This window comes from Myotis nattereri (genome assembly GCF_964212035.1).
Source record: "Myotis nattereri genome assembly, chromosome: 5".
Classification (NCBI taxonomy): Eukaryota; Metazoa; Chordata; class Mammalia; order Chiroptera; family Vespertilionidae; genus Myotis; species Myotis nattereri.
The window spans coordinates 73,598,556-73,839,960 of NC_138080.1; the positions used below are offsets into that span (position 1 = coordinate 73,598,556).

Genomic DNA, 241,405 nt, shown 5'->3' on the forward strand with positions numbered 1-241,405 from the left:
GGCTATTCATATATAAAAATATAAATCTTTATCTTATCTCACCTCATCTACCAGAATTAGGCCAAAATGGATCAGAGACTTAAATGGAAGACAAAAATTCTTAAAACTTTTAGAAAAGCATTTGATCTTGGGTTATGCAAAAATTTCTTAGATAGCAAACCAAAAGGACAAACCATACAGGACAAATTAATAAATTAGACTTTAAATTAATAAATTAGACAAAATTCAAAATGTTTGCTCTTCAAAGGACATTGTTTAATAAACAAAAAGGCAAGCCACAGACTAGGAGAAACTCTAGTTTACTATATATATATATATATATATATATATATATATATATATACATATATATATATATAATCTGTTAAAGGGTTCTCTCTTCTGGTTTGTATATATTTTGATAAGAAATTTGCTGTTACTATTATCTTTGTTTCTCTACATAATGCATCTTTTTTTCCTCTGCCTGCTTTTAACATTTTCTATTTCTCTTTGGTTTTAGGCATTTAATTAAGATATACATTGGCAACATTTTTATTAGGTATGCTCTGCTTGCATATACTACATATATATCCCACGTTCAAAGGCTATTAAATTGCATTGTTTACCCATATCTTCAGAAAAAAATCACTTCTACTGTCGTGGTAAACAACCTGCTTCCCTATTTATAATGGCCTGGCCCTCTAGCAACTTCAGCACGAAATTATAGCTACTTTGCCTACAAACATCAGGTGGTCATAATAATCTGGCCACTCAGTGTATATGTTGTACAGTAGCTTTTATCAAATTTGGATAATGTTCAGCCATATTTCTTCAAATCGTCTCCCTTCCTCTTCCATTTCATCTCTCCTCTAGGACTCCATTTACTCATATGTTGGATCATTCATTATTATCCCACAACTCACCAACATTCAAGTAATTTCTTGTTTGCATTTTTTTCTCTCTCTTTCTCTGTACTTTATTTGACATAGTTTCTGTTGCTGTGTCTTCAAGTTCATTCATCTTTTTTTTCCCTGAAGTGTCTAATCTGATTTCAATCCCACCTGGTGTGTATTTCATTTGAAATATTGTGCTTTTTATGTCTAGAATCTCCAATTGGGCCCTTTTTAAATCTCTCCTCATCAGGTTCATCATTTCCTCCATCTTCTTATAAAGCAGCATATTTGCAATAGCTGTTTTAGTGGTTTTGTTAGCTCATTCTGTTACTTCTGTCATGTCTGGATCTATTTTCACTAATTGACTTTTCCCTTTTTGTTAAGAGTAATATTTTTCTGCTTTGTTCATGCCTGGGATTTTTAAAAAATATATATATTATTGATTTTTTACAGAGAGGAAGGGAGAGGTATAGAGAGTTAGAAACATCGATGTGAGAGAAACATTGATCAGCTGCCTCCTGCACACCTCCCACTGGGGATGTGCCCACAACCAAGGTACATGCCCTTGACCGGAATCGAACCTGGGATCTTTTAGTCCAAAGGCCGACACTCTATCCACTGAGCCAAACCAGTTAGGGCATATGCCTGGGATTTTTTATCAGATGCCAGATAATGAGAATTTTACATCCTTGCTGCCTATTATTATTATTATTCCTTTAAATACAATGGGTTTTGTTCTGATAGGCAATTAAGTTGCTTGGAATCAAATGAATCATTTTATGGCTTGCTTTTAAGCTTTGTTGGAATGAGTTCCAATCAGTTTCAATTATAGGTCTAATTTAGCCCCACCAAGCAGATAATTTTCTAAGAGTACTATCAATGCAACTTGCACTGTGAGGTCCTTCCATTGTACCTGGGGTATTGGTTGACCTAATGCTTTCTGCCTCCCCGCCCCCCCCCCCCAAGACTGTAGGTAGTTTTTTCCCTCATGCTGCACAAATCAGGATACAGACAATTACTTCAGAATTCTCTCTCTCTCTCTCTCTCTCTCTCTCTCTCTCTCTCTCTCTCTCTCTTTCTCTCTCTCTTCTGTAGTTTTAAGAGTGTGTCCACAAATTCTTTGACTATTCCTCCCATCAAATGGAAGCGTATTGTCTCCTTCTGAGAGTGAATTGGACTGAGTAACCCATGTTTGACAAATAGATTATGACAGCAGGGATGGGGTATCAGTTTTGTGGTTTTTATGAAAATATTGTGTCTTCCTCCTTGGGTGTACTCTCTTGCTCCCTCTTGGATAGCTGCTCCAAAGGAAGCCAGAACCTTCAGGCCCAGTCAAATTGTCAGTGAAGCCAGAACCTTCAGGCCCAGTCAAATTGTCAGTGATTGTAAACTGTGGATCTGGCCAACAGCTTGGTTGAAGCCTTATGAGAAATCTGGAGCCTGAATTACACAGATACACCCTTCCTGGATTCTTAACACTAACAGACTGTCAGATAATACATGTTTATTGTTTTAAGACACTAACTTTTGAGGTAATTTGTTATTAGCAGTAGCTAACTAATGCATATTTTGGTACCTTGAAGTAAGTATTGCTGTAACAACAACTTCAATTGTGAGCGTGGTTTGGAGCTGGTCAGTGAGCACTGAGGAGAGTATTAGTGAAAGCCTAAAGTACTTTGAAAAAGCTTATTTTAGGTTTATTTGAAAAACTTTGTACTAAAAACATTACAGATATTTCCTATGAATCCTTCATCCAATTTTCACTAATGATAATATCTTATATAACCATAGTATATTATCAAAACCAGGAAATTGACATTGGTACAATATTATTAAGTAAACTACAGACTTTACTTGGATTTTACCAGTTGTATATGTGTTTGTGTGTAGTTCTGTGAAATATTATCATGTATAGATTTATGTAATCACTCTATGATTAAGAGAGAACTGCTTCATTATAGCAATAAAACTCCCTTTTCCATTTATTGATAGATACCAATCAATACTCCTCCAAAACTTAATCCCTAGAAGCCTCTGATACGTTTTCCATCACTATAATTTTACTAGGGACCCAGTGCACGAATTTGTGCACCTTGAAAGGAACTGTAGGCCGTGAGGCTGTGGTGGGCACAGGGGTGGGTCTCGGCCCATCCTTCGTGCCCCTACCCAGCCCCTCCTGCCCCTGGTCCCCTGTCTGCCAGCAGCCCCACTCCATCTGCCACCACGCCCATGCGCTGACAGCACCAGCCCTGCTCGCACCCACTGATGGCATGGAGCACTTGGGGCTGGTGCCAGTAGCAGGTGCAAGTGGGGCTGGCACTGGCAGTGGGTGTGAGCGGCGGCAGCAAGTGTGAGCGGGGCCGCCACTGGCAGTGGGTGCGAGCAGCGGCTGCTGGCCCCGATCATCCCTCAGGAGCAGGGGTAGGTGGAGAAGCCCTGAGGGGCGATCGGGGCCAGCAGCCACCGCTCGCACCCGTTGATAGCGCTGAGCAATTGGGGCCGGAATCAGGCTCTGGCAGTGGGTGTGAGCGGCGGCTTTGGCGCTGGCTGTGGGTGTGAGCAGGGCCAACGCTGGCAGCAGGTGCAAGTGCTGGGCAGGACTGTGGCGCATGGGAGCAAAGAACTTTTAGTAACCACCAGAGGCTTGCCTGGATGACAGTGACCAGTGCCCCGCCTTGGTCTGGCACCCCCGCTCACCTACTCCACCATCTTGCCGTGGCTGACACTCGCCATGTTCTACGTGTGCCCCCTGGTGATCAGCGCACGTCAAAGCGACTGGTTGTTCAGCCGTTCGGTCTATTTGCATATTAGGGTTTTATAAATATATATATATAATTATATATATATATAATTTCAAGAATGATATGTAAATGGAATCATGGAGCAATGTAATGTTTTTAGATTGACTTTTCATTTAGCACAATGCCTTTGTGATCCATTCAATAGTACATTAAAAAAATATTTTATTGATTTTTTACAGAGACGAAGGGAGAGGGATAGAGAGCTAGAAACATAGATGAGAGAGAAACATCGATTAGCTGTGCCTGCAACCAAGATACATGCCTCCGACTGGAATCAAACCTGGGACCCTTCAGTCCGCAGGCCAATGTTTCATTCACTGAGCCAAACCAGTCAGGGCAATTCAATAGTACATTTAATGTATGAGAGTTCCAGTTGATTCCAGGTCCTTGACAACACTTGAAATTGTCAGTATTTTGTATTTTAGCCATTCTTATAGGTATGTAATAGCATTCAATTATTTTAATTCATATTTATCTACAAATTAATGATGTTTAATATCTTTTCATATTCTTATTGTTTCTGAATATACTTGCTTTTCAAGTTTTTTGCTCATTTTTTAGTTGGATTTCTTATTCTCTTAGTCATAAGTTCAAATATTTTTTAAAAATTCTATATTTAAGTCTTTATCAAATACATTTTCAAGTATCTTTATGCAGCCTGTGGCCCATTTTTACATTGTTTTATTGTGATCTTTTTCAGAGAAAAAGTTTTTAATATTGATGAAGTCCAATCTATCATTTTATTTTTTTATGATTAATAATAATGGTAACTATTATTATTTTATAGATTCTGATTTTGATGTCATGTCTAAGAACTCTTTGTTTAACCATAAGTCACAAAGACAAAAGATTTTGTTTCATATTTTTTTCTAGAAGGTTTATGTTTTATACTTTCACATTTTATATTTAGATCTATGATCCATTTTGAGTTAATTTTTGTATATGAGATTCAAGTTTAAGTTCTTTTTTTGGTCCAGTTATTCCAACCTCATTTGTTGAAATACTATATTTTCTACATTGAATTGCTTTTGAACCTTTGTCAAAAAACAGTTGTGTACTTATGTGAGACTATTTCTAGACTTTCTATTCTGTTTCACTGATCTATAGGATCTCATAATCTCTTGGTTAGTGTAGCTATAGAGTAACTTTAACATTACTCTGTTAGTCCTTGAACTTTATTCTTCTTTGTCAATTTTTAGTTCCTTTCTGTTTCTGTATATATTTAAAAATTAGTTTGTTGCCCTAACCAGTTTGGCTCAGTAGACGGGGCGTCGGCCCCCTGGACTGAAGGGTCCCAAGTTTGATTCTGATCAAGGGCCTGTACCTTGGTTTCGGGCTCGATCCACAATAGGGGGGATGCAGGAGGCAGCTGATTGATGTTTCTTATCGATGTTTCTAACTCTCTATCCCTTTCTCATTCTTTCTGTAAAATTAATAAAATATATTTAAAAAACCAGTTTGTCTATATCTATAAAATAATTCTGCTAGCATGTTAATAGAAATTTATATAAACAAAAAGATAATTTGGGCAGAATTGTCACCTTTAATAATTTTATTCTTCCAAACTATAAACCCACTATGTCTTTGTATTTATTTAGGTCTTTAATAATTATTAATGTTTTGTGATCTTCAGTAACTAGATCCTATACATGTTTGATAAGACTTACAATAGTTCATATAAATAGTTCATTGTAATATCCCTTGTTAAAAAATCATAAAGATCACATGTGGTCATTCGGAGTATCTTTCAGTTAGAATGAAGGCCCTCTAAACTGCAGTGGTCTCAACCTGCGGGTCGCGAACAATGAAAATGCATCCTGCATATCAGATATTTACATTACGATTCATAACAGTAGCAAAATTACAGTTATGAAGTAGCAACAAAAATAATTTTATGGTTGGGGGTCACCACAACATGAGGAACTGTATTAAAGGGTCGCGGCATTAGGAAGGTTGAGAACCACTGCGAGTCTAAAGTGTTTAAGTGTGTATCTCCTAGATCTTTTCAATCAAACATTAGGGCTTCTAAGAAGTATAAGAGCACTGCTTCTCAGCAGTCTCATCAAAAAGTCAAGATAGAGAAGTCTCATCTTCCAGAAATTTGAGGGTGTGGCTTTCGTCGAAACTTCATAAAGATTCACAGAAGACTCACAAAGTTTGGAAAACAGAATTACATATGCAAAACCATTTCTGGACAGAAAGGGGCAGCTACTCTATAAAATAATATGGTCAATGGACTTAGTGATTTGCTTCAGATGAATAGAATAGCCTTTTCAAGATTAGGTTAAAAGAAGACCATAGCTTAAGTCTTGATGTCCATTTACATGTGAGTGCTGTTGGGAGTTGGTATGCTCACATAACTCAATGAAAGGGTTCTTTGTATTTCATAAGATTTTATGGTTTCTTGGATTGGAAAATTTTTAAGATTAGCTTTAGGTAGTGAGAGGCTTCAGGCCAATGAGTGAAGAGAATGAGTAAGGGCTGAAGGCATCAAAGCCAACTTTCTATATAGAAAAGCATGGGTTATAAAATGCAGCATGTGAGCACCTTGTGTATAAGAACAGTTGGTTCCACTTACTCTGATGCTTGGTCACTTACCTCCACTTCACAAAAGCATTGCTTGGTTGATGCTAGCTACCATCTGGTGACATATGTATTGACCTGTCTTAAGCAACATATTTTTCCCAGCTGTTCTTTTCTTCCCTCTAAGATTGGTATTGCACACATATGTCACAGTCCTGCCCTTTTTCCTCTATCTCACCACATGTAATTTACTCAATTCCAAATCGGGCTAGTTCTTTCTTTCACTTACATGCATATGTGAAACTTACTCAAATCCACTTTAACCAATGCTCTTGTTTGCACATCTAAGTCTTTTCTAGTTAGAGCACAGAGACTTCCTACCAGTCACTGCTCTCCTAGGCTTGTCCTCCATAAACCAGAAAAATCCTACTGGTAGTCGAAGATCACCAACTGAGCTAATGTTGTAACTGCGGGTTAAAATTGGAATTGAAATAAAGTACTACACAGACAGCAATTTCTATCATCTCCTAAAGCATCTTAGAGAATTTCTACACCTATTTGGTGTAAATCGTTGAATTAGGCAGGGTGATAAAAAAATTAAAAGCAATTATTCCTACCTTCAAAATTGATGGTATAATAGGAGAAATATGTATACAAGTCATTGCAAACCAAATTATTTACAAAAGCCTTTGAAAATATACCAGTAAATTAGAACAGTATTTCAAGTGGGAGGAAGAGAAAAGCTTGCTGGGAATTAGGCAAACCTTTCTGGATTACGTTAGTAGCGGGGGAAACGGCAGAGATGGGAACTCACATAGGCAACCTGTGCTTTTGAGTTGTATATTTAATTTAATCATATAACTCATCGTGTTTTAAGGAATCACAAATGTACTCCAATAAATGCATACAATTTAATATGCATTCCTACAATTTTACTCTTATATTTTTGTCATTGTTAAAATTATATGAGAAAAATTTAAGACATACCCTATGGAGGTGTTTCATTGAAACTAGCCTTCTGTCTTATTGACTTGTTGTATTTATTAAAAATAAACTGTCTCTGATCTCTTGCCTAGTTTAAAATCTGTATAATTGAGTCCCATAAAAAGAATTGTGTAGGTTCCTAAGTAACTCAGATATTTCTTGAGTGTCAGGATACCCACACCCATCCATTTTAGATCTTTTGCAAGACAAGGTTTGGAGACAAAACACTCTTTACAAACACACCTAGAGGGTCTTTGTGTTTGTTTTAAAACTCTGGACCACTCAAACAAAGTATTCTAGGACCCTGCTTATTCAAACAATGGCTTTCCTTTGAAATAAGATCGTCTGCCTCCCTGAAAGGCATAGTGGTCACCTTTGACACAAGGAACAGAAGGTAAAACAACAAAGGACATGAAAAACCAACCTCAGTGCCGGCATTTAAAAAAACCCTCACTGATTTGCATTAACTCTTATATGTAGGTGCCTGGCCTAGACTAGAGGGTGCAAATAGCAGGTTAGATCAATCACCCTTGAGTCTGACTTGAAAGGTTTGATGTGGACAAGAAAAGAGGTGTGGAAAGGGAGTAGGCACCATGAAAAGCTGCAACAAAGGAGGCAATATTTAAGGTTGAGTTTCCCCCCAAAGACAGAAATAGCAAAAATATATTTAATGTACGTAAAAAAGGCAAAATAATCTCACTTGGCCTGAGACCTTTAGAATACAATATTCAACATTGGTCCTCTTAATCTTACCCTCATTATGAGTGCTTGGTGTGTGTGTGTGTGTGTGTGTGTGTGTGTGTGTGTGTGAGAGAGAGAGAGAGAGAGAGAGAGAGAGAGAGAGAGAGAGAGAGAGAGAGAGGAATTGATAGCACTGATTAATGGGAAGCCGGAAAGATAAGGTGGGATAAGGGGCTCTGAAATGTCAGGATGTCTGGATGTCTACTGTCCTGGGAATCTTTGAAGCACACTCCATGACGAATTACATTATCTCCAGACTTAGAAAATTCCTAGAGACAAAGATGGGAAGAAAAATCAAAGGTCTTTGGTAAATGGGGCCCAGCTTTGTGCTGAAGTTTGCATTTAAGTTTTGCTTTGTGTGATGCGCGGTGGGGAATTCGACCAAAGGAGGAGCCTGAGTGAGGAGTGGGGTGGGGAGAGGGAGGTACTTCTACCTGCTCACACCTCCACTAGGGGTGGGTGAGTGGGTGCGGTGTTAAGGATGCAAATCGGGCGCCTCGAGTAGCCAATCAGGAGTCAGGTGAGGAAATTTGGGTCCCCACCCCATCCCAACTGGGCGTGTGAGCACGTGTGCGGTGTTCAGGGACCTTTGTCCGGCAAAGTCACACTTGGCGGGCAACCTTGGTCCCTTTTTCTTGTGGGATCTGTTTGAAACTTTTCTCCTCTAACATCCCACCTTGCATGTCGAGTCTCCCCCTCATCCTCCCACAAATTCTCTCCCGCGCCGCGGCGGGCGAGAGCCTGCAGGACTCCGGTCTCAAGGCGGATGAGGCGTGCGCGGATACGGGCACACCAGGTTGCTGGGACTGCGGCACCAACCCCTGGCAGTTCGGCGCGGGTGCAGGCGGCGAGCCTCGGCTCGGACACCACGGCTCTTCAGCCCGCGCAGGGCAGTCCTCCCTGCGTCTCCAGGCAGCCCTGACCGCCTGGCGCTTGCCGGTTCTCTGCTGATTGTGGGTCGGTCCTGTGGGGCTCCGGAAACTCCTGCAACATCCAGGACACGGGAAATAGACTCATCACCTAATTCGCCAGGGAGCCGGGGAGCCGCGGGCTTTGGCGCTGCCTGCCCCCGCTCCTCCCCCCACCCCACCCCCGCCTGTGCTCGGGCAGCCTCTCGGAGTCACACAGCAACCCCCCCCCCCCCTTCAGACAAAGGGCCTGGGCAAACTCGCCGCCTGGCCTTCTAGCGCTCCGGGGAGGCGGCGGCGCCCACGGTGGATCGCGCAGGGAGGCGCGCGCGGGGCAGGGAGCCGCGGCCGCTGGAGCGCGGGATGGGGAAGAGTCGCGAGATGCGCCTGGCTCGCCTCTGCTGCTGCTGCTGCCTCCTTTACCAGCTGGGGGTCTTGTCGAACGGGATGGTTTCAGGTAAGTTCTGGCGTGACCTGCGGAAGCCGCTTTCCAAGGTCCCCAGCGGGGACCGGAACGCGCGGGGGTCGGCGGGGCTGGTGCAGCCCGTGCGCGGGGAGCAGGGCTCAGTGGGCAGCTAGGAAAGGCGCGTGCGGGCGCGGAGGACGGGGACACGCTCCGCAGCCAGCACCGTTCTCCAGGCCTTTAAAAAACCGCCCCAGAGGGTTCGTCTTCCTCTGTGAGAGGAGTGGTGTTTGGAGAGGTGCGTTTACAGCACCTGGAGGAAAACTGGGACGTCCATCAATGGAGAGCTCTGCTCTGGCATGTACTTAAGACAATTGCTTAATGGTGCTGTGGTCTTTGCACCGTTCCGCAACCAAGGGCTGTCACCAGACTCGACTGCCCCATCCCCGCTCCCTTCCCCCCACCCTGTAATAGTACTTTTATTTTGAAAACCTGGGGATCTGTAATCTGATCGCCAGGCTCCAGGGCTTGCCGGAGTTCCAGGGGCTAGACGGGTGGTCTGCAGCGACGGGGAGCCGGGCACGCCGGGGCGGTGCGCTCTCAGCCCGCACTTCTGTCTGCCCCGCCCGCAGGGCTGCAGCTCGCCCCGGACCGCGAGGAGTGGGAAGTCGTGTTTCCTGCGCTCTGGCGCCGGGAGCCGGTGGACGCCGCGGGCGGCAGCGGGGGCAGCGCCGACCCGGGCTGGGTGCGCGGCGGCGTCGGCGGCGGAGGCGCCCGGACGCAGGCGGCCGGCAGCTCCCGCGAGGTGCGCTCCGTGGCTCCGGCGCCCCCCGAGGAGCAGGCGGAGGGCCCGTCCGAGCCCGGGCCCCGGCCCTCGCCACCGCCCGGGGGCGAGGAGGACGAAGAGCTCGAGTCGCAGGAGCTGCCGCGGGGATCCGGCGGGGCTGCCGCCCTGTCCCCAGGCGCCCCGGCCTCGTGGCAGCCGCCGCCGCCCCCGCTGCCGCCCCCGTCCCCGCCCCCGGCCCCGCACGCCGACCCGGAAGGCGACGAGGTGCTGCTGCGGATCCCGGCCTTCTCCCGGGACCTCTACCTGTTGCTCCGGAGGGACGGCCGCTTCCTGGCGCCGCGCTTCGCGGTGGAGCAGTGGCCGAGCCCCGGCCCGGGCCCCACGCGGGCAGAAGCCGCCCCGCGCCCTCCCGCGCCGCCCGACGTCGCCTGTTTCTACACCGGGGCGGTGCTGCGGCACCCCGGCTCCCTGGCCTCGTTCAGCACCTGTGGAGGTGGCCTGGTAAGCCCGCTCCTCCCGCTCCCCCCTCCCCCGGCCGCCCCCCCTCCCCCCTCGCAGACCAGCGGATTCACGCGCACCTTCCCCCTCGTCCCAGCCACCGCCGCCCGGAGTCCACACCGCTCACCTCCCAGCGAGCATCGCCAGGGCAGCCCTCGGACCTGAAGGCTCAGGGGCTGGATTCGTAGCCTTCTCCTTCCAGACGATTCCCACTGCTATAGGAAACGGCCTCCTTACGACTCTTTCCCTGATTTTGCTCTTCTCTGGTCTCCAAAACAAGCCCACCACGTGGTGTCTTTCAGGAGCTTGGAAGACAACCAATCTGCTCACTGCCCCCCCCGCCCCCCAGTTCCTCTTCTATTACCTTGTAGTATTTTTCATGCCCTACTGCGAAGTTGTCAGAACAGCTCTCTGAATTACATTCTGACAACTGTCTATAATTTATGCACATCCACAAACCAGACTGGACCGCTGTTCACGGTTCCGGGGAAGGACAGGAGTTGAGCGGGACCAGCCCGAAAGACCGGGAGCTGTTGACTAGCGGATGACCTTGTAATCTAGTCAGTTTCAAGGGTTATGGTTCTATGACTTAACATTAACATTATCTGCCCGTAGGTTCATATTTTATCTGGCAGTCGTTCCTTTTCTTCTTTCCACTCCACGCGGAAAGGAGCAAGTGCGAGAGCCTTGCTAGGAGGCCTGGTGGAACTGGAGTGTGAAAGCCATTTGCTCTCTGTCTGAAAAATAGAGATCATTCATTACCCGCCCCCCCCCCCCGCCCCCCCCCTTGACGAAGGGTTTGGGATAATTGTTACCTCCTGTAAGTTCGCCTTCACTTTGTGGTAAAGTATACATAAAGTTACCATTGTAACCATTTTTAGGTGTCTGCTTCAGTGGCGTTTAGTACACTCACATTGTTGTACAGCCTTCATGACCATGGCCTTTATGGTTGGTTTAAAGCAAAACCCACAATATATTGAAAATGCACAAGTGATTAGTGGCTTCATTTTGTTGTTCCCAGTGAACCATTGATGAAACCCACAAGGACTCGTCTGAAAGCAACCTGTCTATTTGGAGAAAAATGTAACAGTAATTATTTAATCTTTTCCAAAGTACTTAATCTTTCTGGATCTCATTTTCCCTATTTATAGCAGGAAATATCAACCCAATCAAAGCTACCCAAAGCCATGAAATGGAAAAAGACGGTTAAAAATTCAAACAGAATGAAACTGGATTTAAAAAAAATATATATTTTATTGATTTTTTACAGAGAGGAAGGGGGAGGGATAGAGTTGGAAACATCGATCAGCTGCCTCCTGCACACTCCCTACTGGGGGTGTGCTTGCAACCAAGGTACATGCCCTTGACTGGAATCGAACCTGGGATCCTTCAGTCCGCAGGCCAACGCTCTATCTACTGAGCCAAACTGGTTAGGGCGAAACTGGAATTTTTTACCTCTTCCCTTCTAAGGTCCAATAGTCAAAAGATGCAAATTACTGGACAGGGCTATATTTTACCAGAGGCTCATAATGATGAATATTCAAATATGAACATTTTTAGCCATGAGTGAAAAAAAAAATTGGCATGGAAAAAATCACAGGAAAAGCTTTTAAAAATGTTTTTTGTGGAACTGATGTTTGAACACCTCACTGCGGGGGGGAACTTTTTGTGGGGATTTCATTGTCCACTAGTGTTCAGCCTGGGATTAAATAATTACGTATAGAAAGTTCTTGGTGTGATGGAAGGGAAAGGGGATAAAGCATTTCACTGTGTTGAAATGTGGGCTTTTGGTCAGATTTTCCAAATGAGCTATGCCTTCTCTCCATACTTAAGGGAGCAAAGTTAGAATTATGAGTAGGTTTTTCATAGACTGAATAGGAGTTTGACATACCTCCCTGTTTATCATGTTGGACTTATACTCACTTTTCCTGTTAGCCACATATGTATATGTTCTGAACTGGGAAGCCTTTGTTATTGAGGAAAACTGACATTGCCAGCAATACAGTATAGCAGTCAGACTTTGAGTAAAAAGTTAGGCAAATAGCCAAGAAGGGTGGGTTTGTTCCTCCAGACTCTACCATGCCAACCCTTTCCCTTATGAGGTGGGTTATGAAGGAGTGAGCATAATTTGTTATCTGAGCCCTCACATTGGCTTGTTTCCTGATGATCCACACGTCCCCTACCTCTCTGGAATCCAGTTTTCATAAGTAAAATGAGACAATTGGGTGATTTCATAAATAATTGGATGATAGAATTAATATTGAACTGTATGTTAAATATATTCTTAGTCCTGGGTTAGGGGTGCACAGATTAGTAGAAGGACATCACATACAAGTAGGCATGACATAGATCATCACGAGACAGTGACATACTGACATGATGAATAAAAAATTATGCCTGAGGTCAAGTCCCGTTTGGGGAGTGAGTTGGAGAAGGCTTCCCAACGCTTCATTGGATGTTTAAGCATGGGAGGCTTCCTCCTGCCGAGAAGAGCTGAGAGTGTTTCAGACAGGGGAGAGACGGAAGGGAGATGTGGAAGTGCACAGTGTATCGAGGGGACGAAAAATGATCTCCCAGGACGAGGCCAGAAGGTGCAGTAAGGGGAAAGGCCCCTGAAAAGCTGGTGAGATCAGACCTCAGAAGCCTTGTGCGCTGGCTTCCTCTGGCTCATGCCGATTAGCACTGGACTACATTTTTTGTTCCTTTCTATTTCCAGGATTCTGTGATCCTGGAATTCTAACGTGAGGAACCATGATGATGTCTGTCTATGAGGTTGAATGATTTATTAATGTAACTGCCTTTAGTTGGCAACAGTTTTTTCTTCTCAGTTAGTAAGGATTTCTGATGGTCAGTGGCACATAAAAGATCACGAAGTATACCTTCCCTTCCCTCTCTGAACTCCTCAGCACCTTTGGGTTGTTACAGATCATCTGTTCAGTATTGCAGAGTCGTGAACATTTATCAGATTGGTCGTTCATTCTCCAGATATCAGTCCAGCTGGTGCAGGGATGGGAAAAGTGCTAGAATGGAGAAGTTGGGTTCAGGGCCAAGTGCTGCCGTTTCAAAGTATTTAATCTTTCTGGGTCTCATTTTCCTTATCTATAAAATGCATAAATTGTATTTTATACCTAGCAATTGATATATAAAGTGTTCTTACTATTTCTGTTTCTCCTTATTCGTCTCTAATATCTATACTAATAAAAGGATAATATGCTAATTAGACTGGAAGACTTTCTGGGACGTCCTTCCAGACAAAGCCATGGTGCTGGGGCTGAGGCAGAGGTGGTTAGGGGTAATCAGGCCAGGAGGGGAGGGCAGTTGGGGGTGATCAGGCTGGCAGGGGGTGGGGCAGTTGGGGCGAGCAGGCCGGCAGAATAGTTAGGAACGATCAGGCAGGCAGGCAGGCAGGTGAGTGGTTAGGAGCCAGAGGTCCTGGATTGTGAGAGAGATGTCCGACTACCAGTTTCGGTCCAATCCCTGTGGGGGTCCCAGATTGGAGAGGGTGTAGGCTGGGCTGAGGGACACCATCCCCTCCCCCCACCCCATGCATGAATTTCATGCACTGGGCTACTAGTTGAATAATAATCTGATTTGAGCCATATATATATTTTTTAAATGTGTTTTTTATTGATTTTTTTACAGAGAGGAAGGGAGAGGTATAGAGAGTTAGAAACATCAATGAGAGAGAAACATCGATCAGCTGCCTCCTGCACACTCCCTACGGGAGATGTGCCCACAACCAAGGTACATGCCCTTGACCAGAATCGAACCTGGGACCCTTGAGTCTGCAGGCTGACGCTCTATCCACTGAGCCAAACTGGTTAGGGCTTGAGCCATATATTTGATCTAAGGGGCACACAAATATAATGCTAAAGCAATTAAACATTCATTGAACAACTCCTTTGAGCAAGGTATTGTGCAGATAACACAGAATACAAAAAGGAGATGAAGAAGCCTTGGTAGGTTACAAGGAGCTCGCAGCAGCCTGGCCCGCCAGTCATAAATGTCAGCAGAGAAATAGAACAGGTTGAGATATGTACAAATGCAGGGATGCCCCAAGTGCTATAATGGTACTATATTGTCTATCTCTCTTCATTTCCACAACATTGTAAGATCTCTAATTTTTAGTACATACGCAATAACAATCACTAAATACAACACATGCAACACTTTATTATGTTTTAAATAAATAATCTCTATTAAAATACAAAAAACCGACAATTAAGTTCCATGAAAAAGTGCAACAATTATGGTTCCTTAAAGTTAACACAATACTTACACACACACACACACACACACACACACACACACAACTCTAAGCACTGGGCCACGGTATACTAATCAGGACATACCTTGCCTATGGTTCTCTTTATATGGACTGCTGAAATGACTCTCAGTTATAATTAGATTATTTTTCCAGGATGATAAAGAGTGACTCCTAAAACTTTACTTAAGTTTAGAGTTTTACACAGTAGTCATTTTGATTAGCTCTGAATCAATCTGCAGCTTTGTATAAATTATTATTTTTTAAATTTTGCAATTTACTCCCTTGCTTGAAATAAAGTATTTGATGCCATGGCACATGTTAAATACTTAACTATTTGGAGGTACCTGTCTTGGAAAAGGTACTTTATCAAGTATTAGCATGAAAGCAGGAGGGGAGGGTGTCAGGGCAGGGATGGGGAAAGGTAGTGCACAGCTAGATCTGGGTAGAAGTGGAATCAGCATCCAAATGGAAAAAGTAAGATTGCAGACTAACCTCACACATCTACCTTCTTTGTTTGATCCAAATCTTAGGAATGACAGAAAATCTATTCTAAATAAATCTAAAGCAGTATTATAAAAGAATGCCATCAGTGCATCAAACATTTTGAATATCTCTTGAAAGACTGAAACAGTTTGGATTGGATTAATGGAAAACATATAGAGACGTTAGAAAACATCTGTGAATGGTGGGAGCTGAGCCAGAGGAACTATTGCACATGCAGTGGGCAGAGGGGGCCCCTAGAACAGCTCCTTGACTTCTGATTTCCAGTTACGCCAACAAGTGGAGGCCAAATGCGTGTCCCTAGGCAAGAGCACAAAGAATAGAGACAGAGCTTTCCCAGGCATGTTGGTGAATCCAGAGGATTAAGAGTCTTCTACTCTCAAAAGATGAATGATTGGTTGCCTGGACCCAGTAGTAGATCCCACCTGTCTTACCAAATAACTGGAAGAGAGCTGAGTAAGTGAACTGGTCAACAGATAAGTGAGCAGAGAAACCAAAAAGAGATGAGCTGACACCAAGAATACCTTTTAAGAAAACAAACCATATAAAAGAGAGCCATCAAACTCTGGTTAATTAATATATTAAGCAACAAAATTAATAGAATAAAATAAGCACTTTCATAGAAGAATAAAAGTGGATATATCTTTATGGAAAAATAAGTTTAAAAAACAACAGCTTGCCAAAACCGGTTTTGCTCAGTGGATAGAGCATCGGCCTGCGGACTGAAGGGTTCCAGGTTTGATTCCGGTCAAGGGCATGTGCCTGGGTTGTGGGCACATCCCCAGTAGGAGATGTGCAGGAGGCGGCTGGTTGATGTTTCTCTCCCATCAATGTTTCTGTCTGTCTGTCTGTCTGTCTGTCTGTCTCTCTCTCTCTCTCTCCCTCCCTCCCTTCCTCTCTGTAAAAAATCAATAAAATGTATTTAAAAAAAATTAAAAAACAAACAAACAAACAAAAAAATTCAACAGGTTGTATTTGGAAAAAATGATTAGATGCAATGAAACTAATTTTTTTGATCATTATAATTAAAAAACTTCATATGTGAACTGATCAATAAGTTTGTGATCTAGAAGATCAAACCCAGAAATTATCCCAGAATATAATATAAGGGATAAAAGGATACAGAATATGAAAGAAAAGTTGTGAGCCAAAATTGTAGATCTAGATGGTCCAAATTTTTCTAATAGGAGTTCATTTTTAAAATAAATTATAGGATAGAATAAAATGCATGATATGTACCCTAAACATTTAATTCTAATTTAAATCACCACAATGTATATTCATCTGCCAACCTTTGGATACAAAGCCAGATACTACTTATTCCTTTGAGTGTAGGTCACATAACTGGTGTTCCAGGTGAGCCTTTCCAACTGTGCACCAAACCAATTTCCAATGTAGGTTTCTGTATTTGGGGTAAAAATTAAAGACAAATGCAAGGCAATTTATGTGTAGAATCTTGGACTTAAAAAAAAAATGAATCTTTTTTCCCCTTCATTTATTTTTTATTAAATATACTAGCAGCCCAGTGCACGAATTTGTGCACGGGTGGGGTCCAGCTGCCCGCCCCCTGATTGGGGTGGGGGTGGGATAATCGGGGGCAGGGAAGATGGTGGTTGTGCTGGGCACCTCTCCTGGACACCTGACTGACAGTCCAGACCAGGGGTGGGCAAACTTTTTGACTCGAGGGCCACAATGGGTTCTTAAACTGGACCGGAAGGCCAGAACAAAAGCATGGATGGAGTGTTTGTGTGAACTAATATAAATTCAAAGTAAACATCATTACATAAAAGGGTACGGTCTTTTTTTTCAATCGTTTTATTCATTTCAAACGGGCCGGATCCGGCCCGCGGGCTGTAGTTTGCCCACAGCTGGTCCAGACTGAGCGGTTTTCCTCCTGATCACTCGTCATTCAGGTTCCTGATCTATGAAGGCTGGAGAGCATTTTATTTACTTAGAATCACTGAAGGTCACACTTCAGTGATCAGGGCGGGGGTGGGGGGTCTGATAGGGGGCCGGGTGGCAGGGGGAGAGGCCGCGGGCTGTTGGCTGACCGGCCCTGCCTCCAATTGGGCCGGGTGGCTACTGCAGTGTGTGTCATAGCCACCAGTCGTTCTGGTCATTCTGGTCGTTCCGCCATTTGGCTGCTTGGCTTTTATATATATAGATTGGAATAACATTGGTTAATAAGATTATATAAATTTCAGGTGTACAACATGAAATACAGTAAACACCTGTGTGCTCTATTGTGTGCTCACCACCCGAGTCTAGTCTTCTGTCACCATATATTCGGTATCCCGTTTAATCTCTTTGCTCTCCCGCCACTCCTCCTTCCTTCTGGTAATCATCAAACTATTGTCCGGTTTTTTGTTTTTTTGTTTTATACCCCCATAAGCGTGATAGCATATGGTTCTTGTCCTTTTCCATTGACTCATTTTACTTAGCATTTACTTAGTAAATACTCTCAAAATCTACCCATGTTGATTCAAATGGCAGTAGTTCATCTTTTTTAATGGCTGAGTACTATTCCAATGTAGATATGTACCACATCTTTAATCATCTGCTGAAGGACACGTAGTTGTTTCCATGTCTTAGCTATTGTGATAATGCCACAGTAAACCTAAGGATACATACATATTTATGAATAAGTGCATTCAAAACCAGTTTTCAAATATTTTATAGTTGTTTCATCTCAAATGAAATAGATCTATCTATCTATCTATCTATCTATCTAACTTTAGCAACTTATCTGTCTCAAGCTTTTCCCAAAATCTTCCTGGAAACAAATACACCTTTTGCACTCATAGTTCACTGGCTGCTAATATTAGTGTCTGAATAAATGACGTAATTGCAAAATGTTGTGCCTACATCTGTTCAAACAAATATGGCTGATTCTTGGTAAACATGCAGGCCTATTGGTGAAAATAATTGTGTACAGCGAGACAAGGGAGCAATCTCCAAACTGAGTACTGATGTTATTTCAATGTAATTTTATTTACTTATTTTTGTGTTATGCTAGGCTGAGATCTTTTCATATTTTTATTATAATTTCCTTCACAGTAAACTTTCATATTCCCTACTCATTTTTCCATTCAGTTTTTGGGCCTTTTCTTTTCAAATTCCAAAGCTCTATTTATTTCAATGATTAATTTACTAGGGGCCCAACGCATGAAATTGGTGCAAGGGGCTCGGCCCTCACAGCCCCAGCTTCACCATGAAGGTCAGTCAGCTGTCCGGTCTAGTTAGCATATTACACTTTTATTATTATAGATTTCAATTTCAGTTGACATTCAATATTATGTTAGTTTCAGATATATAGCACGGTATTTGGCCGTTATATGATTAAAAAGTGATTCCTCCCCATAAGTTAGCACCAACCTGGCACCATACATAGTAGTTATCACAATATTATTGACCACATTCCTTATGCTGTACTTAAATTCCTGTGACAATTTGTAACTATCTATTTGTACTTCTTAATCCCTTCACCTTTTTCACCCAGCCCTTCAATCCCCCTTTCCTCTAACAACTGTCTGTTCTCTGCATCTATGAGTCTGTGTATGTTTTATTTTGTTTTTTAGATTTCGTAAAAGTGATTTGCCGACATTGAACCAACTTTGCATCCCAGGAATAAATCCCACTTGATCAAGGTGTATAATTTTTTAAATGCATTGCTGAAATCAGTTTGCTAATATTTTGTTGATTTTTGCACTTGTGTTCATCAGGGACATTGGCCTATACTGTTTTTCTTGATTATCTTTTTTAAAATATATTTTACTGATTTTTTACAGAGAGGAAGGGAGAGAGATAGAGAGTTAGAAACATCGATGAGAGAGAAACATCGATCAGCTGCCTCCTGCACATCTCCTACTGGGGATATGCCTGCAACCAAGGTACATGCCCTTGACCGGAATCGAACCTGGGACCTTTCAGTCCGCAGACCGACGCTCTATCCACTGAGCCAAACCGGTTTTGGCTTGATTATCTTTTGTGTCCCTGAGGGGGTGCACTGCTCCCCAGAGGTACTGGAATATCAGGTCAATGCTTAGCGTGGGGGGAAGCAAGCTCCTATTCATCTCTCTGCCCTAAAAATTTATTTAATATGGATTTCTTGGATAGAGGACGGATCAGATGTTAATCTGATAAGAGCAGATACCTACTCTTGATCTTAGCCGAAAGGCTGAGAAGCAATGGTCTATAATTTTCTTTCTTTCTTCTCCTTTTTTTTTTTTTTGGTAATGTCTTTCTTAGGTTTTGGGATCAGGATTATGCTGGCATCATAAAGTGAAGTTGGGAGTCTTCCTTCCTGTTCAGTTTTCGGAATAGTCTGACATGGGCCCAGGCTGGCTGCCACTGACAGAGACTAGCCTTCTGGAGTTGGCGAGGACAGGGCCTCAGGGAGTCAGAAGGGTGGAGCTAGTGGAGCTCACCAGGTTAATGCCCTGTGGGGGAAGTGTTTAACCCGGGAAGATGGTGCCAGGGGACTGTGCAATAGGAAGACTCAACACAGGGGCATCAGAGGCTGTCCCTTCTGCCCCTGCCCTGAAGCCACAGAGCAGTCTGTCCTTGTGTGACTGATACCCCCTGAGCTGTTGTCCCTCTGCTGGTGCCCAGGGTGAGTGCCTGTGATAGTTTGTGAGTTGTCCTTTTAAGAGGGTGCCTGAATTTCCAGCAACCGTCCGTCTTACCCAGGCATGGATGGAATCCCCACTGAATTTCACTGCCAGATGTTATGTGAGCTCTTCTTCCTGGTTCTTGTGCCACGGGCTGGGGAACCTAGTGCGGGGTCCAGGGGGGACCTTGGCAGGTGAAATATCCCTCTGGAGTCTCAACTGACACACCTGGGTGTGGAGCCAATCCATTTTGTGTTTCTGACCCTCCAATCTTGCTGTAGCTTCTTCTTTATACTCTTAGTTATAGGACTTAGGTTTAGCTACTCTTTTTGTAAAATTGATTTTTAGAGAGAGATTTTGATTTGTTGTTCCACTTTATGCATTCATTGGCTGATTCTTGTATTTGTCCAGACCTGAGGATTGAACCTGCAACCTTGTTATATTAGACAATGCTCTAACTCACTGAGCTACCCAGCCAGGGTTTTGGCTACTTTCAGATGGTTCTCTAGGTTGATTGCTCTATAATTTAGTTGTAATTTCGATGTGGTCATGGGAGAAGATGAGTGCTGCAGCTTCCACTTACTTGGCTATCTTGAAATCCTATCCCCCAGGAAATTATTTAAGGAAGTCTTAAAATATTTTTTATGCAACATTAAAACAGAGCACATTTTTATTGTGCTCACACACAATTGAATGTTTTTTCTTAATTGAAATTATATTTTTACCCCAGATGGTCTTATGGCTTTGTGTTTGCAAAATTAAGAGTAACCAGAGGCATTCCAGGTTCCTGATAGATGGGAAGTATATTAAGTTAGGGATGTAATCTGACATATTTTGAGGCCATGGGAGAACCAATGGTTTGTCTTGGATTATGATTGGGGGGGGAGGGTGTTCCTGAAAGGAAGTTTTAAGATTCCCCTAGCCAAGTGAGGATCATAATTTAATGCAGAGTGCATTCAGGGTGCAGCCATGGTGAGCACATCATCTTGTCTCCATCTCATCTTTATTCTAATGCCAAGTCCTAGACTGAGAGAAGTGAGAAAATGGGAACTCAGCCATTTCAATGCTCCCAGATATTTGAACAGAATTATTGCATGGCGGTGTTGGGAGACCCTTGGGGATGAGATAGATTGGGCCTTGCCTTTTCCAGCAAGAGAGAATTGATTTCATTTCATAATTAGTGTGCATGAATATGCAATAAATTATTAACTATTTAGGCTTTAACTCAGATAATTAGGGAATGGGACTGATCAACCCAGACCAATTTTGGCATTATTAAACAGCTTCTGTTTACCTGTTGCTTTCCGTTAAATAATATGAGATCTAAACATCTTTTTTTTCTCTTTACAAGCACTTAAAGATGTTTTGCCTCAAACTTTTATTTCAGTCCTCTTACCTCTGCCTGGCTTCACCTAAACTATAGGATCATCTTCTGCAGAGAGCCCATATCACCAGCTACTTGCTCATGCTTTTGATGCCCTGTTTCTGAAAGTCTGGTGTGCAAACTCTTTATCAAAGTCATGGCAGTGGGAGTGAGGTTGAGGAAGTTGAGGTCTCTGTATTTAAAACTGGAATTTCAGAGTGTACCTCAAACCTAAGAAATGTATTTAAAAAGAATCCAAGGTAATTCTTGTGCAAGCTGAAATTTGAGGGCCGCCACTCTGGTAGCTCGGAAAACTCCAGAGCTCATGATATTCAGTGACTAGATTTGTATTCACCAAACTTTATATACCCTACGTGTTTTGAATGAATTTTAATACTCTTTTTTTTTTTTTTTTTTTTAGCTCCGTTGTTAGTAAAGTTGGATACCTTCGCCTTTGCCTTTCACCTCCTCCCAGGAACCCACTTAGATTTCATTGAGCTAGAAAAGATTTTATGAATTTCAAGTGATTATTTAACAAGCTATCCATGTGAACTAGTTGGAGATAATGTAATGGGGCCTTAATGCCAGTATGAATGTTTTTGTACTCTTCAGGTGGAAAAGTATACAAAAGTTGAAACTTGCTTCCCATTCTATAATTTGGAATAAATAGAGCAGATTATTTCAAACTGTCATCCACTGTTTTGTGGGTAATGTAGCAGGAGAATGAAAGTATTATATTACCAGATGTTTCATAGTAGTTACTTTAATAAGATGAAATTGATGAAAAGTAAAGGAAGAAACATACCTTTAGGTTGAAAGGGGCCTAGCATACTACCAAGTTCAGATGTGGATAAATGAAGATGGAAGTACATTATGGAGGGATTTTAGATATCAGTAGACTCTTTGTGAGAGATAGTCTACACTGACCGGCAGTGCAGTGTGATCAGGTTAAGAGGTTAAGAAGACCTTGGACATGCATAGGAATGAAATGGCAAGCTTACTTAAATGGCAGAAATAAAATAATATGTTTTATCTACTTATTCACATCCTAAGAATTTTTATGTCAAGAGCCCATAAGCCCTGACCCGTGTGGCTCGGTTGGTTGGGCGTTGTCCCAGTACCGAAAGGTTGCTGGTTCTATTCCTGGTCAGGGCACATGCCTGAGTTGTGGGCTTGATCCCTGGTAGGGGGTGTGCAGGAGACAGCTAATTGATATTACACTCTCACATCGATGTTTCTCTCTTCTCCCTTCTTCACTCTCTAAAAATTAATAAACTATTCTTTTTTTTTTTTTTAAAGAGTTCTATAAACTCATTAAAGTTAACAGCCAAACAAATAACATGCTGCGAGGAGTGGCTAGGCAAATAATTATATTAGCTAATCTAATTCGTGCAAATTGTCTCTGTTATAATTTGGATTTAAATGTATGTAATAGCAACAAAAATGTGATAGGCATATCTCCATTACTAAAACATTATATTACCAGCAAATATTTAGCGCAGTTCATAGTCAGTTGATAGAGGAATTTATGTGTATTTAGCATAGGGCCTTTGTGTTATCTGATTCTGGTTATGTGCTTGAAGATAAAATAAATATAACTTCAAAATTCTATTACAAATAATAGAAAGTTGGAGTAATTTATTATGGAAATAACAATTATGTGTAAATATAATTAACAAAGTAATGTCTGAGTAATTTATTGTGGACATATCTGTCATTTTATAAGTTTAACTATTTTATCTACTAACATGGATAATTCCTGTGTCTCAAGAACTCTGTAATTAGAATTTTTCAGTTCAAAATAGGTGGTTGTGATTAGTAATGTTTTAAAAGTATTGAATTTAGTATCTTAAGATTAAAGTTCCTACTTGTAAACTTTTCTAAGTAGAAACTAATTATTTCTCATTAGTAAGATAGACTCATGAATATATCGAGCTGATTTTCTGATATAACAAATTTTAAAAGGTAGTATGAATGCCTTTTTTTCCTAATATCTTTCTTCTGGTATGATTTACATGCCATAAGATTCACCAAAATCTACAATTTAGTGATTTTTAGTACATTTTCAAAATTGTGCACCATCACACGATCCAGTTTTAAAATATTTCCATCATCCCAAAGGGCTTTCTCATACCCATCTGCAGATATCCAGTTCCAAGCAACCATTAATCTTTCTCTCTCTATAGATTTGCCTTTACATTTTATGTAAATGAAATTATATATAATTTGGTCTCACTTCTTAAACTTAGTGTAATGTTTTTGAGGCTCATCCGTGTGGTAGCATGTGCCACTAGTTTAGTTTATTTCCTTGCTGAGTAATAAATTATTGTTTGGATAGACCACATTTTATTTACCCATTCATCAGTTGATGGGCGTTTGGATTGTTTCCACATTTTGGCTATGATGAATAATGCTAACATGAGCATTTGTGTACAAGTCTTGTGTAGAGAGATATTTATTTTCATTTCTGTTGGGTAGATACGTGGAAATGGAATTGCTAGGTCATATTGTAAATTTTTGTTTAATATTTTACAAAGCTGCCAAATTCTTCTCCAAAGTACTGAACCATTTTAAATTCCCATCAGCAATGTGTTAGGATGACAGTTTCTCCTATTATAACTATTCTTGTGATTGGGCAGTGGTAGCTTGTGGTTTCAATTTGCATTTTTCTAGTTACTAATTATCTTGAGCATCTTTTCATGTGCCATTTCATAGCCACTGATATATCACCTTTGGTGAAATGTCTACTCAAATCTTTTGGCTATTTTAAATTAGGTTTTTTGTTTTTTTGTTTTCATACTGTGGAGTTTATAGAGTTCTCTATATATTCTGGATGTAAATCTGTTATCAGACATATATGGCTTACTAATGTTTTCTTCCAGTCTATTGGTTTCTACTCGTTTTCTTAATGGTGTCTTCTAAAGCCAATTAAAAACACATACCCACTGAAAATAATCCAGTTTATCAATTTTTTTCTTTTATTGAATGTGTTTTTGGTGTTGTATCCAAGAACTTTGTGTCTTAATTCAAAGTCAGATGTTCTCTTATGTTTTCTTCCATAATTTGATTTTTACATTCAGGTCTATGATTAATTTTTAGTTACTTTTTGTGTATGGTGTGAGATAAGAGTCTAAATTAATCCCTTTACATATATGTATCCAGTTTTTTCTCAGCACCATTTGTTGAAAAGATCATCCTGTTCTCATGAAATGCCGTACATAGAACTTCTGTCAAAAATTAATTAACCATAAATGTAAATTTACTTTTAAACTATTAATAGTGTTCTTTTGATCTCTCTGTACATCCTTATGTCAATACCATACTGTCTTGATTTATGTAGCTTTATAATATGCTTTAAATGCAGGAAATTTAAGTTCTTCAACTTTGATTTCCTTTTTTGAAACTGCTTTAGCTCTTCTGGATCCTTTGCATTTCTATATAAACTTTAGATTGTCAATATCTCCAAAGAGTCTGCAGGGCCTTTAATAAGGATTGTGTTTAAAGATTAATTTTGGAAGAGTTTTTTAGCTTTCTGGAAATAATGATCACTAGGCAATCATTAAGGGATATTTATGAATACCCCATTGATTAAAATGAACAAAATTAGCTACTGTAGCTCATATTATAATGTTTACAATGGACTAGACCAGCCGAGGGCAAACTACGGCCCGTGGGCCGGATCCGGCCCTTTTGAAATGCATAAAACTAAAAAAAAAAAAAAAGACCGTACCCTTTTATGTAATGATGTTTACTTTGAATTTATATTAGTTCACACAAACACTCCATCCATGCTTTTGTTCCGGCCCTCTGGTCCAGTTTAAGAACCCATTGTGGCCCTCGAGTCAAAAAGTTTGCCCACCCCTGGACTAGACTTAAAATTTATAAAGGATTTATAAAAACAAGTAATCGAAGTTATTCATTTGACGGTATACCAATAAGGTATACAGAAATAGGAAGTTATACAATTAGTAGTGTCTTTGCAGGATTAGGGCATGAATTCAGGTATAAGTTCAATATTGTTTCATATATCCCACTGCTGTGAAAAAGACCAAATTTGTTAGGGTAAAGGTTCAAATCAAGTAAACAAATATATACAAAAAAACTAACAGCATTTAACTCAACCTTGGCAGGAAGTAGATTTTAGTTGTAAACAGTCAGAGTTATTCTGAAAATATAGACCTGTATCCACATTATTGTGTGTTCACTCAAATAGAATCAAGAATTCCTTTATTAAAAGTCAAAGCAATATGTTTTCTGATAATCTGAGTTTAGGCTATAGGAATCATGACTGAAAAAACATTAAGGAAATAAAGGCCCTTAGTTAATCAGTTAGGTATCTATATACAAAAGCCCAAGTGACCATTACGACTAGACGACTGGCCAGTAGCTATGACGGGCACTAACCACCAGGGAGCAGACGCTCAATGCATGAGCTGCCCCCTGGTGGTCAGTGTGTTCCCACAGCCAACCTCCCACAGCCAGCCAAACTCCGGCAGTCATCGTCCCCCGCGCCCCCCACCTCGGTCAGCAGGCCTCAATCGGCCTCAATTGCCGGCCAGGCCGAGGGACCCCACCCGTGCAGGAATTCGTGCATTGGGCCTCTAGTTAATTTAATAATGATATAAAGGAGCCTAGTAAAGGATAGAAATACTGTATTTAGTTAATTATAATAGATAATTTTTCACATTCTAGCAGCTCTTACAGAGGGCTATTTCATAACACAGTATCTTAGAATTGATGGATTTTGATATGAAAGCAATGTGGACTTGGTGTCATTTTTAGGAAGTGAATATTTATGAAGACCTAGTTGTAACAGTTGTCCTGGAAAATGTGGCTTAGGAAGGAATAGGGAATGATACCTGAATGGTTCTATTTAAATTTTTGGTTTCGAATAATGTATGGAGATATACACAGGAAAGCTTCATAGCTTTTTTTTTTTTAATTTAAAAAAATTAATATCAGAGAGAAAGGGAGAGGGAGAGATGAAACATTAATGATGAGAGAGAATCATTGATTGGCTGCCTCCTGCATGCTCCACACTGGGGATCGAGCCCGCAACCTGGGCATGTGCCCTGGCCGGGAATCCAGCCCTGACCCCCCTGGTTCATGGGTTGATGCTCAACCACTGAGCCACATTGGCTGGGCTATCGCTTTTTTTAAAAATGTGCTTAAAAATCTGCTCAAGTTTTCTCTAGGTCAGGATTAAACCATTTTTATCCATGTAAATCTTATAGTAAATATGAGCTTCAAGGGGTAAAATGATGACCCAATAATTTTAGTAAGAGGGATGTTCTGGATCAGTCAGAGGAAAATGGACAGGGCATACATACAAATGTCACTTGAAAGTTGAGACCACATCTTAATTGGTAATATGGTAAACTAAAGACATATCTTTGATTAGTATTTAATTCCCATGATTATTTATTTTGCATTTTCAGATTCTATAGTTCTTGCTCCTTGTCAGGCCCCAAGAGTTGACATAATCTGTATGAACTGACACAACCTTCCTATGAAGGAGGTAGTGTCATGAGGCGGTCAGTGGGTGGAAAGATAAAAGAGAAGTGAATTCACTGATGTATATTTAGAGTATGTTTTAAGCTTAAGAATATGGAAACCTCTTACTCGTGTTTGAAATGCCTTTGGAATAACATACTAAAGCACCCTGTGGGACAGCCTAACAGAGCACATTAATATGGTTTAAAAGGTCTCCAAAGCCTTTGCCTATAGTTAGCTCAGTTATAGTATTTTAGTAAGTGTTCAAATAACTTGGCTGCTCTTGCCCTTGGCCATGGAATCGCCACAAGTGCACCGTGTCCAATTTTGGGGTGTTTGGTCACTTGGTCTTACGTGTTCCGAACCTATTAATAACTCACCATAGGCTTGTAAGAGACTGCATCAGACTGTATATCACAACTGCATAATCAACGGTATACTTAGTCTTTCTCGCATTTCTTTCCATTACCTTTCCCTCTAGAAGACACACATTCAGTCCTGTGTTCAGTGCTTCTAAATTCTCTTATTTTGGTAATTCTGAAATGGATTTCAGTTAATTAGTCTTGGAGAGTTAAAAAATAATACAAGGGAAAGAGAAAACAGTGGAGGAACTCTGTAATAATATAAATAGTTATCACCATGATAACGACATAGTTTTTAAAATACCTTACAGTTTATAACCTGCATTTACAAAATCTTTGGTTATAGTATGTGTACACATTTTTAGAAAGTAAGTGACTTCCTCAAACATTTGTTTACATCTTTAAAAACTTATGTGTAAATCTAGTTTTTTTGAATGGAATTATGTTTTAAGGGCACTCTAAGATCTATTTATGTAAGGGAAACCTATGGTAATTTTTTTTATAAATAAGTAATAACCCCTAATTTAGTATCACTTTCTTAGTACAAATTAGTTTGTAAATGCCTTATGTTTTACCTTTTAATAATTTAGGATACTTTTTTATATATTTTAAAATATATAAAAAATATATAAAAAACTTTACATATGAAAAATAAGAATAGTTTTCTATGCCGTGGTAGTGGTAAGTAGTAAATTATGAAAAACTGCAAGAAATAGAAAAGGCGATGGAGTCTTCCACTAATCATATTTACAGGGGCAGGAAGTAAGTGCTACCTCCACTTTTTCTTTATCCAATCAGTGTCTAAATGTACCATAGTTTGTTTATTTTTAATCTACTCACCTACTGATGGACACTTGACTGCTTTCATATCTTGGCTGTTGTAAATAATGCTACAATGAACATAAAGGTGCATATATTGTTTTGAGTCAGTGTTTTGGGTCTCTTTGGATATATTCTCAGAAGTGGGGTTGCTGGGTCATAAGGCAGTTCCATTTTTAATTTTTTTTTAAAAAATATATATATATTAATGATTTCAGAGAAAGGGAGAGGGAGAGAGAGACACATCAATGATGAGAGGGAATCATCTGATCAGCTGCCTCCTGCACACCCCCTGCTGGGGATCGAGCCCACAACCAGGGCATGTGCCCTTGACCGGAATCAAACCTGGGACCCTTCAGTCCTCAGGTCTCCGCTCTATCCACCGAGCCAAACCGGCCAGGGCCATTTTTTATTTTTTAATGCTTTCAACATTGGCTGCACCAACCAACAGTGCATGATGGTTTCCTTTTCTCCACATCCTTGCCAACACTTGTTGTTTGATGCTTTATTGATGCTAGCCACTCTGACAGGTGTGAGGTGATACCTTGTGCTTTTAATTTGCATTTCTCTGATGATTAATGATGTTGAGCACCTTTTCATGTGTTTGTTTGCCATCTGTATGTCCTCTTTGAAGAAGTGTCTATTCAGGGTCTCTGCCCATTTTTAAATTGGATTGTTTGTTTTTTGGTATTGTGTTGTGTAAGTTCTTTATAAAATTTGGATTTAACCCCTTTCAGACGTGTCATTGGCAAATACGTTCTCCCATTCAGGGGGTTGTCTTTTCATTTTGTTGATAGTTTCCTTTGCTATGCTTTGCTAAACTTTTTAATTTAATGTAGTCCCATTTTTCTTTTTTGTTTCCCTTGCCTGAGGCAATATATCAGAAAAAATATTGCTATGAGAAATGTCTGAGATTTTACTGCCTATGTTTTCTTCTAGGATTTTTATGGTTTCGAGTCTAACATTTAAATCTTTAATCCACTTTGTGTTTATTCTTGTGTTTGCTGTTAGAAGATGGTCTGGTTTCATTTTTTTGCACATTTATCTGTCCAATTTTCCCAACACTATTTATTGAGTGGAGTATCTTTAGCCCATTGTATATTTTTGCCTCCTTTGTCAAATATTAATGGACCATAAAAGTGTGGGTTTATTTCTGTGCTTTCTGTCTGTTCCATTGATCCATATGTCTCAGGGCTTAAATAGCAAGTTGATAAAAATAACAGTGCATTTCAATGATAAAATATGAACTTACAGTTTTAAAGTTATATATATATTAATAAATTTGTTTAAAAACTTACTATAGTAAGTCAATAGAAGTGTTTTTATTAATTTTATGGATTTTGAGGTCTTTAAAATTTAAGACAAGTGTTTCATAACAAATATATATATATGTGTAGTTTATAATAACATTAGGATAGATCTGGCTCACTATCTTGCATAGTGTCTGATCACATTTCTTTTTAAAAAATATGTTTTTATTGATTTTAGAGAGAGGGGAAGGGAGAGGGAGAAAGAGAGAAAAAAAGAGAAACATTAACATGAGAAATATCCATTGGTTGCCTCCTGCACGCCCCCTACTGGGGATTGACCCTGCAACCTGGGCATGTGCCCTGACTGGCAATCGAATTGGTGACCTTTTGGTGCATGGGATGACACTCAACCAACTGAGCCATACCGGCCAGGGCGTGATCATATTTCTATTTATAGATCACAATATACTGTATATACATACAATACATTAGCATATACACTGAGTGGCCAGATTATTATGACCACCTGATGTTTGTAGGCAAATTAGCTATAATTTCACACTGAAGTTGCTTGAGGGCCAGACCATTATAAATAGGGAAGCTGGTTGTTTACCACGATAGTAGAAGTGATTTTTTTCTGAAGATATGGGTAAACAACGCCATTTAACAGCCTTTGAACGTGGGATATGTATATATACAGTATATGATAATTAATGTATCTGGATTTTAATGTGTTGTTTTTTTCTTTTTTATATATGTAAGATAATGAATACATTGATCTGTTTTCCTGACACTTGAACTGAATTCCAAATAGCGTAACATTTTCTAGATGAACTTTTCTCAGTTTGAAATAATTAATCACAGTTTGTTGAAGTAATTAATTTCAGTTTGTCACCAGTAATGGTCTGTGTCCTTCCTAATTAAGAGACTAATTCAGAAAAACATGTGAAGCAGTTTACTCTGGCACATAATTAATTAGTGAGAACTGTCATTTATATGTATTCTTTTGGGCAGCTGTTGAATTCAACCTGAAGGGATTAATACCCATATGTGGTTTTGAGGTCTACATGTTGGATAAGGTGAATAAATAATCACAGATAAAACACAAGACCAAAAAGAAAGCATAAGGCAATGTATTATGTATGTGGTACAATTTTTAGGACTTTGGTTTTACTTATTTTCTGTCAAAAACCCTATTAATAGTCATAGCCAAGGAAAGACACCAGCCTTTTAAGTTGAAGTGAAAATCTAGAATAGAATTATTTGGTGATCAAGTACTTAGGCCTTTGTCCAGTACAGCACAGGAATGGCTTAATTTCTAGAGAGTTTTATAGTTGTATAAAATGCTTTCATGTATATTATTTCATTTAATAGGCAGGGAAACTGTTATGTGTAAGATAGGAAAGGCTTGCTTTAATTTTACTCTTAATGTTGCCTTTGTCCTAATCTTTACACAGACACTCACTCTTTTTTTATCTGACAAGCATCAGCCCACCTCCTTAGGTTGAAAAGTGAACCAAATTTGGTATGAGTGTTCCTTTACAAGAAAGAGTTGTATTTAAGGAATGAATCCAAAGTAGAAAGGATAATCTGAAGTGTTACAATGCCTCGCTAGTCTTTGAAGACTAGGCTTTTAACATTACCATTGAGCCTGTTTAATTTTGTTTCATAGTTTTGGTTTACTACACAAGTCAGTAGATAGTAATTCTGATGTCATCATCACTCGAGTGCCCATTATGAAAAGTAAAGTTTGTGGCTCTTCTCATCTTAAAGACAGTTTGTGGCTCTTCTCATCTTAAAGAGATGAGCACAAGGAACAGTATAGAAAACAGAAAAAAGGAAAAGTAATGTCGCAGAAGTCAGAGCAAACAGTGCCCACTGAAGGAAAGGGTTACTTAGAGATTCTGTTTCCTATATCATTCCTTGTGTTCATCGCTGATGTGGAACGTGTGAGTCTATGTGATCCTTTTGGTAACCAAGGTGATCTTATCTCAGGAGCATGTGGTAGGATGCTCAACTGAGTTATTAGGAAGAAGCCCATGTTTAAAATCTTTTGGCCGGTTTGGCTCAGCGGATAGAGTGTCAGCCTGTGGACTGGAGGGTCCCAGATTTGATTCTGGTCAAGGGCATGTACTTCCCTGGCCCAGGCCCTGGTTGGGGGCTCGTGCAGGAGGCAACCAATCTATGCGTTTCTCTCACATCGATATTTCTTTCTGTCTTTCCACCTCTCTTCCACTCTCTAAATATCAGTGGGAAAATATCCTAGGGTGAGGATTAAAAAAACAAAAACAACTTTTGGCCTAACACAGCCACTTTGGTTTTCAAATGGGGCTGCAGGTCACTTAACCTTTCCTTTCTTAATTCCGAGATCTCCAATCTTTGGTTTTATCATTTCCGAGAATCTGATCAGGGTCATTGGCTCTTAATTTTCTGGATGAATGAACAATTCAATTACAATTTCCTGAGATTGGTTGTTTTCATGTTTTCTAAGAAGCATATTTTGAATTATGCAAGTACTTCAGAAGCATCCATCTTTTGTAATTAGGACATGGGCACTCTTTTCAGAATTGTACTTAGTGTTTGTTTTGCACATTGTAGTTGATGAGAACTTTTTCCAGATTAAACTGCTCTTTTTCCTCAGGAGCCATGAGCAACAGATCTTTCAGTGTGCCCACACTCACAGTGAGAAAAGTCAGACCCCCTGAGGCAGTATTGTGTGCTCCAGGTCACCCAGATCCCGTCTGTGAAGCAGGTACCGAGTTTGGCCTTTCAGTGCCATAGCCTTTGCCTTTCCCTTATGCTTAAGGTTTCTTCTTGTCAGGCTGAATTGTATGAAGTTGTTAATATAGGAGTATTTGACCTACAATAAAAAGCAGTTTCATATGCTACTACAAAAACAAACAAACAAAACCACCCAAAACGAACAAACAAAAACTCCATTTAAGAAAAGCTCATTTTGCAGGCTGGAAGAGGATAATGGGGGGAAAAAGGTAAACTTATTTAAGGGGAAAAAAACCCTTAGTCATTAATGTCTGAAAATGATGAGCCAGATTAACAAGAGTTCTTTGAGAATGCTTGGCTCCTTTAACTTAAAAGCATGGACTGAGGAGACGAAGTGTGTGGGTTTGAATCCCATCTCCCCTCTTACTACCCTACTAGCTCTGTGACATTAGACACTTCACTTAACCTCTTAGTGCCTCCCTGCCTTCACTTTTTAAGATTCAGCAAGTTATTTTCATCAGTATCTGGCATTATTATAAGGACTATAACTGTGTGTGTTAAATAAACTGGAGGTGAGAAATAGAGATAGAATATGTTTTGGTCAGCACATTAAATAACTTTCTAAACCTTTCAAAATGCTATTTATTAGATAGTTGGAAATTAATTAAGTGAACGTAGAATATTAAATTAGGTTAACATAGTAGTAATTTACCCATGTGAAGTTTGTACATTCATTTAAATGTACAAATGGTGCCAAAACCGGTTTGGCTCAGTGGATAGAGCGTTGGCCTGCGGACTGAAGGGTCCCAGGTTCGATTCCGGTCAAGGGCATGTACCTGGGTTGCGGGCACATCCCCAGTGGGAGATGTGCAGGAGGCAGCTGATCGATGTTTCTCTCTCATCGATGTTTCTAACTTTCTATCTCTCTCCCTTCCTCTCTGTGAAAAATCAATAAAATATATTTAAAAAATAAATAAATAAATGTACAAATGGTTCAACTAGATCTGAGAGTGAGTGTATACAATGAATTACCCCTTGCTTTCAGGAAATGAGTGAAATTTCCTCACAAGCATTCTTTCCCCAATATTCCTTTCAAATTTTAGTGCTAAAGTGCCACTCAGAAACAGCTCCAAAAGGACTCTGACACTTCCCCGCTCAAGTACAGATCAGGGACTTAATTAATGACTTCCCATGGCCAAGGGATTAATGTGACTATAAAATGCACATCTACAGAAATGGTGGTTGATTTTCTTGTTTTCCTATAACCTTCAGTTTCCTATACAGTCTTCAAAAATTTCAGAAGAATGGGACACAGAAAGGAGAAAAGAATGTGCATTGATAACCAGCTAGGGACTGAACTAAGTGCTTTACAGGGTAAGAAGAAAGTCATAATCTCTCTATATAAAAGCCTAAGGGACCGAACGACCGGTCGACCAGTCGCTATGACACACCCTGACCACAAGGGGGCAGACGCTCAACACAGAAGCTGCACCTTGATGGTCAGTGCGCTCCCACAGTGGGAGCACCGCTCAGCTGACTGATGGGCGCCAGACGCAGGGCTCACGGCTGGCTGCTGCAGCCCAGAGTCCGCAGTGGTGTGGCAGTGAGCCTATCGAGAGATGGTGGCAGGTGCAGCGGGGCTAGGATGAGCAGGAGCAGCAGGCAGGAGTGGCAGGTGGCATTGGACTGCTGGTTTCGGCCTGATCCCCGCAGGCTATGCTGAGGGACCCCACTGGTGCACAACTCCGTGCACCAGGCCTCTAGTATTATATGAAAGGCGAATGAAGTGCTCTGATTCCTATGTTGCTTCTATCAAATCAAATACAAAATTAGTTAAAATACTTAATTTGAAGCGTGTGAAAGAGAAATACTGGCCAAATGGAATTGAAGTCTAGGTAGGTGGTGAGATCAGAGAGCCCCTAATTCTTCAAATAAAAATCCATGGATACCTAGAACCGGTTTGGCTCAGTGGATAGAGCATCTGCCTGCAGACTCAAGGGTACCAGGTTCGATTCTGGTCAAGGGCACGTACCGTGGTTGTGGGCACATCCCCAGTGGGGGGCATGCAGGAGGCAGCTGATCGATGCTTCTCTCTCATCGATGTTTCTAACTCTCTATCCCTCGCCCTTCCTCCCTGTAGAAAATCAATAAAACATATTTAAAAAATAAAATCCATGGATTCTGGGGCGAGATGTGTCATTTCTTCCGAGGTTACTGAGAGAATTTGCAGAGTGAACACTGAGCCACTATTACTTATTTTTTAAGAGCATCCTATCTAATAAAAGAGAAACATGGTAATTAGCATACGACTGCTACCCTTCCCATTGGCTAATCAGGGCAATATGCAAATTAACTGCCAGCCAAGATGGCGTCCGGCAGCCAGGCAGCTTGAAACTAACATGAGGCTTGCTTGCTTCAGTGACGGAGGAAACCAGCGTTCCCCGCCTGCCACTGCAGGCCTCTGAGCTGCAACTCTAAGCAACTATGTAACAAATATAGAAGCTAAACAAAACCCCAGAAACCTGCTTTTGTCCGCCCAGCTTCAGCCAGCAGGATCGCAACATTGTAAGCAAAGGCCAGAAACCTACTTTCAGCAGCGGAGGCCTAAGAGCTGGAGCCAAGCCTCAAAACTAAAGCTGGCCCAGAATAAAAAAAAGAAAAAGAAAAAAAAGGAGCGGTTGGGAGCTTCAGTCACCCCCAGCCTGAAAACAGCCCTCAGCCCCTCACCCAGACTGGCCAGGCACCCCAGTGGGGACCCCCACCCTGAAGGGTGTGTGACCAGCTGCAAACAGCCATCATCCCCTCACCCAGGCTGGCCAGGCACCCCAGTGGGGACCCCAACCTTGATCCAGGACACCCTTCTGGGCAAACCAGCCAGCACCCACCCATGCACCAGACCTCTACCCTATATAGTAAAAGGTTAATATGTCTCCCAGCACCGGGATCAGCGGAGCCGCGAGGCCTCCCAGCACTGGGATCAGCGTGACAGGGGGCAGCACCCAAACCCCCTGATCGCCCTGCGGCTCTGTGTGTGACAGGGGGCGGCGCCCCAATCCCCCCCCCCCCACGGGCCCTGCTCTGTGTGTGACGGGGTAGAGCCATAACCTCCCCATCGGCCCTGCCCTGAGTGTGAGAGTGGCGGCGCCCCAACCCCCTGATCGGCCCTGCTCTGTGTGTGATGGGGCAGAGCCATAACCTCCCCATCGGCCCTGCCCTGAGTGTGAGAGTGGCGGCGCCCCAACCCCCTGATCCGCCCTGCTCTGTGGGTGATAGAAGGCAGCGCCCCAACCCCCTGATTGGCCCTGCTCTGTGAGTGACAGGGGGAAGTGCCCCAACCCCCTGATTGGCCCTGCTCTGTGCGTGACAGGGTACAGAGCCCCAACCCCCCTGATGGGCCCTGCTCTGTGCGTGAAGGCGGTGGCGCTGCAACCTCCCCATCGACCCTGCCTTGAGTGTGACGGGGGACGGTGCCCCAACCCCCCAATCGGCCCTACTCTGAGCGTGACTGAGGGTGGCATCACAACCTCCCGATTGCCCTGCTGTGTGCATGACAGGGGGCGGCGCCCCAACTCCCCAATCGGCCCTGCTCTGAGCCTGACCAGGGGCTGCACCTAGGGATTGGGCCTGCCCTCTGCCACCCGGGAGCAGGCCTAAGCCAGCAGGTCGTTATCTCCTGAGGGGTCCCAGACTGCGAGAGGGCGCAGGCCGGGCTGAGGGACCCCCCTCCCCCCCGAGTGCACAAATTTTTGTGCACCGGGCCTCTAGTATATTTTATAAGCATCTCATTCATTTAGATCAATGGTTTTCAGCTGGTGTGCCTCAAGAATTTTTAAAACACGCAATACCTGACTATTTTAGTCAGGGGCACTGACCTCTATCCCTTAGATTGTCAAATAAAAAAATGACAAAAGCCAATATGACAATAGCCACCTGGTGTGAATGAATCAAAATTATACCTATTTTTGTCAGATCAGCAAAGAATATATTTTTGTGTGTGTGCCACAGAATTTTAGTAATACAGAATGGAAAGAAATAATAAATGAAAACACTTTCCATCTTGTTATTCTACACCAGTCTTAATATTTTACTTTTCTTACAGTCTCTTTATTTCAGCTCATCCTATGTGATTAAGACATTTTTTGTTCAACATTCATTTCCATACTTTAAAAGCAAAGAAAATCAACCCTCAGAATGACATTTATAAAGCAGAGAACTTCCAAGTAAAATGAAAACAGTGAAGAAGGACAGGGAACCCATTTCCTATTGGGAATGGTTACAGTAACTGGGCACGTACAGAGAGGCCGTGAGAATATTTTGAAATGTGAAAAGGTGCTTAGGATGCAGAATCAGGGCTCATGGTTTGAAGTAATGGTGAAGCACCTTTTGGACCTTTTATAGAAATGTTTGTGAGAATTACCACTGTCCAGTAGAGGCCTGGGTTGCTTCAGAGTGGTGATCTCTCAAGTAGTGATTGAAATGCATAAACAGGATATTAAATATTTATGAGATGTTGTTGAACGATTTCTTCTCTGGGTAGAATTTGGAACAAACTGATGCCTAATTTCTTGTTCAGGTATGTTCCTGTTTATACATGTCTTTCTTTATAAAATGTGATGCATGGATATAATATTCCTGATGTGGTGTGGGATATGCAGAGTGCATTGGGTTTCCTGGTTTATACCAGATCATTTCAGCTCTTTAGGTATATGACCTCCCAGGCTAACCTCTAATAAGTCAGTCTGAGATTACATTAGCTTTCTGAGCCTCTGCACTTACTGATGGGACATGTATGAAAGAGGCTAAAGAAAGGTTGGGAGGAAAAAAGGTCAAGTGTGTTCTTTCAGCTCCCCCTAGTCATACATTTGTATTAGGGATCTTGTAGTTAAGAAACAGGCCATGTGAAAAAGAACTTTGTTGGTACACGATTTATTGCTACCTTTAAAGGGGAAAAACACCACTATAATTTATTGGATGTTACTTAATGCATTCAGAATGGGGGGTGGTAGGAGAGAATATATGAATTATCCAAGGGTCCTAAATGCAAAACCACAACACATTTGGCTGATGTGGGTGCAAATGGGAAAGAAGATAAAATCTACAATAAGTAAACTCCTTAATTATTATAAAAGATATGTAAGATTGTTTTGAAATGACTAGTGTATTTCCTGCAGCTAGCACATTAGCTCACACATGGTTTGCACTCAGTAAGTATTGTCAAATAAATGAATTGTATTTATTTGACCTTTAATTGAATCCGGAAAATGAGTTGCAGCACATGTTCCATGTCTCTGAGTACCAGGGCCCTGGTCCTTGAGTAGTTTGCTCCACTAATCTTGTTTCCATGGTAAAGTGAATTTGCCTCTGCTCTCTAGGGGTATGTAGGAGGTTGGCAGCATCTCTGCTAATTGTGAGGTCACCCAAAAGACCTGGCAGTGGTGAGTCCTCCCCAAATTGCAGCTGCGCAGCTTTCTCAGTGGTCTCATTCAGTTCCACGCCAAGCACATAACTGGGCTGGAATTGCATGAGATAAGTGCCGCCAGTGCTCATCACCATGGTGAATGGCTCTGAGAAATCAGTGAGTAACTAACCCTTTAACAGAATATACGCGCTCATTAAGTGCTAGGGTGGGTGGCAAGTTGGAAGCCCCCTTTAAAAATTAGTCAATAAGTTTAAAACGTAGTCGGTAAGTTTAAATTCTTCTCATGTCTCCCCAAAATGCAAGAAAAGTAGGTAACACTGTTATGACTTTTGAGAGCCCTGGCTGATTAGCTCAGGGGAGCATTCCTTTGCTCAGGTTTTGCTGTTGAACTTCACAGAACCATGAGTTCATGTGTTTGTTCATCTTGCATAGAGCTACTGAAGTTTTAACTTGAGCAGTCTGGGTTAGACCAGGCAATAGCTTTTTTTCAGAAGGAAATGAATGAGAGCTTTTTCTTTAAAGCCACTTCTAGAAAGAGTTAATTCTGAGTTTTAAAAAATCAACTATACAACCTCACCAGCCCTTCCTCCAGTCTCATTAGCTGATTCCTTCTCTACTTCTCCATGTTAGGGTCCTCAGGGTTTGGTCTTAGATTCTTTTCTGTTCCTGCTCTACACTCTCTTTCTGGGTAGCATCACTTACCCCATGGATTGAAAAATGTTGGCAGCTCCCAAATGTAAGTCTCTAGCTCAAAACCCTCCACTAAACGCCATACCCCAAATATCGACTTGATTTCTCAACTTGGATGTTTCACATGATTTAAAACCTAATAAGTTCCTATAAGACACTTTGATTCTCTGTCACTAAGATTTGTTTCATCCTCAGTGTCTGGCATTTATATCCCTATCACAGACATCTACTTACCCTTCTTGAGTACTGAAGCTATAAAACTCTGGAGTCATCCTAAATCCTTACGTTATTGTCCCTCCACATTCCAACATCTAAACCATTAACAAATTGGAGTGGTTGCCCTCTAGTGTGTATGAGAATCCAAAATTAATCTCAAATGCGCTCTGCGTTTCTACGCGTCTTTAGTTCAGCCACCCTGTGTTGCTTCCTTGGTCTAGCCCCCATGACCTCGCACTTGGCTCTTATAACTAACTGGTCTCCCCGATTCTACTCTTATCACCCTAAAATCTGTTTTCCAAAAAGAACAAGAATGACTGTCTTCAAAATTTATATCAAATTAGGCCATCCACTGACAGTTGCTTCCTATTTTAGGTCAAATAAAATCTAAATGTCTTATGGTCTTCAGAGTTCCATAAGAATCATGCCCTGCCGGCCCCTCTGTTCTATTTTTGCTGCTATAATGATTTCTATGATTCTTTCCACTGTCTCAGTCTTCATGCCAGTTCTTTAACTGTGTGCTGACTCATGTATTGGTCTTCCTCACGTACACACTTTACACTGATGCCACTTTAATTATCGCAGTTGCCTCTCAACAAGTCTTATTTCCACCTCTTTTTTTAAAAAATTAAAGTGTAACCTAAGTCATATATGTACATCATTTGAAAAATCAGTACTTACTACAAAAGTTATATTGGAAAAAATGAACATTCCTGCGCTCTCCTCTCCATCCTTAACTTCTGCCTGCTGTGAGCAATTGCATTTCTTTTGATACTTGCCTAGCCTCTATATTGCTAAGTAGTATAGTTATTTATTGTTTGTTTTTCATTTTTTTAAAAAAATGTATTTTATTGATTTTTTTACAGAGAGGAAGGGAGAGGGATAGAGAATTAGAAACATCGATGGGAGAGAAACATCGATCAGCTGCCTCCTGCACACTCCCTACTGGGGATGTGCCTGCAACCCAGGTACATGCCCTTGACTGGACTCGAACCTGGGACCCTTGAGTCCACAGGCTGACGCTCTATTCACTGAGCCAAACCGGTTAGGGCTGTTTTTCATTTTTAAAATATTTTACTGTGACATAAACATATGAGATCCAAACATCCTTCGTTATAAGTAAATTTATAATTTCTTAAGGATATTTGTCTGAATACCTAATTTTTTTCCTGTCTTTCCCCCTAATATATAAGGTTCATGAAGACAGAGATTGTTTTCATCTTTGAATACTTAGTAAATTGCTAACTTGTAGGTACTCAGTGGGTGTATTTGTAGTGACCATTAAATAATCATCAAGAAGATACCGTGCAATGTAGCTTTTGAAAACACTGGTTGATAAACTTAGGATAAGCTTAGAAGTAAGTTAAAAACTGGATTTGCTTAATGTCAACTGGCTTTTTACATATTTAAAGAATCCATAGACATCCAAGGGAATCAATGAAAAATCACTTAAGCAACAAGAGATTACAGTGAAGTGAATGGATATAAGAAAGTTATGAAAATCATAGTTTTTCTGGATGTGAGCAAAAATTAGACTACATAAAATGAGAAATGAGATAATCTTTATAATACAAAAAATCAATCATTTTGGATAAGTAAATGTTAGGATGGAACATTCATTTTCCATTTTACCAGTTTTTACCACTTCGTTTTCACTTCTTCAACATAGAGCAGCTTCTGTTTATTATCACACTTGTGATGCTGTTTATTTGTAATGCAGTTAAAAAGGAACATTTTGAAATTGTCTTTAAATCTATATCTCTGTCAAATGTTGGGGAAAAGAGGACATTGGTTTTAAAGAAAATGGGAGAGAAAGCGTATTTTTTTCATTTGTAAGAGTGAAATCTAGTCCTGTGTAATTATTATATAGATAGACTAAGTCTGTGTTGTAAGACCATAAGCACAGAAGCCATTATAACATGTCCCATAGTAAAATCTGTAACCAGTGTCCGAGAGAGATAGATGGTCTAAAAACCAAGGGAGGATTTAATCAGGACTTATTTTGAATGTGTGTCAAATAAGTGACACTGTGTGGAATGCCCCTGAGTTCCTTTCTAATAGTCATTTCCCATGTATCACTGTTTCAACTGTACTACCCTTGCTTTTCCTTAAATATGCTAAGCTTATTCCGATCTCAGGTTCTTTGTTTCTCCCTCTCCCTGGAACGTTCTCCCCGTACACCTTGGCCTGGCCATCTCTCAAACTCTAGGTCTCTGCTCAGATGTCACCTCACCTGAAAGGCCACCCACTCTCTAACCCCTTCATGGGATTTGGCACCTGACTTCATATTATACATATATAACTTTTCATTGAGTAAATAGGACTTTTAGGGATGTCTTCATAAAACAAGTGGTGTGTCTTTTTTTCTTTCTGGTCTTCCTTCTGGTGTTGTTCACACTTAGGTTGTGAAACGTCCCCTGGGAAATTCAGTCACAGAAAGTCTCTGGTAATTAAAATATTTGGTAATCGGCAGTCCACATTCACATATAGTTAACAGTTTTCTGCCATACGCCCTCCATATCCAGGCCTTCTCAGAGCTCATCACCCCCAACGAAGAAGGCGGATGAAGTTGGAATCCTCGTTCCTTCCCCGCCTAGACCTTTCATGACGCCTGCTCAGTATTGCGCTTCCTCTGGCTCCTCTAGGCCTGAGCCACCGGGGAGGCGAAGGGCAGGAGAATGCTCAGGTGACTGACAGTGTCATGGAATGGTATTGCTGAGCACTATTTATTTTAAATCCTCACCCGAGGATATGTTTTATTGCTTTTTTTTTTTCTTTTAGGAAGGGGAAGGAAGAGAGAGAAGAGAAAGAGGGAGACAGATACATTGATTGGTTGCCTCCTGTATGCACCCCAACTGGGTATCGAACCTGCAACCTGGGCATGTGCCCTGACCAGGAATCAAACCCGAAACCTTTTGATTCACCAGATGATGCTCCAACAACTGAGCCACACTGGCCAGGGCGAGGGCTATTTTTGATGGCTGCTTAGAATGAACATTCTCTTTCTCTCATGGGAGGAAGGGACACCCATCAATCCCTGGGTCTCACTCTTGTCTTTTGAAGAGGGTTAATTCATCTTCCCTGGATGGTCACTTTCAGCTCCTACTGTGGCCTATGGGCTATATTTTAACCTTGTTTTATATTGTGAAACAGAACACAGACATAAATATGTATATAAACCATCAATGTAAGCTCATTAACCAATGGCTATGGAGCAATTGTGTGTAACTTAGACCAGTTGAATCAGAGGCACATTGTCTCCCTTCCTAAAGTATAAGTTAGTGATGTGTCTTCCCTCGTTCACTGCTGCAACCTCAGCTCTGGCTGTACAAAGTTGGAACTCATAGGCATTTTATGGAATAGAGGATCAAATGAATGAATAGCTAATAAAATTATTATACATTTAAAGGACAGGCTATTATTCAGCAATGAAAAAGCAAGCTTATGAAAATTATTTAATACGATTAAGAAACAAAATAGCTATTAAAGCTATTCTTAACTGGGAAAAAGAAGTAGAACATAAAACTAACATATGTATGTATATGTATAGGAACACGCATGCACACACACACTGACACATACACACATATACTTACATATACTTTGTGTGTATGTGTGTGTGTAAATAGACTAGAAAGAAATAGTATATGCATACGTTATAATTGTGCAGGATTTGGGATGGTTATTTTCTTTCCTTAACTATGTTTTTAAATGTTCTGCTATTTAAAAGTTCAGGTTTTAAGATCACATTTTAAGAGGGTAAACAAAAAAAGAGAACTAAAAGAAAGGAAGAAGGAAAGAAAACTAAAATCTGGAAATATTCCCGCAGATCTGCCATGGGAGAGTCATTGGGCAGCCACCATGGAGGAGGCCCAGAGAGGAAACCGTGGGCCACTCAGAAGGCCAGTGTGCTCTTGGCAGCTTGTAAGTCTGGTCACAGAGAACTGTCAGCCTAAGATAAAGCTCAGAGCCGAGTGCAATATTTTATCTTCTGCTTTGTGAGGGATGGGGCCTGGCCTTGCTATTGACATCAGAGTTTGGACTTCGACCATCTGTGAGGTGCTGTGCTTGACGTCAAATCCTTAGTGCAAAATTTTTTAAAGATGAGAGTTCTTTGGAATAACACTCATATGGCAGGCCTAGCCTCTTTCAGATAGCCTCACGAAGGCAGCGCGCGTCTGCAGCCAGGCAATCTTTGGTATGAATTCTGTTTCACCACAGACTGATTTGTGACCTTAGAATGCAAGACTACTTTTTGAAACTCTTTTTTCCCCCCAACTCTAAAATGGGTGAGATTAACATAGGTGTCTCACGCTGGCTGTTTCTGATTCAGTGAAATCGTGTATATGCCGTGTCTGGCATACAGGCATATAGTATTTTCTTACCTTATTGTTTTCTTCGAAATATTTTTACATACATTTCAAAAGAGAAGAGTGAAGGACTATAATTATTGAAGCCTGGGTAACTAGAAAAAAGAGTCATGAACAGAGAAAAGACTTGGGAAGAGAATGATGGTACCACTGTAGTGAGATGAGAAGTGGAGAGTGCGTCTCGGATGGAAGCAGTGGGATGGGAGGGGATTTGGGGAGTTATCTCCAGAGAGGGGAGTAATAAAACCACTGGAGGTGACAAATGCAGAGCAGTTGCTGACCAGAGACCAGCCCTGGGGTGAGGAACATCGGCCTGTGTAAGGAAGCAGAAACAGTGGCTAGAGAAAAGGAAAACTAGAGCGACACAGAGGAGAAAAATTGTCCAGGTTCACATGCCTTAGGGAGGAGAGTAAAGGAAAGGAAACTGAAGGTGACCCAGAACAATTCCTGGAGGTCAGTGGGGCAAACTAGAATGCGGGCAAAAATGTAAGTAATGTAGGTAGCAAGCAAGTTTAGAGTGATGGATTAAAACCCAAAATCAGTTTGGAAATTGGGAGCGGTAGATTCCAGCCCTGACATTCACAGGGACTTACTGTGTGATTTTAGGCGAGTCCTGCAGCATTTCTAAGCCTTGGTTTTCTTGATTTTTAAAGCTCCAGTGATGGCAGGATGGTTTCCGAGTTTCCTTCTTACATTGTAGTTTGTGACTCTCGTTGAAGCCCTTTGTCAGGGAAAGAAAATGCGAATGGTGCTCATAATGTTCCTTGAAAGCTTTTCCTAAAAATAGAACTTGGACCCCCAAAGAAAGCAACAGAACTGCCAGAGGAAGAAATTAAATTGTAAACCCCCGCCCCCCTTCCGCAATAGAGCCCCAGGTGGAGTAAATAGACCGCTCTTGAGGGCAGTGAATGGATATATTTTCTTTGATCTCAAGAAGGAAGAATACATTGAGTTAAAAGCAATATTCCTTGAGCACCTGTTATGTAGCAGACCTTGTGTATTGAAAGCATGACGAGAGGCTCTGTGGTCCATGCCTTCCCTCAGACAGCTCATGGTCTAATCAGAGAGACCCCAAAACAATAACCACAGAGGATTTATTAGTGTCATAGTGGAGAAGGTCCAGGGTATAAGTGGATAGGGGAGGCAGCGGTTACTTTGGACAGAAAACAGGGTTGGCTTGATTTTGAAGAAATAACTCTCGATACTGACAGTGACTTTCTGGACAGAGAAAGCAGCGCATGCCATGTACCAAGATGTAATCATGCAGCTGGAAGTTTTTTGGAAACATGTTACAATAGAAAGCTTGTTCACACAATTAAAATTGGTTTGTTAGGGTTCTGTATGAAGTTTAAGTAGTAAAAAGAAAGCTGGAATGATAAGCAAGACTTTGTCATGACTTTATACCGTATCTGTCTTCATTAAGGACTTGGTGTTTATCCCTGTGGCTGTGAAGGGAAACGGAAAGGGTCGAGTCAGACAGAGTATTTTAGTATAAGGCAGTAGGATAGATGTGGTGTCAGAGGTGTGTTTTCATACAGATTTGTGTGTGTACATAGAACGCACAAATGCATGAAAAAATACTCCAATTTTATAGTAATATTGAAAATGACATTTTAAAAATAAAGCGTGAAACAAACTTAGTAAAATTTATGTCTTGCCTATATTATGCTTACATTTTAAAGTCCATAATGCTGTATTTACTTAATGAGATAGATATTCTAACATTACCATACAAGAAATACTTAAGAAAATAAAGCCAAACTTGCGTAGACATTCAGATCATGTAGAGCCTCAGACAAATATTTGTCTAAAGTGTTTTTACAAGCACATACTGATGCCAAACTTTTCAGCAACTTCTATTACTGTTGTTTAGAAATGAAACACTTGTGCTACTTCCAGTATCCTCAGGTCTTCAGAAGATAGACTTTCCTTTTGCTATCAAGCACTTGGTCATTTGATGTTTCCAGTTATATGGGTTCATTTTATCTTTTGGCTACATTTCTCCAGTTCTCTTCTCAAGCCGGACCTCTTCTTGAACTGTTTCTGAGACTCAAATTCCTCTTTGCCCTTATTCCCAATGCCTCCTCTCATAGGGAGCCACCTTGCCACAGTCTTATCCAAATCCTGCTATTCTTCAGGACTCCTCTTGTGTCCTGAAGTTATAATGATCTACCACCTAATGTCCCTTAGCATTTAGGGACATTAGTATGGTATTTAGTTCTTAATTATCCTTTAAATATATACATATATACATACATATATACATATATATGTATATACATATATACGTATATATGTATATATTTAAAGGATATTCTCAAAGACTCTCACAATACACGTTTGAGCCTCAGATAAAATACTTTTAGCCAGTTCAGTTAAAGGTTAGCTAGAAAACCTAGGTTTTGTAAAATACAGACAAGTTCAAGAAAGCGCATGGAAGAATGAAGGGAAGGAACACTTGAGAGAAATAACCACAGTAGTGCTTCAGTTTTGTGAGTGAACAGGAAGTGAGGCCGTGAAAGGGAGGGAGGTAACCCAGTAGGAGTGGGAACCAGAGTGGAGAGTGCCAGGTTGCTTACTAATTTTTTGGTTACTTTTTAGTTATGCTTCTACTAGAGGCCCAGTGCACGAAATTCGTGCACGGGTAGGGTCCCTAGGCCTGGTCAGCAATCAGGCCCAATCGGAGCCTTCCGGCTGCTGGCTGCCAGCTGGGGCCTTCCTTCGTTCTTCGCTGCACCCTGGTGGTCAGTGCACGTCATAGCAAGCAATAGAACTCCCGGTCTCCTGGTCAAACTCCCGTGGGGACACTTTGCATATAGAGATTAGAGCTTTGGAATCTGTTTGTTTAATAGACCATGGTTCATTTAAATTCGAACAAATGCAACATTGATATTTGGTGAATTGAAGAAACAATATATAAAAATTTGTGCATATTGGCCAAATTACATTTCATGTTGTGATAGAAGTTGGTGGTAGTATAAGTAAACCTACACGTAAATCAATGTTAATGGTTGTTTTAAAAAGCACAGAGGCATCTAAATAGAGAAATGAAATATCAGAGCCAGTCAGAGAAGACATGGCTGGCAACACCTTTATGTAAGTTATGGTAAATGTGCAAAATACTGAAATTCTTGCTAAATCATCAAATCAAAGAATAACATTCAGTGACAAAATAACAGATGCCACCATATGAGGAAATGTACATGATGACAGAAATAAGGTAGGGAATAACTGTGAAACTTAATTTCATTGCCAAATATTTGCATGAAATGTCTCATTGAAAAATCTAAAAAGAGCAACTGGGAGTAAAACACTTATATATTCTGCATTTATTTTAGATAAGGAACAGTGTCGTATTAATTCACATAATATTTCCTTTCCTTCTAAAATGGAAAGGACAATATTTGCCCTAAAGTGCTGCTACATTGCGGATCGTCGAACACAGACGCGCTTGTGCAGAGAAGTTAATATGGAATTGAATTGTGTTCTTCCATGGCCTGTACAATCATAGTATAGATAAAACAATCTATTTTATTAGTGGAAAAAGTAAGCCCTTTGTGGAGCACAGAAAACCTTAAGATTTTCTGCAATTTTTTAAAAATATATTTTATTGATTTTTTTACAGAGAGGACGGGAGAGAGATAGTTAGAAACATCTATCAGCTGCCTCCTGCACATCTCCTACTGGGGATGTGTCCGCAACCAAGGTACATGCCCTTGACCGGAATCGAACCTGGGACCCTTCAGTCTGCAGGCTGATGCTCTATCCACTGAGCCAAACCGGTTTCGGCTGCAATTCTTTTTAATACAAGTCATTATCTTGAAAGAAACCAACCTAAGCTAGAGCACTTCCCATGCTGCAGGATAGTATTCTGACCTCAGACAGGAAACGTGTCCCTGGAAAGAGAACACCGAATGTGCCCCAGAGTGAACTGAGCCGGCACACTGTGGTCAGACAGTAAATATATATTGAATGAATAACATTTTTTTTCTTTTTAAGTTGGTCCTTCTCCTTTTAAAAATGTCTATAGAGTGTCATATTAAAATTACACGAAAAAATGCCCCAAATATATACATATTTAAAACATTTATTTAAAAATATTTTTATTGATTTCAGAGAGGAAGGGAGAGGGAGAGATAGAAACATCAATGATGAGAGAGAATCATTGATTGGCTGCCTCCTGCACGCCCCTTACTGGAGATTGAGCCTGCAATCCTAGGTATGTGCTAGGATTCAAATCGTGATCTCCTGGTTCATAGGTTGACGTTCAACCACTGAGCCATGCTGGCTGGACAAATATATACATATTTTAAAAGAATAATATTTTAAAAGAATCATTAGGGTAAATCTTTTTTTGCATTATTCCCACCCCCAAATGATATGTGCATGTGAGCTTGTGCTGTGTGTGTGTGTGTGGGGGGGGGGGGGGGCGGGAGGGAAGAAAAGGGAGTGAGGGAGAGACAAGGGGACAGATAGAAGTGGTGTAATTATTATTTTATTTTTTAAATATATTTTTATTGATTTCAGAGAGGAACAGAGAGGGGGAGTGAGGTAGAAACATCAATGATGAGAGAGAATCACTGATCAACTGCCTCCTGCATGCCCCGCACTAGGGATCAAGCCTGAAACCTGGACATGTGCCCTGACCAGGATTTGAACCGTGATCTCCTGGTGCATAGGTCAACGCTCAACCACTGAGCTATGCTGGCCAGGTGGAACTGTTACTCTAGTTCTTCAAAATTTTATTGGTGGTATAATAAAATGAAATTGATGAAGATTTTTAGATTACTTAAGGTATCTTATAATGTTAATTCTTACAGAATGAAATGAGATAAGCATATTCGCAATCACCTGGACTTTTTGTATGGAAGATGCAACATACTTTAATCATTAGAACAAAGCAAAGGAAAAAGCCTCTTTTATACTTCTAAGGAAAATGTACTTTTTTAAAACATAGATTTATTTTTTCTTACTATTCAGCTTGGGAGAATTACTGTGTCTGAAAAAGTAATTATATTTTACTGTGGTAGGTATATGTGGATCAAGTTAAAACGAACTGTATATAATTAATGCAAAGCAGAATTATGAACTTTGATATTAGCAGATTGGGTATGAATAATGCAGGTTCTAAGGGATTATTTCTTAAAAAATATTTACTAAAGAGTTAACAGAGTGATCAAATATATATTTATATATTTATTACAGTGGAGTAAAATAAAATTGAAAAGATTAAGTCATATGTTCTTCCATGTGGAATATTTTCCTAGTTATAATGCAAATTTATTCTAAAAAAGGAAAGAAATGACTAGGCTTAGCTTCAGTATAATAAAAGGATACCTACTTGTTATGAGGTCTTTTTATTGATCATAACCATATTTTACAGTTTTTAGCCCTCTGCCCACACTTGGTGAGCATTAAAATCCATTTTCTTGGCATTGAATGAAATGAAACTTGTTTATGTAAGTGATGCCTTTTCTTCTCCTGTAATTGATTGTTCACAAGGTTTTCAGAATGTTCCGTGGAAGGCTTTAAGAATATTTTATATAATGACTTTAATGCTATGTCTCTTACGATTGCTTTGATGTTACATGACTGACTTTGTTAAATAAGGATTGTCTAAAAGTTGGACTATGTCATGTATGCAATTAAAAGCTGTATTGCTCTTCTGTACATGCTGTACATGTAAGTGAACCCATGGGTCTCCCAAAGTGAGCCTTTAACATTCCAGAAGTTTTACTGTGCATCTGTTGCTGGCATCTAGCCTCCCACCCACACAGGCTAAGACTAACTAAATGAGGTTTATGCTAGTGTAATAAAGTACATAAAGATGAAGTAATAAAATGGGAAGACAGTTACTTTATTCTGCGGTTGCTCGAATAGCTTCACTAGAAGAATGTATGCACATATGTGAAAGAAAATAGTGTGCGAGTAGGAGAACCCAGAAAGTAATTTATTCAGATGGCATTTTTTACATGTCTTTTTGTGTTATTTATTCCAGATGGGATTCATACAGCTCAATGAGGACTTCATATTTATTGAACCACTCAACGATACAGTGGCGATAACGGGTCACCCGCACCGTGCATATAGGCAGAAAAGGTCCATGCAGGAGAAGGTCACAGAGAAGCCAGCTCCTCACAGTCATTACTGTGGTATCATTTCAGGTAATGCCCTCTGAAAGATTTCACTAACTATCCAATGTGGGGGCGGGGGGAGCAATATGAGATGGATCCTTCAAAAATTCTATCCATCCATTCATCCATCCATCCATTCATCCATCCATTTACTAGCTTTATCTTTTTCCTTTGGTTAATGACAATTAAATCTATTTTCAGATTATTTTTTTAGTTTTCTGGGCAGTGCCGTATTTTAATATCAAGAAATATGAACTCAAAAGGACTTCAGAGATTAATATGTAACATACCCCACACGTCTCCTGAATTGTGAAGTGTTTCTCTTGGGGTGTGGGTCACCTCACTGGGATAGAAATGACACTGAGCATCCTGAAGCCGGTCCTGTGAGCTCCTGGCCTTATTTTAGTCCAGCTCTGTGAGAACGGCATAGCTACCTCTTTCCTTTGGCCAGAAGCATCTTTTACACTTTCTTTCTTTTTAAAAAATTTTAAACATTTTACCCAAGTAAAACTCACCTTGGAGGTTAAAATTATCAGAGGAATAGGAAGAAGAGTAAAAATTTCTTTGAATTTTATTCTCAGTATCAGAATACCCTAAATCTGGCAGTTTCAGAGGCACATAAACCTTCGTAGCCATCAAACCCTTGTCTCTGTCTGTCTGCCAGTACTTCACAGAAATGAAATGGTGACTATTTGGTGCACTTCCTTCCTTTGGCAGAGCTTTGTGGCATTAGCAAGAATGGCAGGGGAAATGAATGATTTCTCTTACATAAGTAGGACCTGGAATTCATAGCCAGCATTCAGAAAATAATGAGTTTCCCTAGGACAAATTTTTAGACATCTAAACCAGACATCTCAGTGAATATTCACTGATATTAGATTAGAATCTGAGGAAATATGAATTTATTGAAGAATTCTTGGTGCAAAGGTTTTAAAATTCGACTTGCAGATTTCAAATTAGGTGTTAGTGCCAAGATATTAAGTCTAAAGTTGGTTATGGTTTTGAGGCAGATTTGGATATATGAATTATGACAAGAGTAACATTTGCAGAGGCCATAGGATGTTCATATCATCAATTGGGTAGGGGGTTTGGATTCAGAAAAGATTACGATATGTTTCTGTTTAGATATATTCATCTCAAATTAATCTGTGACTTCTGTTTTCTTTTGTGAAAGGTCATGATATCAGTCTTTATGGGAATCATCTTCAGAAGTGGTTAAGTGAATCTCTGTCACACCATTCAGTGTACATGATAAAGTCAATTTAAAAGACACATCTCTCTTCTCCATTCTAAGAATGATAGCAAAAGGCATATAACAGCTGAATGGAAGTCATAGCACTGTGGACAAGCAACAGAAAGGCTTTTGCGTGGTGAAATGACAACAGCCACCACAGCTTGAATTTAGTCCATGTAAGGTGATAGCCATGTATGAGTTATACTGTAGTAAGTTCCAGCTGTTATAGACACCCATGTACATGGGTGACAGAAAGCAGGCTTTGTGTGCGTCATTATATATGGGGAAAAGACTTCTAGAAAGTTTTTAGTTTTAATAGGTTTATAACGCATAAATACTTGGTTCAGATTTGACAAACATTTCTCATGAAGTTTTAATTATTTTTTGTTAGGCATAACTGTTATATGTTAATTGACCTGCACTCGCATACAAGAAGTGCTAAGCTGTCATCAATTGGATGATTTACTGAGCTTACCTATTTTCAGTGGCTTTTTAAAAGCTTAGAATTTAAAAAATCATTTTAAAATTAACAGTTTATGAAATAAATATTTATTTACTTATACCGAGATGTCTAATTGTAGCTCTTACTTCAGGCTGATATATTCACATATTAAACACGTGATTCAAATTTGAATAACAGTGCAGTATTTGCCTTTACACAATCCTATATAATAAAAGCCTAATATGCAAAGTGACCAAACGGCAGAATGACCGTTGGAACGACTGGTCGCTATGATGTGCACTGACCACCAGGGCGCAGATGCTCAATGCAGGAGCTGCCCCCAGCCCACAGGTCCTAGGCCAGCCAAGGTGGGTGCCAGCGGGGGCCCCCCGATCGCCCTGCTGGGTACCCTGCAGAGGAAGGCGACTGGTGGCAGCGGCGGAGGGTGGGACTGGCGAGTGGGTGGCACCAGGCCAGCCAAGGCAGGTGTCAGTGGGGGCCCCCCAGTTGCCTTGCAGAGGGAGGTGACTGGCGGAGGCGGCAGGGGGCGGGGCTGGTGAGCAGGTAGTGTCAGGCTGGCCAAGGCAGGTGCCAGTGGGGGTACCCCAGTCACCCTGCTGGTTGCCCCACAGATTGGCCCTGATCGTTGGCCAGACCTAGGGACCCTACCCATGCATGAATTTCATGCACTGGGCCTCTATTGGAATCATAAAGTTACTTGTATTCAACTTAGTCTTTGTCCAATTTTCCTTCTGCATTTTGATGCCTTAGTATATTATATTTACATTTATTTATTATATGAATATTTTTTCAAAACAGGGATCTTTATACTTTAAGATAACTTTGCTGTATTCTTTTATTAAAATATAATGTAGAGAAAGGGAAGGCACATGAGGTTGAGGGTCAGAGGCCCTGATTTTAAGGCACACCTTCACTCCCACTCCAGCTAGGTACTCTTTTTCAATTCTCTTAAAATTTTGAAGTTTAGCTTAATATTTGCAACATAGGCATGACCAGTCACCTCACAGAGATGTGGAGTTAAAAGGCACAGCTCATATTCTCAAGAGGCAAACAATGTATTATTTTATTTTAAATATTTTATTTATTGATTGACTTGAGAGAGAGAGGAATAAGGATAGGGGGAGAGACAGAGACATCGATTTGTTTTTCCACTTGTTGATGAATTCATTTGTTGATTCTTGTATGTGTCCTGACTGGAAATCGAACCCACAACCTTAGCATATTGGGACAATGCTCTTACCAACGGAGCTACCGAGCCAGGGCATCAGTGTATTATTTTGGACAGACTGGTGAAGGAGTAATTATACTGTAGTGTGATAAGAGCTGTGACAGCCTCAGTACACAAGATCCCAAGCTTCACTATTGGGGAGGCTGAACCTCAGAGATCAAATAAAACTTACCCGCACCTCAGGAAGAAAAGAGAACAGGGTACACAGGCGGAGTTAATGGACTTTGGGGTCCGACTGCCTGTTTTCACATTCATGTGCTACCACTTCCTAGCTTGGCGACTTTAGAAAACTTTATCTCTCGAAAGCTCCATTTACAATATGCCAAATGGGGATAGCGATACCCGCAGCTCAGGGTTGTTGTCAGAATTAAGTGACATTATGTGTGCAAATGAAAAACATATGTGAAATTTTTAGTGCATGCTGTTAGTTGGGGAAAGTAATTAGGCAGAAGGAACAATGGCATCACCTCGGGGAGCTGAAGACACATGTCTGCAATGTGGTCACGAGGTACAACCCTGAGAAGGTAGCCATCGGCTAGATAACGAAGGGACTTATGTGCCGGGGGAAGGACTTTATCTGGAGGGCAAAATGTGGTCTTTGAAGACTTTTAGTAGGCAAGTGACATTGTCAATATATATTCCTTAACATTTTAGTATAAATCATGAGTGTGTCTAGGACTCAGACCACTGCTGAAATCATTTCCATACACCATCCATAACTGTTGTGGAGATTATTGTCAGTATGTGGAGGATATTATGGAGATCATACATTGAGCCCCAGTGAATACACGTTTTAAAATTTATTCTCTGACTGGAAGTGTGTGATATCAATTATGTTGTCTTTATATTTGCATATGGTTGGAAAATGGCCTCAAGATTTAGGAGATGAAGAATGAGCATATTTGGTGTAGACAATGAAGGCTTCAAAGGAAGCAACTTAATAAAATGATTACTTCAATATGCATGATCTTCACACACAGTGGCTAACTTGTATGATAGCATCTACCATGAAGTTGAGATTCTTAAGAAACTTAGACTGTTCCAAGTAGCCTATCCTACATAATAAAAGCCTAATATGCTAATTGTCTGGTTGTCTGGTTGTCCGTTCCACCAATCAAAGCGTAATATGCTAATGATATGCTAAGGCTGCTCAACCGCTCGCTATGACGTGCACTGACCAACAGGGGGAAGACGCTCCGACCATTAGGTTAGCTTGCTGCTGGGGTCTGGCCAATCAGGACTGAGTGAGGGGGTGTACACCCTGGAGCCCTCCTGCAGTCCCTCCCCAGCTGGCCAACCTCCTGCGTCCCTCTCCGGCCCTGATCTTGCACCAATGGGGTCCCTCGGCCTGGCCTGTGCCCTCTCACAATCCAGGACCCCTTGGGGGATGTCAGAGAGCCGGTTTTGGCCTGATCTCACAGGCCAGGCCGAGGGACCCCACTCGTGCATGAATTCATGCACTGGGCCTCTGGTTTATATATATAAAAGCCTAATATGCAAAATGTTTCCTCAGGAGTTCTACCGACCAGGAGTTCGATCACTTGCTGTGATGTGTGCTGACTACCAGGGGGTGGTGCAGAACTAAGGAAGGCCCTGGCCAGTAGCTGGCAGCTGCTAAGGACCCTACCCATGCATGAATTTTGTGCACTGAGCCTCTCGTTTAAATATAACATGCAAATATGGATGCTGCATAGTGACAGTTTGGGGCCAACGTAGCTGTCACTAGCTGGGGCAACAAAGGGAACAAACTTGGTCTATTTACTACTCTTGGTACAAAGCCCCTCTCCTCTCATTGTGTAGCTATCTCTGTGGTTTCTTTTGGGCTCTCCTTTTATTTTTCTTACATCTCTTCATGAGTGTGTCTTCTTCCACATGTACACCCCCTACATGTAGGAGTTTCCTAGGACTTCCTCCTTTTCTTTCTACTTCTCACTCCACATGCTTTCCTGGGGGAGATAATCCAAATTCCACCTACTCTTTTGTAATTGGCTTCTTGTGCTCAGCCTTATTGTTAGGAGGTTCATCCATATTTTTGCACATTGCAGTAGTTCAGTGATGGCAAACCTATGACACGTGTGTCAGAGGTGACACGCGAACTCATTTTTTTTGGTTGATTTTTCTTTGTTAACTGGCATTTAAATATATAAAATAAATATCAAAAATAGAAGTCTTCATTTTACTATGGTTGCAAATATCAAAAAATTTCTATATGTGACATGGCACCAGAGTTAAGTTAGGGTTTTTCAAAATGCTGACATGCCGAGCTTAAAAGGTTCGCCATCACTGCAGTAGTTGGTTTATTTTTATTGATATACTAGGGGCCCGGTGCACGAAATTCGTGCACTGAGTGTGTGTGTGTGTGTGTGTGTGTGTGTGTGTGTGTGGGGGTGGGGGTGGGGGGGAGTGTCCCTCAGCCCAGCCTGCCCCCTCTCACATACTGGGAGCCCTTAGGCGTTGACCCCCATCACTCTCCGATCGCCTGATCGGCCCCTTGCCCAGGCCTGACGCCTCCGCCAGAGGTGTCAGGCTTGGACAGGGGACCCCCATCTCCCCCCGATCACTGGCTCTGGCCCCCGCCCAGGCCTGAGGCCTCTGGCCCAGGAATCATGCCTGGGCAGGGGACCCCCATCTCCCTCTGATCGCTTGCTCCACCCCCCGCCCAAGCCTGACGCCTCTGACCCAGGCTTCAGGCCTGGGCAAGGAGACCATCATATCCCCCCAATCCCCGGCTCCGCCCCCCACCCAGGCCTGATGCCTCAGCCAGAGGAGTTGACCCTCATCACCCTCCGATCACCAATCACCAGATCGGCCCCTTGACCAGGCCTAATGCCTCTGGCCTAGGCGTCCGGCCCAGGCAGCGGGGACCTGCAGTGGCAGCGGGGGGCGCCGCGATTGTGGGCTTCGCTTTAGGCCCAGGCAAGGGACCCCTAGCTCCTGGGACTGCCAGCTTCAACCGTGCCCAGCTCCCATTGCTGGCTCCACTCCTACTTCCTGCTATCACTGGCCAGGGCGGCAAAGGCGCCTGATTCTCCGATCATGGCTGGGGGGGCAGGGCAAAGGCGGCCCCAGGGCCGCCTTTGCCCTGCCCCCAGCTCTTAGCTCCCCCCTGGGTTTCCGATCACTGTCAGTGGCAGGGGGCTTCTTCCTGCTTTCCCTTTCGCCTCCCTGCATTGTGCCTACATATGCAAATTAGCCGCCATCTTGTTGGCAGTTAACTGCCAATCTTAGTTGGCAGTTAATTTGCATATAGCCCTGATTAGCCAATGAAAAAGGTATCGCCGTACGCCAATTACCATTTTTCTCTTTTATTAGTGTAGATAGCATTTCATTGTATGAATAGGCCAAAATGTCTTTATTCATTATACTATTTTTTTAAAAAGATTTTTAAATTTTTAAAAGGAGAGGGAGAGAGAAACATTGATGTGAGAGCAAAACATAGAGAAAACATCGATGTGAGAGTAACACAGCAATCGGCTGCCTCTTGTACACCCCTAGGGGATTGAGCCTGCAACCTGGGCATATTTCCTGACCGGGAATCCAACCAGCAACCTTTTGGTGCATGGGACAACACCCACCCAATTAAGCCACACCGGCCAGGGCTATCCATTGTACTATTGATGGTTATTTGAACTATTAAGAATAGTGCTGCTTTGAATAAATTGTACATGTGATTTGCATGCATTTTTGATGAGTATATATTTTCGATCATTGATCATTGGGTGTGCAAATGTTCAACTTCAGTGTTTAGTATTTCAAAGTGTTTATTCTAATTTAAACTCCCAGCACGTATGTGTATGGGACTTCCAGTTCTTGTCACCACATTCTTGTTGACACCATACAATCACCTCTTTATTTTAGCCATTCTAGGGATTTTAATTAATTTAATTTATTGTAACTTCAATTTTTATTTTCTTGAATGCTAATGAGATTGAGCATCTTTTTAAAAATATTTTTATTGATTTCAGAGAGGAAGGGAGAGGGCGAGAGAGAAACATCAATGATGAGAGGGAACCATTGATCTGCTGCCTCCTGCACACCCCACACTGGGGATCCAACCTGCAGTCTGGGCATGTGCCCTGACGGGGAATCAGACTGTGACCTCCTGGTTCATAGGTCGATGTTTAACCACTGAGCCACTCCGGCTGGCAGCATCTTCTCATATGCTTTTCATCAGCCATTTGGATATCCTTTTAGTGAGAAATCACTGTTCTAGTCCTTTGCCAGTTTTCTAATTGGTTTATCTGTCATTGATTTAGAGTAGCTTTTATTTCTTTATTATGGAAAAACATTGTAAATATCTTCTCCCACTTGGTGGCATGCTTTTCATTAGATAGTGGCATGTTTTAATAAACAGAAATTTTATATTTTTATGTATTTAAATTTATAAATATTTTTATTTGTGGTTACCGCTTTTATTTGGCCCTGTTTGAGGAATCTTTATTACCTTTAGGTCAAACTTCTTTATGATCCTGATGGAAGGCAGAACCAAATCCTTTGTAACCCATGCATAATGTTTTAGTCGTTCGGGGTGTCTGCCTGAAATTAGGATATGTGGTGAAGTCACTTCAGGCACTTCTTGCAAGTAGACCTTTATTTTGTTAGTGGTCTCAAAAAGAAAATCATCTACCTTTTGTTTATTGAGTTATTTCATTTATACTAATTTTATTTTTTGTTTTATTTATTGAGTTATTTTTTTTTACTAATGTGACTTATAAGCCATCAACAACTCTAGAAAGTAGGTGTTAGTATTATTCATTTTACAGATGAGGAAACTAAGGCCGATATAGTGATGTGAGTTCCCCAAATGGTAGATCTAATAAGTGGCAGAAGTCCATTCTGTCTGGTTCCAAAGTCATACTCCAATGCCAGATGCCCTTTTAGGTTCCACATGTGAAGGGGACGTACTTGGTTTTGTTCACCATTGTATCATCATTACATACTGGTATTTGGTAAACATATTTTGAAATTATTGAATAAACAGATTTTTAAAATTTACTTTGCCAAGATGGAGGCACATTTGAAAATTCATTTCTCTGTTGCAGATAAAGGAAGACCTAGATCTAAAAAAATAACAGAGAGTGGAAGAGGGAAACGATATTCATACAAATTACCCCAAGAATACAACATAGAGACTGTAGTGGTTGCAGACCCAGCAATGGTTTCCTATCATGGAGCAGATGCAGCCAGGAGATTCATTCTAACCATCTTAAATATGGTAGGCAAACTTTAAAGTGCGCTTGGAATTTTTTCAAGAAAACTCTAAGGAAGAAATGTGTGAGTATAATGAAGTTCTTTAAAAATTCATTACTGTTCCTTTCTTTTATTGACATCAGTAAAAAAAATATATTTAGGTTTACCACATTGATTTGTCTCAAAAAAGATATCAACATAATAATTCACATCGTCTAGTAAAAACAACAACCCTTATTGTTCATTGTGATGTGGCTAAACTCTATTAGTCTTTTCTCTCTTTTTTTGTGCCCATCTTTTCATTCTCATTTGTAAAGGCCATTTGCTGAAGTGGGCAGAAATGGTATAATATTTTTTTATATGCATGGTCCTACCCAAAATACTCTGGATTTTGAGGTGGAGTTAAAATGGAGGTTGGTAACCCATTGAGCTCTTATATAGGTATGTAAAATTAGATTTCAGCTATAATACTAGTTAATGAGTAAGACCTGATAGCTAAGAGTTAAATTTTTAACCAACTGAATCGTTCGTAACTAACTTTAGTTGACAATATCCGGACTGCAGAAATCTAGTTTGCACCTAGCATCTTATGGATGCTTACTGCCTCGTCACTCCTTTGACCTAATTGCGTATGGTTTTGAGTAAACCTCCTTCAAGGCAGAATTAGAAGGTCATAGTGAAGAGTGGTTCTTAGAGGGAGAATAAACATAAATAAAAGCGAAAGGCAAATGTCCATTTATAATTCCAGTTACCATATACGGGTGAGCACTACTGATTCAAGGATAAATATGTTATGTTTTTGTAAAATTTCCATTTTTACTATTTTTGTTATTATTTGGTTTGTTTTCCCAGCAAAAAGATTTTCTCACACTGCAGTCATTTCAGTGTATGTTCAGCTACCCCCTGAACACTCCGCCGACTTTCAACTAGTGCTGTCTCTGAGAGCATGGGTTTGGTGTGTCAGTGTTATATTTTCTATCCCAAATTAAATAAATGCTAAATTTTACAAAAACTCCACATACCACATAAAAATTCACCTTGCTTTCCAGCATTTCAACATGCATCACGTTTTGAGAAAACCTGTCATAATGATGGTCTGAAACCATTAAGCAGCCATGACCCACAAGCGTGTCTTCATGGGATCTTTGAAGGGAGGAGCTTTGAAGTCGTGTTTCTATTTGACACCTAGCCGGGGAGAGAAAAAAGACTCCAAGGAATGAATTGGGATGTGGCATAAAGCAGGCTGAGTTTTCAGGACTGTTTCTCAGAAGAAAGGAAGACACTGGCATTTTGTGAATTAAGAATGAAGACAAATTCTAGATTTTAGTTACCAAAATTCTTCTCTTCAGTGTCATCAAAGCCCACCCTTCTCTCAGCACCCCATTGAAATGCCCAGACTAAAATGAATTAGCTAAGTTACTGTTTATTAAGCTAATTTTTTAAATAATTAAAAAATTAAAGATATATAAGATTTCCCAACTAAATGGACACTGCTCCCATTTCTGGGCTTTTAGAAAAATTAAGATGTTTTTCAGTTTTATTTTAGGATTTTTTATTTTTATTTGTTTTTAGGTTTTTAACCTTTTCCAACACAAGAGTCTTGGTGCGCAGGTCAATCTCCGTGTGATAAAGCTTATTCTGCTCCATGAAACGCCAGTAAGAAAGTCTTGAGTTTTTTGTTCTAAATTAAGTGGGTGAGAAGTTGTGTTCAGCTACTTTTAAGTAAAGGATTTGTTAGGGATGTACTTTTTTATTGACTTAAAATCCAGAAATATCCACTGAATCACTTAGAATATGCATAAACTGGTCTTTAGTTTTGGTTAATACCCCAACTTTTATTCCAAAAATGGAATGTTCTTAGTTTCCAAGGATCCTGACCACAAACCTTAACTTTCTAAAAGTAATTTTAAAAAGTCATATTTAATGACAGTTTTATTTTCTTCTCTAAACATGTACGTGTAAAGCCTTTTCTTATCTGCAGTTCATTTTAAATGAGGACTCTTCTGTGACATCATTTTAGCATGCTGCTTAGCTGGCACTTTGTAAAAACGTTTCTTCTTAAATTATAGAAATAATGAGTTACATAAGTCTAAAAGTTCCACATTCTCAATATTCATTGAACTTCTCTTTTTCTGAAGAGCGTTGAACAGATTTTGTAATTATTGTACCTTCACAAAGTTCTAAGACTTTTACTTCAGGCTAAATTAATCCTTACTGTCTTCCAGGCTCTAATTAATGTTATGGTCAGCAGTTTGCTTTAGTAATTTATGGCATCCCCTCAGTTTTTAGTGTTTTGTATATCAGAGGATAACTTGCCTTGAAGTGAAATCTCTTCTTTTACAGGCAGATCTATATATTGGGCACCATGGGGAGAAAATGCTGGAGAGTTTTTGTAAGTGGCAACATGAAGAATTTGGCAAAAAGAATGATATACATTTAGAGATGTCCACAAGCTGGGGAGAGGACACGACTTCCGTGGATGCAGCTATTCTTATAACAAGGTAAATTTCCCAAAGCCACTTATGACATTCCTAATTCTACAGCCATGCTAGTAATCCTACCAATCCCTTCACTCAATGCTTTTATTCTAGATTTTGTGTTCCAAAAAACATTTGGCATAGTGATGTTAGTCAGTTTCCCTCAAATCTTAATAGTCGGTTTTTGAACTGCCATTCTTTGAGTGGTATGTTGACAAAACATTTGGCTAGTTAACTTTTAAGTAAAATTTTGCTTCAATTTTTGATGTGAAGATATAGTTATTGATAGTGATAAGTGAAAACTATGGTTTAACTTAGTGGACCTTTGAAATTATGGGCCCAAACTATATATTTTTCAGTCATCACTATATAAAGTAATCCAATATATTAAATTTAGAAATTGACAAACTTTCTTGTTCAATCTGAGAAAAAAAGTTTCAATTAGGTTTTGAGGTAATTAATTTGAGCTGCGTTGTGAATGTCTGTAGTATTCACAAGTTTTGTAATGCAGCATTATGTCTAAATATAAGGAAGTGAAATAATGAGTAAAAAGATACTATCCAAGAGCATTGTATATTAATAATTATTGGTAAATGTATCTTACTTAAAGCTAGTAAAAATGATGATAATTGTTCAGTAACAACTTGATTTTAGTATCAATAGTGTTGACATTTCACATCACATAATACACAGTATTATGTGATTTAAATGTGATTTTTTTGAAATGAGTCTATTAAATGCATGATAAGCTTCTGTTGCTGAATCATAAAAAACTATTCTAGCGATACATCTATATTAATCAATGCATAATATGCTAATTAGACCAGACGTCCTTCTGGACGAAGCCGCAGTGGCAGGGGCTGAGGCAGAGGCCCCAGGTTGCCGGGACGGGTGGGGGTGGAGGCCGTGGTGGATGGGGGCCAAGCCCCTTGCACGAATTTCATGCATCGAGCCTCTAGTAATTCATAAAGTGAAAAAAATCTTTATGTAAGAACATGCCTGGACTTCCACAGTTAGGAATACCTGATACTGTAATTAATAAGCATACAACTGTAAAATATTTATTTGGCATCTACTTTCAATCATTGGCAAATGAGCAATATAAAACTAAAACTCTTGAAAGAAGAAAATTTATTAACAACACCAGTCAATCCAGCTTTTGCCTTTTGACAATCAAAAAAAAATTTTTTTTTAATCCTCACTAGAGGAATGATGATATATTTTCCATTGATTCTAGAGAGAGTAGAAGGACTGGGGGTGGGGATTGGACCTAAAACCCAGGCACATGCCCTTGACTGGAAAAGAACGTGTGACCCTCTGGTGTGCGGGCTGATGCTGTAATTACTAACCAAGGCACAATTTTTTTAAAAAAATTCTCACCCAGGGATATGTTTATTGATTTTATAAAGAGGAAAGGAGGGAAGGAAGGAGAGGAAGAGAGAAAGAGAGAGAGAAACATCCATATGAGAGAGAAACATTAATTGGTTACCTTCCATGTGCTGTGCCCTGACTGGGAATTGAACTCACCACCTTTTGTTGTGTGCTCCAACCGAGCCACAGAGCCAGGGCGATTTTTTGACTGCAAGCTGAAATCTAGGTAGAGCACCTTGGACTCTTCCGAAGGGAAAGGTGCTAAGAAGTCTGTTTGTAGATTATCTGTGAGACCTTTGAAAGATTAGTTTGATATATATAGACATAGACTGCCCAAAATTTATCAGAGTGCTGTTGCTATGGAGTTTAGATTTAAAAAAGACACTAGCAACTGAGCAGATTCAGGCCATAAGAGTCGATCAACCTTGTTAATACTTTATTATTACACCTGACATTTAGCTGAAAAAACAGGACGGCTGTGCTTTCCTAGTAGGGACCGTGATCCAGAGAGATGCCCACCCTTGACCTGCCCTCACAAAGCCTTTAGGGGAAATAGAGTTTGGAGTTTGAGTCCCACTGATTTACAAAGGTTTGGGGATCATCTTGAGCTTTGATAGATCCTTCCTACCAAAGAATAAGCTCAAATCGACCAAAGTTCAGATTGATCAGCCGATTGAACTGCCTCCTACAATAAAAGTTAGTACTCTTCAGAGGAAGAAAACAGAATCTTGAATCTCTATATCATCCACAATGTCTAAAAGGTAATAAAAATTAGCCAAGGAATGAGACATGAAAATGTGACCCATAGTCAAGGAAAGTAGTCAATAGAAACTGACCTTGAGATAGCTTAGATGTTGGATTTACCAATTAACTTAGTTGTAATTGGAATCTTAGGAGAAGCAAATGAGAATGGGGAAAAAAAGTTATTTGAAGATGTAATGGCCAAAAATTTCCCCAAGCTTGATAAAAATTTATAGACATAGGCATATCATAGGAAAATGGTGAAAACCAAAGATACAGAAAATTTTTTTTAAAATTTCCAGAAAAAAATAGATACATTCCACAGGGGAAACAATGTTAAGATCAACAACTGACTTCCCATCTGAAAAAAAATTAGTCCAGAAGACAATGGAGTAATCTCTCTATTGTAAGGGGATTAATCCTATCAACAAAAGTTCTTAATGAGTTCTTATAAGGGTACTTTATTAATCTACGAAGGAGAATTCACACACAAACACACACCAGTTATCTATAACTAATATCACGCTTAATAGATATTTTTAAAATTGTAGGCAAAGAAAAAGGTCTATATTCATTCAGGTTATTTAACAAGTAACTGATTCAATTCCTTATCTCATATTTCTCTCAATTGTCTGCTAAATTTTCACACATTTATTTAAATTATACTTAATTTTTTTATTTTCTCAGTTACATTGTTAGGATTGTTAAATTATACTGTTTAAATTATTTTTATTCAAATTATATTATTAGAGTTGCTAAGATAGATTTTAAAAGCATGCACCTTTTCTATGGTGGAGGTTCATTTCATGATATTTCAGAGTGATAGGGTAAATTTGGAAAGATGGTCATTTTCTTTTTATTTTTCTTTTGTTAATCCTCATCCAAGGATATTTGGATTTATTGATTTATTATTACTATTATTTTTAGAGAGAGTGGAAGGGAGGGGGAGAGATAGAGAGAAACATTGGTATGAGAGAGACACATCGATTGGTTGCCTCCTGCAAGCGCCTCAACCAGGGCCAGGATCCAGTCAGCAACCGAGGTACCTGCCCTTGACTAGAATCAACCCGGGACCCTTCAGTTCGTGGGCGGATGCTCTATCCACTGAGCAAAACTGTCTAGGGCAGTGATGGCGAATCTTTTGAGCTCGGCGTGTCAGCATTTTGAAAAACCCTAACTTTACTCTGGTGCCGTGTCACATATAGAATTTTTTTGATATTTGCAACCATAGTAAAACAAAGACTTCTATTTTTGATATTTATTTTTATATTTAAATGCCATTTAACAAAGAAAAATCAACCAAAAAAATGAGTTCGCGTGTCACCTCTGACACGCGTGTCATAGGTTCGCCATCACTGGTCTAGGGTAATGGCCATTTTCAATCACTTTATTTTGGGGGCCCTCTAAGAAATCAACTTATACTAAAATTTATCTTGTTTATGACTTGACGCATTTTTTATTAGAATAAGATTAACAAATAATACTTAACTCTACCAAAAGTTTAATGAATTGCTTTTGTAAAAATAAAAGAGTAGCAAATATTGCTATTAGTGAAGGTGATTAGTGTCCCCAGGGAACATGCAGACTTTATTTCTTTATTTTTAATATGAAATTATGTCCTGTTTTATAGTAATTCTGCATGACAAGGTTCTTAAAATATATTATTTTTATATAGTACTAAATATTATATTTCTGAAGAGAGAATTTATAGTGACATATAATCCATAGTACTAGTTACGATCACGTAAGTTATTGTATGTGGTTAATTTGAACTTCTAACCTGTGACCACCAATCTGATATAGACAAATTAGATTTCCAGAATGCATTAACCATGAGTGATTTTATATTTTTATTTCTTGATTGATGAAATCTGTCTTTCTTCTCCTCATAGTGTAGGTTTTGGAAATACTGCTTGAGACTAAAGAGGATAATAATTAAAATAATATATTTTTTCTCTTATTCAAAATTTAATACATTTATTATAGAAATTTGAGAAGTACAAGAATAACAAATAAAATATTAGCCTGTAATTCCACTACCTAGGAGTAATTATAGGTAACATTTTAAAGTATAGTCCTTCAGCTTTGTTCCCTATGTATTTGTTGTAACTAAATACATATATTTATAATATTGAGCTCATACTCTTTATGCAAGTTTTGTCTTGCCCCACCAATATTGCGACATTAATTTAATTTCCTTATCTACAATGCCATTTTCTCTTCAAAACTGTGTGAAAAAATAACATTCTACATCTAATTTATTTTCTTCTGTGATAAAGCTTTAAAAGTCACACGTTTAAAATTAAATTTATTGGAGTGGCTAAGGTTTCAAGTGCACATTTCTATGATACCTGATCTTGTATATTGAATTGTGTGCCCACCACCCAAAGTCAGTCTTCTTCCATCACCATATATTTGACGCCTTTTACCCTTTACTACCTCCTCAAGCTGCTTCCCTCTGTGTGTATGAGTTTTTATTTGTTTTTATTGTTGGTTCATTTATTGCTTTCAGTTTTATACATCACATGTGAGTGAAATCATATGGTTCCTAACTTTGTTGGACTTATTTCGCTTAGCATTATATTCTCAAGCAAGATGAAATAAAAGCCACACTTTAACCACTCTTCATAATTATTTAACTTGCTGCTAGTCTTCACTAGCAAGACATCACCAGAGTTCTCTTAAAAAAAAAGTTGTGTGATGCATTTGAAGAAAATATAAGGAATAATAAAATTAACAGCTGCCTGTTTACCACTCTATAGCAGAAAGAATATTATTCATGGAGTTTGTGCACTTGGGGGAGGGCTCCCTCAGCTTGGCCTGCACCCTCTCACAGTCTGGGACCCCTTTGGGGATGTCCGCCTGCCAGCTTAGGCCCAATTCCCCTGGGGATCGAGCCTAAGCTGGCAGTCAGACATCCCTCGCATAGTCCGCGGCTCTCACAATCTGGGACCCCTTACTGCCCGCCTGCAGCGGAGCCGGGAGAGGCTTCCACCATCACCGCTGCACTTGCCAGCCATGAGCCCAGGTTCTGGCTGAGTGGCACTTCCCCTGTGGGAGCACACTGACCACCAGGGGGCAACTCCTGCATTGAGTGCCCTCTGGTGGTCAGTGCAAATCAAAGCAACTGGTCATTTCGCTGTTCGGATTTGCATATTACGGTTTTGTTATATAGGATATTTTCCCTTAAAAATCTAGTCCAAACATTTCCTTGTTTATAAACAGTTCTTTAGGAAGCACTGTTGCATAATTCCCAAGTAATGCATGAACATCTTTTTTTAAAAAATATATTTTATTGATTTTTTTACAGAGAAGAAGGGAGAGGGATAGAGAGTTAGAAACATCAATGAGAGAGAAACATCAATCAGCTGTCTCCTGCACATCTCCCACTGGGGATGTGCCTGCAACCAAGGTACATGCCCTTGACCGGAATCGAACCTGGGACCTTTCAGTCCACAGGCCGACGCTCTAACCACTGAGCCAAACCGGTTAGGGCTGCATGAGCATCTTTTTATGGTAAAGTTGCTCGAAGGTAACCAGTGTTGAGTTGGTATGTAATCTAAAGAACATTGTTTCATGTTATACACAGTTTCCTCTATTGTTTTTTTTCTCACTCTATACTATGTTTTGTAAGTCCTTCCCTGTCATTAATTGTCCACAGAAGCCATGTATGTGTTCCTTTACATGGCAAAAGGGACTTTGTAGATGTGACTAAGGCTATTGAGATGGGGAGAGTATTTATATCCCAGAGTATTTAGATGAGTCCAATGTCATCACAAGAATTTTAAAAGATGGAAAAGGGAACAGAAGTCAGAGTCAGAGAGGCTGGACGATGCTATACTGCTGGCTCTTAAGATTGTGGAAAGGCCACGAGCCAAAGAATGCAGGCAGCCTCTAGCTGCTGGAGGGGGCAAGCCCAGAGATTCCACCTGTGAGCCTTTGGAGAAAGGCAGCCTTGATGATACCTTGATGTTAGCCCAGTAACACCAGTATTTGGCTTCAGATCTCTAGAACTCTAAGATAATACACTCCTGTTGCTTTAAGTAACTAAGTTTGTGGTAATTTGTTACAGCAGTAATGGGAAACTGATCTAACCATATTGGTCGATATCATTTGGAGGGAGGAGCAGACATTTTGTTGCATGTACGTGTCCTAATTTATATAACTACTCTATATTTGTACAACTTTATGATTTTTTTCACATTTAAAGTAAAACATATAAGCATCTTTATGTATATATGGTTGTAAACATGTGCTACTATTTATTTAGGGCGATTAAATAGTACTTGTGTCCTGGCCTGGTGGCTCAGTTGGTTAGAACGTCATTCTTTACACCAGGGGTGGGGAAAGTCTGGCCTGCGAGTCATATAAGGCCCATGAAATCATTTGGTCTGGCCCTGCCAAGGCATTAGGGGTGCGTTAATTAAACGTTTGGCCAAATATAGCAGGCTAAGTTTTAAGTTGATAATTTTGTATGGCCTGCAAATGATATTTATATATCCAAATGGTCCTTGGAAGAAAAAAGGTTCCCCACCCCTGCTGTACATCAGTGGGTTCGATTCCTGGTCAGGGCACGTACCTAGGTTGCAGGTTCGATCTCTGGTTGGGGTACATATGGGAGGTAACCGATGGATGTTTCTCTCTCACGTCCATATTTCTGTCGTTCTCCTTTCCTCTCTCTCTAAAATCAATAAATATATCCTCAGTGAGGACTAAAAAAATAGTACTTGCTATTGTGTTTAGAAATATAATCTTCCTTATAGTCAGATGCCCATAATATGCAGTCAGTCTTCATGTTTAGCCATAGGGCTAGGGTAATATATTAAGAGAATGAACTGAAGGTAATAATCCTATATAATAAAAGCATAATATGCAAATCGACCGAATGGCCGAACAGCGGAATAACAACGACCATCTGGGACCACGCTATGACACCCACTGGCACCAGGCCAGCCAAGGCAGGTGCAGTCTGATTGGTCGGAAGCCCAGCAGCCATCACCCCATGATTGCCCCGCAGAGGGAGTTCAGGCCACCGGCCAGCAGGCTGCAGCAGGTGGGCGGGGCCTCCCTCTGTGAGGGAAGCCCGGTCCCGGTCCCGGGTGCTGGCAGCCACGGGAAAGAAGGCCTCCTCTTGCACGAATTTCGTGCATCGGGCCTCTAGTATCTAAATAATATTCTCCAGGAACACATACAACAACCTGTGTTTTATGATTTCAATCTGCAGGATCAGGTCAACTGATAAAATCATTATTCAGACTCAGATTTTCAAAACTTGTACTGCCACATGACTAAATATGTATTCTCTATGCCCAAATTATAATTTTCAAAGCTAAAGACAAACTAAGGCAGTATTATTTCCAGCATATCTTTTAGTTATGGAAAGAAAACCCAAGCTTCACTGTTTAAACAGGACTTCTGTTCAAAACCTAATGGAAAAGCCTTTTTTGTTACAGTTTTGCTAAGCCATGTCATTTCATGGAAAAAAATTCTGTATACCTCCTCAGTCCTTTAGCAGAAATGATGACTTCAGGTTTTTGCACCCTGATAAGTAGGTCTTGGAATAAGACTTAATAGGTTGCTTCTGGGTGTGGGTTTTCTTTTTTTTGAGGGGTGGGGGGGGGGGTGGCGAAGTAATGGGAATAAAAATCTTGAAAATAGAAAAAGATCTGTTAAAAACTATACACGTATTAAATATTAATAGGTACTGACAGATAATTCTCCCTAGCTTCACCTGTGGAGATAAGGCTTATGTGGTGGGTCACTGTTTCTCCATAATAGCGTGTTCAGTGCCATAGCAGTGAAATCAGCCCACTGAAGGGGATGTGGCCTCGCACCATTTGATCAGGAAAGTCTAAGTGAATGGGTTGACTTTAAAGGAGAATCTCTTTTTAGTTAGTGTAAGCATAAAGATGATCAGGTCTTCAGCTTTGCCAGGAACCTGTGAAAAATACAACAAAAATTTCACTCATGGATTTCATGTGCTTATCCATATTTGACAAATTAAAGTCGAATCCAGCCTGGTTTCTAGTGAATGCTCATCCTAGATAATGATTAAATGTTGTCTGTTATGTGAACACATGAGTAGGAAGAGATTTTAGCTCCGTTATTAATTTTGGTTTCAACTAAAATGAATGTTTGCATAAATCCAAACCTATCTGCAATAATATCTTTGCTAAAAGTTGTTCTGTGGATACAATGAAGTAAATAGTTTCAAGCTGACCTAGTGCTTGTGGGCTCATAGTAACAAAAAACACAAAACATATTTTCCCAACTGTCAACTCTGTGATTTCTTTCTGTAATTTACACATTTCTCTTTTAAATCAGGGAGAAGACCTACGTCTATGCCTCTTGAAAACACTCTTTAATTTAGGATTTCATTTTGTTAATGATTGTTTTGCCATTCCTATTTATTGAAATGCTCCTGGTTGATGTACAGTACTTCTGAAAGTTAGTTTCAAACTAATGACATTGGCAAGCAAGATAGAAAATTTAATATTAGAAATGGCAGAAATATATTAATTTAATACAAATCATAGAATAATATTTGAGTGAGTCATTTATAGGTATAACCCAGGGCACTATAAAACACTACAATGAGACTTATTCTCAGATGCATCTTCATTCTTGGAAATTAAAGGCTGTATTTCATTTTTTTTTTCAGTATAAATCAGAACTTAAGCAGAATTTATTGGCTTTCTCAGTTGCCAAAGTCTAACAGTATCGTTTCCATAAACTCACATAATGAAACTCTATGATGCAGACTTCAGGCGCACTGAGCCAACGTGAGCCAAAAATTAGAGAATTTGAATTCACATGATCACTGGTCTAGGCAAACAAATCCCCCCGCCTCCCCCCCCCCCCAATAAATCTTTGAATATTATGAAATTAAGAATATATTTTGGTCCTCTGGAAAGAGATTGAAGATTATGAATTGCAGTCTGACCTGAACTTTTGAAGTGCTGCTGACAATATGTTCATTCGTCAATTGTACTGAGAGGTATTTCCAGTGCTTTTGGATAAAAGACCTTGTGTTTTTTGAAAAAATGTGCTTTATTCATCTGTTTGCTAAGTGAACAGAAATTGGCTGTGTGAAGAACGAAGTGCCCTTGACAATAAGCAGTACATTTGTCATAGTTTTATCATGTTGTTTAGTTACAGATGCAGTCCCTTGCGTCACATTATGTAAATCAAATAGTCATGTTGCAGCCTCATGCATGATTATATGATGTATTGTACGTTTAGAAAAAGCACATGAAGTCCCTTTTCCCTTACATCTGAATATACTTTGTACTCAGTAATTCTTGGCCCTAAGGTGAAGAATTGATTTTGTGTGTTTCTCTAATTTTCTGCATTACCTATTATTCAGTATCATCTGTTTGGGTGTTTCTCTCTCCATTTGCTGGCAAAGTCAGTTGCGAAATAGAACTATCCATTCTTTAATGCAATTTCCCTGGCTTCTTTCTCACCGATCCTGGGGCCCTTATCACATTACAGAGGTAATCGTGTTCATCCTCTTCTTTGCCTTCCGAAGAGAAGCCTATGTTACTTATCTTTGTAGTCTTCCCTTATCCAATGCTTGGCATATAAGAGGCACTTACTGAATCCTACCTTACCCAATTGTATAGGGAGGTTGTGTGCTACACAACAGCAGAGGGAGCCATTTATAGTGATGCATATGCAAACATACCCCTAGAGTTAAGCAATATACAACCTATACTCTAGGTCTGGTGTCCCTGTGGTAGATTTGACTTCTCTATCTCCTGATCCAGAGAAAGACTAACTACCTGGCCATTTACTGGTAAAGAAAAAATGTCAGCTAACCTTTTTCATTCTTCTTTATCTGTAGTTATAGTCAGACTCTGAATATGTTACACCACTGGTGGGGATATATTTTCCTGTTTCATTTGGTGGTGGTTTTGAACCACAGAGACCAATTTACACCAGAAGAAGTGTTGCTTTGGATTTTTTTTTTTTTTTGATAGCTGGAGGAGATTCTGTGTAGTACTTAGAATCAAGGGGAGAATTAAAGAACCGTGCATTAAGAAAGATAGTAAAGGGGCAGGGGGTTGGGGGGAAAAAAGACAATGGAGAAGGAAACTCTAGAAATCTCAGCTGCTGGGTTTGGATGATCCAGGGCCATTTACAGTCTCTTAGGCTATCATCCACTTTAGATTTTCTGAAAAAATATTATCAGTTGCAGTCCATGTGAATAAAGCTTATATGGCTAGTTTCTATGTATATTAAGATCTAATGTTAACAATAAACAAATATGTTTCACTATGCTTAATTATCATATGATTGGTCACGGATTGGTTCATTTCTTTTTTTGGGGGGGGGGTTCATTTCTTTTAATTATGTGGTAATCTTGTTGAGTAGGTGATCAGAAAGTATTCTCATTTGTAGGCATATAGAAATTATAGAAAAAATGTAATAAAACCCCTTTATATGCACAAATAAGCCAAAAACAAAGAGGGCTCTGGCAAAAAAAAAAAAAAAAAAAAAAGTAGCATGCTTCTGAGATCATGTGATAGCTGCCCTGGGAAAGGTTTGTTGGACTTGAAAATCTGGGTTCTTGGGTTTAGCTCCCCACGAAGAAAAGCCTCTGAGATTGTGCAAAGTAGGGAAGTGGAACTGAAACGATGACATACAGCCAGAGCCCATTGGTGGCTATTCCTTTCATGAAAGTGTGATCTGGGAGGAGGAGCTCTGCAAACAAACATTCGCTGTCAACAGGAAGCGTTTTGTCTCAGCCATGATCCCAAGTTAGGTGAAACAGCCCCTCCCTGGGATTCACTACCACGGGTATCATCCCGCCACTGAGGCACGGAGCGAAAGCCTATGCAGGGCTCTGAAGTGGCCCTCTTTCAAGTAATCCTACACAGGCAGCCACCACTGAGTTCAGCTAAATGAGTTCACAGTAGAACTCCAAAACGCCAAAGGACAACCTCTTCCATTGTAAAAGCCAAGAATTGTGATAAAGAATACTTTAAAAAAAAAAGGCTGACAATGATTATAAAAGCATATTCTCATAATTAAAAGCACACAAAAACATTCCAAAATGTTAGAATAAGGTGGTTTTAAAAAACAGGTGACTTGAAAATTAAAGAAAATTAAACACCTATAAAATAAATGTATTTATACTTGAAATCTTGAATTTGTAAGTTGGAAATCAGATTAGATGCAGATGAAGGGAGCGCTAGAAAATTGGATGATAGAGCTGAGGGAATTCTCCCCGAAGGCTGCACAGAATGGTTAACAGATGGAATACTAAACTGTGCTTGAGAGTTACAGACATTAAAATGAGGACTTATATGCACCAGAAGGAGTTTCAGGAGAAGAGAGTAGAGAGAACGTGAGAGGAATTAGCTAAATAGAAAATGGTAAGAGTCTTCATGTATTCATGGATCTTCTAATTGAAAACATACCAATGCCAAAGAAGACAAATAGAAACAAACTTGGTATCTAGACACATCTGAGTAAGACTGTAGAACTACAAAGACAAAAATAAATTTTAAACTTAACCAGAGACCATGACGTATGCCAGTTATAACTAAAAAAAAGAAATTAACTAGAATGCAAATGTATGGAAGAAGAGCAAGGTGATTGCAGACTTCTAATCTATATTTATGAATGCTAAACATTTTGCTTTCACATAGTGTGCCTCAAAATTTTATACTTTGTTATAGAATGCTCTTCAAGACATAGTAGTCAAGTAAAGAGCAAATCATAGACTGTTATTCATGGTTAGATGCCAGCTGTGTAAAAATACTAAATTCTAAATAAATACTAAATTCATGCTCTATTAGAACAATTACTATCAGTCTTTTTAAAAATTTGCTAACCTTATGATATAAAATGTTATGTTGTTTTAAGTTGTACTTCTCACGTTTAAATCTGCAATCTGGAAATTATTTTTGACTCATGTGAAGTAGAGATCTTACAATAGTTTTTAAACAGGAAGCCATGTCCCAATACCAGATACTATTATTTTATAATAAAAATATGAAATCCTGTAAAAATAAAAACAGGATGGAATTTTACTTTGGAAATATTGTCTGTGAAGTAGGAGTATGTGTTTCAGGATCAAATCAGGTAAAAAGGTATAAAAATTTCTCACATTTTCTTAGAACTAAAAAATTATTTAATCTGATATTCAGTTTTATTAAATTCTTGGAGATAAAGATAGTGGCTTATTATTCAAACAAATATTAAAATAAGTTACATAGTCTCTATTATTTTTGGAAAAGTTTAACTTTATATTTTTCTTTCTAGGAAAGATTTCTGTGTACACAAAGATGAACCATGCGATACTGTTGGTAAGTGTCTATATAAATTTTTACAGTTTTGAGGAGTTCTGGGGACCTTGAACACATCATTTGTTTAAATATAGGAAATTATTGCAGGGTGCTGTTTGTAATAGGATATTTTTAGAATGTCAGAGATCTATATTTTCAACCTATATGTTTAATCATTTGCCAACACTTCAGTTATGAATGGAACAGCTTAAAGATATGTATACACTGTATTTGAAAACAATTAAATTATGCTTTAAGAATATAATGGGTCCCCGGTGGCTCAGTTGGTTGGAGTGCTGTCCTCTACACCAAAAGGTTGCTGGTTCAATTCCTTGTCAGGGCGCATATGGGAGGCAACTGATCTATATTTTTCTCTCACATCGATGTTTCTCTCTCTCTTCCCTCCCTCTCCCTTTCCCCTTCCCTCCCCCCTTCCCTTCTCTCTAAAAATAAATAAAATAATATCCTTGGGTGAGGATTTAAAGAAAAAAGAATATAATGAGTCTTTATTTTCTCAGAGCTATAAATATGGGTTTAATAAAATTCTGTTATTTTTGGTAAAGCAAGGCAAAATATATTAATGATGGTATGATTGGCTTTTTTAGGCTAAAATACTTGTTTTTAAGTTATATATGCTTGAAGTTATTTGCAGTAAACTAACAGTCTATTTAATTTGACTAAAGACAATTTTCTATACATGAAGTAGCAAATTTTCTGTATTTTTGTCCTAAATATCTAAACTTCCTAAAGCATAACCATTTAGCCAATAGAATCCATACAACCAGAGTTCTTAAGTTTGAGGGAATGACCATATATATGTACATATAAGACATATGTAAGAGTCATAATTTGGTTTTGACATCATGTGGGGTTCATTTCTACAGGGTAATAAGTATCTTAACCATCTTGAGGTTCTATGTAAGATGAACAATAAAAAGGGGATAAAAACAGAATAAGGGGTTATGGGTATTTGAAAAAATAATTCTAACTAATTCCATTAACTTCAGTTATCATCAACCTTCTCAGATTATTAAAATCTGAGACAATAAGTGGAAAATAGTTATAAAAGAGTAAAGAGGACAACGATGTCAAAGGAATGTTTGGTTCTGAAGGAACTTGAAGCATAAAAGAGCTGGACAACTGAGAAAAAGCTGGCTTGATTTTGGGATGATCTTGCTAATGTTACCTGCCTGCTTCCTGCCGTTTTCTGCTCTTCTTGCCTGGATCTCCATAAATTAAATCTTAATATAGTTTGAATCAACTTAACCATGGAAACTGTTGATTACCAGTAAAGTTTGCCTCAAAATAATGACATTTTCTCCACTTAAACAGCTATGTTGCCCCTAATGCCTTTTTAAATATAGACCAATTTCTTGCTTTATTTGTGCACTCAGAAAAATCAGCAGTATCTTCCAATAATTATGCCCCTTTACAGCATGGGCTCATGGACTAAGGAAGCTAGCACTGATGAGGTGAAGCAATGTTTTCTTTTTTATTGTGACTATTTTACATCTTGCTAAATCTGCTTACCAAAAATAGCATTATATTCATGATGTATATTATCTATGAGACTTATTTTCTGGCTTAAAGCATATTTGATTCATGAAGTAGCGTGGTGGGCTTGAATATTCAGGAAAGTGATGCGGGCAGTCCCGAGCTCTATTAGTCCTGTCCATAAAGTGACCTGTCTGCTACCCATTCGGCACCAGACTTAATTATTTCAATATTATTGTTTATATTCCCTATAGGAATGCCTGACTATAGTTTAAATGCAATGCTAAGATTTATGCTGTGCATTGCAATTTGACCCACACTTTCATGGACATTATCTCATTTAATTCCTTCAAAATCTGAACTCTCTGCTTTTATAATCATTACTAGAGGCCCGTTGCAGGAAGATTCCTGCAAGAATAGGGCTTCCTCAGGCCTATTCCTGCAAGAATAGGGCTTCCTCAGGCCTATTCCTGTAAGAATAGAGCTTCCTCAGGCCTATTCCTGCAAGAATAGGGCTTCCTGAGGCCGGAGCGAAACCTTGACGGGCTTCACTCCCGGGTGGTGGCGGGGCAGACGGCAGATAGCACTGTCCCGTCCTGCCTATAGTGTGCAAATTTAACGGCCAACTTTGTTGGGTTAATTTGCATACTCTTCTGATTGGCTGATGGGTGTAGCGAAGGTATGGTCAATTAGCATCTTTGTCTTTTATTAGTGTAGATTATTTCAAAGATAAAGAAAACCCTGAAGTAGAACAGAACATGGATTTGAAGTCAGGCTAGATCTAGATTTAAGTCAGAGTCTGATTTAAATCTAGATCCTACATGAATGTAAATACATTCATGTTACCTACATTATTTAACACCTCAGAAGTTTGGGTTCCTCACATTTATTTATTTGTTTGTTTATAAATGTATTATTGATTTCAGAGAGGAAGGGAGAAAGAGATAGGAACATCAATGATGAGAGAGAATCATTGATCGGCTGCTGCCTGCACGCCCTCCATTGGGGATCGAGCCCTCAACCAAGGCTCAATCACTGAACCACACCAGCTGGGCCTCATCTCTATTTATTTTATAAAGCAAAAATTTTATAATTAACATGTGAAATTTCCCAATATTGCTTCTTTCATGTCTAAATTCCCTCATGAATAAATGGAGAAAATACTAGCACCACACTTCTTAGTTGTGAGGTTTAGTATCTACATGTTGTTATGGACCGTTCTGTGATTGTATTAAAATGTCAGTTACATTTGGCACAAAAATAGAGGCTATGTTATCGACTTCACAGAATGTTGTGAAGCTCTGACACTTGCCGAGGCAGCTAGTTTTTTTAATATATATTTTTATTGATTTCAGAGAGGAAGGGAGAGGGAGAGAGAGATAGAAGCATCAGTGATGAGAGGGAATCATTGATTGGCTGCCTCATGTATGCCCCCTACTGGGGATCGAGCCTGCAACCAGGGCATGTGCCCTTGATTGAAACCTAGGACCCTTCAGTCTGCAGGTCGACACTCTATCCACTGAGCCAAACCAACTTGGGTGGCAGGTAGTTTTTAATTGGTGCTCAGTATGCACTAGTTTTTATCACTTCCTTTTATTTCCTGCAGAGAGGTTATAAATTTGCCCAGCATCATTGTTAGTAAATAGTGCTACTGGTCTCTGCTTCAGATCTTCTTAGTATAATGAGAATCATTATACTTTATAACACGAAGTGTTTGTATAATAGAGGAAAATACAACTAGAACACTCAAGGTGAGAAGTATATATTTATTCTTCATATCCACCTCTGTGTTTTGTGCTGTAGGTAACTTTTTCAGCTATTTTTATCAGTTTATACAAATTTCCTATTTTCTTAATATGCTATTTTATCTGTTTAACTTATTTATCAAGATTCTTTATTTTAATAACTCTTATTTCTAGAGATTCCATTTATCATTTTTTCCTCTATCTGCAGGGTGTTTCAATAATACAGTGAGTTTTCCTCATGTTTTCAATCTCTTCTTTTAGGTACTAATCATTAAAGTATATTTTTGAATAGTCACTAACTAATAATTTTAATATTGACATTCTTGTCACTCTGGCTGCATTTCTTTATTTTCCTGAATCCTGTCCATGGTGTTTTGTTCCTCACAGGCTATATACTTTTGTATTTGAGCTCTTATTAAGATTTTTTTAAAAAAAATCTGTGGACATCCTGAGGGACCCGGAGAAAAGGCTGCCTCTCTCAAGAAATAATTTTTATTCACAAATACTATAAGGGTATTTATGTTAATTCCTTGGGTTAGTATTCCTTGGAACATGAAAGTATTATGAATTAGGTATCCTAACTCTATGAGAGGTTTCTTTAAAAAATTGAGTTTGTGTCAAAGCAGACAAGTTTTTATGCTATGACCTATGTCAGGGAGCAGTTTGTTTTGTTTTTCTAACCTACCCTTTCAGTGGGTTTAGCAGTTTTGTTGATGGAGAGGGAGATGGTATCTCCTTCCCCTCACCTTATGTAGAAGTCCCAGATCCAGGACGTATCCCGAGCAGCCGCTCGGCGTGTGGCTAAAGCTGAACGGCTTTGGATTTGAGTGTGGCAAATGCTCACAGGCCACCAGCACATCAGAGCTGGCTCAAAACTCTGCATTTTCCCTTCTTCAAAACTCTGCATTTCCCTTCTTTTCTTTAGGCCCGTTGGAGGCTTTCCCTTACTTGTATGCTCAGCCTTGCATTTAAGAGGATGTTTGTTACCTTTATTCCAGCATTTGTATGTATAGGGTTGCAAACAGATTGTCTTGCTGCTAGAATTGGTATTCCAAGGAACACTCTTAAAGCGTTATTGTATGTATTTCAGTGCACTCTGTAGCTGCACTTGGTGATTCAGTCCTCGTTTTCAGCATTCAGCTGTGCTCTGGCACCGATTTGGAGAATTGATGCGAGAGTTATGATGACTCCCACACGATTTTAAAAAATAATTTTAGAAGCTGTTCTGCTTAAATTGTCTATATGCTATAAGCCAGTGATTCTCAAACTTTTTGGTCTTTATATTCTTCAGAATTTTTTATGTAAATAGTATTTATCAGTTGTCACTATAATAGAAATTAAAACTGAGAAATTATAAAAATGATTTATTTCAAATGAACAATAACACATCAAATGTTAGCATAAAGAACATGCTTTTTTAAAAAATAAAAATTATGTCATTCAAATTTAAAAATAGAAGACATGACTTTGTTTTAAATTTTTGCAGATCTCTTTATATCTATTTGGCTTATAGAGGACAGCCAGGACCTTATCTCTGCTCGTGCTTGTGTTGCCCTTTGTTATTTTGGTTGAGGTATACTAGGAAAATGTGGCCTCACAAAGATATGTAATTAGAAAATGGATGAGTATTTTTAGGTTATTATGGATGTGCTTTTTTTTTTTTTTATATTTTATTGATTTTTTACAGAGAGGAAGGGAGAGAGATAGAGAGCCAGAAACATCGATGAGAGAGAAACATCGATCAGCTGCCTCCTGCACATCTCCCACTGGGGATGTGCCTGCAACCCAGGTACATGCCCTTGATCGGAATCGAACCTGGGACCCTTCAGTCCGCAGGCCGACGCTCTATCCGCTGAGCCAAACCGGCTTTGGCTGGATGTGCTTTTTGAGAGTAAACTAAAACACGTGGTAGTGTCTTAATCGTTAGGAGAGTGTGGTATGGAATGTGAAATCACATTAGTAACCTTTTATATTTTGTTAATATCTGTTGGTATATTTTATACTTTAAGTGGATGTGTTTAACTAGGCGTGGGTTTTTAGCATCATTCATTGGTCAATTAGAAAGTATTGGTTCACTGAATTAGGCAGATTTTCTTAATGTTGACACATTTCTCCATACAGTATATACAGAAACATCTCCTTTGTCAATATTATCATTGATCTAATCAGAAAAGTCTTTAAGCATTGGGAGGTTGTCAAGCTCACAGTGGCAGATAAAAGTTTTCCAATATTCTAATTTCACTAGGAAGCTTAAAATTTATCATTAGAGAAAAAATGCTATCAGTTGATTTCCTTGGAGTAACAGGTTCTCTTTGTTTATTTTTGGGTGAATGTCAGCCACGTGCCCAACCTGAATAACCATGTTTATCCATCATTCTTTCAAGTACGAATGATATTCAGTGAAAACCACATTTAGTTGAGCTCATAACTCGATCTCATGATACATTACCTTTTAGTCGGCAGCAGAAATGCTTTATCCATACTTCTTTTTTGTTACACAAAATATTAGAAAATGGTTGTACGTAAGGGTTCAGATTTAATAAAATGAATACGTTTCATTTCGGGAATTTTAAAGTGGAATGGACATGTCTTCCCCTGGGAATAAGTGGCAGTGAAAAATAGGAGGACTGATGGTCGCACTGTTCTGATTTGTGCTAGGCAGTCTTACCTACCCTTGCTTCTCATCAGTGCAAGTGTTGACACTTTTGATCTTGTGAACCTCCTGAGGAGACCTGGAAAGAGACGATGGAAGCCCAGGATTCTGCAGAACACTCTGAGATATTTTGTCACCATCAGGGAATGATTGCTAATCAGTGGTGACAGCCATTGATTTTGTGTGTGTGTTTCATGAAATTTTTTAAGGACTTTGAAGTATAGAAAATTGGCAAATACGTAGAGTTGACAAAAGTACACGTTGATCAATATGAGTTGGCAGCTCTGAGTATTTTCCTATTCCTTGTCGATGAGAGAGGCTGTGTGTCCTTTACCACCAGATTTCCAGGTGTGGGGTGCTTTGCCCCTTTCTGCATTGTATTGCCAACCAAGACTTGGATGCTTCAATATTGTTAATGAACTTTCTTCTCCCGCCTTTCAGCGGGTCGGAGTGATAGTTTTATTCTTCCGTATGCTTCTAACTCTGATGTTATGTACTTGCAGATTGTCAAACAGGCATACAGACCACCTGGGAAGCAACTGCCAAAAAGAAACATATTCACTAAAACATATTTAAATCACCCTTTAATGTTGACATTGTGCATGTGAGAATCTCCAGACGTTTCCCTTTCTGAACACCAGTATGTTCTCCAAACCGCATTTCAACAGAAGTAATCATTTTATTGGGTGAGAAGAAGAGGTCAAGCCAATTTTTAAAAGTAGCTTAATTTTTTCATTAAACAGCAGTTGTAGCATTTTTTTTTATGCATTGTGGCACCTAAAGCATAGAGAATTTCAGGGTAAAAATACTTAAAGAAATTGCTGACATTGTCTCTCTACTTTAATTCCCTTTGGTTAGAAATAGTTCTAAGTAGAGAGATAATTTTTTTTTCTACTGAAAAATCATATTAGTTTAACGTTTAATATTTTTGAAATTTGTAATCCTTTGGTTTAGGCATAGAATAGAGTTAAGTTTTTCTATATAATCTTACTTTTAAAATGAATTAGTAGTGTAATTAAGTCTTCAAAGGAGTTCAAATATATTTGTTGTACATTTACCATATTCAGAGTTCCTTGCTGAGTTCTGTGATGGATTCAAGGATGACACTGGGACATATACTTTAGCAAAAGAGATTATTAAACATATTAGAAACATGTATCAGCCTTAAATGTGGATGATTTATATAAACTAGGGTCAGATTTGAAAGACCCAGAAGTCGTATTTGTGAGGTATGTTGTTATGAAGTTTTGCTCAGCGTTTAATGTGGGTGTTCTCAGAAATGCAAAGAGAATATGTTCAGTGTGGTGGGCAGATTCTACAGTGACAGTCCTAAGATTTTTCCTCTGGTTATTCAGTCAAACTCTAATCTAGGTAAAGCTGTGAAGGGATTTTGCAGATGTAATTACAGTCCTTCAGTAAATCTTAAAATATTGAGATCTAACTACATTTGCCCTGTAAAACACAGGCAGGAAACTTAATTGTGCCAATAACGTCAATGAATTTGAAAGCTCGTTCTTCCCCACACCTCAGCTTGGCTGATACTTTGATTTTGGCCTTGTGAAACCCTAAGCAGGGGACCCACTTAAGCGGTACCAGACTTCTGACCTGTAGAACTGTACAATAATAAATGGGTAATACTTTCAGCCACTACATTTATAATAATTATGTAGCAATAGAAAACTAACACATTCAGACTAAAGGATGCATATTGTTATTCACTAGAGGCCTGGTGCACGAAATTCATGCACGGGTAGAGTCCCTAGACCTGGCCGGCAATCAGGGCCGATCTGGGCCTCCTGGCTGTGGGCTGGGGCCTTCCTTCTTTCCACACTGCCCCCTGGTGGTCAGCACACGTCATAGCAAGCGATTGAACTCTAGTCTCCCAGTCAAACTCCTGAGGGGACAATTTGCATATTAGGCTTTTATATATAGACTAGAGGCCCAGTGCACAAAAATTTGTGCACTCGTGGGGGGGGGGGGGCCCTCAGCCTGGCCTATGCCCTCTTGCAGTCTGGGACCCCTCGGAGGATGTCCACCTGCTGGCTTAGGCCCGCTCCCTGGGGGATTGGGCATAAGCTGGCAGTCAGACATCCCTCTTGCAGCCCGGGAGCCCTTGGGGGATGTCCACTTGCCAGTGGGGAGCAGGCCTAAGCTGCAATCGGACATCCTTAGTGCTGCTGAGGAGGCAGGAGAGGCTCCCACCACCACCGCTGTACTGGCAGCCATCACCCTGGCTTGTGGCTGAGCAGAGCTCCCCCTGTGGGAGTGCACTGACCACCAGGGGGCAGCTCCTGTATTGAGCCTCTGCCCCCTGGTGGTCAGTGTGTGTCATAGTGACCAGTCATTCCCAGTCGTTCTGCTGTTAGGGTCAATTTGCATATTACCCTTTTATTATATAGATAGAGGCCTGGTGCATGGGTGGGGCCGGCTGGTTTGCCCTGAAGGGTGTCCCAGAACAGGGTGGGGGTCCTGCTGGGGTGCCTGGCCAGCCTGGGTGAGGGGCTGATGACTGTTTTTGTTTTTTTTTTAGTATATTTTACTGATTTTTTACAGAGAGGAAGGGAGAGGGATAGAGAGTTAGAAACATCGATCAGCTGCCTCCTACACACCCCCTACTAGGGTTGTGGCCGCAACCAAGGTACATGCCCTTGACTGGAATTGAACCTGGGACCCTTGAGTCCGCAGGCTGACACTCTATCCACTGAGCCAAACCAGTTAGGACTGATGGCTGTTTGCAGGCGGGTCACACCCCCTTCAGTATGGGGGTCCCCACTGGGGTGCCTGGCCAGTTTTGGTGAGGGGCTGAGGGCCATTTTCAGGCTGGCCAAGCCCCTTGGCGACCGAAGCTCCCAGCCTCTCCTTTTTTACTTTTTTCTTTTTTTATTCTGGGATTTATTTACCTTCTATAATTGAAACTTTGTAGCCTTTGAGCTCAGAGCCGGCCAGGGCGGGCGGGAGGGAAGCCTCCTGCTCGCTCCAGCTCTGTGGTCATGGCCGGCTGAAAGCAGGTATCTGGGGTTTATTTACCTTCTATAATTGAAACTTTGTTGCTTTGAGTGGAGCTCAGAGCCGGCTGTGGCAGGCGGGAAGCTTGGCTTCCTCCATCATTGGGGCAACCAAGCCTCCTGCTTGCTCCAGCACCGTGGCTGTCGGCAGCCATCTTGGTTGGGTTAATTTCCATATAGTTTCTCTGATTGGCTGGTGGGCGTGGCGTAAGGCATAGTGAGGGTATGGTCAATTTGCATGTTTCTCCTTTATTAGTGTAGAAGACAGAGTAATGGAAAGTGTACGACAGAGAGGAGTGACTAAAGCCGCCCAGTCTTTCTGGAAGTAGGATTGAAATGATAACCATAGCGACATGAAAGGTAGCAGGGACATAATGGAGACAGAGGAACTCAGGGAAAATGCCCTGTAAAGTTATTAATCAACTCCGTTGCTCATCTCCAAGCTTTGCATGTGTGAATATAACCCTAAAATTTCTTTGAGAAATGAGCTACTAAGCCACTGAGCCACCAAGATTCCAGACTGGACACTAGGTGACAAACACATAGGATAGAATTGCATAGCAATGAAAAAGCTTTGAAATGGAAACAAAAGTCTACAGAAGACTTGGAAGTATAGAACTCACATCCTGAACCCAACTAGGTGATTTTATGCCAAAAATTATAAAGTATCAGCATGCATCATATGGTTTAAATAAGAGTGAGAGTCTCATAATATAAAATCAGAATTCTAGGATACAGTCCAAAATTGTACCACCTATAAAGAAATAGAAAAAAATTTCAAATTGCATGGGAAAAGACACTCAGCAGATGACAACTCTAAGATGGTACAGATTTTGGAATTACCTGACAAAGACTAAAATGTCTACTATAAAGGTGTTTCAACTGGTAAGTACAAACATTCTTGAAATGAATGGAAGGATAAAAAGTCTGAGGAAATAAATATAATATATAAAGAGAAACCAAATGGAAATATTAGAATTAAGGAAAGAATAACAAAATAAAAATCTGTCCAGATGTATGGGATAGTTAGTAGAATGGAAATGACAGAGAAAAGAGTCAGTGAACTTAATGATAGATCAGAAGAAATTATCCAATGTGAGCACCAAAGAGAAAAGAGGATTGGGGGCGCGGGAGAGAATATATAAATAGAGTCTCAGGAATCTGGGAAATATCACAATTAGTCATTGCCAACAAAGAAAATTACCAAGAACTAAGAGGGACACTATATAATAATAAAAGTTAATTCACTAAGAAGATATAATGATCTTAGGTGTTTCAGCACCTAATTGTAGTGCTTTAAATCTCATGAAACGAAAACTGACAGAACTAAAAAGAATAATAGACAAATGCAAAAGGAGACTGAAGAAAGAAGTATAACTGAAGACTTCTCAAATTTAGCCGAAGGATTCAAGAAGCTAAGTAAACTCCAAACAAAAAATACTGAAGAAACGCACAGACAGAAATATAATCCAACATCGTAAGTCAAAGACACAGAAAAACGGACACAAAAAAACAACTTGTAATTTTTAGAGGACAGTGATACAAATGACAGCAGAGTTCTCATGACAAGCATTGAAAGCCAGAGTGGCTCATCATTTTAAAAATATGAAATGAAAGGATTGTCACTGTGGGAGAACGTGAAATAAGGGCATTCTTGGATGAGGGAAAACTAAGAGAATTAATAACCAAAAGAGCTACTTTAAAAGAATTGCCAAATTAAGTAATCCTGCCAGAAGGGAAATATTACTTAAAGGAAACTTGGAACATTAGTTATGAAGAAAGAGCAAAAGAAATGACAAATATCTGGGTAAATATAATATACTAGGGGCCCAGTGCATGAATTTGTGCATCTTGAGAGGAACTGTGGGTCACGAGGCTGCAGTGGGCACAAGGATGGGTCTCGGCCCGTCCTCTGCACCTCTGCCTGGCCCCTCCTGGAAAAGCCCCCGGTCTCCTGTCTGCCAGCAGCCCCACTCCCGCCCACCACCACTCCCACACGCTGATGGCGCCGGCCCCACTTGCACCTACTGACAGCGTGGAGCAACTGGGACCTGCACCAGCAGCGGGTGCAAGCACTGGGTGGGACTGTGGCACGCGGGAGCAAAGAATTTTCAGTAACAACCAGGGGCTCGCCCTGATGACAGTGACCGGCCCTCCGCCTTGGTCTGGCACCCCCGCTCACCTGCTCCACCATCCCGCCATGGTTGACGCCCACCATGTTCCACGCTCTGCCGCCTGCTGCTGATGCCTGCCATGTTCCGTGCACACCCCCTAGTGGTCAGCGCACGTCATAGCGACTGGTTATTCCATCGTTAGGCCTATGTGCATATTAGCCTTTTATTATATAGGATAGGCTTTTTCTCATCTTGAGTATTTTAAATAGATAGTTGAAAGCAAAAATTATAACATTTTCTGATGAAATTTATTTTGTATGTATAAGAGAAAAAATACAACATACATGGAGGATGGTAAAAGGATCTGATGGGGTTAAATTTTATGCATTTCACTTGAATTGGAAAAATATTGATTCTAAGTATACTTTGAAAGTGAAGAGGTATAAGGTAAAATCTATTGTAAGCAACCACTAAACAAGTACATAGAAAGGTATAGTTAAAAACATAATAAATAAAATGTAATACTAAAAAATTTGAGCCCTTTTCTCTTTTTAAATGTTTTTGTCCAAAAGAACAAAAAAGAAGGGAATGGGAAACAGAAGAAAGGGAAATGGAGTACAGACGAAGAACAGAATGGTCGACCTAAACCCCAACATACCAATAATTACATTAAATAGTAGTGGCCTAACATGCACCATTAGAAGAAAGAGAGGGACCTGAATGGATTAAAAAGGCAAAGACACAAGTCTTTGCTGTCTGCAAGAAACTCACTTTCACCATAATAGGTAGGTTAAGAGTAAAGATATGAAAAATACATGCCATGAAAAAACTCATAAAAATTAAAAACACTCAAATGGCTATGTTAATATCAGACTATTTAGATTTCAGAGCAAAGAAAATTGCCAAGTACTAAGAGGGAAATTATATACTAGTACTAATAAATAGGTAAATTTACTAAGAAGATATAATGATCTTAAATGTTTCAGCACCTAATAATAGTGTTTTAAAATTCATGAAACAAGACCTGACAGAACTAAAAGAAAAAAATGGACAAATGCACAATTATATTTGGAAGATGTCAACACTCCTCTTTCAGTAATTGACAGAATTGGTCAACAAAATCTGCAAGCATATAAGAATTGTATAGCCCTGCTGTGTGAGGCTCAGTTGGTTGGGCATCATTCCATGCGCTGAAAGGTTGCTGGTTCAATTCCTGATCAGGGCACATGCTTGGGTTGTTGGCTTGATCCCCAGTAGGGAGCATGCAGGAGGCATCCGATCAATGTTTTACTCTCACGTCAATGTTTCTATCTCCCTTTCCCTCCACTCTCTCTCTAAAAATCAATACAATTTTAAAAATTAATAACACTATTAACATTTATACACTGCTCTACCCCAAATAATAAAATCTGCAGGCTTTTTAAGCAACATGGAAATTTTCCAAGAGAGAACATTTTACAGCTTATAAAACAAACTTTTACAAATTTAAAATAATTGAAATCATATAATTTATGTCCTTGAACAGATGGAATTAGACTAGAAGTCAATTATTGAATGATAAGAAAATATTCTCCAAAATATTTGAAAATAACATATTTCTAAATAATTTTTAGGTCAATGAGGAAGTCTCAAGGAAAATTAGAAATGATTTGAACTAAAAAAAAAAAAAAAGAGAGAAAAGGCAACATATAAATTATGGGCTGCAGATAAAGCAATGCTTAGAGGGAATTTTGTAGGACTAAATGCTTTTATTAAAAAGAGGAAAGGTATGAAGCTGATACTCTATGTTTCTACCCAAATAAACTGAAAAGGAGACGAAAGCAAAGCTAACAAACATGCTCATATTAAACAGAAGGAAGGGAATAATGAAGCTAAGAAATCGAATGAAGTGGAAACAGAAAAACAATAGTGAAGATCAATGGAAGCAAACCCGATTTTTTGAAAATGTTGGTAAAATTTTAAATTGGACTCATTTTATGAGGCCAGCATTACCCTAATATTAAAACCAAACCAAGAAGTACAAGGGGGATAAAAACAAACATAACTCCAGTCAAATGTTCCTAATGAACATAGATTATTAGCAAATTGAACCAAGATATAAGAATATTAGAGGTCCGGTGCATGAAATTTGTGCATGGGTAGGGTCCCTAGGCCTGGCCTGCAGTCAGGGCTGATCTTACCCAGCTGCTGGCAGCCGGCCCCACCCCCCCGCTGTCACCGCGGGTCACCCTGTGTGTGGGGCGTCTGGCAGGGTGATTGGGGCCCCACTGCCACCCGTATCTGCCGCCACCCAACCCGGTTCCCTGTCCCCCATCATGCAATCGGAGCCTGCCAGCCAGGGGCAGGGACTGAGAGGTTGGCTGTTCCCGCCCACTCGTCGGCCCTGCCTCCCACCACCACCACCAGTCGCCCTCTGTGTGTGGGGTGACTGGTAGGGTAATCGGGGCCCTGGCACTGCCTGCGTCTGCTGCCACCCACCCCCGGTTCCCAGTTCCCCATTGGGCGATTGGAGCCTGCCGGCTGTGGGGAGGGACTGAAAGGTTGGCTGGCAGGCCCTGATTGGACATTCGGGGCCTGCGAGCTGGGGGCAGCTCCTGTGGTGAGCATCTGTCCCCTGGTGGTCAGTGCGCATCATAGCGGACTGGTTGTTCTGCTGTCTGGTCAATTTGCATATTATGCATATATATATATATGATGGGGCTTGTGTCAATATTTAAAAATCAGTCTGTAATTAAACATATTTAAAGTCTAAATAAGAGAGACGTGATTATGTCAACTGCTGCAAAAAGAGCATGTGACAAAATTCAACATCCAGTCACAATAAGAACTCTCAGGAACGTAAGAATAAGGGAACGGCCTTAGTCTGATAAAGAGTGGCTACGAAAAAAGAAAGATTTACATCATATGTAACAGTGAAAGAATGAATGTTTTCCCATTCAGACTGGAACCAGGCAAGGCTGTTCACTCTTTTGTTTTAGAATTTCCAAACGGAAGGCTATTTCTTTGCTGTCCCCTTTCCCCTTTATCCTTGTTTATATTCTATCTACCCGTTCTTCAGAACCTTGATTAAACTCCACCTTTGGACTGCCTACATTGTCACTCTGCCATGCTTGAACTTGGCGGACTTCAGTGTACTCTTCTTATAACTTGCCTTCCTTCACTCCCTCCCTTTCTAATCTCTTTGTGGTCAACGATCATGCTCGATGCTCTGTGTCCTCAACACAGTGATTGAGGACGTTCTCAATCACAGTGACTGAGCATCCCAGATTCAGAAATAAACTGTGTATTTCCGAATAGAAATGAGTTCCTGATTAGAAAATAACATCTTTCCTATGGTTTACAATAAAAGCAAGTTCAAATTTATCTGGTTTAATTCTTGGCTGCTGGTGTGTATCTTGGTAGGCACTGGCCAGAACATACACCAGACACTTTATATTTCTATTTTGGCAAGACAAGTTGCAGGGACAGGACTTGGAAACATAATTCTTAAGGAATTACTATGAAAAGTGGTTGTTCTCAAGATATTTCTCTTCTCAAGATCTTTTATTGTTAAATATTGATTTTAATTATAGAATTTTCTTTATATTAGAAAAGTGTTAAAGGTGCTATTAAACACCATATGAATATTAAAAAATGCAGAGCATATCCTTGGGAAACAAAAACCTTCTTAAATTAGAGAACTCCCTGAGGTCTTCCTTATAGTTTTTAGAGTTGTTATTATAAGCGTCTGGAAGTCTAGCTCTGTGTTCACCACACACACAATGTTGTCAGTGAACAATAAGACTTTTAAATACGTCACCTCCTTTAACCCTTCAAGAATTTTGTCATAAGGGATGGTTACCTCATTTTACAAATAAGAAAGTTAAATTTAACATGTAGTGGCTACCATGTTTCAGACATGTCAACATGTACTTGCATATGTTATCTAAATTAGTATTCCAAGGACAAATTATTTCCAATTTTACTGTTGGCAAAACTGTGGCTTAGAAAGCAGAACCAATTTTTCTATGGTCACAAAGCTAAAAGTTGAGCCTGGGACTCAAACCCTAGAATATTTGACACAAGAGCATCAATTCTTAAAATTTTCCTTGCATTTTGCCTTTTTTACACTTAATATAGAAAGAAGGTCATGAAAAATTGTTATTGAATTTCAATCAGGATTTTAGAAAGTGTCTCATTATTTCGGAGAAATTTTTAACGAATTTATTATGAACTACCTCTGCATATAGACCTCAAAAACTGGAATCTTAAAAATGCATCTAGAGTTGAAATCATTTGTCCCTAAGTAAACATTTTATTTAATACATTATGTCAAATATAATATTTTGAATATTAGTAGTTGACATTTAAGAACATCCAGATATTCATAGTTGTAATTGCATTATAATTATAATCTTTAGATTTCTATAGTTTATTTATTTCTCTAGGTCTTGAATAAAAACACAATAATACTGAGTTAGAAAGCAAGTTATGAATAACAGTGATTAAAAATTGACACGTGAAAAAGGAATGTTGTGTCAAATTGAAGATTGAGTTGGTTTGTAGTTATAAATGCGTGCTGTCAATATTTTTACTAATATTCTAAAAAAGCAATTTGTACAGCTTTTTAGTAGCATGACATTTTTAGTTTTAATTGTCCCTGTTTAATGCCTTCAGGATATGATTACGTTATAACATTATATAAATGCATTAGCCAAATTCCTTATTTATATGCTATCAGAACACTTTTAAATTTTTCCAGCTGTATTCTAAAATCTACTTCACAAAAACCTTTAACTGTGATTCATCTTACCTATTTTTTTTTAAAGCACACTTTTTTTTTTTTATACTTTATTGATTTTTTACAGAGAGGAAGGGAGAGAGATAGAGAGTTAGAAACATCGATCAGCTGCCTCCTGCACATCTCCCACTGGGAATGTGCCCGCAACCAAGGTACATGCCCTTGACCGGAATTGAACCTGGGACCTTTCAGCCCGCAGGCCGATGCTCTATCCACTGAGCCAAACCGGTTTCGGCCATCTTACCTATTTTTTTTTAAAGTCATGACAGTTTTTTAATCTGTGAGGCATATGAAATCATTAAACCTAATTCATTTTTTTTTCCGCTTATGAGCTCAGTCATATAGAAAGCCTAAATACTCTGGTTTACCTTTTTTTAACATGAACGTAGCAGTGAGAATACCCGTGTATTCTCATATTCTCATATTCTCATATCAGCCATGTTTGTGGTGGACTGCACAGTAAAGTTCTCATGACTGATTCACAAGAATTAGATGAGTAATCCACCACATATGGCTTTTTCAGTGTGCCACAATAATTACATTTTTCAAAGTCACACTGAAATCTAAATTAAGAATTTCAAATGGTATGTAGTATTAATGTATTCATGATATATCAAAACCACAATAATGTACATTGGAGGCTGGCTTAATTTGAACTCTCCAAGGATTTGAGAGTTTAATTTCTAAAACCATCCAATAAGCTGGTAGTTTGTGTTTGTCTCTTATTCTTCATCAGTTTACTAGGGAATAATGAGCTTTTGCCAATTTCCTTTCACATTTATTTTATTCGTTTATTTTTCCTCTTTACTATTCCTTTCTTCTATTTTCTTAAGCTTTGATTCTCTCTTCTTTTCCTAGCTCCTGGAAGGAAGTTTAACCATTGATTCTCAGTCTTTTTGTATTTTCTAATATATGCTGTGAATTTTTGTAAGTACTGTTGTTTTGGCCCACATTTGATGTGTTCTATTTTTATTATGATTATGTTTAAGTACTTTCTAATTTCCACTATAATTCCTTCTTTTACTTGTGGACGAATATCATCCCAAGTCTAGGCATTTTGGGTTTCTCTAGTTATCTTTTTAGTTCTTGATTTCTTAATTATTTCCTTTGTGGCCTGTGAACATACTTTGGATGATTTACACTTTTGAAATTTATTTATTTTTTTCACTTCTTAGTATATGGTCAATTTTTATAAGTGTATTATATAGTACAATAAAAAGAAAACAGTATGGAGATTTCTCAAAAATTTATGAATGGAATTACAATATGATCCAGCCATTCCTCTTCTGGGAATTTATCGAGAGAACACAAGAATACTAGTTCAAAAATATATATGTACAGTCATATTCATTACATCGTTATTTATAGTAGTCATTGAAGCAACCTAAGTGTCCATAGATAGATGAATGGATAAAGAAAACATCTCTCTCTCTCTCTCACACACACACACACACACACACAGGAATACAACTCAGCCATTAAAAAAAAATGATATCTTGCCATTTGTGACAGATTGGATAGACCCTGAGAGTCTTATGGTAAGCGAAATAAGTCAGACAGAGAAAGACAGTGATTTCACTCATCTGTGGAATCCAGAAAAGCAAAGAAACAAGCAAAAGAACAACAAACTCATAGATACAGAGAACAGATTGGTGGTTACCAGAACATAAGGCAGTTGGGAGAAGAGCTAAATGGGTGAAGGGATCAATTGTATAGTGATGGATAACAACTAGACTTTTGGTGGTGATCATGTTGTAGTGTACACACACGTATGTCAAATTATAATGTACACCTGAAATGTATATAATGTTATAAATTAATTTTATCTGAATAAAAACACAAATTTTGTTGTTGGGTGAAATATTCTAGTATGTCAGGTAAGACATAGTTGCTATTTTTTTGTTCAGATCTTTAGGTCCTTAGTGAAATTTTTATGGTTATTCCATCAGCCATTAAAAGAGACATGTTAAAGCCGTTTGGTTCAATTCTAGATTTGTCTATTTTTCTTCTTAATTCTATTTATTTTTGCTTTATATATTTTTAGGCTTAGTTAATGTGCAAATACAGATGCAGAATTGTGATATCTTGTTGGAGTGACCCCTTTATCACAAAAATATTCCTCTTTATCTCTCTTTATGCTGTGGCTTAAATTCAATTTGTCTAGTTTTATGTATTTGCAATATATTGTCACCCTTGCTCTGTTTTGGTTAATATTTGAATATTATATCTTTTTCTATTCTTTTCCTATTATTTCTCTATGTCCTTATACTTAGTGTTGTTTCTTCTAAGCAGAATAGAGTTGGGGTTTATGTGTTTTTTTTTTAAATCCAGTTCTATAATCTTAGTTTTGATTTAGCAGTCTTTTTTATTTAATGAAAGTTTTGGTATGAAATGCTGTTTCTTATTTGACATTATCTCATGTTTTTCTCCTTTCTTGCATTTTTAAATAGAAAAATCCAATATTTGTATGCCACTTTCTTTCTATATGGTTGTTGGTTAAGTGTTATGTTACTCTTCTTTTGCAATTATATTACACAAGGGCCCAGTGCACAAATTTGTGCACCTTGAAAAGAACTGTGGGCTTCGAGGCCGCAGTGGGCGCTGGGGCGGGTCTCGGCCCATCCTCCGCGCCTCCACCCGGCCCCTCCCGCCATGGCCCCCAGTCCCCTGTCTGCCAGCAGCCCTGCTCCCGCTGGCCCTGCTTGCACCCACTGATGGCACAGAGCGATTGAGTCTGGCACCAGCAGCGGGTGCGAGCGGGACTGGTGCCATTAGCAGGTGCGAGCGGTGGCTGCTGCCCTGATTGTCCCTCAGGAGCAGGGGGAGGTTGAAAAGCCTTCATGGACATTCAGGGCTGGCAGCTGCTGCTTGCACCTGCTGATGGTGCCGAGTGATTGGGACCGGCACAAGTGGCAGCTCCAGCACCAGCTGCAGGTGCGAATGGGTCCGGCGCTGGCAGTGGGTACGAGTGGCAGCTCTGGTGCCAGCAGCGGGTGCAAGTGGGGCTGCCGTTGGCAGCAGGTGCGAGCACCGGGTGGGACCGTGGCACGTGGGAGCAAAGAATTTTCAGTAACTACCAGAGGCTCACCCTGATGGCAGTACCAGTGCCCTGACTTGGTCTGGCACCCTTGCTCTCCTGCTCCACCATCCCACGGCAGCCGGCGCCCACCATGTTCCGCGCATGCCCCCCCCCCCCCCCCCCCGTCGTCAGCGCATGTCATAGTGACTGGTTGTTCCGTTGTTCTGCCGTTTGGTCTATTTGCATATTAGCCTTTTATTATATAGGATGTTATGACTTTTATCCTTCACCACTCTCCTGGTATTACTAGAACTTGTGAACTCTTGAACTCGATTTATCCCCCACAATAAATGGTCACATGGATTTTAGTTGACTATATTTTAAATTTTAAGACATTGGAATTAGTGTTTTATATATTCAATATTTGTTTATAGTTACCCATTTACTTACCCTGTTTGGTGTTCTTTATCTTCTTCTTCATCTCCATGTTTTAGTCTGGGATTTTTCCTTCTGCTTGAAGAAATTTCTTTCACATTTCTTTATACCAGTATTTTGATATCATGAAGAAGGGTTTCTTTCTCCAATTTACAAAAAGATGCATTTGGATTGTGGTGACCCAGTGAATGTGGATTTGAAGTTCCCTATTTTTATGTTAAAGTGTCTTTATTTCATTATAATTTTTCTCTAGTGTTTATGTCAGTGGCTTTCCTCTCACTGTGGAGCACTTTCTTCACTTGGTTTGTAATTTTTATTTGTGACTCATCTTCAGGGTGAATATTCTGTTTGCTGGGATGATATAGTATGTCATAATCGTGATATTTCATTTGTTTTTTACTGAACTACCAAGGTTTTCTCCAGTGTATGATCAAGTTGTACATTATAGTCATGGCTTAGTATTTGTGTATAGATCTCATTTCCTTACTCACTAATACCCATCCCTGCAGATATTTTGAAACACACCCGTTATTTAATAAGACTGGTATCTTATCTGACACCTAGGTTGTGACATCAGTCACTCATGATCTTAAGACTCCATACTTTGAGTCTTAAGCTTTATTTTTATACTTGGGAATTCTTTTTCTTCAATCTTACTATGCATTAAAATTTTTGTATATTACACAAAAGGATGCTCAGTCTACCATGATGCAGGAACACATGAATAACATTTTAATGTGTATAAAATATTCTGCACTATTTGACTACAGAAATTCACTGTACTGTTTATTAAACTAATGTTTCTTTTTGTTAGAAGTCACATTTCTCTTAATGTTCATAGAAACTGTACTGTTAAGAATGTTATAGATTTGTCAAACATTTAGAAGAAACTGGAAGCCTGTTTTTAAAATATATAACTACATGATAGTAAACTCATAACTTGTATAATTGTACTTTTATATTGCTAGACCATCATCTTGTATTTTAATGGAACAGAGACAGATAATTAACAAACTAGTGAGGCAAGTTATTTTAAAATATGTTTAAAATCCAAATTGAATGTAATCATGTAAATGGTTTTCATATTGTCTGGGCACCATCATTAATAATTCTATATATTCAAATTTAGTGGATGAAATTCTTCAAAATTGTCATTTAAAGGTCCTGCATTGGATCACATCTTACATTAGTCTTTGTTTCAGAAGATTTAATCTATGTAATTCCTTTAACACACTCTTAATCGAGAATGTGCTAAATACAGTGTTGATGCAGAGATGCATTACGTGGCTTGCACCTTTGAAGAACCTAAGCTACTCCTCTCTGGGTGACATCAACTCTCTTAAGCATCTCCTCACCGTTTTTCCTGTTCAGTCTATTGTTCAGGAATCACCCACACCCCCAGTTTCCACTGCCTTTCCCTGGCTGTTCTCTGCCCATTCTGTGATAACAACAAGCTGTTTTCTTTCTTTTTTAAAATATATTTTTATTGATTTCAGAGAGGAAAGGAGAGGGAGAGAGAGATAGAAACATCAATGATGAGAGAGAATAATTAATTGGCTGCCTCCTGCATGCCTCACACTGGGAAGCAAGCCTGCAACGCATGCATGTGCTCTGACCGAGATTTGAACCTCGACCTCCTGGTTCTTGGGTCAACGTTGAGCCACAGTGTCTGGGTCTGTTCTCTTTTCTAAAAGCACTTCGATTTTTCTATATCAGATGTCTCTTTTTATTCTCCCATAATATCCTATGTGCATCTGTATGTCTTGATCACAGTTTAGAGTGAGTACTGTTCTGGCTCATGCTTCTGAAGACACGATTAGCATGTCTTCATCTTTGTACCTTCGGCACCTGTCCCCTATTACATTACTTGTTCCGTTAGGTCTCAAGTGATACTAGAACTCAGAGGTAAATAACTCATACTGTGCAGTTATAGGATACTAGTAAATAACTTACCTAGGACTGTGCTAGGAGAGCAAGGATTTTAAACTCAAGTAGTCTAGCTAGTGGTTAAAAGCAACAGTTCTGGACCTGGATGACTGACTGACTTTTGTTAGGATACATCCATCTGATCACATAAAAACTCTGATTTCCCAATTAGTCCATTATTGTAACATGCACCCTGCATGGTTTTAGGGGTTTGATCATCTTGATCAGGCATATCATAGCATGTCCTAGGATAGTGCACTAGTTTTCAAATGAGAGATCTTGTACACTCCTGCATGACTTGATTAATTTTTAGGTGAGAAATTCAAGGCTATTTTGATTTCCTGTATATTTCCAGGTGTTTTTTTTTATATTTAAAAAGGGTCTGTATTACATCTATCTTTAAATAACAGCTATATTGAATCCTTTCTTCTTCTAACCTCTACCCTTTATTATAATAGGAAACATGTGGGTTTTGGAAAGGGACTGAAAAGCATGGGCTTTTAAACAGAATAATGCAAGTCATTTAAATTAGTCATGGTTACACTCATTCTCCATAATTTTGAAGTCAAAGAAAGTCTTGGTATGCCAAATGTAAGAACAATGAAGTTAAAATTTATCAGTCTTAAAGATTCAGACTTAACAGTCACATAAAAGAAGAATAACGGTAGAGGGTCATTTTTGATTGTTAAATTACACCCTGGTCTCTAAGAGATTTTATTAGTATTCACATTTCATCGACATATTGTCACATTTATATCTTTAATTTTGTCATTAATAAACTATTTATAGATATTTACATAAACGTGAAAAATGGGTAAAGAGGAGGAAAATTACCTATAATCTCTCCACCTAATATAATTTCTATTAGCTAGTTAGCATATTTTTGTAATCTTTTTGTTCTCTTAAAATGTGATGGTATAGTTTTTAATACATAGTTGTAATCATACTTCTATGTCAATATGTACTCATCATTTTTGAATTTATTATTTTATATAAATTCATATTTTATAGTATAAATATATATCTTACATATTATAAATTATAACCTTTATCAGCATAATATTTTACATGGCCACACAATAGTTATTGATTTCCATAACTTGTTGAGGAATCTAGGGCCCCCAGAGAGGTCAGTGTTCATTCTTTCTCTTCTTCTTTATCACAGGCTAATGCCAGGCAGATACCAAAGTTGTAAATCTGTTGCATTCTTCTTCCATTCTTCTTTCTTCCTACTCCTACAAAATCTCTCCTGTCCGCAGATGAAAGCTCTTCATGTGAAGCAGAAGCTGTTGAGTTTTATAATCTTACCCCTCACTGTCACTGAGATTAATCTCACTGATTCTCCCCCATGTCCTATGGATGCTGGCCACCTTTTCCACCTTCCTGAGTTCATTGTGATCATGTTCATGTAATCAGTCCACTTAACACTACTTAATAATTCTTTGGCCCCAATATTGATGATCTCTACTTCTACCCTTCTTTACTCTCGTGGCAATACCTAATTTTGTCATGAAACTTCACCTCTGAAATCCTCAACCTCTAAATCCCACCCTCTTATCACAATCTTCAATACTTTTTTGGAAAGTGTCTGTTCTTTTTCAATGTTCATTGATGTATTCATTCTCCTGACAACTGGATTCTATTCTCCAAATCATCAGGCTCCATTTGACCTTACTTCTTAACTTATCTAGCATAGGGCATACAAGTTCTATTCCTTTTTCCCATTCAGTTTTACTGCCAACTCTTATATCCTTTGATTCTTCCTTTACAACTGATCTATAAAACCTCAACCCAAATTCAATCCAAATATTACTCTTCTCTGTTTCAGCCAATAGGTTGGATATTCACAACTGGATATATTAGTGTTACTCTCTAGGCTCATGCCCTTCACTACTAGGTGAATCATCTTTTTTCTCATAAATTTACATTAAGTTTTCCACTAGCACTTAATCAGCTGTCTTTCCCATTTCTCTCAGTTGTTATTCTAAGCGTTAGTTTCTTTTCCAAAAAATACTATTCAACTCCCATCCACTTTTGACCCATGCATCAGACAATGTCCTCTGTTTTTCACTGAGACATACAAGAATATCATAAAGTAATTTTCTTAACAAGCTATATCTAAGAAAGTCCTACAGCAATCATACTCTATTGTGAAACTGTAAACATTTGTATTCAAGTCAGCAGGAAAAACAAGGAGCTCAATATCATAGATATATTTTACCAGTATGTTGGAAATCCTAGCCAATGTAGTAAAATTACAGAAAAATATTGTGTGTGTGTGTGTGTGTGTGTGTGTACTTTATACTGCACTAGAGGCCTGGTGCACAGATTCGTGCACTAGTGGGGTCCCTCAGCTTGGCCTGTGGGGATCTGGCCCTCCGACATCCCTCGAGTGGTCCTGAATGCGAGAGGGTGCAGGCCAGGCTGAGGGACCCCACTGGTGCACTATTGAGGCTGGGGAGGGACCATAGGAAGGCTCCAGGGCGTGTCTGGCCCATCTCACCCAGTCCTAAACAGCCAGACCCCAGCAGCAAACTAACCTACCGGTTGAAGCATCTGTCCCCTGGTGGTCAGTGCGTGTCATAGTGACTGGTTGAACTGTAGAATGGTTGGACACTTAGCATATTAAGCTTTTATTATATAGGATATGGTGATGATATTTAGTTGTGGCGAAAAAAGTGGTGAAATATATAAGCATCCTAAGGGAAATTTTGTACCAAATTGTGGTTATTGGCATGATGATTAGTTTAGCTTAATTTAGTACGTCTGTAGGAATTTTAAGCTCAAACTACATCTTTAAAAAATTTTTTAAAGCTCATAGGAATTTTAATATTCTATTGATAAGGAGATACTTTATTTTTACCTTCCTTCTCTCCCTCCCTCCTTTCTTTCTTCTTTTCTTCACTTATGACACAAGTTCAATTAGTTCCTAAATCTTCATTTTCCACTTTTTGTTGTATCAATAAATACATGACTTAGCTCTCTTAAAATTCACATTATGTTTAAGAATTTTTAAAGGCTTTTATTTCATTTGTTGTTTAATGGAACTAAATAAAGAATATGTTTTTCTCTTCCTTCTCTTCTCACCTCCCCAACCCCTCTCCATTTATCACTACCTCCATCTTTCCTTCTTACTTTATCTTGATTTAACTCTGGAGTACTTTCAATTGCCTTAAATAAGCAAAATGAACTAGTAGGGCTTATCATCTGTCCATTTATCCATTATCCATCCATCCACCTATACATTCATAAGGAAGTAATTTAATCTATTTGTAGATTTAAAATTTCTATAAAATCTATTTTTACTTATAAATATTTAGAGAAAAAACACATCTATATGTATATTTAATCTCAGTTGTTTCTGTAGTTATATTTTTAAAATAATATGTTTATACTATATCTCATTTAAAGAATATATCTCATTTTCCTGATAGGCTAGTACCAGGCCTTCACATTCTGTATGAAGGTTTTGAATGAGTAGTAGAAGATTTTAAATATATTTTTATTTAATCTCCATTTTCAACCCTCCAGCTATGCCTCTCCTCAAACCTGTGTGCCTCAGATCTTGAGCCTCTGTGGAGTTCTACCTCCCTCATAAACTCCTTCTCTCCTGCCGTTTGGCTGTGGCTTCACTAAATCTATTCATATTCGTCCATGAGTTTTCTATTTTTTTCCCCCCAAAATGGGCAAGTTGATTTATTCTTTTATTTAAATTTAATTATTTCTTACCATTATATTTTAAATTTCTGCAAGGAGGAGAAAACTCACAAGCAGCCAGCTAACCATCTTTAACTAGAGGCAACTCTGCTCTAGATTGTTATCAGATGCAAAATACATGTTGGCTGATAGATCAAATCAAAGCTGGGTTCAAACACTCATTCTGTCATATTTAGTAGTCATGTGATATTTGGGAAATCATTTTGCCTGTTCAGGCCTTTATAATTTTATAATAAGATTAAATGTGTTTTATAAGGATATGAGAATTAGAGAATATACAGTGAATTCAATAAAGCTAGATATTATTTTAATAATTTTTGTTAAATAATTTTGTGAAAATGCAGTAAAATTTACATTTAGAATATTTCAGTTCCTTGTGTTAAATGATATTTATTCAGGGATATATCTGTGTTGGTAAAATAGCACATACATCTTTGAAAAAGAGTTATGATCATCTTTACCGATAATTTAAACCAAAAGATCAAATATCTTGCCAGAGGTTTTATCTTAAATAACATTTCAGTATTATACACTCTTCAGTTGGATCATCTTATTAGCCAAGAAATTTTTGAGGAAACATTATAAATTTTCCAAATATCACAGATAGTTTTTTAAAAATATATATTTTTATTGATTTCAGAGAGGAAGGGGGGGGGAGAGAGAGAGAGAGAGAGAGAGACAGACAGACAGACATCAATGATGAGATAGAATCATTGATCGGCTGCCTCCTGCACGCCCCCTGCTGGTGATGGAGCCTGCAACTCGGGCATGTGCCCTTGACCTGAATGGAACCCAGGACCCTTCAGTCCCCAGGCTGACGCTCTATCCACTGAGCCAAACCGGCTAGGGCCACAGATAGTTTTTGTCATATTAATTAAAATGGTATTCCACAATATTAAATTTCAAAATGTATTAACTCAAAATATAAATATAAGTACAAGAATATCCTATATGTAGTTTATTTTATTTTAGGATATTTCTTTGAGACTAGGTTCTTCACAAGAATTGAAAAATATTTAACATAACCGTTGTTTTTTTGTTTACATTTCTAAGTTTCATTTATCTTAAATTACAATGAAAAGTGGTCATTATAAATGTATTTTTATAGTATGCCTTTTGAGAATTGGATAATTGATTAAATCATCAGTTTATGAGTGACTTATACATATGCATTTCCTCCTAAAATTCCACTTAAAAAGGCTAGATATTATATTTTAATGTTGAAATTTTTTTGTTTCTTCACTTTTTGTTTCTTCTATTAGTACCTAGCATAAGTATTTGCATTTTAATTCTGAAATATCATTAATGTTTGTGTTTTCTAGGTATAGCTTATTTGAGTGGAATGTGTAGTGAAAAGAGGAAATGTATTATCGCTGAAGACAATGGTCTAAATCTTGCATTTACAATTGCTCATGAAATGGGTCACAAGTAAGTAAAAATTCTGGCTATGGTAGCAGATCTTTACAATTTGAGTTATTGAGTTACTTGCATACATTTTTCTTTGTTTTTTTAATGCTCACCTGAGGATACATTTTTATTGACTTTAGGGAGAGAGGAAGGTAGAGAGAGAAACATTGATGTGAGAGTGATACACCAATCGATTGCTTCCTGTATGCACCAACTGGGTATTTAACCCACAACCTGGGTATGTGCTCTGATGGGAAATTGAGCCACCTGGCGAGGGAGCATATATATTTTTTTCTTTGGGCTCAAGCTTTTAAAAAATCAGGAAAACAAGAAGAAGTGGAGAAGACCTTCTAATTTAGAAAGTGTCTTCTGAATATTGTAACCATTCCTGATAGATTGAATAACATTTTATTACATTATTAAAATGCTCATCAGGACAGTAATTACATGGCATATGATTGATTTCACTATACATTTTCAAATGAAATAAACATTGCAATAATCATGGCACTACAAAGCTGTGTATTATTTAAAAATCTAAGTAAAACACTTTGAACAAGTTTAAATACTTTTAGTCTATAATGGTACCCATGTTTATTATTGCCCGACATAGAATAAAGGAATTAATCTTCATGGTTTAAGGATAATGTATTTGAAAGAGAATTAAACTGGATACATAATTAACATGTAACAACATTAACTATGTCTCAGGCAGAATCTAAGCATTTGACATCAATTAGTTCATTTAAAACAAATAAAAAGAAAGCATCTCATTTTACAGGTAATATTAATAATAGCAATAAATAATTATTAATAGTAACACTTATATAGCACTGACTATGTGCCAGGCACATTTCTAGGGGAGTTAATTTACCTTTTCAAAGTTATAAAAACAGTAAGTGTTGGAGGAAGGATTTGAACTCAAGTCATCTAACACAGGCCATACTGTTGTGAATTTCTTTGTTATCTGTTTGCTACTTTTGGGCCCTAAATCACTCACCAGTAAAATGGGGATAACATCTGTGTCATGAGGCCTATGCACATATTTACAGGCAGTATACTCAGTATACAGACTGAAAGTTGATTGTTGGCTTTCCTACACGGTCACAGCATCAGCAGTACAAATGAAAAGTACTTTAATTGGACTCAGATTTAGTGAGGTCCTTTCAGGGAGGTAGGTGATCATTATGGCGGCTTATTTGGTCAAAGACATATTTTGTTTGGCTGATGGTATTTATAAAAGTGAATCAGTTGCCAGCATTAAAAAGTATAAATTTGACATAAAAAAATTGAAATTCCAGACTTGGCAACACTAGACCCACAGTCCCATATGGCAGCCATTCCTTGGAGCTGAGTAGCGTCTGTACCCTGCAGACTGGGCCCATCTTTCCTAGCTCATCGCAGGCTACGGCACTCTCCTATCAGATGTCCGGCTCACTTCATTTTCATTATGTGCCTGGACTATGTAGACAATGGAGTAAAGTTATGTTTGATTGATGTAGGAAAGCTTAGAAGACAACTTATATAGGATATAACAGTGTTTGATTTAAAAAAAAAAACAAACCACCTTTTTAATCAGGTAAATGAAGTATAGGAAAATAATCAAGACATAATTATACAGCTCAGTGAATTATCAAAAATTGAATATACCTGTGTGCTTATAACCTAGTCCAAGACATTATCAATGGTGATCAATTTTTGATGTGACTATTTAAATGTGTAGATATGCTTTGAGTGTTCAGTTGAGTGCTCTAGAATGCAAGTTTGTTATTCAGAAAAGAAAAAAAGGAGATAGACTTTAATATGCAATGCAATAACCTCATTCAGTATTGCATCCCACATATGATAGGATTTAGAATTTTAATTCCAAAACAGTTTTTATAATTTAAAGATATTTTAGTGTAATCGTACCAAGAAAAACCATGTGCATCATTAGAATGTAAATATTGAGAATAATGTTTAAAGGCAAGAAAAAAGTTATCATTAAAAAATTTTAAGACAATAAATGCAAATTAATCATAAATATAATTCTTATAAATTAAAGGCATGTTTCTGAATAATTATAATTTTCACTATTAAGCCATGCATTAACAGCTTGATATACAAGCAATCTGAATACATTTTTATACCACAGATGTTAAGTGATTTTGTCAAGTACCCTGAATAGTAGGTTTACTTTCAAAAGTTATTTTACTTTTAAAAAACAGATATGTAAAATTACTTTATTCACTCGCTGTTGTATTCTTAAATGTATTAAAGGAACCAGCCACAATACATGTTACTTTATTAACATGTAAGGCTTGGTCAAGAACCTACAGCTACTTAAACACAAAACTAAATGATATGATTTAAGGAAAGGCCACTTCAACTTTATGTAGTAGAAACATTGCTTTATGACCAGGAACTCAGGTTGGAATGGCTAAAATGGTAGTAAAATATTATTTTACTTGACTTTTATAGAACTATACCCAAAATCAATAGAGGTGTGCCAAAGGTATGTGTAATGCTTGATGGATTAAGACCAGGACATGTGATATATGTTGAGCTACTTCATTGCTAAAAGTTCTCCTTACTAGGAAGCGGGTATTTGTCTTAAAGTAGAGATTAGTGCTTTTTTAAAATATGTTTTTGTTGATTTTTAGAGAGCGAGGAAGGGAGAGGGATAGAGAGATAGAAACATCAACGAGAGAGCAAGATTGATTGGCTGCCTCCTGAATGCCCCCCACCCCTCCCCCGGGGATCGAGCCAGCAACCCAGGCATGTGCTTTGACTGGGAATTACACCCATGACATCTTGTTTCATGGGTCGGCCCTCAGCCACTGAGCCACACTGGCTGGGCGAGACTAGTGCTTTCTTGATGCTAGATATTAGGAGACAATAGCAGTGAGAATAATGGTTTCGTTATAAAGAAATAAACAGGAGGGAATTCATCTACATAAATTCAATGTAAGACATAATGCACAATGAAAGAAAAATGTGGGTGAAAGCACCGAATTCTAGACCAGCAGGGAGGGTAAAGGGCAAAGGGGGTCAAACATATGGTGATAGAAGATTTGACTTTGGGTGGTCAGCACACAATGCAATATACAGGTCATGTATCATAGAAATGTACATTTGAAACCTGTGTAATCTTATTAACCAACTAGAGGCCAGTTGCATGAAATTCGTGCAAGAGTAGGCCTTCTTCCCCCGGCTGCCGGCACTGGCTTCCCTCTGGCATCCGAGACCTGGGTTTCCTTCCGGGCGCCAGCAGGCACCCGGGACCCAGGCTTCCCTCGCAGCCCCGGCTTTGTCTGGAAGGTCGTCTGGTCTAATTAGCATATTATACTTTTACTAGAGGCCTGGTGCACAAAAATCTGTGCACTCGGGGGGGTCCCTCAGCCCGGCCTGTGCCCTCTCACAGTCTGGGACCCCACGGGAGATAACGACCTGCTGGTAGAGGGCAGGTCCAATCCCTAGGTGCAGCCCCTGGTCGGGCTCAGAGCAGGGCTGATTGGGGAGTGGGGCGCCACCCCCTGTCACACTCAAGGCAGGGTCAATGGGGAGGTTGCGGCGCCACCCCCTGTCATGCACAGAGCAGGGCCGATCAGGGGGTTGGGGCGCCGCCACTGTCACACTCAGGGCAGGGCCGATGGGGAGGTTATAGCTCTACCCCATCACACACAGAGCAGGGCCCGTGGAGGGGGGGTTGGGGCACCGCCACTGTCACACTCAGGGCAAGGCCGATGGGGAGGTTATGGTTCTACCCCGTCACACACACAGGAGGGCCCGTGGGGTGGGGGGGGGTTGGGGCGCCGCACCCTGTCACACAGAGCCGCAGGGCGATCAGGGGGTTAGGGTGCCTTCCCCTGTCACGAACAGAGCAGGGCGGATAGGGAGGTTGTGGCCCCGACCCCTGTCACACACAGAGCTGCAGGGCAATCAGGGGTTTTGGGCGCTGCCACACTGGGGATCCCACCTGTCACACTGATCCCGGTGCTGGGAGGCCTCTCAGCTCCACTGATCCCGGTGCTGGGAGGCATATTACCCTTTTACTATATAGGATAGAGGCCTGGTGCATGGGTGGGGGCCGGCTGGTTTGCCCTGAAGGGTGTCCTGGATCAGGGTGGGGGTCCCCACTGGGGTGCCTGGCCAGTCTGGGTGAGGGGCTGAGGGCTGTTTTCAGGCTGGCGGGTGATTGAAGCTCCCAACTGCTCCTTTTTTTCTTTTTCTTTTTTTTATTCTGGGCCAGCTTTAGCTCTGGCTCCAGCTCTGAGGCCTCTGCTGCTGAAAGCAGGTATCTGGTTTGTTTGGGTTCTATAGTTGAAACACTGTGTCAACTCCAGCTCTGAGATCCTGGCTGGCTGAAAGCAGGTTTCTGGGGTTTTGTTTAGCTTCTATATTTGTAACTATGTTTCAAACTGCAAGCTCAGAGGCCGTCAAGGCAGGCGGGGAACGTTGGTTTCCTCCGTCACTGAAGCAAGCAAGCCTCATGTTAGCTTCAAGCTTCCGGGTTGCTGGCCGACTTCTTGACTGGCAGTTAATTTGCATATCTCGCTCATTAGCCAATGGGAAGGGTAGCGGACGTATGCTAATTACCATGTTTCTCTTTTATTAGATAGGATTATTATAGATGTCACCCCAATAAATTTAATTTAAAAAGTGTTTAAAAAATGGAAAAAAAGAAAGGAGAATGTTAGTATATATATTATATATCCTCTCAAAAAGGAAAAATATATATATATATATATATCCTCTCAAATAGGAAAAGTTTCCATAGATGTTAGATCATTATATCTATGAATCCTGTGTATACACCCACCAAACATATCAATTGAGCTCTTTTGTTTTATTTTTTAAAATACATTTTTATTCATTTCAGAGAAGAAGGGAGCAGGAGAGAGATAGAAACATCAGTGATTGGAGAGAATCATTGATTGGCTGCCTCCTGCTACACAACCCCTGCTGGGGATGGAGCCCACATCCTGGGCATGTGCCTTGACCAGGACTCAAACCACCATCTTCTGGTTTCCTGGTTCAAAAGTGGATGCTCAACCACTGATCCATGCCGGCCAGGCGAGCTCTTTTGATTTAGAAAGATGCCAGTATTGAATATTGAAAAAACAATTTTATCTATCTTCTATCATCTATCTCTCTATGTATCTGACATCTATGTATCTATCTACCTATCTATCTATCTATCTATCATCTATCTATCTATCTATCTATCTATCTATCTATCTACCTACCTACCTACCTACCTACCTTCCTATCTATCTTCTATCATCTATTTTTGAAGAGAAAAAAGATAACTAAATACTTATGGCATTAATCAGAAAATGGGAAAAATGTAGGGATCTTTTAATTAGAGGTGTAATTAAGAGTTAATTCCTTAAGTAAAACTGTTAAATTCTTGGTTTCTTTCTTTTAGGATTTCTTTCTCTTTTTGTCTTTTGTTTTGTTATTATTTCTTCCCCTCTAGTTCCCAAATGGATCAGAAAAATGGATCATATAATTCTGCATCCATAATTTTAAAGTGGCAGAATGATTCCATTTAAACTTGTCAATTCAAGGATACCTTTATAATCACACATGAAATATTTCTAAATTGATTTTTGCCTTGAATTTCATTTCTAGAAATTCCCAGAGCAACACCATATATAGCTGGGAAAATCAATATGGGAAAAATCAATATGAGCCACCAAGGGGTGAGAATTTGAGTTATCAAAGAAAACAAAAAAATCCTTCTTTTACTATTTCAAAGGAATCTTAAATAATGTCAGCAAAAATGTGTCAAATTTTTCTCTTTGGAATTTATCAATTTAAAATACCTTATATGAAGTTATATTAAAAATGTAAGTTAGAATCATAGCTACAGAAGAGAAATAAGTGATTTTTGTGGTTGTTATTAACCCTCACTTGAGAATATTTTCCATTGATTTTCTAGACAAAGTGAAACGGGGAAGGAGAGATAGAGAGAGAAACTTTGATGTGAGAAAGACACGTCGAGTGGTTGCCTCCTGCAAGTAGGGGATTGAGGTGCATGCCCTTGACTGGAATGGAACTGGAGATATTTCAGTCCGTGGTCCAATGCTCTATGCACTGAACCAAACTGGCTAGGGCAGAAATAAATGATTTTTACCAATGTTTTATGTTTCCCTTTCAAAATTATTTTTCTTTTTAAACAATAGGTTTGGGAAGTGATTATTTATCTTGGAACCCAAAATTTCAAGAATGGAATATTTTATTTGGTATTGAGTGTTTTAATACTTATGAAATAGGAATGAGATCTTCATTAATTTACTGTGATAAGGGCTAAAACTTTTTTTATAAATTAAAATATTCATGAATTTGGCAGGGTTTGTTGAGTGCATACATACACACTCACTACATTTTATATATTTTATATGATCTTGATGAGCAGCAATTTGTTGGAGAAAGAAATTTTCCTTTGATTTTAAGCCACAATTTCTTATTAATACATTAATTGCAGTTAGTTGGATTATGGTGTTGGAGGAGAAGATCACCCTGAGGTTCCATGATTTACTAAAGGACTCACAAAATTCAGCAAATCAGTTTAACTCATAATTATGGTTTATTATAGCGAAAAGATGTAGATAAAAATCAGCAAAGGAAAAAGGCACGGGGCAGGGTCCAGGAGACACCTGGCACAAGCTTCTACTTGCCCTTGCCCATTGCACTTATACAGACAGTGCTAACCGCTCCCAACCACAATGTGTGAAAACATGCTCAGAGGATTGCCAACCGGAGAAGCCAACCTGAGCTGGTATCGAGGGTTTTTACTAGAGTTTGGTCATGTAGGCCTGGCTGACCACCCACAAGGCAGGCCTTCAGTCTCCATCTGCTTCAGAGGTCACGTTGGCTCAAGTCCTCCCCTCAAGTGACATTGCTTGTATAAACTAACCACATAAACAAAGATACTCCTACCAGGCAGGATATCCAGAAGCTTAAAGGTTACCTCCCAGGGCCAAGCAAGGACCAGACCTTTCTTTGGAATGTGGAGGTTTTGGACCACCCAAACTCGTGGAGTTAACTCTTTACCGCACATTTACACAATAATTTTGAAGGCTTAAAATATATTTGTTAGGTTGTTAAAGGCTATCTAGCAAAAATAATGTCTCCTGCTATCAGCAGGCATTGCACTAAATACTGGGTGTCCTTACCTAATCCAATCTCATGAAAATCTTGAGCTAAGTATTGTTATTGTCTTTTTACAGATGAGGAAACTGAAGTTAATAGAGATTAATTTTTTAGCATTTCTTGTTTGATATGAAGGACATACTTTTTGATCAAATATATTCTTAAGATTTCCTCTTGGTTAATTTAATCTTGTTTTTTAATGTTTTTGACCAATAGATATTTTTAGTAGTCAAATCCCATATTTTCTTTTATTATTTCTTCTATAGCTTTTTGCAATTAGAAGGGCTTCCTCATTATAAAATTAGGGGAACACATTTTTGTCCAGTTGTTTTATATTTTCTTCTCTCTCCTTTCCTTCTAGCCATTTAACATCTAGAATTTACTATAGTGTATGTAGTGAAGTTCTTGCCATTAAATTTTATTTTCTCAGTAATTGCTCAGTAAATGACCTTGCTATTCAAAATATGGTTGTGATGTGATAAGGAGCTATGCCAGGATACAGATGGTATATTTCCGTAAAATGAGTTCACCTAATGGCAGCCAGGGCACAGACCACACTCTGAGTAACCCTGTCACATAGCACATTAACTCTAAGCCAGTGTTGCATACATAGGAAGTCACATTTGAGTTGCTAAAGAGTAATCTTTTAATGTTGCATGAAAGGTGGTCTGTTCTTGAATCATACATTTCTGTCCTCATATATTTGTGAAGAACTTTTAGACACAAATCCTGGATGCAGTCCATTGCAGATAATAAGTTGTTCTTTTGTACAAATATTTTATAGGTGTTTGAAATTGTTTTGTTATATAAATATATACCACATACATATGTAAGATATATGTGGTATATTTTTCTTTTTTGTTCTCTATATATTATATCTATTATACATATCATATCCTCTTTTCTTTAGGGCCACAAATATTTTAGTCCTTTTTGTGAATTCCAACCAAAAGTAAAATAACCCTTTTAATATTGGGTAAAATTAATTAATTATTCATTTTAATTAATGACCGAAGTTTTCAAATTAAGAAGTTAGAAAAATAACAACAAAAAGCAAAAGGAAGAAATCACAAAGAGTAGGAAACAATAAAAGAAAACTGCAATAAAATTGAAGACCAAAGCTAAAATTAGATCTGTTAAAATGTAAATAAAATTGACAAATATAAGATCGATAAGAAAGTTCACAATTCAACCATATTAGAAATGAGCTTAGGAGGCATAATACAGATGACAAAGATATTGAAAAGATACTAATATACAAAATATTTTCATGGCAACAAATTAAGAACAGGGGATCCCTAGCTGATGCATCATCCCATACACCAAAAGGTAGGGGGTTCAATTCCCTGTCAGGGTACATACCTAAGTTGAGGATTTGATCCCCAGTCAGGGCATGTACAGGAGGCAATTGATCTATGTTTCTTTCTCGCATCAATGTAAATGTTTCTTTCTCTCTCTCTCTCTCTCTCTCTCTCTCTCTCTCTCTCTCTCAAATTAGTTTTAAAAAAGCATATCTTTGGATGAAGAAAATATAACAACAAATTAAATAAAAAATTCAACAAATTAAATAAGAAAATCTGAGAACATAAAGCTCTATGATTAAAGAAATTGAATCAGCACTTTCCCAAAGAAAACACCGGATTTAGACATAGGAATCGGTTTAGAGATAAATAATACTGATATTATCTAATTTTTCTAGAAAATGACAGAAAATTCCCCAACTCATTATTTGAGGCTAGTATTAATGTAATATAGAAATTAGAAAAGGACAATTATGAGAAGGAAAATTACAGCAGTTTTTATCTGAAAATGATACAGAAATGTCAAGAAGACCTTTTTCAAATAAAATAGCAATGTGTTAATAAACAAAGGTAATACAAGGGACCAGAGTTGCCTTTTATATCAGGATAACAAAAGTCACATATTTATTATTTTAAAATCTTAATCCCCACACTAAAAGATTAAAGGTAAAAACTACACCATCTCAGTAGATACAGAAAAAGTCCAATAAAATAAAATTTACTCATATTTACCAAAGTTAATGGGGAACATCATTCTTAATGGTGAAATATTAGAAATTGCTTTTACAAAGTTAAGAAAAAAAACAAGGGTCTCACTATATCTGCTTCTGTTATGTATTGGGGGTCCAAAGAAATATAGCATGATAGAAAAAATAAAAAGTGTAGGATGAGAGTGGAAGACAAAGGTATTTTAATTTGCAAATGATATGATTGCCTACATAAAAACATGATAGAATGTACAAGTAAAGTATGGAATTAATTGATGAGTTTAGTAAGATTATTGGATAGAAGATAAATATACAAAAATCAAATGTCAGAACAAAAATCCAAAATATCACTTTAAAAAAGGATATTATTTACTCTAGTAAATAGAAAACACAAAGTACTTAGGAATAAATCCAACAAAATATAGGAAACTCTATTCCCCTATTGAAATGCATTAAATTTTCCCTGGCTGGTATGGCTCAGTTGATTGAGCATGATCCCATACACTGAAAGGTCATGGGTTCGATTCCTGGTCAGGGCATCTACCTAGGTTTCAGGCTCAGCCCTGGTACAGGCACCTCATTGATGTTTCTCTCTCTCTCTCTCTCTCTCTCTCTCTCTCTCTCTCTCTCTCTTTCTCTCCTTCCTCCCTCTTCCTCTCCTTTCCTCTCTAAAATCAATAAAAGTATATTTTTAAAAAACTTAAAAAATGACTTGAGGTTCCTGGAAACCTGAGGTTCCTGGAAATTGCAATAAATATACCATCACAGCTTTTCTTATGGAAGTTGGCAAAGTATTTCCAAAATTTATATATAGATGCAAATTGCCCCCAAATAGCCAAAATATTATTGGAAAAGGAATAGATGAAGATGGAGGCAAAGACAGAGGAAGACGGGGAGGAGAATCATCTGTGAATCTTGGACTATTATGGAGATCAAGGACTATTATGAAACTATGGTGGTTAAGACATTTCGACATTTATGCAGATAGAGAGAGTTAGAGCAAAAGAATAAAATGCAGAGTGTGAATAGGGTTAGTGTTATATATGGAAACCTGAGGGCTAACCGTGGTGCCATTGCAGACCAGTAGAGGTAGTTGACTATTCAGATATATGTGATGGTGCACCTGGTTCTCCACATGTATAAAAATGAAATTAAATACTTTCTTCATATCATTCCTAAAAATCAACTTCAGGTAAAATAAAGAGTGATAAATCACAGTTAACACTTTTAAGAGAAAACATCTGAGACTATCTTTAGGACTTCAGGGTTGAAATGATTTCTAAAACAGCCCACTTTTTGTGTTTTAGAAGACAGAGGAATGAGATCTGATAGAGAAGTCTGACATGGATCTCAGGATTGGTCTTGTCCAAATTTCTTATTTATGTGATGTTTCCTTTAATACTTAAGTTATACTAGATTGCATAACACACACATAGACACATACATCTATAGTATGTATAAACACATCATAACATTTGTTTTTATGAAAATATTTCATATTTTTATAATGAAAATAAAACTAGAAAGGAGTGGCAAAATGAGCATTATTTGTGCAATTGGAAAACTCAAGGCAATCTAAAAAATACCTATTATAATAATAAAAATGTTTTATTGGCCTGTTAGAAAACTACGTAAAAATTTTTGCTTTCCAATGCATAAACAACAGCCACTTGAAAACTATTAAGAAAGAAAATATAATAAATGTATATTAAAGATAGCAAAAAATAAAATAAAAATTTAAAAGATAAAATACCTAGGAATATACTTACACAGGAATGTACAAAACTTATAAAAAGAAGAATTTATAACTACACAGAGAGTCATAAAAGTGGTTTAAATAAATGGAAAGACATTTCCTGGTTTGGAATAGGAACAGTCAATATTATAAAATGACAATTATCTATATATAAATGTAATGTGATCTGCCCAAAAATGCAAATAGAATTTTCATTTCTTTTTTTATTAGACTTACTGATTATAGAGTCCATATGTAAAAATCAACATAAGAAATTCCTTGTTAAAAAAAAAAGAAATGGTGGGAGGAGAAGAGTGAATGTTATCAGATACTACATTTCATAGTACATAAAGCAGTTTGTGCTTATGCTTGAATATGCAGACAAGTCAATAGAAGAGTAAAAAGAATTCCATTTATAAGCAGGAAATGCTGTGGAGATGCAGTATATACTAAAAGCTGCACCTATAATCATTAGTGGAGGAAATGAATTAGTAACAAAAGTAACAAGAATTTGATTCTGTACCTTAGACATTACATCAGAACACACCAAAATGATTCTGTACATTGAGATATATTGTTTTGTTGGCTTTTTTCTTTCTTTTTTTTTTTCAGTCTAATAGGGAATGTCTATTCTAGATATGAAATCTATAAACATTTACGGACAAGTCATACATTTAACAACTCAAAATTAAATAATCAGAAAAAATACAATAATCAGAAGATAAACCACTAGCAGTGAAAGGATTTGCAACATATGACAAAGTAATGTTTTCCTTAATATAAAAAGAGCTCTTACAAATCAATACACAAATGACCAAAGTCCCATTTGAAAAATAGCAAAGAATAGAACCACACAACTCATAGAGGTGTATCCAGGGCTTATATAAAATAATTTTAGCATCATTCATAGAATGCCAGTTCAGACCACAAAGCAATTCTACTTTCACCTCTCAGATTACATCAATCTGTACAGATGGATCCATACTGACTCCCACTATAAGGACCATTTGCTTCCCTTGGCAAGAAGACTTCCTGCTCTTTCCCCTCATTTTTTTACTCTTCCTTAGATCACTTTTCCAGCGAAGTGCTCCACGGGGAGGCTAAATCCCTCAGTCTGTGCTTTCAGAGGTCCTATGCAGTTTCTGTTTCTAATTTTTTCACAGATGCTGCTTTACAGTATTTGTATGATGGATTATTTGATGTCTGATCGGATTGTGCTTCCTGAGGAAGAGGCTGTGTCTTGTTTGTGCTGTGCATTGTTGTTGTCATTTAGAATTGTCTCTCTAACGCCTTTCATATGTGCCCAATAAATAGCTGTTAAGTGATGTTTTGATAATAGTGTAAAGTGAATGAAAAGTGTTGGAATGTGTGGGAAAACATATTACATTTTTGAGAGGAGTATAAAGTGGGGCACTATTTTTGGAGGCCATCTGGCAATAGTTATCCAAATTTAAATAGAGGCCTGGTTTTGACTCGTTTTAGCTCATTTTGCCAGCTTGAGTATAGCACATTTTAAATTATAACTTAATTGATATTTGTGTTTCTTTGTTTACTAGAGTGATTAGACATCTCATCTTTTTCTGATTTGCTAAATTTAGCCCCATTATGTAAAAATAACGAATAATTATAAGGACTTAAAAATGGTCACTATTTTACATTATTAAAACTTTATTTTTTGATCATTTAGTATCTGATGGCTCACAACTTTCTTTTCCTAACTATAAAAAGTTCCCTTTTAAAATATGTCATATTCTTGAAATAATTCATTCTATGGGCATGAAGTTGTGGACAGAATTGTTTGTCTTAAAATCAATACATGACATGGTTTTGTAATTTGACATTAGCACATTTATAAGAATTTATACTTGTAATGGTGTCTGGAAAATGAAAAAGCTCTAGCACAGTGGTTCTCAACCTGTGGGTCGCCAACCTGTGGGTCGCGACCCCTTTGGGGGTCGAACGACCCTTTCACAGGGGCAGCCTAAGACCATCAGAAAACACATATATAATTACATATTGTTTTTGTGATTAATCACTATGCTTTAATTATGTTCAATTTGTAACAATGAAATTGGGGGTCACCACAACATGAGGAACTGTATTAAAGGGTCACGGCATTAGAAAGTTTGAGAACCACTGCTCTAGCAGATTTCTGTATTTTTAAAAATTAAAAGAAACTGTGTTAAACATACACAATTTATTCACTGAGAATCTCATATGATAATTAGATTGCCTACTTTTTAGAGATGTTGAGTGGAGAAAATTTTATAAGTTAGGGGAAATCTCTTAACAAATCATGTCATAAAAACATACAGCATTTTTTGATATGAGCAAAACACGTGTTTTAGGGTTTTATTTTGCTTTTTAAATTGGGGGAATATGTATTATTAATATATATATTATTAAACTTTGGCACAGAGACATGGCTTTTCCACTAAATTGGCAATTCAGGAGTTGTTTTTTAAACGGAGAGGCTAATGAGGTAATAAATATGCAGAGTTAGCTCCTTGAAGGCAATATATATTTGGGACACCTGCTAAAGTTTTATGCCAGAGTACCAAGAATATATACGGCCCAGCCGGTGTGTCTCAGTGGTTGAGTGTCGACCTATGAACCAAGAGGTCATGGTTTGATTCCTGGACAGTACACATGCCTGGGTTATGGGCTCGATCGATTGCGGGAGGCAGCTGATCAATGATTCTCTCTCATCATTAATTTCTATCTCTCCTCCCCTCTCCCTCCCTCTCTGAAATCAATAAAAATACACTAAAGAATCTATGTCTGTGACTAATAAGCCTTTGAAATCAATGAGATTTACTCACATACGCTGCTGGACACTGTGCCAAGGATAGAACCAAGGACTAGGTTATAAGTTGGCATCTTCAGACATCGGCATTTCTGTGATTGGCACCAATAATGCTACCATTTCTTTAGTTGAGACATCTGAAACATTTTTAACTCTTTCTTCCCCTAATTCTTTCCATAATCAAGTTGCCACATTCTCTTCACTCTTCATCTGCAATAGCTATCTCCTCTGTCCATTCCTTCTCCTGTCATTCCTCCAGGTTTGGACTATTGCAGTATCTACCTCACTGGTCTCCTTGCCTTGCATGTCATCTTTCTGATCTGTCTCACACATTAGTGGTCCTCATGGTCCTCGTCTTCAGTTTAGACATCTTTATTGCCCTTTACTATCTAATGAATGAATTCCAAATTCCTTACCCTTAGGTTCTTAACTTTTATAGAGTGGTCCCAATCTACCTTTCTGACTTTATAACCCACTTCTCTATTTCACGAATAGAAACAGTCCATAATTTTCAATTTTTTGTCTTTATTAATGCTTTTGCTTATCCCAACTCCGAGCCCTTCTTTCAGTTTCACTCACCCATTAACAACCAACATAAATGCTGTCACTCTCGGGAAATTAGAACTGAAAGTTCGGCTGGAAATATATTTTCTTTTTAAATTTGCACTGTTTATTATCAATACCACTCACCATTTGGTTTCTAATATGTACTGATTTATACTGCTATCTTCACACACACACACACACACACACACACACACACACACACTCCCGCACACCCTACTAGATAGCAATCTCTCTGAAAATAGGATTTCTGTCTAATATATTTTTTCTCGGCATGAAATTGAGTGCATTGTACATTATAGGCACTAAAACATTTGTTGTGTGAGTGAATAAACATTTGTTGTACAAAATATTTATCTTTTGGACAATCATCTGGAGATACAGAGTAGAAGGTAATTGAATTCTAGAAGAAGAGAAGAGGAATTAGTTTGTCAAAGAATGCAATTGCCTGACTGAGTAAAAGAAAATATTATTATACAAATAACTATGGTTAAATATTTTTCCTTTTTGGTACATGCTATTTGGAATTCCTATATAAAATAAGCTGTGGAAATAAAATCGTTAAACTATGTATTGGTTATTATAAGTCTACTTTGAAGTCTGGTTGCAAGGTCCTGTCCAATTAATTCATGCAAGTCCTGACATCATGGGTTTTGAAGGACCAAATCCAGCAGTTTTAGCAATAGGACCATTGAATCTAAAATTCTGCTAATTCAATAAGAAGCTAGCATATGCCCTAGGAGGCATCCTGCCAAACATAAATTTGGCTCATCTCAGCTTGCTGCAGGAGTACTTTTTAGAAGAGAATAAAATATTTGCCTTTTATTTTTGCATTGATATGCATCAATAGATTTACTAGAACTAGAAGATATATTCTAAATGGAGGGTAGACAGACAGTAAGAGGTAAGTAAGAAATGAGGATAAAGGCAATGCCTCCTCATCTAGGATTATTAGGGTGGGAAAATATGAAATAATAACAGATTGCTGTAAGTAAATAAAAATAAATATACTCTTACCTCTGGAAATCCATTGCTCCTTAAAATGTCCACAATTAATTATTCGGTTAATAATGCTCCTTAACCCACTGAAATGGGGAATGGCTACATGTAAATTTCCTGCCCCCACATTTTACTCTTTAGAATTCCGTATGGCAGAAGTCACAGTATCTTCTTCTAACACACATGCCTCAGTTAGTGTTAGAAACTACTCATTGGGCAGATGAGAGAGAACTTGTATTAGGGAAATGCAGACTTGGACCTGAATTCTTGTTCCCGCTATTCACTGAATTGAATGTTAGGCAGATCCATCTGTCTGAACTAATTTTCTTCATCCCTAAAATTTGGATACATTTTCCTTTCAAGGTTCTTTATTAGATTGGTAATGCCCTAATTGCATGGTGCAGTTGTTAAGACATAATACAGGGTGAATGAATAATAAGAATAATTAGTCGTATTATAATTTTTTACGAATACTTTTATGTAAAATTGAGCTTTTCAGCCTCCAACGGCCGTACATTCAAGGAGTGATTTAATATCCTTCTGAATGCTTATTGGATTGGCAGGCGAGTGAGCTTCTTATGGAGAGTCTTATAGATCACGAATATATAGCGTTTGTATTTGATACTTTATTTAGACCATGATACCAGTTATAGTTATAAGGAGTTTGTCCAAGTTAATAGTGATAGTGGGACTTGAGCCAGTATAGATGTGGCTGCACTCCCACACGAGGTTCTCTTCAAATGTAGGTTTGGATGCCATGCTATCATAGAAGAGGGAAAAATCACCCAGCTAAAGAGTAACCTTACCAGAATTGGTCTGTTTGCATTTCTCTAATATACCTTGGTAAATGTATGCTCTAGAGCAGGGGTGGGGAACCTTTTTCCTGCCAAGGGCCATTTGTATATTTAGAACACCATTTGCTTAATATAATTCACTTCATATAAATGCATGTTGCTATGAAAAAAGCTCCTAGATTTATTGAATTTGAAGTCCCGCCTGCAGTGGCCTTGGCAGGACCAGATCAAATGATTTTGTGGGCCGTATTTGTGGCCTGCGGGCCGGATGTTCCCCATCCCTGTCCTAGAGTAAGGCAAGCAACCTTGATTGAGTAGAGTATCTGTAGACTTTTCAGGCTACGGTTTCTCTAAGCCAGTAAGAAGCCACATTAGTTTCAACTTTTCATCACATTTACAGAATATTTAGTTGTATTGTCTATAGACATTTATTTAATTAGGTAGATTCAAGGAATTAAAAAGAAAATATGACAGTTCTTGGTCTCTGAACACAAATTCTAGGTGAGAATAGTTTATATATATCACTTAAAATTCACCAGAAATAGAAGGTAGTTCTGATATATCTTACTTGCCATATATTTGAAGGGCACAGAAGTTTAGGATTGTGAGAAATATACGCTGGGATTTTTGAAGCGTCCTTTATGCAGGAAGAAGGTGTTAAAGTTGAGTTGAATTTATAAATACAGATAAGCTGGGGAAAGCATTCTGAAAGGAAAGAACTGTGCAAAAAGTAGGCTGGAATGAGCCGTTCCTGTGAAAATTAGATTGAAGTCAGTTTGCAGATTGTTTGAAAAACAGGATAAGAAGATCATTGGTTCGTCCAATTGGTTCAGTTGGCCGGACCATCATCCAGTACACCCAAAGGCTGTGGGTTCGATTCCTGGCCAGGGCACATACCTAGATTGTGGTTTCAATGGATCCCTGGTAGGGTCACTTGCAGGAACAATCAGTTGATGTTTCTCTGTCTCTCTCTTACTCTTTCCCTTCCTCTCTCTCTAAAAAGATTTTTTTTAAAGTCCATTGGTTCTCTGAATTTTAAGTAAGAATCATCTATAAAATGTGTTAACATAGTTTCTTGGGCCTTATCTCTAAATATTCTCTTGCAATCAGTTGGAGTAGGGCCCAGGAAGCTGCATTGTCACTAACCCAACATCATCACGCCCTCTGATTCTGATGCACACAGTTCACATTTTCAGTAAATTGCTTGTCAAGGAAAATGAAAAGATTTTGCCTAGGAAACTAGTTTGTGTATTAATGTATTTCTAAGAAACTAAAGTAATTAAAGCAATGTGAAGAGTTAGGAGGCAGGAGGTCAGTGAAGTAGACATTACAATCCAGGATTGAAGAGAATTAGCACTTGTCAGGGTTGACAGTACGTAGTAGTGGTGTGAAGGGAGGGAAGAGAGGAGAGTTTTAAGGAATGTAGAACTAACAGGACCCAGGCATTTATTAGCTGCTTAAGGGTAAGAACTGGATCTTATTCATTTTCATGACTCCAGCTGTGTACCCAGCATATAGTGGGTTCTCAACAAGTGTTTGTTGAATTGCTAGATAAGCCTGTTCCATAATACATGGCAAAATAAAAAGGAATCTTTTTGTATCTCTAATTAACCTCTAATTTTTTTTTACCTTGTTGCTAACTTGCTTTTAATTAGCTTTTGACTTGCAATAGAGGTACATATTTGTTTTGTGCAAGTAGAAATAATTGAAATGAAATATGAAAAGTAATGAAAATATCTTGTATTTTCAAATGTTAGTCTTTTTTCCATGAACACACAGCAGTGGACTTACATCAAATCAGATATAGCCAATGAATTGTATGAAATTAAATGTGATTTTGTGGAAATACAATCCACTTCCAGTTAGATATTGCTATAATTAGTTTCTTTTTAAAGTTGATTCTTCCATATAATATGTGGCTTTTAGTGGGAAATAATGTATCATGATAAAATGGTTAATGTGTTCAACACAAACTTACTCTTTTAAAATATTGATCTTTTAAAAATTATCCAAAAAGTGTGAGCGAATTTATATATGTTCTCTTCTATAGCCCTTTAACCATCAAAGGGACCATCTTCACAATCCGAGTGCCTCTCCCTCCAGCTTTCCGCAGGATATCACACAACTGCCTGGCAGGGAGTTTTAAAAGTTGAGAAGTTTTATAAGATAAAAATATTTTTTCAGTTGACTTGACAACCATGTACAATGTTAGTGGAGAGTTTATTTGCCCAAGGCTCTTTGTCAAAATGAATTTAAACTGAGATTATTAAAATGTAGCTCAGTCGCACAGTGTGGGGAGAAGTGTTGCTAGTGTCTCACTTCGAGATGCATACAACTTGGCTGTGGACTGTATGTACATTTTTGCTACCAGAGAGGAGACATTTGTAACATAAAACAATAAATCATTCGCACTAATTGAGAGTTTTGATCCAGAAAGAGAAGCACCTCCTCTTTTTTTTAAAAAAAAATCTCTAATTTTGGTGGTTTAGAGGTCTCTCAACTTGACCTTCAGACTGCCTGGGTCTGAGACACAGCTCCACTATTAATTAACCTCAGTGCCTTCCTCATCTGTAAGATAGAAGTCATGATAATGGAAACATTATGAGAATACTGTGAGGAGTGAATGATATCATCATTGTAAATGATTAATATAGTGGCTGGAACAGATAAAGGTTCACAATTAATTGTCTTATTTCAAATGCGTAGAATCAGGACTAAGCAATGTCTCCTGATGACAGGTCCAGATGCGTGGTAAAAAGCCCTGTCCCAATTTAATGATAATCTTTTTTGTTACAAGTTAAATAGCTTTAGGAAAATTTAACTAATGGTAAACAATGCTTGAATCACCAGCTTTCTCCGTGGCTGTAGCTAATTTCTTACATGAGAATCAAGATCCCAGAAGGAAAATGCTCATCTGGATGAGAAGTTGTAATCTTCCCAATTTAGAAAATCGCATTACACTACTTCGGGAGAATGTCCAAATTGCTAAATCTTGGAAGCAGTTCCTCTTCTTCTCTCAAATGGACACATTATTTAAGAAGTTTTATTATTTCTGAGAAAGATCAATTGTCTTTCAAAAATAATAGTATTTGTGTATGGTTCAGAGGACTGCACACCACCGATGGAGGGGCTGAGCGTGTTCCATGTGGCCGGTGCCCGTTGATATGGGAGTCACCCAGCGACGCTGCTCAGCTGGGCTCTGTGGTGGCGGGGACCGCGGTGCTGGCAGGGGCTGTGCCAGAACCGTACAGTTAGAAATGCACTGAGGATTCCTTATCCATCCAAGAGATGGTGCCATACTTGCAATTTCTTGTTTTAACTTAACATTGGAACAAAGTAAACTCTTGTCCTTATTATGTTCTTGGTTTTCCTTAAGTCCACAACGCTCACCAAAGTCAGCAAATCCAACAGATTACCTTTAATGATTATCTTTAATGATGTTTATCGCTTCGTGTTTTTCGACAAATTCAAACAATAAGATGTGTTTCTCTGATTTACTGCCCCAATAAAAAGAATAGTTATGAATGCCTACTATAATCCAGCACTGTGCCAGGCATTGTACATCATCCCTAGGCAAATGTCACAGCCAGTCAGTAAAGTATTTTAAACAGATGAGAACAGAGGCACATTTATTTTTTATTATTATTTAACTTGCCTCTGTCACATGGGTAAGGAAGATACAGAATTCAAATCTCTAACTCCAACATTTTTCACTCTACCCCTAGTAACTGAGCTGGCCCATACCTGCTTGACAGCATCGCTTATTTTTCCTCTTTCTTTTCAAAGTATGAGAAACACACATCTTCTTATTCTCTCTATTAATCATCTTATTAATGTGTGTTGATACAGGCCCTACTTAAAGGCATTAATTAGACTAGGAAAGATAAATGTGATTCATCATATAGCTAATTTTTTTAACACTAAAAGTGAAAAAATGATATTCAATAAAGTGTTTTTAGTTTCATTTAGGCTATAATTTTTATAGTTTTCAAAGATAGGAAACATGGTGAACTTGTTATTCCATTACTCTTATTCATTAATTAATTCCATCTATAGAATTTTCTTTCAAAATATATTGAGTATAATAATTTTTATTTAAATTCTTAATTTATCTTAATGAAAATATAGTTTGATAGTCTTGAGAATTTTTTTATTTGAGAAAATGTAGTCTACTTGTCTTTTTCCTTAGCAACTTCTATCGTAATTCTTTTATTAGTGTTTTAAAACACACTATAGATATTCTTGTTATTCACAATTTTTCATTCTGAAAGGCTATTCCCTAGATCAAAACACAGTGAGAAAAGGGCAGTTTTTAGACATATTCAATTTAAAATTATTTTAGTACATTTTAAGTTAGATTTTTAGAATGGAATTCCAACCTAACAAAACAGATTCAGAATGCAATAGGAAAACTAAAGATGGCCATGAATGTCGTTTCCCAGAGACAGTTTGTGTTACCTGAAGAGTGGAAGAAGATGGTCCAATGAAGCACACAGTGAAAATGATAGTTTAATGTGGTTGTGGATGTGATATAATGTATGAATAAAGGATCTCCAGTCAAGAGAAGGAATCTCAGTTGGCCAAATAGAAATTTACTACTTCTATGTGTCTCATACAACTACCATGTGAAAAATATATCTATAGATGACTTCTGTATAGCTGTACTAAGCATATTATTTGCTAGGTTGATTGGGAAAATGGTTTTTACTAAATAGAAATATAACAACATTTAAAAAAATCAATCAATCTGAAATCTGATTTTATTTTGAACTTTATAACAAATTTCTCTCCCATTATTGTAAGTCTTTAGCTGTTATTTAATTGCAGTTTTGAAAAAGCTAAAAATACTTATCTAATGTAATTTTAAAATTTTAATTATATTTCACATCAGCATGGGCATTAATCATGACAATGACCACCCGTCATGTGCTGACGGTCTTCATATCATGTCTGGTGAATGGATTAAAGGACAAAACCTTGGTGATGTTTCATGGTCCCGATGTAGCAAGGAAGATTTGGGAAGATTTCTAAGGTACTGAGGTCACTCACTGTTGTTGTGTTATGAATGATTATGTGTGCCTGCTTCCTCTGCCAGCCAGCGAGGGTGGCATGGCAGAGCAGGACACCAGATTGGGAATCAAGGCACTTGGTCCCAATTCTGGCTCTTCCACGGTCTCATAGTGTGGATTGGGATATATGATTTAACCCACCTGCTTCTTAGTTTCCACATTTTCCAATTGAACATTGGGCAAGGTGATTTGTAAGGTTGAAAAATTATAAGGATTTAAAAAATCTGTCACAGTCTCTAATGCCCTCTTCAGAATTTCACCGTGGGAACATGCTCATTGCGCGTCACTCAGCACATCTCTTGTCATCACAAGGCACCACTTTCACCAAAGCTGCACCTTTTCATTGAGATGCTTCTGCACTCTGACTCTGTTTTTCATCACTGCATAGTTTTCATCATTACAAATAGCCCTCGATTCTCCTCCTTTCCACCTTCAACAGCAGTAACACTTAGCTCTCACCTGGTTGGAAAAATAAGTGAAAAATATTATTATTGTTTTAATTTTTATTTTAAAGCCCATGTTCTTTAATTATCCTTTTGATCATAAAAGAAGCAGCTGAAACAGTGGGCAAAAGTAGTAAGAGAGGGTTTGCTTAAAGTATCCAAAAGTCTAATTAAGAAATATAGAAACACCTAGTTAGCTAATTTTACTGCACTGAGAAATTTAATTCAATTTTACATAACATTTAAATTATAAAGCCCATGTTTTCTGCTAAATCTACTAAAACATGTATTACATTGCCATAATTCTGCTCTGAAATATGTACAATATATTCTGCGCATGCTCTTTGTTGTGATGGTATAGCCACAGTGCTCTGAGCATGTCATATGAACACACCAGGTCACTGGAGCAGCAGCCCTAATGAGTTTCTAAGGAACATGGGAACATGTGTGATTTTGTTTGGCTGCCCTCACATGAATCAGGATTATGATAAAATTAAATGTCACCTCATAAATGGAAGTTGTATTACAGTGTCAAGCACAGACATATTCGTACTATGCATACTCACTAGAGAATGCTTTCTATAGATTCTTTAAATCCCTGCATGTAGTTCATTTTTTACCTTCACCCATTGCTTTTGGACAAGCTAATTTCTGAGTCTGCGCTTCTCTCGTCATCTTATAAATGTGTAAAATAGTAAAGCCATCTCAGTGTTATGTAGATTAGTTGAGTTAATCCAAAAAATTCTGTTATCTTAAACATCATTATCATTATTAGGATTATCATAAATGGAAATGCTTATAAATAAAAGTCAGACCATATTTTTCATCTTATGAAATATTTCCTGTTGCATGCTAATGATAACTTTTTACAGTAAATTCAAAATTTTACACATATCTGCATATTGTCAGGTCAAAGGCCAGTAACTGCTTGCTCCAGACACATCCCCAGAGCGTCAATGCCGTGATGGTCCCCTCCAAGCAGCCAGGGATGACGTACACCGCTGACGAGCAATGCCAGATTCTTTTTGGGCCACTGGCTTCCTTTTGTCAAGAGATGCAGGTAAGGGTTGTATCCGGGTGGGATTCGTAAAGTGTACGTTCGCATTCATTGTTTAGACTTATTGATTAGAGGAGGGGAAGATGACTTTATTTTAGAGTTTGTGGCTCAAATTCACCCCAAACTTAGAAAGCAGGGTTTTCTAAGATAGTGGTTCTCAAACTTGGCTGCACATTAGAATCACCAGGAATCTTTTTAAAATCCTGATTTCTGGGCCTCGTCCTCCGGAAATCTTGTTTCTTTGTGATGGGGTGGGGCCACAACATTAGTAACAAAGAAACAATTTCCGGAGGATGAAGCCCAGAAATCAGGGTTTTAAAAAGATTTCTGGTGACTCTAATGTGCAGCCAAGGTTCAGAACCACTGCTCTAAGAGAAGTTTTCTGCATTTTTCCCTGAGCATTTTGGCGCTGATAGAAATAAGGTGTGGGCATTTAATTAATAAGGAATGACCGTCGTTAAAACTTTTCCTTCTAAGCCACACTCCACTATGAGAAGTGGAAATATTGTTTTTTATTTATTTATTTTTATTGTTGACACGGTTACAGATGATTTTAGAGACTCTTAGAGCTAAGAGGTTGGACTTCTGTGATTTCAAAATCTTATTCTGTACTAACCTTGAAAATCATCATTTTGATCCCAAATTAGTGCAGCATGTAAAGTGTAGGAACTAGATAGGTAGAGAGATAAATAGATAGAGTCGTTGAAGAGGTTACTTACAAATTCAGTCTCTGATCTGACAAATATTTATTGAGTTCCAACTACTTTCCAGACACTGCTCTGTTCACTGATAACACAGCAGGAAGCACAGACCCCCACCTTCATGGAGCATACATTTTAGTTGGGAAAACAGACAGAGAGCTAATATATATAATATGTCAGTTGGGGTAAGTGTTTTAGAGAAGTATAAACTCAGATAAGAAGTATCGGGAATACAACCTGGATGGGAGCATAGGAATGGTGCTGTTTTACATAGGGTGATCTGGGAAGGCTTCCTATAAAAGGTGACACTGCAGGGGTGGGGAATGTCTGGCCCGCGGGCCATGTAAGGCCTGCCAAATCATGTGGTCAGGACCTGCCAAGGCCTTAGGGGTTAGTCAATGACATGCTTAACCAAATATAGCAGGCCAGTTTTTAAGCTGATAATTTTGTATGGCCTGTGAATAATGTTATAAATATCCAAATGGCCCTTGGCAGAAATAAGGTTCCCCAGCCCTGGTTTAGAGATTTGAAGGGTGTGATAGCAAGCCATGCATTTATCTTGGGGGGACTATGGCAGGAGGAAATGGGAAGCAGAATACCTTGGAATGGAGTTTTGGCTATATTTTAAGTTTAAGATGCCTATTAGACATCCAAGTAGACATGTAAGTTGGTACAGGATAGACAGTGGCAGGAGGTATAACAAAAATATTGGAGGAAATAGTTATTAGTTCTGCTTGTTAAGACACACACATATACCTTCAAGTGGATACACGTGGAATTATTGTACCTACCAACCTGCCATCTAGACTTTACCCAAAACAAATCTCCTTGTGGGTATATGACAAGATAATGTGGAAATAACCTTCTAAAACACTAATTTAACCAAATTAATTAATTCATTAAATTCAGTAATACATAATTCAATAAAATATTAATTTATGACTACATAAAAACCAATGGATAAGGCCAGACAACTTTTGTTTCACAGCTTAAACATGTTAATCAGGCGTCCTTACCACCATTCCATCTCCAGTTATAAATAACTATCAAGCTGCATGGAATGAGGATTCATAGCAACTTTTCAACGTGTGTTTCTGGTAAAATGTTAGAGACTATGGCAGTTGGTCTATAGTATTTAAATTACATATTGCTCTTCCATACTTGTAAACATTTATACACAAGCACTAGTGACTCCGACATTACATACATGCTGACCTAATTAATGATAAATTTACCCAAAGACATAGCTGTAAAGATGCTTGAGAAACATCTTGACCCCCAGCAATAATAGCTCACTCTTCTGCATTAATATGCTAACTTCTTGGATATCCTTGTTCCTGAGTTCTGGTGCCTCTAGGCCATCTGGCATCTTATGGCTGAGCCAGCTCCAACTGCATCAAGTCATTATAATAGCTGCCTGTAATAGCCTAGCTGAGAACACAGATGTATGGATGTTTCCCTAGAAACAGCAAGAAGTGGCCACACAAAGTTACATTTTTTGAGTAGTAAGGAAGTGTGCTAAAATAATCGAAGACCTCCGGGAAACTTAAGGCTCTGCCTTTGCTTTTGGACAGGCACATTGTGAATCGTATACGTACTACATTGTCTAGAAAACTTTCTAGTGTAATTGAGTTATATGGTGACTTAAAAAAGTTACGTAGAAAGTTCATTTTACATTTCTCTAATACCAACTTGATACATCAAAGTATGTAGGACTTCTAAAACCTCCCATTTGATTCCTTGAACAGTCTGGCAGTGAGTTAAGGTATCCTACGAAGAATTCTAGAAGACTGAGCTGGCATTGTGAAACTGCAGGGTCAACAGGAATTTGGACTTAAAAAGGCTTAACATGAAATTGCCCCCAATGGCTAGTAGTTATTTGGGCAATTCAAGCAGCCTAATTGATAAATCATGTTGTCGAGATTGAAGTTGTAGATTTTATAAAGTCCTTCCTTCCTATAAGATCTGTAAAGTTATGGTGGGTTTGATTGGAATCAACAGGAATTGATTCACCCTGTTCGGCCATCTAATCAAAGGTTCATCTTACCCTTTGAGTCTTAATGCTACGGTCTATGAGCACATGAGTTTGATGGCAGCTTATTTTACTGGATAATCTAGCTCTTTAATTTCTTTCCTCAGAACTATTATTTTCCCACGACTTCTTATGGACATGGGCTTTTATTTTTTAAGTCTCTTTCTTTGTAAATTGCCTATCTTCATTTTTGCCAATTTTTCAATTTTATACTTTTCTTGCTGACTTGCAGTTATTTCTATAGTCTAGGTGAGAATTCCTTATTTTAAACAGTGTCATTTGTGTCTTAACTTTGTCTAGTATTCGCTGTCTTTTAATTTGAGGTGGTTCAGTCCATCAAATTTTCTCATAGATTATGCTGTTTTTGTTTTGTTTTCCTTCTTCCATACTCTGCAATTAAATTTCACATGGTACATTCATTTTCTTTCAGCTTACGTATTGCTTTAGAATTAAAGACATTTTGGATTTTTAAAAGATACCTTTTATTAAATACATCTACTTTGTTGCACTGCAATAAGATGAAGTCGTCTGTATGATGCCAATCCTTTAAAATGTATTGAAGTTTTCTACTTAATGTAATATATGATAAATTTTAGTATTTGTTCTCTGTGTACTTGAAAGGATGTGAGTGTTCTTTAAAGTTCATTATCTGTCACTAGATCTTAGATGAAACATATTAATATTATTATTCAAAATATCTATTTGTTTGCTTATTTTAGTTTGATTGATCTATCAGTAACTAACAAGCATGTATTAAAATACCCAACTTTATTTATTTATTTATTTGTCCCTGTAATTCTGACAGTTTTTTCTCATATATGTTGAGTTACATTACAAGGTACATGCACATTTAAAGTTTTTTCATCTGCTTGATTTGTTTTTCCTTTTCCATTTTTTTAAAAAATGATTTATGCCTTAAAACATTTTTGTCTGGCACTAAAATCACCATCCTGGCTAATATTTTCATACTTTCTCTTCAACCTTTCCAGATATAAATATAAATATGGATATTGATATGGCTAAATAGGTATGTCTACTAGAAAAAAGCTATTGCTAGATTTTATATTTTTCTGTTTAAACCAAGTTATAGTTCTTTCAAATTTTTAATCAACTGATTTAACATTTTTATGTTTATTATAATTAGTGGTCTTTTTAAAAATATATATGTTTTTATTGATTTCAAAGGGGAAGGGAGAGGGAGAAAGAAATAGAAACATCAGTGATGAGAGAGAATCATTGATAGGCTGCCTCCTGCACATCCCACCCTGGGGATTGAGCCCACAATTCGGACATGTGCCCTGACTGGGAATCGAACCATGGCCTCCTGGTTTATAGGTCGACACTCAACCACTGAGCTATGCCAGCTGGGCTACGAAATTAGAGTTTTTTTTAGGATTTTTATTGTCAACCTATTTTATTTTTGTGTTTCATTTTATGCCATTTTTCCCCTTTTCTCCTTTCTACTTTCAATTGGAGAAACGAAATTTCCTCTGCATTCAGAAGTCATACATTCTTTATATGTTTTTATGTATATCAGTAATTGTTTTTTTTTTCTTGCTAAATCATATTCCACTGGTAGATAAACTATTTTGTTTATCAATTCACCTCTTCATAGACATCTGGGATGTCAGCTGTTATGAGTAAGGCTACTCTGAACAATTGTGCAATGTTTGTGAGATTATTTATGTAGCAATGTTTTTATTCTGAAATATTAATACTTTAATACATTATATATTAACTGATTGAATTATTATAAACTGGCTTAGGAACTAGCTGTTTTTATAAATAAAGTTTTACTGGAAAATAGTTACCGCTATTTGTCCACATGTTCTCTTCGGCAGCCTTCAAGCTACAATGACAGTGTCTAATAGTTGTAACAGAGTCCATATGGCCCACAAACCTAACATATATACTATTTGGCACTGTACCAAAAAATTTTGCTCATCCCTTTTACAGATGATGCTCTGGATTTTCTTTTATTCCTCCAAAAAGTGTTGTTTTCAGAGGCAATTAAGTTTGTTCGATTCAAACTGGAAACTTTGTCCTACCTACAGGGTACAGCTACTCATATCTTGGATAAGTTCACTCTTCCCTTATCTCAGCTATTGGAGCATGTCTCATATTTGTTTGGGTTGAGTGCCAGCTAAAGATTTAGGCTTCTCTATCTCTTTACCTTTTAGGATTGTCCCTTCAGTTTTTTTTTTTTTTAAAATGTTTTTACTGATTTTTAGAGAGCGAGGAAGGGAGAGGGATAGATAGACACATTGATCAGAGAGAAACATCACTGATCGGCTGCCTCCCGCATGCCCCCTCCTGGTTATTGAGCCTACAGCCTGGGTATGTGCCCTGACCGGGAGTCAAACCAATGACCTCTTGGTTCATGAGGCAATGCTCAACCACTGGGCCACATTGGCCAGGCCCAGTTTCTGTCTTTACTGTTGTTTTAGCCACCAAATGCCATACCATGAGCATAAGCCACTATTAGGTCAAAGCTGCAAAGATGGTGAACTCAACTTGTGCCACACCTTCAGCTCCCTAAAATATACACGTGCTTTTATCATTCTCCAGAACCACCAGGAAGTTGCTTTTTGTTTATGGTGGTTATTTACAGAAGGGTTTGTCTTCTGGGAACTTACTCCCCCGTTCCAGAAGGGGGAATCTTTATATCTATCTCTTTTGATATGAAGGAATTCTGGATCATTTCTCTTTCAAATATTTTTAATAGTTTCTTCCCATTTTTCATTCTTTGGGACTTTATTAACTAGGTAGTGACAGTTCTCTTTTCTCTAAATTTGCTCTTACTCCTTCAATTTTTTATTTGTTGTTTCACGTATTTATGCATTCATTGGTTGATTCTTGTATGTGCCCTGACTGGGATCAAACCCACAACCTTGGCATATTGGGGCAATGCTCGAACCAACTGAGCTACCTGGCCATGGCCACACCCTGACTCTTTTTTTTTTTTTTAACACTTTCTGATGTGCTCGATTGCAACTTGCTACTTCATTTGTTCGTTAGACATAGTCTACATTTTTCTTCCCATGTCTACTAACTTTTGTCACTAGCAATCTTGAAGTATGTGGAGTCGGGAGGTAAAAGGAAAGACAAACTTATTTAACTGTTAGCAGCCAAATATCCTTTGGAAAGGGATAAAGTTATGAGATATAAGTGAGCTAGATTTCTAGTATTTCTCCTACTAAAAGGAAGGTTTATAATGATGGCTGAAATCCAGTTATTGTTGCTTTATGTATTCAATGTTTATATAGAATTATCCTCATTTTTATCACTCTCTTTGCTCACATTGCTTTTTAGTCCTTTGCTATCAGATCATATTTCTTCTTGAAGTACATCATTTTGAAATTCCTTTTGGGCAGTTCTGTTGGTAGTAAACACTCAGTTTTGTTTCCTGAGAGTCTTTATTTAACCTTTAGTTTTAAATAAAATTTTAGCTAAATTGAGGAGTCTATAATGACACGTTTTTTTCCTCTTGCCATTTTTGATATATTATGTATTCACTTCCTAATGTTGGTATCAAGATGCCATCTTTGTCATTTTCCTAATCTTAAAAGAAAACTTTCAACATTTCACTGTTTTTTTTATGATGTTTGCTGAAGATTTTCATAAATGTCCATTAATCATGAAGACATTTCCTTCAATGGCTCATTTACCGAGATTTTTTTTAATGAATGTTTTAATGGATGTTGAATTGCATCGCATGCTTTGTACTCATAGACATCAAAATCATAGATTTCAAAGTTACTGATGTGCTTGATTACATTAATCAAACCTCTAGTGTTGCAGTAACCTTGTTTTCCAAGGAAAAAGCCAACTTGGTCATGGCACATGGCATTTTTTATGCAGTGCTGGACTCAGTGTGTTAACATTTGTTTAACATATTTAAATTTAAGTTAGTAATGAGGTAGATGACTATTTAAACTTTCTTTTACAATCCCTTCTGGCTTGGATATCATAAAGTGTGTCTAGAAGTATTCCTCTTTTTCTTTCCTCTAGAGAGTTTATATAAATTGAGAATTTAAGTTTCTTGCAAGATTGTTAGTTTTGGGGCCAGATGTATTCTTTGTGAGATTTTTAACAATCAGTTTTAACTATCATATGGTTACAAAACTGTTCATCTTTTCTATTGATTCTTAGGACCATTATAATAAGCTTTTCTTAAAACAACAACAACAACAACAACATTCTTTCATTTTATGTAAGTTGTCAAGTTTATTGTCATGAGCCTCATCCTATTTCTGTTTAAACTTTACATTGTCTGTTGTTATGACTTCATTTTTTATTACTAATAGTGTTTGTTTTTGCCTTCTCTTTTCTTGCTAATTTTCAATTTTATTTAGTATTTATAAGGAATAGATTTCAGCTTTTTATTATTCCTTTTGAGTCTTTTTTTCCGATTTTAAAAAATACCTCTTTCTCTTTCTTCCTTTCTTTCATTTTTAATGATACTAAAGTGTTCTGTAATGAAAAACACTGTTTTTGAAAATATTGTCCTATACTGAATTACATTTTCAATCAAAAGTTTAAGTTATTGAAATTGTATTTTGGAAGATAATCTGTGGAAGAACAAAGAGTTACATGTTCAAGATTTAATCATTTCTTTCGCGTATATGCACTTAAGTTTTTTATTTTAACATAAATTTCAGAACTTCTTAATGGAACTGTTTGCTATAAAGGAAGCCATAGGTATAGGTTATCTTTGAGGATAAATTTTATGATATTTATATATGAGCAATTAATCTTCCATTTAAATTATTTGTTTTAAAACATATATTATTTTCATGTAAACATTTAAAAAGCCTACTTAAGACAAACATCCAGATTCATACTACTATGTGCTTTTAATGGTCTTTTCTTGTTATGGAAGATTAAAAAAGGGATATTGTATTATTTTTATTAGTTTGCTAGGAAATGCTGAGGTATACATTTATGTTCTGGATTCCTACGCAAAGCATTTTAAGCTTGAAAGTTCTTTTCTTAATTGACATATTAAATGGTTCCAACAATTAACTTGACAAAAAAATTCAACTCTGACTTGTAACATATGGAGAGTGTTTGGTTCTAACAAAATACCCTACCGTGCCCCTCATTATCTTAAGAAAGGGCTTGATCTTACAAAGCTCTAATAGCACACGTCTGAGATATTCCACTGATGGAGAAAGACAGATTTCTTCAACATTTTCTTGCTTTCCTTTAGACAGTTGGGTTTGAAATTTTGAATAGGAGTTATTTTTAAAAAACGAGGCTGAGATTTACTTACCATAAGATCCCTAGTCCTGCAGAGCATGAAGGGGAAAGAGATCTCCTCTTTGAGAGATTTATTCTACATGACTGTGCTTATCTTGAAAAGCTGCCAAGTTTGCTTTTATGCTCTCAGTGCCTCAAGTGGAAATCAATTAAAGTACCTGCTGTTTTGAATAGTAGATAATGGTGGAAGGTCAGAATTCAGACCACCAACAGTGTTCAACAGGCAAGTATTATCCTAAAACTACAGAACAGAAGATTGGCTTTTTAATTCAGTGTGCACTGGTTAACTAATGAATTGATTGAAATAATTCATGTTTTCACACAACTGAGCTTTATTGGATATAAGTAAAGCAACACTCTTCCTTGGCAGAAAATTCAGCAGTTGACCCCATGATTATAAAACATCCTTAACAGAAAGGTCTTAGCAGGAGGAAGAAAAAACTTTTAGGAACTAAAATTCTCAGGTTAGAGATCTGTTAATTCCAATAGAAATATGTCCACAAAAGTACATCAAACAATTAACCTCTCTTTTTTATTTTCAAGGGTCTAACACAGTGGTTCTCAACCTTCCTAATGCCGCGACCCTTTAATACAGCTCCTCATGTTGTGGCGAACCCCAATTTCATTGTTACAAATGGAACATAATTAAAACACAGTCATTAATCACAAAAAAAAATACGTAATTATATATGTGTTTTCCGATGGTCTTAGGCAACCCCTGTGAAAGGGTTGTTCGACCCCCAAAGGGGTCGTGACCCACAGGTTGAGAACTGCTGGTCTAACATACTGCACAGATTTGATTTAGGGATTTTTAAAAATGAGTTTCTGGATGAATTTTTTAATGAATGATATGTTCAAATAAAGGCATACAAAATAGATATGTATAAAATATTTTGAAGCAGAAAACTGTCATAATGGATAAAGCAACATAAATAAAATATATCACACTGTTCCATTGACTGTTGAATTTTTAAGATCTTACAAACATTTCAGAAATTGAAATATTTAAAGAAAGAAAGAACAGGAAAAGAATATTTTGGGGCTTGTGACAAATCCATTGTTAGAATTGTAACAGACCTGTTTAAAATATTAGCTTAAATATATCTTTCCCAAATTTGGGTCATAAATTAATTTGAACTTTGCCATGTTTTTTTGTTTGTTTGTTTGTTTTTTTGTTAATTCTTTTTTTTATCATTCTTTTTTTTTTAATCTATTTTTTATTGATTAAGGTATATGTGTCCTTATCCCCACGTTGCCCCCTACCCCTCCCTACCCGCCCTGCTCATGCCCTCACCCCTCCGTTGTCCGTGTCCATTGGTTAGGCCTATATGTTTGCATATAAGTCCTTTGGTTGATCTTTTCCCCTTACCCCCACCCTCCCCTACCTTCCCTCCAAGGCCCGACAGTCCAATCAATGCCTCTCCATCTCTGGATCTGTCCTTGTTCATCAGTTTATGTTGTTCATTATATTCCACAAATGAGTGAGATCATGTGGTATTTATCCGCTCTCCAGTTCCATCCATGCTGTGGCAAATGGTAAGAGTTCCTTTTTCTTCTTCCTCTTCTTAAAGAATACCTTTCAGCATTTCATATAATGCTGGTTTGGTGGTGATGAACTCCTTTAACTTTTTCTTACCTGTGAAGCTCTTTATCTGACCTTCCATTCTGAATGATAGCTTTGCTGGATAAAGTAATCTTGGTTGTAGGTTCTTGGTATTCATCACTTTGAATATTTCTTGCCACTCCCTTCTGGCCTGCAAAGTTTCTATTGAGAAATCAGCTGACAGTCTTATGGGTACTCCCTTGTAGGTAACTGAGTTTCTTTCTCTTGCTGCTTTTAAGATTCTCTCTTTATCTTTTGCTCTTGGCATTTTAATTATGATGTGTCTTGGTGTGGTCCTCTTTGGATTCCTTTCGTTTGGGGTTCTCTGCGCTTCCTGGACTTATAAGTCTATTTCTTTCACCAGGTAGGGGAAGTTTTCTGTCATTATTTCTTCAAATAGGTTTTCAATATCTTGCCGTCTCTCTTCTTCTGGTACCCCTATAATTATGATGTTGGTACGCTTGAAGTTGTCCCAGAGGCTCCTTACACTTTCTTCATATTTTTGGAATCTTTTTTCTTTTTCGGTTGGGTATTTTCAAAACTTTGACTTGATTCTTAGGATCCTCTTGTCTGCTGTTGGATCTCTGTATATTATTCTTTATTTCAGTCAGTGTATGCTTAATTTCTAGTTGGTCTTTTTTCATATCCTCCAGGGTCTCACTAAATTTATCGGCGGTTTCCATAAAATTCTTGAAAAACCTTATAAACGTGGTTTTGAACTCTATATCCACTCGTTTGCTTTCCTCCATTTCTGTCATTTGTGACCTGTTTCTTTGTCTCCGCATTTTTTATGCTTCCCTGTGTTGGTAGAGTGCTTTTGTGTGCTAGGTGGCCTGTAGGGCCCAGTGGCTCAGCCTCCCCAGTTACCTGAGGTAGACACTCTTGGTGCACCCCCTTGTGGGCTTTGTGCACAGTCTTGTTGTAGTTATGCCTTGATTGTTGTAGGATCACTGGGAGGAATTGACCTCCAGGCCAATTGGCTGTGAGAATCAGCTGTGTCTGCAGTGGGAGAACTTCTGTGCGGAAGACACCCTTCTGGGGCAAGACTTGCTTCAGTGGGGCTTTGGTGCTCACTGAGTCTGCCCCCTGAGTGTGTCCCTTATGGATCTGAGGAGTTGTAATCTGGGTGGTCCCCCTCTAACCACTGGGTACACTGGCTCTTGGATCTAAGGAGGTGCTAATTTAGCCTCTGCCTGAGGTTACCCAGCAGGAGCTACGAAGAGAACTGCAGATTCTCCTTCCTTTTTTAGAGTTTGGAGGTGCCCTGATGAGGCCCAGCTGTGAAGCAATGCAAGCTGCTGTGGGGCCTTGGGCCTTCTCTTGGAAGTTCTGGGTCTGTCTGGCCCAGCTGCAATTTGTTAGGTAATTTTAGATTGCAAAGGGCCAGGTCATTCATATGCAAAAGCCTCTGCTGCAGCCTGGGTGGGGCGGGGTCTCAGGGAATCAAAGGGCAGAGCAAGCAGTTATAGCTGGTCCTCAGCCCTGACCTAAGGGGCCACGCGTCTCAGTGTCCCGATAATTGCTGCAAGCACCTCTGAGGGAAAGCCGCCCTCAAGTTCAGAGTTCTGCCTGCTGCCAGACAGTCTAGTTTCTCCCCATATGAGTCCTGGGTCCCCAGAGACTTCCCGGAACTGGAGTTCAGAACAGTCGGGAGCTTGTGACTCCCTCCCAATTAAAAAAGACAGCCGCATCCTCAGGTACCAGCCCCTTTCTGCGTGCACACGCGCGCGCCTGCTCGAGCCTCCGTACCTCTGCACTTTACTTCTGCAGCTCCTCTGAGTCTCAGTGTGCTTTTCTCTTTTCTTCTAGTTGTAGAATTTATACTCAGCCAGCCTTCCTGTATTTCTGGATGATGTCCGTTTTGTCTTTTCGTTGTATTTTTGAAGTTGTTGTGGGAGGCAGCAATTTCCCGGTGTTTACCTATGCCGCTATCTTAGTTTCTCCTTTTTGTTAATTCTTAACCGAGGATATTTTTCCATTGATTTTTAGAGAGAGAGTGGAAGTGAGGGGAAGACATAGAGAGAAACATCAATATGAGAGACACATCGATTGGTTGCCTCCTGCATGTGCTGACCAGGGCCAAGGATTAAGCCTGCAACCAAGGTACAGGCCCTTGACCAGAATTGAACCTGCAACCCTTCAGACCTTGGGCTGATGCTTTCCACTGAGCAAACCAGCTAGAGCTGCCATAGTTTTTAGGCTGTTTTGAACACCACCATCAGAGTAAACCTCCTAAAATAGCCTTTTTATCTTAACCTGCTGGTCAACTGCTAAGTGGCTTCTTTTTCTCTCCAGACATGGTGTCAGTCCCTAGTCCTTCCTGACAAGATCTGGTTCTTCTATCTTTCAAATCTTGTCCACGCGCCCTTCCACTGTGAGCCTCCTCCATCAAACTTATCTTCTCTCCCTGCATGGCCCTGTCTTTCACGTTGCCGCCATTGCCGCTTACCTCTTTTCTGTCGTTATTGACCTGTTCACTTCCACCCTCTTCTCCAAATATCTGGATAGGTAGCAACATAATCATACTCACTGTAGATTGCTTTCATCGCCTTTAAATATTCCTCATGGATTTCATATTTCTATGCAATTTTGTTAGTAACATACTTCTGTCTAAAAAACTCCAGCCATCTTAGAGAAATAGAAGGTTCTTAAGGATATGGCAGCTGTGCCTGTTATTGTCTGTGTCTCTGGGGCAGCCACCGCTACAGCTGACAGTCCTCCCTCTTGCATTTCCTTGGAGCGCTCTTCTTTCATTGTTTCTGTCTCTGCTGCTTTATCCCAGTCGTTGTTTTTATTTTTTAATTCCTTTCAACTTTTCAATGGAAAAAGTTCATTGTATCCTGGAGATCTAGAACTCATTCCTACTGAGGTAAAATGACTGATAATTTATGGAAATACACCCACTGAGTGCTCTGTATTGTGTCAAGGGCTAAGGGTGTACAATGAAATCATGACACTCGCCATGGCATTTAAGTATAAAGCAGAGGTGACTACCAGCTTTAGGACAGGAGGCATTTAAATTCCCCAAATCTGGTTCATGTAGTGGTATAAATAATGATTTCTAGCTTACACTTTCTTTTTTTTTAAAAATATATTTTATTGATTTTTTACAGAGAGGAAGGGAGAGGGATAGAGAGCCAGAAACATCGATGAGAGAGAAACATTGATCAGCTGCCTCCTGCACACTCCCCACTGGGGATGTGCCCACAACCAAGGTACATGCCCTTGACCGGAATCGAACCTGGGACCCTTGAGTCTACAGGCTGATGCTCTATCCACTGAGCCAAACCGGTTAGGGCTAGCTTACACTTTCTTATTGTAGCTACTTAATGTTGCATGATCTCCTGTGTTTAATTAAAGGAAATTTAAAAATACTAAAATATATTAAACAGATTTTTCTGTTTTTATCAATCTTCTCATCACTATAAATAAGCTGTATCCTATTTCAGTCATAAGTTCAATATTAAAAGCACTTAAAGCATATTTTTTTCAAATAACTTCTGTTCTATTGAAATAGTTTTCTCAAAAACTATTGATTTAACCTCAAAAATATGATACTGTTCCCTTATCAGTTATTATGCACTTGTTTTCAGCATGTTATCTGCACAGGGTTGTGGTGCAAGGTGGAAGGTGAGAAAGAATGCAGAACCAAGCTGGATCCCCCGATGGATGGAACTGACTGTGACACTGGTAAGGTAAGTCATTGGTGTTGCCTGGAGTTAATTAGAATATAATCTTCTCCTGCCAGTTACATGTGTGTCCATTTTAACACTAGTGGAATATTTTATATATATATATATGTTAGCATTTCATCTATTTTTCATTTTAACTTTTCATATTTTTTTTAAATCCATGATTATTTTGTTAATATCAATGCAATTATTTTTATTGTTGTTGATTATGAGAATGTTGAGAGCCAGATAGATATATGTATTACCTTGCCAAAAAAAAAAAAGAATTCAAAAGAATTCACTTTTCTACTAGCTATAACAATAGTAAGAAATAACAATAATAAATAATAGCATACATATAAAACTTCTCAGAAGTGATGAATACTTTCAGGTGTAAAATATTGTCTCAGGAGAGCCACTGTATATAATTTTTCCTTGTCATTTTAAGCATCATAAATGAAATACTCTATTTGACATTTTGGGAATTAGTAAACATTTGGCTGTATAAGTTGTTTAACCTACTATGTTTTATAAGGCTATAGAGATTTATTAGTATATATTTCCAAATCAAAATAATTGTTGTTGAAAATTTAATTTTCTTTTGAAGAAACTGAAGGAGGTAGATCCCACATAAATTTATAATTACGGTAAATTTAGTCAAAAGATAGTTCAATAGCTGACATAGTTTTTAGATTTTTATTCTATGAAGGTAAAGTGGAATGCTTATCACTTTATTCTAGATAAAAGATCAGAAACCTTGCCTCTGAAGAACATGAATTTTTTTATTACATTTGAAAAGAAACAACAAAGATTACTTGGGGTGAATACTTAGTGAAAAAATTAAGTAATGTAGAGTGCTACTTTAAAAACACATCCATTTGAAAAATTGACAGAATGGAAATCTAGCAATTCCCTTTCTAGAATTTTGCCTAAAGAAGTGCTTACACCTGTGCACAAAGTTGGTATGTGGGTGTGTACACAAACACACACACAGATGTTTATGTAAATGCAATTTGCAATGGTGAGAAATGAGAAACAACAAAAATATTTATCATGAGCAGAATAGTTACAGTGTAGCTGTCAAAAGAATGAAGTAGTCATATTTGTTCTAACATGAAAATATCTGCAAGACACAGTGGCTAGGATATAGGCATGTCAGAAAAATTGATACTTTATTGTGCCGTTTGAGATTTAAGAAAAAAACTTGTATACAGATGGAAATACACATCACATAGTATATATATTTAAATTATATGTATATAATTTGAAAATATAAACTTCAAACTGTAATTAGTAGTTAATTCTTGGGAGAGAAGTGGAATTGACGGATGGGAATAAAGCAAAAGGAGGTGAAGGTGAATATAACTTTTCTCCAGACATTTCTGGATTGTTTGCAATAAGCACGTAGTCATTTATTACTTCTATGATTTCTTTAGTTAAAAGCAAAGAAAAATGTATAATTTGTTTAGGTCCCAGATATCTTTAAAAAGACTAGAAATAGTTTAATAATTTATTTTAGTAAGGAAATATTTTAATAAGAAAATGGTTTCTTTAAAGGGAACTTTTGTGAAGTATCAGTCAGTTGTTCACATACTGTGCCAAATCTTTTCCTACGAGCTTATATGGAGAGTCAGAATTTGGATTTGTTTTATTTTTTAAATTATACACAGAAGTGCAATAATGTATGTGTATTAGGCAAGTCTTACGGTGTTGTGCTGAGTAATTTATTGCTTGAATCATAAAACTATGCACCAGCAATACTTTTCATTATCCCTGAAACACAAAAACACTAATAAACAAAGATAACCAAATACTCTGCCATATTTCTTCAAACATCATAGAACCCATTCCCCTTAGTTACTCTTTAGCAATATAAAAGCTCTTTTTTTATAATCCCGTGTCTAAATGGTTTTCTACTATTATTTTTCTCCTGATATTTATGAGAATAATTTGCATTCTCAAGGTCTTTAAAATAAACTTATTCTTCCAACTCCTCAAAAGTAAAATGTTGCCAAAACCGGTTTGGCTCAGTGGATAGAGCGTCGGCCTGTGGACTGGGGGGTCCCAGGTTCGATTCCGGTCAAGGGCATGTACCTGGGTTGCGGGCACATCTCCAGTGGGGGATGTGCAGGAGGCAGCTAATCGATGTTTCTCTCTCATCGATGTTTCTGACTCTCTATCTCTCTCCCTTTCTCTCTGTAAAAAATCAATAAAATATATTTAAAAAAAAAAAAAGTAAAATGTTTTATTTCCCCGTGATTGCACTAAGGATACACTTTTAGTGGTGCTGGTGTAATAGTTTGTCTATTGAAGTAACTAATGAGCTTCTCGGTTCCTCAGGCCATGTGTTTCAGCTGTTGTAGGAGCCACCATGAAGGTAGCTTCCCAGGTTGTGCAGTTGAGTGCTGCAGTGCTAAAATAGTTGAATGCTTGCAAACTCGCGCTAAACGCTATAGCTCAATACATTGCAAACCAAGAAACAGTTATGATGACACTCTAGCGATGTTCATCTAGCTGTATAACTAGTTACCTACAAATACATAATTGAGGAGGCGCCTACAAAATTTTATGATTCAAAATGGTTGTGAGTATAGGGATTTATGCACTATTTATACACAGCATTTTCCAAATTAAAATTAGCCCGTTTCCTTTCTTCTTTTCTCTTAAATAATACTATCATCTGTATTTACATTTTTATGGAACAGAGGCTAAAGGGTTGATAAATGATTTGGTAAGAAACAAGAAATATATGTTTTTTACTTATAATATTTGCTAGGCATTGGGGGAGGGGAAAGCAAAATATTATACCAATTTACAAGAATTTTAGATTATTTTGAAGAATTCTACTTAATACAGGTTCCTTATATACTTTTTAAAATTGATATTCTTGAAATTACCATGGTCTTTCTTTTTTTAAATATATTTTTTATTTATTAAGATATTACATATGTGTCCTTATCCCCACATTATCCCCTACCCCCCGCTCATGCCCTCACCACCCCCCTCCCGCCGTTGTCCATGTCCATTGGTTAGGCCTATATGCTTGCATATAAGTCCTTTGGCCCATCTCTCCCCCTTACCCCCACCCTCTCCCACCTTCCCTCCAAGGCCCGACAGTCCAATCAATGCCTCTCTGTCTCTGGATCAGTCCTTGTTCATCAGTGTATGTTTCTTTTTTTTTTTATTATTGTCTAAAGTTTTACATATGTCTCCTTTTTCCCCAATTGACACCCCCCCCCACCCCCAACCATGGTCATTCTTGGTGAAAACAAACGAAAACGGTAATACCCTTATAATAACAAATTTGTGTATGTACTGAGTTTGTTGCCTTCCTTCCTCCTCTCCTTTCCTCTTATCCAATCATGTGTGTATGAGAAGATTTGATTAGAAAACAGTATTTCCTTTGACATCTTCCTGAACCTCTTCTCATCCGCTGTTTTCATGAGCTTCCTGGACGTATCTGCATAGAAATTTGAGAGAATAGAAATATAGTCAATATTTTAGGTCGTGTACCATCCCAGAAAGAATCTATAGTACATTCTCTTAACATTTTCATAAATCAAACTGAATCAGTAGATAAAATAAATTTTGACCTTTTTTTTTTTTAGACCAGGTGTAATATCGTTTTTGAGGCTAAAAAATACAAATGAAACAAAATATGCTGCTAGAAAATTTATGAAAAAACATAATTAGGGTCATTTTACATTCAAACTCAATATATTGTATAATAATTTAAAGGAAACATTTAACGCTTGCCTCACGTTGAGGTACAGCTCCACCTGCAAGACACAAAAGCAGGTTCTCCACAGTCTTACCCCGAGATATGCTTATCTGCAAGGTGATGCACTTTAAGTACTATGTTCTTTAAATTTCTCTGATTTCTGTATGCACATTTGGCTTGCATATCTGTTTCCATGTCTCGTCATCTGCCCAATTTGGTCTAGTTGAAATGACATACAAATCTAGATCCTGGTCTTTCCCAGAATATTTTTAGTCAGCTGTGAACTCTAGACCATCCTTTTAATGTCAGCTTGCTGCTAACTGGGCAAGGAGCTATGACATTCACTGTGGGAAAAATAAACACCTTTCAGGTAGGTCAAAACAATTCGACCAATTGAAGTTTAACAGCTTTCTCCGCAGGTACCTCTCCCCCCCCCCCCTCCCCCGTCCCCCACCCCCCATGAATGACATAACATTAAAACCATTAAGTTTGGTCCTTAAAACCATTAAGTTGTTTAAATGTTTTCACAGGGTCTGTTTTTCCCCTCTTTTGAAGTTTTTAGACTTGAATCTTCATCCAAAATCTCAGTTTCTTTAATGACAGACTTAGCATATCAATACATATGAGTTGTTGAGGTTTATTTTTTTAAGCCTGGATTTGAAATTTCTTGACTTTAAAAGTGAGTGAATTTAAAACTTGACATGATTAGAGAAAATCTGCAGGAACTAATTATTTTATTACATAGAAAAGCGTTAACTGGGCTCAAACAAAACAATGTAGCATAGTTTCTAAGTTTTCTGAAGACTTATTCTCAAAATAAATTTTAAAGAGGGGGGTTGGGTGCGGGCTAGAAGGGGTCAATGGGAAAAATAGGAACACCTGTAATACTTTCAGCAACAAAGATAAATTTTAAAAAATTAAAAATAAATTTTAAAAGAAACAGATCAATGAAGAGCAGAAATGAATAGAATTTTGGTAAGGTTTCTGGAAACTTATTAATAACATTAATATGATAAACATGCAACTTATTTTTGTTATAGCTAACCTTTATTAAATCTTTAGTATGGGCTATGCATTACACTTAGCACTTTATTCAGTCCCTGAAAAAAGTCTCTTAGATAAGTTTGACTATCATTCTCATTTTGAAATGGGAAAATTGAGAATCAGAGTATTTCTTAATTTTTTCAAAATTCCTTATAAATCATGTTGCCCTTAGGTACAGAAAACTGTTTAGGGCTGAAAGGGTCAACTTGCTCAACCATTCATCTAAATTTTCCTGATCTTTACTTATTATTCTCAACGTGAATAATAAGTTAATAATAATAATAATAATAATAGTAATAATTTAGTTAATTTTTACCTTGAACCTGTTTGCCATGACCACCACATATGTGATTTCCCTGGAATAAGGAGAAATTATAATAAGCTGTCTACCTAGTCCTGGCAGCCATTCCTTAGTGACACAGGAACAGCCTCTGTCACTGCTTTTGTTTCAAGTTCATGCACAAGTAAATATAAAAGAAGGAGCACACTCTTTTTTTTTCCTTTCACAGTTACCTTCCTCAGTAAATAGACACTAAATAAGTTACAGAAAAATGGAAATGGAATGAGAGAATTTCAAAAAGTCTAATGGCCCAAGTTTTTCAAATAAACAGCTTTCAGAAAAAAACTTGCTATAATGTTAAGGCTTCAATTTGATGGGAACTCTTTCAACAAAAAGGATGGTGGGGAGGCATACAGGAAAGTGCTAAAATAAATAATACTCATTTTTTAATTATAAGGAGAGTACCCTGAATCACTGATATTTCAAATAAAAATTGCTAAATTTGTTTAAATTCTGCTTCACTCTACTTATAGGAGACTGGTGTCTTATTTTCTTTCATCCTTTTATATGACTTTGCTTTTTCCGTTCATCACGTTTTAGTTATAAGTTCTTAGAGTGTGTTAGTTTTCCTTTTCTGGCCTGTGCAACCCCACGTTCCCTCTCCACCTTTCCCTGTCATAAGTACTGAATTCTCAGGGCTGCAGTACAAATGTATGTGTGCTAGGTTTATTTTTTTTATTACATTTTTATTGATTTTAGAGAGGAAGGGAGAGAAATATAGAAATATCATTGATGAAAGAGAATCATTGATCGGCTGCCTTCTGCATGCCCCCTACTGGGGATCGAGCTGACAACCCTGGCATGTGCCCTGACTGGGAATCACACCAGAGACTTCTTGGTCCACGGGTGACAGTCAACCACTGAGAAACACTGGCTGGACTGTGTGCTGTTTTCATGACACGACTGTTTGATCTGACATGAGAACTCGGGGAACTGGACTGTTCTATTACCATCACAATAAGGAAGTGCCTACCGATTGGTGGTCTTTTTCAGTTGCATGTGTTTGGGGATCCAGTAGACCTGATTTAATCGCAATCCCAGTGACTCTGTAGGCCAGTGAATGATTTTCCATTGTGCCCTGATTTGTTCACCTAAGACATAACTTTTGGAATAGTGGTGTAAGGCTGGAGAATGTACCAGCAGGACCTCAGCACCTGGACATGTGGCCGGAGAGTGGAGCGTGTGGAGCCCCTGCAGCCGAACCTGCAGTGCTGGGATCAGCAGTCGAGAGCGCAAGTGTCCTGGGTAAACGCAAAGTTCCTGGATCGGGGGAGGGCAGTTTTTTCTTTATTTCTGAAATGCAAAGGTTTTACTGACAAACCATGTTGGAAAGCAAAAGATGCTCCTCAAACCCTACTCCACTTTGGGAAACGGACAAGTCCCTCAAATTATTTATTTTGTGTAAAAACGCCCTTTAAAAATTTCATTTATATAAATATGTGGAATCTAAAGAGCAAAATAAACAAGATAGAAACAGACTCAGAGGACAGAAAAGACTGATGGTTGCCAGAGGGTAGGGGAGTTGGGGAACTGGGTGAAAAAGATGAAGGGATTAAGAAATACAGATGGGTAGTCACAAAATAGTCACGGGGATGTACAGTGCACATAGGGAATATAGTCAGTAATATTGTAATAACTATGTATGGTGAGGTGACAGGTGGGTACAGGAAATAGGAGAGGGGCCACTTTGTAAAGTATAAGATTGTCGCACTATTCTGTAACACCTGAAACAATACAAAATAATATTGAATGTCAACTGTAATTGAAAAAAGAAAAAGAATACAATAAGACCAATCCTTCTAAGAACAAATACTTAAACCCTACACAGGGTGGTTTCTTGATTAAATCAAATGAAATGTGTTAAATAAATAGGGAGAAATGCATTAGCAAAAGAAAGTTGACACTTAAAGGAACGCTGAGAAGAGCTAGCAGAGGACAGGACATCAGAAAGGGAAGGCGTGAGAACAAAATCAATGTCAGAGGAAGCGAAGCACGTGCACAGATAGGGAGCACGATGAGATCCTCTGCTCCAGCCCATCGTTTCTGCTGTGGTCCTGGAAAGTGTGAGAAAGCCATTTCAGTTTTATGCTAGCTCTTGGTGTGGGCTCAGTGCCCCAATTACTTCCCAAGCAATTTTAACAAATTTATCTGAACATGTTAGAAGCATCTTCTTAATAATTTTTATAAACAGACTCCTTCATGGGAATTGTAGGCTTTCTGTTTTGCGCCAGCCTTAGCCCTTTCTCTTTAATTTTCATGGCAAGTTGGCTTTTATGTCTCATGTATTTTGGAAGCTAAGTTGGTCAAGGATTGGAAAAAAATACCTAGTTTTAAGAAAAACATGCATTTTCTATTATCAGTCATTTAATGAGTCCTCCACATTTTCAAAAGTAGATTTAATATAAAGGGGTATACCTTATTAATATAATGCCTTTTAATTTAAAAAAATGAGTAGTTAACCTAAAAAAAAAAAAGATAAAATTGATTATTTGTACTATCTTTTCTAGGCTAGGTTCTGAAGCAAGGGATTGTAATGGTCCCAGAAAACAATACAGAATATGTGAGAATCCACCTTGTCCTGCAGGTTTGCCTGGATTCAGAGACTGGCAATGTCAGGCCTATAGTGTTAGAACTTCGTACTCAAAGCATGTACTTCAGTGGCAAGCTGTCATGGATGAAGGTATGACCAACCACATCGCCACATCTGGGTTTGCAAAGTGTTTATAACAGTAGTAAATGTCATTTTTACAGGTTATATTCTAAGTATTTCTACACTCTATTTTTTTCTGCCTTTACTGACCTAAAACAACCACAAGCACTGGCTAAAAATATAATATTTAAAAAATATCTCTACACATCAATCAGATCAACTAAAATAAAAAAGAATGAAAATACCAAATGCTGGCGAGGATGAGGAGATGCTGTGTCTGTCAGACTTTGCTGGTAGGAATCTAAGACGGTCTGTACAGCTACTCTGAAAACCAGCACCGCAGCTTCTTCAGTAACTAAAGATATGCTCATCATCTAATTTAGAAAATGCAGTCCTATGCATTTATCCCAGAAGAATGACAATTTACAATCATAAAATGTCGTGTACACACATGTTTATAGCAGCTTTATTTCCAACAGCCAAAAACTGTAAACAGCCAAAAAGGTTCTAAATAGTTGAATGCTTACACAAACTGAGGTACATGCAGACCATATTAAGCAGCAATAAAAGGAACCAATTACTGATATGTGCAATGGCTTTTTTTACTTCAGAGCATTATGCTGATTGAAAAGAAAACAGCCTCAAAGGGTCACATACTGTATGTTTCCATTTATGTAACATTCTTGAAATGATAAAGCTAGAGAGATAGGAAACACATAGGTTAGCTGTTGCCAGGAGTTAGAGATGGGAGTGGGGAGAGAAGGGATGTTTCTGTAAAGGGATAGCATGAGGTAGAACATTGTGCTGATGAAAAATAGTTCAATGCGTTTTTGGTGGTGGTGGTTGTAAAAATCTACATGTGATAAAATGCCATATAATCACACGCATACATGTACCAATGCCAATTTCCTGGGTTTGCTATTCTGTAGTTACCAGAGTGTAACCATGGGGAGAAACTGGGTGAAAGGTATATGGGATCTCTCTGTACTATTTTTTCAACTTCCTGTAAACCTTTAATCATAATCAGAATTTTAAGAAAATTGTATGTTGCCTATTTCTTAAGAACGATAACTCTTGCCCATGGCCAGTGGACTGTGGGTTCGAGCTGCAGTACCAAAAGTGGTGGGAATTCGCTGTCTTAATTGACCAACTGGCCCCTGGTCTCTCCTTTTGTGGTTTCCCCCTTCGTCAATTTGGACTGTGCTTTCCCTCATTTCAACAATGCTCTTGTTAGTAGCCTACACCCCATTGCTTATCAGGTTCAGTGCACCCATCTGACAAAAACCCTTCCCTCCATGTAGGCAACTGAGCTGACAAGCACTAATGTGAACAGCTCAACAATCGAGCAAATTATTCCACTACCTCTTGGTGGGGAGTAGCCAGCAGATAATTCCCTCCTCATTTTCTTGCTATCAAACCCCTAAGTCTAACCATCTTCCATCTGCTTTCTACCATGTAGCACAATCTTCATTCCTCCTTTCCAAAGCCGGTGGCTCCAGCTGTGTCCGTGATGTCATACCCGTGTTCCCTTTTCAGTGGGCTCATTGGTTACCCCTACTTCCTCTTATAGGATACTTCATCTGCTTTGTCTAATTTTTCACACTGGATTTTTAAACATATTTAGGACTCCTCCATGAAAACCTGCAGACCTCCCTCCAAGCTCATAGCCACCTCCGGCTGGTGCACTTACACCCTCCCCTCCCCCACCTCCCCCCAATGGACACACTTCTCAAAAGAAAAGAGTTGTCTGTTTTCCAGCCCTCTGTTTCCTGACTTCAATCTGGATTTCACCAGCGCAAATCACACTAATGTCGTCAGGACTTTCATAGAAACTAGACTTAATAAATGGTTTCCAGTCCTTTTTATACTTGAACTCTCAAAGACATTCCAGTGGTTGGCTACCCTTTGGTTCTTGAAGCACTCATGTCCTTTGTTTCCATGACATAACACCTCTATGTCTACGCTCTCGCTGGTGTTTTCTGACTAGCCCAGATGCTATTCTGTTTTCACTCTACATTTTCTTCTTAAGTGATCTCATCTATTCCCGTGACTTCAAATATGCAAATAACTCATGGAGTTATGCCTTCAGCCAGATTTTTCTTTGAGCTCCAAACTTGTTTGTACAAGTTCCTCCTTGATATTTCTACTTGGATATCTGTAAGTTTAAGACTAAATTCATGGTTTTAACCCTTCCAATCCATGTCCATTCTGATCCTCTTTAGTGTCTCCTATCTCAGTAAAGGTTACCCCAGCTTTTCAGTTGCACAAGCCAGAGATGTGACTTTCTTATATTTTCATCTTCCTCCCCCACACATCCAATCCATCACATGTCTTATCTATTTTACTTCCCTAATCTCTCTTCACTCCATCTCCACATTCACTATTCTACACTTCAGTTTCCACAGTTTCCTGCTTGGATTACTCTAGTGGCTCCAAAGAAGTCTTTCTGTTTCCACTCTTCTGCCTCAACTCACTCTTCATAGCGCAGCCCCCAGATCTTTATATAAAGTGCAGATTTGATCATTTGAATCTCTCCCTTCAAGCCTTTCAGAGGCTTCCCAATAACTCTTCAGGTAAAAACCAAAGTACACAACATGACGTGCACAAGACCCTCCTTAATCTGCCCCCTGATATTGTCTCCTACTTTATCTAAAACCTCCATCCCTTTCACTTGTTTTATGCCTCAAACGTGTCCTGTTCTCTTTCACCACACAAGCTCCAAACATACTGTTTCTTCGGTTGAGAAGAAATTATGTCACAGTCCCTTCAATAACTGGTTATTCTGTCTTTCCAGATACTTAGACCAAAAACCTGGGAGTTGTTATATTTTCTTTTCTTTCTCTTTTACTATATACTCAAAATATCAGTAAGGTTGCATAAAATCCATCCAGAATCTCATCATTTTTCATCATCCAGAACTGCCACCCTGGTGCAAGCCACTATCTTTCACCCAGATGATTGCGGTGGCCTTCTAACTTTATGCCTGTGCCCTTACCCTGCCTTCATTCTGGACATAGCAGCTAGAATGATATATTTAAAATGTCAGTCATATCATGTTATTCTTCCATTCAAAACCCTCTAGTATCTTCACAACTCACCAAGAGTGAAAGTTCGAAGTTCTTCTAAAAGCCTACAAGGACCTCCACTACCTGGCTTTTTGTTACCTTCTAGCTTCATCTCTACTGTTCCTTCATCACACCTTTCCACTCACACAGGCTCCCTCGTTCTTTCTTGAATAAGTTAGGTGCCCTGCTGTCTTCATATCTTAGAGGTTGATGTTTTCTGTGCTGAACTGCTTCCCCCAGATATCGGTCTGATCCCTTCTTTCACCCCCTGCAGGTCTTTTCTTAAATATTAACTCAGTGCCTTTCCTTTCTCTTCTTTATTCTGTTGTTCCCAGAGCTTATCATCTCCCATAATACTTTTATGTTTTATCTGTTTATTATATGCCCCTCAATTAATAGTTGCAAGAGCAGGGCTTGTTGTCATATTTAGTGCTCGTTGTATCTTTAGCACTGTAAATATACGTGAACAGAATAGGCTCTGAATAAATATTAGGTGAATGACTGATGTGTCCAATGGGAATTTTCTAGGGGTCTCTCTTGGCCCCTCTTATCTTCTCACTAAACACTCTCCTTAGGATAAGCTTACTTACTAGGTTTTATTTATCATCTACATGTAAAGGAGCAAAAATATTACTGTCCAACCTAGTTGCTCTGTTCTGATCTCCGTAGCTACTTACCCATCTGTTGCATGGCACCTCAAAAGCCCATTTGTGCCCAACTCAACATGCTCCAAGTTGAACACCCCCCCCCGTTCCTTTCCTTTTTCAATCCACCTTGTGCTTCTCTGGCTGGGCTCTCTCACAGAGAATGAAATCAGCATCTGCCTCATTACCACGCTAAGCGGGAATCCTTCCTCGGTCTCCATCCACCTGTAATCAGTCATCAAATCTCACTTGTCCAAGTCTTCCTACTGCCAGCATCTTTGTTCATAATTGCACCATCTCTAACCTGGATTCCCTAGCTTCTGCACAATCTCTCTGACATAGGCTCACCCTCTGCTAGCCCCTCCACCTCATTTCAGCCGGGTTGGCCTTTTGAAAGGACCGGCTTTCCAGGTGCATTGCCAAGTAATACCCTCCCATGAGTCCCGCTGTCCTCAGGACCAATCTCAAACTTTATTACCTGGTCTACCAGGCCCACCCCTCTGACTTCTCTCATTCCCTTCTGCAGTCCCCAGCACAGTCAGGCTGGATTCCATTCCCTTCCTCATGTGCATCGTGCTCTCTTATTTCTGGGCCTGTAAATGTGCTAGTTTCTTGGCATAATCCCTTTCTCGAGCTTTGATCTCTCTCTCCCCATTTATTTACCTTGAAAACTTCAACTGATTTTTTTTTGGACTTGGCTCATGTCAAATTTTCTAGAAAAAAGAATCCCCTTGACCCTCCAAAATTATTTTTGCCCTAGCAGGTATGTGCCTCTTCCAAGTACCCCCCAAACACCCTGCTGTAGCAGATTTAATGTGTCTGTATTCTCTCTATTGTCTGTGCCTAGTGTACAGTCTGGCAATTATTAAGCTTTGATTAATATCTGCTGCATAAATTTGAAATACATAAACAAATATATTTTCATTGTAAAAATATAATCAAGATGACTATTCAGATCATGAAAGTGATTATCTGATCATTTGAGGGATAATTCTATCTCTGCCTCCAACTGACTGTACCATTTGGTAATATTAAATTCATTTGAAACCTGTTTACTCATATGTGAAATAAAAGATAGGAAAGAGGTTTCCTTCAGGTTAAAAAAATCAGAATTGGGTGGGAGTTAGTTTGACATATTAAAGGTATTGGAAATCACAATTGAGTAAGTTCCTAACTTATAAAGTGACATTTATCACCAGAATAATCCATAACAGATAATTATATAATTAGCAGGTTAGCATTTTTTATAATGAATTTTTTACAAGTGAGGCATCAAGCAAACCCAGTAATCTGTATGATGAATAGAATACACAACAATTAGTCTTCATATATTGTAGTGCAATGGAAGCAATTGAAATATATAATTTTGTTTAAAAGTCTAAGTCTTAATAACATATGACACCTTGAAATGCAAGTGGCTATTTCTGTTACTGTTATGGAGTACATGGATCTGTGGCTAGGAGAATTAAATGCAAGGCATCGGTGCCGTAGAACATTTATTTTTAGAGAAAAATGATGCATGGCTTTAACATTCAGGTGTTTTGCATACTCTGTGCTGAAATTTGGCTGATATCCATGTTTAATGCATATCTTGGAAAGGGTTCGTCTCTTAAATCAAGACAGAACCTGCCTGCCAAGTGCTGGCATGTTAAATGGATCACTAGAATGTCACAATCTCAAGGGTATACTCCGGGAAGGAAGATTGGTATCAAATGTTTATGTCATCTGTAAAGCTAAGGCAAGCACAGCCAATTGACAATATGTTGTAAAAGGAGAAATACAAAGATTTTTATCTGAAGTCTTGCTTGGAATGTGAGCGGAATTTTCTAGATTAACTCCTGTCAACATTATTCATATATCAGGTTTGCTCCTCTCTTTCATAAAAACCCCAGAAAGAGAAATATATATATATATATATATATATATATATATATATATATATATGTTCATTTTTTAAGTGTTACAATTACAGCAGCTGTTTTTAAGTCCAAAGATATGACACAGTAAGCAGCCATTGAATAAACATAACCTACTTTGAGGTGTGAGAGCACACTGAAACGCTTTATTGTGGCTTATAATGACATCCTAAAGGAAAATTTCAAAACCATGCACATTGAAGGCCTTGTTCCAACTCATCAAAATTGTTCAAAGCAGTATTCAGAAGCCACATGTGAAAACTGTTTGAAATGTTCAGTTCTGAAGGCTCATTTGACTGTCCGTCTTCCCTTTGCAAAGTGATACCCTGTTCCATGCCTCTGGCTGTTACTTGGTATTTATAGAACCCCATCCGCATCCTGGAACGTTACTGAAGACATACTCGAAGATCAGTGGCAGAGACTGTCAGCTATTTTCCATTCTATTTATATGAGTTTAATAAACAGTAAAGGGCCCGCCTGGTGTCAAGCCAATAGAGTAGTAATGTAGCATGGAATTTGCTGTAAAGTTTCAGATTTGGATAATCCTACTACTGGTGTTACCAAGTACTACAGCTCCTCTGTACCATGCTTAGAAATAGAAACAGCACTTTAAAAATATTTTTGGCACTCTTTGAGCTTAAAAGGCAAGTGTTTTAATCTAACTGCCTGATCTTATTGTTTAACGAAGTACTGAAGAAGACTGCCAGCCATTCAAGAATTCTTTACCTAGAACTGTGGTTCTCAACCCTGACGTCCTAGACACTGACATGCTTTCTGACGAAGCAGTAAAGGGGGTTGAGTCCTAGACAGCACGTCAGCAATTGTGCACACCAATGGACATTCTAATGGGATTGTATTACATTTCTAAACATCCTAGTCATGCAAAAGCTTATACAGTTGTTCATCTTAGAAGTTCTTCTTTCTCCCTTTAGTAGTTTTTCAATTAGAAAATGCCAAATGCATAGGAATGAAAATTAGTATATTGGGATTTATAAGTGAGGTCAATAATACCAGAAACTAATACAAAATAATATTGACTATAAACTGTAATTGAAAAATAATTTTTAAAATATTTTTACTGATTTTAGAAAGGAAGGGAGAAGGAGAGAGAGAGACAGAAACATCAATGATGAGAGAATCATTGATCAGCTGCCTCCTGCACGCCCCCTACTAGGAATGAAGCCCACAACCTGGGCATGTGCCCTTGACCAGAATCGAACCCAGGACCTTTCAGTCCGCAGGCCGCACTATTCACTGAGCCAAACCTGCTAGGGCAAAAATAATTTTTTTAAGTTGAAAAAAAGGGAAGGGTTTTAGAAATAAAGTAAATCTTAAGTGGGCAGATGTCTGATATGTAATTAAGATAAAGGGGAATTTGCTTCAAAAGGTGTGAGCAAAAATGGAAGTGGCCATAATATTTTTCAGGAAGAATGATTGGCTTGTGGTGGTAGAGGTTCAGTGTCAGAAAATAATAAGTGATACATTTTGAAAATAATCTAAGGACAGATTTCTTAAGAAGGACATTGATACTCGTTGGATAACAATATTTCTCCAGGCATCATCTCATATGCTACTCATAATAACCCTCTAGTGTTATCTACTCTAGTATTACATTATCCAGTTAACATCAAATTATATTTTTTACTCAATAACTGTTCTGAAAAATAAAGCTTAATATTAAAATATTTATGCAGTCGCGTTTGCTTGTTTCTTTTTATCTACTCCATATGTAGGAAAACCATGTGCCTTGTTTTGCTCACCTGTTGGAAAAGAACAGCCTATTCTTCTGTCAGAAAAAGTGATGGATGGAACTTCTTGTGGATATCAGGGACTGGATATCTGTGCAAATGGCAGGTGTCAGGTAAGACGGTCTAAAAGGGAGAACATATATGCTGAAAGGGGGCTGTGGGACCCCTGAGCAGCTGCCCAGTATGGCGGAGAGCTTTGCCCTAAGATTCAGAAGATGTGGATGTTGTCCTGACTCAACTGTGATCTTGATCAAGTCTGATCTACTTTGTATAATGTAGGGTGTGGACTAGATAATCTATATTATCCTTTACTAGTGGAAAGAATATGAGATTTTTATTTTGTTAGTACTTATTATAGGTCTAAAATTGTAACACTTTGGTCATTTTAAGTCAAAACATTGCAGACCAAAAATTCAAGCACTCCAGTTCTCCATGTCTGATGTCCAAGACTGAGCCATGTCATAAAAACTAAAGTCAATCCTACTAATCACTTAATATGAAAGCACTTTATTTTTTAATGGTTTTTTTATTGATTTTTAGAGGGAAGGGGGGCGGAGAGAGAGAGAGAGAAACATTAATGTGAGACACATTTATTGCTTGCCTCTTGTACACACCCCATCTGGGGATCAAACCCATAACCTGGTCATGTGCCCTGACCAGGAATTGAACTGATGACCTTTTGGTGCATGGGATGATGCCCAGCCAACTGAGCCACACCAGTCAGGGTTGAAAGCATTTTAAATCCTATATAACAAAAGCCTAAAATGCTAAGTGTCTGGTCGGCCGTTCAACCTCAAAGCGTAATGTTTTAATGATATGCTAAGGTCGCTCAACCGCTCGCTATGATGTGCAGTGACCACTAGGGGGCAGTCACTCCAACCAGTCGCTTAGCTTGCTGCTGGGGACTGAGTGAATTGGGCCGGACACACCCTGGAGCCCTCCTGCGGTCCCTCCCAGGCTGGCCAACCTCCTGTGTCCCTCCCTGGCCCCGATCGTGTGCCGGTGGGGTCCCTCAGCCTGGCCTGCACCCTCTCACAATCTGGGACCTCTTGGGAGATGTTGAAGAGCCGGTTTCGGCCCGATCCAGCAGGCCAGGCTGAGGGACTCCACTGGTGCACTAATTCGTGCACTGGGCCTCTAGCCTACATAATAAAATCCTAAGTGACCATTACAGCAGAATGAATGGAACAACCGGTTGCTATGATATGCACTGACCACCAGGGAGCAGACGCTCAATGCAGGAGCTGGCCCAGCCGTGGGCAAACTACAGCCCGCGGGCCGGATCCAGCCCGTTTGAAATGAATAAAACTAAAAAAAAAAAAAAAGACTGTACCCTTTTATGTAATGATGTTTACTTTGAATTTATATTAGTTCACACAAACACTCCATCCATGCATTTGTTCCAGCCCTCCGGTCCAGTTTAAGAACCCATTGTGGCCCTTGAATCAAAAAGTTTGCCCACCCCTGGTCTAGGAGCTGGCCCCTGGTGATCAGTGCGTTCCTACAGGGGGAGTGCTGCTCAGCCAGAAGCCAGGCTCATGGCTGGCGAGCGCAGCTGCCAAGGCGTCGGGAGCCTCTCCCGAGGCTGCAGCAGTAGGCACAACAGGCCGTGATGAGTGCGAGTAGCGCCCAGCCCCAATTCGGGCCCCTCTCTGCCCGCCTGCCGCTTGGCACTGCTACCTCCCTCGAGGGATGTTGGCAGTTGGACATCCCCAAGGGATCCTGGACTGCGAGAGGGTGCAGGCCTGCCTGAGGGATGCCCCCCTCCCCACCAGTGTACGAATTTCGTGCACCGGGCCTCTAGTTTTCTTATAACACTTAAACATTTCATTTGCCTCTGTCTTCCTTTTGTTAAATTTTAATTAAATTTATTGGGGGGTTACATTATTAATAAGATTATATAGGTTTCAAGTGTATGATTCTATGATACATCATCTATATATTGCACTGTGCACACCACCCACAGTCAAATCATCTTCCATCACTATATATTAACCCTCTTCACATTTTACTACCCTCCCAGCCCCCTTTCCTCTGATAACCACCATACTGTTGTCTATGTCTATGCGTGTTTGTTTGTTTGTTTTCTTAAATATATTTTATTGATATTTTACAGAGAGGAAGGGAGAGGGATAGAGAGTCAGAAACATCGATGAGAGAGGAACATCAATCAGCTGCCTCCTGCACATCTCCCACTGGGGATGTGCCCGTAACCAAGGTATATGCCCTTGACTGGAATCAAACCTGGGACCCCTCAGTCCACAAGCTGACGCTCTACCCACTGAGCCAAACCTGTTAGGGCTGTTTGTTTTTCTTGTTTGTTCATTTGTTGTTTTCAGTTTTATATCCCACATAAGAGTGAAATTATTAACTTTTGCTGTCTGATTTATTTAATTTAGTATGGTGTTTTCAAGAGCCATCTATATGATCTTCATCTACTGCCTGCATATGTGTGCTCCTCTTCATTTATCATTAGAAAGGTAGAAATTCTGTTAAAGTGAGGATGAGAAGCATGGTGGAAAGAATCAAGGCTAGAATTTGATAGTTATAACTCTGCCACTGCCCCAGGTTGGCTTCCCTGGGAGATTAATGTGCAGGATGTTTAATGGCACGTGTTTTCATGATAAACATTTATGTGGGGAATGACAGGAGGCAGGATTGGGCACAGGGAGAACTTGGCCTGGAGTGCAGTCACAAGACCTCAGCTGACAACTTCAGAGTTGTCCCCATTTGGGGTGGGAAAAGGCTATTTTACCTGCAGCATCTACGAGCATTTGGACGTAAACTGTCTTTGGAGAGAATGTGACCTTGGGAAATGAAGTTTTCTTCAGACCAGGTAATTTCTGAAAAGGGTTGGTGGCTGAGAGCATCTGAGTGGAGCAGCACTGAATCCATGACAGCCACTAGGAAACTGTTCTTGGGAAGAGCACCTGATAGGCATGCATCTGTGAACTACTCCGCAAAATGAAGTTGTTGGACCAATGGTCATTGCTTTTTGTGTGCAATACACTCCTTTGAAAATCTGATAGAAAGTGTCCTTTTCCCTGCCACATACGCTCACACACCAAAATTTGAAAACAATTGCAAGCTATTGATGGATCAGTCTGGTTCGATAGAAGTCTATGGACTTCTGGATAAAAACTTGAAAACAACATGAAACTTAAATGCTTCACCAGCTCTGAGATTCCGTACTTTTCCAGGATGCTATAAAGTTTAAAGCGCAGAATCATGTACTAACATTGACATAAGAAATGGTTTTTAAATTACATATTAATTTCCTTTATTCTTTAACAGAATATGGCAGTAATATAAGATGTATTTTTTCATTTATATGTAAAAATAAGTCATTGCAGATACTTCTCCATATTTGTTTTCAGAATTAAAATTATGTATGTTGTATAATTAAAGCTTTTAATTTAATTGTCATTGCATGTAAATCTGTCAGACTATTGTATGTCTTAAATGAATTTACTTTTCAAGAAAAAATTTTCCAACTATATATGCCACATACAATAGCCTAAATTACGATTCTTCTCATTTAGCAATGTTGTGTAAGCCAGATCTTTTACAGAGTTCCTAGCTAGACATTAAAATTACAGCAACAACAAAAAAAGTATGCATAAGTGCTATGAGACTCTGATGATTAGAATTACACTAAAGTCCTATGAAATGGATTTTGACTTCTAACAGCTTTGGAATACTTCAAGATTCTGGCTTTTTAACTAAAATGCTTCATTCAGTCTTTCAGTATAATTAAAAACATGTTCTCCCTCCCCCTTCTCTGCCCCCCCCCCCCCCCACACACACACACAATCTTCTATATGTTGGGTTTGGCTTGAATGTCTTGTTTTATCACAAAATGCATAGCACCGAAGCTGAATATAGAATTTTCAAGTTGGTGAGTGGACTAAGGAGGGCAATTGAAAATAGCTTTCTCCCAGCGACATTTCCATCATGGCAAAGGGTAGGGAAAGCTCGACCTCGTTAGGACCTCGTTACCCCTCCATTTCCAGCAGCCAGTGGTACCTCAGGTACGCACCACCACTTAAACAGCATTGCCTTTTCAAAGTCATTCATTTTCAACTCTTGGAGTTATGTGAGCATATTTTGACAAGTGTGGGTATTTGAGACTACAGATTACAAAATATGAAATTCTTGCTTCTTATCTTAAAAAAGGCACGATTATTGAGCCATGGCATATGTCTATCCCAGACTTTTATTTTAGGTTTACAGACATGTAATATTCCAGTTATAAGGGTTAGACAAAGGAGAAATTATTAAGTACTAATTTATTCAATTTTCAAAGTACTATTTATTGGGTTTATTGTATTTGCCAGGGTATAAGCTGGGGGCTAGGGACAGAACAATAAAGGTGCTTTCATTATTTCAAAATCACTCTAGAACAGTGGTTCTCAACCTTCCTAATGCCGCAACCCTTTAATACAGTTCCTCATGTTGTAGTGACCCCCAATTTCATTGTTACAAATTGAACATAATTAAAGCATAGTGATTAATCACAAAAACAATATGTAATTGTATATGTGTTTTCCGATGGTCTTAGGCGACCCCTGTGAAAGGGTCATTCGACCCCCAAAGGGGTCGCAACCCACAGGTTGAGAACCGCTGCTCTAGAATCTACTCTAATTTTTTTGTCATTTGTATATGAAAGAGATATTTTTTACTCACCCCAGGATTCCCAAGTCTTTTCATGGCTCTGCTTAGTGAAGTTCTCCCATACCTTGGTTGTGTTTTGAGAATTTCCCGTGGTGGCCACCTCTTTCATCTGGAGACATTCCCTTTATTCCTCTCTGAATAAGCTTTCATTTGCTGGTCAGAGTTTTCTGCTGATGTGTGGCATTGTCTACCTCTTGACATGGATACAGTCCTTGACACAAGGAAGGATGCTGTATTACGCAGGTTTCATGTGGTTTTTGCTCCCAGGATGTTTAGCCTGCAGCTGCATGTTATCTGCCGGCTTCCCTCACTGTAACACCACCAACACCAGCCACAGCAAAAGACCCTGCTTCTGTTTCTGTTTTATTAATATTATTTAAATCCCTCTAAAGTAATTGTAACTTATAGATGGATGTATCCTCAGTCCATCTTGCAACTCCTATTTAGCGATACGATCCTACTATTTATTTCTGACAGCATTGATAATGATAAATTCTGTCCTTTGAGTATGCACAACTTTGCAAAATGTTGTTATATTTTCTGCACATGCACGGGAGACCAACATTATTCACTAGAAAAGAGTCAGTGATTTAATCTCAGAAGATTTGTATTAACACCGTTTTTCTGGAAGTATATAAATATAATTCCCCTGTGGTTTATATTTTCTTACAGCAGCCACATTTGTGTGCTGGATGCCAAAGAAGACAGGGATAGAAGTTTATTCATGAACTGTTGTGAAAATAAACATTTATTTGCTTTTCAAAATAATTAATATTTAATGTTCAATATTTGAAACCTTAAAAGTGAAGCCATCCATATAATGTAGTATATCTACTCTATTTTTGAGTAGAGTGATTTAGATTAATTATGTTTAATAGAAATGTCACTGCCTTTGGGATTTATGTAAATTGCATTTGTTTCAATAATACTTTATCAAATTGCTTTAGGATAGCATTTAATTTTAATAAAATAAAAATATTCTCATCACTATTCTGCTATTGGATCACTTTTAGATAATATTTGGCATGAGCTTGCTGTATTGGTTTGCACCAGAGAATATGACATTTTACTAGTTTGTCAATTAAATATGTCTAGTTTGTAGAGACTAGGCTTGTCCTAAATTAGAGTTAAAAAAGAAAAAACTCACTTTATGATGTACTGCTATTCTTTTGTTACAGAAAGTCGGCTGTGATGGTTTTTTAGGGTCTCTTGCAAGGGAAGATCATTGTGGTGTATGTAATGGCAACGGGAAATCGTGCAAAATCATTAAAGGAGATTTCAACCACACCAGGGGAGCAGGTGAATATATTTTTATATTTTCAAAATTAATAATTTGAACAATCTTTGGGGACAGAGATTACATTGAACTTGACTTAGAAATCGCAGTTCTGAGTCTATTGAAGACTTTGTAATGGATATTGAATGATTTTTCATGATGACATACAATACATGTGATATGAGCCAGAAATTCTAACAAGCCCATTTCCCAATAATGAAAATATGAAGTCATCTGTTGTGCATTTAATAAATTGGAGCAGCAAGGGAATAATCTAATTTGCATTGGCAAATGTTATCAGGTTTCCACAGGCCTTATTCTCCAATGCAAAGCACAATGTCTCACAGAGAGTAATGATTTGTAACAGCCTGAAGCAACTATTCAGAGTATTAGACTTCAGGTTTTCAGTTTTCCATTGTCTTTATTTTTTCTTAACGTTTTTACTAAATTTGAAGGAAATACATTGTTGGAAACAGTCTGTAGCAGTGTAGCATGGTGGAAACAATAACAACGGGGAGTCAGAAGATGAGGGATGGTGTTCCTGACGTTATTAATAGTGAGAAGCCACCCTCTATTCTTTTGTTCTTTCATCTATAAATACTAATACTCAGGGGCTATGAGGATGAAATGAATATGGTTGATCTATATCGTGTGAGTTTTAAAGTGATCCACAACAAAAAGTAATGTACTAGTAACCTATACTGAAATATCATGACCCACATATATACTTTAGAAACATCAAATGCTTTACACTCAGGTCCTCAAGCTTACTGGGAGGGAGCACATATTTCTGTGTTTACATTAGTTCAATAGGTAGATGTCACTGGACATCTACCTATTGAACTATCTTATTATTTGTGATTATATTTTCATCATCTTTAGGATGTACATATTACATATATTAGCTTTTTCCTATTTTAAATTTCTTTCTTGGTCAAATACCAAAAACCCTGAGACCAAAATACATATTCGTTTTAATACAAAAACAAGCCATTTGTTTTTGAATGATCAAGAAAACTGAGTTCATTCTAGATAAAGGAATCCTTCAGAAGAGAATATTAGACACAGCCCTCTGAAGTCGAATGTAAGCATTTGCTAGGCCCCAGCAGAATAAAAGATAACTTGAACGCAAGATTTTGAAGCCTAACCATAACCAAGGTCCAGGGTGAGGTGCAGATCAAGACCTCAGTCTCCAAAGCTGTGAAACGGGGGCCTGTGAGTCAAAATCTGCCATAACCCACTTAGAAAATTCTAAAGCTGTGACAGCTTTCAGACTTTCAGCTAAGAAGTTCAGATATAATAACTTTTTCAGCCTGATTTGGTGGCAGAAATATTTGTAGTGCAGAAGGTCAAACGAAGCCTGAAAGACTAAAGATGGAAAGACACTAGAATTTTTGAAGAATCTTCTTGCATAGTTATTTAGCATGCATGGGAACAGTTCACTGAAGAATACTGATGCACACTCAGCACTGATATCTTTCTTTCTATTAACACTTGATTTTTTCACCAAGCATAGAAAAGAGAAATACTAGTTAACCAACCAGTAATGTTTATCATTCTGACTGCAGTTATGTGAGTACACTTTTCCAGATTCCTATTTTGAAAAGTGTTTGTTTTTATTGCACTTTAATTTTGTTCGTTTGTTTGTTGGTTGTAGGTAAGCTACATTAAAGGCATCTGTTATTTGGAAAATGTCTGAGATTCCTAAGATATTGGAATTGTCAGAGACTAATAATATTACTTTCTCCCTTAAACTCTATGCCAGTTTCACGTGGCTCACAAAAAAGAGACGGGAATTCTTAACTTGGACCATATGAATGGTTCTGCATGGTGTGGTCTCTACCTGTCTCTCCAGCGCCATCTGTCATTAAGGTCCCTTTCCTTTTGTAAGCTACGGCCACCAGGTTTCTTTTAGATTCTCCTATTAACTTTGTTCCCTCCAGCACCTTGCAGTTAAAATTATGGTTGTTAGCTTCCTGTTAGCTTTGCCTGGTTACTTCCTAGCCATCACTTAGAGCTCAGTGCAAGTGTCACTTATGCATTGAAGTGTTCCATGAATAGCCTCCACCTCCTAGCACTAACAAACATTATCATAGTCATATTCAAATTCATATTCATTCATATCTATATGGTGTAGCTCTATTCACATTTGTAATTGTACATTCATTAATCTTTACTTTCCCACTTGAAGGTCAATGAGAAAAAAATATCCTGGCTATTTTTGTCCAGGCCCAGATTCTCAATGACAGGCACTGTGTCTGATTCTTTGTTAATTTAATTAACAATGAAACATTACATTATTAAGAACTTTAAAAAACAAAGTGAGTCCTTAATTATATCACAGGCTTCATTTACTTGTGAACTCAGGAATGCTGTGTTCATTTCTCTTGAGACAATTTTATCCTTACGGTTTATGGGCTTCCTAGAATTTCTTGAAGGAATTGCAGCCTTTTTTGGTCCAGTTGGCCATGCACACTGTATGTGTTGTATGAGTAACACATGTGCAGACACATGTGGGTGTTTCGGTCCCTGTGCTCTATTTAGAGTTTGCTTAGTCATTTTTCTTGGGGCTAGACAATAAACTTAAAAGGCGTTCATTTTTTTTATTGTACATTCATCATGTCCTTCCTTATAACTTGCCTAGCTAGGAGATAATGTTTTAAAGGAATTTTTAAAGGTAAATTGTGTATTTGGCCAATTGTGGAACTAGGTAGTTATCAGTATACACTAAGAAGAAATGGGCATAAAATGTGTTCTTCTTAGTATAAGAGCTAATGATACCGATTCTGTGTAAGGAACACAGCTCTTAGACCGTTTGTTTGTGTGTTTGCCAGGAGAGTAGGAGTGTCATAGTGCCATATATTCTATTTTATAAAATAGTAGCAGTGGGTCATAGCTGGAAATGCACAGTGGAATCAGACAGATCGGAGTTAAAAGCTTGGGTCAGCTAATTACTGAATATGGTTGTTAGTGCTAGGAGGTGGAGGCTATTCAGGGAACACGTCAATGCATCCCTTGAAAACGGGATGAAGCCCATAATATAATTAAGGTCTCATGCAGACTTTTTTTTCTGCCTAAATTTATTTTCTCATCTATTATGTGAGAAATGTAATATTAAAACAATGGTACCTTGGATGTTATCATTATGATTAAATGTAGTAATTTATGTAAATTACCCATAATAGTGACTAGCACATAGTGTTGCTCAAAATATGGCATTTTTCATTATTACTTACCATGAAAATAATGATTGCTATTGGAATTTTAAGATGGCTGATTAATAATGGATCTCTGGCTATAAAATAGGATGGGATTTTCCTATGTAAAAAGCAAGCTGTCACAACATGAGGACACAATTTATAACAACGTTGTCACAAGCATTATTTCAACTTCTAAGCTCAGTGGTAACCACTCTCAGATTCACTTCTTTAAAAAATGTACAATATCGTCCTAACCGATTTGGCTCAGTGAATAGAGTGTCAGCCTGTGGACTGAAGGGTCCCAGGTTTGATTCCGGTCAAGGGCATAAACCTTGGTTGCGGGCACATCCCCAGTAGGAGGTGTGCAGGAGGCAGCTGATCGATGTTTTTAACTCTCTATCCCTCTCCCTTCCTCTCTGTAAAAAATCAATAAAATATATATTTTTAAAAAATGTACATTCTCAATTGTGCTAAATGGCTTATTTACTGAAAAATATCTAGGCCCCCAGTCATTAGCTATCTTTTTTCAAATGTCTTTGCTTAATATTTTTCTTCCTCTCTTTAAACTCAGTTTAACTCACCTATCCTCCAGCCCATTCCAATCAAATAACAGAAAATTGCTCTGGATATAACTGTAAACTTAGCTCTAACTATTGTCCTAATTTACAACATACCTTTGCCTTTACTGCTAAACCCAGTTACTACCTCCACTTGCTGCTACCCAGTCTTTTTCTTAAGCATCCTGACATTTAGCATCTCCAGACACATAGCTGAATTCATGTACTGAGAGATTAACAGTCATCTCTTGATTGTGACATCCGGGCCCAATTTCCTTTATCACTTTTCTCTTCGATGTTGCTACAATTTATGATGCAATTGACCAACCACTCTTCTTGAGATATTCTAATCCAAAATAGCCAGATCTCCTCCTTCTCAAGATTATTCCTTCTCTATATTCTTTCCTGATTTATTTTTAACCTCTGTCAGTAGGTTAGAGTATCATTCCCCAGATGCCAAGGTTGCGGGTTCGATCCCCAATCCCTGATCAGGGTACATGCAAAAGTCAAACAAGGAATGCATAAATTAGTGCAATAACAAATCAATGTTTCTCTCTTTGTCTCTCTCTAAAAATCAATATATAAAAATTAAAAAAAAAAAACACACAGATTTTTCCATTTATAACCAAACAAACATAAAAACATCTCTTGCCAGTGGTTCTGTCGGTTGGAGTGTCATCCCATGTGCCTGAAGGGTTGTGGGCTTAATTCCTGGCTTTCAGGTTCCATCCCCAGACGGGGTGCATGCGGGAGGCGGCCAATCAATCTCTCTCTCTCACATCTATGTTTCTCCCTCCTCCCTCTCTCACTCTAAAATCAATAAAAAAAAAATCCTCATGTGAGGATTTTAAAAAATCCCTACTATGACTGTCACCATGTGGAGTTCTTGACTTCTCTCTCGATTTTCTCCACTTACTTTCATGGCTTAAATGATTATCTCTGCAAAGATGCCTCCCAATGGGACTTCAGTTGTCTGACCTTTTTCTGGAGTTCCACATGGTCAGAGTTCTTACTGGATATTTGTACTAGTGTGTTACACCATTTTGTTAAACACAAATTCCAAAGCTGAGTTTATGATTCTTATCACAAGTTGACGTCCACTGACTTGTAAGCAATGGCCCCATTCTCACATAAGTAATAATAAAGCATTGAGTTGAGTGTTTGTTTTCCCACTTTCTATTGGTTCTCAAGTTCAGAATTCTTTTTTTCCCCTTCAAATGCCTTCGGAAATTACTACCTTGGCCTCTACCATTCTTGGGTTTTTACATTAGACTTCTGACACTGTTATCCACAACTGCATTGCTGGGTCTCCTGCATCCTTCTGTAGGATAAAGCCTTTCAAGCCAGTATCTGATTACCAAAGATAAAGCCTCTAACCAGTATCTCATTACCAAGTTGCTTGCTATAGAATATTCTGTCGCTGCAAATTGAAAAATTCAGTGCCCAGGGCATACTTTAAAACTCTCTTATTCTGTCAGAATTATTTTATTCATGTGTTCCTAAGGATACCACTTGCTCCTTTACTTTTTTTTTAAGTAGTAGTTTTAAAAATATATTCTATTGATTTTTTTTTTTATATAGAGAGAGGAAGGAAGAGGGAGAGAGAGAGACAGAAAACCAGTAAGAGAGAAACATCATTGTTTGGCTGCCTCCTGCACACCCTCTACTGGGGATCGAGCCAGAAACCCCGAAATGTGCCCGGACCAGGAATGGAACCTGCGACCTCATAGTGCATGGGTAAATGCTCAACCACTGAGCCACACTGGCTGAACTCCTTTACTTTTCTTTACATACAGTGAACTCCTTTTTCCTTTTTTTGAATTCCTTTTTCTATATCTACCCATATCCTATCTGTTCTTCAAAGATATTTCATCTACTTCTTTGTGAAGCTTTCGTTGACTATAAAAATTGTTTTCTCCTCTGAGTCATAGTGATTCCGGCTGAAGTCAGTGTTTCTCAAACATGAGTAATGTATCTCACCATTTACAAGGGAAAAATAAAAAGTAAATCCCACTTTTGTGAGTTAAAAATAGCAGCAAACCTTTTGAGTGGTGATGTGATCAGAGAGGAGGGGGCACTTTAAACCACATGATCTATATTCTTTAGCAGGGAGTTAACCATAACATTTTGCATATGATCTTTTAAACTTAATTTTTGAAGTTTTATTTAACTTATATTTATATAAGGTATTTCTGCCTTATCTTTCCTATTCAGTTGAGTGCAGAGGCCTTCCTACCTTACTTCTGTGTACAGATAGGCAGTAAGCATTTGTTTCTATTTTCATTGCTGTCTATTTGTTCATGTAACAAAAAGATAGTGCCTGTGTGGTTTGGTGTTACTAGCAATGGTTAGATTGAGTAAATAGCGTTAGCTAATGGAAATTATGATTCTAATAAACATAATTCCAGCTACTGCCACCAGGTGGGGCATATGCTACCTTTCAATATATACCAAATACAAGAAACACTTTCAGGAATTTGAATAATTAATCAACAGCAGACAACTCTGAGATTAACTTTGAAATTAGACTTCTATCAGATATAGGAAGCTACACAAATATACTAAGAAAAATATTAAATATTGCAATAAATTTATGTATCTATTTTTAAATTTATCTTTATTGTTGAAAGTATTACAGATGTCCCCTCTTTTCCCAATTAACCGCCCCCTCGAACTTGAACCCACGCCCCCCCTCAGGTTTTCACCACAGTGTTGTCTGTGTCCATGGGCTGTGCATGTATGCATATAAGTTCTTTAGTTAATCTCTCCCCACCCATTCCATCCCCATCCCCGCCTTTCCTCTGAGATTTGTCAGTCTGTTCCATGCTTCCATGTCTTTGGATCTATTTTGTTCATCAGTTTATTTTGTTCATTAAATTCCACATATGAGTGAATATAAGTTTAAAGCTAAAAAGTTATCTATACTATTCTTTATTAAATGAAGTCTTGATTTTTACCTTTTCTGCACATTCTCTCTTCTATCCCACATTATCTTATCTTATTTCACTTCAAGCTTTATATTCCTAAAATTCTGCTGAAAACCTTTCCTAAAAAAGAGCTCACTGTGTTTTGTTTCTAGCTGTCGGACACCTTCCTAGATGACCCTAGATTGCTTGGTGTGGCCTTACACCTACTTGTCTTGATCCCCGGTTTCACAACCCTTTGTGAGTCTCCTCAGGGAGAGGTTGGTGCTCAGCTGCTCCCGGGACCTGCTGTCCTGCCAGCTGCAGTTCCTTCTTCCCTGCACTTCCTAACTTAAATGAGGTCCCTGCGCGGAATCTGAGGCCATTTGCTCTGTTCTAAGATCCACGGTGTTTCTACCTGGGCTGTCCTTTTGTGCTTTTTCTCTTCTCACCATTCATACAGTGAGTTTGACATAAAATGTCATTGTCTGTTTGCCCTTGATAGTGCTGTAGACTTGACATCTTCTCCATTTGAAATGATGACAGCTTTTGTACTTAAGTTTTTTCTTCCCATAGGTATGGAAATATCAAAGCGAAAATCAAAACCAAAAAAAATGAAACGGCAAGTCAACTAAGAAAAGAGACCTCCTAAGAACTTGAGATTTACTTCATGATTTATTAACTCTTGCAGGTTATGTGGAAGTGCTGGTGATACCCACCGGGGCACGAAGAATAAAAGTGGTGGAGGAGAAGCCGGCACACAGCTATTTAGGTAACCAGGGTTACAGACACAGAGCCCATCCAAGGACGAGCCGGCTCCCTGCCCTGGGAGTTCGATGATGACGAGGATGTCAGTCTGTTTCTAGTTATATGTGTGGATTTCCCAGGAAGCACCTTTTGTCATAGCAAGTAGAAGTTTCTTTCAAGGACTCCCCAGGAGCAAAAGCAATCTGGTTGTCTGTATGTTTGGGAGGGGTGTGAATTGCTTCCACATGTTAGTTCATGTTAAAAAAAACAACAACACACTCATTGGAGGATTTGGGTATGTTTTATTTCATAGGTATGCATTTGTATAAAACATTTCATAAATATATTTATTTCATATACACACACACATATACACGTATTTATATTACTTGCATAAGTAAGTGCATATATTCCTGTGTGTATGTGTAATGATTACTTTTGAATTAGGAAATCTTGTGGGATGCTTTAAAAAATCTCTATATACTGAAAGGACTTAATATTTTAATGGGAAATAATGCTCTTTTTTTGCCTCACACATGTAGAGAGTATTTAAACTTTTTAATTATTACTTATGGAAAGAATTCTATGAGCTATTTTAATTAGGCCAATTAAAAATGATTTTTATTTAATGGTTTTTAAATATATGAAAGAAAATAGTAAATTGTCAAAATACATATTGCTTTGTATTTTCAAATTTCAAACTAAGTCATATGAAGTGATCTTTTATAGTCGTGGCATCACAGGTAGAGAAATCTAATATGATTAGGTCTGACAAAAACCATAATATTCTCCCCAAATTTAAACATTGTATTTATAATATCTTTTTAAAAAGCCTGCCTATATTTTCTTAACAAAAAAAATGTCCCCATTATTCTTTTTCAAATAAGAAGTATCCTAATAGGGAAACACTTTGTACATGATTTAAAAAATCCAATATTATGTGATTATTTGTATTCTACAATATTGAAAATTATCTACACTCAGATTGAATTATTTTTCTTATTAGGGTTTGCTTTCTAAGAGTAGGGAGGGTTGAGGAAAGGGGACAGTAAAATAAATCCTTTGTTATGTGACACACTCAGATTATTTTTACTAATATTTAAATTTTGTTTTTACCACCTATGATTTTAAAATGCATTTTAAATGCAAGTAAATCATCCCAAATGTCCAAATTCAGATTAAAGCTCTAATAACCAGTTTTTGGAGACACTGAAAACTAGACAATTTCAAAATATTCATTCAATAGTAGACCTTTGGCTATTACACTGGGGAATATGTGTGTGTGTTTTCCCAAGCTGGAAAGGAATATAGATATCTCAAATGGAGTTATCTCAAATTCTACAAAATTACATTGTATTATGATTTTTTCTTTTTTTTAAAAATTAAATCTTTATTGTTCAGATTATTACAGTTGTTCCTCTTTTTTCCCCCCATAGCTTACCTCCACCCAGTTCCCACCCCCCCCTCTGCCCTTACCCCCGCCACTGTCCTCATCCATAGGTGTATGATTTTTGTCCAGTCTCTTCCTGCACCCCCCACTCCTCTTTCCCCCCGAGAATTGTCAGTCCACTCCCTTTCTATGCCCCTGATTCTATTATATTCACCAGTTTATTCTGTTCATCAGATTTTTTATCACTTGATTTTTAGATTCACATGTTGATAGATGTGTATTTGTTGTTCATAATTTGTATCTTTACCTTTTTCTTCTTCTTCTTCTTCTTAAAGAATACCTTTCAGCATTTCATATAATACTGGTTTGGTGGTGATGAACTCCTTTAGCTTTTTCTTATCTGTGAAGCTCTTTATCTGACCTTCTATTCTGAATGATAGCTTTGCTGGATAAATAATCTTGGTTGTAGGTTCTTGGTATTCATCACTTTGAATATTTCTTGCCACTCCCTTCTGGCCTGCAAAGTTTCTGTTGAGAAATCAGCTGATAATCTTATGGGTACTCCTGTAGGTAACTAACTGTTTTTCTCTTGCTGCTTTTAAGATTCTCTCTTTGTTTTTTGCTCTTGGCATTTTAATTATGATGTGTCTTGGTGTAGTCCTCTTTGGATTCCTTTCGTTTGGGGTTCTCTGCGCTTCCTGGACTTGTAAGTCTATTTCTTTCAGCAGGTAGGGGAAATTTTCTGTCATTATTTCTTCAAATAGGTTTTCAATATCTTGCTCTCTCTCTTCTTCTGGCACCCCTATAATTTGGATGTTGGTTCGCTTGAAGTTGTCCCAGAGGCTCCTTACACTATCTTGATATTTTTGGATTCTTTTCTCTTTTTGCTTTTCCGGTTGGGTGTTTTTTGCTTCTTCATATTTCAAATCTTTGACTTGATTCTTGCGATCCTCTAGTCTGCTGTTGGATCTCTGTATAATATTCTTTATTTCAGTCAGTGTATGCTTACTTTCTAGTTGGTCCTTTCCCATATCCTCGAGGGTCTTACTAGATTTATTGTGGGTCTCACTAAATTTATCGGCGGTTTCTAGAAAATTCTTGAAAAACCTTATAACTATGGTTTTGAACTCTATATCCATTAGTTTGCTTTCCTCCAAATTTCTGTCATTTGTGACCTGTTTCTTTGTCTCCACATTTTGGCTGCTTCCCTGTGTTGATAGAGTGGCTTTCTGTGCTAGGTGTCCTATAGGGCCCAGTGGCTCAGCCTCCCCAATTACCTGAGGTGGACACTCTTGGTGCACTTCTTTGTGGGCTATGTGCACAGTCTTGTTGTAGTTAAGCCTTGATTGTAGTTGGTATCACTGTGAGGAATTGACCTCCAGGCCAATTGGCAGTGAGAATCAGCTGTGTCTGCAGTGGGAGAACTTCTGTGCTAGAGACAACCTTAGGGGCAAGACTTGCTTCAGTGGGGCTTTGGTGCTCACTGTGTCTGCCCCCTGAGTGTGTCCCTCATGGATCTGAGGAGTTGTAATCTGGATGGTCCCACACTGACCACTGGGTACACTGGCACTTGCATCTCTGAGGAGGTGCTAATTTAGCCTCTGCTTGAGGCTACCCAGCAGGAGCTAAGGAGAGATCTGCAAATTCCTCTTCTTTATTTGGGATTTGGAGGTGCCCAGATGAGGCCTAGCTGTGAAGCAATGCAAGCTGCTGTGGGGCCTTGGACCTTCTTTTGGATGTTCTGGATCTCTCTGACCCAGCTGCAGTTTGTTAGGTAATTTTAGATTGCAAAGGGCCAGGTCATTCATATGCAAAAGCCTCTGTGCACAGATTGGGTGGGGCAGGGTCTCAGGAAATCAACAGGGCGGAGCAAACAACTATGGCTGATCCTCAACCCTGCCCTTAGAGATCCTGGGTCTCAGTGTCTTGCGGTAACTGCTGCAAGCACCTCTGAGAGAAAGCCGCCCTTGAGTTCCGCCCGCTGCCAGACAGTCCAGTTTCTCCCCATATGAGTCTGGGTCCCCAGAGACTAGCCTGAAACTGGAGTTCAGAGCAGGAGCATGTGTCTCCCTCCAGATTGAAAAAGACAACCGCATACTCAGTTGCCAGCCCTTTCCGCACGCGCCTCTGTACCTCTGCACTTTACTTCCGTACTTCCTCTGAGTCTCAGTGTGCTTTTCTCTTTCCTTCTAGTTATAGAATTTCCACTCAGCCAGCCTTCCTGTGGTTCTGGATGATGTCCGTTTTGTCTTTTAGTTGTATTTTTGAAGTGGTTGTGCAAGACAGCAATTTCGGGTGTTTACCTATGCCGCCATCTTGGTTTCTCTTGTATTATGATTTTTAAGAACCTGAAAATGTGGCTAAATACATAAGCTAGTTTTACAAATGGGAAATTTCCATGCTCTCTCTGATTCCTTACTTCCCAGGCTCTTCAACCAATCCAGGCTTTTTTCTGTCTCCACTCTACAGTAACTGCCTTGGTCAAGGTCAGCAAATGCCTTCCATATTGACAGCCCATGATATTTGACCAATAAATAGCATCAAACACTGTTGACCTCCCCTCAGTTCATTAAATACTTTCTTCTTTTGGCTTCTAGGATCCTTACTGGTTTCTTTTGTAAGATTCTCAACCTCTGCATGCTTTCCAAATGTTTCTATACTGTGGGCTCAAGCCAGGCACCCACTCTCCCCCCTGCTATATTTTATCCCTAGGAAATCCCATCTAGCTCCATTGCTTTCCATGTTTGTTTGATGCGGATTATCAAATGTCTCCTATGCACCTCAGAAATAATAAGTATAAATCAAAAATTTTATTTCCATCCCCTGCTGAAACCTCTTTCACCTTTGGTTTTCCCCACTGTAGTAAATGTCACCCTATTAGTATTTTATGACTTCTGTAACAATTATCACAAACTTGTAGGTTTCAAAAATCAAAACAAAATGTATTCTCTCACAGTTCTGGAGGCCATAATTAGATTCAATGGACCAATATTGAAGGTGGCTGCAAAGCCATGCTCTCTCTGAAGATTAGGATACATCCTTGACCCTTTTAGCTTCAGATAACTATCAGCATTCTTTTGCTTGTGATAATATCTGCCTCCCTAGTGTCCCTAGTGTCAATGCCTTCTCTTCTTTTCCTGTGTTTAAACCGCCCTTTTCCTATCTCTTACAAGAATACACATTGATTGCATTTCAGGCCCACTTGGATAATATCCCCATCTCAAGACCTGTAACCTGATCATATCTGCAAAGTTTGTTTATTTGCCATGTAAGGTAACATTCTAGGTTCCAGGGATTCGGACATAGATAACTTTATTCCTTAAACTAACACTTTTTTAAAGAATTGTTTTGCCCTAACCGGTTTGGCTCAGTGGATAGAGCATCAGCCTGCGGACTCAAGAGTCCCAGGTTCGATTCCAGTCAAGGGCATGTACCTTGGTTGCGGGCACATCCCCAGTAGGGAGTGTGCAGAAGGCAGCTGATCGATGTTTCTCTCTCATCGATGTTTCTAACTCTCTATCCCTCTCCCTTCCTCTCTGTAAAAAAATCAATAAAATATATTTTTTTTAAAAAAGAATTTTTTTATTGATTTCAGAGAGGAAGAGAGAGAGAGAGAGAGAGAGAGAGAGAGAGAGAGAGAGAGAGAGAAAGAGAGAGAAAGAAAGAGAAACATCAGTAATGAGAGAGAATCACTGATCAACTGCTTCCTGTATGCCTCCCACTGGGGATCAAGCCTGCAATCCAGGCATGTACCTTGACCGGGAATTGAACTGTGACTTCCTGGTTCATAGGATGACACTCAACCACTGAGCCACACCGCCCAGGCACACTAACACTTTTTTTAAAAAATTGTGGTAAAATAATAAAATTTACCATCTTATCTATGCTAAGTATACAGTTCACTGGCATTGAGTACATTCACTTTGTTAACTACCGCCACCACTATCCATCTCCTGAAGTCTTTTTGTCTTGCAAAACTAAAACTCTATCCATTAAATGATAACTTTCCATTCCCTCACCTCTCATTCCCTGCTAACCACCATTAAGTGTTCTATCGCAATGAATTTTGCCACTCTACATACCTCATATATGTGGAATCATATAGGAAGTGTCCTTTTATGACTGACATATCACTTAGAGGAGTGTCCTCAAAATTTATCCATGCTATAGCAGGTGTCAGAGTTCCCTTCATTTTTAAGGCTGAATAATATTCCATTCTTTGTATATATCACATTTTGCTTATTCATTCCTTCATCCATGGATACTTGGGTTGCTTCTGTGTTTTAGATGTTCTAACTAATGCTGCCATGAACATGATGTACAAGTCTTTCTTCAAGATCCTGCTTTTCATTCTTTTGAGCATATACCCAGAAGTAGAATTGCTGAGGCATATGCTAATTCTATTTTTAATTGTTTTGAGAAACTGCCACACACCATTTTCCATTTCACCAATAGTATGCAATGGATTCTAGTTTCTCTATATCCTCACCAGTGCTTGTTGTTTTCTGTTTATTTTAATAGTGGCCATCCTAAATGGGTATGAGGTGATATCTCAAGGTGGTTTTGATATACATTTCTCCAATAATTACATATGCTGAGAATTGTTGGCCGTTTGCATGTATTATTTGGAGAAATGTCTATTTTAGCCCTTTTCCCATTTTTAAATTAGGTTTTGTGGTTTTTGTTGTTGTTGTTGTTGATGATGATGAGTTCTGGGAGTTCTCTATATGTTCTGGATATTAATCCCTTATCAGATATCTGATTTACAAATATTTTCTCCCATTCTTTGGGTTTTTATTCTGTTAATATTGTCTTTTGGTGCACAAAAGTTTATTTATATGCAATTATTTTTAATTTTCATGAAGTTTAATTCATCTCCTTTCTTTTATTACCTGTGCCTTTGGTGCCATATCCAAGAAATCACTGCCAAATTTAGTGTCATGAAGCTTTTGTCTTATATTTTCTTCTAAGAGTTGTATAGTTTTAGGTCTTACATTTAGATCTTTGATACATTTTGAATTCATTTTTATATATGGTGTTAGTTAAAGGTCCAACTTCATTGTTCTGTATGTAGTTACTCAATTTTCCCAGCATCCCTGGATGAAAGACTGTCCTTTCTCCACTGAATGATCTTGGCACCGTTGTCAAATATCATTTGGCAATGGTTTATTTCTGGGGTCTGTATTCTATTCTATTGGTTTGTATGTCTGCTTTTATGCCAGTAGCACACTGTTTTTGATTAGTGTAGCTTTCTAGTAAGTTTTGAAATCAGGAAGTGAGAGTTTCCAGCTTTGTTCCTCCTTTTCAAGATTGTTTTGGCTATTTAGACTCTCTTGAGATTCCATCTCAATTTTAGGACAGCTTTTTTAAATTTCTGCAAAAAAAAAAAAAAAAGGCCATTGAGATTTTGAAAAGGATTGCATTGGATTTGTAGGTTACTTTGGATAATATTAACATTTTAACAGTATTAAGTCTTACAATCTATTGACTTGGAATGGGTTTCCATTTGTGTCTTCTTTAATTTCTTTCCACAATGTTTTTTAGTTTTCATTGCATAGGTTTTTCACCTCCTTGGTTAATTTCAAAGTTTTTTTTTTCTTTTTGATGCTATTGTCAATAGGATTGTTTTCTTAATTTCATTTGCTGAGTATTCATTGTTAGTGTATAGAAATGCAACTGCTTTTGTGTGTTGACTTTATATCCTGCTTCTTTGCTGAATTCATTTATTAGTTCTGACAGCTTTTTTTAAAATATAAAATCTTTAGGGTTTTCTACATATCAGAGCATATCATTTGTGAACAGAAATAATTTTACTTCTTTCTTTCTGATTTGGATGCTTTTTTGTGCTCCTGGATTTGGTTTTCTAGTATTTTGTTGAGGATTTTTACATCAATGTTCACTAGGGAAATTGGTCTGTAGTTTCATTTCTGTTTGTTTTGTTTTTGTCTGGCGTTGGTATCAGAAAAATACTGGCCTTGTAGAATGAGTTAGGAAATCTTCCCTCCACTTCAGTTCTTTGGAAAATTTAAGGATTGGTGTTAGTTCTTCTTTAAATGTTTGGTAAAATTTACTAATGAAGCCATAAAGTCCAGGGCTTTCCTTGGTTGGGATATTTTGATTACTGATTCAGTCTGCTTACTAGTTAATAGGTATATTTAGGATTTCTGTTTCTTTGTGATTCAGTCTTGGTAGGTTTTGTGTTTATAGGAATCTGTTCATTTCATATCCAATTCGTTAGCATACAGTTGTTCATGGTATCTTTATAGTCCTTCGTATTTCTGTAACATCAGTTGTAATGTTCTCACATTTCTGAATATTTAGTTGTCTTTTTTTATTATTTAGTCCATCTAGCTTTAAGGTTTGTCAAATTTGTTGATCTTTTCAAAGAACCAACTTCTGGTTTTGTTGATTTTCTCAATTATTTTTCTATTCTTTATTTCATGTATTCCTGCTCGAATCTTTATTGTTTTCTTTCTGCTGGGTAGTTTTCTAGTTTCATAAGTTCTAAAGTTAGGTTATTAACTTGAGATCTTTTTATTTTCTTACTGTAAATGATTATTTTATTTTCTTACTGTTTATGATTATTAATTTCCTCCAATCATACTGCTTTCACTGTGTCCCATCAGTTTCTGGATGTTGCATTTTCATTTCTATTTGTCTTAAGATATTTCTGAATTTCCCTATGATTTCTTCTTTGATACATTGGTGTTTGAGTATGTTGTTTCATTTCTATACATTTACAGAATTCCAGTTTTCCTTCTGATGTTGATTTCTAACTTCATCCCATTGTGCTTTGTATGATACCTATCCTTTAGGACAGTGGTCGGCAAACTGGCCCCTTGAGTGTGGCTCTTCCACAAAATACCACGTGCGGGCGTGCATGTACAGTGCGATTGAAACTTCGTGGCCCATGCCACGAGGCCAAAGAGCCGCATGTGGCTCGCGAGCTGCGGTTTGCCGACCACTGCTTTAGGACATGGATTTCTTTGGGGAGGGGCATCATTATCCTATCACAGTCACTAATTTCTATCACATGCATGCTTTTATATTGTCTATCTCCATTGTTAGTTCATATATATATATATATATATACACACACACACACACACACACACACACACACACACACACACACTAGAGGCCTGGTGCATGAAATTCATGCACGGGGCGGGGGTGTGTGTGTCCCTCAGCCCAGTATGCACCCTCTCCAATCTGGGACCCCTCGAGGGATGTCCGACTGCCCTCCCCTGCCGGCCTGGTCACCCCTAACTGCCCTCTCCTGCCAGCCTGGTTGCCCCCAACTGTCCTCCCCTGCAGGCCTGGTTCCTCCCAACTGCCCTCCCCTGCTGGCCATCTTGTGTCCACATGGGGGTGGCCATCTTGTATGTTGGAGTGATGGTCAATTTGCATATTACCTCTTTATTAGATAGGATTTCTTTATTGATTTCAGAGAGGAAAGAACAGGGAGAGAGAGATAGAAACATCAATGATGAGAGAGAATCACTGATCGGTTGCCTCCTGCATGCCCCCTACTGGGGATCGAGTCCACAATCCAGTCATGTGCCCTTGGCTGGAATCGAACCTGGGACCTTTCAGTCTGCAGGCTGACACTCTATCCACTAAGCCAAACTGGCTAGGGCCCATTGTTAGTTCTTGGAGGCAGGGATCATTTTGCTCATGACCATATCTGCAGTAGCTAAAACAGAGTCTGGCACACAGGAAGTAGTAAAGACTTTCTGAGTGAATTTCAATTAAGAAAAGATGCTTCACATTTGTATAGTGATTAGTATGAACCAGTGCATTAAATATATCCATTACACATAAATCCTCACAATAACTTTATGAAGTGTATACCACTAATTTCCCAATTTTATAAATCAGACAATAAAGGAATAGAGTTTACGTTTCTTTTCCAAGGTTACACATCTAAAAGACTATGATCCTAGATTTAAACCCAAGCAATCAATGTGGTCATAGTGTCAGGTTCCTACTCTCTCCTTTTTACTTTTTCTTTATATATATCTATAGATACCTATAGATATATATAGATATAGATATATAGATATATATAAAATTGACTTCAGAGAAGAAGGGAGAGGGAGAGAGAAACATCAATGATAAGAGAGAATCTTGATCAGCTGTCTCCTACATGCCTCCTACTGGGTATTGAGCCTGCAAACCCAGCATAAGCCCTGACTGGGAATGTAACTGTGACCTCCTGGTTCATAGGTTAACTCTCAGCCTCTGAGCCACACCAGCATATCTGCATTTTTATTAGAGATTTTTAAAAAATATTATAACTGTGCCCTGAATATATATGAAAATGAATGGGGGGAATATAATTATACTGGCCATAGTACAAATCTAGGCCAAAAAGACTTCTCACAATATTTAATAAACTTTATGAGAAATATAAGGAAATACTTTACCTTGTAAAGTAATCACTTTAGCATTATTTGAATTATATCCATTTGTAGAGTGTAATAGCCATTATTTGCAGTGTTGAGAGTTTTCTGTCGACATATTTATTTTCAAGTTAAAAATTCAAGGTAAAAATAATAGATATTTTTTTCATAAACCTGAAAATTTGTATGTTTATTTTGATCTAAAACATATTATTTGCTAGAAATTAAAATTGGTGAGGTGAAAATTAAATAATTAATAGATTGCTTATAATAATATGAATATAAGCACCAGAAAAATTACTCATGGACCAGAGAAACCTTAACAGATAGTGAACAATTTAATTAATTTAAATCAAAAAATGCAAATGACAAATAAGCAAATGAAAAATGTCTTTAACCTCCATAGTAATGAAACAAGAGTTTTTTTTTTAAAAAAAAATCCAGATTATTCAAAATTTACTTCCTAAAGTTTCTCCTCACCCATGTCTTGGCGAGAGAAAGGTGCTTCCAAGAAGGTGTTCAGAAATGGGTGTTCTAGTCACTGTCATGGAAGCATAAATTGATGCAACCTTTATGAAAAACAATTTAAAATTTTTTTTCAAAATCTATTCGTGTGCAATTTATTTGGCTGTGTAATTCCAAATCTGGGAATCCTTCCAAAGGAAATATTCAGATGTACACATAACTGGTGTACAGTATATTTATCTGAGCATTATTTACAATACAAAAAACTTGAAAAACCTCAAACATTCAATAAGAGATTAGCTTAAATAATATTTAGGAAGATTATTGGCTTAAACACAAATATTTTCATAGAATTATGACCTAAACGTCTTTGATTAACATGTAAATGACTTTTGAAAGAGAATTCAATTATATGGAAGAGTCTAAAATTTTTAATTTAAAAATTAAACCATTTGGCAAAAAAAAGTCTTTAAAATGTTAATCATGACATCTCACTTCCATGGCATAAATCTTATTTAAATAGTAACCGAGATTAGTTCAAAAAAAGAAATAGAGAAAAAGAATGTAGGTAAACAAAGTTATTCTGTAAAATCCCATACAAAGGGTAGCTGTGTGGGGGGGAGAATTAGCATTTATGTCCCATTTTTGTACACAGCAAATCACAAACTAGGCATGTAAAAAGGCCTTGAGTTCTGTTTTTAAGACCAACATATTATTTTTGAAATTTCTTGTAATGAATATAACCCTGTCTTTTTAAAAAATCCTCATCCAAGGATATGCTTTATGTTGATTTGAGAGAGAGGAAAGGAGAAAGAGAGAGACATTGATGAGAGAGAAGCGTTGATCGGTTGCCTCCTGCATGCACCCTCACTTGGATGGCATCCATAACTTTTTACTGTATGGGACGATGCTCCGGCCAACTGAGCCATCTGGCCAGGGCTAACCCTGTCATTTTGACCCATTAGTTAACATGCTATTTAATGACATTTCTTTAATGACACACTTTCCGGAGTAGCATGGGAAATACGGAGGGTGTAGAAGATGCCATGTCAGCCCTCACATTCTTTGTGGTATCATTGCATAGACAACACAGATACACAGAGCCTTAAAATAATAACACATTAAAGAATAAGTGACTAAGGACCAACATAAGGGTTCCAGACACCAAATGTCCAATGATGTTGGAGGTCAAGACAAATACGGCCACACAGTTGGGACAGTTTCAGGAGAAAAGGAGAGCTTGTGGCGTTTGCTCTGATGTCGAACTTTCCCAGTGAGGACATGCCTCATGTTTTAGTCGGGAAGTTGACCCATTGGTTTAGAAATGAATGAAATACTTTCAATGAACTCATGTTCAGTAGATATTGATTAACGCTGCTTGTTGATTAATTCTCATAATATTTTTGAACCTCTTTATAGCTCTCCGAGACACTGGAAAACAGTCTATCAATAGTGACTGGAAGATCGAACACTCCGGAGCCTTCACCTTAGCCGGAACTACTGTTCATTACATAAGAAGAGGCCTCTGGGAGAAGATCTCTGCCAAAGGTCCTACTACGTCACCTTTGCACCTCCTGGTATGAGGGGAAAAGTCGATACCATTGCTTAATCAGCTCCCTGTGGCAAAGGACATCCCCACCGTGCCTTCTCTAAGCTTTTTTCACAATATGAGATGTCAGGTAGACATTTAAAGTCACTTAAGAGGTGGATTTTTTAGGGATTTTAAAAATGTGTTTTCCATTGTGATATATAAAAACGGAAATTATTATAAGAGGAACAAAATTTTATAGGGCCCCACAGACTCAAAGTAGAGGTGAATTACAGGCAAGGAAGAACCTTTTTTTCCTAAAAGCATACATTTACTAACCAGGGTGGATGTCTGTGAAGAGAGAGCCGTAATATGGTAAATCCCAGCACTGTATACATTCATGAAATAGGCCTTGTCAGATCTCTATGAAATGCCTTTGATAAAATGGCACTGTTTCTGGGGAAAGGATTGGGTACATATATCAAATAGTGCTCACAATTACCCTGTTCTGTTTTCTTACTAGGTTAATTGATCCCTGTAAAGAATTCTGGACATTAGAATGTTTGGGATAAGTTTTTTTTACCATGTAATAAAAGACTAGACTTGAGGCAGGACAGAGTTTGAAGTGAAAGAAGCAGGACAGTGGTTTCTGCGCCCAACCAATGGCAAGTTAAAATGCCCTTTTTGACCTTCATCTCTGCAGTCAGTGCTAACGGCTTAGGAGCCAGGGGGCTGACGGCACAGCTGGCGTGTTTTCTGTCCTAGCGACAAAGCCTAAAATTCAGACACTTCAACACCTCTTTAAGTCCACACGTAAAAACAACTTTAAAACACGATCAGCCGACTCTTTATTTGGAGTGTGGCATGCCACATTATTTAATATCGCCACACAATTTAAGTGGAATTTTTCTTCAATTGGAGACATCTGTGTTGCCAAACTAGGCGCTAGAGGTTCAAATTGTGTATCGGCCCATTTGCTTTTCCTACTTTCATGTGCCTGCAAAGCCTCCGGGGTTCTTGTTCAAATGTCCAGTCTGATTCAGTAGGTGAGGAACCTGAGATATACATGTCTAATCAGCTCGCAGGCATTGCCACCACTGCTAAGTCTATGGACCACATTTAAAATAACAATGTTTTCTAGAACTGCAATCAATAGGTTTTACCAACACAGATAAAGGGAGCAAGGAGAGTTAGGTGCTTGGGGACCTTCTGTTCCAAATCTTGACGGTGATGATGATGATGATTCATTTAGCACTGAGTCAGATACTGTCCAAAGTGCTTTATGTTCCTTATGGCATTTAATCGTCATGGTAACCCTGGTAACCATGGTAACCATAGTAACCATAATACATATAATATGTATTATTATTACTCCATTTTATTACTCCATAATACATATAATATGTATTATTATTACTTCATTTTACTGAACAACTAAGTATTAGAGAAGTTAAGTGATGTGCACAGTGTCTTCCAATAACTTATTTAGTTAAGAACGAACCAGGTATTAATCAACCTACTATGCTGGCCCTTCTGGCATGAAGCTTAGATCTAAGCTCTACACCAGAGAGCCTTGGATCGTAAGCGTATGTATACTTTGAATAATTATTTGTTCATCTCCCCACAATTTCTTTGGATCCTATTATTTCATTTGAAGCGGAAACTTCACTTTGTGCCATGAGCCATCTGGAGAGAGGGGAGGGGGCTGACTAAACAAACATACATACTCAATATCTGGCTCTTTCCATAACTTACTTACTTATTTATTTATTTATTTATTTATTAGTTACAGTTGACATACAATATTAATTAGTTTCAAGTGTACAGCGTAGTGATTAGACATTTATAAACTTTACAAAGTGCTCATCCAGAAGTCACTTAAAAATGACATTTCCAACAACAAATATTTTTAATGATTGGATTACAGGAAATGCCTGCCTTATATGAATGTAACCTACATTTTTATGGAACAAGACCGAAGGTCTTTTACTGAGCCTCTAATTCAAAAATCTTAAAACAGTTGACGTGAGACCTCAGTGCTGGGCAGAGGGAGTTTCCTTGCTGCAGAATTCTTAATCTGACTGGTAATTACCAAGGTTTTTCCTGGAAGCATGAAACATAATTAAAGTCAGTGAACTATGTCTAAAAGAAGGCATCTATGTGACCTGGATTTATTCCATAATCCAAGGGAAACTGCACTTCTAAGATATTTGTCTTTAATGACTATTACAGATTGAAAGCCAGTACTGCATTTTGAAAGGCAATACCTTCTGCCATGTTTCAGTCTGTGCCCCTCAACTGTAACATGGTCACACTTTCCTTCTTGCAAAAGTGTGCTGCCAACTTCAAATGCTTTCAGAAGGAGCTGATGGCTTTATAGCCAAGGTCTCTGTTTCAAAGGGCATTATTTATTCAAGGACAATCTAAAGTTATATTAATGAAAATATAGGTTTTTAGGAAAAATAGACATGTTTTTATTTACTTAAATAAGTTGGCAAGTAGCTATTATTTATAAGTCCATTTTATCAACCAAAGAACTTGTATGCTTATATTCATAACCCATAGACACAAACAATAGGGTGGTGAAGGCCTGGGGTGGGGGACGGGGCAGGCTAGAAAGGGTCAGTGGGGGGAAAAGGAGACATGTAATACTTTCAACAACGAAAATTTTAAAATAAAGAAATAAAATAATGAAACACAGGCCAACTAAAATAAACAAATAAACAAACAAATGAATAAATAATAAAAGCTATGCAATAACCAGACTCATCAAGAAAAAGAGAGGACCCAAATAAATAAAACCAGAAATGAAAGAGGAGAAGTAATAACTGACACCATAGAAATACAACAGATTATAAAAAAAATTATTCTGAGCCCTGGCCAGGTAGCTCAGTTGGTTAGAGCGTCATCCTGATACACCAAGGTTGCTGGTTTGATCCCTGGTCAGGATATGTCAAAGAATCAACCAATAATGCATAAGTTAGTGCAACAAATCAATGTTTCCCTCTCTCTCCCTATCTCTCTCTAAAATCAATTTAAAAAATATTTTAAAACTATATGGCAGCAAATTGGACAGTCTGGAAGAAATGGATAAGTTCCTAGAAACATACACTCTTCCAAAACAGAATTAAGAAGAAACAGAATATGAACAGACTGATTACAACTAATGAAATTGAAGTAGTAGCCAAAAAACCCCCAGCAAACAAAAGTCATCCTGGACAGGATGACTTCACAGGTAAACTTTACCAAACATCCAAAGAACTTACACTAATCCTTCTCAAACTATTCTAAAAATCTTAAGAGGACGGAAGGCCTCCAAGCTCATGTTATGAGGTCAGCATTATCCTAATTCCAAAACCAGTAGGAAGAAAATTATAGGCCAGTATTCCTGATGAATATAGATGCTAAAATCCCCAACAAAATTAGCAAATCGAATCCAGCAAAGATTAAAATGATCGTACACCAAGTGGGCTTTATTCCAGGGATGCATGGTTGGTACAATTTCTGCAAATCAGTTAACATGATATGCCATATAAACAAAATGAAGGATAAAAACCATATGATCATGTCAATAGATGCAGAAAAAAGCATTTAACAAAATCCAGCACCCATACACGATACAAACACTCAAAAAAGTGGGAATAGAGGGAACGTACCTCAACATAATAAAGGCTATATATGACAAACTCACAGCTAACATCACACTCAATAGGGGAAAAACTAAAAACATTTCCCTTAAGATCAGGAACAAGCCAGTGTTTTTAGCACTCTTATTCAACATAGCACTGGAAGTACTAGCCACAGTAATCAGATAAGAAATAAAAGGCATCCAAATTAGAAAGGAAGAAGTAAACTGTCATTATTTGCAGATAATGTGATACTATATATAGAGAACCCTGAAGACTCCACCAAAAACCAACTAGAACCAATAAACAAATTGAGTAACTAGCAGTTTACAAAATTAATATTCAGAAATCAGTTGCATTTTATATAGCGATAATGAACTATCAGAAAGAGAAACTAAGAAAACAATGCCATTTATAATTGAATGAAAAAAATTTAAAATGCCTATGAATAAGCTTATCCAAGGATATAAAAGACACTCAGAAAATTATAGGGCATTGAAGAAAGAAGTCAAAGAATATACTAATAAATAGAAGCATATACCATGCTCATGGGTAGAAAGAATTAACACTATTAAAATGTCCAACTACCTCAGTAATACTGTAATAACTATATATGATGTCAGGTGGATACTGGAGATATCAGGGGGATCACTTTGTAAAGTATGGGATTGTCTAACTACTATGTTGTACACCTGAAACTAATATAAAATAATATTGAATGCAAACTGTGATTGAAAAGAAAATAAAGATTTTTTTGAAATGTTAAATAAAGGTCCATACCACCCAAAGTACTCTATAGATTCAACTTAATTCCTGTCAACATACCAGTGGTATATTTCACAAAACTAGAAAAAGTAATCTAAAAATTTGTATGGAAAGACCCCTAAATAATGACAGAAATCTAGAAAAAGAACAAAGTAGGATGTATCACACTACCTAATATCAAACTATATTGCAAGGCTATAGTAATTAAAACAGCATGGTACAAGCATAAAAACAGACACATGGATCAATGAACCAAGCAGAGAGCCCAGAAATCAACCTACACCTATACTTCCAATCAATTTATGATAAAGGAAACAAGAACATACAAAGGGGCAAAGACAGTCTATTCAATAAATGATTCTGGGAAAATTGGATAGACACAAAAAATGAAACTAGACCAAATTATACCATATACAAGAATAAACTCAAAATGGATTACAGACTGAAATTTAAGAACTGAAACCATAAGACTCCTAGAAGAAAATATAGGCAGTAAAATCTCAGCTTGTTCTCTTAGCAGTATTTTTTCTAACACATCTTCTCAGGCAAGGGAGACAGAAGAAAAAAAATGGGACTACATGAAACTAAAAAAGTTTTGCAACAAAGGGAAACCATCAACAAAACAAAAAGACAACCTACTGGATAAGAGGAGATTTTTGCCAATGATAACATCCAATCAAGGGTTAAGATACAAAATTTATGAAGAACTCAGGCAACATCAGAAAAACAATCAATCCAATAAAAAAGTGAACAGAGGGTCTGATTAGTCACTTCTCCAGAGAGGACATACAGATTGCCAATAGATATATGAAAGGATGCCCAAGATCGTGAATCATCAGAGAAATACAAATAAAACCACAATCAGAAAACACTTCACACCTGCCAGGATGGCTATCATCAATAAATCAGCAAACAAGTATTTGAGGATGTGGAGAAAAGGGAACCCCAGTGCACTGTTCAAACAGTGTGGGGTTCGTAAAAAAAAAAATGGCATTGCTTTATGACCCAGCGATTCTACTTCTGGCAGTGTATCCAAAGAAATCCAAAACATTAATTTGAAAGAATATATGCACCCCTTTGTTTATTGCAGCATTATTTACAATACAAAATATGGAAACACCCCAAGTGCCCATCAGTAGATGAGTGGGTAAATAGTAGTGGTATATACACACAATGAAATACTATTTGGCCATAAAAAAGAATGAGATCTTACCTCCTGTGACAGCATGGATGGGCATAGACAAATACCATATGATTTTACTTATATGTGGGATCTTAAGAACAAAATAAACAAATAAAATAGAAATAGACTCATAGATACAGAGAACAGATTGACAGTTGGCAGAGGGGAAGGGATTGGAAATACAATTGGTAGTTACAGAATAGTCACAGAGATGTAAATACAGCATAGACAATATAGTCAATAATCCTATCTAATAATAGACAAACATGGTAATTAACCATATCTCCGACACGCTTCCCATTGGCTAATCAGGGCGATATGAAAATTAACTGCCAACCAAGATGGCGGCTGGCATCCAGGCAGCTGAAGCGAACAGGAGGCTTGCTTGCTCCAGTGATGGAGGAAGCCAAGGTTCCCCACCTGCCGCTGCCGGCCTCTGAGCTGCACTCTAAGAAACAATGTTGCAATTATAGAAGCTAAACAAACCCCAGAAACCTTCTTTCAGCCAGTCGGGCCTCAGAGCTGGAGTTGCAACAGTGTTTCAATTATAGAATCCAAACAAACCCAGATACCTGCTTTCAGCAGCCAAGGTCTCAGAGCTGGAGCCGAGCCTCAGAGCTAAAGCTGGCTCTCAGTTCCAGTGGCAGCCATAGAAGGTAAATAAATCCCAGAATAAAAAAAAAAAAAAGAAAAAAAGGAGAGGTTGGGAGCTTCAGTCACCCGCCAGCCTGAAAACGGCCCTCAGCCCCTCACCCAGACTGGCCAGGCACCCCAGTGGGGACCCCCACCCTGAAGGGTGTGTGACCAGCTGCAAACAGCCATCACCCCATCATCCAGGCTGGCCAGGCACCCAAGTGGGACCCACACCCTGATCCGGGATACCCTTCAGAGCAAACCAGCCGGCCCCCACCCATGCACCAGGCCTCTATCCTATATAGTAAAAGGGTAATATGCAAACTGACCCTAACAGCAGAAGGACTGGGAATGACTGGTCACTATGACACACACTGACCACCAGGGGGCAGACGCTCAATGCAGGAGCTGCCCTCTGGTGGTCAGTGCGCTCTCACATGGGAGGAGCTCTGCTCAGCCACAAGCCAGGCTGATGGCTGCCAGTACAGCGGTGGTGGTGGGAGCCTCTCCTGCCTCCTCAGCAGCGCTAAGGATGTCCGACTGCAGTTTAGGCCTGCTCCCCACTGACAGGTGGACATCCCCCGAAGGCTGGCGGGCTGCCAGAAGGATGTCTGATTGCCAGCTTAGGCCCAATACCCTGGGGAGCGGGCCTAAGCCAGCAGGTGGTCATCCCCTGAGGGGTCCCAGACTGCGAGAGGGCACAGGCCGGGCTGAGGGACCCTTTCTCCCCCGTCCCCAACCCCCCCCCCCCCCGAGTGCACAAATTTTTGTGCACCGAGCCTCTAGTATTGTAATAACTATATATGAGGCCAGGTGGGTACTTAAAATATAGGGGGGGGCCACTCTGTAAAGTACATGATTATCTAACCACTATACTATACATCTGGAATTAATACAGAGTAATATTGAATGTAAACTGTAATTAAAAAATAAATAAAAGTAAAAAAAAATTTAAAGCTATGCAGTAGTCTGGCTTTGTTCATAAACAAGGTAAATCAATCTCTCTTTGTTAATTAATTTAGCTGAAAGTCACCTATAACTGGCAACATCAGTGAGATATTTAAAACCAAAATAAGCACTGTAATGTACTTAGAATTAGTACCTAGTATGTATATGTGAATTTAAAACTATTATTGATATAGTTGATTGATAATGCCATCATTCTAGTTCCACAATCCACATATTGAATTAGTATTTCTGTTGATATAGTGAACTGAATTTTATTTAAAAAAGTAAAGAAAATTAAACTTAGGCTCATTTAAATTTCTCCCCATGTAATTGTTAACTCTGAATCGCCTATCATTATAATGCCCTTGATACAGTTCATATAATAAAATTCTTTAATAATTTAACATAGTTTAAAGTTGAGATATATATGTTTTTATGCACCACAATGTATTATATAGATAGCTTTCATAAATCCTCAGATTCATAGAAGTGATAAATCCCATGGAGTTAACCTATTTCATGTAAATGTATTTATAAAGGAACACATATTCTTATTCTTTTATTTAAAATGATTCTTTTACAGGTATATTTCTTTTATTTAAAATATGTATGATTGCCCATGATGACTAGTTTTGAGCCTGGCACAGGATACTAGGGGGGAACAAAACGGACAGGGTCCCTTCTTATGTCCAGTGTAGCCCCAAATACAGTCATTCTTATATTTTCATATATCCTTTATGGTTTATTGCACTGCTCACATATATGTGTACAAAACTAATTTGTTTTTATTTGTTATTAAATTAACATTTATTTAAAAGTTCAAATGGAAAATTAGTAACTATGACAAAATTGTGGTATGAAATTTTTGTCCTAAAGTTGGCTTAGAAGTTCTCTACCCTCGTGGATAGAAATGAATCCCAAAGTCTTCTGTCCTCCTCCTCTGTTGGTGCAGGGACTTTCTGTTCATCTTTCTGTTTTATATGAATGGACATTAAATTGTGAATTATATCTTGCTGTTAGAGAGGATACATATTCTTGTCCCCCACTGCTTAAGTCATCTCAATCATGTATTATTCTTTGGGAAACTGTCTAGTCCACTGACTTGAAAGAAAATGATCTGGTATATCTGACCTCATTCAAGTGGGCTTTTCTTCATAATGCCTTTAGCTCCACAGAGGTAAGTGTGGAACTTCAGTTTTTCCAGAAGTATGACAATTACAACAGTTAAGCAATAATGCCACATTCTACTGTTTATTAAAGAAGCATGCGTCCCATGCAATAAGCATTTTAGGATATCAGCATTCTTCGTTTTAAGCTTCACATTGAATGTGTTCTACTTTGACCATCTACCTTCATCACTTTTATATGTTATATTATAGGTGCTGCTGTTTCAAGACCAGAATTATGGTCTTCACTATGAATACACGATTCCATCAGACCCTCCTCCAGAAAATCAGAGCTCTAAAGCACCTGGACCCCTTTTCATGTGGACACACACAGGCTGGGAAGATTGTGATGCCACGTGTGGAGGAGGTAAAGGATTTTCTAATATTTATATTTCCAGGATAGTAGTTATTTTCTGATTAACTGTTGATAGTTAAGACAGATCTGCAACCTCTTCTCTAAAATTCCAAACTCCATAAAGAGTTGGAAAATGAAAGTTTTTTGTGACGCATTTAGTGGCTAAACATGGAATATTTTGTGGCAAAATTTGATGTGAATTGAAAAAAAGTTCATCGAGAGGTATTACATATCTCATTGCTTTGCTTTACATAAATATTAATTTATTTGCTTACAGGGGCTTACTTAATATATACTAGGGGCCCAGTGCACGAATTCATGCACCTTGAAAGGAACTCTGGGCTGCGAGGCTCTGGTGGGCACAGGGGCGGGTTTCGGCCCATCTTCCATGCTACCACCCGGCCCCTCCTGCCACAGCTCCAGGTCCCCTGTCTGCTGGCAGCCCCGCTCCCACTGCCGCTGCTCCCATGCGCCGATGGCACCAGCCCTGCTTGCACCTGCTGATGGTGCAGAGCAATTGGGGCCGGTGCCGTCAGTGGGTGTGAGTGGTGGCTGCTGCCCGATCTTCAGATTGTCCCTCAGGAGCAAGGGGAGGTGGAGAAGCCCTCAGGGGCGATCCGGCCTGGCAGTCACTGCTCGCACCTGCTGATGGTGCCGAGTTACAGGGACCGGCACCAGGCACCAGCAGCAGGTGTGAGCGCTGGGTGGGACTGCAGCACATCGGAGCAAAGAATTTTCAGTAACCACCAGAGGCTCTCCCCAGTGACAGCAACTGGCGCCCTGCCTTGGTCTGGCACCCCTGCTCACTTGCTTCATCATCCCTCCATGGCCAATGCCCTCCATGTTCCATGCTCTGCTGTCTGCTGCCGATGCCCACCATGTTTGGCGTGCGCCCCCTGGTGATCAGCGCACATCATAGCAACCTGTTGTTCAGTTCTGCCTTTTGGTCTCTTTGCATATTAGGGTTTTATATATAGGGATACTTTTTATGCTTTATTATTTGTATAAAGTATTAAAAGTTCTAAATTCCAAAATACATCTGCCCACAAGACCTGAAATGCATGTGAAGGTGCTAGGAAAGAGCAGCATTGAGTTTGCTTCTGAGTTGTCTGCATCCACAGGTAAGAATGTATAGTGCAGATGAAGAAAATATACTGAAGACTCAAGGGAGAGGCCTGGAAATGCAGGAGATAATGGCAGAAAATAGAGCTAAGGTCATGGAGGGGGTCTAGTTATTGGTAATAACCAGACCAGGGGAGCTATTGACTTAACGTGAAAGGCAAGATCTCTGGGAAGAGGAGAGGGCCATGAATGAAGAAGCCTAGGTATTATAAGAATAATTCAAGTAATTCAAATAATTCTGTAATTCTTAATGACAGAAATGGTACTAGGATCAGTGTTGGAAAATGTAACGATGATGCAGTGGCTGAAATCTTAGAGGGAGAGGCCCAGAGGTAGAAGTGTGACTGCACCAAGAAGGAGACTGGCGGCAGAGCTGATCCAAGGCTGGAGGTTTAGGAGGAAGGAAGGGGTGTGGGCTGGCGGTGGCAGCGAGGAGCAGGACACCCACGCTGCCTCTCAGTCAGAGGTGCTGGAGAGAGAACGGCCCTTGGCAGGGGCTCTGGGGAAAACAAGAAAGTGTCTTCAAGGGAGAGAAAAAACATGCTGGAACATTGAAGGTGCAGAGGCTGGAGGGAGCAGCTTTTGTCCCCACATTCCGAGCTCTGCTGCTCATCTGGCTCCTGGGGCACCTGGCCCTCTGGAGCCGCCAGAGCAAAGGCAACGTTTGGGGTAGGGAAGGAGGAGATATTACAGAGCACACTTTGCCCCAAATACAGCATAATTACAACAAGGGGATTTGAAATTTTCTCACAATTTAAAAAGTGTTTTCAGTCCTGCTTACCTGATACAGTTTGCATTGGCCACGCATCTCCTAGGGCAGTGGTTGGCAAACCGCGGCTCTTTGGCCCCATGAGTGTGGCTCTTCCACAAAATACCACGTGCGGGCGCACACGGACAGTGCGATTGAAACGTCGTGGCCCGTGTGCAGAAGTTGGTACTTTGTGGGCATCTGCTCTGAGACTTGGGACCCTCTGCCCTCCTGACCTCTCCTGCACATGCCCCCATGTTCACACACAGGCCTGCTTCTCTGCTCACTCCTCACTGATGCCAGGACCTAACCACTTAAGGGCTTCTGCCTCACGCCCTCCACCCACATAAAAAATACAAACTAGAAACAAGCGTACTTGAAATGAAAATCTACATGGTTAGAATTTTCTCTGCAGTAAAACTCAGGTAAGAATGACCAGCTGCCATCTGAGGGCAGGCTGTGGGGAGTGGCCCCGTGGAAAGGTGGATGGTTTCTGTTAGTGCACTGACAGGTGGTCCTTAAAGTCTGTTTACATTTGAAACTCTAGACAGGAACATGTTTGCCCAGTGAATTTTATGACCCTCAATTTTTCTTTCTTTTATAATTGTGGTCTAATAAAAGCTGCATCAGAAGTAAACATTCAGAACTTGTCAGTCTTCAGTTTGAACAAGCAAATTATTAGGGTTCAATTTCCCCCCAAAAATAACATTAATGGCAACCTAGACTATGTTTTGCCGATTACCAAACCTTAAGAAATAGAGGTTCACTATAAATTCCTTTTGCTTCAGAGTCAGAAGGGCTTTCTGATATTCTTAAGCATAACTTCTAAATTATGAACATGAGAAAATTGAAGCAGAGAGAGATTAAGTGACTTCCCAAGGTCACAGGCCCATTGAGGGAGGAGCCGGATTAGAATCAGGATTCCTGAGTTCAAGTCTCCTTTCCTCCTCATCATATACTTTCTTCAAGAGCAGCTTGGAAGCTAAATGTTGTTTCCACAAAATAGGGCATGTCCCTTAGAGATTATATAGAGATATTTTATTTTATTCTGTTAAAGTCAGATAGAAAAGGACAAGAACCATATGATTTCACTCACGTGGGATATAAAACAGAAAGCAACAAATGAAAAAACAAACAAAAACTCATAGACATGGACAACAGTATGGTGATTACCAGAGGAAAAGGGAGTGGGGGGAGTTGATGAGGGTAAAGGGGGTCAAATATATGGTGATGAAAGGAGACTTGACTTGGGGGGTGGGTGAACACACAATGCAATATATAGATGATATATTGCAGAACTGTACACTTGAAGCCTATATAATCTTATTAATCAGTGTCACCCCAATGAATTTAACTAAAATTAAAATTAATTTAAATATGTTCTTATTTTTATTTCAAATGATTTGTTTCGTAAAATAGTACTAATTATACACAGACTCTACGATTTGTGCTTGAGTAGACCTTCTCTTTCAAATCTGTTCCTTTGCGTTCAGTCAACAGTTTCCAATTATCTCTGACAATGTTAATAGGGCACATATTCATTTCAATGCCAAAATATTTCTGGGCTTTTGGATACTATTTTTCTTTGCAGTTCATAAATTAAGTGGATGGACAGGATTTCAGGAATCTCATCATTTCTGACTTCGCATTGTCAATTTTATAGCCAGAAAAAGCTTTGTAATCTTTCAGCATATTCATGAATTAAATGAGAGTAAGTTCAAAGCACAGAACATTGGAAACAGATTCATGCAAAATTTATCTTCAACAGAAAAGAGGAAAAATAGCACTATTCTACTTCACGGGAAAATACTATGCAAGAGCAAATAAAGTATCACGAGGCAGTATAAAATGTCATTGTTTCACATAAGTTATTTTTTTAATTCTACTGTAAGGCTTTAGATTGCCAGAAATAAGTGGGGAAATTAAAAAAAAAATACCTGGTTTCATGTAACTACATTTTAATGCTAATGATCTTTTGCATCAGTATCTTCAACTACGTTTTAAAATAAACCAAAGTAAAGTTTTTATTATGTATTTCCATTAATTTATTGATATTAGTTATAAGATATGAAAAGCCTAAGATATAAACCAAATATTTTAAAAATAATGGATACTGGTGATATCAATTAAATGTTTCCAACAGTTTAAAATACATGTTTCATCATCTTTTTTTAAAATTTTATTTTATTGTTTTAAGTATTACAAATAGTAGTACATATGTCTCCCTTTTTTCCCCATTGACCTTCCCCCGGCCTCCCCTACGCCCCGGCAGATGCCCTCATCCTCCCCCAGAGGGCCCCCCCCCGTGTCTTGTGTCCATTGGTTATGCTTATATGCATGCATACAAGTCCTCTGGTTGATCTCTTTCATCATCATCTTTTCAATTCTAATGATAATTCTAGAAAAATTTAAATGGATATATCATTTGTGTTATAGCATTGACCATTGAAATCAGCCCTTTTATTTTTAAACAGCTTAAAATGTACTTGTGAAATAAGTGTTTACTTTGCTTTAGTTGTTCTAAAACATCTAAATAATCTTGGAGGGAATGTTTTAAATTTATTTTGGTTTACATAAAAGATCTGTTTTAAGTGATCTGGATCTCCCAAGGCATTAGAGATGTACCATTCCATAATACCTGAGGTTGTATGTGGAACCTGCATTTCGCACAGGGCATGCTGCTACTGTCTTATGCCAGAATTTATTGTGATCTGGCGGATAAATTAATTAAAGAAAACCTAGAAGGAAGAGCCCCAAATTTAATATCCTATTTTTGAAATAAATGAAGAGTTGAGCATGCTTTTAGGAAATCTAAATAGATACAATGTAAAGCGGAAAAACATAAGCCAACATTCCACATTCTCCACATGGGTCCAAATCCTAGTAGTTTACAACTCATGCTATTAGCCTTGTGCTGTGGTATCTGAGACAGTTCCTTGTCCATGACCAGATTCTAAGGAGGCATCCAAGCCTTTGGGTCCAAGTTGAGGAATCATCTTAAGATACAAATGCCTGTACATTTTCAAGGGTGTTTTTCCATTTTAGAGGCACTTTGAATGTACCAAAATAAATGCTATTAGCAAAAAATAAAGAAAGAAAGAAAGAAAGAAAGAAAGAAAGAAAGAAAGAAAGAAAGAAAGAAAATATGCCAAAATATATTTTCTCTTGGCATTACTTTATTTCAATAAAATCAATACAATGTTGTATTCTACTTCCTTTACTTAAATTAATAAGGACTTTTTATGTTAACATAAATTCTTTATAAACTTGAATTTTAATACCTAAGTGATAACCCATTAACTGATTTACTACAGATAACTGTTCCCCATAACTTGTCATTTTGTTTGCAGGTGGTTTTTCACCATTTTAGGAAACATAGTGTTAAGATAACTCTCTTCGTAAAGAAAGCACTTTGGGCTTGAATTATATGCTTCTGTTTCACTCATTGATTCCTTTACCAGTACTGACTGCGCATTCACTCTTGCTGGGTGGTCAAAAGACGAGTGCTTTCTGCTTTCAGAAACCTATCTATCCACCTAGTAGGTAATAGCAGCATCACTATGCAGAGTGGTCGGGGGAGATGAAGAAACCCTTCTAGGGATATGCATAGGTGCAAAGGCACTGGGATTTAGTGAGAGTATTTATTACTAGGGTGTAAAATATGAGGATCAAGCTGTCAGAAATGATTTGATCAGAAAAGTGGAAAGAAACTAATTCATGAAGTCCTTTAGTGTTACGCTAGCACTCAAGTTGCATTTAACATGCAAGTTATGAGATCCCATTTAAATATTTGTGTATGGAAATGACAAAATCAATTTGGATTATATATTGGGTGTAGCCTACAATACAAAATAACAACTTTTCCCTAAAATATAAAAAAAAGGCATTTTTAATATAAAATCCAAACCCTGAGGGGAAAAAAATTATAGAAATGTAAAAAAAAAAAAAAAAAGTCTTAGAAGTGAATGCCATGATGTGGGGAAAAAATTTATACTTCGAAAATAACCAGCATTTTATGTATCTTTAAGATGTGCTCAGCCCTAACTGGTTTGGCTCAGTGGATAGAGCGTCGGCCTGTGGACTCAAGGGTCCCAGGTTCGATTCCGGTCAAGGGCATGTACCTTGGTTGTGGGCACATCTCCAGTAGGAGTGTGCAGGAGGCAGCTGATCGATGTTTCTCTCTCATCGATGTTTCCAACTCTCTATCCCTCTCCCTTCCTCTCTGTAAAAAATCAATAAAATATATTTTTTTTAAAAAAAAGAAATGCATGAATACAAATGAATATATAGAGACAGTCTTATAGAGTTCTATAGTTCTATTTAAAAGTTTGGAATGTCGGTGACATTTAGAGCGTTTCAGTTATGCATATCCAAACACTGAACCCACTCCCAGGACATGTTTCTGCATTTATGGTGCAAGTTTTAGAAATGTGATCTACCTGGATAGACCATAGTTTTATTAAAAAAAAATAATTGTTTCAGGGGTTATAGAGCATAGAAAAAAGAATCAGCTTATCTCCGAGCCTGGGAAAGAAGGAACACAATGTAATAAGTATCTCTCTAGAAAGAGTCAGTAAGTAAAAAGGACCTTACGTTTTCGAATTTTGCCTAAATTTGTCAATGAGACAAAGGCATAATGCTTATTTTATTTTATTCATAATTGTATACAAAACATCAAAACAGATTTCCCCAATATAGATTTAATGGGAATGACCCGGAGGTGAAGTGAATTGCCATAAAGCAAGTAATACACTGTCAACAGCCTGCAGCTACTCATGGTTCAGGCAGAGGGCCAGTTCCTTCACTTTTTGTTCATCCCTGGGTCCTGCAGAGCTGGATGCATTATAAATACTGCTATTACATGCTAGAATGGAAATTTCCTGTGTTGGCTGGGACATAAAAATATATAAAAGAAAAAAAAAATCAAACAATAACATTTCCATATGGCTTTATGATCTTAGTTGTATTTTCATAGGCATGAAGTGTCTGTAGCTCAGCAATAGATTTTTTTCCCCCCGATTCTATTGTTTTTGTTCAATAACATTTTTTTTTAAATTAGGACTAGGTTCTTTTATCTGCCAAAAAACTTACGATGCGAGCTTCCTTGCGGCATTGTGGAAATGTCCCAGTTCATACTCACAGGCTTTCAGGCGTTCTTAGGACCCACTTCGGCGCTCCCTGAGGTGGTGCTGATAGTTTTATTCCTCTTGATATATCAATACTTATACTTAAAAGATTTTTTTCAATGGCTCAGTATGTGAGCTCTGGGCTGACATAACTAAGGTTAGATATTTACTGAGGAGGGGAAGAAAATGCAGTATAATTAGCCCTGAGTTATTTATTCCACGACTACATACATGTTTAGCAAAAGCCTTCTGGATAATGTCTGTTTGTCATCTTCTTGTGTTGTAGTTGGCAAAAAGCCATGATTTAAATTAGTTTAGGTAACTCCATCTATTCTGTAGAAGAGTGTCTTATGACTGTGAAGGCTTTAAATTAGATTTTAAAACTAACATTCATATTTCATAAATGTAACATTTTTAATCCTACTTTGAGGTTGGCACCATTGCAATGCAGAAATAATACATAGGCTAAAGTGAGAGAGAGTTGGCATATCTTTTTAATGTACATGCCAGGTCATAAAGGAGCACCTGAATCATTAGAAAGTAGGAGGAACTTGACCAAAAATGTGTCCCAAAATCTTATACATTTAGATATCTCCTACCAGTGGGCCAGTTTTTTCTGACAAAAAAAAAAAAACAAGAGTAAAATAAATCATTTCTGCATCTTTAGTAGTTTGTTTGAAAGTTATGTGAAGTTGATGGGCATTGCACATGACTATGATTAAATCTAATATTATACTAGCTATGCTAGCAGGTGCAACTGAAGACCTAAATGGTTTTGTTTACATGATATGCAATAAGCACAGATACATTATTAGTTAATACACATATGTCTACAGATATAGTCAGGCTTTTATACTAGAAGTTATCATGGGACTTTACCCAGCATTGAGAGGGAAATCCAGGGAGATCCTGAATTTGTTCCTTTGCCTTCCACTTGGCCACTCCGTTGTCTCTCCCATCCCCCATTGAAGTCAAAGGAAAAGATACTCAAAAATTATTTAAGTATCGCTCTCTTTCTCTCTACATTCCTTCTTTGTTTTTCCCTTAATGCCAGTCTTCCCTCTGTTAACGAATGACAGAGTGACTTCTCAGCCACCAGCCCAGGTCGTCCTATTTGGCATGACCTGGACAAAAACTTCGAGCTTCCTAATTATCATTGCAAGACCATCATAGGACCCTAGCTATTGGGCCTTTGAATAGTGACTCAGAAAACTCGTGATTTTTTTTTCTTAATCCTTAAGGATCCATTGCAATATATATATATATATATATATATATATATATATATATATATATATATATATATATATATATATATATAATGTAAAGTGTGCCCTCGGGAGTTCGGCTGGAAGACTGAGTTCAATCGCTTGCTATGATGACATGTGCTGACCACTAGGGGGCGGTGCAGAATGAAGGAAGGCCCTGGCTGGCAGCCAGCAGCTTGGAAAGGGAAGCCCCAGCCAGCAGCTGGAAAGAAGGCCCCGGCCAGCCGGAAGACCCCGATTGGCCCCGATTGCTGGCCAGGCCTAGGAACCCTACCTGTGCACAAATTTTGGTCACTGGGCCTCTAGTTTGTTTATAATGTCAGACAATAAGTTAAATTCGATTATTCAATCTTACGTAGATATTTGACTTTTGTAGAGAAAGAATTAGCACATATATATTAGGCTTTTGAAGTGTAAGGTGAAATAAAAGTGTTGTCAGGTATGTGTGCTCATGGGGCTCTCTGAAATGTTAATACATCGTACAAATGGTCACTTTTACTTCCTGTTATCAGGCTTTATCATACCAGAGAGAGTAGAAAAGCCAGTTTTCTGAAATCTGGTGAACAATGGTAAGGGTCCCATGGCTATTCTTAGAGAGTATGGCAGTCATTAGGGAATGAGGATATCTAGAATTCTTGGGGCCTTTATCAGAGGCCATAAGAATAAAGGTCTGAGTCATACTCCAAGCTTGCTTTCCATAACTTAACAGAGCACTGATAATGCACAACCAAACATGCATGCATGTTTATGGGAGTTTATGTGCTTTCATGAAGGTACATAGGTGTATGCAAACATATCTTTCCACCACTTAATGCTAAAGATGGCCTAGCCCTTTATAACAAGTCTTTAATATTTTATCAACCTATGGTGCCACAATCCCTTTATAATACAAAACTTGCCATTTAATTTCTAATGAGAAAATTACTATTCATCTTTCTTAAACCTAAAGATACATTTTTATGTAAATAATATCATCTTCATTGATCTAGCCTAAAATTTGTTTAAAATATCTCTGGAAATTACAACAAGCCTGTGAACACCTCCTAAACCCATTAGATAAAAGCCTATAATAACATTCTTTATATGTTTCTTTCAGGAGAAAGGAAGACAACAGTGTCTTGCACAAAAATCATGAACAAAAATATCAGCATTGTGGACAGCAAGAAATGCAAATACTTAACCAAGCCAGAGCCACAGATTCGCAAGTGCCATGAGCAGCCATGCCAAACTAGGTAACCCTGTCGCACACACTCCGAGTCTTACCAAAGTCACATTTTCTTTAAAACCAATGCAAGGGATCTAAACCAAAATGTAAGCTTTTAAATAAAGCAGGGTCTGAAAAAGACAGAATCAACTTGATGGAGTGAATATTGGAGTGGCATAGAGAGAAGCCATGCCTTAGTAACTAACAGAGGTGGATGAGTGGGACCTTAGTATAGCTTTGGAGCAGGCTCGCCACGAGGCTGTTGGGAACGGCCTCTCTCACAGGGCTCCTGAAAGCCCATGTGCTTTCATGTAAAACGATGCTGGGCGCTGTGGGACTAAGCCCCAGTGTCCAATGGCCTACAACCTTGTAGGGATGGAATGACAAAAAGAGTGTGAGGCCGGGTTGATTCCTCTAGAACATGGGGACAGGAACATTTCGAGCCTGACACTCAGGGATTTGTTGAGGCTCAGTGAGTTAGGGTGTAGTTTCGAGTTCTTAGGAAGTCAAGCAGAATTGGTCTCCTCTCACTGTAGTTTCTGCAGTGGAGTCAGTGAATGTACACATCCTACGACTCAGATACACAAAGACTTTGTAGTTTTGCTGGGATCTGTAACTAATAAAATCTTCATGACCCTCCACCACAATGAGTAAGTATGGGCGGTGAAAGGGGGAGGAGGGACAGAGGTGCCTGCGAACTCTATTTAGGCTTCTCTAATCTCTGTGGTCATGTAGGCTAGTGCTCAGTTCTTCTGGTTTCTTTACCCCCTCCCCCGCCTTTCCCCGCTCTGATGCTCTGCATCCTGAGTTCACTCGAGTTCTGCTTATTGGAAAACTGCTGTTAAGCCCTGCAGATCTGGCTTGTGCTGTGTTAATGAGAGCTTAAAAGAATTTCAAAAATCCTTCCTTCCTCTACAAAGCTGACATTTCCAGACTTGCTTTTTTTTTGGTAGATTTTATATTTTTAAGGTATCAAAAGCTGATTACCAACCTTTTCTTCCCTTTGCATTTGTCCTGTAACAAGCATACACCTCCCTCAGGAAAGTAATATGCTTCTTAAGTATAGGACAAAAGAATGATCTGTAAGAGAATGTGCAAGAGGTAAAAGTACCTTACAATACTTTCAGTAATGTTACATATCTGCCTGGCTATAAGCTTTTCAGCCTAACTACATAAGTAATTGAACTAATTAAGCTTTTTTATAAGGCTGAGTAGTAATCAACCGGAAAGACAATCTAAGGAATTATTGCTTCCAGCAGTCATATCTTTGGGTCCTTTGCGTTCAGTACTGGACAGATGTAGAAACAGAGTTTTGGACCTTTTTCCTGTCAGCTAAAGAACCTGGATACTTTCTTGTTATTACCAGAGGCCCAGGGCACGAATTCGTGCTTGGGTGGGGTCCCTTGGCCTGGCCGGTGATCGGGGCTGATCAGGGCCTGCTGGCCGGGGGGAGGGACCGCGAGAGGTTGGCTGGCTTCAGGAGGTTGGCTGTGGGAACATACTGACCACCAGGGGGCAGCTCCTGCATTGAGCGTCTGCCCCCTGGTGGTCAGTGCATCGTCATAGCCACTGGTCGACCTATCGTAATAGTTGCTTAGGCTTTTATATAGAGAGATTATTCCTAAGAATTATCTTTATTTCTTTTTAATAGATATAAAATGCTATTTATCTTGCATTGAGTAATTTATTAAAATATTTCAAAACACCATTTGTTTTATATACCACCTAACTTTCCCATGTGGATGAACGAGTAATGGCATTTTCTGCTATATTGGGAATCTTGAATGAGCTGCTTAAAGGACGAGAGTGTATTTGTCACTTTCTCACTTGGTCACTGAAGGATCAGAGTGTACAGTGCACGCCACGTGTTGTTGTTCATTCGCCGACCTTAGCTATCTTAGGAGAAAAGGACGCGATAATGACTTGGTAAAATGAATAGTTTTAAAAGGTCAGTCTATTTCTGAGTGAGGGATTTTTGAGCTAGAGACTGGGAGTCTTTTTGTAAGAAATCGGTATTTTTCTTCTCTTGGAAGAAAAAAAGGCAGTATATTTTGTACTACCAAGAAGCTATATTGATGGGGTTAACCAAAATATTGGAAAGTAAGAATGAACCTGGGTGATTATTAGGAATCATCACAAGAAACTTTCCAAAACTTACTGGCATTGCACAAACTTTATTCCTCCTGCCTCTTCTTTTGCCCCACCTAGTAAGAAACATTCTAATTTCTATTCACATTTATTGAAAATGTCACCAAAATGTCTGATGGAACCCTATGTGCCAAATATAAAATATATTGATGTCCTAGTAAATAGCTTTGTAAGAAAGAATCCTAAAGATAAGGAAATGGGACAATTCCAAATTAGATGGATTTTATAATACGTGTTCTCCTTTTTGAGCAGTTTTCACAAGGAATGGAAAAAAATAACTTTTTATCATTATACTAAGAATCCCTAAAATAATTTTATTTCAAAAAATGAGATTCCATAACATTGCAAATTGTTCTTTTTTTCAGTTGGGGATTCCATAGTTGGGGAGAGAGGGACATGGATTTTAATGTGTATCCTTGTGCAGAAAGATGAAGCAGAACCTGAATGAAATTGGATGATAAGTACACCCTTTAGGGAAAAACCCAGTAGGAACCTCCAAAGCAAGATGGTAGGTCCACATCATTCTTAATAGGCCAGCACACCAGAACCTTGCTGGAGGAGATACTGGAGTGCAGGTGTTATCATGAAGTGTTTTTTTGTTTTGTTTTTTCATTGTTTTTCCCTCTCCCGACCCAGAAACAAAGGCATAGAATCATTTAGAAGTAAACCATTGTCCAGATAAGAAAACTAGGCTGTAAGAGGATGTAACATCTCTTGGTCTCATTGTTAAGAACATATGGGCTTAAGTAAATTTGGAATAACTGAGGCTGTTTCTGTAAAATGGAGAGAAACATACTGTAAATTCCATTTCGAGGAATGTTTAATGCCAAGCTCTTGTATGAAAAGTGTTACAGATGCAAAGAAGAATAAAGCCCTGGTGCCTGCCTTTGAAGAGGTTATGTACTCGGCAGCAAAAGAAGGCCACGCTCTCTAGGTAGCCTGTGAGCCCCTCCACTTCCCCAGGGAATAACGTGTACTTGTCTTGTGAGTGCCACAAGCCAGGTGACACCGGGCAAAAGGAGCACAATCCCTGCGGGTCGAATGGGAGAAGCCCTGCTAGGAGGAAGGGACTTGGAGCTGCTATCGAGGATCTTAGCAGAAAATGATCCAGAAACAAGTGCCGTGAAGTGACAACAGAGGGTGTTTGGGGAGCGAGCTGAGCATATGGCTTATTTTCTAAACAAGTGGGCAACGAGGCTAGAGAAGTTTATGAATCAGTATGGCTTTTAGAAATATAAGGTAGTATAGATAGTATACACTGCATACTGAGCACCCGTTGTATGTCAGCCTTAATAAGCACTTTTACAAATGAGAAATACTTAACAGATATTAACTATTGTTTTAAGAATATGCACAGCTTGTACAGAACCCAGAATTAAGTCCAGGCTTCTGACTGCCCTGCTCTGTGCTTAAATGCCATTGTGCAGATAGTTGAGTGGGGGACTCAGATCCCACTGTGAGGTTGTCCCAATAAGGGGAAATGCAGAAAGGGTTTTATTGACAGGAATTGTGCAAGTACCAAATTTCGTGAAACACTTTTCTGGCAGAGGCCTTGGTTCATTCCTGAAATAAATTTGGAGCAGTGTTTAAATTAGGAGTTCTTAGGGGAGACCCCAATTCATTAGAAATGATAGCTGTCTTTTAATTTGTTTCAGTGACTGTTGCTTTACTTTTATTTATTTTTAATCTTTATTATTGAAAGTATTACATATGTCCCTGTTTTCCCCCATTGACCTCTTCTAACCCACCTCTACTTCCCACCCCAGGCCTTCACTACCCTATTGTCTGTGTCCATGGGTTATGCATATATGCATACAAGTTCTTTGGTTGATCTCTCCCCACCTACCCGCTACCCCCTTTATTCTGAGATTCCACAATCGGTTCCTTGCTTCTGTGTCTCTGGATCTATTTTGTTCATTAGATTCCACATATGAGTGAGATCTTTGATACTTGTCTCTCTCTGACGGGCTTATTTTGTTTTCTTGCTTTACTTTTAGATGGATGATGACAGAATGGACCCCGTGTTCACGAACTTGTGGAAAAGGGATGCAGAGCAGACAAGTGGCGTGTACCCAACAACTGAGCAACGGAACCCTGATTCGGGCCCGGGAGAGGGACTGCGCTGGGCCCAAGCCGGCCTCCGCCCAGCGCTGCGAGGGCCAGGACTGCATGACCGTGTGGGAGGCGGGGGTGTGGTCAGAGGTGCGGCACACGCCCCATTTCTTTCCCTTGCCTTTTCTTTTTTGACTCAGATTCTTTAAGGTCGTGTTGTATCTTGTTTAGAATCTGTGCACGACAGTGAGTATTTTTCAATACCATCTGTTGATTTTGCTGCTAATAAAAAAGTATGCTCATTATAAATAATTTTGAAAATAGGAAAACAAAGATTTTTTTACTCTTTATTTTGTAAATAACGTAACATGATGAAGAGCATATTTTATGTACATTTTAGAATCCTGCTTTTTCATTTACATGCCATGAGTATACTTTTAAGTGGGCACATATTAAAATACACATTTGACTCATCACAAATCCCTGAATATTTAAACGAGAAAGGAGAAGAAAGGGATTAACATTTAACAATCATTTTCTGTGAGCAAGGACTATGTTTTTAATTAATATTTAGGATGTTATTTATATTTAATCAGGAATTCAAGAAAGTTAACAGTTTTATCCTTTTATAATATAGCTTAGAGAAATTAAATCGTTTTCTTGAAAATCAAGATAGTCTAATGCAAGCTATAAATTATGAGATATTTATGTATTTGTGAAAAATTTGAGTACGTGTAAAATATTATTAGCTCCATGCTTAAGTTTTCAGGAACACAACTGTTGGAATCTGCATGGCCGTTCCTGTACTGTGTTGTTGCTAAATGTTTGCCTGCACCTCTTTCTCTAGGCCTTTTGCAGAAACAGATATAACTTGGATTTTCACATTTTGCCATAGCTCCCATTTCGCTCACCCTCCCCTGTCCCACCTAATGTCATTCTGGTCCCTGTGTCCAGATAGTCAGTGATACGTACCTTTGGGAAGCTTTACATAATAGAAAGCATCAAAGTAAATGGGCGGGCAAGTTGCACCTAAAAGGTTGGTGGGATATACATGTGTGCTTCATATCTGCGATGTCCCCACTGCCAGTCAGGCATCCGTTATTTATAATGTAAATTAAACTGTTTGTGAATCAACTTATATTTCAATCCATACAACTATTTAGAATGATGTTTTCCAGGGCTATATAATCATGTAAAGAAATTCTTTTTATTTTTGCTAAGATTTTCTTGGTTTTAGCTTTAAGAACAGTTTGTGAGAAATGGCATTCTATAAGAAATTTGGACACAGACAATAGTGTGGTGATGGTGAGGGGGTATGGAGGTAGGTGGAGGTGGAAGAAGGTATAGGGGGGATAAATAGTGCTGGAAGAAAAGAAAATACATTTGAAAAAAATTCTCATTTTTTACATTTCTAGGCTAACACAGATAAAATCTTAGCAAAAATAAAGCAATGAACTTTATTACACAATTTATGTAAATATTTGATGTCAATCAAATGTAGCATTTACATTTTGATCATTGCATTCTATTTGTTTTTCCTAAATAATCCCTATGCTCTATTTCTCTCTGCAATCACGGTCCTGTGCTCCTGAAAGCCTTTCGCCCCAGCACTGTGCCTGAGCTACCTCGGGCCTCTAATACTGGTGCATAGCCTGTTCTCCCTATTCTTTATGTGGGTTATAGGCTTATGGAGATGAATAGGATCCACACTTTACATAATTTCATCATTTGTCTCTCTTCTAAACACTGGCCTTATGCAAACTCTCTGATGTTTTCCAGTGCTCCGTCAAGTGTGGCAAAGGTGTCCGTCAGCGGACCGTGAGGTGTACTAACCCCAGAAAGAAGTGCGTCCTTTCCACCCGACCCAGGGAGTCCGAGGACTGTGAGGATTACTCCAAATGCTACCTGTGGCGAACGGGTGACTGGTCTAAGGTGAGAATCATTCTGCACATTCTCGGTATTGGGTTTCAATAATATCCGCATTGCGCTGGATACTATATCCATATAGTATGGATGTAGGAGGGATGGAGGATAGAGGTGAAGATTATGGGATATGGAGTATTATATCCTCAGGTTCAAATCCTGCCTCTGCCCATAATCATGATCTCTATAAAACTGTTTTAAAGATTAAGATAAAATGTATAAAGCAATTAACACGATTTTGGACACAAAGAAAGCTCTCAAAATACAAATCATTGTTGCTTTGTTGCTAGTTTTTGTGATATTGTTCTTTGTCAGATTATTTTTTGCATAAAACTTCCCTAAGAAATAGAATACTATCAGGTGAGTCAATTCAAAATATAATTAAGGAAAGTATTGGCAAAATCAAACAAAGGAATGCCCATCATAATAGGTAAAAGACAGGTTTTTCCTACCAATATTTGGGGTTGTAGATAGAAGACAAGAGAAGGAACGGAATTCTTGAAGCCTTTTGGTCAAATCAAGTGGACACAGTTCATTTAGTAGTTGAACATTAAGTTTAATACAATGATATTAATAATGCTTATTTAAAATTTATGAATGGAGTCTCATATAAATGAGCCATAAAAACAGGTCACATATTCACTCTGCAAAGTGACTCGGTAAATAAATATATAAATCCCATGGTTTAAGGTAAAATTCTGATCACACCTAGGGAAAACAGCTCTCAAATACTAGTTTTCAGAAATGTAAATATTAAGCAAATGGTCCCCTGTGCCTTGCCACATTTAGCTGTAATCTAATATACTTATTGTTATGGGATCATAAAATTCTAGGGCTTAGAAGAGACTTAAATCCTCTCTTTTCCTCTTTCATTTATTGTATAAATAAAAAGCGGTGGCTGCTGGGGAATGGTGGGGAGTGCAGTAGCTCTTCATAAGTACCACCTAGGGAAATTCTGAAAGAAAATTTTTCATTGAACTATGTATGCACTGTGGTTAGCCAGCTTGCCCAATATTGAAATCCGTGACATGGCCTCTCCTCACTAACAAAAGTTTGCATATTAACGTAGCATTTGAGTTCTCAGTAAGCTATACTCTCTTTCCACTACTTACAACATTCAGAGTTCACACTGGGACTCTTACAGGAGGCATTTGTAAACAATGTACATCAATCCCTGGGTACAGAATTAGGAAATATGCAGCCCAATCCAGGAATCTTTTAACTGGTGAACCATATAAGGAAACATCATACTTCAGAATAAACAACTTTTAGGTGAAACAAAATTCCAAATTAACCACAAATACATATTTTTAATGTTAAGGTTTATTTATGTTTCCCCAATTCTTAGAGAGAAAAAATACAGTAGGATGATAGGGAAAGACAATGATTTGGAAGTCAAGAGACAATGGGGACAGTTTGGACTCCCTCACTGTGCAGATGGCCAAACTGGTTAAGCCATTGAATACTTTTGTGTATTTGTTTCCATTGGAGTGAAATAAAGAATATAGACATCACTATTGTGTGTGTATATAAACTCTTAATTCAGCTCTGAAGGTATGAAACAGGATGAGAAAATAAAGTACTGGTCGGAAGGGGCGGAGAAGATCGCTTATTGCTCACTTTCTATTATAAGAACTCCCTATTCCTTTATTTGGGCTAGTGAAATTCTAGAGATTTTCCTTAAGTGATTCTAAACTAAGGAAAAATTTCAAAACCACTAGAATATATGAGTGACCTTTTGCCAACTTTATTAGTAGAAATATTTTTAAGTGATAAATGTTAACTACAAAAGACAAATTTGTAATTGTAAAAAACCAGAAGATCCAGGTTTTACTGTAAATCATGACACAGAACTAACTAAGCTCCTCCATTGCAGCATATGGAAATAGGGCTAGCAAATCCTATTTTCATGACAAAAACTGTTGATTAAAATGTGCCTATTATGTGGACTCTGGTTAAATCTTAAGCAAGATCAAAATTAACTGGAGAGATTATAGAAGACATTAGTTTTGGTTTTTTTATGCTAAGCCTAAAAATATATATATTAAAATTTTACCACAATTACATGTATCTAACTTTTATTTTTTTATTTTTATTTTTTAAAAAAAAAACAAAACATGTATCTAACTTTTAAATGTACTTGGATTGAATTACTTTAAATTGATTTTGTTGAGTTACCAAATTGCTACCCAGCTTATAGTACATGGCCATTGTGAGGAACAAAATCAATAGCCACAATATATATTCATTACTGTTCTATGGCTTCTTACCTTTGTTTGTTGGACTGTTTGTCTCTTTGTTTGCTTATTTAGGAGATCCAGTATGTTGCATTTTTCTTCTCTTTCTGTGAATATAAATCTGCTCTTTACCCTAAAGCCATTTTCTCCTTCTTCATTTATATCAGAGGCCTCAGCATAACAGATTCAAACAGCAATAGAACTTGAAGCCAGTGGCTACATGTGAACTTCACTGATTTCTCTCCTTTTTTCACGCCTATGATACCACTATCGTGTTAAAATGAAGACCATCTCAAAATAATTACAGAGAAAAAGAATAATGCTGTGATATTTCAATTTCAGTGGTTAAAATATTAATGGACAGAGGAAACATAGATCTCTTATTCTTACCAGCTGTGACCCTGGGGTAAGGAGAACAGTAAGATGTGTGCAGTGGGGGTGGATTTCTGTGCTCTTCTGAGGTCAGTTAAGCGGTTAGTGTCACTCAAATTCTACTAACATTGTTAAACTACTGATACACCTAAGTGGACTTAAAATTCACCCTTGCATTCTTTAATCCGGAGTATTCAATGGACTGTCCAGAAAGCCGAGCTCTAAAGCCCCGCTTCAGTAATATTAGTAGAGAATCAGTTAAAAGACAGATAGACTCTCAGGTTCACTGTAAAACTCATTGACCACTATTGGACCAAGGTAATTTGGGCTAAACAGTTAAGGCTTACTAAGAATATGGCTTATGCCTCACACCGTGTTCACTGCATGCGTGTCAGCCTGTGTGATTTCTGGCATTTATGATTTGGTGGTGTGTAAACAGTGGGAAAATTGCTCTCAGCTTCAAAGGAAAAATCTAGATCCAAGTGTACTCAAAGAGAAAAATCTCCTGTCCTAAAATCATTACCTCTGATTTCAACCCTGTAATAAGTTGAATAATACTCATGTTTATTTCATCGAGATTGGAGAGTTGGCAAAAATAGGATACAAACTATGTGGTCGCTCTGTTCTGGCTGGGCTTAACCGTTGACACAATTATGTGCCACACTGTGACCGTATCTCTGATGCACATATGGCTTTAGGGTCTTTCCTGGGAGAACAGAATACAACCCATATGTTCTCTGGCAGAATAAATCTGTATTTGCTCTTTTAAGCTGACCGAAGTATAGAATACTGACTTTAAAGATATATACTGGCTTTAAAAATAACAGCCTCTTTATGTTCAATTAAATACCATATTTTCTGCCTCTACTTGGCCTGACTTTATTTGAACTTCTACAACTTTCTTGTTTTCATTGTTGGAAACCAGTAGAGGAGCAAATGAAAGAGTACTGTTTTATCTACCAGTTAGACAGAATTTAGTCCTTCATGAAGCTTTTTAAAGTTAACTTTTCTTTTTCTTTTTTTAATATATTTTATTGATTTTTTTACAGAGAGGAAGGGAGAGAGATAGAGAGTTAGAAACATCGATGAGAGAGAAACATCGATCAGCTGCCTCCTGCACATCTCCCACTGGGGATGTGCCCGCAACCCAGGTACATGCCCTTGACCGGAATCGAACCTGGGACCCTTCAGTCCACAGGCCAACGCTCTATCCACTGAGCCAAACCGGTTTTGGCGAGTTAACTTTTCTATGCAGTATTAACAAATGGTTTACACTTTTTCAGGTGAATTATAAGGACAACAAAACACCTTGGTATTGCAGATAATCCTGGTTTATTCTCAATTTATACACTACAATTTGAATTTAATTTAGTCCTTTAAAATTCTGCGAAAAAAATAGTATCATATCAAATTATGATATTAATAGATTATTTTGAGAAGAGATTATGAGTCTTTTGTGATGATGTAGTACAAAATAATGCTCAAAGCACAAAAAATCATTTTGGGTGATTTAATTATATAGATGATATGATATATCTTTGTTTAGAAATAGTATATTTAAAGCTTTCAGTATAAAAAAGTCATTTTTAACTTTTGCTGCCAAAGGAAACGACAATTATAGTCAGTATATTTAGTTGAATAGAGAGAGGAATTAGATAGAAGAGGAACCCAAAAACTAAGGTAATTCTTTCTAATGAGTAGGGGAGCAATATCAGACTAAATACGTGTTTCCTAACGATATAAATTGCATTTAAGCTAATAGGAATTCTACTTATTCTGAGTCATTCTCTGAGTGGAGATTTTCTAGTTCTATGTAGTTACAAATCTCAAAATGTTATGCTGCAATTATTTTTTTCCGAAAAACAATGCTGCGGCTCAAAATAAAACAAATCGATTGCTTCATAGCTTATTTTTGAAACCATGAAAAACCTGCATCTACTTGTATTATTTCTGGTAAAAATAATTTTCTTACCACACATACTACAGATGTTATTAAAATCCACCTAGTGTATTATATTGTCCTTGGACCCTGTAATAACTATGGGAAAATGGGTCCTTAGTAGTTAGCACTGTATTTTTCAAAGAAGCTCAAAAATAGAATTTTAAATTAATTAAGTAAATTATGCTCTTTCTTTAAGGTGGCTTTGCGTAATCAAATGTTACAATCTTAAAGTGTTCCCATATTGCATAATTAGTAAATGAAAACAATTCAACAGGAAGGTGCAAGATCAAAGAAACAACAAATCAATGAAAGATTCCTTAGTGACATACTTCAAACAAGTCTAGAAAGACAAACAGAAGATTTACTACCCTGTCATACCTTTATTCAGATTGGCCAGCAGTCCCTGTAACTGGGTTGGTTTGCGCGTTTTCACCTATCGCTAAAAAAATTATTTTATCTTGCTCTCTTTGTTATATTGGATTTGTACTGACAGATCATGTGAATTTGAAGCTCGAATATGATAATAGGCTATAATAGGCTGTTCCAAAATCTCACAGCGTTCCTGGCCTGGTGATACACCTTCTATTTTCTATACGGAAGCTTGTCACTCCTTAAAATTAACATTGACAGTAGTAATGGTGACTTATCACAGTTGGTAGGAAATTATGGGTAATCACCAGGGCCATTTCTTTCCACTGAAGGAAAACTCAGGGAATCATTAAAGGAAAGTTAAAGAAACATCTTAATCAGTGCAATCAAGAATATCTTAAATTAAATGATGAGATAATATCATGTTTTTAATGATGCATCTCTGTAGCCTAGTGTTTTTGCATTAGTTATAAGGGAACGAAAAGAACCAGATCCAAAAATCCCAAAGGAGGGATTTCTTGTTGCCCCAGGATCACGCTAGGATCTTAGGACTACGGATTCTTGTACGTCTGGACTGACCCGATACTGGCAGCTACCCACCACCCCCAATTGAAATCAATTTGCAGGAGGTCCCAGCATGCATCTGAGGCGATGCAGAGCTTGCTGGTTTTAAGCGAATTCTTTTAGGTTAATAGAGGAAGGCTCAATCAGTTGTTGGAAGGATTTCATTCAACTTTGAAGAAATAATTAACAGCAATAGCAAATAACCAAATTAAATACCCTACAAGGACGTAAAAATAGAAAATGTTAAGTATTGGCTGAAACTAGAGAATACAGTAAAATAATGAATAAAATAAGAAATGCCATAATGAAAAAAATATATTGTCTTCCCAGTCTGCTCAAAACCATTCCATGACATTAGCATCAGTAAAACTGGTAGCTACCGGAAACCAGAATGTCATCCTTTTTATAAGATTAAATTCATAATTTACGAATTCTTGAGACTTGTATCCCCAAAATTATGTCCCATAGAAAACTCATTCCTTGGGATGTGGTTTTCATGTATGAGAAATGCTGTAATTAAGCAATGATAATAAACAAATAGTTTTTGCTGTAGGACTTTACAAACATTCTGCTGTACATAGTAAGTCTCGAAGGGAGAATATAGTATTTCTCTTTTCTTTTTTCTTTTTACCAAAGGTGATTTTTGCAGAGCATGTAGCTAGTTTGTTATTTAGTGTAATACACTTTGGGAAAGCTGGCATTAGATTATTCTAATTTCAAAGACTAGTTTGGTAAATATTATTTTCAAACTAGAGAAAATTTGTAAATTGAAATCAAACTGAAGTTGTCTATAATCTAGAAAATTATTTTTGAGATGAATTATTATTTCTATTCAAAAGTATTTTCTTTTTTAGAAAAAAAGTAGTTTTCAATTACAGAATTATTTTTTAATTATTTCTACCAGTCTATTGATATTTGGAAAAATAACTGCTTATCGTTTTTATAATTTTCAATAATCTCATAAAACAGGAGGAAGGGGTACTCAAAGGAGCAGGAGGAAAATCATGGGAAACAAGAGAAGAAAGTACTTTTAAGAACATTCAGTGAGATGGGGACTGAGTCAGAGGGAGTTAAAGAAGCCCATTCTCACAGTAAACTTCAGCTGCGTTAGGACTGTGCCATTGGCATTCCAACCATTCCTGACATTTGGAATATTTAAAACAAAATGTCTCATTTTGTTTCCTACAACCAATTTCCTTTTTCTGGGAAAATGTTGATATCATTTTCCCATTTACCCAGACTGGAAGCTACCCTGAGCCTTTCTTCTATACACAAGTAGGGTTTTGTCTCGGTTGCTATTTGTTTATTTGTTTTTCAATTACAGTTGACATTCAATATGATATTACTGTCAGGTGTGTAACAGAATGACCAGACATTTACATAACTTACGAAGGGGTCACCTCGAAAAGCCCACCGCCCACCTGGCAGCATATATAGTTTTCACAGTGTAATTGACTGTGTTCCCTAGGCTGTCCTGTACATCCCCGTGACTGTTCGGTAACTACCAATTGGTACTTCCTACTCCCTTCACCTTTTTCAGCCAGCCTCCCAACCACTCTCCCATCTGGCAGCCATCAAAATGTACTCGGAATCTATGAGTTTGTTTCTGTTTTGTTTGTTCTTTTATTTTGTTCTTTAGATTCCACATATAAGTGAAATCATATGGTATTTGTCTTTCTCTGACTGACATTTCACTTAGCATAATACCCACAAGGTCCATCCATATATTCACAGATGGTAAGGTTTCATTCTCTTTTTATAGCCAAGTACTATATATATATATATATATATATATATATATATATATATATATATATTCACATCTTTATCCAATCTCAGTTGCTCTTTATTCCCAGTATAATACTACTATCCTTATTTTTTCACCAAGACTAGAGTAAAAATTTCTAATATGTTCCCTTATCCACATATTCCTCCTCTTCCACATCCATTCACTCACAGGGATGACTTCCTCACTCTGTTCTAGAGCCCAGTACTTGCGGAGAATTCCCCATGGCTGCACTGTCACCTACCAGATACTTGCTTGGCATTCAAAGATTTCCATACTCTAGTCCTAACATACCTATTGAAATTGGTCTCCGCATTCTCATTAATTTAGTTTGTCTGCTAAGCTCAGGCCTGAGCAGTGTAGACTTCTGCAATCTCCATGTCTTTGTTTATATTTTTCTCTTGCCTGGAATGTGTTTCTTCCAACTCTCTAAATCCTTCAAGTGCGTAATTTTTTAAAGGGCTTCCCCAAAAAGTGGCAGAAATAATTTGTACTTATTGACTATATTACATTTTCTTTCTTTTAAAATATATTTTTATTGATTTCAGAGAGAAAAGGAGAGGGACAGAGAGATAGGAACATCAATGATGAGAGAGAACATTGATTGGATGCCTCCTGCATGCCCCACACTGGGGATCAAGCCTGCAACCTGGGCATGGACCTTGACCAAGAATTGAACCATGACCTCCTGGTTCATAGGTCCACGCTCAACTACTGAGCCACACCAGTAGGGATATATTACATTTTCTCAGTGAATTATTTATTGCCTTACATTGTTGCTGTTTTATTAACAATGTCTCAACCTTCTCACAAATCTGAGTGACCAGAGCATTGTACTACGTGTAGCAATATTTATTGAATAAATGACTGCTAAACAAACAAACAAAAACTGTGTGATGCACCAAAGCATTGTATGTCTTTTGATCTATTTTGTTTTTTGTCATCTAATTCTATAACGACTACAACTATATGACAACAGCATTTTCCTACAAAAGAATTAGTAACTAGCTTCTTTTTCTCCAGGAAAATTAAACTAACCAATATAATTTTATGTAAACACATGACTCCCCTGACATTTTCCTGTATGAAAAATCAAACTACTTAAAAATGTGATTTAAGAAAAAAAAAAAGTAAATTCACCCTTATTTGAAGAACATGCAATTTAAGCCAAAAAAAAGTGTGCTTGACATTGAGCTTCAAGGGAGCTGGCAGACTTCCTCTGCATTCTTGCGAGTCCATTTGGCTGAACACCTGCCAGCAGGTTAGACAGCAATGATCTAACCTGGAAGGAAAGCAGTAGATGGAAGCAAAGCACACTGAGGAATGTTCTTTGTGAATTGGCAGAGACAGTATTTATTTCAGGTTGGAATAACTTAAAGGTAGTTATATATGCTCTCTGTGCTATTTTAAATCAATACTCTATTTATTAAAACAAAACAAAAGCACACACTCCGGCAATGTGGCCACAGAAGGATCGGATCCATTTTTGACTGGGAATGGTTGGGCTGGACCTGGAAAGTATGTTCTTTGAAAAGGAAGTTCAATCACTGTCGTTCCCAGCAGTTCTCTCTGGTGGCAAGATGTTTCCCTGGGAGGGTAGTACTAAAATAGAAATGTCTTGATAATCTTTTTTTCACCTCTGCGGCCCCTGTGATTGATTGTCTGAGCTCCGGCAGGACTGCACATGTGCCCAAGACTTTGTGCTTATTAATTAGTTCTTAATGCAAAACATCTTTTTTTTTCTTTCATCATTGCAGTGATCAATATGGACTTTGATATAAAAAATTTATTTTTTGTTACTTTGACAGTCTTTTCATAACATATTCACTTCCCTGCTAATCATTCATAAGTAATCTGCTTGATTTTGCCACACACATTTTCTTGATTTGTTATAACTATATGCAAATGTTTTCATTAAAGAAACAAAAATAGTTTGAACTGTACAACCAAACGATGACTTAATTAAGCACATACGCAAAATTTTTTTTTTTCAAATGTCTGACCTCTAGGAATAGATTCAATCCCAAATACCCATGTGTTAAATAAGGCAGATAAACTACTTTAAAAAGATGCTGAAACACTGACCAAAATAAATAGCAAATCATAAAAACAAACCTAACTTTTGTTCCTTAGTATGTTTGTTTCACACTCACTTTATTAAAAAGTTGAAAGATGGAACTGCCAAACATATACAGAAATGAATAGGAATGCTGCACTAATAATTTCCAGTAGAAGTCATCATTTAGTTTCCTTATGAGATCCATTCTCCACTGTGAATGCTACTTCACTCTTGTTAAAACTCTTGTTAAAATAATCCACTTATTCCCAAAGACAAATTATTCAAGTCAGTGTTGTTAAGCTTGTTGTAGTTTGACACTTAACATTACAGGTTATATCAGGTCCTGTAAGATTGTATATTATATTGGTAGAAAAAATAATTTGAACGCTTTTTGCCAGTGACAATTTTCTCTTAATTTAGGAATTCCTATTTCTTACCGAGGCCAGCTGGAAATAAGTAAAGCATTACAGAGCCTTCCTTAGCTGTTGGCCTGGAGAATACACATTCTCTCCAAAATATATATCTTTGGCACAGTCCAGAAGGAAGGAATCTCGGGTAATCTTTGTGCTGGCCAAGTGTGGGAATTATTATTTTTAACCCCTAAATACACTGAAATTTGGTTTTCTTTCAAGGAATTCAAAATCAGACCAGTGCTAGTTTAGTTATATTTGTTAACCAACAAAACTCAAAGTAAGTAGCTTATAGTAGTATGCATTTTTACTATTGGGTTTTCTGCCTCTTTGGTTTATAATGTTTAGAGGACGTTTTACAAAATTTACAACTTGAAGAGTTTCACAGTTTAACATTAGAATTTAACATATACAGATTAATAATTCTGTAAACTCATTGGCAAACTAGTTGATTATTTAACCTAAGTCTATGAAGTTATTATACTATCATGTCCCATTTGGTTCCCAAAACTAAGTTATGTCAATATTCAGAGTAACAAATAACTAACCAGCACCAAAACAGTGTCTACATGACTATTCTGAAGTCCTGAAAGGAAAGGTAGAAACTCATTTAACCAATAATTTTAAAGTTTGGCATTTTACCATAAGAATCCCAATACTTAGGACTAGATGTGGAAATCTTTTTTAACTCCATGTTCAAAGTCATGTATGTGGAATAAATTTACTTGACATAAGAATCTATGGAACACAGAATTTGTTAGTATTTAGTGGATTTATGTCAGTAGGCATAGTGGTATTCATAGGAACAACACACATTATTTTTAAATGATGCAGATTTTTGATAAATTCAGATATATCATAAAAGGAATATTTCTATGTAAAATATAAATTTAGCAACAGAATATATTCATATTATGTATATAGTATTTGATCCATCAAAAAATTTATTGTGCTAATAAGACCTAATTATCCTCAATGCATCTGATTAGACTTGAAAACTTAAGTAATTTCATTGGACCACAGTTATTCGACAGCACACACTCACTGCCCTTGAACTTACTGAAATGATAACTTCAATAAAATGTCTCAGGATAAATGACGTTTCCTTGAACTCCTTCTATAAGATATTTACATATTTTCCAAAGTATTACACCAAGGTCTTAATAACACTGTCTATCAGTGCTATAAATAATGCTGTGTTAGGAATAAAATTTTCATGGTCAGTTTCTTTCTTCAATTTACTATTGGGCAATGTCTCACCACCTGTCTATCCTTTGTGATGGAAGAAAGGATTCCACTCTTTGGCTTGTCCATTAGATGGACATCATAGCCATTTAGAGTTCGCTTAATTCCTTTGTTTCTATGATAATGCCACAGTTAAGAATTGGTTAAGAATTTTTTAGTGTGTGTTTTTTCTACATGTTTTATTTTCCCTCATTTGTTTGCGTTTAGGCCAATCCATAAATTTGCCAAGTCATTCTGGAATCTTCCATTGTCTTTACCAGAACTGCCAAGCCCTGTCCCCTCAGGGCTCCCATCTAATTTAGTCAATAAAACTTTCTAAGAGTTCACATCTCTATCTATCACCAGATCATCCTTGGCCATTTTTAGAAAACTCTAAATATCTGAGTTAAAGGTCTGCTGTACACTTCCACCAACTTGGGCATTGCTTATATGTCCCCAGATATTTTCCTCACAGCTTATTTAGATGGAATTTTCTTAGGTAAAACGAAGTCAGTCAGCTCTTATCACCTGGCATAAGAATGACAGGAGGAAAATGAGGATTTAGATAATGATTATGATTATAAAGTTCTATACTGTATTTTGAAAGAGGATAAAGCCTTTTTCTTATTGGTTTGCTGCCATTTGTATTCGTGGTTTTCATTGACTATATTTCGCTAATCTTTTAATAGTCCCAACTGTTTGAATTATTGAGAAAGTTTCCTTTTCTTGGTTAGTGTTTGTCATGCAAGCTATAGTATAGACATAATTTAATACAGTCTTAGAAATTGTCACTAATGTCGCATGTCAAGGAAGGATGTATTTTTGGGGAAAGCCATAGCAATATTATCTAAAAACACTAGTCGTGTGAACCCAAGTGCGGGGAAGGCCATAGTTTCTCAGGTAGATTGAAATAACGACTATCACTAAGTCAGTAAAACAAACTTCATTTTCAAAGATGTCGGGGCTCAGTTTTTGGTGGGAAAGAGAGATGGCCAATATACGTTTTCCTTGTGCTATGTTGTCTCTGTCAAAACACTATTTTTAACTCCAAAATCATGACAGCCATTTTCTAAGCTGTTCTAAATTTGTTTTAAAGATTACTGTCTCCTTTTTACTCTAGAGAAGCTGGGACATCAAGACTGTGTTTGCTGTTCAGAATTAAAGGCTTCTAGTTCATGAAATTGATTAATAGGATGTTTTGTTTCAAGGTCTTTCAAGGTGATGGATAGTAAACTGTTTGGGGAATAGAATATTTGTCAGGCAATCCAATTCTCTTTTTAAAAAATACTCTTGTCAGGAAATGTTCCTTGTAAAAGAAAGATTATTGGCAAGTTATCTGATAACCCTGTGTTTGTTTACCGGTTGCTGGCAAATTAATGTTGACATTTTAGCATTTTGGACTTTAGTGAAAGTCTATAGTGTTATTTTATATCATTAGGTTTTGTAACAAAGAGTATGGAATAAAGTACCAGCTGCACAGTATTAATAACTTCTGCTGTTTATATTTCCTGCATGGGATCCTGAACACAATGGGTGATGTATAAATGTTTAGAAAGCCAGTAAATGATTGGATATTGTAAGACAGTCAAGCAAATTATATTTTGAGACTTTACTGAGAAGAATTTCTGTCATACCATTGTTGGGTGGTGCAGTGAATAATCAGATAATGAAACTAGAGTCCTTACTGTTTCACAGCTTCACCACTTAAAAATTGCCAGACTACAATAATTTTTAATAAAATTTGGAATTTTTACTTTCATAGTAATTTAGGCCTGAAATTATAGCTATGATCTACTTCAATGCCTTGATTACCAAAAAGAAAAAAAAGTTCCAGGTGAATTAGTTGCTAGTGGCAATATTGGAGCCCAGGTCTCCTCATTTCAAGGCCAGAATTAATTTGGCTTTTCCTTTTAATGTCTGTCTTTAATCATAGTAATATGATTTGACAAAATATTCAATTATTTAGTATATTCTATAATAAAGTAAGAACTAATTTAGAAAATACCTTAGAATTTCAGTGAACTGAAATATCTGTTCATTTTCCATACATTTGTAATAAATTTTTTACCAAAATGTGTTATAAAGAAAATAATTACTAGTAAGAAGTTGATATTTTATTATGAAATTATTATAATGAGAATTACTTTCTAAGGCTATTAGACTATTTAATTCCATCCAATATAATAAAAGGCTAATATGCAAATTGTCCCCACGGGAATTTGACCAACCGGGAGTTCGACTTCTCGCTATGACGTGCAGTGACCACCAGGGGGGCAGCACAGAATGAAGGAAGGCCCCGGCTGGCAGCTGGCAACCAGGGGAAGGAAGGCCCCGGCTGGCAGCTGGCAACCAGGGGAAGGAAGGCCCTGATTGGCCCTGATTGCTGGCCAGGCTAGGGACCCTACCCTTGCATGAATTTCGTGCACTGGGCTTCTAGTATCTATACTAATAAAAGACAAACATGCCTTTACTACACCTTAAGCCACACCCACCAGCCAATCAGAGTGACTATATGCAAATTAACCCAACCAAGATGGCAGCCAACAGCCACGGAGCTGGGGGCTTGACCAGCCTGCAAACAGCCATCAGCCCTCACCTAGGCTGGCCAGGCACCCCAGTGGGACCCCCCCCCCACCCTGATTGGGACACCCTTTAGGGAAAACCAGCCGGCCCCCACCCATGCACCAGGCCTCTATCCTATATAATAGAAGGGTAATATGCAAACTGACCCTAACAGCAGAATGACTGGGAATGACTGGTCACTGTGACACACACTGACCACCAGGGGGCAGACACTCAATGCAGGAGTTGCCCCCTGGTCAGTGTGCTTCCACCGGGGGAGCTCTGCTCAGCCAAAAGCCAGGCTGATGGCTGCCAGTACAGCGGTGGTGGTGGGAGCCTCTCCCGCCTCCTCAGCAGTGCTAAAGATGTCTGACTGCAGCTTAGGCCTGCTCCCCGCTGGCAAGTGGACATCCCCCGAGGGCTCCTGAGCTGCCAGCGGGATATCTGATTGCCAGCTTAGGCCCAATCCCCTGGGGAGCAGGCGTAAGCCAGCAGGTGGTCATCCCCTGAGGGGTCCCAGACTGCGAGAGGGCATAGGATGGGCTGAGGGACACCCCCCACCCCAAGTGCACAAATTTTTGTGCACCGGGCCTCTAGTCCTATATAATAAATAGATAATATGCAAATTGACCATCACTAACACACAAGATGGCCACCCCATGTGGTCAAATATGGCCACCCCCCTGTGGACACAAGATGGCCGGCAGGGGAGGGCAGTTGTTGGTGATCAGGCCAGCAGGGGAGGGCAGTTGCGAGGGACCAGGCCTGAAAGGGAGGGCATTTAAGGGTGACCAGGCCTTCAGGGGAGGACATTTGGGGGGTGGGGGGCCAGGCCTGCAGGGGAGAGAAGTTAAGGGTGACCAGCCCTGCAGGGAAGGGCAGTTGGGGTTACCAGGCCTGCAGGGGAGGGTACTTGAGGGTGACCAGGCCTGCAAGGGAGGGCAGTTAATGGTGACCAGGTCTGCAGGGGAGGGCAGTTAGGGGCAATCAGGCCAGCAGGGGAACAGTTAGGCATCGATCAGGCTGGCAGGGGAGAATAGTTAGGGGTGACCAGGCCAGCCGGGGAGGCCAGTTAGGGGCAATTGGGCTGGCAGGGGAGCAGTTAGGCAGCGATCAGGCTGGCAGGGGAGTGGTTAGGGGGTGATCAGGCTGACAGGCAGAAGCAGTTAGGGGCAGTCAGCCAGGCAGGCAGGCGAGCGGTTGGGAGCCAGCAATCCTGGATTGTGAGAGGGATATCCGACTGCCCATTTAGGCCCGATCCCAGTGGATCCCAGATTGGAGAGGGTACAGGCTGGGCTGAGGGACACACATCCCCACCCCCTGGGCACGAATTTCATGCACTGGGCCTCTAGTTTTATAATAAAACTTATCCTAAATCTTTCAAAGGCAAAATGAGTCTGTTTTAGTGAAATGAATTCTAGAACTTTTATTATTTCCTGGATGCTATTTTTATTTCTGGGTCATTCCCATATACAAGTTACAAAATTTAATTTGCAAAAGGAATACAACTAACATTTTTTTCTCTAGTTTTTCAGATTTTTATGAAAGACACTATTCAGCCATTATCTGCTAAAATTATTCTGTTACTTTATTGAATTTTTTATAATTCTGAAAAATGACATGTTACTTTGGTTTGTTCATGTCCTATGGAGTTGATATAAAATTAATCAAAAGTTTTGGGAATAGCCTGTGACTGATTCCTGGGCTTCAGTGACATGATTGCGAACTTCCTCTACTGATCAGAATGAGTTCATCTGTTATGAAGCTCTATTATTAGTATTTTCTCAAATATTTCAAGATCTACATAAATTTTAGGAATAGATACTAGAATGATATTTTCCCATATTAACTTAACCCCTTAAAAGTTTTTAGTTTAACTATTTTGAATTTTCTTGAAGGTATTTTTCTAAGAAACATAATATCTTCATTTATATAAATATATCAGTTTTATGAGTGGTATTAAGAAGCTTTTAAGGAAGAAAGACCATTTTAAGTAGTTGCTCCTCTTATAATAGTTTTAAATTATAGTAAAGCTTAAACTGAACTGGAAACATTCAGATTGTAAAGTTAACAAGAAAAATAAACCATAAATATGTGTAAATTGTTGGGGTAATTGTGGAACACTTAATAGATTGTGATTTGAAAAGCAGCCAGGCATTTGGAAAAGAGTAATACTATGGATACAATTATAGATGTGGGAATAGAAAATGCATGGGCTTGATCTATATATATAAAAGCCTAAGTGACTGTTACGACTGAACGACCAGAATGACCAGAACGATTGGTCAACCAGTTGCTATGATGTGCACTGACCACCAGAGGGCAGACGCTCAATGCAGGAGCTTCCCCCTGGTGGTCAGTGTGCTCCCACAGCCAACTTCCCGTGGCCTCTCCCCAGCTGGCTAATCTCTTGCAGTCCCTCCCCCCTGCCGGGTGGCCTTCCCAATAGGCCCCGATTGGGGGGTCGGCCGGCCAGCTTCCCCAGGTTCCTCCCCAAAGCCAGTTGGCCCCCCATAGGCCTCGATCACCTGCCAGGCCGAAGGACCCCACCCATGCATGAATTCGTGCACCGGGCCTCTAGTTCATCTATAATAGAGCAAATGATTCCTAAGTGAAGTGTGGAAAATAAAGCTGAGGAGATAGATAAACACCAACCTGGAGATTCTGGGATACTGGGCTTTACCTTGTAGGCAATGACTCAGTAATCAAAGATTTTTGTCTGATGAGATTATATATGTAAAGCAATTTTGGAAGAATATATATTCAGTATTAACAAGTGGGATTGATTGGAAGACTGGGGACGAAAGACAAAACGAACATTAGTAGACTAGGCTTGAGGTGAATAGGGTTTGTGTAGGATGCTTCTTGTGCAAATGAAAAGAAGAGCTGGGACCCGTAACAATGTAAAGGAAGAATTGATAGCAAAGAGAGTGCAGTCCTAATAATGACTTGGTAAAGCACAAAGGGAAAAAATACATTAAAACCTTATGCCTGTATATCTAAAAGGGGACAATCAGAAAGTATTTACCAGTTTTCAATGAGAATATACTAAGATCATTTGGCTAAAGATCAATATGGGTAAGATGACTAGTAAAATAAGTCATTATTTTCAGAAATGCAAGCACATTCCCTCTCATGTAATGGTGATACCATAAAATCACTTTATTCTCTCAGTCAAGTAAGCACCAGCTTATTTGTGTAACAAATCAAATCTGGGGATACATGAGGACCCAAGAGACTTCCCTAATAAAAGACCATTGTACATCAAATACATTTTTCTTTGCAAAATATCTTACAAATGAAGACACACTGCAGTTATGAAATACAAGGAATCCATTGAAAGGGTATTTTATTAGAAAAATCCGATTATCAAATATTTTTATTAGCATAGTATTGGATATTGTGTCATCTGCCAAGAAACAGCAGCTCTTTCCCTCATATGCCAGGTTGAGAAGCCATATTGAAACTGTTGATCAAGACTTTAAGGCCAGAGCAAAAGAGTAGATGAGGAGACGAAGGCTGCAGCAGGCACCCAGCTCCACAGCTGGGCGCAGGCTAACTCTTGAGATCAATGACTAAATTGAAAAATAGCAAATCAAAATGTTGTCGCAAACTAGCCAGAACTTTAAAAAACTGTCTGCCCAAGTGCATGTCTGGTATTAGTCATCCTGTTCCTTGCCCGCTGATACTCTCGGGCTTTCTTCACTCGCCTTTGTCCTGCATCGCCCTGAGCTCTGCCTGAGGTCAGCCAGAGGGCGCAGAAAACATTGTACCCAAGTATGAGCATCACCGTTTCTAACCCATGTTTTGCATCAACTCTGGAGGTTGTGGCTCATGTTCAATTTTAAGAAATACGGGGAGAAGGTGGCTCACAGCCTAGAAGAGAGAAACAGCAAAAAGGACTTTAAACAAGCCTTCTATCTCTCTCCCAGTGCTCAGTTACCTGTGGCAAAGGAATGCAGTCCCGTGTTATCCAGTGCATGCACACAGTCACAGGACGGCATGGAAATGAATGTTTTTCTTCAGAAAAGCCTGCAGCATACAGGCCATGCCACCTTCAGCCCTGCAATGAGAAGATTAACGTAAATACCATAACATCACCCAGGCTGGGTAAGCTGACCAAAAGGGAATGGTTTTGAGAAATACGGAAATACTCATGGTTTCTTCTATTTTGCACATCACTTTAAAGCTTAGTTATAAATGGATACTAATTAGTTTGGTCCTAACTAAATTGACTCTATTTTACTGTGGGTTCTTCCAGATGGCCAGGTGGGTAAAATATCGTGAAAAATAAATTATTTTGATCCCTGAAGCTGTCTACTCAGAACCAGACCCTGGAAATATGAATGTCATACCACCCAAGCTCATCATGTAAAGGGGTTGAAGGGTATAGCCGTATTTTGGGTTCTGACCAGTCTCATGGCAGAACTATCAATTAAGGCAGTATCTAGTTCAGTGGTTCTCAACCTTCCTAATGCCGCGACCCTTTAATACAGTTCCTCATGTTGTGGCGACCCCCAATTTCATTGTTACAAATAGAACAAAATTAAAGCATAGTGATTAATCACAAAAACAATATGTAATTATATATGTGTTTTCCGATGGTCTTAGGTGACCCCTGTGAAAGGGTCGTTCGACCCCCAAAGGGGTTGCAACCCACAGGTTGAGAACCGCTGGTCTAGTTGAAAGGTACTTGTAGTATATACCTTAGATCTCTCCACTGTCAGTATCCTTCCTTGTGATCCTGGGTACAAATTATCCTTTGGAGAAACTTAGAGTAAAAAATGACTTTCAAGACAAATGGGTACATTGGATCTATATCACTTAGCAAAAGGTACAATTTTTTCATACTTAAGGACATAATATGACATACAAATAGCTACTAGTAACATTGATTCCAATGACTTTTATGTTGTAAAATGCTTTCATGTGTATTCTCAATACCTGTCATTTAATCAGCCATCATGAAGAAGTAGGGTATGTATTTTAATTAAATATAGCCTGCACTTGCATAACAAATATTCATGAACGAATTAGCCTTTATGTCTGTGGCAATTAGTGGCTTTTCCCAGCACTGCTGCTTGGCTGTTATTGGGTTAGTCTATGTTTAACACCTTCCGTTTTGATCTGTGCACATAATCTTCAGGAAAACAATTTAATCGTAAATTCTTATAGATACTCTTCCAGGCATAGATTCAATCAAATGGAAAAGTTTGGTTCTTCAAAAAAAAAAAAATGCTCTTTTTTGAGCCAAATAATTAACATTTCTAAGAAATAATCAGTTCAAGGAGAATTAAGACTAGAGCAAATGCAGCTAAATCCATGTATTTCAAACAACATAATCCCTTTCTCCAGCAATTACTTGGAGTTCTTCTTGAAGTATGTGGCAAAAAATAATGACCTCAAAGAAGAATTTAATTAGAATTGCATTGTTTTGTTTATTATTTCTTGACAGTGTACCCCCAAACACAGAAGCACAGTGATGGGTAAATCTAAGGTTTCTAAGTGTAAAATAATGAATTATATTAGAATAGTGGCAAAAGAAAGAATTGTAGCAGGACTGACTTTAGTTATGCATGCCAGAACACACTATTTCTTCAGAAAACCTGAGCCTGAATTTACATGACCAATTTTTTTTTGTATCGAATTCCCATTTTAAATACTTGAATGCTATAAATTTCAGTCACATGATAAATGGCTTTGATGTTAAAGGTGCATTAAATCACTATCCCACAAACAAAATAGAAAGACTCATACTGTAGATACAGAGAACAGACTCACAGTTGGCAGAGGGCGGGGGTTTGGGGAACTGGATGAAAACGGTAAAGGGATTAAGCAGAACAAATTGGTAGTTACAGAATAGCCACATAGATATAAACTGCAACATGGGGAACATATTCAATAATATCATAGCTATGTATGGGGTCAGCTGGGTGCTTGAAGAAGAGGGGGGACCACTCTGTAAAGTGCATGATTTTCTAAGCACTTTGCTGTGCATCTGAAATGATATTGAGTGTGAACTGTAATGGAAATATAAAAAAAGAGGAAAGAATAAAATAAAATGTGCGAGCATATTTTTGTTTTGCTATTTCTTTGCAAATTGACCTATAACAATACTTATTAAATTTCATTCCCATAAGGGTAGATATATTGAGCACATTTATTTGTGTTTTTAATCTTCCCAACTAAAAATCCAAAAGAAACGTAAATGAAAACCGTAAAATTGATCCTTAAAAGCCATTTACAGGACAATTCATTGAATTTGGGAATATCTGTGAGAGCATTATTCATTCACTTTACTCCTTTATTTCAGGGTGTGTATGTGTGTGTGTTTGTGTGTGCATAGCTCTGTGTTTTAAGTTCCACATGGAGTATAAATGAGTCAGTGGACAAAATCCCCATTTACATGATTGCTGTTTACTTCTACTCATGACACCTGGAATATCTACCTGTATTGAGTTTCCTGTGTTCTGCTTCACAGCTGCTCTGACTTTCAAGTGCCTAGGAGATCAATGGCCTGTGTACTGCCGAGTGATACGCGAGAAGAACCTGTGTCAGGACATGCGGTGGTATCAGCGCTGCTGTGAGACGTGCAGGGACTTCTATGCCCAAAAGCTGCAGCAAAAGAGTTGACCTCTAGCAGGCTGGCTGGCTCACAGCTCTTTGCAATTACATTATTTATAGACACACACACTAGCATGTTTTTCAGACCAAATATTATCAGATTACATATAATTTAATCAAATTAATTTATTTTGGGGCCTGCCTAACATCAATATGGTGCTTATTTTGGTAATACAAACATTGTGATTTATACTATAGGGCTTCATAAGTCATTTTTTATGAATAAGTTGAATCCAGTTACCAGAAAAAGAAAATTAAGATTGGTAGGCTTAAAAAAATGTTTTTTAAGTTAGGGCTGGCTCTAAGGTGCTACTCTCTCCACACCAATACCATTGAGTTATGCATAATGTATACTACTAATTTAGCATAATAGTTTAGCTATCTATGGGGGAAATTATTTTTGTGTTTTGGTGTCCTAATACAGAATTAGCCCATTTTCTGTACTCTGAAGGAGATGTGTAAACATAACAAACCTCATAGTGTTGAACAGGTTTTTAGAGAATGTATTATGAATTTGGTTCAGACTTAGAGAAATCTATAGGAAAAATTCTACTGTAATTATATCCTTATTTTAATAATGGAAAAGAAAAAATCAAAATAGAGACTTTGATCATGTTCACGAACATGTACTTGAACACAAGTATTGTAACAATGAAACACTGTAATTAATGATTTACACTGAATCATCATTGCACTGTCGATATAGTGTAGAGAAACCGTTATGGAAATGGTAACACCCTACAAAAATGTGTATTATTTTTAACATGTTGTCATTAGATTTTAGCTTTTTTAAATATTTTGAAGAAAGAAAGCATTGATCCACCCATTTCCTTGTATTTTTTTTTTAGCAGATTTTAAAAGAATATAGTAGGTACTTAAGCCTCACAAATCATGAGAAAACTTACTAAATATTGTTCAGCCTTTTCCCTAGAAACAAGGAAAGACTAAAAGCTGATAATATTGTGGTAGTTTCATTGTGTTTTTTCTTTATAAAAATTAAAAAGTTTTACAATTCTGTGAAACGTTAAAAAAAAAACAACTTAAATTTTTTCTTGTGAGAAAATATTGTACATGATTCACATGATTTCTTAGATTTTTTTTGCAATAAAATATGTGAAATTTCCTTTTGGGAGGCAATTCTTCATAGGCCTCTCATGTTTCCACAAGTCTTGGCACTGTCTGCTTTTGTTCTGGAATATCTTCTAAGGGATGTTTGTACGGTGAACAGCTTTGGAAGATAAAGTCCGTGTCTCTCTTTGGAGCAAAGGGCAGACGTGTTTATTTCTCATGATAGAAGTTTCACAGTCCCTAAATGGGGCCCCTCACCTGTAATACAACGCTCTGCATGTGTAGGTATCATGTCTTCTTTATGTCTGGTGCTTCCATTGGCATTACTACCATGAAAGCCCTCATGCCACAGATCATGGGATCCAAAAGGGGAAGATGGGTTTTGGCCAGTTTATGTTTTTTTAATTGAATTTGTTGAAATAACATTGGTTGATGACATTATATAAGTTTCAGGTGTACAGTTTATAATACGACATCTGTGTACATATGGTGCTCACCTCTCGAGGTCTTTTGAGTATTTCTGTTTCAATAGACCTTCCAGAATTAGGGAAGTTACCATGGGGGAGGCTCAGGGACTCTTGGGTCCACTATGAGACAGACTTAAGCCAAGCTTGATCCAGTTATCTGACTTCCATAAGCTTTTGCTCTGACTGTGGGACTGCAGTGGCAATGTAGTGTCACCAAGAATCCAGGAATCATCAAAAAGTCAGGTTATTTTCCTTTCCCCAATATGTAGTTCCCATCAGGAAAGACTAGAAGGTAGATTAACAATATGGGTTTTGGACAGTGTAACAAAATCTTTCCCCAAAGGATCTGGCCTCCCCTTCATTCAAGGAATTCTGGATCTGTGAACCTGCTCTCATGTGGAATTTGATCTAGAAATGCAATTCCCTGCTATAGTGAGTCAAATCAGATTTCTATTCACTAAGACTAGAAATTTAGTGCTTATACAAATACAAGACTTTAGTAGAATGTGTATCTATTTAGTCCGAGGACTCCATGATTAATTAGGCAATACCAAAAATCTTTGCTGGTCAAACCATTCTCTCTACCCCTTTAACTCTACTGCCCTTTATAGTAACTGTGCTTTCCTGGTCTTTGGCGGTGAAATTCAGTCATTTGGTTCCTGCCTTTATGGTATTCCATATTCTCATTAAATTCAGGAAGCCCACTTCAATGGCAGCATTTCCCAATGTCATTCCTGACATTTGCAGACTAGCCACTTGAGAGTTCTTTAGGGATTCCAATGCTGCCATCAGCAATGAATTTTTCAAAGCCTTAGTGAAGGGAGTGCCTTCTAGGTGGACCACTGAGGGGACATATGGAACAGGTGAGTGAACACACCTATCATATTAAAACCAATCTCCCTAAGTATTTGTATACCTCCCTCTGTAGTACCTTAGAGCAAGTATGTTTTAGCATCTCAGCTTCATTCAGTATAGACAACCATTGGGTTCAGTTTTCAGATAAATTGTTAGAATTACTCCCAGCCACATCAACTAATACTTTCTAGAATCTCTACTTAGTGAACCCATGTCAAAAACATTTAGGCTAATTCAACATTGTATGCTTTCCATCCTAACATAACCCTCTTAAGAAGCACCCCTGAAACACGTACTTTGGGTTTCAGTAAATATGAATTAGTGAAATCCTGCATTTCCTTTGATAGGTATGGTACCACTTGAGAAGTCACACTTTTTGTCTGCCCCCCTTAAATCTTCTGGGATTTGATCTGGATATGGATTTAGAAGACATGATAGATGTGGAACATGAGCCGTAGAGCTGAAAAGGTTTTATTTCAAGATAGTCAGTGTAAGCTTTCTAGGTCCCAGCTTAGTCTTTGAACTGTGGCTTTTAAACCTGATTTCTCCCTTTAACTTCTCTAGTCTTTTTAGGAGCAGTGAATCAACCCCACAGTCATTAGTCTCTTTGTTTCTATTAAAAAGAGTTTATGCAGCAGGTACTTGCTTTCTATAGGCACTTCACTCCAGATGACAATAGGTAAGAATTTAAATAACCATGTTGGCATTTTGTGCCATGGATGACCTGTGTCCCATTTACTGGAAAAAAGGGTCACTAATGTCATTGAGTCTAGTCAAAGCAGAGAACGAATTCCAGGTTTCATTTCTTAAAGTTTTCTTCCTTGGAAACATTTATTTTTTGTGCCGGTAATTGCCATGGTTCAGTCAGCCAAACAGTGTTGGAGTGTTATGGGATAACGGATCTGAATTCATAACATCAGGAGGAGCTGGGGAAGATCCATGAGAAGAGTTGGAGAATCAGGAGTCACCAACTGATCTGAGCAGCCAGGCACCTCCAGGTAAGTATGATTGTGAAAGATTGACTGTACCGATGTCTATAGGATGCTGCTGCCTCTGTATACCTCCCTTCTTTGTAGGTCCACAGCCAAGCATCTGGTGGTGGATTTGAGTTTGCTGTTAGTCAGCAGGTCCAACAGTTGGAAAAAAGAAATGGGCATGGAGCTCAAGAAAAGGCCGCTTGGGAACTGCCAGGCACCTGTGCCCCTGTCTATCCCTGCACCTGATTACAGAAAGACTTCTGGGTTCATGGATGCTGCTTCCATTTTGCCTTCCAAGTGCCATGCAAGTTCCTCTTTTGGCCAATTCTAACCCAGAATCACACAAAGAAGGGGATTCTTGGAAATGTAGTTTGCTTTTTACCTATAGATAGATGACTAATATGAGTTTTATTTTTTTTCAGTTTGCTTTATAACAGAGACAACTGAGATGAAAATCCATATTCTTACTCTCTTAAAATAACAGTAAACCTTTTTAAGTGCTTATTATATCCTGAACATTCTGTTAACCACTTTACCTATTAAACCTCACAGCAAACTTGTAAGGCAGTATTAATATCTTCACATTATAACTGAGCAATCTGAGGCTCAGAGAGTTTTGGTAACTTGCCCAAGAACACAGTTTAGTTGGATGTAGTAAAACCACTAGGACTCCAAATTCTGTGCACTCAATTATCCTGATTGCCTCCCTTGTTCACCACTTTTGAAAATAGGTGCACAAGGACTTATAATCTCATCACAGACTTTCTTTGTATTTAAAACTATCCAACTAATTTTGAAATTCTCTCAGATAATTTTGATGAATCCCAACTGCTCATCTGAATTGTACAGGCTTTTCACCTGAAAATACTTTCAGGTATTTCATTAAGTTATTGTTACAAATTAGAGAGGAGGGGAAAAAGGAAAGAAAAGAGAAAAGGAAAGAGGTAAAAATGAAAGAAAATAAATGAAAGAGGAGAGAGGAAGAAAGGAAAGGTCACAGAATGAGAAGAAAGAAGAAAAAAGTTACTATGTAAAAAAATTTTGCTTAGTGAACCATATTTAATTCTATTTTCACAATTCTCATAGTTCAGAAAACAATAATTCCGGGTCCAAACTCAAGGGGAAATGATACTTTTATAAAAATTTTCTGTGAAGAAAGCAAATGCTTACCTGCATCCAGAGGGTTGAGAAGTACCAGATATCCACATTTCCACCAGATTGTCCCTGCAATATACTAGTAGTTCCTTTTTTTAAAACAAGGCAGAGAAGTTATTTTACTTCTTTCCTATTTTTATTAATTTCAGAGAAGAAGGGAGAAGGAGAGAGAGATAGAAACATCAATGGTGAGAGAGAATCATTGATCGGCTGCCTCCTGCACACCCCACATAGGATTGAGCCCGCAACCCAGTGCCCTAACCAGGAATTCCTAGTAAACCATGACCTCCTGGTTCACAGGTGTATGCTCAACCGCTGAGCCATGCTGGCCAGGCCTAGTTCTTTATATTTCTTCAATATGAGTTTGTACATTATTTTTTAATGTACAGAACAGAATATAGAGAATGTCTGTAAACAATTTTGGCAATGGGTTCCTTTTTCACTGAGCATGATCAACTAGAAAACAGAACACTAAGCCATTTTTTTTAAATCAAATTTAATTAGATTATCCATTTCCAACCAGAGTAGAACCATCATCATTTGTTGAGCAAAAAGCTTCATGAAGGTCTACAGAAATGATTCCGGTGTGGAAGGAAGCATCCAATGGGTCCCTTTTGTGGTGTGTCCCCTCGTACAGAGACTCATGAAGGAAACGTATGAAATACATAATCAAACACCACATGAGACTATAAACAAATCACCCTGAAATTCCATAGGAAGGACAGTCATTCCTACTAAGGAACATATGCAAAGGTTTTGTGAAAGAGAGGCTAGGCACTACAGATGACCCATAAAGGATGCTTAGAGGTGGTCAGTAACAAGGTCTGTGGAGAAATGTTTCCAGACGGGAGGACTGACACGAGTAGAGGCACAGGGGGTGAGGTCGGGGTATGGCCAGTACAAGGGAGGGGGGAGAAGGACTGATTTCTTCATTGTCAGTCACGTGGGAAACCTACAGGGGTAGTAGTGAGAAACAAGAACTGATGGTTTGGGCGGGGATAGAAAGGATGGTGGGGAAAGATGGAGAGTCTGAGACTAAACGACTTGTAAATGGAAAGACAGTATACAACCCTCTGGGCATCTGGAGCATGGTGGAGGGATCTGAAGGAAGGACGCCCAAGGAAAACTGAAGGCTCCTTTCACCCACCTCATAATTTGGCTAAGAAAAAGGCCTGGCCTAATCAATATGTTTGGATCTAAGTTCTGTGTCTCCACTTGCCAATATAGAGAGCCAAAAAAAAGTTAGGTTCTCCTTGAAGATGTTTGTTATTCCCCAAAGAATCTTTTAGGAAAAGCAAACAGCCTGAGAAATATTTGTTCATTAGATGTATTCTGGCAGCAACCAGAAAATTCCAGAAAGTACCAAGCACATGCACATAATACACTTGATTCTTGAAACAACTGATTTAACTGGTTATTGTCATTATAAAGTACTTTTATCCAGTAAATGTATTGATAAAACCACCCAGATGTATTTCTAATATCGTAAGACAGAGAGAGAGTTTGGTCCAAAAAATTCTTATAGAAAGTGTTGATTGCTTAATCCAGTTTTACAGTCATAAGTAGGACAGATGTTTTGGTTTGGGTTTTTTTTAAACACCCCCGTGCTTATTGCTATAGAGAAAGTCAGTACTCTCCAACGTCTTGCTCAATTCGAGAACATCCTGGCTGCTGATTCTTATATGGCTCTATGGCACTCTCCTGAAATGTGCTGCTGATACATTCCACATGTAACCATTCCCCCTGGAAGGGAAGCTTTCCTGCTGCGTCAGATGGGTCTACAGAGGTGCAAACAGAACAAACAATTTATGTCTTTTAGAACTGCTGACGTGTCTATCTTTTTGCCTTCTCGCAAGTGGGAAGGTTTTCTCTTCCCAATCAGTACTTTCCCACTGAGAAGTATGGGTTGCCTAAGGCAGAATGGCTTCAAGTAAGAGAGCTTATCTCCGTGAAAGTCATCATCGCTTCCTGACTTAGTACACTGTCTGTAGCTTCACTCCCACCTTGGCTCCCTGACCAGCAGATGGGTTCACTTAGGACAGCACGTCGGCCATGTTCCCACTTGGTTCCAAATGGACGGTGTGGACACCAAACACATTGTAGGAGTGTATGCGAGTAGGAAGAGTCTAAGGGGCCTCAGGTAGTGAATGGGTTAAGACAGTAGGTTGGGACACTAATTTACTGTAGCAAACTAAGCAGCAAATGCTTGCCATTTCTCTACTCAAAACGAAGCTGACAAGCTAAACACGATTAGGTTTCACCTGAGCCTGAGACTCTGGGAGTGAAAAGATGAGAAGAAACAAGATCTTGCCTATCACATTTGAGGCTGCGTGGGCAGGGCCAAGTCTGCCGGGTTAGCTTAGTAATGATCAGAGAGAAAAATTAAGTTATGTCTCTTTAGGTGACTATCTCATGTGCTCCAAATTATGGGCCGTCATACTGAAATTCTGGCAGCCTTTCTCCGAAGAATAGCTCCTCTTTATTAACCTGTTATTTCTGACTCTGTATGGAGAGGCATTAAGTGCTACACATATCTAATTTTGGCATCCTATTAATTTTAATGTGTAGCCCCATTCAAGCATCCTAAATGTGTGTGTGTGGGGGGGGGGGTGAAAAACAAGGCAGGGTGCTGCATTGTTCCTGTGTGTTGATGTGCCGTTTTGAGCGTGGCACCCGAGTGCAGCTGAGAGAGCTGGTTTCAGGTGCCAGTAGGAGAATCCTCGGACTCATCCATAATGGACGAGTCTGACGGGACCAGCCTCACTTGCCTTTGTTTCCTCCCTTAGACGAAGGGAGACATGGATCTCTCTGCTTTGCCAAATAACAACCATCCTGACAAATTCCTGCAGCTTGACGTGAAGTTGTTAATGAGGAACTCAGCCCTCCTTCAGGCCAGCCTGGTGAGGTTTCCGGGCGGGAACTACCCTGCGGCCCAGCACTGGCAAAACCTCGTCTACTCACAGGTACGGCCTGGGAGCCCGAGGACGGGGACGGGGGCTCCTTTCTCGCTCTCTAAAGGAAGGCTGGAGGGAACCGAGGGCAAGGTCGCTTCCTCATTCTTGCCACAGAGAAAAGGTCTTTCTTCCTTAACATAAGAAACTCTCCGATCACTTTATCAAAGATGTGAATTCTCCCACCCATTCATTCCCCTCCAACCATGAGCTTCCCAGCATGTCTTCATTTTAGAGTTTGCCTAGCCCTCACTTTACTTCTCTGAGGATTTTTTCAAACCAATTTGCAAGTAAGGTTTTGGAGGGAAAAGCTACCTCCATTTTTTTGGTGTATTCTAAGCACAAAGCATCAGAAGCTTACATGGGAAGCTCATACACCTCATTCAGGTCAACTGCCTTTCATTTCGTGCAGGAAAGACTCAGACAGCAGGAAAGTGGGAAGTTAAGGATGGAAGGAAAGGATATAGCAGGGACTCCCCACCTTGTAAAGGTGCTGGCTGTTATTTTAGATACTCTTAGTCCCTCCACATGGAAGGACGTACCAACCAGGTCTTCAAACCCAATGCAGACTTGATTTCTTGCTTTCTTCTTTTGCATCTTCCTTCCTTTTGCTGACCAGGAGAGAATAAAACTGTGATGAGTTCCATGTGCTGGAATAAACATAAAGGCCCTGACTGCTGCACAGCTCATGAAACAGGAATCATCTTTGTTTTAAGATGTGAGGGCTAATGGGGTTAAGGGTTAGTCCATTTAGAAACAGGAAGAAGCATTGCATTTCAGAACAGATGTGACTGACCCACAAACCCCTGCAAGTCATTAAATCCTTTGGAGTGGTTCAAATTCCCTGAACAGAAATTTGTTTTCTTTTAAGAAACAGTTGCTACTCATGAGTCCTGGTGTAAAGTGACTCCTTTGTGGTGCGTTTTGTGGGCTCCTGGGGACCTTTATCATGAGATCATTCAAAATCAAGTACACTCAAATGATTATGTAAGTGTTTCCTCCACCTATAAGGGTTTTAATTTATTTCCATGGTAAGGCAGCTTATTATGACAACTGACTTTTAAAAATTTTTGCATCTTTTCTATTTGGAATCCTCAAAACCCTCCTGCCCATCATATGCACCTTTTTGGTTATTACTTTTGTGTTTTGTTTAGTTTTAAGCTAAGTGCAATGAAATCCCTCCTTTTTCTTCCTTATTGTTTATATCATGGAATAAAATGATTCAAAAATCAGTTAAGAAAACCTTGGCTTCCCTATGCTATGAAGTTAAGTCTAAGAAAACATATCCAATAAATTCCTTTCAGGTTGGAACACATACATCTAACATCTTTTGTTTGGTACTGGAGTTGACCTATTTTCTTCATGTGGAACTTCACAGTTTCAAGCTCTGTTGAATATTATTTCAAAACCTGAATGAAACACAAATTTTTAAAGGGTATATTTTTCCACAGCCTCTATTGGGTTGAAATAGTTATTCAAGGAAAAACCAAGGAGGTAAAAAAAAAAAAAATCTGCTTCTTATGTCCTTGAATAAATTATTGGTAATTGTAAACTGCAGATAAAGTTGATTTTGTTATCCTTCTACCCTAAAAAGAAATATTAAATGATTGAAAAAAGGCCAATTTACTGTTGAAATAATGCATGGGGATGTAAATGGGTGTAAATCAATTACAAACTCAGGTAGTTGGGTAGGTGTAGCACAAATTATGAGTAACAACAATTATATTTACTATTTCAGATTGCAATGTGTCAATAAGTAATTCTCTCCTTGGCTGAATCTTAAAATCTGAGAGTGATATATTCATTGGATAAAAAGTAAATCTAAAAAGAAATGAACACACGAAATTTTTCAGTAACTATAATGATAACTGGAAGAAGGTGCTGTATATACCAAGTGAATTGAGGTGTTGAGATACACAATGTGGCAATTGTCAAATAGTTCTTAATTTAAAACCCTTACTCTACTGGGGAGACATTACGCATTGAATAAAGAGGTTAGAAATTTGGCTTCTTGTGTCATATCCTCAGCAAGACAGTGTGAGAGACATCTGTTATGGTCCTTATTCAGTCCATGCTTCAGTTTATTTCCACTTGCAGAATTAGGATAATATTCATTTTATGTATTTCCTTAAAACTGAGAACAAATAAAATATGACAAAAGTAATTGAGAAAAAAGATTTTCTATGCAAGTATAAGAAATGTACATTATTATTATCATCATTTGTCAATATTCAAAATGTGTTGAAATTATCCTTTCATTATAATTTGGAAAACAGCAGATAATATCACTTGCATTGTTTGATTTATACTGTGGATGGAGGTGTGTATGTGTGTGTGTCTGTGTGTTTGTAGATGGTGGTGTTGGAGGATGTAGTTAATACATCTGTCAAGCTACATGGCTAACTCAAGCAGTAGATTTTATACTGACCTGAAATCCACACAAACTTCAGATTTGTGTCAGCTTATCATTTGGTATTACACCACCCCAGGTAGGTGCATGGTGTTTGGGCTCAGACTACCTCAAGGAATGTCAAAGGATTTGACCTACAAACATTGCCTTCAAAACCGCTGGTAACTCAGCAGTTAAAACAAAAATCCCCCAGATACCAAATATGAAGTTGAATTACATTTTGAAAATGAAATGAATTTTAATAAGCACTGCGTTTATAATTATTCAAAGTATGTATACATTTTTGGGACACTTTGTATGTATCATTTATATTCATTATTATTTGTTTTTAAGATTTTTAAAAATTCACATTCTACTTTCAGAGTTGAGTCCCTATGCCATTTTTTTAATGAGCTGAAGCAATACGATGCATAAAGAAAAGTGAACACAGGTTCAAAGGCTTGCCAATGGCCCCAGTCAGCTCCCTTCTGCGCAGACACACAGGTCACCCATATTTGCAGAAAGTACAAGCAAATAACCCTTGATTCTACTATACTTTTATTCCTTAAGTTCTTTCACGAGAGGAATAAAGAAGCTTCACAACAAATTTCATCTCAGTGTACCGAGAAACTTTCTCCAAAATCTAATGTTTCTGGTTGTTAAAATTATTTGGGGCATGCGTCTGAATGAAGGCCCTCGGAATTGTATTCTACATATTTCTGCCAATCCCTTTAGAAAACGGGGCAATGAAAGGCAAGGGCTGATTTTTTATTTAGTTTAAATGATAAAATATGTTTTTGCAGATATTGCGGTGGGCCTTTTTTCTGATTAGTAGTTAGACTTCAGAATATTTTCTGACTAATGCCTTTGCTGTATCTTTTCTTGGCTTCTGTCACATCTGTTTCAGAACCCAGGAACATTCCTCACTAAACCTGAGAGCTGGAGCGACAGGCCCAGGGTAAGAGGCTCTTCTCCCCGTGACTTTTAGACACTGTTCTTCACTGGGCTTATTTCTTAATCGCCTTTCCTTGCTTGGCTGTTGTATGCCCATGAAAAGGAAGTGAATTTGGTGAGTATCTAGCCAGGCTCTGCCACAGGCTATCATTCTGGTCAAATAGTATATATATATATCTTCCTTGCTGAACGGGGAAAGTGAAAGACACCACAGTAACTCTGGGATCCTCTGGGAACAGTGTGTGTGGCCTTCTTCCTTGAAGGTGGGGAAGGGTGATTGGGATGCTTCTGCTCTTGAGACCTCCTGATGCGTTGTTCTCTGAGGTCCGTGGTGCCATAGTCTAGGAGACATTCCCATGTTCATTGTTCTCTTTTTCCATATCGGAAGTGGGCCCTCCTTCAAGCCTGCGTAAGGATTCAAAGTTTGCTCCTATTCATGGATATTTGGAGGCCTAGGGTTATTGTTGTTGCCTTGTCTGTTGTTTTTTTTTAAATTTCAAACAATCAAAAACTTTTAGGTGTAGGGTAATGGCTTCTTTGGTAAAACCTATCTTACAAAAATTAGTAAGCTATTTGTTAGTGTGAGCCTTGCTTTCTGCCTCCCTTTCTCTATCCTTCGACTTGAGGACAGCCACCTGGAGGCTGTTAGGGATTAGTTATGAAACCACACCCTTAACGTAATCTTTACCCCGAGTCACTTCATTCAGCTGAGATGTTTTAATGGACTTCTTTGGCTCAATGCTTTTTAAAAAAAGTCTGTATATCAGTTTTTGGGGTCTATAAACATTCAGATTTTAAACAGTAGAAGGCATAAAATTTCTAAACTTGCACACTCTCCAGCTCTTTCTCTCATCTCATCTCTTTCTTGTATTACACCAATGCTCTGATTCTTGTAGTATCATTCTATGTACATGAACACTCTGATAATATGTAAGTATTTCTCCTAGAGCTACAGGTGATTAGATTCCAGTGGCCACAGATGATACTTTCACCAAATGATTTTCATGTTAGGATGTGAATAGGCATCATTCTAGCTTCTGATATTGCTTTATCCTTTTCGACCACTTGACTGTGAAGCCAATGCCACACATTTGTGTGATTTCAAGATGCCACTTGTGTGTTAGGAGGGGTACAGTGGGCTATCCTGTGATGATAAATACCCCAAAGACTGTCAGTTACTATAAAGGAAAAACCATTATTGCTCATGAAAAGTCTGAGGAAGAGCAGGCGTGTTTGGGGGACAGCTCTTTTCCAAGCAGTAACCCAAGGCTTCACGTTCTTTGTGTTTGTAGCTCTGCCATCTCAGACCCTAGCTTACAGTGACAGAAAACAAGAAAAGTGAGCCAAAAATCTTTTGGTAGATTTCAAGAGCCAGGCTTGGACGTGTAGCCTCTGTTATTTTGTGCAGAAATGATCAACTAGAACAAAAAGCTGCCTCCAGCCCAGCTGGTGTGGCTCCGTGGTTGAGCGTCAACCCAGGACCGAGGCGACCAGTTTGATTCCCAGTGAGGGCACATGCCGCGACCATGGGCTCAGTCCCCATGGGGGGCGTGCGGGAGGCAGCTGATGTGCTTCTCTCTCATCGATCTTTCTCTACATGTATCTGTCTCCCTTCCTCTCTCTCTAAAAATCAGTTAAAACATATTTTTAAAAAGTTTGCCCCAGTTTAAATTCAAGAAGGGAAAACAAAATTGGTGTGCATTTAACCAATCACCATAATACCCAGCTCTCATTTGTTTACATTTGCCTGCTATATACTTTCTACCTTCATTCACTCTTACTCTTTCTGAGTCCTTATATTTTAGGCATTTCTCCTGTAAATATTACATAACTGAATTTAATGTTTAAGATAATCTGACAATCTGTCATCTAAATAGGGGGTTTAGTCTATTTACATTTAATGTGATTATTTCTCTCTTTTTTTCTATTTTCCTGAGGCAGCCCCCCATTTTTTTGTTTTATTTCTCTTGTCTTATTTTTTACTTTCTCTTATATCTTTTTACTGTTTTACTGAGTTGAGCAATACATGTTTTAGTAATATCTCTGTGTGATCACTGAAGTGATTCCTTAGTGTCCTCATTAAAAAAAAAGCCTGATACTCTTGTTACTGTTCAATGTTTTAGCTGTTCTTATTTTAAAAATCATATGTTAATGATTACTATTTCTATTTACCATGAAATCAATGCTTTCTTAGATTTATACATATATTTATCAATTTTCTTTTTTTTATCTTTTTGTTTTCTTGCTCAGCATTCCTTTTTGCATCTTATTTTTTCCTTCTAGTACTAATTTTATTCTGCCTGAAGTACATTTTTTAGAGATTCCTTCTTTATTGACCTATTAATGATATATTCTCAGTTTTCATTTGTCTAAATATGTCTTCTATTTTACTCTTTTTATTGAATGATAAGTTACTTATACATAAATGGTATAAATAATAAATTGCATAAAGAATAAATGGACTAAGTAATGGTTAATGCCAAAAAAGGTTAGGTAAGTTTTAAAATATTACTTTTTTACATAAATATTTTAAAATGAAAGTTATCTTAGAGTCCATATAACTAAAATAATGGAATTACTATTGAGTTTTCCTTTGCTGAATAAAATCTATCTAAAATGTAGATGAAGAGTTGTAATCAAATACATGCTTTTTTTCTTTCTTAAGCTATTTCAAAAATATTATCAAAGTATAAATGAACTCCAACCATAATTGGTACTTTTATGCAACCATCAAATTGTTAATAAAGTTATACTCTTAATTTTAAAGTATATGTTTTTCAGGCATGAGATTACCATGCAACACAAAAATAAATGGCACTATGTTTGAGGAGAAATCTCAGACTTTCATGAATGTGACTATAGCTCTGATTATTTTGCTATGTTTTATATATTAGTTTTCCAAGGTCCTTATACATTGTAATAGCGTGTATTATTTTTTCTTTACCCTGAAACTGTTCCCTCATTTATGGAACTTCCTTGTTTAAGAAACTCAAGGAATAATCTAGCAGGCAAGAAAACTGACATAGCCAATTTATCAATGTCAGAAGAATTATTCCTCCTCAAAGATGATCAAAGATGTCTAGCCTTGAAGAAAAAAGCTTGAGTCAGAATTATGCTAATCTGAAATGATCTAAATTTCATATCAAATTGTTTTTCCTCAATTCAGAAACATTTTCATGAGGTCATCCATCTTAAAGAGAAATACTAAGTCAAGATGATTTATTATTTCACTGCAAACTTCAGTATTACAGAATATAAATTGATTTTGAGCACTCTAACAACCTAGTAAAGTCAGAGAAGATCTCTAAGTTTATCTCTAATTATGTAAAAAAAAGTATGGATTAAGAAAATTAGAAAAACCTAAGACCAAAGAGAATGTGAAAGGTTTTATACAGATGATTTTTTGAGACTACTAGCCATTACAAAAGGAAACTATGTAATATTAGTTGACAACTTAGCGTATATAAATACATATTTAACATGACCTGCATGCCCCAGTAGATGCTGAGGGAATCAACCTATCGGTGATCATAAATATGACACAGAGGAATATTTATTGCTACTATTGAATCTTCTTTCTTTTGTGAAACACATTTTTAAAATTGCTATAAATTAATGAAATTTGCTGCCAGTTTTTAAGGGGTAAGCCTAAGTTTTCTGAAAATTAACTTTTGTGGAATTCCTCTCCCTTGATGCCCCATGATAAATGAAGCATTATGCTATAAATTTTTTGTTTCTTCTCAATTATATTTGGCCAATGAACAAATTTTAACTTAAACATTTTCTGCCTTCATGATAATTTTGTAGTCATAAGAAAAAAAAAGGAAAGAAAAAAACTAAGGTCAACTTAGACGAAAGGAAAGCACACATTATCTGATTCCATTTATATAAAATACAAAAAAAAAAAAAAAAAAAGGGAGAGAGAGAGAGTCCAACTGCCTGACACTGTTAAATTTGGAATACTGGTTATCCTTGGGCAGAGTGAGGGATAGTGACTGGGAGAGCCATGAGGCATGCTGGTAATGTTCTGTTCCTTGGTAGAATCTTAAGGTTTATTTGGTTTGTGAAAATGTATTTATGACATATGTGCTTGTCTTTATGTATATTATGCTTCAATTAAAATGTTTTTAAAATCTGAAGGTCAATATTAGAGCCATCTAATAGCCAGCATGTCTGTAGACACAGATAGGAGTGCTATGCTAACTTAGTCCATTTCTCCAAGATATCTGAAATAAGAGTCCCAAGAGAATTTTCATGAAAGCCAAGGCATGTCTATAAATGCCTTTTAATCTTGAATTTGCTGGGTTAATAGAGCAATATTAAATATTATTCTTATCAGTCATGGAATGCACAAATAGAAATGAAATGCCATTAAATCTCAATGCAAGCGAGCTGGGGAAAATGGCTTTGCTCAGAATTCTACAATTTGAATTAAAGAACAGTGTTCTTTCTCCATAGTTATAAAATAGCATTTTAATGAATGATTACTGACGCCAAAAAGATTATAGGCAAAGAAAGAACTCAATGGCCCAGCCGGCATGGCTCAGTGGTTGACTGTCAACCTATGAACCAGAAGGTCACGGTTCGATTTCTGGTCAGGGCACATGTCTGGTTTGTGGGCTCGATCCCCAGTGTGGGTAGGGTGTGCAGGAGGCAGCCAATCAATGATTCTCTCTCATCATTAGTGTTTCTAGCTCTCTCCCTTTCCCTTCCTCTCTGAAATCAATAAAAACATTTTTTTAAAAAGGACAGAAAAGAAAGAACTCAATGAAGTAGACTTCTAGGTCAAACTAGATCCCAGACTCCTTTCCTCATTATCCTAATCTGTTGGGTTTCCAGGCAGAATCAACACATTTTGGGGTACAGTTCTTTCCTGCTACATTTTCTGTCATCAGTGGCCCTCTGGTAAGAGAAGCCTTGTCTCTGCCTCCTAACAGAGAGGAAAGAAGAATATTACTGCTCAGCGAATGAGGGGGTCCAGTGTGAAGGGTGCTGCCTTCGTAGACAGGCCCCCACCATCTCTCTCGTCAGTTCTGAAGAATAACCCGCTATATGGCGACGTAAGCTTGGAGGAAGCTATGGAAGAAAGGAAAAAGAATCCTTCATGGACCATCGAAGAATATGACAAGCGTTCCCTGCACACAAACCTTTCTGGACATCTGAAGGTACTCAAGGCAAAGAGCCAGTTCTTCAGTTGAAGGGGGAGATCAGTTAAATATCCTAAACAACATCGGTTTTGAGGTGACAGGCATTCTTCCCTGGGCACAAAGCCTCCAGGTTTCAGGCCATTTTAGCCTCTGGCTTCCCTTGCTCTCTCCTCTCTCTGGGTTTATTTATTTGTTTTGAGTTTTACAACAAGTTTGATGTGGCACAGAAACAGGGTTTACCTGGAAGGTAAAAGTTTTTTGAAAATTAGCTTGCCAAATTATGTATGTTTTCCCATGGTTGTGTGACCACTTGTGTTCATGAATACTTACGAATCTCTTGTTCAACATGTATTCAAAAAATATTGATTCAATGTCCTGTCTTCGGCACTGTGCAAAGCAGTTCTCATCAAAGATCATTTCATTTCAAGCCCACTCGGTGATTTAAGATTGCAGACTTACATTTTGGACTCTTTCCTGTGTCTCAGTAACAAAACAAACCAAAACAAAACAAAAGCATTTCAACACAGGAAAAATATGCAATGAACTCATTCACCCAACTTAAGTCCCCCCACCCCACTTGTATCCCACGCCCAGTGTCACCCATCACATAGAGGATCTAGAAATACCTGAAAAGCAGGAGAGTGGCCCTCTCTTTTCTGAGTTGGACTGGATTCCTTCCCAGCCTCTGCTTGCCTCTGCTGCCCTGGAGCCAGGAAGGCCTGATGGTTTCCAAGTACCCTTTATGCATATCTGTTCATACATCAAGTATCTAAAGACTTTTGCAGGGAACAGCCTTATGTCCTCTTACAATCTTACACTTCAAAAATCTCAAATGTGCACTCCTTGAAATATCTCATTGTCCGGAGTCTTTGAAGTTTCTTAATCTCCTCGTAGATGTAATGTATCTCCTCCTTAATGTAGTCTCTTTTCCAGAGAAGTTTCCATAACAGATGCTCCCCCATAGCAACAATAATCATGTGTTTTTTATCAGGAGCCTGAAGATCAACCTCTAAGAAGTCACTTCCTACAAGTAGGAAAAATGTATTGATTTATTTCGCAAACATGTCTTGACTGTAGAACCAGAAAGAGCGACAAGATTGAGAGAGAGGACTGTGTCCATCGTGGTTGTAGAAAGTGCTGTGCAAAGTCAGAAGAGAACAAAACCACATTGGATTATTAAAAGCCTCGTGAAAAGTTAATTTATGCTGGATTTGAAAGACGTAGAGAATTCAAAAGATATAGATGGTTTGCATAAGTGTGGTGTGGTGTGGGGGGCTCTTCTGTCAGGCGTAGCAAGAAGAAATGCACAAGTACAAGAAAGTTAGAGAATTTGTCAGACTAAGCAGTCTAGCTTTGCTGGAGCTACAGCTAAAGTAATAGAATAATGGGAAAATAAGGCTAAAACAGACTAAAAGAAATTGAATGTAAGAATAAGGAAATTGAACATTATTGGCAATGAGGAGTAATTTTTTTGTTGAACAATTCCATGAGTTATGTTTAAGAAGCTCAAACATGAGGATGATGGCTATATTGCTTTTCTATAACCAGGGTCTACCCCCTCCCTCCATCCTCTACATGAAATCGCTCACTGCAAAGCAGTCGCCCCTCAGGTCACAGGCTCATTTGCATTCTTGAGGGATGTTTCTGGAAGTCATGACTTTTGTTTTGATTATAATTTCTTCCTATTTATGTATGCCTCATTAATTCAACTTCTCCCCTCACCTTTCTCTATTCATACCTCTTGTTTAGCAGACAGAGCCCCCTGACTTATTTCTGAAAACTTTTCACCACCATGGGTCATAAAAGTTTAAAGTTTCTTGGGCCACTCTCTTTTTTCTAAATTGCTAAGAATATATATATATATGTATATGGGGCTCCTTTTCTCCTTTCTTATTTATAAACTAGAGTCCCGGTGCATGGATTTGTGCACCGGTGGGGTCCCTAGGCCTGGTGCAAAAGGATAGATGCAAAATGTAAGAATGCAAGAAGAATTTAGACGTCCTGAAGAATCCCACATATCCTTCCCCACATCAACTCCTACACTCCATGTCTGTTTCTTTCACAGGCCTCATCTTCCTTTCTTCAGAATTCTTCAGGAGTTTCTGCAAAATGCAAAACAGCCTAAGTGACTGTTACAAATGAACAACCTGAATGACCAGAATGACTGGTTGAACAGTCTCTATGATGTGCACTGACCACCAGGGGGCAGACGCTCAATGCAGGAGCTTCCCTCTGGTGGTCAGTGCGTTCCACAGGGGGTATGCCACTCAGCCAGAAGCCGGGCTCATGACTGGTGAGCGCAGCTGTGGCAGCGGGAGTCTGTCTCGAGTCTGCGGCAGCACTACTGAGTGGCAGCAGCGGTGGCAGGCACAGCAGGCTGGGATGAGCATGAGCAGCACGGTGCTGGCTTGGGCTCCTCCCTGGCTGCCTGCTGCTTGGCACACTGCTACATCCCCCAAGAGGTCCTGAATTGTGAGAGGGCGCAGGCCAGGCTGAGGGACCACCCCCCCTCATGCAAGAATCCATGTACTGGGCCTCTATTATATATATAAAAGCGTAAGTGATTGTTCGACCATTCGACCATTCAACTGGTAGCTATGACATGCACTGACCACCAAGGACAGATGCTCAATGCACAAGCACAGAAATATGGAATGGACTGATGAATCTCAAAGGGGAGGGGAAAGAAGGGAGGGCGGGAAGAGATTAACCAAAGATCTTATATGTATACTAGAGGCCCAGTACACAGATTCGCGCACTGGTGGAGTTCCTCAGCCTGGCCTGCAGGGATCAGGCTGAAACTGGCAGTCTGACATCCCTCAAGGGATCCCGGGTTGCGAGATAGTGCAGGCCAGACCTAGGGACCCCACCGGTGCACGAATCCATGCACCGGGACTCAAGTTTATAAATAAGAAAGGAGAAAAGGAGCCCCATATTTAGCTATGAAGGGAAGCTTTAAGCAGAATTCTGGAATTCCTCACTGAAGAATGGAGGCAATTAACCTTGCAGACAAAGTGCAGGCTGCTGATGAGGACACACACTAGGGCAAGAGTAGAGTAGACAATTTAAATCATCTATCCTTTTGCACCAGTCATCCAAATTTTATTTTAATACTTTAGCATTCCTAAAACTATAAAATTGAAACTAGTAGCAATGTGATGGAAGAGTTGTATTGCCATGGCCAGAATCCATCCAGCCCCCTGCAGGCATGCACATTGCCTCTTACTGGGCATTGGTGAGTCTGAAACTAGTTCACTGACCCTGAAGCTGCCATGGAAATTGGCTGATTTTAAGTCCACTGAGTCTAGAGAGTGAGAGAGAGGGTGGGCAGTCCAACTGCAAGCTATTGCAGTAATTCAGGTAAGAAATAATGAAGTGGGTTTTTAAAAACTAGAGTTTCAGCATTCACCATAAACTTGTTGTATGCTTACTGGAATCCAGGCAGAGACACTGACTCTTTAGCACTGAACATAGCTGGATAGAATAGAAGAAAAAAAAATTTAAATGTATGACCAGTAGAGTTCGCAGGTGATTTTTTGGACATAGGAATGAGGTTGAGTTGAAGACAATTCTTTCCAGCTGAAAGGAAGATGAGGCCCATGAAAGAAACAGACATGGAGTGTAAGAGTTGATGTGGGGAAGGATATGTGGGACTCTTTCTTCAGGAGGTCAAACAGTGCCAAACATCAAACATGCTGTCACCCTCTACAAGGGGGACCAGCAACCTAAAAGGCATGGAAGGGACCCTTGATTCTTAGTCTTACTCCTCCTCCCATGTAAGTCAGCTCCTGGATTTACTGAAAACTCATCACATATGTTTATCTCTACCTTGCCAACTAAATCAAACCTTGAAGGCTCATCTAAAGCAAGGGAGGAATTTTAATTTTATTTCAACTCACTAACCTGATTGGCACACACTATTCATGAGATGTAAGAGGCACTAAGTTGGCATAAAAGACAGCAGAAACACTTGAGCAATTTAGTCAGTAAATCATGCAGGCCTCCTAATGCATTCTCATGCAGACCTACGGCTTGGAGCCACAGGGATTCCTGGTCAGCCCGGAGGCTGCACTTCCGTGTGGGTGCTGTTCAGGGAAGCCCAGCCTCTCTTATTTGAATCATTACGCTTCAGCCTCACCCAAGACAGTGTGAACATGGGCCTTTGGTACCTCTGGCGGCGCTTTGTCTGCAATCTTGTATTGATCACTGATTGAGCCTATTCTCCATGTAATTTTCTTTTAGGAAAATCCTAATGACCTACGGTTTTGGTTGGGAGACATGTACACGCCCGGTTTTGATACCTTATTGAAAAAGGAAGAGGAACAAGAGAAGCATTCAAAATACTGTCGAATAGGTCTGATTTTGCTCCTTGTTGCCTGCATCTTGGTTTCTATAGTGACTGCTAGCACATTTTTCACCTAAAGAAACTGCCACAGACACAACCACCTGAAATTTCTTAAAAATCTTTTCAAATAAACATTTGCAGAAAAACACGTTCAGGTGGTGTGAGTGTATTGTTGATTGCTTGAGATTTGTTGGCTTTCTCTACTTTGTGCTCTGAAACCTGGGTAAGAATTCCAGTCCGAACTTTGTCCTTTGGGAAGGAATGCTGGGGATTGAAACCACAGAAAGTTACTATGTACAACCCAACTAAACACTGAGAGAGAGCAAAGCAGCACCAACAATTGTCAACAGTTTTGTCTTAATGCTCAAACTACATTCACCTTGTCTTTAAAGCACTGTTACCTTGCTCTCCCCCACCCCCACCCCGTCATTCCTAGGAAAGTTGAGCAGGTCATTTTTTGACCAACTGCCAGCCACACAGGGTAAAAACTTCTGGTTGTGCTGCCTATTGAGTTGAGTTCTGCTGTTTTATCTCCCTTTATTCCTGTTTAAGCCAGAAAAAAAGAGGAGAAAGTGAAGACTTCCTTTAAATGTATTGCTATTTCCCCAGTAATCCTTTGCAATGCCTCTGTTTCATGCAGTAATTCCAGTAGACCTAAACTTAGACAGGCCGTAGTTATATAATTGATTACATTTAGAGCCAATTGTGCTCATGAAGTGATCCAAATTGGTTAGTGGTGGCCCCTGGTGGCAGGCGGTGAGAATGCCTCACCAGCCATGGCTTAGGAAGGAAGGCCCTAAAAAGCAGAGGAAATACTGTGAAGAGAACAGGATTTGAACCCTAACTGTGCCATTTGCTACCTGTTGGACCTGGGAAGTTATTCTCTCCCGAGAAGGGATAATCTCGTCTTCCCAACAGAGCTTGCCTAAGGACTAAATAAGAGACATAGGTAAGAGCAACGCCTGGTTCCCAGTTAAGTAGCTCCATAGTTGATGGCAGTTGTTGCTACTGCTATGTGCTAGCTTATTGGCACCCTGGAGTCATCTTACGTTGCCTGCAAATACTTGGGGACATGGTTCTGGCCACAGATGAATAAAGTCACTACCCCTCTCTTTCTCTTAGAACTCCCTTCCCCAAGTCCCTCATCTCCACTCCTTTCTTTTCTTTCAACTCCCCCAGCCCCCACTATGTTGTGCAAGAAACAACAAAGGTACTTTTTCCATTTCTCATTAGTCATATTTTGCCCTTTGGGGTCGCCATATCATTTTGTTGTATTTCTCTTAAAGATACTTGAAATAAAGTTCGTCAAAGTGCAGCTATACTGTACAATAAAATCATTGTACACAAAAATTGTCTTAAGCATATTTGCAGCCTTTAACGTCTTACTCCTCCACTCCTCTATGATAGGTTCCAGTCCAATTTAGAACTGAAACAAGGAGAAATGAATGCCCAGGGGACTCTGAATGCAGGTCCACTCTCACTGTGCACACCTCCTGGACAACCGCTTGCTATTACAGTTAACCTTTAAACAACACGGGCAGGAGCGCCAACCCCCACACAGATGAAAAATCCACGTATTACTTTTGACTGCAGTTGGCCCTTTGCTTCCACAGATTCAACTAACCGCAGGTTGAAATCAGTATTTCTGTCTGCGGTTGGGGATGCGAAAATACTGTTTTCACCTGCTGCTGGTTGACTGCACGTGTGAAGCCCATGGAGAGGAAGGGCCAACTATTGATTGAAAAAAATCCACCTACAAGGGGACCTGCACAGTTCAAATCTGTGTTGTTTGAGGGCCAACTATAGACTCTGTTTTCAAAGCTTCACTGCCCCGTGTTTGCTTCCGAGGAATTCAGACATGTTCAGGTTTCTGCTACCTGTGGGAAGAGTCCGTGCGCAGCAGGTTGCTTCTGGCCATCCACAGGTAAGGCTCTCAGCGCCGAGTGGGGCAACCACAGGAGTGCGGAGCTGCTCAGCTGAACTCCTGGCCCATCTCATTCCCTTCCCTTCTGCCAAGTCAGGCCCCGAGGACTCTGCTCGCTCTGGCCCCGTTCTGCTCTCATCTCTCACCTCTCACCATTTCTATTTCAGCGTGAATGAGTTATCACCTTGCTATTGCTCCCTAACCAATCTTCGTTGTTAGCCTTTAATGTCACTGTAGAATCAAACTATATTATTACCCCTCACTGCGTTAATGTTATGCAACTACACGAGAGTGAATGCCATGAATAGAGAGAGTACATCCCTGTGTGCACTCGAAATCATACCGTGAAAACAGTTCCAATTTCTGCAGTATGGGTTTTGCAATGGCTCAAGCAGGGAAATTATAATAAGGTCACAGAAAATACAGAGATGATAGCCCTAAAAAGCCTTACGTTAAGATCTAGGTTTTCTTACAAAGTGCTGATCCAGAGTCAATGAACTAATGTTTTAAAGCATTTTAATACAATCTTTGCCATATGATAGGAGGTCAATAAATAGTATTATCTGCAAAAAAG

General features: G+C 38.5%; 2 protein-coding genes across 4 annotated transcripts; both read left to right on the forward strand.

Moving 5' to 3' along the window:
* The first annotated feature begins 9,177 nt into the window (after window positions 1–9,177).
* ADAMTS19 (ADAM metallopeptidase with thrombospondin type 1 motif 19) lies at window positions 9,178–219,722 on the forward strand. The gene is made up of 23 exons (XM_081092590.1): window positions 9,178–9,286; window positions 9,865–10,520; window positions 48,597–48,762; window positions 56,700–56,872; window positions 58,420–58,503; window positions 59,191–59,348; window positions 71,709–71,752; window positions 97,942–98,047; window positions 118,964–119,104; window positions 120,494–120,644; window positions 133,833–133,934; window positions 140,130–140,260; window positions 141,523–141,695; window positions 149,024–149,151; window positions 154,891–155,011; window positions 162,340–162,420; window positions 174,075–174,232; window positions 182,718–182,871; window positions 192,220–192,355; window positions 196,473–196,677; window positions 198,307–198,459; window positions 215,908–216,085; window positions 218,457–219,722. Exons 1-23 carry the CDS (start codon window positions 9,193–9,195, stop codon window positions 218,606–218,608), a joined length of 3,645 nt encoding a protein of 1,214 aa, XP_080948716.1. The 5' UTR covers window positions 9,178–9,192; the 3' UTR covers window positions 218,609–219,722.
* An 827-nt stretch (window positions 219,723–220,549) lies between these two features.
* Window positions 220,550–239,058, forward strand: MINAR2 (membrane integral NOTCH2 associated receptor 2). Of its 3 annotated transcripts, XM_081092592.1 has the most exons (6): window positions 221,446–221,987; window positions 222,110–222,270; window positions 225,908–226,084; window positions 229,369–229,419; window positions 234,353–234,580; window positions 238,805–239,048. In XM_081092592.1, the coding sequence occupies exons 2-6, from the start codon at window positions 222,139–222,141 to the stop codon at window positions 238,982–238,984; spliced, it is 768 nt and encodes a 255-aa protein (XP_080948718.1). In that variant the 5' UTR covers window positions 221,446–221,987; window positions 222,110–222,138; the 3' UTR covers window positions 238,985–239,048. The 3 variants fall into 3 exon arrangements, with proteins under 3 accessions (XP_080948717.1, XP_080948718.1, XP_080948719.1); XM_081092591.1 differs by having other exon boundaries at window positions 220,550–222,270; XM_081092593.1 differs by lacking the exon at window positions 222,110–222,270 and having other exon boundaries at window positions 221,755–221,987; window positions 238,805–239,058.
* The last annotated feature ends 2,347 nt before the right edge of the window (window positions 239,059–241,405 follow it).

Excerpts from the sequence above, each read along its gene's own strand:
- ADAMTS19 (XM_081092590.1), top strand. The coding sequence starts at position 9,193 with ATGGGGAAGAGTCGCGAGATGCGCCTGGCTCGCCTCTGCTGCTGCTGC. Across the intron at positions 155,012-162,339 it reads CAACCACACCAGGGGAGCAG|GTTATGTGGAAGTGCTGGTG; the intron begins GTGAATATATTT and ends TAACTCTTGCAG. Across the intron at positions 174,233-182,717 it reads CGTCACCTTTGCACCTCCTG|GTGCTGCTGTTTCAAGACCA; the intron begins GTATGAGGGGAA and ends GTTATATTATAG.
- MINAR2 (XM_081092591.1), top strand. The coding sequence starts at position 222,031 with ATGCTGCTGCCTCTGTATACCTCCCTTCTTTGTAGGTCCACAGCCAAG. Across the intron at positions 222,271-225,907 it reads TTTTGCCTTCCAAGTGCCAT|ACGAAGGGAGACATGGATCT; the intron begins GCAAGTTCCTCT and ends TTCCTCCCTTAG. Across the intron at positions 234,581-238,804 it reads ACCTTTCTGGACATCTGAAG|GAAAATCCTAATGACCTACG; the intron begins GTACTCAAGGCA and ends ATTTTCTTTTAG.